The sequence below is a fragment of the Coregonus clupeaformis genome, chromosome 15 (genome assembly GCF_020615455.1).
Source record: "Coregonus clupeaformis isolate EN_2021a chromosome 15, ASM2061545v1, whole genome shotgun sequence".
NCBI classification, from domain to species: domain Eukaryota; kingdom Metazoa; phylum Chordata; class Actinopteri; order Salmoniformes; family Salmonidae; genus Coregonus; species Coregonus clupeaformis.
In genome coordinates this window covers 37,137,661-37,396,377 of record NC_059206.1, presented here as the reverse complement: position 1 = coordinate 37,396,377, position 258,717 = coordinate 37,137,661, and the positions used below count along the sequence as shown (strand labels likewise).

The 258,717-nt window shown below is 42.0% G+C and overlaps 15 protein-coding genes, 1 long non-coding RNA gene and 1 other non-coding gene across 24 annotated transcripts; 9 read left to right on the top strand and 8 right to left on the bottom strand.

The window, feature by feature from the left end:
- Positions 1–14,128: 14,128 nt before the first annotated feature.
- On the bottom strand, positions 14,129–14,782 carry pmchl (pro-melanin-concentrating hormone, like). The gene has a single exon (XM_041898420.1). It carries the CDS (start codon positions 14,696–14,698, stop codon positions 14,300–14,302), a length of 399 nt encoding a protein of 132 aa, XP_041754354.1. The 5' UTR covers positions 14,699–14,782; the 3' UTR covers positions 14,129–14,299.
- Positions 14,783–29,032: 14,250 nt separating this feature from the next.
- LOC121582543 (sperm-associated antigen 8-like) lies at positions 29,033–34,305 on the top strand. The gene is made up of 6 exons (XM_041898418.1): positions 29,033–29,186; positions 29,442–29,487; positions 30,518–30,632; positions 30,823–30,885; positions 33,420–33,545; positions 33,805–34,305. The coding sequence occupies exons 1-5, from the start codon at positions 29,102–29,104 to the stop codon at positions 33,531–33,533; spliced, it is 423 nt and encodes a 140-aa protein (XP_041754352.1). The 5' UTR covers positions 29,033–29,101; the 3' UTR covers positions 33,534–33,545; positions 33,805–34,305.
- Positions 34,306–35,881: 1,576 nt separating this feature from the next.
- LOC121582527 (atrial natriuretic peptide receptor 2) lies at positions 35,882–88,116 on the bottom strand. 2 transcript variants are annotated; one of them, XM_045225124.1, is made up of 22 exons: positions 87,142–88,116; positions 80,152–80,333; positions 72,646–72,759; positions 71,259–71,394; positions 71,008–71,102; positions 68,897–69,032; positions 65,476–65,560; positions 54,716–54,836; positions 53,395–53,490; positions 52,406–52,483; positions 50,096–50,200; positions 49,598–49,669; positions 48,092–48,251; positions 47,815–47,970; positions 44,463–44,631; positions 42,702–42,848; positions 41,856–41,979; positions 39,828–39,896; positions 39,554–39,728; positions 38,600–38,698; positions 36,851–36,942; positions 35,882–36,351 (listed from the first exon to the last, which is right to left on the bottom strand). In XM_045225124.1, the coding sequence occupies exons 1-22, from the start codon at positions 87,842–87,844 to the stop codon at positions 36,289–36,291; spliced, it is 3,177 nt and encodes a 1,058-aa protein (XP_045081059.1). In that variant the 5' UTR covers positions 87,845–88,116; the 3' UTR covers positions 35,882–36,288. The 2 variants fall into 2 exon arrangements, with proteins under 2 accessions (XP_045081059.1, XP_045081060.1); XM_045225125.1 differs by having other exon boundaries at positions 53,395–53,469.
- Positions 88,117–88,643: 527 nt separating this feature from the next.
- On the bottom strand, positions 88,644–101,297 carry anapc2 (anaphase promoting complex subunit 2). Its single transcript, XM_041898396.2, has 14 exons — positions 101,020–101,297; positions 100,511–100,769; positions 100,077–100,398; positions 99,689–99,821; positions 99,237–99,447; positions 98,933–99,052; positions 98,644–98,761; positions 93,633–93,811; positions 93,246–93,387; positions 92,890–92,965; positions 90,116–90,319; positions 89,869–90,001; positions 89,428–89,669; positions 88,644–89,305 (listed from the first exon to the last, which is right to left on the bottom strand). The coding sequence occupies exons 1-14, from the start codon at positions 101,098–101,100 to the stop codon at positions 89,093–89,095; spliced, it is 2,433 nt and encodes an 810-aa protein (XP_041754330.1). The 5' UTR covers positions 101,101–101,297; the 3' UTR covers positions 88,644–89,092.
- A 37-nt stretch (positions 101,298–101,334) lies between these two features.
- ssna1 (Sjogren syndrome nuclear autoantigen 1) lies at positions 101,335–104,331 on the top strand. The gene is made up of 3 exons (XM_041898422.2): positions 101,335–101,665; positions 103,389–103,588; positions 104,068–104,331. Exons 1-3 carry the CDS (start codon positions 101,614–101,616, stop codon positions 104,158–104,160), a joined length of 345 nt encoding a protein of 114 aa, XP_041754356.1. The 5' UTR covers positions 101,335–101,613; the 3' UTR covers positions 104,161–104,331.
- A 4,309-nt stretch (positions 104,332–108,640) lies between these two features.
- On the bottom strand, positions 108,641–135,966 carry tprn (taperin). Its single transcript, XM_041898397.2, has 4 exons — positions 133,644–135,966; positions 110,148–110,331; positions 109,489–109,613; positions 108,641–109,296 (listed from the first exon to the last, which is right to left on the bottom strand). Exons 1-4 carry the CDS (start codon positions 135,726–135,728, stop codon positions 109,234–109,236), a joined length of 2,457 nt encoding a protein of 818 aa, XP_041754331.2. The 5' UTR covers positions 135,729–135,966; the 3' UTR covers positions 108,641–109,233.
- On the top strand, positions 115,829–115,881 carry LOC121583708. Its single transcript, XR_006003568.1, has one exon. It is a non-coding gene; the product is annotated as a U7 small nuclear RNA (small nuclear RNA).
- A 2,271-nt stretch (positions 135,967–138,237) lies between the features above and the next one.
- Positions 138,238–140,206, bottom strand: tmem203 (transmembrane protein 203). Its single transcript, XM_041898419.2, has 2 exons — positions 140,104–140,206; positions 138,238–139,515 (listed from the first exon to the last, which is right to left on the bottom strand). The coding sequence occupies exon 2, from the start codon at positions 139,199–139,201 to the stop codon at positions 138,785–138,787; it is 417 nt and encodes a 138-aa protein (XP_041754353.1). The 5' UTR covers positions 139,202–139,515; positions 140,104–140,206; the 3' UTR covers positions 138,238–138,784.
- LOC121582539 (delta-aminolevulinic acid dehydratase) lies at positions 140,189–149,213 on the top strand. Its single transcript, XM_041898412.1, has 12 exons — positions 140,189–140,270; positions 141,158–141,280; positions 143,344–143,394; positions 144,022–144,118; positions 146,890–147,025; positions 147,131–147,214; positions 147,353–147,441; positions 147,617–147,672; positions 147,774–147,861; positions 147,978–148,064; positions 148,332–148,461; positions 148,568–149,213. The coding sequence occupies exons 2-12, from the start codon at positions 141,165–141,167 to the stop codon at positions 148,624–148,626; spliced, it is 993 nt and encodes a 330-aa protein (XP_041754346.1). The 5' UTR covers positions 140,189–140,270; positions 141,158–141,164; the 3' UTR covers positions 148,627–149,213.
- On the bottom strand, positions 148,964–152,289 carry LOC121582549. Of its 2 annotated transcripts, none has more exons than XR_006003366.2 (4): positions 152,208–152,289; positions 151,737–151,932; positions 149,745–149,834; positions 148,964–149,602 (listed from the first exon to the last, which is right to left on the bottom strand). It is a non-coding gene; the product is annotated as an uncharacterized LOC121582549 (long non-coding RNA). The 2 variants fall into 2 exon arrangements; XR_006003367.2 differs by having other exon boundaries at positions 152,182–152,248.
- A 168-nt stretch (positions 152,290–152,457) lies between these two features.
- LOC121582532 (F-box/WD repeat-containing protein 5) lies at positions 152,458–162,944 on the top strand. Of its 2 annotated transcripts, none has more exons than XM_041898399.2 (9): positions 152,458–152,544; positions 153,966–154,161; positions 154,565–154,722; positions 155,149–155,332; positions 156,014–156,162; positions 157,398–157,724; positions 157,902–158,233; positions 158,903–159,115; positions 160,944–162,944. In XM_041898399.2, the coding sequence occupies exons 2-9, from the start codon at positions 153,975–153,977 to the stop codon at positions 161,215–161,217; spliced, it is 1,824 nt and encodes a 607-aa protein (XP_041754333.2). In that variant the 5' UTR covers positions 152,458–152,544; positions 153,966–153,974; the 3' UTR covers positions 161,218–162,944. The 2 variants fall into 2 exon arrangements, with proteins under 2 accessions (XP_041754333.2, XP_041754334.2); XM_041898400.2 differs by lacking the exon at positions 152,458–152,544 and adding an exon at positions 153,033–153,307.
- Positions 162,945–167,391: 4,447 nt separating this feature from the next.
- Positions 167,392–192,397, bottom strand: traf2b (Tnf receptor-associated factor 2b). 2 transcript variants are annotated; one of them, XM_041898403.2, is made up of 11 exons: positions 192,336–192,397; positions 178,925–179,132; positions 177,298–177,376; positions 176,887–176,985; positions 172,722–172,883; positions 172,495–172,569; positions 171,003–171,077; positions 169,512–169,751; positions 168,912–169,215; positions 168,585–168,733; positions 167,392–168,437 (listed from the first exon to the last, which is right to left on the bottom strand). In XM_041898403.2, exons 2-11 carry the CDS (start codon positions 179,101–179,103, stop codon positions 168,219–168,221), a joined length of 1,581 nt encoding a protein of 526 aa, XP_041754337.1. In that variant the 5' UTR covers positions 179,104–179,132; positions 192,336–192,397; the 3' UTR covers positions 167,392–168,218. The 2 variants fall into 2 exon arrangements, with proteins under 2 accessions (XP_041754337.1, XP_041754338.1); XM_041898404.2 differs by lacking the exon at positions 192,336–192,397 and adding an exon at positions 180,714–180,737.
- A 55-nt stretch (positions 192,398–192,452) lies between these two features.
- Positions 192,453–198,647, top strand: coq4 (coenzyme Q4 homolog (S. cerevisiae)). 3 transcript variants are annotated; one of them, XM_041898415.2, is made up of 8 exons: positions 192,453–192,689; positions 194,982–195,134; positions 195,583–195,679; positions 195,823–195,925; positions 196,019–196,148; positions 196,237–196,330; positions 196,503–196,635; positions 197,042–197,131. In XM_041898415.2, the coding sequence occupies exons 1-7, from the start codon at positions 192,599–192,601 to the stop codon at positions 196,585–196,587; spliced, it is 753 nt and encodes a 250-aa protein (XP_041754349.1). In that variant the 5' UTR covers positions 192,453–192,598; the 3' UTR covers positions 196,588–196,635; positions 197,042–197,131. The 3 variants fall into 3 exon arrangements, with proteins under 3 accessions (XP_041754349.1, XP_041754348.1, XP_041754347.1); XM_041898414.2 differs by having other exon boundaries at positions 196,503–197,134; XM_041898413.1 differs by lacking the exon at positions 196,503–196,635 and having other exon boundaries at positions 192,456–192,689; positions 197,042–198,647.
- A 1,085-nt stretch (positions 198,648–199,732) lies between these two features.
- Positions 199,733–203,997, bottom strand: bspry (B-box and SPRY domain containing). The gene is made up of 6 exons (XM_041898410.2): positions 203,538–203,997; positions 202,790–202,888; positions 202,409–202,639; positions 201,493–201,518; positions 201,252–201,376; positions 199,733–201,103 (listed from the first exon to the last, which is right to left on the bottom strand). The coding sequence occupies exons 1-6, from the start codon at positions 203,829–203,831 to the stop codon at positions 200,568–200,570; spliced, it is 1,311 nt and encodes a 436-aa protein (XP_041754344.2). The 5' UTR covers positions 203,832–203,997; the 3' UTR covers positions 199,733–200,567.
- Positions 203,998–207,313: 3,316 nt separating this feature from the next.
- On the top strand, positions 207,314–214,005 carry zmynd19 (zinc finger, MYND-type containing 19). The gene is made up of 6 exons (XM_041898416.2): positions 207,314–207,589; positions 208,679–208,738; positions 208,886–208,992; positions 209,160–209,300; positions 212,582–212,762; positions 212,907–214,005. Exons 1-6 carry the CDS (start codon positions 207,539–207,541, stop codon positions 213,048–213,050), a joined length of 684 nt encoding a protein of 227 aa, XP_041754350.1. The 5' UTR covers positions 207,314–207,538; the 3' UTR covers positions 213,051–214,005.
- A 15,137-nt stretch (positions 214,006–229,142) lies between these two features.
- Positions 229,143–230,794, top strand: tmem141 (transmembrane protein 141). The gene is made up of 5 exons (XM_041898421.2): positions 229,143–229,327; positions 229,609–229,675; positions 229,794–229,877; positions 230,030–230,137; positions 230,306–230,794. Exons 1-5 carry the CDS (start codon positions 229,274–229,276, stop codon positions 230,371–230,373), a joined length of 381 nt encoding a protein of 126 aa, XP_041754355.1. The 5' UTR covers positions 229,143–229,273; the 3' UTR covers positions 230,374–230,794.
- Positions 230,795–238,610: 7,816 nt separating this feature from the next.
- LOC121582536 (suppressor APC domain-containing protein 2) lies at positions 238,611–255,110 on the top strand. 2 transcript variants are annotated; one of them, XM_041898409.2, is made up of 6 exons: positions 238,611–239,670; positions 249,438–249,568; positions 252,027–252,173; positions 252,317–252,421; positions 252,836–252,952; positions 253,224–255,110. In XM_041898409.2, the coding sequence occupies exons 1-6, from the start codon at positions 238,854–238,856 to the stop codon at positions 253,350–253,352; spliced, it is 1,446 nt and encodes a 481-aa protein (XP_041754343.1). In that variant the 5' UTR covers positions 238,611–238,853; the 3' UTR covers positions 253,353–255,110. The 2 variants fall into 2 exon arrangements, with proteins under 2 accessions (XP_041754343.1, XP_041754342.1); XM_041898408.2 differs by having other exon boundaries at positions 252,833–252,952.
- The last annotated feature ends 3,607 nt before the right edge of the window (positions 255,111–258,717 follow it).

Below are 258,717 nucleotides of genomic sequence, written 5' to 3'. Positions count from 1 at the left end.
GTTTTTTTATTTACGGATAGCCAGGGGCACACTCCAACACTCAGACATAATTTACAAACGAAGCATTTGTGTTTAGTGAGTCAGCCAGATCAGAGGCAGTAGGGATGACAGGGATGTTCTCTTGATAAGTGTGTGAATCTGCTAGCCATGCAAAATGTAACGAGTACTTTTGGGTGTCAGGGAAAAAGTACATTATTTTCTTTAAGAATGTGGTAAAGTAAAAGTTGGCAAAAATATAAATAGTAAAGTACAGATACCCCAAAAAAACACTTAAGTAGTACTTTAAAGTATTTTTACTTAAGTGCTTTACACCACTGATTTTTTACAAATGATTTGCCACTGGTCTTACACAAAGCTAGGATGGCTATGTCTGCAGATGATTCCACACTACATGTCAGCACCCAAAGCTGGTGAGCTCACCGAAATTCTAAATAAGGAGTTACAGTCAGTATCAGAATGGGTGATTGATAATAAACGGGTCTTAAATTAATCTAAAACTAAAAGCATTGTATTTGGTTCAAAACATTCTCTAAGACCTAAACTTCAACTGAGGTTGTGTATAAAGGGTGTGACCCCAGCCCAGTCCTGGCTGTTCGGCCGCCCTAGACAATAATGTTTTTTGTTGCCGCCCTTCTCCTATACCCCCACGAAACTAGAAAAGGGGGATACCTAATAAAGTAATCCTTCTACCCCCCCTTACCCCACCCCACCCCCAAAAAATAAATAAAAACATATTGTAAAGTGGTTATCCCACTGGCTATAAGGTGAATGCACCAATTTGTAAGTCGCTCTGGATAAGAGCGTCTGCTAAATGACGTACATGTAAATGTAAATGTAATACCTAGTCAGTTGTACAACTGAATGCATTCAACTGAAATGTGTCTTCCGCATTTAACCCAACCCCTCTAAATCAGAGAGGTGCGGGGGGCTGCCTTAATCGACATCCACGTCATCGGCGCCCGGGGAACAGTTGGTTAACTGCCTTGCTCAGGGGTAGAACGACATAATTTTACCTTGTCAACTCAGGGATTTGATTCAGCAACCTTTCGGTTACTGGCCCAACTCTCCTACCAGCCAGGCTACCTGCCGGCCGTCCCCAATAGTCCCAGTAAGCAAAATGAAGTTGAAGAGATGTCTAAAATACACGTTTTTCCAGACGTTGAAGTTAGGTTCATTTTTGGTTTTGAATGAAAGGTTACAATACGTATTTTCCAGATTTTTAAAATACGTCTTTTCCGGACGTTGAAATCAGGTTCATTTTCAGTTCTGAATGAAAGTTTCAAAAACGTATTGAGTAGAGTACATTAGAGTAAAGTAGGGTACAATACAGTACATTATACTGTACTATACTATACTGTTCTGTACTGTTGTGCTCTACTCTACTCTACTGTACTCCACTTGTATTTACTGTACTGTAATTTACTGTACTCTGCTGTGCTGTGCTGTCCAAACTTGTGAAAAATACATTGTTTCAGATTTGGTCCAGTCAAATGTTTGGGCCAAGTCAAGGCTGTCCGGACCGGGCCAGATCTGAACCAATTATAGACGTCTATGTTTGGACCAAATATAGGCCGGTATGGACCGGATGTTTGTGGACATTAAAATCAAGGCCGGTCTGGACCGGACCAAATCTGAACGAAGCGTAGATGTCTATGGTTGGTTCAGATTTGGTCCAAAAACATAAAAAAGACGGCCGGTCCGGATAGGACCAAAAAAAGAAGTCCAAAAGACGTCAGTGTCGGTCCGTGCTTACTGGTGTGTAGCCTACAGTGTCGGCCTGCAATGGAATTTTATGAATGACCATCCATCTGGTAGACCTACCGTTTGTAAAACAGGCAGATGCATTGGCTTTGCGAGTCCTGATTCCTGTGACTAATCATCTTAGGCTATTTAAGCGCTGAATATCAGCTACCCAACTTTATCAGGAGTTATCCTGAGCCTATTTGCAATGATGAACAATCTGTTTACACAGAGGGAAATGCAGAAGTATTGCATTTTTCGCTATGATCATCTTGTCAAAAATGTGCCGATACAAACTTGAAACCACTGATTATCATGACAATTTAGCACACAGGGCAAAACTCCTGGACAGAAGTTGTGAGCAAATTTTTTATTTGATTGGGCACCATTCAGGTTAGGCTATTTGATCAGAGAAATGTGCATGATGTAAAAAGTTTCTGTCTCATGACATTATCATAAATTTGATCTCCAGCCTGTAGGCTACAGCAAATGCCATTTACTCATTCTAGGCTACATGATTTATGTCAGATTAGTTTTTGACAGAACATTGGTGGAGCACTGCAGTGGTGTGTCTCTCCAACAGTACCCTAGAGAGGCGCGCTCGGCATGGACAAACTAAATATTTTGCGCCCCTGCTTTTGACAAAGTGGGGACTGCTTATCACAGGGCGGCATCAGCGCTCACCTAAATAGCCAATATGCCACTGGTTGAGAGACATTTCCATTATTTTTTAGCAGAATTATGTAAGGTTTTATGTGTTGTTGGAGGTGCATCTTGGTTAGTTTAGCTTGGAAAATGCCGCCCTCGTCAATCTGCCGCTGTAGGCGGCTGCCTAATCCTGCCTAATGGGCGGGCCGGCCCTGATGTGACCATTGAGCAAATTGAGGAAGCTAAACTCCTAGGTATAACATTGGATGGTCAATTATCATAGTCAAGTCATATTGACAAAGTTGTTGTGAAGATGGAGAGGGGTACAGTATGTCTGTTAAAATAATATGTTCTGCGTTTTTGACACAAACTTCAACTGTACTAATTGTTCAGGCTCTGATCCCATCTTGATTAGTATCCAGTAATATGGTCAAGTGCAGCAAAAAAGACCAAGCAAAGCTGCAGCTGGCTCAAAACAGAGCAGCACGCCTTGCCCTTAACTGCACATACAGAGCTAACATCAACAACATGCATGCCAGTCTTTCCCGGTTGAGGATTGATGAGAGATTAACTGCTTCTCTTCTAGTTTTTATGAGAATTATTACTGTAATGAATATTCCAGATTGTCTACAAAATCAAATAACATTCAGCTCAGACACCCATACATACCCCACAAGACATGCCACCAGGGGTCTCTTCACAGTCCCAGAGTCCAAAACGAATTCACGGCAACGCACATTATTATACAGAGCCATGATCAGCGGTGAGGGGACACACACTCTAACACACACATTCTTTTTTTAGTTGCATTGTTTGTATTTTTGATTTAGTGTTATTTATTTTCAGTTGTATTGTTTGTGTATTTTTTTATTTTACATTTGTGTGACTGTTCTTGTCTAGCAGTGTACCAGTGTCTTGTTACTTGTCATGTTTTGTGTTTTTTGTGGACCCCAGGAAGAATAACTGCTGCTTCGGCAAAAGATAATGGAGATCGAAAATAAACAAATAAAACAAACAACAGCAGAATCAACAACCTCTTCATAATAAAAACAGTTGCTTTGTGAGAAGGTGTTAAAGTTCACAGTTAGCCATTGTTATGTAAATGCAGCTAAAAAGTACTAGTGGCCTGGCTTTGGCCCCAGGTGAGAGCAGGTCCGCCAAGTCAACTAGTTTTGTGTAAACTTACTGTAGAAATAGAGGCTGGAAAGTACAAGGGGCCCCATTCAGACTCAGGAAAATTCTGCCTTTCCTACGCACGCCTTTCCTGTGCATTTCTCAGTAGTTGGTATTCAGACTTACCTAATGCAGGCGTGTAATGTGCTCTACAGGTGTGTCTACCTTGCGCTCACTGAATACATTTTATTCAACCGTTGAAAACCCTCCCACTTGCTGGCCAACAGATTTTCTTGTGGAGTTTTCATTCATTAGGGTTTTCAGTACATTTGTCTTAAGCCATCCCTTTAAATACAGTGTACCTTTAATTAGAATTTTGTTGACAGACTCACTAGAAAACATTTAGAGAACGTGTTCAAACCGGTTCAGATTTTGGGGTTAGGAAAGTATGCATGAATCATTAAAAAGCAGGTTTGGAGAGCCTTTTAAGCACAAAATATATTGATGAATCAAAAACACAGTGGTTTGATTCATCCTGAAAGTTGCCATATTCAAGTTCAATCCATGAAATAGTAATAGGGGTTGAACAATAGTCCTATAAATCGACCCTAATCCTCACTAATTATGGAACTGTTTGACAATGGTCCAGTCGTCGTGAACCGTGCGCCACGGTTACGTGTGGTCTGAGTTTAAACTGCTACGTGTGGTCTGAGTTTCATAATGATTCAAATAGGCTACATGTCCTAAATTATTGCACAACGTTAGTCTAATATAATCCACTAATGCTAGCGACCCTCAGGAACAACTACACGGACGTGACAGAGGAAAGAAAGGTAAATGTAAATGTAAAAATCACCCTGATTAACTCTTTAGTATTATCCCAGTTTACCTATTTGCTTATGGTCTTGCCTACGCCTAGCAAAAAGTTTTTTAAATTATATGAGAAAAAAATATTCAATTTTATTTGGAACGGCAAGCCAGACAAAATTAAAAGAGCATATTTATATAATGAATATGAATTCGGAGGACAGAAATTATTAAATATTAAAGCATTAGACCTATCACTAAAATCTTCAGTCATCCAAAAGTTATACTTAAATCCGAACTGGTTCTCAAGCAAATTAGTAAGATTGTCTCACCCACTGTTCAAGAAAGGCCTTTTTCCCTTTATTCAGATTACAACCTCTCACTTTCAGTTATTTGAAAAGGAAATAATCTCCCAAATGTCACTATTTCTAAAACAAGCCATAGAAAGTTGGTTGCAATTTCAATTTAATCCTCCAGAAACGACAGAACAAATAATGCAACAAATATTGTGGTTAAATTCAAATATACTAATTGACAAAAACCTTTATTTTCTGACAGAATGTTTAAAAAAGGTATAATCTTCGTAAATGATATCATCGGTAGGACTGGTGGAGTTATGTCGCACATGCAGCTAACAAAAACATATGGAAATGTCTGCTCTATCCAAAATTACAACCAAATAATTGCAGCCTTACCGCAAAAGTGGAAGAGGAAAGTTGAAGGGGGAGAAAGTAAGGAACTTGTCTGTCGGCCTTGCATTAAAGAACATAATTGGTTAAGGAAAACTGTGATAAATAAAAAAGTATATCAGTTTCACTTAAGGACCAAAGGATTGACAGCCGTCCCATATAGATTGCAAAATAGTTGGGAAGAGATCTTTGACGTACCGATCCCATGGCATAGTGTTTATGAACTGACACGCAAAACGACACCGGATTCAAAAATTAGAATCTTTCAATTTAAATTATTATATAAAATTCTTGCTACCAATATAATGTTATTTATATGGGGGATACAATCTTCCCAGCTCTGCAGATTTTGCTGTGAAGAGATAGAATCATTAGATCATTTGTTTTGGTTCTGTCCATTTGTAGCTTGTTTTTGGACACAGGTCCAGGAATGGCTAAAGGATTGCAATATTTACCTGGAACTAACCTTGCAGATAGCATTACTGGGTGATCTGAAAAGTCATAGTCAATCAATCAATAATATAATAATACTTTTAGCAAAAATGTTTATTTTTAATTCACAATCTGTAGAAGCAATGAGAATAGAAAGGTTCAGAACTTTTGTAAAACATCACAGTACGGTTGAAATATATATGGCAAATAGAAATCCTATATGGATGGTGTTAAGAGATAGATGGGAGGTATTGAATAGAGTTGAAGGATGGGACTAATAACAAATAACAACAAATAATAACAAAGATAGCTAATAATGTAAGCATACTGTGTCCATAATAAGTATATAGGTTGTATGTTGGGAGCTTTTGGGAAAGAGCACAGTTAGAAAGATATGGCATTTAGAAGCAAACCGGATGGACATCATGAAAATGATCGGAGAGGTTGAGAGTAGAAGAGGTTCAGGAGCAAAAAAATTAATAAATATATATATATAGAATTATTGTAAAATTAACTCTGTCCATAAGGTGTAGATAGTAAGTATAGACCGGAAGTAGAGGCCTGGGCGTTGTTGTTCACTAATTTACTCCAAGTAGGGAAAGGATGGTGGGGTTGAAAAGTAATAAAGGGGAATATATATATAAAAAATAAAAATAAACATGGGGGATTGGAAGTGATGCAGACAATTACATTGATAGAAGATACAATCTATCTGCAATATTAAGCTGATCCATCCCCCCAAAAAAAAAAAAAAAAAAAAAAAAAAAAAAAAAGAAAGGTAAATGGAATGGAATGGAATGATGCAAAATGTAGGCAACAAATTGAAGGAAACTAACAAAATGACAGTTATAAGTCGCCAGGGTTGTGGGTTCGATTCCCACGGGGGGCCAGTATGAACATGTATGCACTCACTAACTGTAAGTCGCTCTGGATAAGAGCGTCTGCTAAATGACTAAAAATGTAAATAAGTGAATGTGGGTTTAACTGACGGTGGCTCCCGAAAGTGGCTAATATTTAACATGATACAAATTGTCAAATAAAACAGAAAAGCCCGGGCATATAATTAAAATATTTTAAAGCGTATACATCAACTCGGCAGGTTCGGCCCTACAGATATCTATAGCTTGGGTCTCCAAATTTCATCCACTCAAATTATGAGGGCATACAACTAAAATTATTTTATTTATAGCCTACTTCACTGTGGAAAAGGAGCCACAATACATGTCATAACTCATGTTGATAGGATTTTCAGTTTTCTTCCATATGACTGTTTTAAAATTAATCTCCATGGATCATAAGGAAAAATTGTCGAAAGGCGTATCTGTATACAAACCTCTGCCACACCTTCATTTGGTTGATCTCCACCCCAAACGAATAGTGGGTGAATAGCATGCTATTCTCATGCTTAAGGTCAAGGTCAGAATATGCATAGAGAGAAAAGTCTATAAAAAGGGAATTACGTTCCATGTACGCTTGCTTAACTCGGGTCAGAATTCCCCCCAAGGTGAAATAAAATAATATCTGTTTAAACAAGGAATCAGAAACCATTATAGGTGGCTCTATCAATCTATACTGTAAACAAAACATGAAACAGAAAATGTATTAAACAAATCTACTTTGAAACAAAAGTATACACCTTACACACATGGTTATGGGCTTTTAAAAAATAAGACACCTGTACTATGTCTGTTATTTTACTGCTGCTCTTTAATTATTTGTTATTTGTTATTTTTACTTATCTATTTTTTGCTTACGACTTATTTTTCTTAAAACTGCATTGTTGGTTAAGGGCTTGTAAGTAAGCATTTCACTGTAAGGTCTACACCTGTTGTATTCGGCGCATGTGACAAATACAATTTGATTTGATTTTATGTCAGATATAGAATTGAAATGTATTCAATTTTGAGTTTGCATCACAATATTACACTTTAAGTACACCACAGAAGACTGAAATATAACAAAACAGTTTGACATAGAAACACTGGATTTTTTATTTTTTGTATTTTTTTTATGAATTATGAAATTATGAAAAATATTAATAATATGCCACCCATGAGGCCAAAGAGGGTGCTTCTGGTCATTGACTACAGGAAAGGGCTACACCATTGCCCCTTGCTCAGTAATGTTATTGTTTTGAATATGGGTCCTGATTCAACTGTGCTAATTATTCATATGAAAAACAACCTTTCCAGACAGATGTATTTTTGTGTTAATCTAGAGAATTGTTGGTGTGATAACATCCACAGTAATTTCAATGTTTTTTTGTTTTTTTTCCCTTTAAAAAAAAGATTACCAGCCCTGCAAGTGACTCTTACAGCCTCCAATTCAACAGTTTCCAGATGTTTCTCCAGTATGGCTTAAAGGGGAAATCTGCATTTCAAACACCCACTACTGTTGTGGCAAAAAGCTGAGGGATGAGACTGGAGAAATGTTATTACTCTCAAATTCATAGACAGAGCTATGGATGCAAGGACTGATATAAGTTATATTCTTCTAGAATCAATGGGTATATAAAGTTCATTCAAAAGTAAAAAAAATTGAGTATCAATCGCAGATTGCCCCTTTAATGTGTGCCATCTATAAAGAACCACGCTTTCCCATAAAACCCTTATCTACATTGTGTATGTGCTTATGAGATACAGTATTCAGACCCCTTTACCTTTTCCACATTTTGTTACGTTACAGCCTTGTTCTAAAATTGATTACATAATTTTTTTCCCTCATCAATCTACACACAATACCCCATAATGACAAAGCAAAAGTGATTTGTAGAAATTTTTGCAAATGTATTACAAAACCCCCCGGAAATATCACATTTACATAAGTATTCAGACCCTTTACTCAGTACTTTGTTGAAGCACCTTTGGCAGTGATTACAGCATCGAGTCTTCTTGGGTATGACGCTACAAGCTTGGCACACCTGTATTTGGGGAGTTTCCCCTATTCTTCTCTGTAGATCCTCTCAAGCTCTGTCAGGTTGGATGGGGAGCGTTGCTGCACAGCTATTTTCAGGTCTCTCCAGAGATGTTCGATCGGGTTCAAGTCCGGGCTCTGGCTGGGCCACTCAAGGACATTCAGAGACTTGTCCCGAAGTCACTCCTGTGTTGTCTTGGCTGTGTGCTTAGGGTCGTTGTCCTGTTGGAAGGTGAACCTTCGCCCCAGTCTGAGGTCCTGAATGCTCTGGAGCAAGTTGTCATCAAGGATCTCTCTTGGGAATGGCAGGCAGGGATGTAGCTCAGTTGGTAGAGCATGGCGTTTGCAACGCCAGGGTTGTGGGTTCGATTCCTACGGGGGGTCAGTATGAAAAAATAAAAAATAAAGAAAATAATAATAATGTATTCACTAACTGTAAGTTTCTCTGGATAAGAGCGTCTGCTAAAATGACAAAAAAACAAAACATCCCCACAGCATGATGCTGCCACCACCATGCTTCACCGTAGGAATGGTGCCAGGTTTCCTCCAGACGTGACCCTTGGCATTCAGGCCAAAGAGTTCAATCTTGGTTTCATCAGACCAGAGAATCTTGTTTCTCATGGTCTGAGAGTCTTTAGGTGCCTTTTGGCAAACTCCAAGCGTGCTGTCATGGCCTTTTTACTGAGGAGTGGCTTCCGTCTGGCCACTCTACCATAAAGGCCTGTTTGGTAGAGTGCTGCAGAGATGGTTGTCCTTCTGGAAGTTTCTCCCATCTCCACAGAGGAACTCTAGAGCTCTGTCAGAGTGACCATCGGGTTCTTGGTCACCTCCCTGACCAAGGCCCTTCTACCCCGATTGCTCAGTTTGGCCGGGCGGCCAGCTCTAGGAAGAGTCTTGGTGGTTTCAAACTTTTTCCATTTAAGAATGATGGAGGCCACCTTCAATGCTGCAGACCTCATGGCTTGGTTTTTGCTGTGACATGCACTGTCAACTGTGGGATCTTATATAGACAGGTGTGCCTTTACAAATCATGTCAAATCAATTGAATGTACCACAGGTGGACTCCAATCAAGTTGTAGAAACATCTCAAGGATGATCAATGGAAACAGGATGCATCTCATAGCAAAGGGTCTGAATAATTATGTAAATAAGGTATTTTTAAAATATTGTCTTTATACATTTGCAAAAAAAAGTAAAAAAAAACTGTTTTCGCTTTGTCATTATGGGGTATTGTGTGTAGATTGCTGAGAAAATGTTTTATTTAATCAATTTTTGAATAAGGCTGTAACGTAACAAAAGGTGGAAAAAGTCAAGGGGTCTGAATACCTTCCGAAGGCACTGTATGTACATGTCAAAAGGCAACCTGGTTTAGAAATTAGCCTTTGGATAGAGCTAGGCTTTGGTAATTAAACCCTGGCAGTATGTTATTGCACAGAGAAGGGGATTGGGAGAAGTGTTTGTGGTGCATGGGCAGAATGTGACACCCTTCAGGATATCAGCCAGAGAAAGTACTGTATGTGGGGAAGTGTGCACTACAGACTCCATAGACCTCCTGTTCAATGCTGAGAAACAGTGAACCAGCAGCACAGCACACATTCAGCGCTGCCGTTAGGGTGTTAACAAAGTGTCCCCCTGCTGCCTAAGGGAAGTGTATTTGTAAGTAAATGCTTTCAGTGATTACACACAGGGATTCCTACAGGGATTCAGCCCCATCCATTCTTAGGTAATATAACTCCTTGGTAATAGAAAGAGCTATTGAAATAAAATGACATAACATCCCAATGCCATTGCAATTACCGTCCTCTATCCCCGTGTTAATGTGGGTTGAACTGATATCCAGGAAGTATTTTCTTCAGAATAGCTTAGTGCTGATCCATGTTGCTGCATTAATGGTGAAAAAATATAATTCTCCACTGCTGAGTAGGGGCAGCCTCCTTCATACTTGCTGACTAATTTCCCTAACTCCGTATTTTCTAGGAATTGTTCCTGTCCCGCAAGTTCTAGCTCTGTCAGCTGATCAGCTGATCATGAATTAATAATGTCTGCTTGACATTTCAAACCAAGGTCTATTGGGTTAAAAATACAAAAACCAATACTCATCATCTCTCTTCTTTCAGACATGTACCTCTAAAAAACACTCCATGAATTACCTATAGGGCTACTTGTTATTTACACAAGTGTACTAGAATACTGTCAGGTACACTAGAAATGTGGTTACACATCAAATACAAATCATCTGGCATCATTATGACACAAATAATAATTTAATATCACCCTTTCAAGGTAATTCGAAATAACACAATCAAAACACACTCCAGGTGGGCCAGCAGAAATGTCATCAATTAATCCTAACACATCTACATTTTAGTAAGCTGTGTTCTTTTGACTAATCAATGCTACAAAGGACTTTAATTAGCCTGCTGCTCCGACAGCTCAGAGTATCTCTCTACAAATCCTTAGACCTTCATTTGCATCTGCGTTTGACAGAGAGGCTACATCAAAATATTGTAGATACAATGAGCCCATTCCAACGTCTCAGAGCATTTCATTAATGCCCACGGAACAACAGGAAGTTTAATGCGCCTCTTAATTGAGCTATAAACCCTGAAGGTCATTCTCAATGAAAGTGTACCTCAGAATGGCAGACAGACAAGAAGAAGACAAGATACTGGTGTTCAGAAGTTTTCTCAACCTTACTGCAGCACTTAGTGGAAATCATATATAGCCTAATGCTTTGGAAGTATAAGGACGTCTGCTTAGGGTCATGAGACACTCAGCCATTAGACATGTTAGTAATGTAAACATGGGGAATGGAATGTCTAGCATGAGAGCATGTCAAACTCCCAGACAAAGTCTGATACGTATATTGTTCCTGTATTGATGCACATTGACTTTTATTTTGTCTTTTTTTTTTTTTACATGCAGGTCCCTCATAACATCATACTGTAATGGACAATATAATACTAATAAGGAAAAATCTAGTTATACAATGCAGTCAGTGGAATGCAGTAGTGTATAGGCTATATGGAGAAAGATACAAAGGGGGAGAGATGAAAATGGTAGAGGATATACTGTATACAGAGGAAAAACTGGTAACAGGACAAAGTGTGCAGTCATGTAAGATTATAGTAAGTAACATAATGAGACAACATGAAACCTTTAATAATGTGTTTTGAAAACCAACAAGATTAACCATAATAACATTATTCTCTCAATCAAGAGATTGGAAAATAATAGGATTTCAAATTGTCACATAATCTGTGATTAAAGACCAATTTTGAGCAATCATCGCCAACCCAAGTGATTGCTTCTTGACGCAAACTCATTACCATGTTAATTCTCAGCTCACCCCAGGAACTTTGGAGACATGCAGAGTCATGTACACATCCACAAGAGGGAATGATTATCAACGGTTTCCACAATCAAACACAGCAATAAATACACTTTCCTTTTTTTCTCTGAAAGCTGGACAGAATCCACGTAGAACCTGGACATTTTACATTTACATTTTTAGTCATTTAGCAGACGCTCTTAACCAGAGCAACTTACAGTAGTGATTGCATAAATGTTCATACTTTTTTCAAACTTGTGCCCCGTGGGATGTATGGTGGACAAACAGAATATTACTTCAGCTGATTATTGCTGATATCATACTGGTTTATTAGCGATACCACATTATTCCCTGAATGATGCAAGTCTCTTGTGTAGTTTATAGATCTAGTTCCCACTTACTTCCCACTCCAGAATGATGTAAATGTTAAAGACCAAATAACAAAAGGCTGTTGTAAATGTAATACTTAAGGTAATTCCAGAATGCTATTATTTTAAACGCCTCATAGGACAAGTCCTATTGTGTTTCATTAGCTGTCGCAACCTTATTAAGACTGATAAAGGCAGCTACAGTTGAAGTCGTAAATTTACATACACTTAGGTTGGAGTCATTAAAACTCGTTTTTCAACCACTCCACACATTTCTTGTTAACAAACTATAGTTTTGGCAAGTCGGTTAGGACATCTACTCTGTGCATGACACAAGTAACTTTTCCAACAATTGTTTACAGACAGATTATTTCACTTATAATTCACTATATCACAATTTCAGTGGGTCAGAAGTTTACATACACTAAATTGACGGTGCCTTTAAACAGCTTGGAAAATTCCAGAAAATGATGTCATGGCTTTAGAAGTTTCTGATAGGCTAATTGACATCATTTGAGTCAATTGGAGGTGTACCTGTGGTTGTATTTCAAGGCCTACTTTCAAAAGCAGTGCCTCTTTGCTTGACATCATGGGAAAATCAAAAGAAATCAGCCAAGATCTCTGAAAAATAATTATAGACCTCCACAAGTTTGGTTCATCCTTGGGAGCAATTTCCAATGCCTGAAGGTACCACATTCATCTGTACAAACAATAGTATGCTAATATAAACACCATGGGACCACGCAGCCATCATACCGCTCAGGAAGGAGACGCGTTCTGTCTCCTAGAGATGAAAGTACTTTGGTGCGAAAAGTGCAAATCAATCCCAAAACAACAGCAAAGGACCTTGTGAAGATGCTGGAGGAAACAGGTACAATAGTATCTATATCCACAGTAAAATGAGTCCTATATCGACATAACCTGAAAGGCCGCTCAGCAAGGAAGATGACACTGCTGCAAAACCACAAAAAAAAAGCCAGACTACGGTTTGCAACTGCACATGGGGACAAAGATCGTACTTTTTGGAGAAATGTCCTCTGGTCTGATGAAACAAAAATAGAACTGTTTGGCATTAATGACCATTGTTATGTTTGGAGGAAAAAGGTGGGGCTTGCAAGACAAAGAACACAATCCCAACCGTGAAGCACGGGGTGGCAACATCATGCTGTGGTGGTGCTTTGCTGCAGGAGGGACTGGTGCACTTCACAAAATAGATGGCATCATGAGGAAGGAAAATTATGTGGATATATTGAAGCAACATCTCAAGACATCAGTCAGGACGTTAAAGTTTGGTCGCAAACGGGTCTTCCAAATGGTCAATGACCCCAAGCATACTTCTAAAGTTGTGGCAAAATGGCTTAAGGACAACAAAGTCAAGGTATTGGAGTGGCCATCACAAAGCCCTGACCTCAATCCTATAGAAAATGTGTGGGCAGAACTGAAAAAGCGTGTGCGAGCAAGGAGGCCTACAAACCTGACTCAGTTACACAAGCTCTGTCAGGAGGAATGGGCCAAAATTCACCCAACTTATTGTGGGAAGCTTGTGGAAGGCTACCCGAAACGTTTGACCCAAGTTAAACAATTTAAAGGCAATGCTACAAAATACGAATTGAGTGTATGTAAACTTCTGACCCACTGGGAATGTGATGAAAGAAATAAAAGCTGAAATAAATCATTCTCTCTACTATTATTCTGACATTTCACATTCTTAAAATAAAGTGGTGATCCTAACTGACCTAAAACAGGGAATTTTTACTGGATTAAATGTCAGGAATTGTGAAAAACTGAGTTTAAATGTATTTGGCTAAGGTGTATGTAAACTTCCGACTTCAACTGTAGCGAAGTGCACTCAACTTGTCCTGCACTCACTCAGATGACAGATGATTGGTTAAAATAAATGGATAATAAGATGATAGTTGGAGCTGTATTGTTAGATTTCAGTGCAGCCTTTGTTGTTATTGATTATAAATTATTGAAGAAGCTCACTTGCTATGGCTTTCGATCACCTGCCATCACATGGTTGGTGATGTAAGTAATAACACGCAGTCAAACATACACAGATAAAAAAAGAAACACAAGACGTCATATTCAGTGTTCTGTCTTTTTAATTGCAGATATCAATTCATGTAATTACATTAATATATATTCTCGAAAGCAAAAGATCATATTAAACAACTCAAGATGTGGCAGGACAAGATGCAGCAGGGTAATCTGGCTGGCAGATGGATGATGAGACGAGACGATCTCATTGGTCACCTCTACACCTCCCAGCAGGGCCGGTACACCCTTCCCACCATACACCTCATGGTGTCCCTCCTGACGATGGAGATGCTGGGGCTCAGGTCCTGGCCAGCCTCTCTGTGGTCCAGGGTCAGGACTCTGTCAGGCCCGGCAGCTGCAGCTCTCAGCTTGTAGAAAGGAAGTCCTCTGTTCAGGTTCTTCCACAGGCCTGAGTCTGCCAGCAAGACAATCTTGGAGCTCCTGCCTCTGACTGAATCAGGGCTGTTTTCAGCCACCTCTTCACTCAGCAGGGAGTCTAGGGTATCTTGCTCCAAGGCGACGTCCTCCGTCTTGCCCATGGGGATCGCCGTGGATGGTGTGTAGCACTCCAAGAAAAGTGCCACGGCAAAGGTGATGGAGAGAACAGAGTGTCTCATCTTGGAGAATGAGGATCTTCGTGGAGGTTGATGTTGCAAGTTGTTGTGATTAGCTTTCTCGAGCTCGTTCTCTTCTGACCGAGATGTTTATCTTCCTCTTTTATACCGTTTGGACCTCTATGATTTGCCATCACTGCTTTTCTTTTCGTTGTGTTTCAGGATATTAAACAACAGTATGATGACGTGGTCGATGAGACCCCTAACAGTGTTGGAGTGTTGTGTCTTGTGGAGAGTTAATTAAGCTTATCTGCAACGTGGCTGGTCTTTCTAAAGTCTGTGAGGATGAAACAGTGGGATTTCATTGAATGAGCGACACAAGGGAAGACGCCATTCCAAGAACCTGCCCTTTAAAACAACTAAAGTGGATTACCCACCCAATAAACCAGTATGACTACCTTGTGGTTAAGGACTCTCAATGATACATACTCCCCTCTCATGGCCATCTTATAACAATGTAAAATAAGGGATTTCAGGTGGGATTACAGATGAAAAGCAAACTAATGATAATTGAAGAGCTTGGTGTGCATGTGGCACCAGGAAAACCAGCAGGGTCCTTTGAATACGTGTTGAGAGGAAATTCACAACGTCACTGATGTAAGGCTTTGGTGAAGATAGGAAATGTCTCTTAATTAAAGAGCATATCCTCTACATCTGCTGCCTGTGCTCTCTGTAAAGCCTTATTTGTTCACTTACTGGTACCTGCATATTTACAACCTTACCTAATTAGGAATACCAGACAGGGATTTAAAGGTTTGAACACCTGCTCACATACTGTAGTCCTCTTGAAACAGATAAAATGCTGGTGTGATGCTGATGGGTTCAAAGTCAGCTTGGCTAGAAATATGCACAAAAAAGGAGATGCTGGCTGGTGGACCATCAATGGTTTTGCTTGGTGATTTATAGCGATGACCTCAGATAAGATAATGTTCCGGTCAGATAATGTTCCTGCATAATAACTTTTCAAATACGCACAACTCTCGTCCAAAGATCTGTATCTTTTTGGGGAGCTGTTATTATTGTTCAATAAATAGGCCTACTACAGTACATCTTAGACATTCTGTCTGTTTATTCACACTAGCATGTCTTGCTTCAAATCTCGGCTTTGTTTGACAACGGTTGTTTTTTGTCCAATGGTCGAACCCAGCTGTAACACACTTGAAAGTGGAAGATGTTTTTGTGTCTTAGAGTAGTTTTTCAATACATTTTAAAGAAAGATAGATAGAAATGTGATTTGTTCTTGATATTCAGACATCGTTAGCACCCATATACTGTGTGAAATGACACTCTAAGAAGTTCTCCCACAGTTCCCCAATTAAGAGGAATAAACTTGAAGTAGCGGGTTTCTGTGTGTGCGTCTAAAGAGAAATGCTTTAATGGCCTCCTTTAATGTTATTTTCTCTTCTCCTTCTCAGAGAGAAAATGGTTTTGTTGAAGGGGATCTAGAAGTTTGCATTATTGTTTTCAGCAATTGAAGACTCCAGTGTCCTCTTTCTGCAGGTGAATGTTAAATGTCAAAAAATGATTGGATGCAAACAAGCCGACTGGCTCGAACAGAGGATTTGGTCTCGAGTGAAAAAATATTAAACTATATTGCAACTCAAAAAATCAAACAGGATGCCATTTAAATCAAGCAACTAGCCAGAGACTAAATCTAAATTTCATAAGGACTTATAGCAGTTTTAGTTTTTAGATATACAAGAAAAAAGCATATCAGGATGCAGTACTACGTTTTTTAATGCAATTAATGTCCTCTTACTCCATTTATTCCAAAAATTTTCATCACCCCCCCCAAAAATAATATTTAAGCACTTGATATTTCTTCAAAATCAAAACAACCTTAAAATGTATATCGAACTTACACTGAACAAAAACATAAACGCAACATGTAAAGCTTTGGTCCCGTGTTTCATGACCTGAAATAAAAGATCTCAGAAATGTTCCATACACACAAAAAGCTTATTTCTCTCAAATGTTGTGAACAAATTTGTTTACATACCTATTAGTTAGCATTTCTCCTTTGCCAAGATAATCCATCCACCTGACAGGTGTGACATATCAAGGAGCTGATTAAACAGCATGATCATTACTCAGGTGCACCTTGTGCTGGGGACAATAAAAGGCCACTCTAAAATGTGCAGTTTTGTCACACAACACAATGCCACAGATGTCTCATGTTTTGAGGGAGCGTGCAGTTGGCATGCTGACTGTGGGAATGTACACCAGACCTGTTGCCAGAGAATTGAATGTTCATTTCTCTACCATAAGCCACCTCCAATGTCTTTTTAGAGAATTTGGCAGTACGTCCAACCGGCCTCACAACCGCAGACCAAGTGTATGGTGTTGTATGGGCGAGCGGTTTGCTGATGTCACGTTGTGAACAGAGTGCCCCATGGTGGCAGTGGGGTTATGGTATGGGAAGGCATACCATAATGAACACAATTGCATTTTATCGATGGCAATTTGAATGCACAGAGATACCGTGACGAGATCCTGAGGCACATTGTCGTGCCATTCATCCGCTGCTATCACCTCATGTTTCAGCATGATAATGCACAGCCCCATGTCGCAAGGATCGGTACACAATTCCTGGAAGCTGAACATGTCCCAGTTCTTCCATGGCCAGCATACTCACCAGACATGTCACCCATTGAGCATGTTTGGGATGCTCTGGATCGACGTGTACGACAGTGTGTTCCAGTTTCCGCCATTATCCAGCAACTTCGCACAGCCATTGAAGAGGAGTTGGACAACATTCCACAGGCCACAATCAACAGCCTGATCCACTATATGCTAAGGAGATGTCGCACTGCATGATGGTGGTCACACCAGATACTGACTGGTTTTTTAAACCTTGCCCCTAGCTTTAAATGAAATAGGTATCTGTGACCAACAGATGCATATCTGCATTCCCAGTCATGTGAAATCCATAGATTAGGGCCTAATGAATTTATTTCAATTGACTGATTTCCTTATATCAACTGTAACTCAGTAAAATCGTTGAAATTGTTGCATGTTGCGTTTATATTTTTGTTCAGTACACAGTTGAAGTCGGAGGTTTACATACACCTTAGCCAAATACATTTAAACTCAGTTTTTCACAATTCCTGACATTTAATCCTAGTAAAAAATTCCCTGTCTTAGGTCAGATAGGATCAATACTTTATTTTAAGAATGTGAAATGTCAGAATAATAGTAGAGAGAATTATTTCTTTCAGCTTTTATTTCTTTCATCACATTCCCAGTGGGTCAGAAGTTTACATACACTCAATTAGTATTTGGTAGCATTACCTTTTAATTGTTTAACTTGGGTCAAACATTTTGGGTAGCCTTCCACAAGCTTCCCACAATAAGTTGGGTGAATTTTGGCCCTCCTGACAGAGCTGGTTTCCCTGAGTCAGGTTTGTAGGCCTCCTTGCTTGCACATGCATTTTCAGTTCTGCCCACACATTTTCTATAGGATTGAGGTCAGGGCTTTGTGATGGCCACTCCAATACCTTGACTTTGTTGTCCTTAAGCCATTTTGCCACAACTTTGGAAGTATGCTTGGGGTCATTGTCCATTTGGAAGACCCGTTTGCGACCAAACTTTAACTTCCTGACTGATGTCTTGAGATGTTGCTTCAATATATCCACATAATTTTCCTTCCTCATGATGCCATCTATTTTGTGAAGTGCACCAGTCCCTCCTGCAGCAAAGCACCCCCACAGCATGATGCTGCCACCCCCATGCTTCACGGTTGGGATGGTGTTCTTCGGCTTGCAAGCCAACCCCTTTTTCCTCCAAACATAACAATGGTCATTATGGCCAAACAGTTCTTTTTTTTGTTTAATCAGACCAGAGGACACTTCTCCAAAAAGTACGATCTTTGTCCCCATGTGCAGTTGCAAACCGTAGTCTGGCTTTTTTATGGCGGTTTTGGAGCAGTGGCTTCTTCCTTGCTGACTCGTTTTACTGTGGATATAGATACTTTTGTACCTGTTTCCTCCAGCATTTTCACAAGGTCCTTTGCTGTTGTTCTGGGATTGATTTGCACTTTTTGCACCAAAGTACGTTCATCTCTAGGAGACAGAACGCATCTCCTTCCTGAGCGGTATGACGGCTGCGTGGTCCCATGGTGTTTATACTTGCATACTATTGTTTGCACAGATGAATGTGGTACCTTCGGGCGTTTGGAAATTGCTCCCAAGGATGAACCAGACTTGTGGAGGTCTACAATTATTTTTCTGAGGTCTTGGCTGATTTCTTTTGATTTTCCCATGATGTCAAGCAAAGAGGCACTGAGTTTGAAGGTAGGCCTTGAAATACATCCACAGGGACACCTCCAATTGACTCAAATGATGTCAATTAGCCTATCAGAAGCTTCTAAAGCCATGACATCATTTTCTGGAATTTTCCAAGCTGTTTAAAGGCACAGTCAATAATAATAATAATAATAATAATAATAATAATAATAATAATATGCCATTTAGCGGATGCTTTTATCCAAAGCCACTTACAGTCATAACTTAGTGTATGTAAACTTCCGACTTCAACTGTAACTGAAACCGCATTGAACTTTTATAACCTACAATTGAACTGATGATAAAACAGAACCTCCAAATCGTATTGTTGATCCATTCATTCATGACTTTCCTTATCAACCACATGTGGAGAAGACAAACAGTCCGAACCCCATCTAGTTATTCATTCGCAGTATGGAACTGTATTGACCTCTGTATGTGTCCAGTAGTGTTGTGGATACTGTAGTTATGACAGAGAGTGGGGTGTTTATCTGTTGGTGGCCAGTGTGTTTCAGGCCTCTCCCTCGTCAGGTGTTTGCTTGGTGATGTGTGTGGTTATTGGAGTACAGCTGTACGCCACATGTCCATGACAGACCTGACTCTATAACATAACTGGAATGCTTGTTTTATGTACTATGGACACCATTCTATTTAATTATTTCATAAATACCTGATAAAATAGGCAGTCAAGGCAACATGAAAGACTGCAGACTTTTTATACTCCTCAATATGTATTTCTTAAATTATTTTGATAATCCAGAAATGTTCTTCACTTTTCTCTCCTTGAAAGTCGAGTAGCAGTGTAGAGGACAGGGTACCCCTTCCTTGTTTGCCCTTGGGCGAGGAGAGGGGGTAGCAGCTAGTCCAGAGCAGCGTTCAAGGTGTTTGTGTGTTAAAGAGAATCACCCATTAACTGCAACACTGCTTCACCTCAAAAGAAAAAAAGGCCCTTTTGAAGTGTGAGGCCAAGATGTGCAGACCAGCTGACTACACTGACAGTGCCAACCCAAACACGAGGCCTCAGTCTCAGGGGTTTGAGAGGGGCAAAAAGACCCCAGCCACGCACCGAGGGGAGACAGAGACTCTCACATAACGCAGGGCCCTTCTGGACACAGCAGTGCACCTCTTTAAAACAACACCAAGAGGCAGGCCGCACCAAACAGGCTCAAGTGTTATTCCAGCTAGGTAAATACAGGGCACAGATCTAACAGTGATGAATGCTACATATTAACAGGCACAAATTGAATTATGTTGTTGAAATTCCATGCATTCTGCCGGCCAGTTTGAGATTGGGGTGATTAAAATCTATGAGTCTTCCCCTTACGGCGTGAGGATTTCTGAACCAAGACAGGCATAGAGGACTCCCCTTTCAGAGGCAGATCATGCAGTTTCTAAAGGAGGGATGACATTGTCCTCCAGTCTTCTATCCCGTAAAGAACCTAGAGAAGGTCATCTAGTGTGTCCTTCGTATAGACTTTGGATAACAGTCAGCTCAGCAGGGTAAAGCATTGACGTGGACACTTCTTAGGATGTGTGCCCAAGGGCGCTTTCAGGCAGCAGGCACTATTGCATTGGGATTTAGAGATGAATACAAACTAATTAGGGTCTGAATTGAAGATAGAAGTTCAGATCCGATGTAAGGTCAGTTTTGCTCTATACCTAATGGATAAGGTTAGGCTTGGATAAAAGTCGATGGATGAAAGCCAATCCTAGATCAGAGGCCACCCCCACCTAAATCACTCATTAGACACAGTGCAGAGATGCCATAAAAGCTATATGGACCCAAATAGGTCTGAGTCATGAGGGGGTCGCTGAATGCAATAAGAGAGGCAAAGCCATCTTCTCATCTTTGAGCACTTAAGGATGTAGAATCTCCCACACACAGATACACAGGTCACACACACAAAGAGATCTGCAGAGATACCAGTAGCCATGGTGATGGTCAGACAACATGTAATCAAGATGCAGAGTATAAATAGCAACACAAGCTCCCAGGGTGTTGTGTAAGAGAGAGAGAAAAAAAAAGTTTTGAAGAAAGTATTTAGTGACTTTTTATTTCTTAGTGAAGCGACGGAAGAATTAATTATATGGACATGCTCGGCAGAATCTGATCCCCTTCCAAATCACACTCGCCTCAGTGACCACACTGTTAATATTGGGTGGGGGAATGTTGTTCCAAGACTCTGGAGTATGAGCATTAGAAATGTTGTGTTTCAAAAGGGCCTTGCACATTTGCTATGAGTGTTGTACGTTGGCAATTTTTAAGTGGGAAATAGTAAAGGGTTTGTACTGTGTGAGACCTTTTCACTCTCTTTTCTTAGATCTTTGTTATCAAAGTGTTAATTCAACTTATTAGTTCCAATATATGTGATGCACAGTAGAAACTGTGTGCCATTCATGGCCTGATGTGTTTGTTACAAAATTGTTATTCTCCTCCCATGTGGAATGATACAAAGAGAAAATGTCTCAAGGAATTCTGATGATTTCAAGCAAAAAGTCTTCATAATTCATAACACATTAATCATCTGGTTGGGAGGATCGTTTTGCGCCATAGGAAAAATCTAATCTTGACAAGTCTAGCTTCCATAAAACATTGACTAGATTTCTGACCACGCTTTATACTCTGGAGGTAGACCATTTGAGACACATGGGCTGTCTGATGGCTCATGTAAAAAATACTTAAGCGGTTAGGCCTTTACAAGGAACTCCTCTGTTGTGTTGCTCAGTAACAGGAGCCCATGAGCTTCATGTTAGGGTTGCTGTGACAGACTACTCCATGACTTACTCAGTGATGTATCTGTTTGTCACATGTTTTTGTTATAGGCTATTGTATATTCAATGGAGCTGCTACTCATAGAAAATAGATTAATATACTGCAGAATCACCAAGGCCATAATACTTAAAGCCTACATCTATAGACATACAGTGCATTCGGAAAGTATTCAGAACAAGAAGTTTGGAACCACCAAGACTCTTCCTAGAGCTGGCCACCAGGCCAAACTGAGCAATCAGGGGAGAAGGGCCTTAGTCAGGGAGGTGACCAAGAACCCGATGGGCACTCTGACAGAGCTCCAGACGGAAGCTACTCCTCAGTAAAAGGCACATGACAGCCCGCTTGGAGTGTGCCAAAAGGCACCTAAAGGACTCTCAGACCATGAGAAACTAGATTCTCTGGTCTGATGAAACCAAGATTGAACTCTTTGGCCTGAATGCCAAGCGTCACATCTGGAGGAAACCTTGCACCATCCCTCAGAACAACGACGCTAAACACACAGCCAAGACAATGTAGGACTGGCTTCGGGACAAGTCTCTGAATGTCCTTGAGTGGTCCAGCCAGAGTCCGGACTTGAACCGATCTAACATCTCTGGAGAGACCTGAAAATAGCTATGCTGCAACCCTCCCCATCCAACCTGACAGAGCATCTGCAGAGAAGAATGGGAGAAACTAGCCAAATACAGGTGTGCAAAGCTTTAAGCGTCAAACCCAAGAACACTCGAGGCTGTAATCTCTGCAAAAGGTGCTTCAACAAAGTACTGAGTAAAGGGTCTGAATACTTACAGTTGAGGTAGGCAGATTACATACACCTTAGCCAAATACATTTAAACTCAGTTTTTCACAATTCCTGACATTTAATCCTAGTAAAAATTCCCGGCCACTTTATTTTAAGAATGTGAAATGTCCGAATAATAGAATGATTTGTTTCAGTTTTTATTTATTTCATCACATTCCCAGTGGGTCAGAAGTGTACATACACTCAATTAGTATTTTGTAGCATTGTTGGGTGAATTTTGGCCCATTCCTCCTGACAGAGCTGGTGTAACTGAGTCAGGTTTGTAGGCCTCCTTGCTCGCACACGCTTTTTCAGTTCTGCCCACAAATGTTCTATAGGATTGAGGTCAGGGCTTTGTGATGGCCACTTCAATACCTTGACTTTGTTGTCCATTTTGCCACAACTTTGGAAGTATGCTTGGGGTCATTGTTCATTTGGAAGACCCATTTGCGACCAAACTTTAACGTCCTGACTGATGTCTTGAGATGTTGCTTTAATATATCCACATAATTTTCCTTCCTCATGATGCCATCTGTTTTGTGAAGTGCACCAGTCCCTCCTGCAGCAAAGCACCACCATAGCATGATGTTGCCACCCCCGTGCTTCACAGTTGGGATTGTGTTCTTCGTCTTGCAAGCCCCACCTTTTTCCTCCAAACATAACGATGGTCATTAATGCCAAACAGTTCTATTTTTGTTTCATCAGACCAGAGGACATTTCTCCAAAAAGTACGATCTTTGTCCCCATGTGCAGTTGCAAACCGTAGTCTGGCTTTTTTATGGCCGTTTTGGAGCAGTGTCTTCTTCCTTGCTGAGCGGCCTTTCAGGTTATGTCGATATAGGACTTGTTTTACTGTGGATAGAGATACTATTGTACCCGTTTCCTCCAGCATCTTCACAAGGTCCTTTGCTGTTGTTCTGGGATTGATTTGCACTTTTCACACCAAAGTACGTTCATCTCTAGGAGACAGAACGCGTCTCCTTCCTGAGTGGTATGACGGCTGCGTGGTCCCATGGTGTTTATACTTGCGTACTATTGTTTGTACAGATGAACGTGGTACTTTCAGGCGTTTGGAAATTGCTCCCAAGGATGAACCAAACTTGAGGAGGTCTACAATTTTTTTCTGAAGTCTTGGCTGATTTCTTTTGATTTTCCCATGATGTTAAGCAAAGAGGCACTGAGTTTGAAGGTAGGCCTTGAAATACAACCAATTAAAATTGATGTCAATTAGTCTATCAGAAGCTTCTAAAGCCATGACATCATTTTCTGGAATTTTCCAAGCTGTTTAAAGGCACCGTCAACTTAGTGTATGTAAACGTCTGACCCACTGGAATTGTGATACAGTTAATTATAAGTGAAATAATCTGTCTGTAAACAATTGTTTGAAAAATTACTTGTGTCATGCACAAAGTAGATGTCCTAACCGACTTGCCAAAACTATAGTTTGTTAACAAGAAATGTGTGGAGTGGTTGAAAAACGAGTTGTAATGACTCCAACCTAAGTGTATGTAAACTTCCGACTTTAGATTAGCCAGCTGGCTCTATGGCTGGTTCTGGAGCTGGATTTGTCATAAGCATTGATTTAGGTAAATCTTTGCCACAGATGGAAACCACTGGACTATCTTTGACTTCGCCATCTATTGTTATCTTCACATTTTTGTAATATTCCATTAATTGCAGCCGCAAATCTGCCATAAAAATAGTTTGAAATAATAAAATGAAGCTCCGGTAATATGGATAACTATTTAAATGCGTTTTTCTACATTGTAATGGACAGGTAGGCTGCTGGCAGGCTTTGGCTGCAGTACAGCAAAGCCAATCAGCAAGTGTTCATGGTTCTCATAGGGGAAGTGAAATGATAGGCTACAAGGCTTTTCTCAAGATCATGCACGCCGCAAATGACATGTATAAGTGGAGCGTGTAGTGAGGCAAAACTCTAGTGGTCAAAACCATTCATCTTGGGTGCGACGGGGGGAGCGGATTTGCAAAATGTTATCATATCACGCAATTATACCATTTATAAAATGGTCAGATATATGTATTTTTAATACAGACTAGCTCAAAAATAAGTGAGAATTGACAAATTACAGTGGGGAAAAAAAGTATTTAGTCAGCCACCAATTGTGCAAGTTCTCCCACTTAAAAAGATGAGAGAGGCCTGTAATTTTCATCATAGGTACACGTCAACTATGACATACAAATTGAGATTTTTGTTCTCCAGAAAATCACATTGTAGGGATTTTTTATGAATTTATTTGCAAATTATGGTGGAAAATAAGTATTTGGTCACCTACAAACAGGCAAGATTTCTGGCTCTCACAGACCTGTAACTTCTTCTTTAAGAGGCTCCTCTGTCCTCCACTCGTTACCTGTATTAATGGCACCTGTTTGAACTTGTTATCAGTATAAAAGACACCTGTCCACAACCTCAAACAGTCACACTCCAAACTCCACTATGGCCAAGACCAAAGAGCTGTCAAAGGACACCAGAAACAACATTGTAGACCTACACCAGGCTGGGAAGACTGAATCTGCAATAGGTAAGCAGCTGGTAGAGCACGGCGCTTGTAACGCCAAGGTAGTGGGTTCGATCCCCGGGACCACCCATACACAAAAAAATGTATGCACGCATGACTGTAAGTCGCTTTGGATAAAGGCGTCTGCTAAATGGCATATTATTATTATTATTATTATTATTATTATTATTATTATTATAAATGGAAGACATACAAGACCACTGATAATCTCCCTCGATCTGGGGCTCCACGCAAGATCTCACCCCGTGGGGTCAAAATGATCACAAGAACGGTGAGCAAAAATCCCAGAACCACACGGGGGGACCTAGTGAATGACCTGCAGAGAGCTGGGACCAAAGTAACAAAGCCTACCATCAGTAACACACTACGCCGCCAGGGACTCAAATCCTGCAGCGCGAGACGTGTCCCCCTGCTTAAGCCAGTACATGTCCAGGCCCGTCTGAAGTTTGCTAGAGTGCATTTGGATGATCCAGAAGAGGATTGGGAGAATGTCATATGGTCAGATGAAACCAAAATAGAACTTTTTGGTAAAAACTCAACTCGTCGTGTTTGGAGGACAAAGAATGCTGAGTTGCATCCAAAGAACACCATACCTACTGTGAAGCATGGGGGTGGAAACATCATGCTTTAGGGCTGTTTTTCTGCAAAGGGACCAGGACGACTGATCCGTGTAAAGGAAAGAATGAATGGGGCCATGTATCGTGAGATTTTGAGTGAAAACCTCCTTCCATCAGCAAGGGCATTGAAGATGAAACGTGGCTGGGTCTTTCAGCATGACAATGATCCCAAACACACCGCACGGGCAACGAAGGAGTGGCTTCGTAAGAAGTCCTGGAGTGGCCTAGCCAGTCTCCAGATCTCAACCCCATAGAAAATCTTTGGAGGGAGTTGAAAGTCCGTGTTGCCCAGCGACAGCCTCAAAACATCACTTCTCTAGAGGAGATCTGCATGGAGGAATGGGCCTAAATTCCAGCAACAGTATGTGAAAACCTTGTGAAGACTTACAGAAAACGTTTGACCTGTGTCATTGCCAACAAAGGGTATATAACAAAGTATTGAGAAACTTTTGTTATTGACCAAATACTTATTTTCCACCATAATTTGCAAATAAATTCATAAAAAATCCTACAATGTGATTTTCTGGAGAAAAAAAATCTCATTTTGTCTGTCATAGTTGACGTGTACCTATGATGAAAATTACAGGCCTCTCTCATCTTTTTAAGTGGGAGAACTTGCACAATTGGTGGCTGACTAAATACTTTTTTTCCCCACTGTATGATAATCCAATGGATTATGATAATTTTTTGTTTAAAATAGTGGAGGTTCAAAAACATACGTTTTTAGCCCCTATTTTAATTTGCTTCATGGTTCAGGTGGCCAAGTGGGCACATGGCTGTTTGGCTCATCTCAGTTGCAAAGAGGAATAACTTTGCAGCTGTTTTTGATTAATGAACAATGCCATGCTGGTGGGTGGTAACGTTCAATTAAAACCCTGAAATGAAATTTAGGCTGCAAATAATTTGTCTGTCATATCATACGAAAATATACCGCATTCACATAGATTTGCACGAAGTGGGCAGTTCGGATTTGTTACTTCAAGCCCGAATATATCATACTTTGACTAACATAATGACTTATTGACTTAAATCGTGCAACATCATGGGTAAGCTCTGGCCATCGTCTTTCAGCTCGAAAAAGTGGATTTCTACTGGTGTGGTCGTTTAAATACAAATGTCATCAGTGAATACAAAATTCACTGTTAAGTGTTTTGTTCACAGAATATTAACACATTGTTTTCATCAGAATATAAATAGGTGCAATTGTGTTCACTGTTTCCGGCAAGCAGTAAAAACTACTGCACCACATTCTAGTGTCATAACATGTACAATATACGGAAAGTTCTAGGCAATGGCGACCGTCTAATTGCTATGATTTTTTACAATATTGCGGACATGCAGAGATGTAGAGAATGAAGTTGAGTTCTAAGTAACTTTGGGTTACTCCTATGTCATCATCTTCAACATTGTGGCATTCCATTATAGAACTTTGCTTTGACGTGAATTGAGGCGCATCAGTTGTGTTCCTCCATTGTATTCACCTTTCCTTATTTCTATTGTGGATAGTGTTTCTGTGCACCAATGGAAAGTCTACAAAACAATGAGCAAACCAGCCTTTGGAATTGGATTGTGATGATACGGATGAAGGAATCCTGCACACAATATACTTATTAAATGTTTTTATCAGGAATAATATTTGATTTGATATGTATGAAATTAATTCCTAGGGGAGATGCTTTGGAGAGAAAAATATTGCTAAATTGTCAAGATTTAGACACATGCAGGGCAGTGTTTCTCCAATCATAATGCCTCCTAACACAATAGCATCTTCTTTATTCACTGTAATTGTACCTCGGGGCCGTTTCTTCTCTAGGAACCAAAACAATGCATTTCACATACATTTCATGCCATACCTTCCATCCTCTACATATCCTTTTCATTTGTCTTTCCTCTCACAAGAGACACCTCAGTCTGTATTGTCACTAACACACACATGTACACACACACGTACACACACGTGCATGCACACACATACAGACTTTTTAAGCCAGAGAGATGTGGTTTCTTCAAGAGCAGAAAGCATTGGCATTTTTTGATAAAATGGCTGTCCAGTGAATAGCCAAGGAAGCTACATTTCAATTTTGCTCCATTCTCTGGACAGCTGTTAGGAATCAGTGTTTACCCTCCCATCCCTCTCCACATCCCAAGGGTCTTGGGAGAAAACTTGTCATGACTGGCTGCTTTGTGCACAACTAATGGGCACATCTGAGGACAAATCCATCCACCCTTTTAGATTACATACTGACTACATGCCATGTAGCTGCACAGTGCAAATACTGAAAACAGGGTTTTGAAATAAGGGCGTGGACACAAATACACATTGAGTGATGTAAATGTTAGCTACATAAAATATAGCGCCTTATGTGCCAAATGATATTAAAACTTTACATCAAGGATTTAATCAAAGGAATTTGCAATACCCCATGCAATATTAAATACGTTTTATTTACAATTTTCCATACAGTTAGACTGCTAAAACCAATTAGCCTAACTAACTTCCTATTGTGTTCATGAATCATGTTTATAACTTTAAACTGTTGTTAGATATTTGTACTGCTCAAACGTGGTCATAGAAATTAAATCTAATTCTAGCTAGTTCTGTGAATGTGGTCTTCTTCATTCTCTACTGTAACAAAAAAATGCCAAACAGCTGCAACAATGTCACTTCTTTGCATATAATTTTATAGGATCTCTATGCTTATTTGCTTAGAATGAAGTCACGATGTCGTTTGTTTACAGTTGCTATGGTTACACTTCCACAACAGAATAATAAATAGTGATAGCTACATTTAGCTAGAAAGCAAGCTAGCTAGGTAGCTACCTCAATTATCTTGGTTTCACAAGATAAATTAGCGATTTCAAACTACTAACTAGTCTGCATTGTAATGAAAATATAGTGACTGCATTGGACGCTTCTGTTGAACAAAAATCTATTGGAAAATGTTTACTGTATAACTGGGTAGAGGAGGTGACTTTTTTCTTGGCAAAAGTTGTCTCAATATGAAAGCTGGTAGTGGTGTGCGTGTGTATGTGTGAGAGAGAGCAAGAGAGAGTGATGTAAGTTAGAGGTAGGCCTACATGTGTAGCTAAGTTCAGGTGTAATGTATGCACTCACTAACTGTAAGTCGCTCTGGATAAGAGCGTCTGCTAAATGACTAAAATGTAAATGTATATGAGGCCTCGCATGTTCTCCCTCCGGTTTTCTCAGTTAGATATGAGTGCCATCATTAATAGGTCATTTGTACAAGTCGCTCCTTTAACTATTTACAAATCATTGAAAGCAACAACATGTTGTCACACAAGGCACAGCTTTTTATTAATCTTTGGAATTACATTCATTCAGCAGGCCACTGCAGTCCTTGACAATGCGAGGCCCAGAGTGCACATCCACAAAAATGGACATAAGGGGATTCTCACTATGGATCTGTCATCCAAAGTTCAAGGTGTCACCACAGTGAATGCTGCTTTCACCCCTCCCAAGGGTCATGGGGTGAGACAGAGGGGTAGGTACAGCATAAGAACATTGAACACCAAGAAACATCCTACATCCAGCCTCACCTTGAATAGATTTTTCCTGGAATGAGTTTGAGATTCAGTGGATGCCACACAACGTTCAAACACACTGTGACCTTACTACTGTGCAAACTGTTCAGAAGCATACTGTTGTGCTGTCTCACTGGCTGACTTGATAAAAATTCACTCAAACCTTTTAGAGTTCGGTGTGTTTTGCTCATCTTTTATTTGTTTTATTTGTTCAGGCCTCAGGGGAGAACTTTTGGGAAATGATCTGCTCAAGAAAATAAGGTAGGCCTAATTTACCTACTTTTCATTTCATAACAGTTATCATAATGTTAACACGTTCAAGCTTTAAATAATTTTTTTAGGATGTGACTTGCTCGAGACGTGACACAACACTGTTCAATCCATGTCTTGAGCGGAATTGGTAGGAGGAAAGTGATGTAATTTACAAGTCTTGGTTAGTTTTACAGTTCTATGAAAACGTTCTGCTTTTTGATTAGACTTTATTATCTAATTTAACATTTATTTGCATTGTAATGTGGTTAATAGAATGTATCCCCAACAATGTGGTTAACATCCCGAACAAGTGCTTTGAACAAAGGGAGGTAAGACGGTTAAAACTGGTTGTTGGAGGGGAGAGTCTCAACTCATAGTCACTGACCTGTGCCATACAAAACCACACAGTCACAAAACTGAACTAGACTTTTAATGAACGCTCAAAGTTGAATTCAAAGAACATTAACAAGTCTCTAACTAGTTTATTATGACAAAAAATAACATCAATTTGAATAAGTAGCATTAGTCATAGAACCTTTAATAGATTCCAGACAGAATAATGAATTACTGTTGTTTTCCGTGGCAATAGGCCGCTGTAGGGAAACAGTAAGAGTAAATGTCAACATATCAACACTTCTTGGAAGCTGCTCAAGGTGTGAATTAAATCTGGATCTGTGGACACCAGTTATGAAGAGAGAGGACAGGGAGTTTACACCACAAATAAGTATGTTATGACAACCTGTATGAATAATGTAGAATAACAGTGTAACAATGTTGTTATTTTGATGCACATGGTAATGAATGTATTATTATGCATATTCATGCCCTAATCATGTAAGCCTAAGCATAACTAACCTTTATCACTACATAGACCTTACACACAGCAATGCAGCTACTGATTGATTTAAAAATAGTAATCTAAAGTTGTTCAGCAATGTGAAAATGTGGAAAAACAATGTCAGAGCAGCAGAGACAGATAAGGATATTGCTTTAGGTTCTCATGCTGATATGGCCCTCCTCCTCCTCCTCTATCTCACAGTGAGCAGACGCATGCAGAATTTAACCCTGAGCCTCACAAAACAGAGTTCTGCTCCTCTACCAAAGAGGACTACAAAGTTGAAGGCTTTCAGCCTTCCCTGCCTTCATCACTAAAGGTCTTCTAAATAATTTATATTCTATGAACATGATTACAACATACCATTCTTTGTGAGACACCTTGTTTTGTGACTAGCCACTTTTATAATTTCCCTTTCTCTTGCACATATAAAACTGACATCAGCATTATTCAACTCATACTTCAACAGAATGTTCATTTCTAATGCATTCTTGGTTTGCTGTGATTAGGAGCATGACTACAAAAGCGATCAGGCAATTACCTTTTGGAGTGAGAATCATCATCAGATACAGGTTGGTCCGATTATTGCATTACACCTCCATTTACATAACCCTCTCTACATTATCATAAATGGAGAGAGCACCATGTTTTCACTATTACTGGATGGCTGCTTAACATTATAGTCAACACTAGACAAAATGCCTTTGTTACATTAAATCATCTTTATTATTTTCAATTATTAAGTCAGCTTTTGTGAGATGTGCCATTTACTCTGCTATAGTAAAGTGACTTTGGCGTTAGTGGTCTGTCTGTATTTGTGAAGCATTTGTTGCTTGGCTATTCTTCTTACAAAATAGAATACAATACATTGCTAGAAGAGACCCCCCACATACCCAGACCTCAGTAAAACATTACATGAGCGTGTGAAGAAAGCAATCATTTTCAAAAGCATTTTATTTACCCTATCAAGGACCATAGCCTTATATTCTTAAGTATTCTTAGGTTTGTACTCTTTGGGACCCACTCCTACCACTGTATTTAATCTCTGCTGCACAATCTGTCTTTTATTCTCGCAATAAAACCATCTTATTATTATTGGACACCTGGCCCTTGAGTTTTAGTATTTGATGGCTGTTGATATGTAAGATATGAACCAATGAAAAGGATTTAGCATATGTTTGTCATTTTTGTGTCATATTTGATGACTATTTACAGTGAGGGAAAAAAGTATTTGATCCCCTGCTGATTTTATACGTTTGCCCACTGACAAAGAAATGATCAGTCTATAATTTTAATGGTAGGTTTATTTGAACAGTGAGAGACAGAATAACAACAAAAATATCCAGAAAAACCCATGTCAAAAATGATATAAATTGATTTGCATTTTAATGAGGGAAATAAGTATTTGACCCCCTCTCAATCAGAAAGATTTCTGGCTCCCAGGTGTCTTTTATACAGGTAACGAGCTGAGATTAGGAGCACACTTAAAGGGAGTGCTCCTAATCTCAGCTTGTTACCTGTACAAAAGACACCTGTCCACAGAAGCAATCAATCAATCAGATTCCAAACTCTCCACCATGGCCAAGACCAAAGATCTCTCCAAGGATGTCAGGGACAAGATTGTAGACCTACACAAGGCTGGAATGGGCTACAAGACCATTGCCAAGCAGCTTGGTGAGAAGGTGACAACAGTTGGTGCGATTATTCGCAAATGGAAGAAACACAAAAGACCTGTCAATCTGGGGCTCCATGCAAGAACTCACCTCGTGGAGTTACAATGATCATGAGAACGGTGAGGAATCAGCCCAGAACTACACGGGAGGATCTTGTCAATGATCTCAAGGCAGCTGGGACCATAGTCACCAAGAAAACAATTAGTAACACACTACGCCGTGATGGACTGAAATCCTGCAGCGCCCGCAAGGTCCCCATGCTCAAGAAAGCACATGCAGGGCCGTCTGAAGTTTGCCAATGATCATCTGAATGATTCAGAGGAGAGCTGGGTGAAAGTGTTGTGGTCAAATGAGACCAAAATCGAGCTCTTTGGCATCAACTCAACTCGCCGTGTTTGGAGGAGGAGGAATGCTGCCTATGACCCCAAGAACACCATCCCCACCGTCAAACATGGAGGTGGAAACATTATGCTTTGGGGGTGTTTTTCTGCTAAGGGGACAGGACAACTTCACCGCATCAAAGGGATGATGGACGGGGCCATGTACCATCAAATCTTGGGTGAGAACCTCCTTCCCTCAGCCAGGTCATTGAAAATGGGTCGTGGATGGGTATTCCAGCATGACAATGACCCAAAACACACGGCCAAGGCAACAAAGGAGTGGCTCAAGAAGAAGCACATTAAGGACCTGGAGTGGCCTAGCCAGTCTCTAGACCTTAATCCCATAGAAAATCTGTGGAGGGAGCTGAAGGTTCGAGTTGCCAAACGTCAGCCTCGAAACCTTAATGACTTGGAGAAGATCTGCAAAGAGGAGTGGGACAAAATCCCTCCTGAGATGTGTGCAAACCTGGTGGCCAACTACAAGAAACGTCTGACCTCTGTGATTGCCAACAAGGGTTTTGCCACCAAGTACTAAGTCATGTTTTGCAGAGGGGTCAAATACTTATTTCCCTCATTAAAATGCAAATCAATTTATAACATTTTTTACATGCGTTTTTCTGGATTTTGTTGTTGTTATTCTGTCTCTCACTAAACCTACCATTAAAATTATATACTGATCATGTCTTTGTCAGTGGGCAAATGTACAAAATCAGCAGGGGATCAAATACTTTTTTCCCTCACTGTACAAGCCTCCATTTTGAATGTGGTCTCAAGAAGGCCTTCAATAAGACATCTTATTAGATTCTGCCATTAGACTTTAAAGAGCACAGCTCGTACAGGGTACTGTCGAATTCTAAATGAGATGCTGCATCTCATCCACTTTTTAACTCAGTTCAGTTAATTTAAGCCTTAAACCAGCAGCAGATACTGTAATAATAGCATACCTGGCATACATTTCACTGTAGTCTGATAATACTCTAGTCTACACGAAAACATTTTTAAACAACAGCAAGAAAACATGATGTCCTGTACCATGTTTCTGCCGTGTCTCAGGGTGTGACAGCGGTGAGAACCACGGATACCCCATTCAAGAAGAACGCCACCTTCAGCACACCTATCAGTGAACACATGGATGACAAGCCTATTCTGTACACACCTGAGAATTAAGCTGTTACTCATGTGAGCATTGGACACATCGTGCATTTTATGAACAGTGGTATTAAATGATTTTCCATAACATGAATATTGCTCTGTTTATTATTTAAATTAGGTCTAGTCTCTGCACTGTATATTAATTGTGTAAATACTGCACAAATTATTTAACACAAGCAGGGTCTTGCCTCCTTGCAGAATTAAAGTTGTTATCTTTTTATTCATACCAGGGCTTTGTATTGAGAATATTATCTCTGTTTGTTCATGCTTTTATTTTTGTTTGTAGGTTATTTTCTCCCATGGTTTTCTTCTCATCCTTTGCAACTCGTAATTACCACAATTGAGCAGTGCTGAACAACAGAAAGCCACATTTTCCACTTTCTCCTGCGCTGTGCAAAAATGGTTCTGGCTATTGTCCTTGGACAAGTGACAAGAAAACCCATTTGTTTTCTGAGATGAGGAAAGTGTTTTTCCACCGTTAGGAAGAAGAGAGGCACACAGAAGCCTCCGCCTTACAGATGTCAGAAATATTGATGTTCATGCAGCCTCCTTACTTTAGAGAGCATGGCTCCGATTCAGATTTGTGTTCTGTCAATCAACAGACCATTCTACATGGTGTTCCTCTCTCCTCTTGCTTTTAGCAGAGATTAGGAGGTAGCTATGGCAACAAGTCATTTTAGACTACATTTATGCAGCTTTTCCCCCCAAACATTTCATTACCTCATGGGATTAGAGGGGGAAACAATTGGTGTCTGAAACAGATGCTTCCAGCCAAGTGAAATATATTGCCTCCTAATTCAAATTAACTGTGATAAAGTAAATATTGCCTTGAATAAACTTGACTACTAATTTTCCCCTTGATTCGATTCAATTAATAATGTCTGTCTTGATCTATCCATAACTGTGTATTTGTTTAAGTTTATAAAAAATGTATTACAGTACTTAATTCTCTGTATTTCCCTGTGAAGGGAACACTGCTCTGCTTTATTAAAATGGACGTGGTGCTTTTGTCAGAGGAGACAAATGTTAAACCATCTTGTGAACTATGTGCTTGTGATACAGTAGGCCTACATACCTGCATTAGAAATTCCTTCAGTGCATTCCCCCGTCAAAAGCTCACTTCTTGGTTGTTGTTGTTGTCTCTCCTCCCAAATTCCATCAAAAATGCTAATGACATTGTGACAAAATGACAAAATGCTAATGCCCTCTCTTCAAAAGATAAAACCAGGGGCCTTTGATGACTCAACAATTACTCAAATTCATCCTTCAACTGAATTCTACAGTATAATTTAATTTAAACAGCTGTATGCACACACATGTACAGATTTGCACACTTTACACTCCCTGAAGGGGAGACATAAGTGATGACAGACTTTACTTGGTTGATAAGGGCCCGATTCAGACTTAGAAAATGTACACTACAGACAGAAGTTGGCATATCAGCGTTACTGACTTCAGATGAGTCCTGTGGCGCTTGTGGGGGTCGTAGAGCAAAACGGAAAATACCTCTGTGTTCGTGAGAGTCTCATCTAGAGTGGTCACATTAGTTCAGACACTACAGACGTTCTTGTGAGAAGACTGATTCTCGGGTTGTCTCATGGTCTGACAAACACCGCTGTAGCTCAGCCACCTTCCACCAGACGCGGAAGGCCGACATAGACGGATGGGGCGGATTGAGACGCAGCCCATGCAAATATCTGTCTTAAACTGAGAGATTTTTTATTTGTATTATTTTACTTAGATTGATGCACGGGTGCGTCAATAGACTCTTAAGGATTCATCTGTCTCCTCCCCTTTATCTACACTAATTGAAGTGGATTTCACCTGGATTAACCTGGTCAGTCTATGTCATGTACATGTTCCTAATGTTTTGTACACTCAGTGTATATTGGTGAATCAAAAATACAGTGGTTTGATTCATCCTGAAAGTTACCATATTCAATTGTTCAATCCATGAAATATTGGAAGGTGAGAAAAGTGTACAATAGTGGTTGAACAGCAGTCCTATAAATCTACCCTAATAATCCTCACTAATCATGGAACTGTGATGACAACAGTCTAGTCTTCGTGAACCGTGCGCCAGGATCCTTTGAGTGCAAAGCTGTCATTAAGGCAAATGGTGGCTATTTGAAGAATCTGAAATATAAAATATATTTTGATTTGTTTAACACTTTTTTGGTTACCACAAGATTCCATATGTGTTATTTCATAGTTTTGATGTCTTCACTATTATTCTACAATGTAGAAAATAGTAAAAATAAAGAAAAACCCTGGAATGAGTAGGTGTTCTAAAACGTTTGACCGGTAGTGTACATATATACATATATCATATTGTACTGTATAACAACACTGTGGAACTCGGACCTCTACATTGACATTTATTACACTGTGCCCCCATCCGTTATGAACGCTGTATGATAATCTTAATACAGAATTGACTTCCAAACACATTATACAAATCTTAATATAGAAAGCACAAAACAATTAGAATTGATCATAATCGAAAAGTACTCAATCTCAGGACAGAAAGATTCTCCATACAAAACATCTTTACAGTTTCTTTGCAGTAACAGTACACAGGTATTATAAACATACCATTAAAACATCCCTTCTTTTCCAAAAAGGTCTAATTCAGTACATATTGTTTATTTTGGGGAGGGAATCACCTTTAGGACTTATTCTAGAACAAATAAAGCAGTGGCTGGCTGTGCCACTGTGTAGCCTCTTCTGTGGTTGGCTCCACTGTGGGTACACGCTATCAGCAGGCCTCTCAGATAACGTACACATCAGTCTTCTCCCCCTCAAGCCAATAGGTTCTCATTTTGCCTTTGCCCTGGAAAAACACAGAAATCAATAGGCTCATCAATGGAGACGAGTGGGAGTGATACAGTAGATACACAAAAGGTCTTCTCTTCCTTAAAGGGTGACCCTGGCATTTGCTGGACCTGTTAAAACTCATCTGGCATCCCTAGAGAGAGTATGCTACTCTTCATAACCAGACTTTATGGTTTTCTTCCATTTCGACAGGAGAGTACAGCCATCTGTTTTACGACAGTCGTAATCTGAGAGACCCAGAGCTGCAAATCTACTGACATGCACTGCATTCTTCCACCAAGAGATAGAATAAACAGAATGGGAATCACAAGACCACATTTTACTATAGCTGACCCTGTAAAACAACACATTTCACTGCACCTTTCCAGTATGTGACAAACCACTTTTGTATTCTATTTTATTTTATTCCATTATATTCATTTATCAGACAATTGAATACATGAAGCCATTACAGATAATGCTGATTACAACACATGCATTATTCATTGTGGCCCTACCTTCATTTCTACCTCCCCTCTTTCTTGGAGTTCAAAATAGCCAAACTCATCCAACACTTCTTTGGTTGCTGAGGAGAGGTGGATCCTCAAGGCTGTGAAACACATCAATGGGACAATAGACAATCACAGTGAGTGCTTTGCAGGGAGTGACACCGAGTTGCATTAATGAAACATTTATCCTCTGCCATATGCACTGTGGTAGATCATAACAATTACAGTGCACATACATACTGTATGTCAACCAAGTGGATGATCTGTGCATGTTAGGTGAAGGTCAAAAGTCTAAATGAACAGTGAAATCTTCCTGGTGCTGTAGAAATAGTCCCTAGAAACAGTTGTTGACAGTGCAGTCCCAGAGGTGATTCCTACCACTATAGGATATTTTATGGTATACAGTTCATCACTATGGGTATAAGTGTTATTAATTATTTATCAGTGGACGTGAAAGCACACAGCAGGAAGTGAGCAGGAAGTGAGTGGGTTAATCAATAATGTGATGAGTCACTCACAAAGAATCCTGGCCGGCACAGCACCAGTGGTCCCACTACCACTACACCAGTTAAGAACTGCTGCCAGTAATACCAGTCCAGATAACCACTCTTAAACTATGATGACAACCTCCATCCCCTCTGTTGCTTTGTGATGATAAATATCCCATATCCCTTGATGCTTCGTTTCTTACAGGGAAGTATGTGCAAAGAGCTAGTCCAGAATTTTTGGTAATGGATTCTCAGACACAAGACATTAGTCAGATTTAGTCAAGACAAATAATGACGGGAAATCAGTCTTTCACAACACAGTTGCATAAGCCCAATACAACAGGGAATGCTCGACAGACGAACAAAGACAAAATCCAAATCCAAGCAAATACCACATAATTAACAGCAAATAATGAATACTTAATTGTCTTAGTTTGTGTCAGCTGAAACATACAGTTCCTTCAGAAAGTATTCATACCCCTTGACTTATTCCACATTTTGTTGTGTTACAGCCTGAATTCAAAATGGATTAAATATTTATTTTTTTCTCACCCATCTACACACAATACCCCATAATGACAAAGTGAAAACATGTTGTTAGACATTTTTGCAAATGTATTGAAAATGAAATACAGAAATATCTAATTTATTCATAACCCTGAGTCAATACATGTTAGAATCAACTTTGGCAGCAATTACAGATGTGAGTCTTTCTGGGTAAGTCTCTAAGAGCTTTGCCCACCTGGATTGTACAATATTTCATCCTCAGTTTTCTCCTATCACAGCCATTAAACTCTGTAACTGTTTTAAAGTCAACATTGGCCTCATGGTGAAATCCCTGAGTGGTTTCCTTCCTCTCTGGCAACTGAGTTAGGAAGGACGCCTGTATCATTGTAATGCCTGGGTGTTTTAATACACCATCCAAAGTGTAATTAATAACTTCACCATGCTCAAAGGGATATTCAATGTCTACTTTATTTTTACCCATCTACCAATAGGTGCCCTTCTTTGTGAGGCATTGGAAAATCTCCCTGGTCTTTGTAGTTAAATCTGTGTTTGAAATTCACTGCTCGACTGAGGGACCTTACAGATAATTGTATGTGTGGGGTACAGAGATGAGGTAGTAATTCATATTATTGTCCCAACTGGATTCCAGAATGTGACACTGTATCATGCGGCAACATTTCCATATTAATAGTTTAAAGTGTTAAAGCGCTGACGGCAACCAAAATAGAAAATAGGAAAACAGAGATCCAAATCTGAAACTCACCCTCTCCATTCGACTCCATCCGAGATGCTGTGTTGACAGTATCTCCAAATAAACAATATCTGGGCATTTTCAGACCCACCACCCCAGCACAGACAGGTCCTGTACAGAACAAAAGGCAGTGAAATTTACTGGAAATATACGCCATGGAAAAGCATACTGTAGATGGATTACAATTTCTTTCATCACCAGAACCTCATGATACGTTTAGTGTACTTAAAAGCATGATAAAAATATGATTGAACTCAGAAACAATGTATTCACACAAGGACAGGATCAGGCACCTCCCACACACAATCTTTAAAGACCTATCAGTTATGATGTTCACATCAAGTATTTGAATAAGAATATAAATATTGCCTGCATGAGATAATGGTGTCCAAGCACTATGAAAAAACCCTCAAAGCTTGGCCTTTGCGTGCAATACAGCTTGTATTTGTTCATCCTGTCCAAATATTGTAGCTACTGGAGATATCTCCAGAGATTTCTTAACTGAAATATTGTATGTCTTAAAACCTAGACATTGTCATCAACTGTCATAACCATTCACAGCAGTTTATAACAATTACTGAGCAAAAGCCCCATGCAATCATGAGGCAGGATACATTAGTGGGCAATATAATCACAAATGACTACTTAGCTAGCCAACTATTGACCATACAATAAATCATTTTGTGTCATTACATAATTAAGTTATTTGTCATAGAATTAAATAAACTGTCATTGGCTAGGGCAGATCATGTAACATTTAGGAGGTATTGAAAGATTGATATTTGTATGATTTATTAGAGGTGTTTTGGGTGGAAACTATATGGATGCCAAGGATCGGGAGTAGGATTGGGCAGTGCCCAAAAACACAGATTAATTCAATTGGTTAAAAAACAAACATCTAGCTTCCAACAGTAGTTAAACATAAGACATTTTAACGATCATTTCAAACTCCATGTGAAATTATACCCGTGTGGATTCCTATCCTTAGCCGTAGTTGGTCTTCGGGTCTGTGACGAATCTTGAATGTTTTCACTTGTTCTAGTAAGGCTAAGGACATCCCAGCTATCTCCCTTGCGTGTAGTTTACCATTCCTGACTGGAAGCCCTGACACCACCATGTACGCATCACCAATGGTCTCCACCTCAGATATACATGACAACAAAACGTTAGTAGGTTGAAACAGGAGATTATATATAAAATAAACATATTTACATTACAAAACATGATTACCCTGACTTACCTTGTACACATCAAAATTATCGATGATAGCATCAAAGCAAGTGTAGAGATCATTCAGTACTGTCACAACCTATGGAGAGTAAAAACATACTTTAGCTACAGTGCTCAGGTAAACTAGAAACAATGGTTTAAGGGTAAAACAATCGCAAACACCACCATTAAACCATATAACTGTTATCCTCCTGCTCCCTCAGTCTCCATTTTAGAAATACTTCTTCAGCTAGTGGCAAACATTTGTGAAACAAAGCAATTTCAAAGATAGTGTGCAAAGATAATAAGTTCCACTGTGTGTGTTCATGAGGCATGTTCCATTTGGTTTGCCCCCGTGATTGGCTGAGATGTGTTTCTGCATGAACTTCCAATGGTTCCCCAGTCAGATTAAAATAGTTCTGCTCCCCCCGCCTTGGACAAGTGCCCAGAACCTCAGCTTACTGAGAAATGTGCTTGCATGAGTAAAACAACGCAACAGATAAAATACTGGGAACAAATGTTGACAATATTTCTTTGGAATTTGAAGAGTAATACACATCAGCTGTTTATTCAAAATATGAAGTGTTTCTTATCCAGAGCGACTTACAGTTAGTGAGTGCATACATTTTTCATACTGGCCCCCCGTGGGAATCGAACCCACAACCCTGGCGTTGCAAGCGCCATGCTCTACCAACTGAGCTACAGGAGGGCTAATCAAATAACTGTTTGTATATTGTAATTCCTTTGAGGGGCTATTGGTCACGTTAGGAGATTCAGTGGCTTATGGAGAGAGAAATGGGGCTCAGAAAACAGTCTTAGTTCTAGTTTAAGTTTCAGAGGGGCTTAGCATAATTTCTTAAACCATTACGACTTAATCTAGGGAAAAATTGATAAATATAATTATATATTTTAATTAAATAGAGCACTAACTGGTAGGTGAGATACCTAGACCTCAAAGCTACACTAATGTGAAAGAATACCGTCTGATTTGTAGTCTTAATTGAATAGACCTGTGACCTGAAAATCAAGTGCGTAGAATATAAGTGACATTGAATATATTACACACAATACATCGCCACTGAAAGCTAGTGGTTGGATTCTTAGCTCTGAGCTACATTAAAATACATTTGATGAAAGGTAAGATGTATGACTGTACTTGTAAGTAGCTTCTGCTGGATAAATAGAATAGATCAGTTTGGGTGTACCACTCGCTAAGTACAAACTATCGCTCATGCAGAGTTATTGGATGTGATATGAAGACTGACGTGTCTTCACAATTTTAGAATAAACACTCCAGTAAGACTTTGTCTGAATTCAGTTGCATCAAGAAGAAAACCTGGTTCCTCTGGATGAATTTCAGAATTCGGAACAACCAAAATGTCTGTAGAAAATAACATGTTGAGGCACTGCACTTAAAACTATTACAACCATTGAGACCATTACAACCATCCCGTCAGCCATTCATCATACAGTACTTTAGACCCTTGTGAAGGGAGTCTCAATTATATGAGTGGTCTTGAAATCTTCATCTTCTTCTTCATGAGAGAGAAGACATTTCATAGCAGCTACAGGACCCAGTGACTCAGCAATGCGTCAATGCGCTCAGCTACTCATAATAATACTATTTTGAGTTGTGGCCTCTGTGTGGGAATGATTTGTAACTATGAGACATACGGTAGGTGCTCTAATAGACTCTGCATGAGTGAGGTCGGTATAAGTAACAAAGAAGCTCCCTCTACTTTTCCTCTTCATATTCTCTTCTCTTCCAATAATGAGCTGTTGGACCAGCATATTTTCGAGTTTCCTTGTCAACTACCTTCAAGTGTCTTGAGGAAGAGTTTACAGGAAGTCTCTAATTTCCCGTGGTGAATTGATACTTTGACTCAATACATATTGAGTGCATTTTACTTAGCAAAACTGACTGGTCATACAGTAAGATTCAAAGTGCAAAATCATGTTGTTGATTTGCTCCTGCTGTTGGTTGGTATAGGATAGCTACTGTGTAAGGTCTGCACCTGTTGTTGGTTAGGAGTGAATATCTCTACTGACAATTGTTTACCTGCAGTGGTGTACTCTCAGCTGACATTGACGTGAAGCCCACGATGTCACTGAAGTAGATTGTCACACTGTCAAACGCCTCTGCTTGGACCGTCTCCCCTCGCTTTAGCTGCTCTGCAACTGAGCTGTGGACAAGAGAACACAAAGTAAGTAAAACCACAATTAACAAAATGCTTATACAGTGCTTAAGAGATAAGGTTATCGTTTGCTATAAATCAACAGTGACAGTAAGCTTGGCAGCTACGATCCACAATAAGTAAGGGAAGTTATAAGTAGATTCGACCAGTATCAGTATCATTTCCTGTTCACAAATATTTTAAAGTACAGTAAAAAGCCAGAGGCACAGTGTAGCACTAGCAGCTAGGTTAATCCAGGACTCTGGTCAAATTATCTGAATTCTGCAGTGAGAGAAGGTATCTCTCGGTTCTCTCAGGCCATTTTCTGTCTGTCAAAATGGCTTAAAGTTGGGGGGAGACATTTGGGCAGACAATGGGAGGATAAATGAGTATGACTACGGCGCTGAGACAGACAGCTTAAATAGATGGAGGACATGGCTTGTCGTTAGCTGCTTTCGTGTTATCAGAGGTGCTTAGCATCCTATCGCATTTCTCCTCCTAGTTCTGGTTAATGAGAAGTTCGCTTGTCAGCTCCCATCTTGCCTTGCCCTTTCATCTCCTCTGCTTAACTGTGAATGTGTATCTTTCATGCCTTGGAATTTGAACAATGATTAGGTGGCACAGCACGATACAGAAAATAGTCTCCTCATTTTCTCAGTTTGATAAGCAGAAGTTCAGACTGATAATGAGGATAATAGTGCAAGATGAAACGGAATAATAATTATTCTTACTGTGGCAAGATCTGGTAAAGTAGATTTTCTGCTTTTCTTTTTTCCTCCAGGTAGGCTTGCGTTCGTTCCTCTACCAAGTTCTCCAGGTTGTTGGCGTACTGCTCCATTCTGGACAGCAGATTGTTCAGAATACTGGTACTGCCCTCCCTGTGTTGAAAACAGACAGAAAGATGACATACCCATTCATTTGTAGCCATACTGAATGAAAAATATCAGAACTTTCTATTCAGTTAACATCACCTAATAACACTACCGGTCAAAAGTTTTAGAACACCTACTCATTCAAGGGTTTATTTGTACTATTTTCTACATTGTAGAATAACAGTGAAGACATCAAAACGATGAAATAACATACGGAATCATGTATTAACCAAAAAAAGTTTTACACAAATCCAAATCTATTTTATATTTGAGATTCTTCAAATAGCCACCCTTTGCCTTAATGACAGCTTTGCACACTCCTGAACTTATTTAGGCTTGCCATAACAAAGGGGTTGAATACTTATTGACTCAAGACATTTGAGATTTTCATTTTTAATTAATTTGTCAAAATGTCTTAAAACATAATTCCACTTTGACATTATGGAGTATTGTGTGTAGGCAAGTGACACAAAATCTAAATGTAATCAATTTAAAATACAGGATGTAACACAACAAAATGTGGAAAAAGTAAAGGTGTGTGAATACTTTCTGAAGGCACTGTATAAACCATCAACCTATATAGTTAATACCATTGGTGTTTAATATGAGGGTTTTAGCATGAAATATCCTTGTAAATGTTTTGGCGCCAAACTGGTTGCAGTTGTGAAAAAAGTAGTTGAAAGAATTGTAGAGTTAATTGAAAATTGATTAGATGCTTTTAAAAAATTAATTAGGCTATTTTCTCATGAACCATATAGTCTATCCACTATAAACTCATGGACAGTATGGACACAGATATAAAAAAAATGAACACTATATATGAAAAACAAATAAAAAGTTATTCAAGTATAAATTACCATAGATTGACAAAGATTACCTGTTAATTACCAATATTTCTGAAGATTCCGGTAACTTTGGTAAATTACCAGTACCTTTGTAACCATAGTTGTGATCTCCCTGTCACAACTGTCAGAATTCAAAAGGAGTAAGTCTACAAAAAAAAGCCTTTGTACTTGTAAGAAATACAGAAGCGTTGAATAACATCAAAACAGTTCTGCACCAATGGGGCACATCTGAAAATTGTAGGAAAGCTTAATCCAGCGACAAAGCAAATACCAGGGTCTGATTTCCTCCCACAGCTCATAAAGTACTTTGTTTTCTTAGTCACCGAGGTCACTCATCTGTACATCTTGAAGGTTTTCCAGCTTTTGATCAGCAGGTAGACCACATATTTCTCAGTGGCAGGTCTGCCCAGCTCAAGGACAACATGCTTTTTTACATGCATACACGCACACACCACTGAACCAAAATATGCATCTAAATAATGCATAGCGTAAGCCATGAAAAACAACAAGATAAATATAAACCCCAGACTTTTGGAGGGAGAAGACTTCCTATCACTCTAACCTGAAATGATTTGTGTGTGATAAACATCACAATTGTATTTAGTCTTAATAGTAGATCCTTTTCCAGCATCTCTTGATAATATCAACTTAATGCAATTATTCTCTTTTTCAAACATCTTGATAAAATAAATCAAAATAAAATATTATCTACATGGTATCTGATACAAGATGAGCTTGGCAGCCATTTTGGGGCACAACGGTGCTCAGTGCTCACTTGTTTAGTTTGGTGATGTAGATCTTGATGTGGCTGAAGTCGGGCCGCTCGACGGGGTCCTCGGCCCAGCAGCTGTCCATCAGGATGGTCAGCTTCTCACAGTGGCAGCTGTTGTCTGTGGTGGGCCGAAAGTAAGGCCTCTGGTCATTACGCACTTTCTGCACAATCTCTGTAATAGACAAGATAGGGGGTGTGTTAGTGTGTGTGTTCCGCATTCTCTAGGAAATCAGTGAAATTGATCGATCAATTAAAGGTGTTTTCACACAGTTTTTAGAGCTATAGTTCGAATATTTGTTACATAATATAATTTCTTCATTTGGTCAGGTTGGTTTCATATTGCCAAAATGTCTAACTAAAATTCTTAAACAAAACCTCTCCATGCAAGTCATTTGTTTATTGGACAAAAATGCATTTATGATTAACATGACGCAGCACAACATGTGTGAGAAAACAGTGCAATAGCTGCTCTAAATGCGACGTGAATAGGCTATATTCAGCATAGCCCCGTCTCCCCAAATCTGCATCGGATGCTCTCATAAATGCACTGCTACTCACAGAATGTTTCAGAGATCTCAATTTATGATGCTGTGTGCATTTCAGCAAATGCTCGCAGTCAAACAACCAATAATAATGCGCGACTCTGGTTATTTTCCTGTATTTGGTCTGGACTGCGTTCTCACCTGCAGCAAACCGCACCACGGTAAGAATTGAATCAGACCGGGACCACCCTTTTTGAGGGAACCACGGTGCGTTGTTTAGTGCGCTCCCGAGTGCGGATAGAGTGTTCACACCAGTCCAAACGAACCGAACTAAGGGGGTAAATGCACCAGAGTTTGGAAAAAACGCAATTTGGTGTGAAAGCCCCTTAAGTCCCTGGGAGAACTGAAACCAGCAGTACTGCAGCCCTTAAGCCAAGGACTGGAGTTGTCCAACTCTGATGACGTAGACTAGGAGGAAATAATGGCACTTGAGTCATGATGAAAAGGATGCAAGCTGCCTAAAGTATCTGAAGTGACAGAGTAATTGACTCAACAATGGCGACAGACACAACAGAGCATTTCCATTTAAAAGGACCCATGAGCCCCACCGGAGGAAATGAAGGCATAGATACACTGTTCAACCATTGTCAATCTTTTAAAAAGTACATCCAACCGGCCTCACAACCGCAGACCGTGTGTATGGCGTTGTGTGGGCGAGTGGTTTGCTGATGTCAACGTTGTGAACAGAGTGCCCCATGGTTGGTGGTGGGGTAATGGTATGGGCAGGCATAAGCTACGGACAACAAACACAATTGCATTTTATCGATGGCAATTTGAATGCACAGACATACCGTGACGAGATTCTGGGGCCCATTGTCATGCCATTCATCTGCCGCCATCACCTCATGTTTCAGCATGATAATGCACGGCCCCATGTCACAATGATCTGTACACAATTCCTGGAACCTGAATATGTCCCAGTTCTTCCATGGCCTGCATACTCACCAGACATGTCACCCATTGAGCATGTTTGGGATGCTCTGGATCGACGTGTACGACAGCGTGTTCCAGTTCCCGCCAATATCCAGCAACTTCGCACAGCCATTGAAGAGGAGTGGGACAACATTCCACAGGCCACAATCAACAGTCTGATCAACTCTATGCAAAGGAGATGTGTCGCGCTGCATTAGGCAAATGGTGGTCACACCAGATACTGACTGGTTTTCTGATCCACGCACCCTACAACAGATGCATCTGTATTCCCAGTCATGTGAAATACATAGATTAGGGCCTAATGAATTTATTTAAATTGACTGATGTCCTTATATGAACTGTATCAGTAAAATCTTTGAAGTTGTTGCGTTTATATTTTTGTTCAGTATATTTCATTTTGGAGAAATTGTTTACCTTCAGTAAGTGTAAGAAATATTGCGTTGTAATTCCGTTACCAAAAACCCACATATATTTAAGATATTTTCTCATTTCTCCCCCTCATGAGGAGGGAGGATAATGAAAATTCACAGAAGTAACAAGTAATTTTAGACCTACCAGTTAGTTATAGTGATTTTGTTGATATACATTTTGTTTATGAATTATTGAAAAAATACGAATTTGGTAATGGAATTACAAAAAAAAATCCATAACGGAATTACTGCAACTGAATTGGCTACAATTGGAAATCTCTCTCTCTCTCTCTCTCTCTCTCTCTCTCTCTCTCTCTCTCTCTCTCTCTCTCTCTCTCTCTCTCTCTCTCTCTCTCTCTCTCTCTCTCTCTCTCTCTCTCTCTCTCTCTCTCTCTCTCTCTCTCTCTCTCTCTCTCTCTCTCTCTCTCTCTCTCTCTCTCTCTCTCTCTCTCTCTCTCTCTCTCTCTCTCTCTCTCTCTCTCTCTCTCTCTCTCTCTCTCTCTCTCTCTCTCTCTCTCTCTCTCTCTCTCTCTCTCTCTTCTCTCTCTCTCTCTCTCTCTCTCTCTCTCTCTCTCTCTCTCTCTCTCTCTCTCTCTCTCTCTCTCTCTCTCTCTCTCTCTCTCTCTCTCTCTCTCTCTCTCTCTCTCTGCATTTGTGTGTAGTACAGATCAGGGACCCATGATGTAATTCCGTTACCGTCATTCTGTTACCGGGTGTAAATCCACTTCACTTACTGTAGTTCAATAATCAAAATAGATTTTTTTCAAACTCAAGGTGCCATGTCATAGCGGACACCCCATTCTGCAAATATTTAAGAGTTTTTGGAAAACGTGGTTGCATAAAGATCTGAGGGAGATTTTACCGTAATTCCGCTACAAACGTTTTTTTTCAGTGGAAACTTAAAAGTAGTCCTTGTGCATAGAGTTGATATCAATGTTTTTGTTTGGCATACATTTTAAAGTGAAAAGAACTGAATCAAAGCATAATTCCGTTACCATGGAATTGCCCAACACGTAATTACTTGTTGTTCAATTGATTTTTCAATATGTCAGCCATGTGGAAGCTTGCATCCACTACAAGACCATGGTACTTGCCCACGGAGCAGCAAGAGGAACTGCCCCTCCCTACCTTCAGGCTATGCTCAAACCCGACACCCCAACCCTGCCCATCTTCCGAAAACTTCTGAACTACTCCATCTACAAAGAGTATCTTAAATAACCCCACAGCACCCTTGCCTTTCTTAAACTAACACTCGCACATGCCTTTCTTTTCCCTACTAGCACTGACTTTGCTGATAGCTACTTTATTAAGGAAAGATGTACTTACAATGACTGAGATATGTTGCTGCCCCACCAAGCTATCTTAAGAAGAATACACTAACTGTAAGTCTCTCTGGATAAGAGCATCTGCTAAATGACTCAAATGTCAACATTTCATTATAATGGGGTTTATTAGCATAATTCGTTTTACCTTTAGGGCTCAGATCCATGCCCTCCACATAGAAGGGTCCATTCCTCAGGGCTATCTCCTGGAGTATGATGCCAAAGCTGTACACGTCTCCTTTCTGGGTGCCCTGTGGAGGGTGTCTGTCGTAGATCAACAACTCTGGGGCCGTCCACAGCTTCTCTGGAAACACAGAAACTCACATTATCCACTGAACATCTTCTCCTCCATCCAATCCTCCATTTAGTTTTCTTCCATTGGTGAAGAGGCAAAGTGATCACCTCCGCTGACAATGTTGACCTACTTGCATAGAGTGCGTGCGAGTCGTCGTTTTCACATGATGAATGGAAACTGGCCAGTCCGTAATCCGTAATTTTCAACACAAATCGACTGTCCACCACACAATTAGATGACTTCAGATTTCCATGGGAGCCGATGTAGCTGTTGTGCAGATAGTTCATTCCCTGGCAGAGCAAGCATGAAATGTACCGTTCAATACATTATTCCTACAGTACAGCATACATGAACACATACTGATCATGTGGAAAATATGTATTTTGAGTTTGATCGAAATGGAAATGTAATAACAATTCTGCATAGATCCAAGTGTTTCAAGTACAGTCGTTTTACATTTCACATTGGAACTCCTGTGGTATTATTTTTATTTTTATTTAACCTTTATTTAACTAGGCAAGTCAGTTAAGAACAAATTCTTATTTACAATGACGGCCTACCAAAAGGCAAAAGGGCCTACCAAAAGGCAAAAGGCCTCCTGTGGGGACGGGGGCTGGGATTAAAAATAAAAATATAGGACAAAACACACATCACGACAAGAGACACCACAACACTACATAAAGAGAGACCTAAGACAACAACATAGCATGGCAGCAACACATGACAACACAGCATGGTAGCAACACAACATGACAACAACATGGTAGCAACACAACATGGCAGCAGCACAACATGGTAGCAGCACAAAACATGGTACAAACATTACTGGGCACAGACAACAGCACAAAGGGCAAGAAGGTAGAGACAACAATACATCACGAGAAGCAGCCACAACTGTCAGTAAGAGTGTCCATGAATGAAGAGATGGAACTGTACAGTTTGAGTGTTATTTGCAGCTCGTTCCAGTCGCTAGCTGCAGCAAACTGAAAAGAGGAGCGACCCAGGGATGTGTGTGCTTTGGGGACCTTTAACAGAATGTGACTGGCAGAACGGGTGTTGTATGTGGAGGATGAGGGCTGCAGTAGGTATCTCAGATAGTATTAATAGATAGTGAGAATTAATGTGCATAACATTTCTACGGGGATACTGCACTCTCATGTATACATCTAATATTTTCAGGCGCTTGTGTATCAGAATGTGGCTTATAGGTTATTTTGCTTGTCAGAAGGTCCCTGTTGTTGCCAGCTTGAAGGACTGTTATTTTAACAGCAATTTGGTTGGTGTACTCCATTATCCATGTACTTCACCAATATAGTATCTCTCTAAGATATTGATTTCCAACAACAACAAAAAACTTTGTTAGAGCAGGCTATAAATAACTATTGAAAATATATGGATGATGACTTTTTATTAAGTGGAAGGAATTTTGTGGTGAGATTGTGATTATGTTGCTGTCCAAGTTTTAGGTCATATGAAGTTCGATTCCAATACCCATGTGACCACAAAACAACCAAACTGCAGTTACAAACATAGTATTGTTGGCTGCTATCTTACAGCGACATGTAACCTGGCTACACACATGGATTCCCTTTATATTTACCACAATATAGAGCGTAAGTAGGTGAATGACACATACCTTGACTATGTCATTGATGAGTGAATAGCGGAACATCCAGTCCAGATTGATGCTCTCATTCTCCAAAATGTCCTAAAAGTAAAAGAACAATTTCTGCAATCCTATTCATATGCGTCATCTTGCTACATCACATGTATCTGTCTTTTAAACAGTAACACAGTTTTACAATAAGAGTCAGTATAAAGTGTTTTCACATAATAAGCGCCATTGCTAAAAGTTTAACATCATTTCACATTCTTACTTTTCTGACAGTTAAATAGTATTAGTGCATCAGGCCGGCATTTCAAACTGAACATGAAAGTCAAGAGTATGTTTCTAAATGTCTCTCAGTCAGGGCATTTTAAACCATACATTTACTGAAAGAGTATGAATTAATAAACCATTAGTAAGACAACACTGAATAGTCATTTTAATATTATATTGGACCAAGTAGTCATACTAGACAAAACATGCAATACAACTAAAATTCCATTAAATGTAATGATTGTGAGGTCTTACCTGAAGACTCCCTCTGGGACAATATTCAGTCACGATGCAGATGTTGGGAGGGTCAATGCAGGCACCAATGAATCTGGTTAAATGGTTGAATTGCACATCTCTCATCTGTAACCAAACAAATAGAATTTCAATCATTATATCATTCTAGCTATATCTCTCAAGATTATATAGCAATAGATGCTAAAATATGGATTTCCTTTTCTAGAAAAGCTAACAAATACGACAGAACCTCATCAGAATAGTCTATTTACAGCTAGCAGGTTTGGCACAGTGTCTTTTCTACGTGTTGAGTATAGCATTCACTCATAGGCCATCCAGTTAATAAATTGAGCAGAGAGGTTATGAATGAGGCAGTGTTGTGAAAGTCCACAGAATGTGAAAAAATGTGGAGGTGTTGAAAGTATGTACTGGATATAAAATGAGTGCAGAGCAGGCAAACGTGTAAATGCACTACATGGGATCTAGTCCATAAATGAATCATGTCAAATAAAATGTACAAAACAAAATTCTATGAATAACGTTTGGGCGTGTCATGGAAATCACCGTGAGCGCTGTATTTCAAAGTTCCATATGCTGTGTATGTATAAACAACAGAGTGAAGGAATCTTTTAAAGAGACACGCAAATTGAATCCAGTCCACATATCATTACATTTACATTTTAGTCATTTAGCAGACGCTCTTAACCAGAGCGGCTTACATGAGCAATTAGGGTTAAGTGCCTTGCTCAAGGGCACATCGACAGATTCTTCACCTAGTCGGCTCTGGGGATTAGAACCAGTGACCTTTCGGTTACTGGCACAACGCTCTTAACCACTAAGCTACCTGCCGCCCCAGGTACCATATCCTCTCGGTTTCAATACATCCATGCCCTGGCAGGGAGGAAGTACATAATATCTCTGAGCAGCATGAAACTTCTACAAACAGCGAGCATAACCTGTACAGTGTGTTTTGGTCTGGGGCCGTTTCAAACAGAGGTGAGTGACAGCTACTGTAACATCAAAACCTGGGAGTCAGTCGCTCCAGTTTCACGACTCAGGAGAAGTTAGCATACCCTTTGACCTATATAATTTCCCATGCTGGACGCTAGCTAAGGGAGGAGGGGAGGAGAGGCTCTGGAAGACAAGCGGTGAAGTTTCCATTGGCAGGCCCATCTCTCCCCCATCTGGTTGGCTCTTTCATGAGCGGTGGCCTGACAGCCGATCAGGCCCCCGGGGCGTCTGAGGAGCTGCTAGCTCAGACTGTTGTCTCTCCTGTGTTCGCTGCCTGCCCACCGCCGCTGAGTAGAGGCATCCAGGGCCCGCACGTCTCACATCCACAGCTCAGACACAGACAGAGAGAGAGAGCCCGCCCAGAGCCTTATCCACCAACACGGATAATAACTCAATTAATACAGAACCAGAGATCAGATAATAGCACTGACTGACGTCTGGCTTTTCAGTAGTTTCAACAATGTTTGCCTTTTCCACATTGTGTTTCAAGTATTAGTTGTTTTTTCCCCATTTCCTTATCACTGTCTCATAAAATGTAATTCGCAAAATGGAGACAATTTTCTTCATCCACAGCTGATGTTGGAGGATGTTGGAGGACGTTTGAGGATCTGAGTCTTTGTAACAGCAGCAGGAGAACAGGTTCAGTAATGAGAAATCTCCTGCAGCAGAGTGAAAGAGGCCCTCCTGTGAACAACCTGGTAATGATTCAGTACACATCCCCTTCACATCCCCCAAAGTCTACAGTGGCTTAACCACCTCAGTGGGAGAGACTCATTCTACTACTGCTGTTGCAGAGGGGTCATAAACAGAGACATGATCGCCTACAACAACAGGATGCAGGGAACTAGACAGGGGCATTCAACTCTAGTCCCGGAGGGTCAAAGGGTTTACTGCTTTAGTCTTTTCATCAGCGACTGGTTAATCAGGTGAGTGGACTCTCTATAGTAGCCAATAACACTAAATCATCAATGAAGTATAAGAGGGAAAATGCCACTACATTTTTACATATTAGTCATTTAACAGACACTCTTATCCAGAGCGACTTACAGTAGTGAGTGCATACATTTTCATACTCTTTTTCGTACTGGTCCCCCGTGAGAATCGAACCCACAACCCTGGCGTTGCAAGCGCCATGCTCTACCAACTGAGCCACACGGGACCATCTAGCTGGATAAATCCTTTAAAAAACACTCACTTATGGAATGAATACCCCTGCAGTGAGACAGTAAAGAGTTCAACCCCACCAGACTTTATGATAATAACGTTAAGTAATTACAGCACACATATTCAGTAAAACATTTGGCACTGGTCTGGACTTACATGTTTGAGCTCAAACAGCACTTGTCTGGTCAGCTCTATCCTATTCTTGTTCATATGTTTGATGGCCACCAGGTTGCCCTGTGTCAAAGAGACAGAGACAGCAAGATAAAGAGATCGAGATGAATAACCTTCTACGCAGGCTGAGTGACAGACTACTGTGTGGTGTACTGAAAGAGATGCGTTCTATTATATTTCTATGACTGTGAGAAAGCAATAGCAGAGAACTAAATGTGACCATCTTTGGGATTTGTGTGATAGACAGGCATCCATTCATTGTAGGAAAATAATGAAAGAAAGGACATGGGAACATTGACATATTCCATTCTTATTCACTGAATTCTTGGAAGGAAGGGAAAGGGGGCAACATGAGGAAAAATAGGTGTACTATAGTGTTCCTTTAATAGAGTAAGGTATCTGTGTGCCAGGTATATTTAACATGTATTCTATGCTACCGAGATGGAGTGTTATATCTGTTACTTTGATATGGGACGATAAGTCAATCTACAGAGAAGGTAGAGAAGCGAGAGAAACCCAGGGAGACACAGTACATGACAGACTGCTAGGCACAATAGGATGAATATAGCAATTGAGCAGCTCACCATCAAAATCAAAGTGTGAATTCTAAATAGACAAAGGGAGAAAATATAATGCTTTGGATACTTTATAGCAGGGGATATATTCCTATAGGTTTAATAGAGAAAACCCAAACGTGTTACATGTAGCCAACAACCACGTCTCAACATTCAAAGCCTGACGTTTCTCACATAATCCTCCACCTTCTCAGTAGACTCATTAAAAAGAGACATTAACAACAACAACAACACGTTGCTGGCTGTGTCCAGACGAGGTGTGAACCACACTGTGTATCACATTAAAACCAGCCAGCTGAGCTGTGCGAAGCTCGCCCACTCTCCTCTCCACCTCCCCTGTGAGCATGTACATATGTGGGTGAGCAGGAGTTGAAAATGTCAGAACTCAGAAAGCCTTACCTTAAAATAGCCAGTTTTAGCAAATAGCTGATATTTTCCATGGGCAGTTATCAAGGAGCCGTAGCTGGAACCTCTCTGGAAGGAGTAACAAGTATCCTTTGTCAGATAAGATACAGTCAGAGAAATGTTCAGGTATGTTCAGGTACACTACAGTTAGGTTCAGTTATCATTACATATACAACTATACAATGTTCACTTATACAATTCAGTTCAGTTCTTAGCAATAGCTTCAACATTCTATTCATGTAAGCGCAATGGGTATATTTGCCAGGTAAATGAAGAATTGCTGTTTTCATACGCAAAACAGAATCTTGGGGAGACGTACGTGTAGTAACGGTGTACACAGAGTGAATGAAAAGGGAGTGAGGGTAATGTATTAAGTGTCAGCATGCACTACACATTTTCAGATAATGTAAATACTGGCAACACATGGCATACTGGAAAATAAATTGGTCTGGAAAATCAACGTGTTTTCCACACTATTATCCCAGGAATTGGACTGAAAGCTTGTAATGAAGAAGGTGTGTGCATGTGCATGCATGAATGCCTGCACGTGTGTACTGTAAGATTATTTTAACAATCATTTAATATGTGTCTGCCACCGCAAACCCAGCCACCTTCAATAAACCACCGGGAAGACTTTCAAGAATGTTGAAACTAACGAAGGATTTGGCTCGTCTTTCTCTTTTTCTCTCTCAATGCAAAACATATACTGTATGTACAGACACCAACACATTAGATACATTTCAATGCCACTGTTGTTATTGCATATTTTGTGTGCTATTAAACAACACTGTCATTAATTGTACCACAGAGACAGATATCTATTCCTCTGTTGCATATAATAATAATAACAATAATAATAATAGATGTATGAAAATGTATGCACTCACTAACTGTAAGTCGCTCTGGATAAGAGCGTCTGCTAAATGTAAAAATGTAAATGTATTTTATAAAACACATTTCATTACAAAGAGAATCTCAAAGATGCTTTAAAAACAAAGCAATGAGAGAGGGAGCAGTGATACTGTAGAGAGGTTTTAGCAAGATAAACTGCATCTGTTGAGCTTTTCCTTTCCCACGGGCTTAAATGGCATTCTAATTTGCTAGAGAAACAACAATGTTTTAATCTCCAACGCATGGCAGCGCATGGCAGTGACAAAATCAAAACAATATTAAGATCAAATTGTGAGGAAATGTTTAAGGCTGCCAGCATGTCATAATATGATATCTCTCTGAACGACTAATAAACAACATAGTACAGATAATTAATTGGTTTGAACTCTTGAGTCTTGACAGGATATTTCAGAGACAAATGTACCTGTGAGAGGGTGAGACGGCTGCCTGCCCTTTTGGGATATTTGTTGGGGCTCTCAAACTGCAGGTCCTCCCACTTTATCCTCCACAGCATTCCAGCCAACTCCTTCTCCAGCTTCAGTTTCCTTCAACAGGAACAGCAGGAGGACACATTAGTAAAGGGGTTTACAACAAAGGCACAGAACTGAAAACTCTTGCATGTAGATATAGTATGCATACATTTTTGTTATCAGATTGGTCTAACATGACAGAATCATTACTGTTATGATCTTTCAACATAATTGAAACTTGCCATTTCAAATTAGATATTAATCGTTTGTCAGTGGTATTTCCTCAGATACTATCCGTTAAATGCAGTAAGTGAATGATTTGGTTTCAGCAGTCTAACACTGACAGAGGGTATAGTTTGAACTGTCCACAGCTCTATGAAAAATCATCAAAATGAAGTTGTGGTATCATGAATAATAACTCCTGTAATGAAGTAATGTTACAATGCTACCTCCCCGATTCTGATCAAACTGTAAGTTACCAGAACAAAACTAAATACTGTGTGACCAAAAATAGACCGTTAAAAAATGTATTGACTTTTTCATTTCCAGGTCACTGATGTCTGGATGTTTTATTTTTTTCCTGGTGTTTTTTTTAAACATCAGTATAACTGGCAGTCACTCAGAGACGTGAAAAAAAATATCCAAGTGAATAAACACATCTGGTGCAGATCTCTCAGGACCTGGTGTTTCTCAACATTCACCGATTTGCTGCAAAAAGTCCATGTTTTTAAAATCAAACAGTTTTCCTCAAGCATGGCTTCAATGGTAAGAATGTGAGCGTTTTGAGGAAGAAATCGTTATTAGTTTGATACATTGAAAATGAAGGGGAAAAAGATCAGAGGCCACACATTCCAGGTCAGTCTAAAAGGTGCAAGACACTTCCAGATGGTGCAAGTGGATTATTGCAGCGTTTGCTTATCGTTGGATTTTACCCCTCTGCTGAGCCACCTATTGAATAATTATTTAACTACATGTACCGTACAGTGAAAATAGCTGTAAATAGCAGTATAAGTATTGTTGTCCAATCAGGGTAGGGATTGTAGGATTGACTTGAACATTATTTGTTACTCTAGAACACATTTTCAAGTCAATCCTACAATCCCTACCCTGATTGGAGTAAACTAATGGACAACAATACTTCTACTGCTATTTACAGCTATTTCCGCTCACATGTACAGTACATGTAGTTAAATAATTATTAATATATTCCTAATTTCCTCTTTCTGCAAGTGCTGGATTTTCACCCACAGTGGACAATCCACCATTCATTCTAATCTTAACTCCCATCCTCCTTTTGCTGGGTCTTAACATTGAAGACTTGGAGCTGTTCCTGATGTGTACGCACAGGAACCAACTTCCTGCCCTGCATTCCAGAGTAGCCCGTTCAGAGTAGAAAACAAAAGGTACTGGGCTTTCAAGTGACTCCTTGACTAAGGACTAAGGAGTGTTTAAATTCAGAAATGTCTAAAAAAGACATAGGTTGTACGAAACATAAGAACTACAAGATAAGCCTTTTATTACTAAGTAAGTCTGATCAGCTACTTTTAGTCAATTCAAAAGCCAGATAAAAACTCGATTGTTTGTTGATTTGTGTAACATTATTTGTTGCGTGCCCATGAGTATATACAGTTGAAGTCGGAAGTTTACATACACTTAGGTTGGAGTCATTAAAACCTGTTTTTCAACCACTCCACACATTTCTTGTTAACAAGCTATAGTTTTGGCAAGTCGGTTAGGACATCTACTTTGTGCATGACACAAGTAATTTTTCCAACAATTGTTTACAGACAGATTATTTCACTTATAATTCACTGTATCACAATTCCAGTGGGTCAGAAGTTTACATACACTAAGTTGACTGTGCCTTTAAACAGCTTGGAAAATTCCAGAAAATGATGTAATGGCTTTAGAAGCTTCTGATAGGCTAATTGACATCATTTGAGTCAATTGGAGGTGTACCGGTGGATGTATTTCGAGGCCTACCTTCAAACTCAGTGCCTCTTTGCTTGACATCATGGGAAAATGAAAAGAAATCAGCCAAGACCTCAGAAAATAAATTGTAGACCTCCACAAGTCTGGTTCATCCTTGGGAGCAATTTTCAAACACCTGAAGGTTCCACGTTCATCTGTACAAACAATAGTATGCAAGTATAAACACCATGGGACCACGCAGCCGTCATACCGCTCAGGAAGGAGACGCATTCTGTCTCCTAGAGATGAACGTACTTTGGTGCGAAAAGTGCAAATCAATCCCAGAACAACAGGAAAGGACCTTGTGAGATGCTGGAGGAAACAGGTACAAAATGATTTCTATCCACAGTAAAACGAGTCCTATATCGACATAACCTGAAAGGCCGCTCAGCAAGGAAGAAGCCAGTGCTCCAAAACCGCCATAAAAAAGCCAGACTACGGTTTGCAACTGCACATGGGGACAAATATTGTACTTTTTGGAGAAATGTCCTCTGGTCTGATGAAACAAAAATAGAACTGTTTGGCCATAATGACCATCGTTATGTTTGGAGGAAAAAGGGGGTACTTGTAAGCCGAAGAACACCATCCCAACCGTGAAGCACGGGGGTGACAGCATCATGCAAAGGGTTTTGCTGCAGGAAGGACTGGTGCACTTCACAAAATAGATGGCATCATGAGGAAGGAAAATTATGTGGATATATTGAAGCAACATCTCAAGACATCAGTCAGGAAGTTAAAGCTTGGTCGCAAATGGGTCTTCCAAATGGACAATGACACCAAGAATACTTCCAAAGTTGTGGCAAAATGGCTTAAGGACAACAAAGTCAAGGTATTGGAGTGGCCATCACAAAGCCCTGACCTCAATCCTATAGAAGATTTGTGGGCAGAATTGAAAAAGCGTGTGCGAGCAAGGAGGCCTACAAACCTGACTCAGTTACACCAGCTCTGTTAAGGAGGAATGGGACAAAATTCACTCAACTTGTTGTGGGAAGCTTGTGGAAGGCTACCCGAAACGTTTGACCCAAGTTAAACAAGTTAAAGGCAATGCTACCAAATACTAATTGAGTGTATGTACACTTCTGACCCACTGGAAATGTGATGAAAGAAATAAAAGCTGAAAGAAATAATTCTCTCCACTATTATTCTGACATTTCACAATCTTAAAATAAAGTGTTGATCCTAACTGACTTTAGACAGGGAATTTTTACTAGGATTAAATATCAGGAATTGTGAAAAACTGAGTTTAAATGTATTTGGCTAAGGTGTATGTTAACTTCCGACTTCAACTGTATAACCTCTCTGGACTGTGCCCGTGTGGAAGAATGGATATGTCACATCATCGCTGGGGAGCGGCGCAACCTTTCAGGGCAGGAAACACCATTAAACCAATTCTCTCTCCCCTAAAAAGTATTTTTCTATTTAAAGGCCTTCGTTTGCAGTCTGGCAGCCGCAGCACCAAAGTGTGGGGCTCCACACTAGCTCTATTGTTTCATAAATCCCATATGTGAATACCTTTGCTGGACCAACCCTCCATTAAACTACAGAGCCTAGTAGTAGTAGGTTCTGCTCAACATCCCTTAACACTTTACACACATTTCTTCATTAGAAAGCCAAGATGACCCTTCTTTGAATGTTGTAAGATACACATGGAAGGAAATCACGCAAATTGTGACATCTGTGAGAAAATGTGTTTGTTCACAACCCCTATAAGAGAACCCTATATAGCCAAACCATGGAGTTTCATATAAAGCCAATGGCCCAAACATATGTTTCACTTTCCAAAAATGCAATTGTCTCTATTTCCTGAGGAATACCTTTTTAAGTAACTAACTGTGAGAAGTAATTATATAGATTTGGTCATTAAAATCCTGGCAAATAGAGGGAGGCCAATTAATGTTTTGATATTAAACATGATTAATATGAAATATCAGTGTTCCACCTGTGACTGACAGCATTAACATCAATATTAGGGGTGACAGTAGATGCATTCACTTACTGCCAAAACTCCATCTGCATAAAGAGCATGTGCGAACATTTACATGTCGCTCTAGATAGAGGGTGTCAAATATCCGGCCCACGGGTAGTCTGAGTAAAATAAATATTGGGAAAACGAACTCAATATACTTTAAAATGACTAAAACCAAATCGAAACAGAGTAGAAATGAATATATATTTCCTTGAACATATATTTCCTTGACTGTGTCCAGCTCACTAATAATCCCAGAAATTAAAGCTAGACATTCAGGCAGCTTAGAAAATTCCAGAAACGATGGATATTGGATTGTTTTTTGTTAATGTTGACGGTGAGGAAATATAACCGGCAGGTAGCTTAGTGGGTAAGAGCGTTGTGCCAGTAACCGAAAGGTCGCTGGTTCTAATCCCTGAGCCGACTAGGTGAAAAATCTGTCGATGTTGTAACGATCCCGGCAGTCTGAGTCGGGTCCTGTCTGTGTACTAGTTTTTCTGCTCGTGATCTCCAGTTTCCCGAGGGTTCTGGAACGCTCCCTGCCTGGTTGCCGGGCAACGTTGCTAGGCGGAGCTCTCTTGATTTCCGCACCTGCATCCCATCAGCAATCTGCACACCTGGTCCTGATCATCACCCTTCTTGGCTCTGGCCTAACATCCATTCCCTGCCGGATCGTTAGCCATGAACAGTATGTTTATCAGCGGATCAGTCTTAGAGCTTAGAGCATTAGTTTTGTTGTTTTGCACCTTGTTTGCTTGTTGTATGCTTACCTCCGTTTTGTTCTCCCTGCAGTCACTCGGTCCGGAACCTTCACCCAACCTCTGCCTGATGGTCGGCGGCTGCCGAGCCATCATTGGACCAACTACTGCACCCTCAACAACTCATCCACGCCGCCCGCTCTGTTCCCTGGATTATTCAGCAGCACTCGTGGATCAGTTAAATAAACACTCACCTTTGACACCACTTACCTTGTCCTGGTCTGCTTCTGGGTTCTGGCTTAGTAAACCGTGACAGAACGATCCGGCCAGTAATGAACCCAGCGGACCTGGACTCTGTTCGCCATGCCATTACCCATCAGGAGAAGATGTTGGGCCATCATAGCACGGTACTACAGGAGATCGCGTTGTCAGTTCGAACCTTTCTACCGGTCTGACGGAGGTCCAGAACCAGCGCAAGTTTCCGGGTGGAGGATCCACTACCGGTTTCACCCATCTCGCCTGCCGCTTCTGGAGCTGTGTCCTTCCGTGAGCCCAAGGTTCCGACGCCGGATAAATATGAGGGGGAGCTGGGAAGATGCCGTTCCTTCCTTATGCAGTGTGGATTAGTGTTCGATCTACAGCCCTACTCTTATGCCACAGACAAAGCTAGGATAGCCTTTGTGATTGAGTTGCTGCGTGGTCGAGCGCTGGAGTGGGCTTCAGCCGTTTGGGAACGACAGGATCCCTGCATGGCTTCATACCAGGGGTTCACGGCCGAGATGAGGAAGCTCTTCGACCATTCCGTCCGAGGAGGGACGCAGCTAGGCGCCTGTTTTCGCTTCGCCAAGGAACTCGCAGCGTGGCCGACTTCGTGATCGAGTTCAAGACGTTGGCTGTGGAGAGTGGGTGGAATGAGGAGTCTCTGCAAGCGGCCTTTTACCAGGGTCTGTCGGAGCAGCTCAAGGATGAGTTGATCTCCTATCCGGAGCCTAGTGACCTGGACAGCTTGGTAGCCTTGTCTATTCGGGTGGATAATCGAGTCCGAGAGCGAAGGAGGGAGAAGCAATGGGTCCCGTCCAACCGATCAGCTTCTCAGGTTCCAGTCGGGTCGGGATTGGACCAGAATACGTCGATCATCGTCCACCACACAGGATTAGTGGAGAGGTCCTGTCTCCCGATTCTGAACCCATGCAAGTGGGGCGGCACGGGTTAACCAAGGAGGAGCGCCAACACAGACGTGGACTAACTGTTGCCTCTACTGTGGTGGTTCGGGACATTACCTCGCCACTGGTTCCCGGGCGGTCGTCAAACTCGCGGCTCGCTAAAGTTGGGAGGACTTTTAGCGAGCCAGTTTCGACCTCTCAATACCTCTGTCAGACCCCGTTTCCCGGCTACCCTTATGAACAGGAATCAGAGCTTAGCGATTAACGCTTTTATCGATTCAGGTGCCGATGGAAGCTTTCTTGATGCCGAGTTGGTGGAACAGCTGGGGCTTTCCAAGGAGCAATTGCCGGAAGCCATTGAAGCTACCACTCTGGACGGCAGTAGTCTGGCACGTATCACGATGAGGACTGAACCGGTTAAGATGCTGTTGTCGGGAATCATTCTGAGATGATTTCATTCTTCATTCTGCCGTCTTCCCATGTTCCTCTGGTCCTTGGATACCCCTGGCTGAAGGAACACAATCCCACGTTCGATTGGGTGACGGGCAAGGTAACGAGTTGGAGCCTTGATTGTCATGCTAACTGTCTCAAGACTGCCTGTCCCCATTCGGTTCCCAGTCAGGTGATTGAGGCTAAACCCCCAGATTTGTCCCTGGTTCCCGAGACATATCACGATTTGGGGGAAGTGTTCAGTAAGCAGAAGGCTCTGTCACTCCCTCCCCACCGACCATATGATTGTGCCATCAACCTGTTCCCTGGAGCTGTCTACCCCAAGGGAAGGTTATACAGTATCTCCCGACCTGAACGTGAGGCTTTGGAGACCTACATCAAGGAGTCCCTGGCTGCTGGTCTCGTTCGTCCCCTCGTCATCACCCCCTGGGGCAGGATTCTTCTTTGTGGGTAAGAAGGATGGCTCTCTTCAACCGTGTATTGATTATCGGGGGTTGAATGACATCACGGTCAAGAACAAGTATCCCCTGCCCTTGATGAGTTCTGCCTTCGACTCCTTACAGGGTGCTACGGTGTTCACCAAGCTAGACCTACGCAATGCGTCACATGGTCCGGATCAGAGAGGGGGACGAGTGGTTGACGGGTTTCAATACACCGATGGGTCGCTTCGAGTATCAGGTGATGCCGTTTGGACTGACCAATGCTCCAGCGGTATTCCAGAGTATGGTGAACGACGTCCTGAGAGATATGATCGGTCTCTTTGTGTTTGTTTACCTGGATGACATTCTGATCTTCTCGAAGGAACCTTCCGACCACGTCCAGCATGTCCGGCAGGTTCTGCAGCGATTGTTGGAGAATCGCCTGTTCGTGAAGGCCGAGAAGTGCGAGTTTCACGCCCACACGACATCCTTTCTCGGGTACATCATCTCCAGGGGAGAGATTAGGATGGACCAGGAGAAGGTTAGAGCGGTTCTGGAATGGGCCCAGCCCGGTACGAGATTGCAGCTCCAGAGATTTTTGGGGTTTGCGAATTTCTACCGCAGATTCATCCGGGATTACAGCCGTGTGGCCGCTCCGTTAACTGCCTTGACTTCCAGTATCAGGACCTTCAAGTGGAATCCGGAGGCGGATCGAGCGTTTCTGGATTTGAAGAGGCGATTCACCAACGCACTGATTCTCTCTCAACCGGACACGGCCCGTCAGTTCGTCGTTGAAGTGGACGCGCTCTGATGTGGGAGTTGGCGCCATCCTGTCGCAGCGATGCTCCACGGACAGTAAACTCCATCCCTGCGCCTACTACTCGCCGCCTTTCGCCTGCGGAGAGGAATTACGATGTGGGTAACCGGGAGCTTCTCGCGGTGAAACTTGCCTTGGAGGAGTGGCGCCACTGGTTGGAGGGGGCGGAGCAACCGTTTGTTGTCTGGACTGACCACAAGAATCTTGCTTACGTGCAATCGGCTAGACGTCTCAACTCCCGCCAGGCCAGGTGGGCGTTGTTTTTCGGACGATTCAATTTTTTCCCTGACGTTCCGACCTGGATCTAAGAACGGCAAGGCGGACGCCTTGTCCCGGATGTTCTCCAAGACGGAAGAGAGTGGGTCCAAGACCGAGACAATTCTCCCCCGGAACTGCGTCGTGGGAGCAGTTATGTGGAAGATTGAGGAGGAGGTGATGGCGGCCCTTCGACGCAGCCCGGTCCCGTAACGGTCCACCCGGGTCGGTTGTTTGTGCCTGAGTCGGTTCGTCCTGCTGTCCTCAAATGGTCCCACGCCAGCAAGATGGCTTGTCACCCTGGCGTGGCTCGGACGATGGCGTTTCTTCGCAGACGTTTTGGTGGCCTGCCACGGCCGAGGATACTCGGGGTTTTGTTGCTGCCTGTCCAGTGTGTGCGCAGAATAAGAGTACCAATCGGCCCAGCTCTGGACTACTTCACCCCCTTCCTATTCCCCGCGACCATGGTCGCATCTGGCCCTGGACTTTGTCACTGGGTTGCCCGCTTCTGAGGGGAACACGGTCGTTCTGACTATCGTGGACAGATTCAGCAAGTTCGCCCACTTTGTGCCAATTGCCAAGCTTCCCTCTGCCTCGGAGACGTCCGAGATCCTGGTTAGGGAGGTTTTCAGGGTCCACGGTTTGCCCAGTGATATCGTTTCCGACCGTGGCCCTCAGTTTACCTCTGCTGTCTGGAAGTCCTTCTGTTTGGCCATTGGAGCTACAGTCAGTCTCACATCTGGTTTTCACCCCCAATCTAATGGTCAGGCGGAGAGAGCCAACCAGAAGATGGAATCCACGCTACGCTGCCTGGTCTCTTCCAACCCCACCTCCTGGGTCTCTCAGTTGCCTTGGGTTGAGTATGCCCACAATACTCTCCCTACATCTGCCACTGGGATGTCTCCCTTCCAGTGCCTGTATGGCTACCAACCTCCCTTGTTCCCTTCTCAGGAGAAGGAGCTCTCAGTGCCTTCTGTTCAGGCCCATATTCGTCGTTGCCACCGGACCTGGCATCGGGCCAGAAAGGCACTCCCTTAGAGTTTCGGACCGGTATCAGCTCCAGGCGAATTGTCGCGGATCCCCGCCTCCCACCTATACCATCGGAGATAGGGTCTGGTTGGCTACACGGGATCTTCCTTACGGACTGAGTCTAGGAAGTTGTTACCGAAGTTCATTGGTCCGTTTGTGGTGGAGAAGGTGATCAATCCGGTGGCAGTTCGACTCAAACTACCGAGGACGCTCAGAGTCCATCCCACCTTTCATGTCTCCTGCCTCAAGCCTGTTTTCCTCAGTCCCCTGTTGCCTCCTCCGCCTCCTCCTCCTTCTCCTCGGATGATCGGAGGTGGTCCTGCCTACACGGTGCGACGCATCATGGATTCCAGACGGCGGGGCCGGGGTTTCCAGTATCTCGTGGACTGGGAGGGTATGGTCCTGAAGAGAGGAGTTGGATTCCGCGGCGACAGATCCTAGATGCTGACCTCATTCGTGACTTCTACCGCCTCCATCCTGGCGCTCCGGGAGTCCGCCCGGTGGCGTCTCCGCCGGAGGGGGGGTACTGTAACGATCCCGGCAGTCTGAGTCGGGTCCTGTCTGTGTACTAGTTTTTCTGCTCGTGATCTCCAGTTTCCCGAGGGTTCTGGAACGCTCCCTGCCTGGTTGCCGGGCAACGTTGCTAGGCGGGAGCTCTCTTGATTTCCGCACCTGCATCCCATCAGCAATCTGCACACCTGGTCCTGATCATCACCCTTCTTAGGCTCTGGCCTAACATCCATTCCCTGCCGGATCGTTAGCCATGAACAGTATGTTTATCAGCGGATCAGTCTTAGAGCTTAGAGCATTAGTTTTGTTGTTTTGCACCTTGTTTGCTTGTTGTATGCTTACCTCCGTTTTTGTTCTCCCTGCAGTCACTCGTCCGGAACCTTCACCCAACCTCTGCCTGATGGTCGGCGGCTGCCGAGCCATCATTGGACCAACTACTGCACCCTCAACAACTCATCCACGCCGCCCGCTCTGTTCCCTGGATTATTCAGCAGCACTCGTGGATCAGTTAAATAAACACTCACCTTTGACACCACTTACCTTGTCCTGGTCTGCTTCTGGGTTCTGGCTTAGTAAACCGTGACAGATGTGCCCTTAAGCAAGGCACTTAACCCTAATTGCTCCTGTAAGTCGCTCTGGATAAGAGCGTCTGCTAAATGACTAAAATGTAAATGTAAATAACCCATTTTCAGAGCGGCCCTCCGGACCTTGTTGAAGACCGAATGCAGCCCCCAGCTCTACAAAGACAGGGTTGAGAGGACCAATAATTTTTCCAGCAGATGCACAAGCACATGAGGGTGTTTCTAGCCTCCGCAATTTAAAAAGCCAATTATGAAAAACGATAACTTATTTCAGAAAGCTCACTGCAACTCTATTTCATTTCACAAACAGGTTCATAGCAAAGTTCATAGAATGCGATTGGAGATCAAGCAAAGGTCTCCGTCTACATTCAGTGTAAAGAATAATAACAAAGGAACGTGTTAATGACTATTATGTGAGCGTAACTATGTAGGCGTTCAAATATTTAGGCCAGGTAGTGTAACTGAGTTTACCTTGGCAACTGACATACTTTTCTGCTTTACTTTTCCACCATCACTTGCTGAGTGGTTGCTCCTGGCAACAATCATGTCAATTTCATGCTGGCACCTATAGTTGTGCTCCTAATATATACTCTTTGAAACACATCAATTCTCTCCCTCCCTCCCTCCAAGATGAAAGATGTTCATTTCACTCGCTTGGTCTTCAGAGCACAAGCCTGAATGAACAAAACAACCCACCTGTAAATGAGGAAGCTGGAGATTCCAAAAATGATCCTCTTTGAAACACATAAATTCTCTCCCACCCTCCCTCCCTCCCTCCCTCTCTCCAAGATGAAATATGTTCATTTCACTCGCTTGGTCTTCAGAGCACAAGCCTGAATGAACTAAACAACTCACCTGTAAATGAGGAAGCTGGAGATTCCAAAAATGATGAGGGCTAAGCCAGACCCGACAGCTACAATCCCCAGCACTGGAAGATGAGCTGAAAATACAGGGAAACATAGCAATGTAACATTTCTCATTTTATTAACATTTCAAGATTTATAATATTTGTTTTCAAAACCAAATTATGTTTTAAAAAATCAATAGTATCAAAACTCCACAATGCTTTCTTGAAATGAATATATTCTGTATTTGGGTACCGTAAAACTTCAATTAATAGCCCGGGCGTTTATTTGCTTAAATCACTGAACACAACAGGCACTTATTAGAGACAGGCTTCTATTTGAGCCAGGCGTCTATTTCCTTAATGCACACAGCTTTTGCTTATTTGCATAGTTAATTGTTTAATTCCAGCATTCACTTAAAGCATTTTAATCAACTTCTTCATTTCCTGCACTAATGTGTTATCATTTACACACTGTGTCACGGCTCTTTTTTCTTAGTATGCCAGAATAATTATTCTCCTCTTTGACTGTGCATTTTTAGCAGTTCTTACTTTTGCCACTAGAGGGCGATTCTAAATTAAGCTCACACTGGCCTATATTAAGCTCACACTGGCCTAAATTAAGCTCACACTAGCCTAAATTAAGGTCACACTAGCCTAAATTAAACTCACACTAGCCTAAATTAAGCTCACACTAGCCTAAATTAAGCTCACACTAGCCTAAATTAAGCTCACACTGGCCTAAATTAAGCTCACACTAGCCTAAATTAAGCTCACACTAGCCTAAATTAAGCTCACACTGGCCTAAATTAAACTCACACTGGCCTAAATTAAGCTCACACTGGCCTAAATTAAGCTCACACTAGCCTAAATTAAGCTCACTCTGGCCTAAATTAAGCTCACACTAGCCTAAATTAAACTCACACTAGCCTAAATTAAGCTCACTCTGGCCTAAATTAAGCTCACACTAGCCTAAATTAAGCTCACTCTGGCTTAAATTAAGCTCACACTAGCCTAAATTAAACTCACACTAGCCTAAATTAAGCTCACTCTGGCCTAACTTAAGCTCACACTAGCCTAAATTAAGCTCACTCTGGCTTAAATTAAGCTCACACTAGCCTAAATTAAGCTCACTCTGGCCTACATTAAGCTCACATTAGCCTAGATTAAGCTCACACTGGCCTAAATTAAGCTCACATGCCTAAATTGGCATCTTGAAGATATATGTAACACACAACTTGCTGCATCAAATGTGCCTTTTTCAACCACCCTCCTTTAACTGACCCTCTGCCTGGCTCCATTACAGTTCTCCTTCAGTCAAACTCATGCTAATTGAGTCAGAAGGTCATTCCTAGTCAAGGCAGGATCCTGTTTGCCTCTTAACCTTGTTCAGCAGGCATACTGTAGTATATCATCGTGCCTGAGTGTCTCCCTCCAGTCTTCCTCCTACACCACTGAGACAGCCAGACTCACAACTTAGATCATTATTTGTGGATGGACTCCACTTGTTGGAGAGATTGTTACTTCTCATCACTCTCCCACTCATTCATTATCTATAGATACCATATCACCTCATTGCAGTGGCCTACCTAATTATTATTTATTAGCTAATACATGTACAGTGGGGGGAAAAAAGTATTTAGTCAGCCACCAATTGTGCAAGTTCTCCCACTTAAAAAGATGAGAGAGGCCTGTAATTTTCATCATAGGTACACGTCAACTATGACAGACAAATTGAGAAAAAAAAATCCAGAAAATCACATTGTAGGATTTTTTATGAATTTATTTGCAAATTATGGTGGAAAATAAGTATTTGGTCACCTACAAACAAGCAAGATTTCTGGCTCTCACAGACCTGTAACTTCTTCTTTAAGAGGCTCCTCTGTCCTCCACTCGTTACCTGTATTAATGGCACCTGTTTGAACTTGTTATCAGTATAAAAGACACCTGTCCACAACCTCAAACAGTCACACTCCAAACTCCACTATGGCCAAGACCAAAGAGCTGTCAAAGTACACCAGAAACAAAATTGTAGACCTGCACCAGGCTGGGAAGACTGAATCTGCAATAGGTAAGCAGCTTGGTTTGAAGAAATCAACTGTGGGAGCAATTATTAGGAAATGGAAGACATACAAGACCACTGATAATCTCCCTCGATCTGGGGCTCCACGCAAGATCTCACCCCGTGGGGTCAAAATGATCACAAGAACGGTGAGCAAAAATCCCAGAACCACACGGGGGGACCTAGTAAATGACCTGCAGAGAGCTGGGACCAAAGTAACAAAGCCTACCATCAGTAACACACTACGCTGCCAGGGACTCAAATCCTGCAGTGCCAGACGTGTCCCCCTGCTTAAGCCAGTACATGTCCAGGCCCGTCTGAAGTTTGCTAGAGTGCATTTGGATGATCCAGAAGAGGATTGGGAGAATGTCATATGGTCAGATGAAACCAAAATATAACTTTTTGGTAAAAACTCAACTCGTCGTGTTTGGAGGACAAAGAATGATGAGTTGCATCCAAAGAACACCATACCTACTGTGAAGCATGGGGGTGGAAACATCATGCTTTGGGGCTGTTTTTCTGCAAAGGGACCAGGACGACTGATCCGTGTAAAGGAAAGAATGAATGGGGCCATGTATCGTGATATTTTGAGTGAAAACCTCCTTCCATCAGCAAGGGCGTTGAAGATGAAACATGGCTGGGTCTTTCAGCATGACAATGATCCCAAACACACCGCCCGGGCAACGAAGGAGTGGCTTCGTAAGAAGCATTTCAAGGTCCTGGAGTGGCCTAGCCAGTCTCCAGATCTCAACCCCATAGAAAATATTTGGAGGGAGTTGAAAGTCCGTGTTGCCCAGCGACAGCCCCAAAACATCACTGCTCTAGAGGAGATCTGCATGGAGGAATGGGCCAAAAAACCAGCAACAGTGTGTGAAAACCTTGTGAAGACTTACAGAAAACGTTTGACCTGTGTCATTGCCAACAAAGGGTATATAACAAAGTATTGAGAAACTTTTGTTATTGACCAAATACTTATTTTCCACCATAATTTGCAAATAAATTCATTAAAAATACTACAATGTGATTTTCTAGATTTTTTTTTCTAATTTTGTCTGTCATAGTTGACGTGTACCTATGATGAAAATTACAGGCCTCTCTCATCTTTTTAAGTGGGAGAACTTGCACAATTGGTGGCTGACTAAATACTTTTTTTCCCCACTGTATATTACTTCATAAAAAGTGTTGCTCCTTCTACAGTAGTCCCATTTTTCATCCATATGTTCGTTCCATGAAAAACCATGTTGCACATGAAATAGAATCAACACAGATGGTATGAGATGTAGCAGATGTAGTCAAACTGCTGTACTACTACTAGAAGCCCCTGACTTAACCATCAATCACTTGTACAGGAGCCAGCCTACTTGACCTACCAACAGCGCAGGTGGGGTCATCAGAAGAGAAAACGCACGGTGGGTTATCCAGAGGTGGGCGTCCTTTGGGCCAATGAATCCTCTCCGTTGAGGACCAGATGATCTCTTTGTTAGTTCCATTGTAATGGGCCACAAGCTGCAAAACATCAAGAAAACATTTATGCAATGTTTACAAACTCGATGGCAGAAATTCCCACGGCCAGATTATACATTCAGAGGACTGAAAATGGAGCATGTTACGTAATCAAAATGAGCCGTTTTTCTCCCACTTCAAATAAAGAGCACACAGCACAGTATTATTATATTGAGTGCCTGTTTAAATTCACAGTAGCATTAAAGCTGCATATTAAAATAGCTGCTACTCTCGTTCAATGCCTTTTAAACATATAAGCCTATCAGTGAAGAAAGCAAATGTTTGGCATGCTTTTTTGGGGCATGCCCATAATAAATAACTATGTGACTAAAATGTTCAACATTAACATATACTAATATGTATAGCAAGACAGGGTATTGTTGACTTAACAGAACTGGCACTTTTCAGACAAATTAGCCGTTTGGAAAAGGTTGTCTGAGAAACAGTGGCCTTTCAGCTCTAGCAATGGGAGGTTTATTGTTTGATGCGATGGCATGTCTCAGCCCAGTCAATAGCTTCCCTTGTCACAGAAGGGCATTGTGAAATATGACTTCCATGTCTCTAACCAGCCGCTGGAGAATGTCAATTTAGCCTGCCTCCCTAGTGGAGGGCCAGACAGGCATGTTGGGTTGGGTCCTCCCTGCTAGCCAGTCCGTGAAGGGGAAGGGCAGCCCCACTCAGAGGGACGTAAAAACACTGCAGGTTGTAACAGTTTGTTGAGGAGCAGGAGGACCACTCAACTCAACCAGTTATCAATGGATTTACTAGTTGCTGGTTTCTATAGAACCGTGTCTTTCTAATCAGCTATTTATTCACATCGGGAAGTTTTGGTTAGGTTAGTGGACTCTGATCGATCAGTAACATTTTTGTCCTCCAGAGAGCAACTCTGGAACAGTTCAGAGAGTCATGGAAGTGTCTGTAGAGCACAAGACAAGATAAACCAATATCTCCATCTGAATTTGAGGGACTTTTAGGTTTTTACACATCGTATCATTAAAATAGTACTGTACTCCAGAATCTCCCAAACAGTAATAGCCCTTAGCCTTTGCATGATGTTGAACATTTGCTTTTAATTACATTGATGGCATATTGGCAATTCACAAGCAAAGCATTGGGTTTTCAGCTCCACATAATTCACTATGCGGAGAGGAATTTCTAGGGAAATTCTTGTTACGGTAATTACAGCAACTGTAACATCTGGAACGGATTAGACTGGTCCCCAGAAAGAACTGCTCTCACTCATTACTATTATTTATTGTCACTGAGTTTACTACTGAAATATAAAATATAAAAATCATAAAGTGCAAATATTGATCTTTTGACAACATATCCTTTTGTTTAGAAATTTAAATGTATATGGAAATGTTGGCTAGAGCCATAAACAATAACTATAAACAAGATGCTTTAAAATAATCTGCATCCCTCATCACCTCTGTGGGATATTGTAAAAGCAGGAATTTGAAAATGAACACTGTTATTTAAAGTTCACATAGGAAAACACATATTGATAATGCCAAATGTTTACTTGGAGAACTCATAATGATTATCTTGTTATTCACACTCAAAATGAACCTAAAAGGACCTTTGTCATAGTGAACATATGGCCACTCATCAAAGCATATTTGCATGACATCATTACATGCAGCTCAAATCTCATGGTGCCAAAGTGATCAGTCTATCTGAGCCAATCACTGTTCAGAGCCATGAGATGCAGTGCAGACCACAATTGAAACAGTATAAAATAATTATGCACTGTCTACCACTATGTTAAATTAGCAACAAATGTATCGTGTAATGTTTATAAACTATTGGTCCTTTTTGGAATAGTTATAAGAAAAAATGTAATGCCTGTAAAGTTAACTTGCCAGCAAAACAAAGCCTGAAAACAAAATAGCAAGTTGTGTCTTTCTGTGAGTGGCTTCTAAAATAGCTTTAGATGTCTTGCTTAAATTGATCTACCTGCAGAAGTATCACTTACCCCATACTCTCCAGATTCCTGGTTTGTCATTGCCCAGAGGTTGAAATCAGTGTTTCTGGCATTGTTTTTGTCTGTGGTCACAAGTCCTGTAACCCCTTAAAACACAGAAAACCTTCACATTTAGACATTTCATATCAGTCATAATGCAACAATGGGTTTAACAAATGCAACTCTTTCTTTCCCAATTGACACCAAATAGATGAATGCAAAGTCAACTAAAAACAGCACCATGATCAACTCATAATATTCACCCCAGAATCGCAGGTTTTGCATCCTCTGTGTGATGTTGATTCCATCGTTCTGGGAGCCCCCCTCAGCGAGCGTCTCCTCCAAAGCCTTAGCATACATCACAAAGCCATCATAGAAGCAGCCAGCGATGAAATCCATCTGAAAGGAATGGAATGGAGGTCTATACATAAGCCAGCAAGAGAGTAGTCTTCATGATCTTCAGTAACACATGCAGCTTTTGTGTGTCCGACAGCACCCTGAACAGCTTCTACCCCCAAGCCATAAGACTACTAAATAGTTAACCAAATAGCTACCTGGCCTATCTGCATTGACCCTTTTTGCATTTGACTCATCACATATGTTGATGCTACTGCTTATTATCTATCCTGTTGCCTAGTCACTTTACCCCTACCTATATGTACATATCTACCTCAATTACCTCGTACCCCTGCACATCGACTCAGTACTGGTACCCCATGTATATAATAAAGTTATTGTTACTCATTGTGTATTTATTTCTCGTGTTATTATTTTTCTATTATTTCTCATTTTCTCTCTATGCATTGTTGGGAAGGGCCCGTAAGTAAGCATTTAATCTGTTGTTTACGAAGCATGTGACAAATAACATTTGATTGATTTACTGATTTCGTTGACTATTTGCCTGGAATTCTACCTTGACATACTATAGGCATGGGTCTATGGCTGTCTCTATTTACTTGAAGTCGGAAGTTTACATACACCTTAGCCAAATACATTTAAACTCAGTTCTTCACAATTCCTGACATTTAATCGTAGTAAACATTCCCTGTTTTAGGTCAGTTAGGATCACCACTTTATTTTAAGAATGTGAAATGTCAGAATAATGGTAGAGAGAATGATTTATTTCAGCATTCAATTATTTCATCACATTCCCAGTGGTTCAGAAGTTTACATACACTCAATTAGTATTTGGTAGCATTGCCTTTAAATTGTTTAACTTGGGTCAAACGTTTCGGGTAGCCTTCCACAAGCTTCCCACAATAAATTGGGTGAATTTTGACCCATTCCTCCTGACAGAGCTGGTGTAACTGAGTCAGGTTTGTAGGCCTCCTCCTTGTTTTTTCGCTTTGTCATTATGGGGTATTGTGTGTAGATTGGTGAGGAAATGTTTTAAAAAAAATCTATTTTAGAATAAGGCTGTAATGTAACAAAATGTGGAAAAAGTAAAGGGGTCTGAATACTTTCCGAAGGCACTGTAAATTATCTATTTTATGACAGTGCCTAAAATGCTTTAATGTAATACCGATGCTACTCTGATCTCTCTCGGCTCCTTTGAAATATATATATTTTTTAAACACAGTGTAAAAGCCTTTCAACAAATAACCTTTGTGGCTCTGATGCTGAGATGTGGCATGATTTCAAAGAACTTACCAAAGAGGGTTCAATGTTCACATCAAAGTCCTTCTGAGCTCTAATGTGGAGCTCATCTTGAAACTGTTTGTACTCTGGATTATCAGGTTCCCTGTATGTTATTATAAACACAGACTGGGAGAAAGAGAGACAACAATGAAAAAGTTGAGCATTACTGCGGAATTACACAGGGGCGTCATTTCAACCTCAGTCAATTTGCATCGTTCTGGTGGCTGGCGACGGAAAATAACTACCACAATATAGCCGGATTTACTCAAATATAGTTTCCTGTCAACAAAGGCATATGTATCATCTCTAGGAACTATATTTACCAGACGTAAAGTGAAATGTGTCCCTCGCTATCAAATAAACATCTGAATCCAACTTTTGTCCGAACAGCGCAATACTCCTGTTGAGTTAGACAGCAGGCTAACATTAGACCACACACTTCACGCGAGACCTCCTACCACTGTCTACATCGCAGGAATATGGTACTTTCTTGACAAAAGTTGGATTCATACGTTTATTTGATAGCGAGGGACACATTTCACTTTACGTCTGGTAAGTAGAGTTCCTAGAAATTATACATATATCTTTGTTGACAGGAAAGTGTTTTTTGGTGTAGTCGGCTACATTGTGGTCGGGTTATTTTCCATCGCAACCCACCAAAACGATTCACAACTCTGGTAGTCCAACTAATACACAGACTCTCGATGTTGTGTCCCAATTTAAGCTATACATTCTACAAACACGTCACACAATAATTAGCTGCTACGCACTAGCTCAGCACCTGGATTAAAACTCTAGTTTCATGTCAAGTCAAACAGCAGTTACCTCGCCAAAGCCATCTACTACAGCCATCGTTACCTCCGCACTGTTTTAAAAACAGTTGCGCTGTTCCCTGCAGCTGCGCTCTCCATAAAGCCAGCCATACAAACAGCCTTCCCTCCCGCTCCATGCATCTGCATGGTCCTAAAATCATAAACTAATACCTCTAAACTGCATTTGCCTTTTAATTGGGATTGGAATGATTTTAGTAGCCTATTTTAAATTGTTGGTGTTGAACTGCCATACCCAATTGACGCGCCTGGAATTACACCCAGAGCATCATAAACATGTACCAACTACCGTATGACAGATTCATAATGGTATGCAGAGTGTTTTCCTACTGGGTGGAAATGTCAGTGATAAACATAACATTTGAAGTGTATTGTAAACAGCAGAAGTAGGATTAATGATGAACAGATGTCTCCTCTTTTATAATCTAAACGGTCTAATTAAAAGTCCATTATGAGTAAACAGCAACAACATTATTTATAGTGAAGAATACACAATCTGCTGTATCCAAATGCACTTAACCTTATGGACATTTCTTGAAGAGAAGGCAAAAACTTAGAAGAGCAGCTGTGGTAACTCTGTATATTGTTTATGTTATCCCTAATTGCTATTACACCACAGTTGTGACTTGGATGCACATTGTTTGTTTGATTGTTTGATTATGTCTGCCAAAGACTCAATATACACTGCCATTCAAAAGTTTAGGGTCACTTAGAAATGTCCTTGTTTTCCATGAAAACATACATGAAATTAGTTTGAATAGGACATATAGCAAAATACATAGGAAATGTAGTCATTGACAAGGTTAGAAATAATGAAATAATAATTGTGTCCTTCAAACTTTGCTTTCTTCAAATAATCCTCAATTTGCAGCAATAACAGCCTTGTAGACCTTTGGCATTCTAGTTGTCAATTTGTTGAGGTAATCTGAAGAGATTTCACCCCATGCTTCCTGAAGCACCTTCCACAAGTTGGATTGGCTTGATGGGCACTTCTTACGGTCAAGCTGCTCCCACAACAGTTCAATAGGGTTGAGATCCGGTGACTGTGCTGGCCACTCCATTATAGACAGAATACCAGCTGACTGCTTCTTCCCTAAATAGTTATTTCATAGTTTGGAGCTGTGCTTTGGGTCATTGTCCTATTGTAGGAGGAAATTGGCTCCAATCAAGCGCCGTCCACAAGGTATGGCATGGCGTTGCAAAATGGAGTGAAAGCCTTCCTTCTTCAAGATCCCTTTTACCGTGTACAAATCTCCCACTTTACCACCACCATGCATCTCACAAATGTTCTTCTTTTTGATCTGAACACCTCAAACTTCGATTTGTCTGTCCATAACACTTTTTTCCTCTGTCCAGTGTCTGTGTTATTTTGCCCATCTTAATCTTTTATTTTTATTGGCCAGTCTGAGATATGGCTTTTTCTTTGCAACTCTGCCTAGAAGGTCAGCATCCCGGAGTCGCCTCTTCACTGTTGACGTTGAGACTGGTGTTTTGCGGGTACTATTTAATGAAGCTGCCAGTTGAGGACCTGTGAGGCGTCTGTTTCTCAAACTATACACTCTAATGTATTTGTCCTCTTGCTCAGTTGTGCACCGGGGCCTCCCACTCCTCTTTCTATTCTGGTTAGAGCCAGTTTGCGCTGTTCTGTGAAGGGAGTAGTACACAGCGTTGTACGAGATCTTCAGTTTCTTGGCAATTTCTCGCATGGACTAGCCTTAATTTCTCAGATTAAGAATAGACTGACGAGTTTCAGAAGAAAGTTATTTGATTCTGGCCATTTTGAGCCTGTAATCAAACCCACAATTGCTGATGCTCCAGATACTCAACTAGTCTCAAGAAGGCCAGTTTTATTGCTTCTTTAATCAGCACAACAGTTTTCAGCTGTGCTAACATAATTGCAAAAGTGTTTTCTAATGTTCAATTAGCCTTTTAAAATGATAAACTTGGATTAGCAAACACAACGTACCATTGGAACACAGGACTGATGGTTGCTGATAATGGGCCTCTGTACACCTATGTAGATATTCCATTCAAAATCAGCTGTTTCCAGCTACAATAGCCATTTACAACATTAACAATATCAACACTGTATTTCTGATCAATTTGATGTTATTTTAATGGACAAAAAAAATGATTTTCTTTCGAAAACAAGGACATTCCTAAGTGACCCCAAACTTTTAAACGGTAGTGTATGTAAAGCAGTTATTTAACTGCTGCTCTTTAATTATTTGTAACTTTTATTTCTTTCTTTTTTTAGGTTATTCTTTCTTAAAACTGCATTGTTCGTTAAGGGCTTGTAAGTAAGCATTTCACTGTAAGGTCTACACCTGTTGTATTCGGCGCATGTGACAAATAAAAATTGATTTGATTTAATATGGTCATTACTTGAGTTTTGACTTGCAGTGTGCCTTGATATACTGATATAAGCTTCATCCTGCTGAATGGCTCGACACAGTAATGTTCTATGTGCAGCATATTGCCATAATACATGTTACTGCTTGATGTCAAATTAAAATGTATAATCAGCAAAAGACGGCCAAAATCTTGTTTCTCAACAAAGGTTAGAAAAATAGTGAACAAAAATATAAACACAACATGCAACAATTACAAACATTTTACTGAGTTACAGTTCATATGAGGAAATCAGTCAATTGAAATAAATTCATTAGGGCCTAATCGATGGATTTCACATGACTGGGAATACAGATATGCGTCTGTTGGTCAAAGATACCTTATAAAAAATAGGCCTCAGGATCTCGTCACGGTATTTCTGTGCATTTAAATTGCCATCAATAAAATGCAATTGTGTTCGTTGTCCGTAGCTTATGCCTGCCCATAGCATAACCCCACCACCACCATGGGGCACTCTGTTCACAACGTTGACATCAGCAAACCACTCGCCCACACAATGCCATACACGTGGTCTGCGGTTGTGAGGCCGGTTGGACGTACTGCCAAATTCTCTAAAACAACGGTGGAGGCGGCTTATGGTATAGAAATGAACATTCAATTCCCTGGCAACAGCTCTGGTGGACATTCCTGCATTCAGCATGATAACTGCACGCTCCCTCAATACTTGAGACATCTGTGGCATTGTGTTGTGTGACAAAACTGCACATTTTAGAGTGGCCTTTTATTGTCCCCAGCACAAGGTGCACCTGTGTAATGATCATGCTGTTTAATCAGCTTCTTGATATGCCACACCTGTCAGGTGGATGGATTATCTTGGCAAAGGATACATGCTCACTAACTGGGATCTAAACAAATTTGTGCACAACATTTGTGAGAAATAAGCTTTTTGTGCGTATGGAACATTTCTGGAATCTTTTATTTCAGCTCATAAAACATGGGACCAACATTTTACATGTTGCATTTTTGTTCAGTGTATTTCACGAGCAGAGGAATCAATTTGAACTATGTATTAGTAAGTCTCTACAAAGTTCTTTATGAATAGCTTATCTAAAATCCAATCAAAGTGTATTGGTCACGTGCACAGGATACAGGGTGTAAACGGTACAGTGAAATGCTTACTTGCAAGCTCTCAACAGTGCAATACACATTTATAAAAAAATAAGTACATAATAAGTAATAAAAAGTAGTAAGAAGAAAAATAGTAATGTTTGGTAATATAATATGAATATACAGTATAGGCTATGAAATGTGCCAGTGAGTAGTGACATGGTTGAGCAGCTTTGATAAATAATAATAAATAGTAGCAACAATGTTGCCCGTGTGTGTGTGTGCCTTCAGAAAGTACACTGATGAAGACAGCTTGTCTGTGGAAACGTTGGTTATTAGGTTATTAAATGATTGCGTCTGAGCTCCTCGAGTGTGTGGCTCTTCTTTTCTTTTTCATGCTTTCAGAAAGTATTCACACCCCTTGAATTTTGCCACATGTTGTTGTGTTATAAAGTGGGATTAAAATGGATTTAGTTGTCATTTTTGGTCAACAATCTACACAAAATACTCAAAGTGGAAGAAAAATTCTAACATTTATAAAACATTTATGAAAAATAAAACACTAATATCTTGATTAGTTTAGTATTCACCCCTCTGAGTCAATACATGTTAGAAACACATTTGGCAGCAATTACAGCTGTGAGTCTTTATGGGTAAGTCTCTAAGAGATTTGCACACCTGGATTGTACAATATTTACCCATTATTATTTTTAACATTTTTCAAGCTCTGTCAAGTTGGTTGTTGATCATTACTAGAAAGCCATTTTCAAGTCTTGCCATAGATTTTCAAGCCGATTTAAGTCAAAACTGTAACTAGGCAACTCAGGAACATTCAATGTCGTCTTGGTAAGTAACTCCAATGTATATTTGGCCTTGCATTTTAGGTTATTGTCCTGCTGAAAGGTAAATGTCTCCCATTGGCTGTTGGAAAGAAGACTGGACCAGGTTTTCTTCTAGGATTATGCCTATGCTTAGCTGTATTCCGTTTATTTCTATCCCAAAAAAATTCCTAGTCTTTGCCGATGACAAGCATACCCATAACATGATGCAGCCAGCACCATGCTTGAAAATATGATTAGTGATGTGTTTTGTTGGATTTGCCCCAAACATAATGCTTTGTATTCAGGACAAAAAGTTAATTTCCTTGCCACATTTTTTGCAGTATTACTTAAGTGCCTTGTTGCAAACAGGATGCATGTATTGGAATATTTTTCTTCTGTACAGGCTTCCGTCTTTTCACTCTGTCATTTAGGTTAGTATTGTGGAGTAACTACAATGTTGTTCCATCCTCATTTTTCTCATAATAAAACCATTAAACTCTTTCACTGTTAAAATCACCATTGGCCTCATGGTGAAACCCCTGAGCGGTTTCCTTCCTCTCCGGCAACTTAGTTAGGAAGAACGGCTGTATCTTTATAGTGACTGGGTGTATTGATACACCATCCAAAGCCTAATTAATAACTTCATCATACTCAAAGGAATATTCAGTGTCTGAAGAGGTGCCCTTCTTTGCGCGGCATTGAAAAACCTCCCTGGTCTTTGTAGTTGAATTTGTGCTTGAAATTCACTACTCGATTGAGGGACCTTCCAAATAATTGTATATGTGGGGTACAGAGATGGGGTAGTCATTAAAAAAATAATGTTAACCACTATTATTGAACACAGAATATGTCCATGCAACTTTTTATGTTATTTGTTTTTGCACATTTTTACTCCTGAACTTATTTAGGCTCAAAACATTTCAGCTTTTCATTTTTTATTAATTAAAAACATGTTCTACAAACAAAATTCCACTTTGACATAATGGGGTATTTGTGTGTAGATCAGTGACACAATTTTAAATTCAGGCTGTAACACAACAAAATGTGGAAAAAGTAAAGGGGTGTGAATACTTTCTGAAGGCACTGTAAGTGCCTTCATATTCAGTCTGATATCTCTATCCTAAACTTTTATATTGTAACACTTCAGAAAAAGACCTGAAATTGCCAGACAATAGCAGACACTTTTTACACCACTTACTAATTAAGATGACTCAGTAAAGTCAATAAGCCTAACTTGTCTTATCAATCCAAAGCCATTTGTAGCGCCTTTCATTTGGAGTTCAATGCCGGAATCCACATTTCCAATTCTAAGTAGGTGACTACAGTAACTGCAGCGCAGTCTGTGACATTTAACGACCAAATTGGAAGAGGAGCATCTGTACCCCCACTCACTTATTTCTCGACACATTAATATGCATAACTAAGTGGCTTTCAGCTGAAAATAAACGCTCTCCTTTATTAACTCCATCCAAGAATTAAAGTCTGAGCAGAGACGGGGAGGAGGCAGGGAGTAAATTATGACCTTTCTACAGATTATTGCCTGCCTGAGTCAGAACCATGATGAAGTTTGCTTAGGTATCACGTTGATCAGAGAAGCACGCTCCTCTTTAGACTTAACATAAACACTTTAACCATCTGCATGTTGCAATTTCCGTTTGCAATTTGTGGGACCGCTCATTGTTATTATAAGCAAAGGTCAGTTCTGACTTGAATGCAGTGAGTTAGCCTGGTTTAGGGGAGGTTTTGGGGTTGGAGGAAAAGGATGTGATGTAGCGTTGTAGGCCTACTGTAGAGGGCAGGGCTGGGTTAGCTCGTTAACTGTTAAGTTATGGATCAGTGAACCAAAATTGTTCCAAGCTGGTTGTCAATGGCTGGTGACAAACAAGTCTGGTAAACATCTCTACCTCTGAAGAACAAAAATATACATTGTACCTCATGCAATTTGTATTTGTTTACTGTTAATAAACATTTAAAATGTTTTAAGATAAAACTTTACAGTAATTCACGTAGGCTACATGTTGGTCAACCTCAGTCAACTTGGTGAACTTTGTGTTCCCTTTGATACAGGTTCAGTTGGAAAAGAGGGATGCGAAAGTATTCTGTTGATGGACAGGCCGGAGATAAACCCATGAAGGAGAGGTTTTGAATAGAATTTCCTCAGTGAGAGACATCCATTTCACATGCCAAATGGCAGTTTCAGACTCGTAATCCTGTCTGGTTCCAATTACCGAAGGGGGGAAAAAACGGACAGTTCACCAGTTGACAGAGTATTTGGACACAATTACTCAAAAAGGATTCTGCAATAAATTAAATTAATCAAACGTAATGAATGAAATAGAGGGAATATTTCTCTGTCATCATCCCTGTCTGTCTGCCTGCCTGCATGTCGGTCTGTCAGTGCAATGTACCTTGAACACCTTTATGGGATCAATCCAGAGGGTGTCATTGTTCAGCCAGGGTTTGCGCTCCGTTAGGCTTTCAGCAAACACGTCCAGATAGAAGATGGCGTAGTTCTCAGGGTCTGGGATCTCACTCTGGAAAAGCTTCATGATATTCAGAAACGTGTCCAGAGGCCCGCAGATATACACAACTATAGGGAAGACAAAAAAGCACAACACAAAGGTTACTTATAACTGTTTATGTGAATTATGGTTGTATTTCCTATAACTGCTTTAGCTATCAAACCTCGCCATTTTGTGAATTGCTCCTCCTATCATTGGTCGACTAGATGTATATATGAACCAAATGAGGTATGAAGGAAATCAATCCAAATCAGTAACTTGTGGGGAATGCTGTTATGAGGAATCCGGTGTAGGTACGCCTACTGAAGTTGCACAGTCATGTGTGTGCTATTTAGGGGGTGTGCATGTGTGTTTACAGTGTGTAAAGCTGTCCGTGCTGTAAGCCTGCCTACATAATACCCTCCCATTCTGTTTTCATGCAGTCTGCTCCATAGACAGCATGCCTGTAGGCATTATTTCCATTCGCTGCATATGTCAGAGTGACTGCTGCCAGCTCTAAGGCAGTCCTCCCAGTTAGCAGACATTTCCTCAAAGTCGGCACAGACCGCCTCTCAGACCCCAACTCTCATCTCTTCCAACATAGCTCACAAGGAGCCATGCCAAGTAGTCCTGCTGTCTCCTGGACATCGTCCAAAGCAAATGTACAAAAAGGCAGGGGAAAAGTCAACCTGTGTTGTAGAAATCATAAGGATCTGCCTGGGCTTAATTTATTACAAAGCACATCAAATTGTTTGGTACATTTTGTTTCACTTAGCGGCAGACTCAAAGATAGCAAACAACCCACCTCACCTGAATTTTCCATTTCTAGGACAAGGCTGCATTAGCTCCCATGACTCACACAACATCTACATGCAGAGAGAAACTTAATGCTGCACTGACTATAAAATGCATCCCATAATATGTTCATAATCAAGCGCCTGAGTATCCTAGCCTATATAATGAATACATTCAATTTGTATTTTTTCCAGGTGTGACGCTTGAAAGAAGACCAATAAAACAGTCTCTGCAAAATTGCATGTTTAGAAACTACCGTCAACTTTACAGTGTTTTGTGTAATGTGTATCTTACTTTATTACAGTATAATACAAATATGACAGAGATCATTTTAGAGATAATTATCTTCTAGACCATTGTGTTACCATGGTCTAATCTGTTAGAAGGGCTTTAACAACTCTCATTTGTCGCATGTCTTCGTTCTCTTCCAGGAAGTTGTACACAACTTCCATAAACAAGTCGATCTATGATAGACAGAAACGAGCCAGTCACACAATACGGATGTGATGCATGCTGAGAGTTTTTTTATATACAGTACCAGTCAAAAGTTTGGACACACCTACTCATTCAAGGGTTTTTCTTTATTTTTACTATTTTCTACATTGTAGAATAATAGTGGACATCAAAACTATGAAATAACACATATGGAATCACTTAGTAACCAAAAAAGTATTAAACAAATGAAAATATATTTTTATTTCAGATTCTTCAAATAGCCACCCTTTGCCTTGATGACAGCTTTGCACACTCTTGGCATTCTCTCAACCAGCTTCACCTGAAATGCATTTCCAACAGTCTTGAAGGAGTTCCCACATATGCTGAGCACTTGTTGGCTGCTTTTCCTTCACTCTGCCATCCGACTCATCCCAAACATTTACATTTTACATTTAAGTCATTTAGCAGAAGCTCTTATCCAGAGCGACTTACAGTTAGTGCATACATTACTTTTTTTTTATTTCTTTTTTTTCATACCCCCCAAACCATCTCAATTGGGTGGAGGCCAGGTCATCTGATGCAGCACTCCATCACTCTCCTTCTTGGTAAAATAGCCCTTACACAGCCTGGAGGTGTGTTGGGTCATTGTCCTGTTGAAAAACAAATGATAGTCCCACTAAGCCCAAACCAGATGGGATGGCGTATCGCTGCAGAATGCTCTGGTAGACATGCTGGTTAAGTGTGCCTTGAATTCTAAATAAATCACAGACAATGTCACCAGCAAAGCATCTCCACACCATAACACCTCCTCCTCCATGCTTTACGGTGGGAACTACACATGCGGAGATCATCCGTTCACCCACACCATATCTCACAAAGACACGGTGGTTGGAACCAAAAATCTCCAATTTGGACTCCAGACCAAAGGACACATTTCCACCAGTCTAATGTCCATTGCTCGTGTTTCTTGGCCCAAGCAGGTCTCTTATTATTATTGGTGTCCTTTAGTAGTGGTTTCTTTGCAGCAATTTGACCATGAAGGCCTGATTCACACAGTACAATCTGAACAGTTGATGTTGAGATGTGTCTGTGACTTGAACTCTGTGAAGCATTTATTTGGGCTGCAATTTCTGAGGCTGGTAAATCTAATGAACTTATCCACTGCAGCAGAGGTAACTCTGGGTCTTCCATTCCTGTGGCGGTTCTCATGAGAGCCAGTTTCATCATAGCACTTTATGGTTTTGCGACTGCACTTGAAGAAACATTCAAAGTTCTTGACATTTTCCGTATTGACTGACCTTCATGTCTTAAAGTAATGATGGACTGTCGTTTCTCTTTGCTTATTTGAGCTGTTCTTGCCATAATATGGACTTGGTCTTTTACCAAATAGGGCTATCTTCTGTATACCCCAACCCCACACCTTGTCACAACACAACTGATTGGCTCAAACGCATTAAGAAGGAAAGAAATTCCACAAATTAACTTTTAAGAAGGCACACCTGTTAATCAAAATGCATTCCAGGTGACTACCTCATGAAGCTGGTTGAAAGAATGCCAAGAGTGTGCAAAGCTGTCATCGAGGCAAAGGGTGGCTATTTGAAGAATCTCAAATATAAAATATATTTTGATTTGTTTAACACTTTTCTGGATACTACATGATTCCATACGTGTTATTTCATAGTTTTGATGTCTTCACTATTATTCTACAATGTAAAAATAAAGAAAAACCCTTGAATGAGTAGGTGTGTCCAAACTTTTGACTGGTAGAGCACAGGTATTATTTGACAGGAAACTCACTTTGTGTGATTTCAGTGAGGGGCCTATATAGTACCTGTGCTCCATTATATGTTGGCAACCCTGTTAGCACTCATGTAGTCTGCAACAAACATTCACATATGTACCTCCACAAAAGAAAAAAACACAGCTTGATGTATTCTTCCTTTCAGCCATTTGGCATTTCCTTCCTGTGTATGTGTGCTTTTAGTGGTCTGAAAATTAACAAGGTGTGAGCTTTTCCAGAGGTAACCTGGTGGGATTTTATAAAACATTATTGGCCTCATATTCAGTCTGGTTGTTTAGGTTTGTCAATTTCAGGCAGTTAAATGGTTTTTGGGGAGATATTACATGTTTCTACCATTGCTCTTTTTTCATGAACAAATCTGATAGGAAGCTAATAATTAGACTTCAAAAGGTTTTCCTATCAGATTCAGAACACAAAATCAGAGGGACTGTGTTGGAGTGCATCAATTTACAATACAAATCTGTACCTGACAACAACTGGCTTAAAAACAATCAACACTCAACACTAAACAGTATTGTCAAGACGTCGACCAAAATGAGAGACCACTCAGTTGAGGTAAAGGTTGACAATCCAGGGGTTATATGTTGGTGATCTCATAGGGATAAATGTGAATGGAATGTCAAGCCAGAACTCCAAGCTTGGACAAGCCCTGACAAAACCATTAGCTTCCGTGACCCCAACCTCACCATGGCGGGCCCATAATTCAGCTAAGAGGTTTGGCAGCTTTCAAAATGCCATTTCCTGATATAACACTAGTTAAGTACCATATGCAGTGTTTATTGCACTATTTGTTAATCTTACTGCTGGAAAAGTTTTTTTAAAGTGCTTTAAAAGCAAATAAACCCAGTAATTTACATGCATCACTCATTGACAACACAGTCGTATCTGTATTCTGTGCTATGCTGGTTAATGCAGAGTCACTCTAGTCTATAATGTTCTGATCCACTGATTTCTAATCAGTACCCTGACAAGAACTATGGATGAAAACAGTGAGCCAAGAGTATCATTTTGTAGTTATAGTAACGTTTTAGAGTTATTGAGAAAACCAAAGGCCAGTATCTTCCCAGATGATGTGAAAGAGTTCAGTGCCTTTACTTTTTCCAGATGCACCTTAACCAACACACAGCATCAGATGTTTCCTACAAACAGAACAGTTCTGGGCCAAAGCACACATCAATATCACTTGCCAGCTTCAGAACATTGATCATAGTTTTTAGCAGTATTTGCATTTCGCTGTTGGACTTTCAACACTCCAATTCCCCTCTACTGGTATAGATATTTTGATATTGCAGTATAACACTATGGTCCAAGGTGATTGTTTTATGCAACTATGTCAGTAGAATTTATCGTTAACATCATTCCATTATGTTATTGATATGCAGCATCCAATTTTGATGGATTCTGAGTTACCAAATAATATGAAGAGTTTGAAAGCAACAAATTCCTAAAATACTTAGTCTGAATTTATAACAACAAAAAGCATTGATGCCACTTAATTGTGTTGATAAGGGTAAACAACAAAGAAGTCTAGCTGCATAAGGCAACTGTGAGCTGCCTGTTCCTGACGTGAGAAATGATTAACAGAGAGCAAACGCTCACAAATAACTGGTAGCAAACAAATTACCCAATTTCAACCTTAGACCTGTCAACAAAACGGGTCATTTGCCACATCAAACAATAAATCAGAGTACATGTTGTAGTAAGACAGAGGTATAATGGGTCTCTACAGACAACATCTCTCTACATCACTATCAATAATATATTAAAATGTATCTCTGAAGTCAGAAAAAATTATAATGTAGAGTGATGTGTGTGTGATGACTTGGTAGAGTCTCTGTTTATATGCTTTCTCAGCCCATTACAAGTAGTGAGGATTAATTAACAATTTCTAAAATTGTTTTGGGGTTAATAAAATGAAAATTATACAGTTGTAATAACATCATACAGTGGGGATTACCATGAAACTGTTAAAACAGCTGTGTGTCAATACAATTTGACACTAGGTAAACAATCAACACTAATTGTGTAATTATAAGCATTTATTTTTAATTGTTTTGAAATAAGCAATAGGCTACATCATGTACATAACGGTGAAGTGTCAGGTAGCTTAGTGGTTAAGAGCGTTGTGCCAGTAACCGAAAGGTCGCTGGTTCTAATCCCCGAGCCGACTAGGTGAAAAATCTGTCGATGTGCCCTTAAGCAAGGCACTTAACCCTAATTGCTCCTGTAAGTCGCTCTGGATAAGAGCGTCTGCTAAATGACTAAAATGTAAAATGTAAATGTAAGTGTAAGTAGAATGAGCTGGAATACAAGCTGCTGTGAGTCAACACGCCCTGATATTGGAAATTAACATTGGGCCATTATAGGCTAATTAATTAACAATAATAATGCCTTAGCCTTATTACAGGTAAAACTGAATATTTACAAGAATTATTCAAGTTTCATAATCTCTCTCTCTCACACACACAAACACACTTTCAGTGATTGCGCAGGTGGTTCACAGCAATAAACGGTGGTCTGGTAAGACACACACTGGGCATAGAAGTGCATTCTTTACTGTCTTCATTTCTCCCTTTTTGTTTACAAAGCTCTTCTGCACAAGCTTTCAACACATCTCACTTCTCTGTTAAAGTACAAAAATACGGGCCACCAAACCCGCTGACAGGGTTGGTTAACTCTTGAGGTCCTTCGTGTCTCTACCAACCTAGGTAAATCAGCCTTTAGTTTTAATGCCCCCCATCGTTGGAATAATTTACAAACCTCATTATATCTTGAATCCCTGGTGCCAATATGGAAGTTTAAAACACTGATGAGGGATGAATGCAGTGAGGTTTCCAAGTGTTTTGGATGATTGTGGTGGTTTATTTGTGTTGTTGAGATGTGGTGTGTCTATATGCTGTATCTTGTAGTTTATTTTTTACTGTTTACTGATTTATTGAATTATGTTGTGAGTTGTTTGTTCTCAGAGCACCATTGTGAATGAGACCCTGGTCTCAATTGGGGCTCACCTGAATAAATAAAAGTTAAATAAAAACATGTAATAGGTAGGCTAGGCCTACTACATTTGTTTTTATATTAAATAAGTATATCAAGAACAGGTTTAAATCCACTGTAGGCCTATGTAATACCAACTCATAATTTAGTTGAATATTATTGTAAGAATATGCTTTGACTAAACATTAGGAACACCTGCTCTTTCCATGACATAGACTGACCAAGTGAATCCAGGGGAAAACTATGATCTCTTTCTGATGTCACTTGTTAAATCCACTTCAACCAGTGTAGATGAAGGGGACGTGACAAGTTAAAAAATGATTTTTAAGCCTTGAGACAATTGAGAAATGGATTGTGTATGTGTGCCATTCAGAGGGTGAATGGGCAAGACAAAACATTGAAATGCCTTTGAACAGGGTATGGTAGTTGGTGCCAGGCGCACCGGTTTGAGTGTGTCTACAACTGCAACGCTGCTGGGTCTTTCACGCTCAGCAGATTCCCGTGTGTATCAACAATGGTCCACCACTCAAAGGGCATCCAGACAACTTGACACAACTGTGGGAAGCATTGGAGTCAACATGGGCCAGCATCCCTGTGGAACGCTTTCGACACCTTGTAGAGTCCATGCCCCGACGAATTGAGGCTGTTCTGATGGCAAAAGGGGGTGAACTCAATCTAAGGAAGGTGTTCCTAATGTTTTGTACACTCAGTGTATATGGTGTATATGACCAACATTGGCTACGGGTAAATTAAAAACGTAAGCCCAAATATCATATTAGCCTACTATCAAGACAATGTTCCAAATATTTAGGCTATCTTATTATGGAAATATCCACATTTCATATGTGGAAATAGCCAATTTATAGACTTACTTCTTCCGTGGTCTTTCATGAAAGTAATGATTTCTTTATAATAGCTTGGTGAGTCTCGATACGGCAAGGCATCAACTGTGACATTTTCTGCCTTCAAAATTATGTAAATGCCTTCAGAGAGGAAGTAGTGAGGTCGGTCATCTTTTTTCATATCGTGAAAAATCAGAATGGCACGAGAGGTCCAATTAAAGTGCGAGTGAATACTGCTTGCAAAGTCTCCCAATTTTATGCTCGAGGGTCCGGTGCGCACAATCGTTTTGTACTCATCCCTGTTATCAAACCCATATGCCGTTCCTCCCGCAGTTATCAATGGGAGTTTCCAATGGGATGCAAACCTTCCAACTGAGGCCACTGAATACACGCAACCAGGTCCAAAGAAAGCATCTGGTTTATTATAAAGTTTGGTGTCCACGGCGATAATTTGTGCCTTATTTTCTGCGCAGACACCGGTTGAATCCTCCGTGCTGAAATTCAAGAGTTGAATTGAGTGGCCTTGGAGAACTCCGTGCTTCTTCTGAAGATTCTCGTTCGCCATAATAATTGCTGGGAAAACCCGAGGCAAAGCCCAGGGATACTTGTGGTAATCGTCGGGAAGCATCACCGCAACTGTGATATTATTTCCCATTTTTGTTCGACACCTGGATATGAGAGAGTATGTGAATACCACAATGAAACAGTATCCAAGATCCGTTTTATATCCCATTGCTTTAACTTGAAGTACAAAACAAATCCAAGAAAACGGACCTCGTGTGTTCACCTGGAGAGAAGTAAGACGCCTTACTGTCCTGAAACTTAACCATATGGCTCTCTATTGAAATGCAACTTTAGTTAATAGAAGAAATGTTTAGGTAATCCATGTGTCATGTATCATCTTTAACGTTGCTCTTATGGTTATCTAGCAGAGTGATTCTGTGCGTTGTTCATTTCTGCGCATTGCTCGAACTGATGTTCATTAACTCCCCCCTCCGAGCTTGATAACAGCCATCCAAATGACTGGAATTTAAATCACAGAAACCTTCAGTGCACCCCCCACACGTCATTTCACAGGTCTGAGAAAGACTAGGAAGAGGCGCCCCCTGCCTGCTGTCACTGTTCTTCAAACCTGGTCCTTGAGACCGACAGGGTGTGCAAGCTTTTGTTTCGCCATAGCACTAACAGAACTGATTAAACTACCCTTGAATCAGGTGTTCGTACTGGGCTGGAACAAAAACCTGCACTCCATGTGGGTCTCTAGGACCAGGACAAGAGATGATCAGTTCAATATGAATTGGTTTTGACAATAATCTGGAAGACACAATTTCAGCAGTTGTGTTGCAAGCCTTGTGTTAAACTCCGTGAGAGTTGAATAAAGAAAAATCCAAGCATGTAGTACACATTCCAAACTCAGACGCTGAATTTCATTTACACAAATCTGAGATTCCACAATGATCCACTAGAGGTCAGGGGTTCCTCACATGACTTCATTTCGGCAAGCTCTACAATAATCTTTAAGACAAATACAATCATATTACATATTCATGTATTTTTATTAACTCAGACAATTGTCATATTATCAAACAGGGAACTCCAAACTACACAAAGTCCAACCATGTGTCAATTCAATGTGCAACTTTGTTTTAAAAGCATCAGAACACAATGGTCGCTGAAACACATTGATAGTATGATTTTGAGTCCTCCAAAACTCATAACAAAGTCAAGCAACCTGGATGGTCAACCATAAAGACAGAATGAGAGGTTCATGCTCCTTATAGCCATTAGTATAGTAAGACATAGTAATACAGCACAATGCTTGGCATTTTCAGTTGCCTTCCAAGCCTATTCCTGAAAAGGTTATTCTTTGAAACTGTAGTCTCCGACTGCAATGCTGCATCATGTACATTTCGGAAACTAATCAGATACCTCCGCTTTTCAGTTGAACCTCCTATTTTCTCCTCCTCTCTTCTCCCCATCCTCAGTTGGTGGACTTGGGCAGTCTGTAGACGCCTGAGGACACGATGAGCTGATGGTCTCGCACTTTCCTCTGCAGGAAGGCCTGCAGCTCGTTCACGTCCATCTCCGTGACAATGGGTCCCGTGGCAACGAACATCCTGAGCATGGAGTGGATGCGCTCTAGGGTCATGGTCTCCAGGTTGGTCAGCATGGCCTGGATGTAGGCCCAGAACAACTGCACCAACAACCACGCACACAGGGGAGAGAGAACACTGCTGTTAGGGCTAGCTTGATTTTTATTTGACAGGAGATTTGTATTTGAATTCCATGCCTCCAATGTGTGTGTGTGCACTGAACCTGTAGTTTCTCCTCCCTCTGCTCTGACTGGGTGGTGGTGTTGGAGTCTCCCTCCTCGTCACTGTCAATCAACATCACCCCTCTCTCAGGTCTCTCCCGGGATGAGCCCTTCTCCAGGACAGAGTAGCGCCCCCCCGCCTCCTCCTTTAGGACCCCCTGCTGCTGCCACAGAGCCAACTTCCTCCTCACCATCTCCTGGGGCACGCCCAGGACCCCACTCAGCTCCTCCAGAGTCCACGAGCCTTCAGGACACATAGACAGAGAGAGAGACCGAGAGAGAGAGACATAGAGAGACAGAGACAGAGACAGACAGACAGAAAGAGAGACAGACAGACAGAGAGAGAGAGAAAGATGGTAAAGGTAAATCTTAGTTACTCATACAATGTTTGTATGCATTGATAAGTTGTACATAAGGCAGCCTGTGATGGCCAGAGTACTAACTTTTGTCCTGGAAGTGCAGGATGATGGCAGCATGGATGGGGGACACAGTCAGGTTAGTCAGAGTCCTGTCCTCCAGCTCCACATCCAGGGTCACTGAGCCCAGATGAGGCTTCCAGCTAAGGGTCCTCATTGCCTGGGGAGATTCATACTATTCATACTCTGTTGGCCTGGCTGGCAGTCTGTTTATAAAGACTTGACTAAAGCAGAAACAGACTGGCAGCCAGGCTACAGCTCCATCATCAGGTACCTTGAGTTTCTCGTAGCGGTGTGTGTAGGCCTCCATGGCTTGGGAGGCCAGGGGCGGGAGCTCCATCTTCTCCTCCTTCAGCGTGGGCCAGAATTCAGAGGACAGGATCATGGCTGACAGGGCCAGGGGGGGCTGCTCCTCCTCAGCCACCCTGGACTCCTCCTCACGGATGTTGGTGTTGATCCTTCGTGAGTCAGCCACGTCCTGGAGAGAGAGAGGGAAGAGAGGAGAAGAGAGTGAGGCTCTGTCCTAAAGTGCTTAAAATGGCCACCTTTCCTCGTACTGTCCTGTGTCCTCAGCTTTTATCCTATGATAGATGGGACTGCATGTATTTTTAAAGATACTGCTTTGATCAGTGGTGATCAGAGTATGTGAGCGGAGCTGGAGCGGAGTGAGGAGCAGAGTGTGCCCAATTTGACTGGAGCGAGTTTCCCCAAGGCTGGAGCTTTGGCCTTCTCGCCCGCTCCAATTTCGCTTCAGTAGCGCTCACTTCAGGAGCTCAGGGCATGCCCGGCCCAGCATGCATTTGTAGTCTACTTGTGTGCTGCTATAGCCCCTTGCTTTAGCTACTGTCATGGAGTTTGCTAAATATTTCCATAAAGAAACAGATAAAACAAACAGGTGAAAATTCAAGGTGACTTACAAAGATGAGGAGGACGAAGAGCAAGAGAGGGAGTGTGGTGATGTAGTGTCCACAACTAAATAATAATTGTGGAATCTGAAAAGACACATACAGTGGCTTGCGAAAGTATTTATCCCCCTTGGCATTTTTCAAATTTTGTTGCCTTACAACCTGGAATTATAATTGACTTTTGGGGGGTTTATATCATTTGATTTACACAACATGCCTACCACTTTGAAGATGCAAAATATTTTTTATTGTGAAACAAACAAGAAATAAGACAAAAAAACAGAAAATTTGAGTGTGCATAACTATTCACCCCCCCAAAGTCAATACCTTGTAGAGCCTCCTTTTGCAGCAATTACAGCTGCAAGTCTCTTGGGGTATGTCTCTATAAGCTTGGCACATCTAGCCACTGGGATTTTTGCCCATTCTTCAAGGCAAAACTGCTCCAGCTCCTTTAAGTTGGATGGGTTCCTCTGGTGTACAGCAATCTTATTTTTTAATAATGGATTTAATGGTGCTCCGTGGGATGTTGAAAGTTTCGGATATTTTTTATAACTCAACCCTGATCTGTACTTCTCCACAACTTTGTCCCTGACCTGTTTGGAGAGCTCCTTGGTCTTCATGGTGCTGCATGCTTGGTGGTGCCTCTTGCTTAGTCGTGTTGCAGACTCTGGGGCCTTTCAGAACAGGTGTATATATATACACTGAGATCATGTGACAGATCATGTGACACTTAAATAAAAGTCCACCTGTGTGCAATCTAACTAATTATGTGACTTCTGAAGGTAATTGGTTGCACCAGATCTTATTTTGGGGCTTCATAGCAAAGGGGGTGAATACATATGCACGCACCACTTTCCCGTTATTATTTTTTTTAACAAGTTATTTTTTTCACCAATTTTGACTATTTTGTGTATGTCCATTACATGACATCCAAATAAAAATCCATTTAAATTACAGGTTGTAATGAAACAAAATAGGAAAAACACCAAGGGGGATGAATACTTTTGCAAGGCACTGTATCCCGAAAGCATGATGGTGTACTTACTACATGCACATGCTAACAGAAAGGAATGAGGTCAGTAGCTAGCTAAGTGTGTCATTGTAGCAAAGTATTTAGAAACGAAAAAATTATATCTCTTAAAAGTTTTGTTCCGTTTCGTTCATTTATCTATTCAATTGGCCATCATTGATTTAGGCCCAATAGGCCTGGCATATTACCTCTTTCCAGGAGTTTACCTTGAAAGAGGTATCCTGCCCTGCCTGGCAAGAGTGGCCGAAGGGTGTTTAGCATCCCCAGTGGCTCTGCAAGCGCGGAGAGGATATTCTCCACTGCTGGCCTGCTCTCCAGGCACCATCGCATGAGCCTGAAGCCACAGACTCTGGCCAAACTCGTGTTTCTAAAAATGAATTCAAAGGCACTAATGAGCCTAATAAGGCATTTGTCGTTTAATTTGTATTTCATTTTAAGTCACCGCCTATATGTGCAATTTATAGACTATAATGATTTAATGTAACTAAATGTTGTTTAAATGCTGAGAGCTTAATGTCCCTGCTAGCCTAGTGTGTCGCACTCGTAAATGCTTCAAAATGTATTTCTTTGTAGGCTATCGCCTTGAAATAATTTAAATAATATAGCCATAATTAATTTTCATTCCTTCTTAGACTACCTGTCTGGCTCCAGTCCTGACCTATTTAGTGTTTATATGCTGTTTAATACGACATGTAGCCTATTTGAGATGATGAGCGCTTCTTACAGTCACCTTTTCCTGTTGTTTATTAAAATACTTTTCATTCAAATCATATGGTTTGGTTTCAATACTTCAAAACCAAATCGTAGGTCAAGGTAATCACAAAAATAGATGGGTGTTGGTTAAATTGTGATTTTAATGAATGGAGCGGCAGTTTTTTCCCCTGTGAGCGAGGAGCGATTTTTAGCGGAGTGGTTGGAAAGGACATGGAGTGCTGGAGTGGTGCGCAAGCACCTCTCCATGAGCAATGAGCAGGATTTCCGACCGCTCAACTCCGCTCACATATTCTGATGGTGATCAGTTGTGACACAGCTAGGGAGTCATGATGTCAAAGCTCACACTGGTATGAATGGGAACTTAAGGAGACACAGAGTACTGTATGTACAGTACTTTACCTTTAGCATCACCTCACAGTAGTGCATATGGGACTCTCCGAATCTCAGTTTGAGCAACTCCACATTACGGATCTCCCTGGAGGCACATGAGAAAAGTGATTTACAGAAAAAATATGCCACGATTTCACTCACCCAAATGTCCACACAGAGAATCCATTATAATCAACAAGACTACCAACACCAGTATATCTGTGTACTAATAGTGATTCCAACGGGTCTCAAGTGTGTTGATGGATGCTGAGTAGTAGGATCTCATGGTGTACAGTAAAGGAGTGAAGTGAGTAATGTACTGTATAGCATTGGGATACATGCCTTTGGAGTGAAGGTACTAGTTACTGTACACGAGTGTTGCGTACCTGGCTGTATTGTAGTTGAACTGGTGGAGCAGTCTGTCTGCCAGGACAGTTCTGTACTCGTCTATGAAAATCTCTTTACTGCCATATATGCTGACCAGAAGAGTGATGATGTCAGACGAACGTCGCTTAGACCCTGTCTTGTCTGAGAGGTGAATAAGGAAGATGATTTTACATTTAGTGAAAGAGATGTGTTGGAGAGGTGTTCTTTTCGAGCAATTCTAGTTCAATACAGCAGAAACAGGAAACTGACACAGTTTGTCTAGTGTGATGACAACCAGATAGACATGCCCTTTGTAGTGATAATCACACTACATCTCCATTGGAGAATTGGAGTTCACAGAGTAAGAGATTGCAGTGTGTGTAAGGTGGGTACACGGAGGGTCTGACCTGTGACAGCATCCTTAGGGTCTGGGGTCCATTCCTCTGGGTCGCTGCCCTCGTCCTCACTGTCCTGGGTCTCCAGGGTCACGGGGTCGGCACGGGACAACTCATTGGCCAGGTCACTGCAGCCCTCCGCATCTCCAGTAAGGCTGGCCACTATCTGACGCACTGTGTCCTCCCGCGTCCTAGCAACAGCACACAAACATTACATCAACGTCATGTCAACATCACAGCAACTCAACAGCAATATGCTATGGGAATCAAATCAGTCAAGTATCAAATCAAATGTTATTTGTCACATACTTCGTAAACAACAGGTGTAGACTAACAGTGAAATGCTTACTTACGGCCCTTCCCAACAATACAAAATAGAAAAATAGAGAAATAAAAGTAATAACACAAGGAATAAATACACAATGAGTAATGAAAACTTGGCTATATACAGTGGGGGAAAAAGTATTTAGTCAGCCACCAATTGTGCAAGTTCTCCCACTTAAAAAGATGAGAGAGGCCTGTAATTTTCATCATAGGTACACGTCAACTATGACAGACAAAATGAGAAAAATAAATCCAGAAAATCACATTGTAGGACTTTTAATGAATTTATTTGCAAATTATGGTGGAAAATAAGTATTTGGTCAATAACAAAAGTTTCTCAATACTTTGTTATATACCCTGTGTTGGCAATGACACAGGTCAAACGTTTTCTGTAAGTCTTCACAAGGTTTTCACACACTGTTGCTGGTATTTTGGCCCATTCCTCCATGCAGATCTCCTCTAGAGCAGTGATGTTTTGGGGCTGTCGCTGGGCAACACGGACTTTCAACTCCCTCCAAAGATTTTCTATGGGGTTGAGATCTGGAGACTGGCTAGGCCACTCCAGGACATTGAAATGCTTCTTACGAAGCCACTCCTTCATCTTCAATGCCCTTGCTGATGGAAGGAGGTTTTCACTCAAAATCTCACGATACATGGCCCCATTCATTCTTTCCTTTACACGGATCAGTCGTCCTGGTCCCTTTGCAGAAAAACAGCCCCAACGCATGATGTTTCCACCCCCATGCTTCACAGTAGGTATGGTGTTCTTTGGATGCAACTCAGCATTCTTTGTCCTCCAAACACGACGAGTTGAGTTTTTACCAAAAAGTTCTATTTTGGTTTCATCTGACCATATGACATTCTCCCAATCCTCTTCTGGATCATCCAAATGCACTCTAGCAAACTTCAGACGGGCCTGGACATGTACTGGCTTAAGCAGGGGGACATGTCTGGCACTGCAGGATTTGAGTCCCTGGCGGCGTAGTGTGTTACTGATGGTAGGCTTTGTTACTTTGGTCCCAGCTCTCTGCAGGTCATTCACTAGGTCCCCCGTGGGGTTCTGGGATTTTTGCTCACCGTTCTTGTGATCATTTTGACCCACGGGGTGAGATCTTGCGTGGAGCCCCAGATCGAGGGAGATTATCAGTGGTCTTGTATGTCTTCCATTTCCTAATAATTGCTCCCACAGTTGATTTCTTCAAACCAAGCTGCTTACCTATTGCAGATTCAGTCTTCCCAGCCTGGTGCAGGTCTACAATTTTGTTTCTGGTGTCCTTTTGACAGCTCTTTGGTCTTGGCCATAGTGGAGTTTGGAGTGTGACTGTTTGAGGTTGTGGACAGGTGTCTTTTATACTGATAACAAGTTCAAACAGGTGCCATTAATACAGGTAACGAGTGGAGGACAGAGGAGCCTCTTAAAGAAGAAGTTACAGGTCTGTGAGAGCCAGAAATCTTGCTTGTTTGTAGGTGACCAAATACTTATTTTCCACCATAATTTGCAAATAAATTCATTAAAAATCCTACAATGTCATTTTCTGGAAAAATAATTCTCAATTTGTCTGTCATAGTTGACGTGTACCTATGATGAAAATTACAGGCCTCTCTCATCTTTTTAAGTGGGAGAACTTGCACAATTGGTGGCTGACTAAATACTTTTTTCCCCCACTGTACACGGGGTACCAGTACCGAGTCGATGTGCAGTGGGTACGAGGTAATTGAGGTAGATACACTATATATACACAAAAGTATGTGGACACCCCTTCAAATTAGTGGATTTGACTATTTCAGCGACACCTGTTGCTGACAGGTGTATAAAATCGAGCACACCAGCCATGCAATCTCCATAGACAAACATTGGCAGTAGAATGGCCTTACTGAAGAGCTCAGTGACTTCCAACATGGAAACGTCATAGGATGCCACCTTTCCAACACGTTATTTCGTCAAATTTCTGCCCTGCTAGAGCTGCCCTGGTCAACTGTACTGTTATTGTGAAGTGGAAACGTCTAGGAGCAACAACGGCTCAGCCCTAAGTGGTAAGCTACACAAGCTCACAGATGGGACCGCCTAGTGCTGAAGCGCGTAGCGTGTAAAAATTGTCTGTACTCGGTTGCAACACTCACTACCGAGTTCCAAACTGCCTCTGGAAGCAACGTCAGCACAATAACTGTTCGCACACAAGCCTAAGATCACCATGTGCAATGCCAAGCGTCGGCTGGAGTGGTGTAAACTCACTGCCATTGGACTCTGGAGCAGTGGAAACGCGTTCTCTGGAGTGATAAATCACACTTCACCATCTGGCAGTCTGACGGACTAATCTGGGTTTGGCGGATGCCAGGAGAACGCTACCTGCCCAAATGCGTAGTGCCAACTGTAAAGTTTGGTGGAGGAGGAATAATGGTCTGGGGCTATTTTTCATGGATCGGGCTAGGCTCCTTAGTTCAAGTGAAGGGAAATCTTAACGCTACAGCATACAATGACATTCTCGACGATTCTGTGCTTCCAACTTTGTGGCAAGAGTTTATGGAAGGCCCTTTCCTGTTTCAGCATGACAATGCCCCCATGCACAAAACGAGGTCCATACAGAAATGGTTTGTCGAGATCGGTGTGGAAGAACCTGACTGGCCTGCACAGAGCCCTGACCTCAACCCCATCGAACACCTTTGGGATAAATTGGAATGCCGACTGCGAGCCAGGCCTAATTTCCCAACATCAGTGCCAAACCTCACTAATGCTCGTGGCTGAATGGAAGCAAGTCCCCACAGCAATGTTACAATATCTAGTGGAAAGCCTTTCCAGAAGAGTGGAGGCTGTTATAGCAGCAAAGGGGGGACCAACTCCATACTAATGGCCATGATTTTGGAATGAGATGTTCGACAAGCAGGTGTCCACATACTTTTCGTCATGTAGTGTATGTATATATAGGTAGGGATAAAGTGACTAGGCAACAGAATAGATAATAAACAATAGCAACAGTGTATGTGATGAGTCAAAAGAGTTAGTGCAAAAAGGGTCAATGCCAATAGTTAAATAGTTAACCAATAGCTACCTGGACTAACTATTTAGCAGTCTTATGGCTTGGGGTAGAAGCTGTTCAGGGTCCTGTTGGTTCCAGTAGAGAACAATATTCTCTAACATTTTGCCTCCCAATGCAACATGTAAAGTGTTGGTCCCATGTTTCATGAACTGAAATAAAATATCCCCAAAATTTTCCAAAGGCACAAATATTTCTCTCTAATTGTGTGTACAAATTTGTTTACTTCCCTGTTATTGAGCATTACTCCTTTGCTAAGATAATCAAAAACATTTTTTTGCCACGCGAACAACAAGTGCCATAGAAAACCTTACATTATGCCACCTGACAGGTGTGGCATATCAAGAAGCTGATTAAACAGCATGATCATTACACAGGTGCACCTTGTGCTGGGGACAATAAAAGGCCACTCTAAAATGTGCAGTTTTGTCACTCAACAAAGCAACACAGATGTCTCAAGTTGAGGGAGGGTGCAATTGGCATGCTGACTGCAGGAATGTCCACCAGAACTGTTGACAGAGAATTGAATGTTCATTGCTCTACCATAAGCTGCCTCCAACGTCGTTTTAGAGAATTTGTCAGTAGGTCCAACCGACCTCACAACCGCAGACCACGTGTAAACACGCCAGCCCAGGACCTCCACATCCGGCTTCTTCACCTGCAGGATCGTCTGAGACCAGCCACCCGGACAGCTGATGAAACTGTGGGTTTGCATAACCAAATAATTTCTGCATAAACTGTCAGAAACAGTCTCAGGAAAGCTCATCGGCGTGGTCATGACCTGACTGCAGTTCTGAGTCGTAACTGACTTCAGTGGGAAAATGCTCACCTTCGATGGCCACTGGCACGCTGGAGAAGTGTGCTCTTCACGGATTAATCCCAGTCTCAACTGTACCAGGCAGATGGCAGACCGTGTGTATGGCGACAGTGTGGGCGAGCGGATTGATGATGTCAACGTTATGAACAGAGTGCCCCATGGTTGGCGGTGGGGTTATGGTATGGGCAGGCATAAGCTACGGACAACGAACACAATTGCATTTTATCGATGGCAATTTTAATGCACAGAGATACCGTGATGAGATCGAGGCCCATTGTTGTGCCATTCATCCGCCACCATCACCTCATGTTTCAGCATGATAATGCACAGCCCCATGTCACAATGACCTGTACACAATTCCTTGAAGCTGAAAATGTCCCAGTTCTTCCATGGCCTGCATACTCACCAGGCATGTCACCCATTGAGCATGTTTGGAATGCTCTGGATCAACTTGTATGACAGCATGTTCCAGTTCCTGCCAATATCCAGCAACTTTGCACAGCCATTGAAGAGGAGTGGGACAACATTCCACAGGCCACAATGAACAGCCTGATCAACTCTATGCGAAGGAGACATGTTGCGCTGCATGAGACAAATGGTGGTCACACAAGATACTGACTGGTTTTCTGATCCACGCCCCTGCCTTTTTTTAAAGGTATCTGTGACCAACCGATGCATATCTGTATTCCCAGTCATGTAAAATCCATAGATTAGGGCCTAATGATTTAATTTCAATTGACTCATTTCCTTATATGAACTGTAACTCAGTAAAATCTTTGAAATTATTGCATGCTGCGTTTATATTTTTGTTCAGTGTAAATACAGATTACAATAATACACGTGCACCCACCTGAGGTACTTGCGGATTGGTTGGCACGCAACCTGCAGGATGACCATGGATGGGTCCAGTTCCCGTAGGGCCTTTATGGCCGAGATGTACACAGTGATGATGTCAGAGGTATGGACTCCTAGAGGGGAAGAGGAATGTTGTTGGGATGGGATTCATATACACAAGTCTAGTTTCTTCTCTAACATTATGTTTGCAAACAACACTTAGTCTTCACTGCTTTAAATGTGTAACAGACAAAATAAACAGCAAACACCAGTCATTGTTTGTAATCCGCCATCGGTTCACTGACCTGGGTGAAGCAGACGAGTCTCAAACGCTGTCTTAAGGGACGTGAGGAGCTGCTGCCTCTGATTGGTTCTCTCCAGGCAGAACTTGAGGTCATCGATGGCAGGCTTTGACTCAGGGAAATCTGACAGGGACAGAACAAACCACAGCATGTGAGGGAGGAAGAAATAACCACAACTCTCCATCCTCTCTGTATCTCATCCGTCCCACCAAATCTCTTCCCTATGCCATCAAGCGCCAAACATTGACTGCTTTCTCTTATTATTCACCATCTCCCTATCTCCTCTCTCTGTTCCCTAACCCCTCACCTCTGATGATGCTGAAGAGCTCCTCAATCCTCATGTTGACGTAGATCCTGCAGAAGAACTGGTGCATGTGACACCTCCAGCGCTGCAGCACGGCGTTGGCTGGTTGGCCCACCTCCCCAGCCCCGCTGCCTGTGCCATTGGGCACAGTGCCCAGTCCACCCACATCACTGGCAAACACCCTGCTCAACCAGCCCAACACCAGCTCTAGCCACTGGAGAAAGAGAGAAATTGGGAGAATGTTTTTAAGTAAGAGAATAAGTAAAAACAGATAAATGATCACATTTCTGAGATTTGGACTTGGCGTAGTAAATTGTTTTATAGACACATCATATTTGGTCAGCAACCTATTCTGTTGAATAAGGCAAGCTGGAAAAGTCCAACTTGTTGATAGGTCATGCCACTTCATTCTGTGAGGTGGTCCTCCCATAGACAGGCTCTTTGGTCTACTGTACCTCCTGAAAGTCGAAGAGGAAAGAGCTCTCGTACTCCCCCCTGCAGTGCTGCTCCATCCGCTGCTCTATCAGTTTGTGTAAGATGGACGTCACCGCCTCTGAGCTGACCCGCTCCAATAGCTGCAACCTGGATCTGGGGGGCGGGACAATCACACTTTAGCAGATTTGTAGGTAGAGGCAACTACACAAGATACATTTCAAACACAGCAGGCAGACAAAGGTAGAGAAGTAGACAATGGTTAAGGAAGTGAACCCTGATCTGTGACAATAAGACATTTGTGATGTTGTTTGTTGTTGTCATATTTGAATGTAAGATGTTAAGCAGTACAACAATTAGAGTCTAGAAAACAGAGCAGACAGTGACACAGCCACCCCTCCATTCACTCACAGTACGTGGCTGAGCTCTTGCAGCTGCTCCAGGGCCTGCTGACACCAACACTGCTGAGTGGGGACAGTGCAGCCCTGACAGACCCCCCCCTCAGGCCCCCCACTCCCCTCCTCAGCCTCCCCTGCCTCCCCCTCCTGGCTCATGTGGACAGAGAAAGTCCTACTGTAGAACTCCAGTATTCTCTCCTGGAGCACAGCTGAGGGGGAGAACAGCAGGATGGCCCTGATGACGGAGAAGGCCCTCTCACGGAGACCCCTGGCCCCAGGGCCACACAGACCACCCCGGCCCTCGTCCTGCCAGGTACCCAGCCTCTCCAACCCTCCTGGGGAAAGGGACAGAGAGCACATTTTTACGCATTTGACAACATTCTGTTCAGTCAAAATTCTAGCATTATTAAGGGTGCAATTAACTGTAATTTGAATGTTTGAACCCACCTAGGAAAGGTTGCAGTCTGTCCAAAAGGGTACGGAAGGCCATGAGTAGGATCCTGGCCCTGTCCTTCTCCTCCAGCTCATTCTCTGGTTGCTTCATTCCAGCCCAGAACTCAGGGGCAATGGCAGTAGTCAGACGCACCTGCAGGGTCTCCATTAGCCATCCCTCCAGAAACTGTCCCAGGCTGTTAGAGCACAGCAGGTTTAGCCCCTCAGAGAGAGACTCATCAGACATGGTGATGTCATTGGACACTGGAGACACCTACAGACAGAGGAAATTGTTTATGTTCTTATAAACAAATACGGACTATGGGATGTATGATAGATCAACATTGGTCTTAGCTAGTTAGCTAATGCCTGGCATGTGAATATGTTAACGTTAGCTAGCTGCTATGTCCAGCAGTCAACCACAGTGGTACAATTGATCTGATTTAATTATATACATAAAAGGCAAGCAGGTTATGTCAACAACACAAGATACTACCGTAGGCAAGTTAGGTCCATCTACTCACCAGAGCTGCAGTTACGGTGTCCCAAGCAGAAGGTAGCCCCTGTGGTACTGAGAATAACATCTCTGTGGAGTCCATCATCATCCCGGTTGGACCAAATTACGAGAACCACTCGATTGTGTATTGACAAAGTTATCGTCTGTGTTATATCACTCACCCATATGAAGATGTACGTAGCATGGCTTATAAGAAATACTAATATGTATGTAAAATGTAATTACAGATGCCATATGATTGAAGTTATCGCGCTCTTGCTAAGCCTGTGGCGCATAATAGTGACGTATTTGTGGGTGCGGAAGTCATAAAAGTGTGGCGGAAGTGTACGTGACAGTTTGTTAGCAAGTTGTCGTGGAAACTAGCTAAATGGAGGGATTTTGAAGCTAGCTAAGGACGGCTTCGGTGTCGAGAAGGAGTTCATTTCGACTGCCTAAGTCTTTGCACAAATTAGCCAGTTTGCCAACTAGTTAGACCTAGCAATATATTGGCTTCAAACTGCAAAGTTATCATTGAGTCGCTAACTAACGTAGCTAGCACACTGACTGTGTGCGCGGGCAAGGGCGGTAAAGAGCTGGAAAAGTAAGTATAATCGACAACATCATGACCCAACAAGGAGCAGCACTACAAACCTACAACAATGAGCTAGTCAAATGTAAGTGATTGTGGCATTTCGTATATTTGTCAGTTAACTTGTGTTTTGACAGACACAAAGTCTGGTTTATAACATACTACTTTAGTTAGCTAGCTAACGTTAGTTTCCACCTAACTATGTCAATTTGTACGTTAACTAGCTAGCTAGCTTCTTGATTTCACTTGTTTGGTTCCGTTGTGGAAATACCTGTCTTTCTATGCTGCACTTAGGCCCTTCAGGGACAATAAAGATTTACTGAATTTATCATATTCCAGATCCTCCTTTTGGACAGCTACAGCTAATTAGGCACGTGTGACTGTGAATCTGGTTAGCTAACCTAGACAGATTATGCTGCTTCTATCCCCTGCTTTGATGCAGCCTGATTCTAGGCTATCTTTCTCTTTGATGCTGTTTCCTTTTCTCCCCCATAGAAATCAGTATTGCCCTAGGTGCATGTGCAGACAGTTGTTATTTTTTCCTATATCACTACACAAGAGTAAGTGTGATTTAATCAACTGATTTGTTGAAAAGGTAGGGAGGGGGATTGCAGAATCATGTCCTTCCTTAGTCTGTATTTTATAAGCAAGATACCCTATACTTGAACCCAGTCTCTGCAGAAGTTTGCCTGTTTGACTTGTCAAGAAAATATATCTAGTTTGAAATACATTTGTTTCAACTCGTTAAGCCTTCATTGATAATTTACACACTTATTGTGACACCCAGTGTGTGCTTAGTGGGAGGGGATATAACTGTTACAAGAATGTTGGTATCCAAGTAGTAGGCGTGTGTTTGGACTGCAGATACTGTCTGCAGTTCTTCCAGACTACAGCAGACCCATGGGAAATATCCAGACTATAGTTCAGCTTGCTGCAGCACAGCCATCAAACCCCTGACACTTACAGTTTAAATTAAGACGAGGCATTCTGCTTGAGCAGAATTTAAATGCATCCAACTCTGAGTAACTGTGTTTCAATCAGAGTCCATGTATAGATGCCCATCATCTGACATGACAAGGATAAATGATCTAGACATGCAGACATGTCTCGAGTCAAGTTTAGCCCAGGTGATCTGCTTCGTAAGACTGTTTTCATTGGCATTGTCTGTAAGATCAATTAAACCCTTGATTCTCAACCCACTCATTAATTATAGTTTTGATAGATTTTATGTCAGCAGTTGTTATGAATCATAATCATATAGGCTAGTGTTATGGTGCTGATTAGATGGGAGTGTTGGTGCAACTAATGCCTATCTTAAACTGTGAAAGAGATCTTAGTCAGTAGCTATGGAATTAGACGTGACCTCCGGCAGTGGGATTTCATGAATGTATTATTGACTCCCTGTCACACGCACACTTTCATCCATCACAGGCTGGAATGGGCTGATTCAACAGGAAAGGGGTACTGAGTGAGGGGGACCTCAGTTAGACCTCACCCTCCCAGTTATCCCTCTTAAATTGTGCACAGGAAGTCTGACATACGTATTTAGGAGGATAGGTTATAGGCCGCTAGGTTGTTTTCTCTTTAAAATACCCATATTTGTAACCATTCACATGATGTTTGGACTAGGAATGTAGGCCCAGGCTATATTTGATGGTAAGCATTCATAATTCTAAGTAATTGATGTAGGCTACACTGTAAAAACAGACACGTGCACATGAATTGAACATGATCTGAATACCATGGTCGTATCCACATTAATGTTACATTCCACCTCCTAACAGCCAGTGTTGTTTCATTCTCCCCAGGTATCGAGGAGCTGTGCTCTAAGAGGGATGAGTTGAACCGTCAGATACAGCTGGAGGAGGAGGAGAAGGGTCGTCTACAACACGACATCCGTGTCCTCACTGAGAAGCTAAGCCGGGTCAATGAGAGCCTGGCCCGACGACTCACCGCCCGCGCTGACTTTGACCGCACCATAGCTGAGACAGAGGCTGCCTATATGAAGGTCAGGACGGGCCAGGGTTTATGGGGTTTATTTTTCTTAAAGTTTTTTTGTTTTTCTTCCTTATATTTAGGTTTTTCAACAATATTTTAGTCTCACGAAACCCTGAATGCATATTATGTCAGCTTTACAGTATCGCTCATGTTAATTTGACTGCAAAAATACCCTACAAACGTACAGGGCGAGACAACATTTGACTCACAAAAGAACCCTGGGATGACTTGCAGTAATTCAAGACAACATACATCCCACGTGTTGTCTTAATATCAACTCCCTTGGTGTTACTAAGAGCTTAATGGCAGAGCAAACAAATGCCCGTAAGTGTCGTTAATTAAAAACAACAGAGTGCTCAGTCAGACTTCCAATCAAATTGTTACACGGCACATTGTCACGCTGCATCTCGTTCCCACTTGCCTCAAACTATATGGTATTTCATAGACTGAGGCGAGTGTCTTCTGTTAATTCATGCCTTGCTCTCTCAGATTCTGGAGAGCTCTCAGACACTGCTGAGTGTACTAAAGAAGGAAGCGGGAAATCTCGGCAAAGCCACTGAACCCAGAGGGAAAGACCACTGATGTCCATACCACCTTCCCTCTCACCCAGACACCAGCAATTCCCCTCACCATCTTATCTAGAACTGTGGACTGTTTGTAATATATTTATGTAAAAATGTCTAATTCTGCTCTTTACTGTTGTACTTACTTTATATCAATTGAATTATTTTAATAAAGACTCTTTGAAGATTCCCTTCGCATTTACCTATTACACTTGCAGTGTATGGAACCAACTCAAGTCATTTCATTTGTTGTGTTTCTTGAGTGCTGTGTCTTTCAACAAACACGCGCACACACACACACTCCTGGAGAGGTGCTCTCTGACACTGTCCTCTTTGATATGGACTGTAAATACAGAATAGATGCAGGTTTAGGTGGAAGCACTGCTCTGTTCTTTCTACTGGAAAATCCCTTCCACATCAAACAAAAGCTTTTCTCTAGGAGATTTCTGAAGCTTTTTGTCTGCTTTGTTGATCTGTGTATTAGGTTTAACAATGCATGAGTTTTGGCATGGCATAATGCTTTCCATTTGGGAGATTCTGCCTTCACATGAGGGCTGGAGACTAGTCAGACACTGTGCAACAGAGACTATTCACACTGTCAAGGCTTCATCTATTTATTGAGCTTTTATTTGTACAGTTCTGACATCTTTTTTTGCCCAAATCATTGACAACTACAAATGTTACAGTAAGTACATCTCTTTGATGCTGGAGATTTATAGACCGAGGAAGAGAAAAACAAGACAGGGCTTCTAGCTACTGTATGACAAGTAGTTTCTCAACAGGAATATACAGATAGGAAAATACAATGGTCCCAGGTTTCATCAATGTTCTTTCTAGTGAATCAGTCTCATCCCGATAATGGCCAGCTCAGTCTTGCTGGTGTCACATACAGTATCATCACATGATAAAGCCCTGGCTCTTGGTCCCCCGATTCAATTAAAGGCACACAATTCCCAGGAAAAGCTGTTGGCCTCCTTAGGGATTTGGTCCTCAAATGCAGCAGTTAGCACAGATGAATGGCAGGTTTGCTCTGTATGCTGTGTGGTATGAATCCAAGGACTAACAGTGGACACTAACCAGCTTACATTCCCTGGTTTCCCCAATAGGGTTGTGGCAAAAACTTGAAGATCATGGCATTATTGCATTCCTTATTTCCACCCCTTGTTTCTCATCGACCCAATCGATATACAGTACATGGATTGATGAGCACCCCTTTCCTCCTTCACCTTGCCTGTATTTCTTGTGAGGTGCAAAACAAAGCTAATACAATGACAGTGCAAATTAAAATAAAATCTTGACAAAACATAATCCAAGTCTGTCTAATCATGATACATAGTTACAGTATAGAGACATGTTGACCCTCCCAATAGCAGGCCTATCCTGTTTAATCTAAACCCCTTCCTTTGATTGAAGATATTAAAAAAACAATAAAAGATGCTAGTAATATATTCTTATGAAAACATCATTGTGGAGTATAGAAACTGTACATCAATACTGTCCAAAGGAGTATGTTAGAGAATTATGAGAGTGGTGGCCACCACAGCAATAGATGAACACTTGAGTAAAAATATGTTGAATACTTAAAAGAAAAAGTGATTTCTTCATCTTTCACCACTGGTCTCAGATCCACACAATCGTTTAAGTGTCATAATCGATGTCGTTTTCATTACTAAAATAAACCAGCTCACTCAATGGCATGGTTTCCCAAACTCTGACCTCGGGACCCCAATGATTGTACGTTTTGGTTTTTGCCCTAGCACTACACAGCTGATTCAAATAATAAACTATTCATCAAGTGTGTAGTGTTACGGCAAAAAACTAAACGTCCACCCCTTGGGGTCCCGAGGACCAAGTTTGGGAAACCCTGCTCTATGGAATCTGAAAGTGTAGGAGATCTGGCTGTAGGGGTCAGAAGCTATTCACTGGTCAACGTGAAGGAAAAACATGGCCATGAGGACTCACCCTTCCTTGTTCCTTCTATAGCAGCTATTTGATCCATACACTACACAAGAACAAGTATCTGACATGCAAACTTCAACTTTGAGGAAAATGCAACCTTTCAAACACACATGCTGGTGAATGGTTTCACTCAATAGTTGCTATTCTTGGTTTACCTTTGATCTTTGTATCGTTCACACTTGGCAGTGTTCAAACATGAACACTGAAAAGGGGAAATAGTTCCCAATAGTATTCTAAACAGTGGGTCTAATTCCAGGCTACACCAAGGCACTTACACTCTACTATCCCTTAGACATTAAGCTTCTTGCAGAAGGTATTCATATTATCAAATGGTCATGAGCTGCCAAGGCAATATTTGAAGCAGTACTTCACAGATCTTTGATGATCAAACACATTAAGTTGAGCAGGTCTTCAGAACATTTCTTAATTATAAGAGGGAGTGTTGAAGTTTGCTTGCTCCTGGACTCTTCTGGCAAAGTCTCAAACACAGCATTGGAAACATACAAAAAACTAAAAGGCATACAGAAGAAGCATACACTTAGGGGAACCAAGTCAATTGAAATCAGTCAGAAAAACAATGAACTAGGATTGTGGCACCCTTTCAGTACTGAAGTCTTCATTATTATTTTTTGCCTGCCCAATCCCTATGAATTGTGGCGTCCTCTGCCTACATTTTGGGACTTCAGGATACGATAACACTGAGTCTATTCTTTACCATGATAAGGACGGGCACTGATGGCTTCCTTGTTTAAGGAATTTGGTCACTTACCTTCACAAGGTGATCTCCACCACTACATACATCCCCTTTACAAGGACACACAGACACCATACAGTGCATTTGTAAAGTACTCAGACCCCTTGACTTTTTCCACATTTTGTTACGTTACAGCCTAATACTAAAATGGATTAAATTAAAAAATGTCCTCATCAATCTGCACACAATACCCCATAATGACCAAGCGAAAACAGGTTTTTAAAATTGTTTGCACATTTATAAAAAATAAGCAACAGAAATACCTTATTTACAATTGAAGTTGGAAGTTTACATTCACTTAGGTTGGAGTCATTAAAACTCGTTTTTCAACCACTCCACACATTTCTTGTTAACAAACTATAGTTTTGGCAAGTCGGTTAGGACATCTACTTTGTGCATGACACAAGTCATTTTTCCAACAATTGTTTACAGACAGATTATTTCACTTATAATTCACTGTATCACAATTCCAGTGGGTCAGAAGTTTACATACACTAAGTTGACTGTGCCTTTAAACAGCTTGGAAAATTCCAGAAAATGATGTAATGGCTTTAGAAGCTTCTGATTGGCTAATTGACATAATTTGAGTCAATTGGAGGTGTACCTGTGGATGTATTTCAAGGCCTACCTTCAAACTCAGTGCCTCTTTGCTTGACATCATGGAAAAATCAAAAGAAATCAGCCAAGACCTCAGAAAAATAATTGTAGACCTCCACAAGTCTGGTTCATCCTTGGGAGCAATTTCCAAATGCCTGAAGGTACCACGTTCATCTGTACAAACAATAGTACGCAAGTATAAACACCATGGGACCACGCAGCCGTCATACCGCTCAGGAAGGAGACACGTTCTGTCTCCTAGAGATGAACGTCCTTTGGTGCGAAAAGTGCAAATCAATCCCAGAACAACAGCAAAGGACCTTGTGAAGATGCTGGAGGAAACAGGTACAAAAGTATCTATATCCACAGTAAAACGTGTCCTATATCGACATAACCTGAAAGGCCGCTCAGCAAGGAAGAAGCCACTGCTCCAAAACCGCCATAAAAAAGCCAGACTACGGTTTGCAACTGCACATGGGGACAAAGAGCGTACTTTTTGGAGAAATCTCCTCTGGTCTGATGAAACAAAAATAGAACCGTTTGGCCATAATGACCATCGTTATGTTTGGAGGAAAAAGGGGGCCGCTTGCAAGCCGAAGAACACCATCCCAACCGTGAAGCACGGGGGTGGCAGCATCATGCTGTGGGGGTGCTTTGCTGCAGGAGGGACTGGGAGACTAGTCAGGATCGAGGGAAAGATGGTACAGAGAGATCCTTGATGAAAACCTGCTCCAGAGTGCTCAGAAGGCTCACCATCCAACAAGACAACGACCCTAAGCACACAGACAAGACAACACAGGAGTGGCTTCGGGGCAAGTCTCTGAATGCCCTTGAGTGGCCCAGCCAGAGCCCGATCTTGAACCCGATCGAACATCTCTGGAGAGACCTGAAAATAGTTCTGCAGCGATGCTCCCCATCCAACCTGACAGAGCTTGAGGATCTGCAGAGAAGAATGGGAGAAACTCCCCAAATACAGGTGTGCCAAGCTTTAAGCGTCATACCCAAGAACACTCAAGGCTGTAATCGCTGCCAAAGGTGCTTCAACAAAGTACTGAGTAAAGGGTCTGAATACTTATGTAAATCAGTTTGGTCTTCTTTATAAATTTGCAAACATTTCTAAAAACCTATATTTGCTTTGTCATTCTGGGGTATTGTGTGTAGATGAATGCGGAAAACAACTATTTAATCCATTTTAGAATTAGGCTGTAACATAACAAAATGTGGAAAAAGTCAAGGGGTCTGAATACTTTCTGAATTAACAGTATGTATAATATGACATCATTGATGGAGACACAGAGCGATAGACATAAAGGCAGACAGAATGGAGCCAGATTGGCTTCTTCTAGAGATCGTAAACCTGGAAAACCGCATTATAATGCATGATTATCTTCCAAGCTCAGATTTCTTTTGACAATAAAATACAGTCTGTCAGAGATCTGGTTCAGACTTGACTGCTCAATGGCAGTCAGTGAGAGGAATTGGTAGTGGTGATGGTTGAGAGGAAAGACAGATCAACTGTACATGTAAGGTGAGGACAGTCCAGCTGCTTGGGTTATGTGGTGGTTGGTTGGTTGATGTCTGGGTATCAAACTAAACAGGGTGTGGAAAAAGGGGAGTGCTTTGATTGTGTTGGGAGTGCAACTTGAGGTCCAATTCTGTTAAGTCTCACTTGGCCCTGGTAGGAGTCTGGTCCCGGCTGGGGTTTTGTAACTGTGGTTCTGAGTCCAAGCTGCTGGTTCTGGTACTGGAGGGCAGTGGTCATTCCTGTTTGGTCCAGGCAGATCAGAAGTACAGAGCAGGTTCACTGCTGAAATCTGACAGAGAGGAGCTGTCTGCTGGGGTGAGCTGAGATATATATATATATATATATATGGGAATGTAGAGCAGGGTAAGTGTGGAGAGAGAGAGAGAGAGAAATGGTTACATTAGTAAATGATGTGCTGCTATGCCATTCTGATACTGTGTAAAAGTAGCCTCACAAAAGTTGAGGTTGATGAATGAATGTGTCACATCATATACTTTAAAAAGTTGTCTCACCATAACTTCCCCTGACATCTGTGTGCGCTGGAAATTAGTGTCCCCCTGGTAAACAGGGTCATCAAGCTTATGTTCCTGCCAGCTGTTAAAATCCACAGTGTGCTTGGGAATGTAACTGGACAGATCTGAAGACATAGGAATGGAGGAAAGCACAATGCAAGTCTGTAGTACATTGGTTATTTCTTATGCATTATTTTTTGCTTGAGCTCATGTACATGTTGGTTAAAGATTGGCAATAAGCTGTGTAATGAATAACTAATGTAATTATACTGCATGTCTACTGTTTAGTGGTGAGACATTTTATGGGAGAGCAGATAAACGACAGATATGTTTAGGTACAACCCACTGTGTTAGGATGTAATGCTACCTCTGACCAGTAGGTGTCTCCTATGCTACATAAAACAGTAGTTTAGCGCCAAAATACCATGTAGCCATTTCATGATTAGTAATAGGTTGGACGGAATTAATAACTCTCCCCATCCTTATTTTACCCTCCTTACCATTAGAATAGGTTTCATTTAGTCAGTTCGATTACTTTCCCTTTAACCCTTTGTCCTCTTCTCACTCAAATTCCATCCCCTCCCTCTTCCTCTCATTCCATCCGTTTCCTGCTTTCCTTTCCTTTCCCCCTCCCCCCATTCCCTCTCGTTTTGTCTCACCAGTGCCGTTGCTGGTGTAGCTCGGACGAGGGATGTGGATGCGTCCCACCATGCTGGGCTGATCTTCCTCCTGTCCTCCTTCCTTCCCTTCCCCCTCATCCTCCTCTCCGCTGTCCCACACGCTGCTCTCTGAGGGGTACTCGTAGGTGCTCTGCAGGCTAAACTCTTTGAACGATATCTTCAGCTAATATAGGGGGAACGGAGAAGTCAGTCAGTGATTTAAACACTCAAACATAAGACTCAGTGGTGAAATGGTAGGCCTGTTGTTTCCTATGGTTTTCTTAAGGGTTGAGTGCTATGAATTGATCTCATATCAGCACTTTCAATTAGTAAGTGTACCAGAGCGAAAATGTAAGCTTCAGTTTAATTCATGTACAAAGCATGACATCATTAGGCTAACTCAATTATTTGGATTTCCCCTAGCTCTGCTTATCACAATAACCATTTTGTTCCTCAGCACTATAGTACCAGTTCAGTATGATAGTACTGCCACAAAAGATTCAAACCTGCAGAATTAAAATACCACCAGTTTATTGTGCATACTGTACTTTACTCCCCTATGATGACAGAATAGTTATATAACCACATTGAACAATAACAAAGCATTTTGTTTCCTTATTACTGTATCATTAAATGTAATTTGGCTTATCACATGGTCAGGCTGGCCTACTTTGATTGGATGCATTTCAAAACCAGCATTATATGGTACGTGTACGTGAACAAAACTGAACTTAGTAGCCTACACAAGCACATTATCTTGATTTATTGGGGTTACCTTAAAGGCACTTGTAATTTATGAGAATCTGTGCTTGACCTGTGCGTTTAATTTCCCAGTGTCTGTCTCTAGTATCATAGCACAGGGCAGGTGGCAACCTTGCAGGTGCTGCTGGCATTGTGATTGATGGCTGGAGAGCTCGTTGTACGACATCTCCGTTTGGCAACACCCCAGCACTGTACAAACATGCCACCGTGGGGTGAGACTGTCGCAACATGTTGCAGAACATGACTATCAACTGCATAACAGCTAACCTCAATAGTCTGAAGGCTTAATGAAGCTCAAAACAACGTTGAACTTGAATGTCCAATAAGCTGTGCCAATTAAGCGTACAATGCAGACAGGTACACACACACAGAGTACTGCTGCGTCTCCCAAGAGTCAGCTGATGTTGGTGCTAAGGCTCTGATGTACCTCTCTCCCCTTGGCTCCATCCCCCTCAGTAGGCTCTAAATTGGCCCTAATCTCCATCACAAGGCCCAGCCTCAGCCCCTACCCTAGCTCCTTCCCCAGCTCCAACACCAGTCTGGCCTGCTAGAAGTATGGATATAGGGACAAGACAGGGACAAAGTCCCTGGGCTATCAGAGAAACCTAAATGCACACAGGCTAAGTAAGCATTGTGTCAATGCAATCACAAGAAATACAAAATGTTCTCCTCTAGAGACAGAATTCCAAGCTGGAATGAGCTTAGTTCTAAACAGGCCTTCCTTATATAATATGTTATAATTGAGTCTCATCAAAATGAGAATAGGCTATATCTCATCCATTCAATACCTCAATACTTTCTCAACTTCTCAGCCCTGATGATACTGTACGCTTTGATCAAACAAAAACCCATTGAGGCGTACTGCCTTATCAACACTGATTTAGAAAGTGCTTTCATTTTAACTTGTGGTGCATTTTTCAGTTCATCATCACAATAAGCATGTGCTTTCAGGGAAGGGAAATGGAATGCATTCAACTCTTAATCTAAGCACTATAATTATGGAAATACTTTACAATCAGTTACTACTTTTATCCGCATTCTTTACAATTAAAATTACTCTGAAACCCAAGAAAGATGCAGATATCATATTAGGGACAAAACCAACTTATTTTTTAATCCTGTGATCTATCAAGACAGTGAATTAGTTGTGTGTTTGGCCTGGTCATGGCTGATCCAAAGTGACAGCCATGGCCTTTAAGTGACAAAGACCAAATCAGGAGCACAAATACTAAAGCCATATCACTGGAGCTCCAGCCCCAAAAAGACCATCAGCTTTAGACATCAGCTTTTTTATATGTCTAAAACCCTCGCTCTCTCCCAAGTTCCCTGATCAACTTAATCTCACTAAAGCATTTCACCACGTGGCCCATGTCCGGCTTTAGGAGTCTATCTCCATGCCAGAAGAGTGTATCAATAAATCAGACTAGTCGCAGGGTTAGCTTCCTCTCTGTGTAGATCTGGGCTGAGACGTCAGGGCTGCCCCTCTCTCACTCTCTGCCCACCCGTGGCTATGAAGGCCTGTATTATTGAAGAAGAAGTGATTGCTGTCCTCCTCTCGCTGGGCAATGAGACAGGCCAACAGAGGGCCGATTCAGGCCCCAGGCTCTTCCCATTCACCACTGCACACTTCAGCAGGACAGAGACCACAGAACCGGATTGTCTGAACGCTCTCTCTCTCTCTCACTCCAATAACGGGACGATGACACGGAAATGACTCAGCTGAAGAGGATTTGAACATTTGCTGTTGGTTGTTTATGATTTTTTTCCTCAAGAGAGTAGTGGGAGTGTATTAATATGGTGTGTTGAAAAAATGGTGTCTTTGTTTGCAAATCTGTCTGTGCGGGAGAAAAAAGTGAGGAACAAAGAGTAACAAAGCGAGAGAGGGAGCGAGACAAAGCGAGAGGGAATTTACATTTTCCAGGCCACCCAGCATGCTGTCCTAGTTTAGTAGAGGGTACAGTGACATGGTGCACATTGAGAGACACACACACAAGCAAGGGTAGAATCTGGTAGAGTTCATCCCAACATTCTGGCAGTGGATTGGAGGTGAGCTCTGCTGTGGAAATTGGGTAGGAGCTACAGCAGCAGTAAGTACAAGATTGCAGGGTTTGGGCATTTCCATTTAAAGGGACCCATGAGCACCAACATGTGAAGTTTGGTGTCAAATGAAAGCAAAAAGTCTATATTTGTTTTAAATTAAGCTATATATACACACACTACCAGTCAAAAGTTTTAGAATACCTACTCATTCAAAAGTTGTTCTTTATTTTTTTACTATGTTCTACATTGTAGGTCAGTCAATACGGAACATTTCAAGAACTTTGAACGTTTCTTCAAGTGCAGTCGCAAAAACCATCAAGCGCTATGATGAAATTGGCTCTCATGAGGACCGCCACAGGAATGGAAGACCCAGAGTTACCTCTGCTGCAGAGGATAAGTTCATTAGAGTTACCAGCCTCAGAAATTGCAGCCCAAATAAATGCTTCACAGAGTTCAAGTAACAGACACATCTCAACATCAACTGTTCGGAGGAGACTGTGTGAATCAGGCCTCCATGGTCGAATTGCTGCAAAGAAACCACTACTAAAGGACACCAATAAGAAGAAGAGACTTGCTTGGGCCAAGAAATGTGTCCTTTGGTCTGGAGTCCATATTTGAGATTTTTGGTTCCAACCGCCGTGTCTTTGTGAGATGCAGTGTGGGTGAACGCATGATCTCCGCATGTGTATTTCCCACCGTAAAGCATGGAGGAGGAGATGTTATGGTGTGTGGGTGCTTTTCTGGTGACACAGTCAGTGATTTATTTAGAATTCAAGGCACACTTAACCAGCATGGCTACCACAGCATTCTGCAGCAATACGCCATCCCATCTGGTAAGGGCTCAGTGGGACTGTCATTTGTTTTTCAACAGGACAATGACCCAACACACCTCCAGGCTGTGTAAGGGCTATTTTCCCAAGAAGGAGAGTGCTGGAGTACTGCATCAGATGACCTGGCATCCACAATCCCCCGACCTCAACCAAATTGAGATGGTTTGGGATGAGTCAGACCGCAGAGTGAAGGAAAAGCAGCCAACAAGTGCTCAGCATATGTGGGAACTCCTTCAAGACTGTTGGAAAAGCATTCCAGGTGAAGCTGGTTGAGAGAATGCCAAGAGTGTATAAAGCTGTCATCAAGGCAAAGGATGGCTATTTGAAGAATCTCAGTTTAACACTTTCTTGGTTACTACATGATTCCATGTGTTATTTCATAGTTTTGATGTCTTCACTATTATTCTACAATGTAGAAAATAGTAAAAAATTAAGAAAAACCCTGGAATGAGTAGGTGTCCAAACTTTTGACTGGTACTGTATGTGATTGCAAAATTGAATGCTTCTAACATACTTAAAACCTAAATCGATACTGTCATTAACGTGGTTCTTCAATAATTATGCATAATACTTGTTGGATGCGCATTTGGTGTCCAGGCGATTAGTTACTGTGATATTTTCACACATCATCTGATCCAGGAATTTTCAGAATGACAGTCAAGTGATGAACAGCTGTTGTGATGGCGCATTTGATGCAACAACAGCCCAAGTGCTGGAAAAAAGGTGTCTCATTTGTACGCCGGTGAAGACAGTTGTGCCTGGATCCACATTGGATATAATTATTTACTGTAGCCTAGTGGGCTTATTCACAATATGATCTGGTAATGAAATAACATGACAAAGACAGTTTGTTTTCCACGTTAAACCTGCAATTCTAAACAATACAAAGGGCTTGAAAAAGCCTACTTGAACTTGAATTTGGAGCTCAGAAATTCCAGTACTGGAAAAGCCTACCTTAAAAATCTGACATTTTCTCAATTTGGTGCTTGAAAAGTAATTATTGTAGCCAATTTATAAGTTCTCCCACTCCCTTATAATTATCCATGATTAAATGTTTTATTCGTTTTGTGAGAGATGTGGCCACTTTCGTTTGTTTCCCACCGCTTCAATTGAAGGGTGTTGTTTTATTTGTCACGTGCTGAATACAACAGGTGTAGACCTTACCGTGAAATGCTTACTTACAAGCCCTTAACAAACAATGCAGTTCATTAAAGAGTTAAGAAAATGTTGTCCGAGGTTGCAACAGTAACCTAGGGGGGCGGGGCTTAGAGAAAGGTCTATTGCATTGGCTACAATGGGAAATATTAGTATTCACAAACCACAGTTGGGTCACCTGCTACTGTCCTCCCTTCCATTGGCATACTGTTATGTTCAGCTCATACCTGTTTTTCTTTCTCTTTTGGTCATCTGGTGGTCAAAGCAGGACTGTGAAAACAGTCTGGACAACCCCTCCCTCTCACTTCCCCTCTCTCCCTCGCTCTCTGCCACTCTCTCCCTCTCTAGTTAATGTCACCTCTTCCGGCTCTTACCGACACCTACCCTCTTTCCAATTACTGTAACAAGTATCCTCACCCACTGAGCAAAGACCGACACTGGACGTCTATGCTCGTTGAAAAGTAGTTGAAATTTGGTCAGTCCGCCCTGGCTGGACCAAACCTGAATCAATTATATACATCTAAGTTTCACAAGTCAGCACAGCCCACATGAAAAAAAGACTACAGTTTACTATATAATACTACAGTACTTACTATACACACTGTAGTATCCCTCGATCATGTGTAGTACTTACTATAGAATGTTGTAGTATACTGTAGTAAATACTACAGTAATGGCCGCAAAAACACTACGCTTTAATTATAGTAAATACTATAGTATTTATTTTGCATATACCCTGGCCATTCCCATCCCCCATATCACAATTTGTGCCTCCCATTAGTGAGAAACCTACATGCCAAGTATAGACCAAATATTGTTGTGTTCCCTACAGATTATAGAAAAGAGCAGAAGCTCTGAACTATCTGTTCAGACCCCAGTCCTACAGGTTATGTAAAATGTGCTCTTTTAGTATTTCTCCAGTAGGTTTCTTCAAGGAGAAAGCCTCCACTTCTATGTCAAAGATAATAAAACAAAAACACTATAGTAAACACTAAAGTATACTACTGTCTGCAAAAACATGAATTACTATAGTATATACACTACCGTTATTTTACTACAGTATTTGTACTATAGTTAATAATACATGATTTATTACATTTCTATGAGCTTTTCATAGAATCTCAAAGCTCTTCAAGAGCAAAAAATAAACAAGCAATATTTCATGACAGGTCAACAAATAGATGCCAAGTCTTTGAAAGCGGCATCCTCCGAAGATGGAGAGGGTCAGTTCATGGCTTGAGCGTAGGGAACTGGTCAGAGGATGGTAGATGGTGATGATCTTGTAGGAGGGCAAGTCAGGGAACCACGTGACTCTTATAGCCACTGGACTTCTCTTCCACTCTGTGTAGCACCCACTTGGGTAATGCCTCAGCAGCTCTGGGCGCCAGAAAGCTCACCACACAAAGTTCAGAATAGTAGCCAGTCGTCCTCACTAGGAGCCCTCTGCCTCAGCCCTGTTGTATTTCTCTATCTCCGCTCACACTTCAGGGGACTCCAGATGCATTTCTTTAAACAAAAACATTAACCAGCTAGCTAGCCAAGCCAAAAAGTGTAAACCTGTCAGTCAATCTGCAAATCCGTGGCTCAAAAACACCAGACTTAACTGTAAATACTACAGTATACTACAGTAAATACTACAGTATTCACAAGTGTTTTTCACTACAGTGAATACTACAGTAAAGTCCCCAAAAACACTACAGTGAATACTATAGTATTTATACTATAGTATACTAGTATTCTTTCAAAACAGTAAAGTCAAATAAAAAGTAGAGTACAGTAGAGTTCAGTACAGTAGAACACACTAGAGTACAGTACAATGTACTGTACATACCTACTGTACTCTGCTGTACTGTACATAGATTGTATCTAATTTGGTCTGGTCTGAACCAACCAAATGTGGTGTTTGGGGGCAGAGCTTATTACAATAATAGCCAGTGTATACTATCATTTCCAAATATGCAAAAGCAGGATATTGCATATTTCTACCTTTGTGTTCAGGATACATCACCATGAAGAGAATGATATTCATATCCATAATTATGCATTTCTGTATAGTACAGATCAGGGACCCATTATGTAATTCCATTACCAAAATAAAATATTTCAAACTCAAGGTGTCATGTCATAACTGACACCCCCTTCTTTCTGCAGACCACTCTGAATCTTTATTCGGAGCAGATATTTAAGAGCATTTGGAAAACATGATCGCATAAAAAACTGAGGAGGATTTTACTGTAATTTGGTTACCAAACTTTGCATTTGCAGTCTGCACAGTTCTTCCAGCAAATATGTTTTTGTGAAGTTTTCTGTGTAAATTGTTCAACATAGTCTTTGTGCATAGAGTTGTATGGTTTGTTAAACTCTGAAATCAATGTTTTTTGTTTGGCATACATTTAAAAGTAAAAAATCTGAGTCAATGCATAATTTCATTACTGTGGAATTTCCCCATTCTTTATATGTGTATGTGTGGGTTTACATGGGTGTGTTTTGTGATAGGAGGGGAGAAGGGATTGCCTTATTAAAGCCCCTCATTGAGGTGTGGGACAGACTGACCAGATGCCTGATTAAAGCTAATCTCCTGCCAGCCAGTTAATATTAGAATCCTACTACAGTGGAGGAGCCAAGCAGCCACTCGCATACATTATCATATAGAGAGAGGAGATTGAGTGTAACCGGTGTGAAATGGCTAGCTAGTTAGCGGTGCGCGCTATTAGCGTGTCAATCGGTGACGTCACTCGCTCTGAGACCTTGAAGTTGTTGTTGGGGCAAGGAAAGGAACGGAAGCAACACTGTTACATGAGCATGGATTGGACCCATGGATTGGAGTTATTCCACTAACATGCTGACCAAACCATTGCAAAATAAATTGACACGTTATTCAATCATTTAATCCAAACTGCTCGCGGGCGTCTGCGTAACCAGGCGCTAAAATAGAACTTGCAAGTCCCGCTTCTCCCATCTACTCTTTAGTTTTTAACGAGCATACTAACCCACGTGGGTGACTGAAATATGAACGATGTTCAAACTCCAGTCCAGTTGGTGGCGGTAATGCACCTTAAAGTTGGTTGCCAACCGCCATATAAAATCCACAGAAGAACAAGAAGACAACGAACGAGGAGAGATACAAATATTTTCAAAAAACTAACTAGGTTCCCCCTTTTAACTGTGGATTAATTGTCGGAGTAGAGAACACACGATTTTGTATGACTCAAAATTGGTAAAAATTCTACAGAAATCCAGATACAAAAAATTCCCATATGCATTTCAGGTAAAATAACAACCCAATTTTTATCTCCCAGGACAAATAAACTAGCTAAAATGTCCATGAATGTTTCATGTGTCCTCAAATTAATATACACTACATGACCAAAAGTATGTGGACACCTGCTCGTCGAACATCTCATTCCAAAATCATGGGCATTACTATGGCGTTGGTCCCCCCTTTGCTGCTATAACAGCTTCCACTCTTCTGGGATGGGTTTCCACTAGATGTTGGAACATTGCTGCGGGGACTTGCTTCCATTCAGCCACAAGAGCATTAGTGATGTTGGGCGACTAGGCCTGGTTCGCAGTCAGCGTTCCAATTCATCCCAAAGGTGTTTGATGGGGTTGAGGACAGGGCTCTGTGCAGGCAAGTCAAGTTCTTCCACACCGATCTCGACAAACCATTTCTGTATGGACCTCGATTTGTGCACGGGATCTGTATGGACCTCGATTTGTGCACGGGAGCATTGTCATGCTGAAACAGGAAAGGGCCTTCCCCAAACTGTTGCCACAAAGTTGGAAGCACAGAATCATCTAGAATGTCATGTTGTAGCGTTAAGATTTCCCTTCACTGGAACTAAGGGGCCTAGCCCGAACCATGAAAAACAGCCCCAGACCATTATTCCTCCTCCACCAAATTTTACAGTTGGCACTATGCATTGGGGCAGGTAGGGTTCTCCTGGCATCCGCCAAACCCAGATTTGTCCGTCAGACTGCCAGGATGGTGAAGCGTGATTCATCACTCAAGAAGAGAACGTGTTTCCACTGCTCCAGAGTCCAATTGTGGCAAGCTTTACACCACTCCAGCCCATGCTTGGCATTCCGCATGTTGATCTTAGGCTTGTGTGCGACTGCTCGGCCATGGAAACCCATTCTTCATGAAGCTCCTGACGAACAGTTATTGTGCTGACGTTGCTTCCAGAGGCAGTTTGGAACTCGGTAGTGATTGTTGCAACCGAGGATAGACCATTTTTACGCGCTACACACACTTCAGCGGTCCCGTTCTGTGAGCTTGTGTAGCCTACCACTTCGTGGCTGAGCTGTTGCTCCTAGACGTTTCCACTTCACAATAACAGCACTTATAGGGGCAGCTCTAGCAGGGCAGAAATGTGTAGAACTGACTTGTTGGAAAGGAGGCATCCTATGATGGTGCCACGTTGAAAGTCACTCTTCACGCTCTTCAGTAAGGCCATTCTACTGCCAATGTTTGTCTATGGAGATTGCATGGGTGTGTGCTCGACTTGATACCTGTCAGCAACGAGTGTGGCTGAAATAGCCGAATCCACTAATTTGAAGGGGTGTCCATATACCTTTTGTGGTCCTCTGTAGCTCAGCTGGTAGAGCACGGCGCTTGTAACGCCAAGGTAGTGGGTTCAATCCCCGGGACCACCCATGCACAAAAAAAAATGTATGCACGCATGACTGTAAGTCGCTTTGGATAAAAGCGTCTGCTAAATGGCATAAAAAATAAAAAAAAATAGTGTAGTGTAGTTTGTTCACAGTTTGTTTCGGTATTTGTTCTCACAGTTTGTTTGCTGCAGTGTGAGTCTCTTAGATACAGTCAAAGAAAGAGAGAATAAGGAACATGTACAGGTGAGAAAGTCAAATGAATGAAAAAGTGATATTAATGATCCATTACTTAATTACAATGTCAAAGCTAAGGTGAACATACACTGAATGCACAAAACATTAGGAACACCTTCCCAATATTGAGTTGCACCCCCTTTTGGCCTCAGAATAGCCTCAATTCGTTGGGGCATGGATTCTACAAAGGTGTCGAAAGCGTTCCACAAGGATGCTGGCCCAGTTCTTAACACACTCAAACCAGTGCGCCTGTCACCTACAGTCGTGGTCAACAGTTTTGAGAATTACACAAGTATTGGTCTTCACAAAGTTTGCTGCTTCAGTGTTTTCAGATATTTTTGTCAGATGTTACTATGGTATACTGAAGTATAATTACAAGCATTCCATAAGTGTCAAAGGCTTTTATTGACAATTATATTACGTTTATGCAAAGAGTCAATATTTGCAGTGTTGACCCTTCTTTTTCAAGACCTCTGCAATCCGCCCTGGCATGCTGTCAATTAACTTCTGGGCCACATTCTGGCTGATGGCAGCCCATTCTTGCATAATCAATGCTTGGAGTTTGTCAGAATTTGTGGGTTTATGTTTGTCCACCTGCCTCTTCAGGATTGACCACACGTTCTCAATGGGATTAAGGTCTGGGGAGTTTCCTGGCCATGGACCCAAAATGTCGATGTTTTGTTCCCCGAGCCACTTAGTTATCACTTTTGCCTTATGGCAAGGTGCTCCATCATGCTGAGAAAGGCATTGTTCGTCACCAAACTGTTCTTGGATGGGTGGGAGAAGTTGCTCTCGGAGGATGTGTTGGTACCATTCTTTATTCATGGCTGTGTTCTTAGGCAAAATTGTGAGTGAGCCCACTCCCTTGGCTGAGAAGCAACCCCACACATGAATGGTCTCAAGATGCTTTACTGTTGGCATGACACAGGACTGATGGTAGCGCTCACCTTGTCTTCTCCGGACAAGCTTTTTTCCGGATGCCCCAAACAATCGGAAAGGGGATTCATCAGAGAAAATGACTCAGCAGTCCAATCCCTGTACCTTTTGCAGAATATCAGTCTGTCCCTGATGTTTTTCCTGGAGAGAAGTGGCTTCCTCGCTGCCCTTCTTGACACCAGGCCATCCTCCAAAAGTATTCGCCTCACTGTGCGTGCAGATGGACTCACACCTGCCTGCTGCCATTCCTGTGCAAGCTCTGCACTGGTGGTGCCCCGATCCCGCAGCTGAATCAACTTTAGGAGACGGTCCTGGTGCTTGCTGGACTTTCTTGGGCACCCTGAAGCCTTCTTCACAACAATTGAACCTCTCTCCTTGAAGTTCTTGATGATCCGATAAATGGTTGATTTAGGTGCAATCTTACTAGCAGCAATATCCTTGCCTGTGAAGCCCTTTTTGTGCAAAGCAATGATGACGGCACGTGTTTCCTTGCAGGTAACCATGGTTAACAGAGGAAGAACAATGATTTCAAGCACCACCCTCCTTTTAAAGCTTCCAGTCTGTTATTCTAACTCAATCAGCATGACAGAGTGATCTCCAGCCTTGTCCTCGTCAACACTCTCACCTGTGTTAACGAGAGAATCACTGACATGTCGTCAGCTGGTCCTTTTGTGGCAGGGCTGAAATGCAGTGGACATTTTTTGGGGGGATTAAGTTCATTTTCATGGCAAAGAGGGACTTTGCAATTAATTGCAATTAATCTGATCACTCTTCATAACATTCTGGAGTATATGCAAATTGCCATCATAAAAACTGAGGCAGCAGACTTTGTGAAAATTAATATTTGCGTCATTCTCAAAACCTTTGACCACGACTGTACTATCATACTCTGTTCAAAGGCACTTACATATGTTGTCTTGCCCATTCACCCTCTGAATGGCACACATACACAATCCATGTCTCAATTGTTTCAAGGCTTAAAAATCATTCTTTAACCCGTCTCCTCCCCTTAATCTACACGGATTAAAGAGGATTTAACAGGTGACATCAATAAGAGATCATAGCTTTCACCTGGGTTCACCTGGTCAGTCTGTCATGGAAAGAGCAGGTGTTCCTAATGTTTTGTACACTTAGTTTAAGACAGAAGTAAGAGAGAAAGCAAGTGTTGTGTATGGACCCCTTCCTTATCCTGGAATCCTAATGGCAATATAGAATGGCCGCGGCTTGCGTTGCCATGGCGACAAGCGCCATGGATAAATGGGAGAGAAATGGGAGAGTGGAGGTGGAGCACGAACAGGCAGTACAGGGCTGAGAGGGAGAACGAGAGAGAGAGAGAGGCATGCTAGTAGACAGACAGACCGACCGTATTGTATATGCTAATTGAAAGAGGGAGAAATAGGGCACAGTGTGTGAGAGAATTAACTGTGATTAGAACCTTACCACAGAATGCAAGAATAGAATAACCCACAGCAAAGCATGACACTACAGGCACAAATATGATCAGTGAGAAAGACTATCTACAGTACATGCGGTTGGTGCTGTAACTGTCACGGTGGAGTTAAAGGAGAAAGTTAATATTATTTGTTTGTATATAAATAGACAGCACTGAACACACACAGTGTTACATATACAGTCGGGCAACATTATCTACAAGAACACACTGAGAAATAGTGATATTAATAGGTGCTGTTCCATCTGCCCACATGACCTCTCAACACACAGTTCTCTTTTTATACATCTCTGAAACCACCTCCGCATCATTCTATCCATCTGGTTCTCAAACACTTCTCTTTTCCCCTCTCTTTCGATCGCTCTGACACACACACACACACACACACACACACACACACCACCAGGCCTGAATTAAACATGACACTGACTCTTTGCTGGCTGAATTCTAATTAGTGACTGGCGGAGCTATACAAATGCCACAGGCTGTATGAGAGCTGTGTGTGTGTGTGTTTGTGTATGTGTGTGTTTTGTGTGTGTGCAATATTTGACTGTGTGTGTGTGCCATCATCATGTTGTTGGTATAGTCCAAATAGATACATTTCTCACCCTGCCCGCCCGGGCTCACAGAAGAACCCTACAGCCGGATCACACTCACTGGAAATGTCATGCTTGTCACAGGTGCCGACGAACCGCAAACAGGCCAGAATGAAGCCCCAGTATGAATGGCATATTTACACCTCGGTATGGGTCCGGAGGGAAACACTTGTCTATGCTGCTGCAGTAGATGCACATTAAATACACAGACCTACTGGAGAGGCACAGGCAGGCAAGCTTTTGACAATGGGACACAGTCATGATGAATGTTCCAAGATGCTGAAGAGATAGTGGCTTAAACGATTCATCTAAACCACACTGAGCCTCTTGGGTATGACAAACACAAACAGGCGAACACACAGCGCGTACAGAATCAAGCACACACAGGTACGTACATACAGATACACACTAGACAGAGACAGACAGCTGACATAAATGCAGACAGAGGCCGACACACACAAAGAGTCAAGGAGGGAGCAAGGAGAGAGGCAAAGAGGGAAGCGCGCAGAAGAAAACGAGGAAGTGATGTAAGAGGAGAGAAGGAGGAAATGTAATGAGGGATGGGGAATGGTAAATAATTAAACCCAATGGACCTTCACACCTGGAGCACACAATAATTGGCCTTCCTGTGTGACAGACACAGTGCATTGGCGTTATTTAAGTATGGACATTTTTCACTTCCCTTACATGACTTTCCCACAACCAATAAAAACCAGAGTTTCTCTTAACATTAGACAGAGGAATATACTATTGTAAACCATGACTGCTGCTAGGATTAACATTTTTCAATTTGAGATATTGCAACTAGGTCTGACCCCAATTAGTCAACTGGTCAATTGTTGGTCGACCAAGATTTTTAGTTGTCGAGCAGTAGGTAGCAAATATATATACTTTTAATTATGGCACACGAGACACCTGTCTGATTTCTGCCCATCTCAGTGAACTAATCCATTGCAGAGGCAGCGTGGACGGCACAGTCCAAGAAAAAGGGAATTGTGGCTAAAATGCACGTCTCGCAGCAGAATGTGCTCTCTCCCACCAATTTGTCCACATTCATTGTTTCATAACTTAATTGTGTGAATTGTTTGCCTTGATTGTTAGTGTCTATCAATTCCCCATTACATATATCACCAGTAGTAGCCTACATTTACTTTTAATTCCTAATCTACAATGTTTGTTTGGTTATGGTAATTTCTATTAATACATTCAATATATTATTTTACCATTCTCATTGTCAAAGTGGACACGTTGTTTGCAGAGCGTACAACCTATGGTACACATGTGAGAAACAAGTTTTGGTTTACTTCATTCCATTTACGAGTTGTCAATTTAGTACTTGTCTTTTGTTTGGAGCACTACTGTCAATGTTGAGTAAGGACGCTCACCTGATTACACATAGAAGTAGGCCTATAGGCTACCTGGCCTGTGTGCAAATGTAGGTATATAAATGTGCCCAATTGGGAATCTGATAGCATTTCTGATTGACTTAACACACCACCACTAACGTGCTGTGGAGCTTCTCAAAGTAATGTTTTCTTCACCTCAAACAGCAAGCAAACAAAGTCTGTTTTTACATTCATTGATAATTACAATAGTTCCTCAATGTATTTGAAAAATCTTTCCAGCTCTCTCCCTTTCAATAACCACTCAGCGTGAAAGGGAAAAATGTAATGCCCTGATCCAGCGGAAACGTCACAAAATAGGTCTACCTGATGAGCTCTTATCCCTTGGGCAAAATAGCCTACAGCTGTGTCTGTCCCGAGCTCACTGGTGTGGGAAACTGAGGGCCCTGAATATTTTATACAATGTTGCAAGTTTGCTAGCACGAGCTTCTGGCTGGACAAAAGTTGATACAATGTTTAATGTTTGTTGCAGACAGGCCAGGCCTATGTGATTTATAGGATATTTATTTTTAAAATCAGGATATCTTTTACCTGCAGGCTGCAATGTTTTTATTTGTTGGCTTTATGTAGGCTATTTTTACATAGTTGGCAATGGCAATAGAAGTTACTTTTTAGGTTTGTATCATTTTAATTTAGATAGAATTTTGATTAACCACATGACAATGATTTTGAGATCCGAAGACGTTATTATAAATGAAATGAAGCTGTTCCACGAAAATGTGCATATGAAGACCATAACTGCCACACAGATTGGTAGAAATTGAAAGATAAATAAAAGGCCTCCTGTAGCTCAGTTGATAGAGCATAGCACTTGCAACGCCAGGGTTGTGGGTTCGATTCCCACGGGGGGCCAGTATGAAAAATGTATGCACTCACTAACTGTAAGTCGCTCTGGATAAGAGCGTCTGCTAAATGACTAAAATGTAAAAATGTAATAAATGGGCATTCCACATGAGAAAGGTTGCCGACTCCTTGTGTAGCCTATTACCGGCAACTTCAGGAGAGTAATGGCAGAATCTGCAAAGGCCAGCAGAGCAGGAGGATGGTCGTGTCAGGTTGAGGTTTGTCTCTTCTGGTTATCTTGATCTCTGGCTCCCTCTTGAGTCATTTGTGTCTTATTTAATCAAACAGCATCAGACAAGCATATAGTTGATTTTATTAAAACACATAGGGTGTGTCGATATATGGAAAAATACACATTTTTAAATGTTGACCGATTGGTCGAGAGAACAGACAACTTTCGGTCAACCAATATTTTTTTTTGCTGTGGACAGCCCTAATTGAAACTTCATAAAACATAATTTAATATGCTACAAGGACCTTTTTCGAAATACACTAGTAAAAATCAGATCTAGGCCTAGTTCTAGGTAGTTAGTCTAGATGGTCTATGCTAGACAGTTTCGATACCTTGCTGATTCATCATATCATCCTACTTCATTCTGGCCTAACTGGCAATGTAACATCATGGGCCCAAACTACAGCAGCCTTTACTCCTCATCAGGAGTCCCATATCTAGATAACAGGCCCTAAAATCCTGCAGTACTGAGCAGTAAACAGAGAACTGACAGACAGCTGCTGCCTGACCAGCCTGGAAGACAAACAGCAGTTATGAGTGCACTATCAGGCAGCCAACACAGCTGACAGTCACAGGCCCATCCACTCACTTCCTGATGATGATGACATGTGACATGGCCTTCTGCTGAGAGCCAATAATATGACCATTCATCGACAAAGAGGAAGACCCATGAAGGTGCTAAGAGCTAGAGGTGTGAATGGGATTTCTATTTTATGTTTACTGCTCGATAAACAAGGAAATCTGTACAAAAGAGACAAGGATCAAAGCATTTTAAATAAAGGTTATAGGTTATCAGTGATATGTTTGTGGAAAAGGTTCAGGACATGAGAAGGAAGTACATTTGAAAATAGATGAATCCTTGAGGCTGGACTATGACAAGAAAATCTCTACCCCTATGGGTATTTAGGTTCCATTGGGTATTATCAGCTTGTCACAAGCACTTTTTCGTTTGAATCAAGGTTATTTATAAGTTGAATATGGTTGCCTACTTGTAGTCTGGAATGACTGGCATTACTACCACACAACAACAGTACATATGAGAGAACAGCCCAGTCACCAAACCTTTAAATCATCAGCTTGAATGAATAGATCAGTTGTATCAATTACACATTACTCAGCCGAGTAGGGCCAGGCCCAGGCCTTCCACTGAGCAAACACATGGAAATGGCAACATAGAAACGCAGGAAGAACACAAACAGCAGGAATGGTCTCTTCCCGTTCTGTCACGAACACATGGGCCATCTCCTGTTTCCCATAATAACTGGTCACCAACCTCAAAAACAACCAGCCACTCCTCCCCTTTCCATTCCCATCTCTTCCTGCCAGCTCCCATCTCTATTCAATGACAGAATTACCATAGACCACAACAAAGAAATATACCAAAAGCTGTTCCAAAAGGTATTGAATGCATTCGGAAAGTATTCAGACCCCTTTACTTTTTCCACATTTTGTTACGTTACAGCCTTTTCCACCCCCTAATCAATCTACACACAATACCCCATAATAACAAACTAAAAATATCATATTTACATAAGTATTCAGACCCTTTACTCAGTACTTTGTTGAAGCACCTTTGGCACCGATTACGGCCTTGAGTCTTCTTGGGTATGACTATACAAGCTTGGCACACCTGTATTTGGGGAGTTTCTCCCATTCTTCTCTGCAGATCCTCTTTGCTCCATTCATCTTGCCCTCGTTCCTGACTAGTCTCCCAGTCCCTGCCGCTGAAAAACAGCATGAAGCTGCCACCACCATGTTTTCACTTTGTCATTATGGGGTATTGTGTGTCGATTCATGAGGAAAATGTCTTATTTAATTGATTTTAGAATAAGGCTGTAACGTTACAAAATGTGGAAAAAGTCTAGGAGTCTGAATACTTTCAGAATGCACTGTATGTTATTACACATTCTGTAACATCTATTATCATTTGGAGAGAATCTAGGCCAATCAAATTATAAATTAATTCTAGGCATGTACCATACTTAAAGGGCTTCCTAGATTAAGTCTTATGCAAATCTACCCTGGTGCTGTGTAAAGGCTCCACTTGACCTATATAACCAACTATCACTCCTTAAAGATAAAATCACAAGCAAAGAGTACAGGAGTAAAGGACAAGCCTGATTATCCAACACATTATCAAAGACATTATCAAAGACAATGAATACAGGGTACAGTATGGCTAGGTGGAAAGAATGTACATGTAAGGGCCTTATTTGAATCCGTCATAATGATTTGAGCACTGCAGAGATTTAACTCCAACATTCTGCTGAATCCCCCCCCCCACCCCCACCCACAACAAAATACCAGTACAACCTTCCGAACTGAACCAGCAACCGTGGCCAATAAATGAGGGAGTGGTAGTTATTTTTTTCTGAAACATAAGAACCTAGTAGGCGGCGATACACTGGGTTCAAGTTCCGCTCTCTTGTCATATTGATGTGTTTGAAAAACTTTGCATTCGGCAAGCTCCTCTTAAAATGGATTTGAATGGGTAAAAGAGCATTCAAAAAACCCATCCCAAATGCTGAAAAGGAAACTAAACTCAGCTAGGCTAGTTTCACACAGAACCATAGCCAAAGAACTTCACACAAATTCCATAGGCCTACCCTTGATGCTTTTGTAATTGCTGCCTTGCCCTAGCTTTAATACCAGAGGAACCTTGGCCGTGGTGAAATGATGACCGGGAGGAGAAGCATGCATGTACATACAACAAAGGCGAGGGAATTTGGTGAGCCCAAACATAGCACGCCTAATGAATTCAATAGAGTTCAGAAGACAAAAACACTGATTGCTTCTGAGGGGCCTGGCCTCATTACTGCCTGTGTTCTCTGTCTTCTGGCCAGGGACAAACACAGTGACACACAACATGCTCAACCTGCTTGAGTGTGACAGGAGCTGTGGTTGAAAGGGGTGAAGACAGGAGACTGGTAATACCTAGAGACCAAAGAATTAGGATATGACAGAGACAGTGCTGCACTGCCAAGTATGTAGCCTAGAGCTCAGGAAAATGCCAATAAACACTGATCTCCATCTGGGGAGAGTTAAAATCGAATTCAAAATTTAAAGGTAAAGGAGTATCTTGATTAATGGATGGAATTGATCCCAATCCTGGCCACAAAAACACATCTCCATGCTGCAAACCGTGTTGAAGGCTGGTGCTAAAATCAGCAGCTTCTGCCTCCCCTGTTCAATCTTAATACTAAATATGCATTAAATCCTGTAGAGCAGGGGTCATCAACTAGATTCAGCCGACGGGCCGTTTTCTTTCTTGAGCGGATGGTCGGGGGGCCTGAACATAATTATAAATAATTTGTACTCTGCAAATTGATGCTAGAAGCGCAAATAATATTGTATTTCACAAAAACAATCATTTCAAACCTTGATTACATTGGTGCACGATCACATAAGTATCTCTATTTATGAGTGGAAATACTTTTTACCTAAATAAGAATAATTTTGAGGTCAATTCCTAATGTTTTTTATGTAAATATATATATATACACATTTGGCTCAGAAAATGTTTGGGGGGGGCCAAATAAAATTGAATTTGGCCTGCGGGCTGCCAGTTGACAATCCCTGCTGTAGAGTTAGTAGAATTTCATGTTGAATATCCTACATTTTAGCAACAGCATTCGGAATGTATTCAGACCCTTTCCTTTTTCCACATTTTACGTTACAGCCTTACTCTAAAATTGATTAAATTATGTATTTTCCTCATCAATCTACACACAATACTCGAAAACAGGTTTTTAGAAATGTTTGCTAATTTATAATTTTTTAAAACCAGAAATACCTTACTTACATAAGTATTCAGACCCTTTGCTATGAGACTCGAAATTGAGCTCAGGTGCATCCTGTTTCCATTGATCATCCTTGAGATGTTTCTACAACTTGATTGGAGTCCACCTGTGGTAAATTCAATTGATTGGACATGATTTGGAAAGGCACACACCTGTCTATATGAGGTCCCACAGTTGACAGTGCATGTCAGAGCAAAAAACAAGAAATTAGGTCAAAGGAATTGTTTGTAGAGCTCCGAGACAGGATTGTGTCGAGGCACAGATCTGGGGAAGAGTACCAAAACATTTCTGCAGCATTAAAAGGTCCCCAAGAACACAGTGGCCTCCATCATTCTTAAATGGAAGAAGTTTGGAATCACCAAGACTCTTCCTAGAATTGGCCGCCTGGCCAAACTGAGCAATCGGGGGAGAAGGGCCTTGGTCATGGAGGTGACCAAGAACCCGATGGTCACTCTGACAGAGCCCCAGAGTTCCTCTGTGGAGATGGGAGAACCTTCCAGAAGGACAACCATCTCTGCAGCACTCCACCAATCAGGCCTTTAAGGTAGAGTGGCCAGACGGAAGCCACTCCTCAGTAAAAGGGACATGACAGCCCACTTGGAGTTTGCCAAAAGGCACCTAAAGGACTTTCAGACCATGAGAAACAAAATGTTTTGATCTGATGAAACCAAGATTGAACTCTTTGGCCTGAATGTCAAGCGTCATGTCTGGAGGAATCCTGGCACCATCCCTATGGTGATGCATGGTGGTGGCAGCATCATGCCGTGGGGATGCTTTTCAGCGGCAGGGACTGGGAGACTAGTCAGGATCGAGGGAAAGATGAACGGAGCAAAGTACAGAGAGATCCTTGATGAAAACCTGCTCCAGAGCACTCAGGACCTCAGACTGGGGCGAAGGTTCACCTTCCAACAGGACAATGACCCTAAGCACACAGCCAAGACAATGCAAGAGTGGCTTCGGGACAAGTCTCTGAATGTCCGACTTGAACCCGATCTGAAAATAGCTGTGCAGCGACACTCACCATCCAACCTGACAGAGCTTGAGAGGATCTGCAGAGAAGAATGGGAGAAACTCCCCAAATACAGGTGTGCCAAGCTTGTAGCGTCATACCCAAAATGACTCGAGGCTGTAATCGCTTCCAAAGGTGCTTCAACAAAGTACTGAGTAAAGGGTCTGAATACTTATGTAAATGTTATTATTATTTATTTTTTTATATACATTTGCAAACATTTCTAAAAACCAGTTTTTGCTTTGTCATTATGGGGTATTGTGTGTAGATTGATGAGGGGGAAAAAACAATGTAATCCATTTTAGAATAAGGCTGTAACGTAACAAAATGTGGAACAAGTCAAGTGGTCTGAATACTTCCCGAAGGCACTGTACATTGTTTTTTCCCTTCCTTCTTTGGGACAGATAGACAGGGTTGTTTGGAATGAGGCCTTACATGAACCTGTGTGTAATAAAAGGCCTAGACACCACCCGAGGACAGATAAAACAGGCCTACTTAGACCAGGGTCCTGTGGTGAACATGACTAATAGAAGACCTGTTCAGTCCCATAACTTCAACTGGTGGGAGTCTGGGACTAACCAACTCAAGTCAGGTTTTCCAAGCCAAATCCTGGGGATCAAGTAACAGCTTGATCAGATCAGTATGCTTTAAGCAAAGACTAACCCAATAAAGCACTGACTAGGAAATAAATAACATACTTTTGCAGGACAGTGGTCCAAAACACTGCAAAATAAAAGTGCCACCCAAACACGCAAACAAACAATATAATCTACTGAGGTGTGACGTAATGAGATGGGCTGATAAGCAGACCTAAATTAGAAGCTTAGCCTAGTCCACTCCATAGACATTAAAACCAGCTAATAGTGATAGCTCCAACATCATCCACGTATTTCTATGGAAAACTCCCTATGGCGCATGAAGTATTTGAATTTGAAGTGCGCCATATTGCTGAATGGCACTCCAAAAAAAAATCTACAAAATGCTAAGGATTAGGGCTGACCCCATTTAGTCGATTGATTGGCTGATAGGCTGTTGGTTAACCAAGATTTCTTTAGTCGAGAAGTAGCAACAACAAAAAAAAGCATGGTGTACAAGACACTTGTCTGATTGGCTCCTGTCTGAGTGGACTGATCCATTGTCGAGGCCGTGGGGATGGCACAGTCCATCAGTCTAAGACGTGCTACTGAAATTGTATTTGGTTATATTATGTGAGAACAATGGTGCAACATAAATAAAAATCGTATTATTTTATAACAAATGTGCTTTCTCCCGCGTTGGATAGTGGTCGCTGTTCGCGGTTCTGAAACATCAGTGGGCTGTTGAATTGGCACCTTTTACTAGACCATGTTGCTATGTGCATATTAGCAAAGTTAACCAGCATATTGGTGTTGAGAACAATGCGGCGAAGGCAGCAGCAGAGTTAGGAGAAGAAAGGAAGAGGAGAGAGGAAACCAACTTAATTAGGTCTATAATCAATAGCCTAACTGTTAAATGTGCCAGATCCTGCTTCTGTTGCCTGTAAGTGTTTGGTTGATAGCCTACTGATTTCGTGAGCACCAAGTCTAACGCAACAATTTCACAAAATCGTCTGTTTTTAATCTTTGCTATGCTGTAATAACGGCTTTGCACTTTTTTTCGTTAGACCAGCCTCTGGTATTATTTATTTAGTGTTGTTTACACTGTTCCAAATTGTCAGAAAAAAATATATTTATAATAATAACAACCCTCCTTTATCATTGATCTCTTTCTTATTATTACTATTATGATCATCATTATAATAATAAGTCATGTCATTATCATTAGTAGGCTTAAGTATAGCAGCCTTGTATAACCACCATCGAGCTGTAGGCTTAAGAGCACATCCTGTTTAGTCTTAATACCGTAACTTACTTAGGCCTATATTTCAATACTAATATAGGCTACTGTATCAATCAATCATTTATTTGTTCATGTCATCACACAGCATACGAGTCACTCATGATGTGAAATGCAATCAAGCATTTTAGTTTTAAAATAAAATAACAAAGCGACCATTGAATAATTAAGTGTAAACAATAAATAGGCCTAAACCGTTCACGAATGAATGCGACTATTGCAGCAAAGACGAAAAACAAAGGCTTTACAATTTTTTAAAAATATATTATTATTATTATTATTATTATTATTATTACTACTACTATTATTATTACAACAACAGACTCTCTGGTACGCTTATCATTGATTTAGTGTTGTTTACGTTGTTTCAAACAGTCAGAAAAATTATATTGTAATCTAACAGCACCTGTTTGGCACACATAATATGCACACAGCGCTTGCTCCATACCTTATTTTTCTTGATTTCCAGTATTTTACACACCTAGTAAAATGTATTCCACACATCTGACTTCCCCTTTACCTCCTGCGCAACCAGTAAACATTCCCCCGTTTCGAGTTTATTTGTCACGTCCTCTGCATCCATTTTGGTGTCACGTGTTACGTTGTTCAGAGTTTGTTATAATCTATTTATTGATGTGATTATGATATGCTATAGGTCAGGCCCTATTGGTCACGTGCATGCGAAGCATACATGTGTCACGTAAACAGAGCAAGGGTTGAGGGAATAGAGAATGTTTTTCCTAAACAAATTATGGATTTCGGTACCATAACTTTTCAGTCAGAAATGGGTGTAATTATGTTGCAGCTTCAGAAACACGGACAGCACTTTACACACTGATGTTCTGTGGTGGTCGCTGCAGCAGGGAGGAGAGAGAGACAACAGATGCTAGTCACACAGTCACTCGCTGTCTTTTTTTTAACACAGCGCCGCAAGTCTGAGCCAGGCAGCACAATCAAATCAATTGATTGTGGACTCCCTCTAGTCACTGGTGTGTCTTAATTATTTCATCAAACAGCATCAGACAAGCTCAGTGCATATAGCTGATTTGATTAAAACACATAGGGATGTGTCTATATATGGAAAAATACACGTTTTAAAATTGGTCGACCAAGATTTTATTTTGTCGGGGACAGCCCTACTAAGGATCATGGTGAAAGTGGCCGTAACTAGCAAAGGATCATGGTCGATATAGTTGTTTTCATCCTGCCTGAGAGTCAACCTTAATGTCTATGGCATGAGGGCGCGAGCAGGTGGTCCTGTGTGACGACAAATGTAGTAGTCAGAATGGATCACTATTTAATTAAATATCTTGATTTGTGGAGAACTTTAAAATAATTCATTGTGGGGATCGAACTTGATCATAATAAACAAAATTAGAGCGCAAAACGGCAGTCTAGAAACGTTCTGGTGATAGTCTTTCTAGGGCAGACCAGGTTGCTATGCAGTAGCCGACCAGCAGAGCTCGTGACTTCACGCTCCAGACCGGACACTGGGGGCCTGGTCCACTCATATGCATAGTCTCATAAACACAATTTGTTTAATTATACTAAATGACAAAGCACAAATGGATATTGAAAACAAGGAGGGCTACATTTTCACTGTAAAAAGGGCTCTGAAGATGTTTACTTAATGTGCAACAGGAATCAGGACTATGAATCTTGCTATACTGTATTCAAACAGCATGTGAAGTACCACCAGATGGGCATCGTGTCTCACCTTCTTGCCAGTGGAACCTGTCTTGATGAGGCAGGAGCGTCCCAGGGACTGGTACCCACCGATGACCTCGATCTCCTCCACGGCAGGGTAGCGCTTCTTCAGCAGGGAACCCAGCTGGGCGTAGGGGGCCTGTGGTGGCATGGGGGGGGTCTGGGCCCCTCCGGAGGACTCCTGAGGCTCTGGAGAGCCAGGCTGAGGCTCTGACTTACGTTTAGGCACCACAGTGAATGTATTCCCCTTCCGTCCATGCACCACTGGAGTGGGACTGGGGGCGACGGGCTGCAAGGTGTCCACATCTATGTCATCTATGTTGGTGACAGGTAGCTGGTCAGCAGGGGCTTCCTCTGGAGGTGGCGACTGGACAGAGGGAACTGGGGAGGGTGCTGGGGATGGACAGGAGGGGGGCATGGTGGCGGTGGGTGGAGGTGGGTCTGGTTTGGTTGGCCTGGCTGCCCTCACCTCCTCTTTCCTCTTGGAGGCTGCTGGGGTGGGTGGAGGGGTGATGGGGGTTGGCACTCCTGGAGTGGGCATCTCTGCCACTCTCTGAGAAGGAGGAGACTTGATGGGGCTGGAGGGGGCCGTGCTGCCCGGGGAGGAGGCTGCTCCGTGGCGTTTGGGGAAGACGGTGAAGGAGTTGCGGGACTGGAGGCGCAGGTTGGCAAGGGCACGGGCCTGGATGTTCCCGGCAGGCAGCAGGGAGAGGTCAGGGCGGGGCGAGGGGCGGATCTCGAACCCTGGCGAGGGGGGAGACATCGGGGGTGTGGTGGGGCTGGCAGGGGACTCGGCACGGGCACAGCGGGTATCCGGAGAGCATGGCACCTTGGATTTGGGGGGCACCTCTGTGCTCTCCCAATCTCTCTCTCGGAAAGGCTTGGTCTGGGGACCCTCTGCCTCCTCTCTAGGGTTGACCACCACACTGCGTGCCCCACTCACTTCAAAACGCTGACGGTAGGAAGACACTGACTGAGGGGGTCCGGCAGAGCGCAGGGTGCTGTCAGGCTCATCAAGAGGGGGCTGTGGATTTGGTTTGGAAGACTGGGAGCTCTGGAAGACTGAGGATGATGACTGTGTGTTGCCTAGGGTGCGGACTGGTGAGCTAGGCTGGTCGTGTAATTTGTATTTTGGCACCAGATCTGGCTGTGGCTTGGATCGTTGTCTTGGCCTGCTTGAACTGGTCTCCAAGTCCAGTAGGTTCTCTGTGCTGCGAGACTTGGGTTGCAGTTTTCCATAGTTGCTGTCAAATTTCTGCAGCATGCGGCTCACCCTGCCCTGACCCACTCCTGTCTCAAATGTGCCCTCATGACAAGGACGACCCAGCGTGCTCAAGTTCTCCTCGCTCCTGCTTAGTGTGGTGTCATAAATGACCACCTCCTTTGCCCTTATCTCAGTCACCCCACCTGCTCTCCTGTCCAAGAGGTCATTGAGGGAGCTGTAACTGCTCACCCCATTCTGCTGCAGATAAGACCCACTTTTTATTCCACTGGCCTCCGGAAAGTAATCCGGATCGGATTCTATGATAATGATATTCTCAGCTCGTATAGTCCGAATTCCGGGAACACTGCCATACAATTCCAGTATGTGCTGAACGGGACGAATGGCACACTCCCTGTCCAGTCGTTTCTTTCGCTCCTTCTCCAGTTTGATGAAGGGGTTCTCCTGCAACGGGCCTAGACTGTCCTGCAGAACCAGGCTTTCCTGTCCCTCTCCATCCCTTACCGTTTTCTCCGAGTCATAAGGTTCGGTGGCAGTCCAGGGATCTTTGTTTGTTTTCACCGGCGAGAGCTCTGGGGAGGTGGGGGAGCTGCCCCGCTTGCCTGCAAAGTGCTGGCTCGCTGGAGTGATTGTGTAGTTCCGAGCTGAATTAGTGCTGGTTTCATTGTCTTTTTTGGAGGCGCTGCTGTTTCCCGTTACTTCGCCATTAACCCGCGATGAGCTCGCGCTAGGGCAAGGCTCAGCTGCTCCTGCTCCAGACCCGCCACCCTTTGCTTTCCTCCGCTCCAGAATCTCTCGTTTCCAGGCCGGCATCGTCGGGCTCTCCTGCCCAGCCTCCTGGCGGAGAATACGGACTTCTCCTCCACCAGACATTGTGGGGAGAAATGTAATGTATTTGGGAGATGGTGTTCCCCGACTGGGCTAGAAAGCTTTATGTCGCTGTACCTGCAGCGCGGATTATCGCATTTACACATACATCCCCACGGTCTCTTTCCGTCTTTCTACGTTCTTCCTCCTCAGTCTGCGACTCCTGCCCCGCCCTCCGCACCTGTAAATCTATAACGTCATCCTTCAGTCTTCAGAACTACGCCCCAAAAAGCAACCTCATTTGGTGATATCGATTTGGAATACACCCCCTTTTCACACAGAGCACCACCCACCAAGGGAAATCCCTCCTCTTTCTATTGTTGAGTAACTAAAGAGGGACTGTCAGTCAAGGAAACTCGGCTCAGCCCCCCTTTTGCGGTTTAACCCCTTCAGTGAATAAATTGAAATATTTTATCGACCCCTCAATTGTTTGTTTTTTAAATAATAACATTATGCATTTCATTTTCAATTTAATTCATGACCTAAACATGGAAGGTATACCATTAAATGGTTTTAACAGATTAAAGCCAATTCAAAGATTGTGTGTGGAGCAGAGGAAATTGTCGACCATCCGTGCCCGTGTATAATGTCACTCGTTTGTTACGCTAGGTGTCGACTTTGCTGTAAGCAAAGCATCCTATGGAATATCGACCCCATGAAGAAGTTAGAGCTATTCGTAGGAGATCTATTCAGCAGGAGGGTCGATGATACGGCCAGACAAATAATCCTGCTGAGATAAATATATTAGAAAATAAATTAGACGGTATTACAGAGGTCTATTCTGGGTAGGCTATAACTATTGTTCTTCATCAAACATTTATCAATGCACTGTCACCACGAGCTGTGAATCCCAATGAGCCACTTGACATACAGACACTGAAGAAAACAGTGTGTTCTATGGAGCAGTCTAAGTTAGTCATAAATTATGTAATAGAATGATTTGTAAAATTCATCCTATATGCAATGTTGGAAATATATATATATATTAAAATCTGGGTTGTGCCGAGAACGAAACAAACAGACAGAGGGTGCAGTTACATATTTAAAACTGTTCCGTTGAAGTTTTTAAAACGTCAAACTGTATTCTGTATTGGATATGCTCTTTGGTCCTTGCTGTTGCCTTGCCAGCACTCTAAATAAAATTGTGTTAGATATATGATAATTCATTTGGTCAAGCTATGCCTACTACTATTCTACTAGTTGTTTCTGGAAAACTTTAGATGGAATCCTGTGGGACTATTGGTGAGTGGATCATATTGGATTCTCTCACCTTTATCCATGTAATAACAGGAAAGCAAGAGATTTGTGCTTGATGGGCCTAAAATGGTCAAACAGGTCAAAATTCTTTTTATTTTCCAAAATGAAGCTTATGCAGCCTTAGACATGATATTAGCGATTATGACTTTTCCTTCCATGAACTCACTCCCATGTGAACTTTGCTTTTATTACTTGAATGGCCTTGCCAATGTTGGCTTGGACATCGGAAATTGAGTAGGTCACCACGACCATCTTCGATGTCAATAGCGACACCTTGTGGCCATATTTCATCATCACAAGAGTTAACAGTGGACGTACCAAAGACCCAAGTCTAAGTCTACATGGAACATAACGTCATTGAGTCAGTTCAGAATTGACCAAAAGATGGCTGATTAATGTTTCATAGATTTCTGATGAGATTAAATAATATTACATGATCAAATTTACCAGCTTAAATGTTTATTTACACATATATACAAACAACAAGGGTCCCAAAAACGAGCAAATAAGAAAAGGAGAAAAACAAAAAAAGCTGGTGACAGTCTAACCAAATTCAAAATACATTACTTAAATTGTAAAATGTCCCTCCCAGCACCACATTTCACGTTAAACATTAAATTACACTTTGAAGTATAAAATGAGGCCATGAATGCATGCTTGAACAAGAGGATCATAACACAGATCAAATATGATACATTTTATCCACAGGTAGCAATGTTCATGGGAGAGCCATGCAGACAAAGCGCATGGAAACACATTGTCACACTGTCCTCAGACGAGGTCAGAAACAGACCCTAATCTCCAGCCATTATTCAGAGTATTTAACAATAGTCTGTTAATTAAAACAACACCCCTGCATCGATGTGGTCCAGAATGCATGTGTTGTTATGAGAGCTAGCATCAATGGTGGAGTTTGTTTCGAATGGCCCGGTGCCCAAGGTGGTTTGGAGATTTAACTTAAGGACCAATGCAATGGGGCACCGGGCCATACAAAACGAACTCTACCATTGACAAGAAGCTGCCTTGTGGGGAATCGTAGGTGGCTCGTTTCAGCTTCTTGTATCTTTTTATTGATACCATGTCTTGTTTTGAGGTGTTTTCGCTAGCTAGCTAACCAACAACTGTAACAATGTATTTGTGAGACAACAAGTTCTCATTGTGCAAATGTATTTATGTTTTCAATAAACATTGAGACGAAATATAGTTTACATGTTGTCAACAATCTAAGCCAGGGATGGGGAACTTTGGGGGCCACAAAAAATCTGAACTCATCATGAGGGGCCACAGTGGATCTGGGTCTGGGTCCAAAGCGTCTGCTAAATGGCATTTATTATTATGTGTGTACCTACATGCAATCAGAGCCAGCCCTAGCCTTTTGGGGGCCCTAAGGGAAATGTTGATGCCCCCCAACTTCCCAGCAAAACGTGACAGCGGAAAGAATAATATGCAGTTTTACAGCTAATTTCCTGCAATTCTACACATTTTGCCATAGGGTGGAGAGAAATGTTTGCAGTTTTTAATATGATATCTGAGTGATAGTGACTAACAAAATCAATGGGGTGCCCCTGGTTGGTAATTTGACCATGATTGCCACAAGTTTAGATTGCTGGCAAGGCTAATTTACAAATCTAAAACATTTTAACTGACATGGGCTAATTGAGTGACTGTCAGTGACTGACGTAACATGAGAAAAACTGCTGATACACAACCAAATTTACCCATCACTGATCTAAGCCAACCCTGTCTCTATTGCCCCATAGTTGTGCACATGTCGATTTTGTTGCTAAACAAAACCGCCCCTGGCCTCAGTTGACGCGGCAGGCGCGAATCATCAGCAGCTGCAGGAGGATGAAGAGTGGCGAGACAATGAGACCGAACCACAGGTCGCGTGCCTGCTCCTGCTCTGCCAGCTTCTGGCACAGCAGCACCTCACACACCAGCTTGAGGCTGAGTACCGTCAGCACCCACAGCAGCCTCAGCACTGCCAGCCTTTTCTCATTCTCCTGGTACAGCCGGATGGACACGATGGCTGTGAAGTAGGTGCTGAGGCCATCAGCGGCAAACAGAGGGATGAAGACCAGCCACCAGCTCATGCTGGGGTCGAAGAGGTCGGCACGCAGCGCTACCAGCACGCTGAAGACCAGTAGAGCCCCCAGGTGGAGGAAGAGCTCAAAAGTGGCAAAGCCCAGCCATTGGACCAGCTCCCGCAAAGAGAACAGCATGGCCTTAGGGTGGAGGAAGTAGAGGCAGGTGGACTGTTCAACCAGGGATGAACTGGGGTATAGTCACTGGTTCGACTCAGGAGAGGTGATGTTCCAGACTCAGGGTGGTAAAGTGTGAAGGAAAGGAGACATGGAGGTCTGGGCAGGAATCCACAGAAGGCAATAGGGAATGGCCCTCTACGACGAACTGCTGCACAGACGATAAAACTCAGCTACATCATTGAAGACAGTGGGGGGCAGAGAGGACAGAATACTGTGAGCCAGTGAAGAGCTTCACATGTGGAGGATGTCTTCAAGGAATTAAGGTGTTCTGCCTTTATTTAGAAACAGAGATATTTTATTCAGAGCATGACAACAACATTTCACTTACATGTATTTAAAATGGACATACACTGTAAACCTAAACAAAGTGACAGTAATAACGATATTTACTTAAGTTCCCTTTTACCAGGTTACATTGCAACAAGCGTGAAGTCGGTTGAAACAAATGTATCAAAAGTTGCAAACATTGTTACAATCTCAATCTGTAACGTTTGTCTAGACGAAACGGAAATTGATGTGTCGTTCAGAAATACAATGTATCGAGGGTAGTGATGAGAGTTGAAATCGCTTGCCAGGTAACGTTAGCTGGCTACATTCATGGATGTAACTGACAACAACAGCTCACAAACGAATAACGTAATAGCTGTCTAGTAGTTAACCGATCAAATGCTGTATTGTCAGATTTTTCGGCTAACTAACGTTAGCTGAGATACAGTCAGAAAGTGCTAGCACAATTAGCTAGCTATCTACAGTATCTCGTAGCCCTTCTTCATCTCATACTAGCTAGCTACCATCACCACATGCAACTATTTCTCATTCTTTGCATGTGTCAAATGATAGGGGTTATTGTATGGTTTTACCTTAATTCATTAAGTTCCGATTCAAGTCAGCCTTTTCGTAATGTTTTCCTTCCTTCCTTCACTGAGATAGTGTACGATCGCGAGAACTTGTACGTTCACGGAATTTACGGTGGCCGGTTAGTGCATGAGACTAGCGCAAGCCAAGGAGCAAGGACGTACTGTACAAGGTAAGAACACTAACATTCATTCATTTATTTATTTTAGTAAAGTTAACCTTGCTGTATGTTAGTTTATGCTGATAAGTTACGTTTTGGATTTTGCAAGGTGAACAAGTTATACATCTGCGGAATATGGGCAGGAGGAGTTGCAAGTGTGCTTGCTATAGTCGTGTTGTGTAAGGAACTGGCCAGTTTGAGAGCACATGATTCTTGATAGAAGAAGTTGAAGTTAGCTTTCTGTCATTACATTTAATTGTTTTAAAACTATTGTTTTATAACAGATTTAGCTTAATTTATTAATCAGCACTAATAGTAGGTGTTAGTTGTATGTCAAAGCACAATATTGTAAGCTTGCTTGCTAAATCAGGCATTTACCTAACGTTGTATTTTTATTTGATCAAACGCGCATTTTTTTTGTCAGGTAACGCTCTACAAGTCTCCAGCTGTGAACTTTTTATGTCAGATGTCAAAGCATGCATTTTTCTTCTCTGGTCCGCGTGCTTATGGATAGGTCCTAAGGAAATAGGAATTATCCACGGACCTTCTCTGGTCACCCATTTGATTCGAATATAGCCTAATTACCAGGTTATTTGAATAAAATCAGCCATTTTAATATAGATGTAGACCTTTAATGTTAATAATCTTGAAATTATAGAATTAAACGGATCTGGGATGTGCTTTCATAAATGTGAGCAATTACTCTTGCTCCAGCTGTGTGTGAACCAGCATTATCACTGCTGTCACTCAGGGTCATCCAATTGTTTAGTTTAAGTCGGGTTTCACGCATGCTTGGTCAGTGAATGTGTAAACCATTCTCTCATTCCAATGCGTCTCAGAAATGTGGGGGTGAATAAAGGTGCCATTGTCAAACACCTCTCTTCCTCTCTCTTTCTCAGGGCAAAGATGCAGCCGGTCGAGTCTCTCCTCCACAGTGGCTATTTCCACCCAACTCTCAGATACTGGCAGACCTGTGCCTCAGACTTGAGACCTGAGAACCTCATCTACCCCATCTTCGTCACGTAATGTCTCTCCTCTACCACATAGAGACTAGGATACCTTGATGTTGTGATACAAATGACAAATGTGACTGACTTACCTGGTTAAATAAAATAAATAAATAAATACAATCAGGGGTAAAGTGGCTGAGCAGCAGGATAAAAAAATAAATAGTAGCAGCAATGTATGGCGTGTGTGTTAGGAGAGAGTCATGTGAATAGAGGCACAACAGATAGTGCTGATGACTGGGAACTCGCCCCCAGTGATGAACTGGTCCGTCCAAACCACGTATGAACAAGGGAATCTATATTCGGAGAGCCTGTTTCTGTCCTGCCCTTGACTTTGGTGCAGGGCATGTGATGTCCATAGCCCTTTCGTCGCAAAACTCCCTGATCTTTTCAAAAATATAAGTTTGTCTAGCTGTGTCCAGTCCAGGTGGTGCTTGTACAGGCAGACCATCTATGGGAGGAAGGATGTCAGCATTGCGCAGCAGCTGAAACCTGGTCCCGACTGAGTCCGAACGCTCCTTGGCGACAACAACACCAGGCTCCAGAGCATCAAAGCTGTAAAACAGTAAATACAGTTTAGAAGACATTCAAACTTGCATAACATCAATTAATCTCCCAAGTTTAGATAAGAAGAATAACCTCATACAAAGCAATGAAAATGATATTCACCTGAAGTGCTGGTACTGCTTAATCTGTGGCAGCGGCCTGAAGTACGGAGTCAGGTGTTGTTGCCAGCCATAGCTTTCCACCAGCACCGTACCGTCCTCCAGTCCAAACAGCTGTGGGATGTTGACCCCTGTCACAGTGCTGTCCTTCACAACGCCAGCAATCTCGGACAAAGTGTTCACTCTGGTCTTTCTGAAGCGCTGCTTGACGAGGCCGAAGCACCAGTCGGGGCAAACTTGGTGTGACCTGTGATCAGGAAGTGAAGGTCCAGACTGTGGTGGAGCTTGTGCATGGTCCGCCAGGCACAAACTTGTTCTTGTTTGGGCCACTGCAGTTATCACAATTCACAACACGTGTTTTCCCAACTCCGTAGTTGGTGAAGAAATGGTGCATGTAGTTGATGACTGTGCTGCTGCCTTTGCTGGATGACATGCCTTCTTCAATCAAGTAGTTGACTTGTGGTATTCCTTCACAGCAGACACCAAACAAGCCATACTTGCGAGGAGTTAAAAAGTAGATGGGTCCTGGCTGCATAGGGTCCTGGCTGCATAGGGTCAGAAGGATTATACATTTCCTTTAACTTGCAATGAAAACAACTTTCTGACAAAATTTGAAGCGTGTAATATCTGAATCTGTAGCTAGACTCTTACCCGTATACATGGATGAACGCTTCACAGCAGACTGCAAACCCTTTCATTAAATAAGACGTCCTATGTCGTTTCCGTTTTGTTTGTACAGCTTGCTTGGCCCATTGTGTCAAGTCACTCTGGTTCACATCGTCTGATTCATTTTCACAGTCAAAGAGAGTCAGCATGGTACGATCGTCCTCCTGAAAGTAGTCCATCACAACTTTTTCCCACTGACCTTTGTCGATAGCGCTTGATAAATTTAGGGCATCAATGTTATTGAGAGCAGTAGCAACACATTTGCAGTTCTCCATGGCTAACGTTATCTTTCGAAAAAAAACTGCAGTAGAAAGGATTATCTACACATAACGAGCAGCTCATTTTATAGACAGAAGATGCTACACGGCAGACCAATCCGAAACTCATCTTTCGGCATGTCCAGCCCGTTCATTATCTCAGCCAATCATTGCTAGAGGGAAAGTTCCTGTATTTCTGTGGCTAAACCAGCTAGGCTTGTAATTTAACAACTTTATTCGTATTTACAGATGGCATACAAGTTTGTTATTAAGGCACATGAAAGTTCAAATGTTGAAGAAGGCATTTCTGCCCAAAAACATATTTTGATAAAAATAAATGTTAAAATGCCTCACCTGTTAAATCGTGACTTGCGACATACGACTAGATTCCTGAAACTAGTCACAAATGTCAAAGTCAGGTAAACTGTATATATTTGGGTGGCTATGTGTTTTTGTAACACGCCAGCTTTCTGGTTCTTTTCTCCAACAGTGACAGTCCTGATGCTGTGGAGCCCATCGCTAGTCTACCTGGCCAGGCCAGGTAATGACTCCAGATTACCTGTTCATTTGGTTGATAATCTCATCTATGGTAATTTCTCATCTACGCTGGGTACGGTAGTTGAATACCCACAATGTGCTGTTAATGTATCATGTTTTGTAATCATATTTTAAAAACATATGACTTTGAAACAAAAATACTTTAAATGAGAATTCTCATGGCTGAGTGAGAATGAGCGAGGGATGGGACCATTGAGAGCAAGGCTGTGACCTCCAGATAAATACTGTGAGGCAGGGTGGATCCAGAGCCAACAACTGGGCCAAGATAAGAAGAGAATCCGTTAGCTTTTTGTCCCTCACAACCCTCCCTTCTCATGCACCATTTGGTTACAATAAAATAGGCTGTAAACCAATACTGAGCCCTAAGGTACTATTATGTGTCAGAGTTGAAACTATAGACACAGTATTTATCTCACTTACTAAGACTGATTTGGTTTGTTGACCAAAACAAACATGATTTTAGGCTATGGAGATCAAATACATCACAATGCATTGCTAATGAAGTGCCACTATGTAATTCCTTGCCTCAAAGTTGTATTGAAATAGCACTTTGTAGTTTGTCCACTCCCTGTGTCTCCCTCAATGTCTTTTTTCTTTTTTTCCCTCTCAGATATGGAGTGAATAAACTGGAGGGCATGCTTCGCCCCCTTGTGGAGAAGGGCTTGAAGTGTGTGCTGATTTTCGGAGTGCCTGCGAAAATCGCTAAGGTACCAGTAAACTATACTGAACAAAAATATAAACGCAACATGTAAAGTGTTGGTCCCATGTTTCATGAGCTGAAATAAAAGATCCCAGAAATGTTCCATATGCACAAAAACCTTATTTATCCGATTTTGTGCACAAATGTGTTTACATCCCTGTTAGTGAGCATTTCTCATTTGCCAAGATAATCCATCCACCTGACAGGTATGGCATATCAAGAAGCTGTTTAAACAGCATGATCATTACACAGGTGCACCTTGTGCTGGGGACAATAAAAGGACACTCTAAAATGTGCAGTTTTGTCACAACACAATGCCACAGATGTCTAAAGTTTTCAGGGAGCATGCAATTGGCATGCTGACTGCAGGAATGTCTACCAGAGCTGTTGCCAGATAATTGAATGTTAATTTCTCTATCATAAGCCGCCTCCAACGTAATTTGAGAGTATTTGGGAGAACGTCCAACCGGCCTCACAACCGCAGACCTCGTGTAACCACACCAGCCCAGGACCTCCACATCCGGCTTTTTCACCTGCGGTATCGTCTGAGACCGGCCACGAATGCTTCTAATCAAAATAGTCACCTTACTTTGATCCTTAAAACATAAATCGATACTGTCATTAACTTAGTTCTTCAATAATTATGCATAATACTTGTTGGATCCGCATTTGGTGTCCAGTTGATTGTTACACCAGTGTAATTTTCACACATCATCTGATCCAGGAAGGACTTTTCCTAATGACAGTCAAGTGATGAACAGCTGTTGTGATAGTGTATGCGATGCAACAACAGCCCAAGTGTGGGGAAAAAAGGTGTTCACGAGGAATGTCCAGAATATTGGTGTCTCATTCGTTACGCTGGTGAAGACAGTTGTGCCTGGATCCAAGTTGGATCTAATTTCCCTAGCGAATTGATGTTGATCATCTGTTGTTGTCTGCTTGATTAACAGCAGGGTCTCGTTTGATTTAAAAGAGAAAGCATTAAGGTAATGAGTTTATGTTTTTGTGCCTCGGATTGGACAGAGTCTACTGTGCGCAATTATGTAGGATATTCTCGATATAATGACAAATGACATAGCCTAGTGGTCTTATTCACAATATGATCAGGTAATGAAATAACATGAAAAATACATTTTGTTTTCCATGTTACACCTGCAATTTTATACAATACAAGGGGCTTGAAGTTGGTGCTCAGAAATTCAAGTACTGGAATACGCCTACCTTGAACATAAGACATTTCCTCAATTTGGTGCGTGAAAAGTCCTAATTATTGTAGCCAATTTATAGGTTCTCCTGCTTCCTTATAATTATCTGTGATTTAATTTTTGATCGGTTTTTGTGAGAGATGGGGCCACTTTCGTTTGTTTCCAGCCGCTTCAATGGAAGGGTGTTGGGCTTCTCTGTTGCGGTAAGTCCATGTGCGGTTATAATGAGGATGAGGATAATTGGCTTCAACTTGGCTTTCCATACAAATCCTTCAATTAAAAAAGGAACCTGGTTTTTGGTCACTTTGTCATTATAAAAACAGCGATGGTGAGATTCAAATGGTGAGATTAATGCTACAGCTACTCATGGCTTTATTATGTGTCCCTGCGTCTGCCACATAGGCTACAGAAAAATCACCATGCATGCATCCAAACTATTTAGTCAGGCAATGGCCACATTATTCTCACATTTGCATAGGCAAGGCCTACATTTTATTATTCTTAAAGTGTTAATGGACTACTGTTTTGACACTTTTTGCATGCTGTTTGGGGGGGGGGTTCTATATTAGGCCCTGCATGTACAATTATATAAAATATACAGTTGTGTAACATTGAAAAAGTCCCTGAAAGTCATTGAATTTGACTTGCCAATGTATGTATGAACCCTGTTTAAAGGATGTATAGTCCTAGGCCAATGTTGTTGTTGTATAGGGGGAGTTATGGGTCAATTTGTATATATTCACTTTTATTCCTCTAAGTACACATGTGGAACTGCATGAAAATCATATATATATATATATATATATATATATATATATGTTTTTAAACCATTTTGAAATGTTGATCCCGATGTCACACATTGGTCCTATTTATTTATAGAAAGACCCATACAGATGTATGATCTTAATTTGATCACTTTTGTTGTTGAGAATGTTCCTGCACAGCAGGAAATGCAAACTTGTAGTGTATTTGTCACACCCTGGCTCTGGGGACTCTAATATGTTGAGCCAGGGTGTGTAGAGTCTATGTGTTTTGGTTCTACGTTCTAGTCTAGTATTGTGTTTCTATGTTGGCCAGTGTGGTTCTCAATCAGAGGCAACGAGTATCAGCTGTTGCTTGTTGTCTCTGATTGGGAGCCATACTTAAGCAGCCAGTTTTCCCACAGTGTTTGTGGGATCTTGTTCCGTGTTGGTTTATGTGTGTTAACCAAGGACTTCATGTTATCGTTTGTTGGTGTTATCTTTCTAATTAATAAAATATGTTCGCATTCAACGCTGCGCGTTGGTCCTCCTCCTTCGACGATCGTGACAGTATTCAAGGTTTTAAAAGTCTTCTTAAGTTAGTCATTTCCACTTTTCACAATTTCAGACTTGATTTGCCCTAATGTAAAATGTATCATTAATTATAATCCACATTTCCTGTTGCTGCAGGATTATTTTCCTGCTGCAGGATTATTTTCCTGCTGTAGCAAACTGGCTCAATTTAAGATTTTACAATCTGTGTGCACTTGTAAACTTGGTATGTCTTTAAAAGGCTGACGCCAGTTTTCTTGCACACCTTGTCATCCTCTCAGGATGAGAGAGGTTCGGGTGCAGACACAGACGATACTCCGGCAGTGTTGGCTGTGAAGCAGATAAAGTCTATTTTCCCTGACCTGCTGTTGGCCTGCGACGTCTGCCTCTGTCCCTACACCTCACATGGACACTGTGGTCAGTCACTCTCTACCACATTCCATTCGTCTAAAACGAATGCAAATATAATTTCTTTTGATCGACAGTACAGTGTTATAAGACTGCCCTCTGATTCTCCCTCAGGAATCTTGCGAGTGGATGGCACTCTGGACAATGGTGCCAGTTGCCAGCGTCTGGCAGAAGTGGCATTGGCCTATGCCCGCGCTGGTGAGTCTGGTCACTCCTCACCCCTCTGTTTTCTACTCTCACTTCTAAAAATAGTGTTTATCAATACCAATGTTGATATTCTTTATGGGGCCTTACACCCATGTCAATAGTTCAAGATCTCTTGTTCGTCTCGTACAGGCTGTCACATCATTGCACCCTCTGATATGATGGATGGGCGAGTGGGAGCCATCAAACAATCGCTGATGTCCAATGACATGGGCAACAAGGTAACAGCTGGGAGCACTAGTTTGTACATAAAAATATAACACATTCATATGGACTCAATAAGGAAAGGAAAACTTGCTGTAAGGAAATCCTCAGTAAGGAAACCATTTGCTATAAGGCAGAATTTCCTGAAAGAAAATGTCCAAGAAAATACATGTATTTCCTCCTTCTCCTCAGGTGTCAGTGCTGAGCTACAGTGCCAAGTTTGCTTCCTGTTACTATGGTCCCTTCAGGTAACAATTGATTGTAAAACTTAAGATGGACAGAAAATGCATTACTTACGCATCACGATTTGACAGGATGTTCGAAGATCTATTATTCTTTTTGTGTGTAGAGATGCAGCACAATCCAAGCCAGCATTTGGAGACAGGCGCTGTTATCAGCTGCCCTCCGGTGCAAGGGGCCTGGCACTACGAGCTGTGGTAAGAAAGTGTCTGAAGTGCATCCATGTGTATTAGGGGGAGAGAGAGTGTGTGTTTGTGTCAGAGATATTCTGTTTACCCAGCTGGTTGAGGTTTTGTTTATGGTTTTATCTCAGGACAGAGATGTCAAGGAGGGAGCAGATATGCTGATGGTGAAGCCAGGACTGCCCTATCTGGACATAGTAAGGGAGGTCAAAGACAAGGTCAGTATGTTCTTCCTCGTTAACCCCTTTCGCTGTCTGGTCACAGAGTTTCAGCCTCCGGGAGTGGTATTGACAGTTTGAGCTAAATAACCACACCACACTAAATTCCAAGGGTACATAAACAAGCTTTTCATCAGTTATCTATGAAGACTACAAAACATGCCTATTCAGCTTCTCTTCTGACAACATACATGTTTTCACAATATCTTTCACAATAGTTTCACCTGCTCCATCGCTTTCTTACCATCCTTCTATGGTCTCTTCCAGCACCCCACTCACCCGCTGGCAGTGTATAACGTGTCGGGGGAGTTTGCCATGCTGTGGCATGGGGCCCAGGCTGGCGCTTTTGACCTGCGCACCGCTGTACTGGAGTCTATGACTGCCTTCCGCAGGGCAGGTGAGAGAGGATGGGAGACTTGGGGTCTGGAGGAACAGTGCTCTGTTCTCTATAGAGAAAGAGTGAGTTCTACTGCTCTAGTTACATATTATTCCCTCTGCTCAAGGTGCTGACATCATCATCACCTACTACACACCTCAACTGCTCACCTGGCTGAAAGAGTAACAGACAGAAGGATGGACATAGAGATGGATCATGCAGCAAACTCCTTTTTACTTAACTGTGCAAGGCTGAACTACACTGACAAATGGGGTCTATTCAAACCAAACTGACGTGAGAACAGGCAATCTATCTTCATACATTAATTTACAGTTTTTTTCTATATAACATTGTTACTTCATTTTTATTTATTTGTTTGTGTGCAGCAACCACAAATTCTCACCAAAGATGGGAGTCTTGTAGCTAGTAGCCACTTTTGTAAAGCGTATCAAATTAGCTTTGAATGGTTTGTCTAATGTTAGATTAATTTTTTTAAATATAAAATCTGTTGATTGTCTTGTTGGTTTATGGCCATTTTTTTTTACTATTCTATAGTTTTCTAAATAGAGTATCATGGATATAGGCCTTTATTTGACTTTTTATAGTTTGTTCTTTGACATCTGTAATAGCTCTGGCTTTAGCACTGATATTTAGCAGTGGTTGTAAGGTTGGGTTAAGAAACCTGTAAAGCTCTTATTTACCAGGGTAAATGGTCCTGTCCAAGAAAAGAGATTTGTTGGATAACAGCAATAAAGCTACAATAGAGTCTGAAATATGCTTAATCAAGTAACATTTTCTTAATGACATAACTTTGTTCAATACTTTTGTCATAGATTTGATTAAATATAGTGAAAGCAATATAGGTTGCAGTTCAGCCAAACACTACTCTGCTGGTCACCTTCTGTACTTGGGTGTTGTCAGATATATCCACCTCCCAAACAAGGAGTTTACAGACAAGTCGTCATTATCAAAAGCACAGAGGAATAGTACCCGCTAGCCATATGCAGAACGATCAGTGAAATCTTGAAGGAAGGATGCATTTTCAAAGTACTAAAACCCTAGCCCTAGTCCCTCTCTAAAATGGCCATCTAAGAGATAATCTTTCTGGCTGGAGGGTTTTGACTGGATGGTGCCCCTTTGGAGACTGTCCACACATCCTCCCCTGCAAAATAGAAAAACAGGAAGACGTTTAACATGCTTTACTCAGCTACTGTACCTACACATGCCCATAGCTTCGACAGGAGAACTCAACACAAACTAGATGTAGACTAGACATACACATTTTGGCAGGTCAAAACACTTACCCTTGTGCTGGTATTGTCATCCTGTAGCTGATTTGATCTTTCTTGAGGGGCAGCAGCAGGCAGCTATGCTGTCAGCCACATAGGACAGCACTGAGTAGGGACACAATTTGTTAATATGCAGTATTATCGTATGTGTCCGTGTCTCAGTGCTTTCATGTCTTTTCCTCATCCTATATCTTTATTACATTGTTACTACATATACACTACCATTCAAAAGTTTGGGGTCACTTAGAAATGTCCCTGTTTTTCGAAAGAAAAGCCATTTTTTTGTCCATTAAAATAACATCAAATTGATCAGAAATACAGTGTAGACATTGTTAATGTTGTAAATGACATGTAGCTGGAAACGGCTGATTTTTAATGGAATATCTACATAGGCGTACAGAGGCCCATTATCATCAACCATCAGTCCTGCGTTCCAATGGCATGTTGTGTTTGCTAATCCAAGTTTATCATTTTAAAAGGCTAATTGATCATTAGAAAACCCTTTTGCAATTATGTTAGCACAGCTGAAAACTGTTGTTCTGATTAAAGAAGCAATAAAACTGGCCTTCTTGAGACTAGTTGAGTATCTGGAGCATCAGCAATTGTGGGTTTGATTACAGGCTCAAAATGGCCAGAAACAAAACTTTATTCTGAAACTCGTCAGTCTATTCTTGTTCTGAGAAATGAAGGCTATTCTATGCGAGAAATTGCCAAGAAACTGAAGATCTCGTACAACACTGTGTACTACTCCCTTCACAGAACAGCGCCAACTGGCCATATCTCAGACTGCCCATCTTAATCTTTTTTTTTTATTGGCCAGTCTGAGATATGGCTTTTTCTTTGCAACTCTGCCTAGAAGGTCAGCATCCCGGAGTTGCCTCTTCACTGTTGACGTTGAGACTGGTGTTTTGCGGGTACTATTTAATGAAGCTTTAATGAAGCAGTTGAGGACCTGTGAGCCATCTGTTTCTCAAACTAGACACTAATGTATTTGTCCTCTTGCTCAGTTGTGTACCGGGGCCTCCCACTCCTCTTTCTATTCTGGTTAGAGCCAGTTTGCGCATTCATTTCTCAGGACAAGAATAGACTGACAAGTTTCAGAAGAAAGTTATTTGTTTCTGGCCATTTTGAGCCTGTAATCGAACCCACAATTGCTGATGCTCCAGATACTCAACTAGTCTCAAGAAGGCCAGTTTTATTGCTTCTTTAATCAGCACAACAGTTTTCATCTGTGCTAACAAAATTGCAAAAGGATTTTCTAATGATCAATTAGCCTTTTAAAATGATAAACTTGTATTAGCAAACACAACGTGCCATTGGAACACAGGACTGATGGTTGCTGATAATGGGCCTCTGTACGCCTATGTAGATATTCCATTCAAAATCAGCCGTTTCCAGCTACAATAGCCATTTACAACATTAGCAATGTCTACACTGTATTTCTGATTGATGTTATTTTAATGGACAAAAAAATTGCTTTTCTTTCGAAAACAAGGAAATGTCTGTGACCCCAAACTTTTGAATGGTAGTGTTTACTAGGGCTCTTTGTTAGGAGAGCAGATTTTTTTTAACTCCAGTGAATTTCAAAGCTTTTTATTTGTCTGACAATGTTTTGTCATCTGTAATCGCCCCTACATTTGTCTTTTGTCAAAATTGTGTAGTAGACCTTTACAGTAGATCACAGTTCAGATTATCCACAATACAATCCTGCACTTTTGTCTATCTACAAGGACAACCAGAAAAGCTATGCCACAGGCTGGTAAAATGATACCACCCCTATCAGGTTTCAGGTTGTAACTCCTTGGCCAATTGAAAAAAATGCAAACCATTCTCTTATAGGTGTCTTATTTTGATAAGCATGAAAAGGAATTACTCATTAGACAATGGTAAATTATTGCATTCATTGAATAGTGCATACAATTCTGATTTTAGTAAAATATTGAGTAAACCAAATTATGGTATATTAGACTTGTATTTATTTGCTATATAATGTTGTAATTTTCTTACCGCTGAAGATGAGTCACAACATGGCTTGGCTTCAGAAGATGGTGTTGGTCATATACTATATGGGTTGTGGGTGGTAGCTTGTACAGTCCCAGGAGCTGAACAAAAGTGCTCAGTTCTATGCAAGTGTTCTAGCTTTTGGAGGTGTGTGCAGACTGCACAGACAAGCCAATGAGAGAACGTTCATCTTCACAGATGCCTGCATCAGCAATTATGGATGAATAATGCAGAGGAAACAAATGTCTTCGTCAAATATTTTCAACAACTACATGGTTTTGCTCATTCTATTTTCCTGTACCCAAGAATACATTTAGTAGGCCCATCTTTTATACACCCAACATATGTGTATTTGTTTACTATTGTTATTCGTTTTGTGTTAATAACCCTCTCTGATGGTGCACAATAATTCCCTAACGATCAATTGCTGCTGTGTAATTGATTGGTTTACCCCTGGTTTTAATGTCTATGGTTTACCCTTCTGTTGAGATGGCGATTGTTCTGAAATCCACTTTCGGGTGTGTAACATGTGGGACAGGACAGACTTCTCGCGGTCGTCACTAGTTACCACAAACTCAGTGATAACGATGGTTAACTCCGCCTATTTCTACAATTTATCTTCTTAAAATCTGATTTTAAACCTAACCTTAATTATATTGCTAACCTTATGCCTAACCTTAAATTAATACCAAAAAAATGAATTTATGTTTTCATGCAGGTGCAGAAGATTGTCATTTTTTCCCTGGTTAGCTACAGTAGGTACCTTCGGATAGCCAGCATTTGATTCGTCTCCATAAAGATTGTCGACGGGCAGGTGGGTCACGGTTTTATATTGTTATACGAATTTATGTTGGGGAAATAAAAATAGTTTATTGATATAGCTAAGTTCATATTTAAGGAAGGATACAGAATGGCAAAGTTACATTTAGGAACGTATGACAGCTAGCTTGTAGCTTAGCTTGTTTTAACTATCGCGTAACGTTTGCTAGCTAACTAGCTAGCTAGTGGGCTAAACGTTTTTGCATCCCTAAATGTGTAGCTTTCAAGATATTCAGCACACATTTCTAAACAAACAGTAACGAAAATTTTCAGTGTTATTTTGACTTTTCCTTTTAGCTGGAGGTACGTAGAACATAGCTAATTGTTGCTACCGGTAATGTAACTAGCTAGCCCTTGATCATGACTCAGTTCCAGCATTACACATAAGTCATTGGACGAAGCGGGGGAGTTTTTTTAAGAGCCCCGACGCTCGGTCGGCACATAAACATGCATCAATTGCGGCACGGTTTTGGAAGCATAAGAGGACCTTATCTTTCATATCAGCGATAAATAATTTTCAATAAACAAAAGGTTAATTTGACACCTTTTTATAAGATTAGGGTTCCAACACAGCCATATGGCCATGTTACAGCGCTTGTTTACGAAAAACAGACGGAAGACAGTTGACTACCTGTGCTAATTAACTACCTGCACCTCCGAACACCTGTGTATAAACTGAAGGAGGATAACACAAACAGGTTGTCACTGAAAAATACTGTCAGCTGCAACGGTGTTAAAATCGATTAAAACAGTGTACAGTAAGTGTGTATTTTGCGTTTGGGAAATTAGTTTGTGATATGAAAGTAGAGAGATGTATGTTTCTAGAACAGTACCGCAATTGAGAATCGATTCACGTTTAGATGGCGTATTTGGCTGTTTTGGCTTCCAGAGCAATTCGCCTTTAAACAGAACATGTAAAGTCCTTGGACTAGCTAGCAAGCTAATGTTTACAAAAAGGGGGTTATCTTGCTTGCGAATGCAAGATTAATGTTAGCTAGTAACTTCAGAAGATTCGCTAGTTAACGTTGTAGCTAAATGTGCATTTGTCTAATTTATGGATATAGCCACCATTCCTTGTTGTTGTATCCATTATTCCATATAATCAAGATTGATTATAAACATGACTGGTTAATTCCACTTCATTCTATCAACTCATGACATCCAGCAACCAGTGAAGTGGTTGTTGGACCTCCGTGGGCAACCCATGCCAAGTGTTGTGGAGTTTTCCAGTCAAACTCAGCTGTCATGCTTAATATAGAACGAGAGTTGGTGGGAAGTGGGGTTATTTTGTGGGGCAGGGTCTTACATATATTTAGGGTGCTGCTGTCATGCATGTGTTACTGTATAGCCTAATGCTAATACTTTGACCTAAAGTATGTATCAGAATAATTATTTCCCTGTGCTGTTCCCTTGCAGAATGTCAGGATGGACAATGGCCCAGCCCTGCCAGACAGCCTGGTGCTGGAGATCTTCCTGCGTCTCCCCCATGATTCTGTGCTGAGCGCTGGCTTGGCCTGCAGACAGTGGCTGGCAGTGTCCAGAGATGAGTTCCTGTGGAGGGAGCTGTTCTACAGCTACTACCGCATCCCCCACTCTGTGCCCAGACACCCTGGTAGGCCACAAAGAACACCAGGCAGCAGGGTTGGGCTAATTCCATTTAAACCCATCCAATACTGTAAATGATGGACACTTTTCAATTTATAAAGAAAGGAGGAAAGTCAGATATTAATTTGAAGCTTATCTGCTAAGTATTGAGGCCATGGGTTGGGCTAGCCCTCAACTAGGCTATTTTTGGAATGATTTGTTGGAATACACATTGATTATGGATAATGGTATGGTCTTCTGCATAGGAACATTTATATTTACTTCCACCAATACACATGTGAATAAATCAAGCATCTGAATATCTTATATCTCATGTTGACTATTGCTTATTGTTGCAGTACTGTCATTGCCGATTTGCATAGATATTTTCAATAGTTTTGTGATCCATTTTCACCTGTCTCTCTCCCTAGCTTCTGTGTCGTGGTACAGAGAGTTCAAGCGTCTGTTTAACTGCATCCCCTGTGTGGAAGTTCAGACTCTGAGAGAGCACCAAGACCAGGTCCTCCACTTGGCCTTCTCCCACCGAGGACACCGCTTCTCCTCCTGTTCCAAAGACTGCACCGTCAAGGTCTGTCACATCATATGACCGGAGAAGATGGCAGCTTTAGCCTAGGGCTAGGGATAAGCCAAATAAAGATGGCCAGTGTGCACCAATATTTGTTTTGTTGTATTCCACAACAACAGTCACAAGGATACATTTGGGCCTCAAGGCCTATGTTAGCAAAATGGCCAAAATGGATCCTTGAGATTGCTGTTATGCAAAAATAACAATATAAATATTTGTCAATAATATTATAGCACAGGAACCATCACGGATCTGAGTTTCAAGCGTGTAGTGCCCAAAAATGTGATGTAGGGGGAAACGAATGTAATTGTTGAGATTTGCACATCATAGCTGTAGAGTTGACATCTACTCTCCCATTTCTCTGTTCTCATCTTTAAACCGCTCGTCTCTCTCCTCACCCAACATCCTCCTCTCTCCTGCGCTGATCAGCTTTGGGACACAGTGCGGCCCGATGGCACCATCACCATGGTGCACAGCTCCAGCATGCGCCACTTCAACTGGGACTACACCCAGTTCTCCCAGTTCAACGCTGACGACACCCTGCTACTGGTGTCTGGAGTCTACCTGGGCCCTCATCACTCCTCCTCTGGGGAGATTGCTGTCATCAGCCTTGGTAGGACACACGCACTCTCCTGCTGTTTCTCCCTCACTTTTGTCTCCTTCCTTGTCTTTTCTCTTCCTCTACTCTGTCTCTTTCTCATAATGTGCTTTCATTGGTGATTTTTCTGGAATGTGTATCACAAGGCCTTTAACAAATGAAATTAGGCTAATGACTTAATTCAAAACGCAAGTTATCCTCATTAGAAATGTTTTTGGACACAAAATGACGTTACTTACGACACAGACATTGTGACTCAAGTGTGGGACATAGATGGAGCACAGGATGAGGACATGTGGAGGAAAACTAAATGACATACACAGCACACCTCTTAATTATAACCCTAACAGTGAGGCAACAAACATTTCCTTTGTTTGCATGCAAAACAGGTCTTAAAAGTTGCATGTTTGCTCTGAAACACCCAAGCCAGATTATAACTACTACAACCCATTTCAGTTGTGCAAGTGCATCAGTGAAAACACAAAGAATCTCACCACACCTGCGACAAGTTTTTGCAACGTTGTATGAAATAGGCCTACCTGTATTCATGAAGATTGGTCTGATCTTTCTATGATAACATAACTGATATCTAAAATATAACAATAATACTTGCTATTATCATACTCTAATTGGTCATTATCCGATGTGGGTAACATAGATAACCATGGGTGTTTCTTGTCCTGCCCTCCTCCACAGAGAACTACACCCTCCTGTCCCGTGTGAGGAACAAGCCCTACGATGTGTTTGGCTGCTGGCTGAACGAGACCCACCTCCTCTCTGGCAACCTGCACTGGATCGGCAACATGACCTCCTGCTCTGTGCTCTGGCTCAACAAAGCCTTTCAGGTCGGTCTCATACATGGGCATAAATGTTATGGTTGGTAGAGGACAAAACAGCTGTGGGACTATCTTCCTGTACATAGTGACCATTTTGACTGTGTCATCGTATGACTGGTCAAACTGAATTAAATTGTGGATGTCCCACACACAGAATTATAGGATCTCTATGGTTTCACAAATCTAGGTTTCTTTGACTGAGGTTTTGGTCGATGTCAGCTCTCTCTGTAAGTCAGAGCTATCAACTCCCTAAAGGCGTCCGCATGCTTGTGATGTTTTGGTCTTCGGTAAGTTTTTTTTTGTCTGTTCGTGCACACAAAAAATTCTCGAGGCAGGCCGAAGTTTGGAGCCGACGCCTACGCCCCTTTATTGGTCAACAGTAGGGATTCTTCAATTAAATGTTTGTCATTCAATGATAGACGACTCATTTTCACGCACAATTTTTCACTTGAGAAATACTGCACCAAACATCTTAGATATAAAATTGCGCGACGAAGATCTCTTTAGCAAAAACGTCAGAATGAATGACAGATTTGTTGAGTTATCTTACATCAATTCTGACTTTTGAGGAAGGCTACGGCATCTCAAGATGGACAAACGGTACTATTGCCGCTTTTCAAGCGACGGTCTTGGTTCGCCTAGTAGTTAGTTTGTGCCAGCTGAACCGAAGCATGCGGAAGCCCGTAAGTATATTTGCTTAGGTTCCTTCCAGTCTAATGACTTGTATGTATACTGAATAAAAATATGAACGAAACAATTTCACAGATTTTACCGCGTTACTGTTCATATAAGGAAATCAGTCAATTGAAATAAATTCATTAGGCCCTAATCTATGGATTTCACATGACTGGGCAGTGGCGCAGCCAAGCCCACCCACTGGGGAGCCAGGCCCAGCCAATCCGAATGAGTTTTTCCCCACAAAAGGGCTTTATTAAAGACAGAAATACTCCTCAGTTTCATCAGCTGTCCGGGTGGCTGGTCCCAGACCATCCCGTAGGTGAAGAAGCCGGATGTAGAGGTCCTAGTTGGACCTACTGCCAAATTCTCTAGAACGAGCCTCCCGAGTGGCACAGCGGTCTAAGGCACTGCACCGCAGTGCTTGAGGCGTCACTACAGACCCGGGTTCCATCCCAGACTGTGTCACAACCGGCCTTGACCGGGAGTCCCATAGGGCTTTGTTCAGTATATTTACTGTGCTATGTATGTTCATGCATGACCCATATCCTCTCTCTCCCTCTCCCCAGGACGTGGAGTCTGAGAATGTCAACGTGGTCAAGCGGCTCTTTAAAATCCAGAACATCAACGCCAGCACCATCCGCACAGTCATGGTGGCCCACTGTCGGCTCCACGACAACCCAGACCTGCTGCTGGACTATGAAGCCCAGTCCAAGGCTAGGGCCCTGGCTCAGAGCCAGCCACAGAGCCACCAGCCCCTGCTCTTTGACCTGGGCTCCACTGACAGCGAGGAGGAGGATGACGATGAAGAGCACAGGAGGGAGATGAGACTGCAGGGTCTGTCGACAGCCCACCTACCTCAACTCGGCGCCACTGGGCAGGAGCATGTAATACAGGTAAGCACTCAAAGGTTATGTGTTACGGTGGAGTAGGCCAGCATGAAAATAACATGTTGTGCTGTGTAACCAATGGGAAGTGTACCAAGTAGTCTCATTTGGCCACATGACTTAATCTCCTTTTTATCTTGATTTTGTACTCTGACCTTTTCTCCTCTCTTCCTCTGGTGCCCTCAGGGTCGTCAAAGTAAAGCCTCAGAGGTGAGGGAGCTGGAGACTAAGTGGGCCCAGCTCATGGGTAAAACCCACACCAAGGCCCCAGACCCCAATGTGCTCTCCTCCTCGGCCCCAGGGGAGGGAGAGGACAAGACCTACCTGCTCTTCACCACCGGTAGCCTTACCTACTCCCCCCACCAGATAGGTATCAAGCAGATCATGCCTGACCAGATGACCACGTCTGGGCCTGTCCTGGGGGAGGAGCGCAGCACAGACGAGTTCTTTGACTCTCTAGACCATGTGATCGACATCCACGGCCACATCATCGGCATGGGCCTGTCTCCAGACCACAGGTGAGGGAGTGGGTGTGCGTCATGGGCAGCAGTGTGAAGAGGCTGGATAACTTGGTTGCAAGGCTACAGATGCAAAGATGTGGCAGAAGGAGTGCACCTGAAACCCATTGAATGACTGTCATAGAAACCTCATAGTAACTAATCTCTCGTGGACAGATTAAACGTCGAATCTGTCAAAGCTCACGTATAATTATGTGATTACGAGCAGCAGTAGTTCCTGGTTTTGGGTTTTTATCATTGATTATCTGGACGAATCAGCATTTGGCGAATGCGGTGCTTAAACTGGTGCTGTGATTTTCAAGCCCATTGCAGATGATAAACGGTTTCCACTAAATTCCACAGCCACAAAGTCAAAATTGTCTATCTTAAAATTAAAGAAAACAAACATTTGCTTTTGGCCATGGTGAATTTAGCGGAAGGGAGGGTTTTGGCAGATAGTTTCCTTTTGCGAGGGAGACTTCGCTTCCTTCCTTTGCACAACGGGAATCACAATTGTTAACAGCATTACCCTCAGAAGTAAAACAGGAAATTAGAATTTTGCTTCTGGGTAACCAAGATTACATAGTAACTATTTGTCTTGCAACATCACCTTGCTTTCCTCATTTTCTTTTTAATGCTGAACAAGTACATCTTAACGAAGTCCGTCCATGCTGTTGTCTGTCTGTCCAGGTATCTGTATGTGAACAGTCGGGCGTGGCCGGCGGGCTGTGTGATCTCTGACCCCATGTCTCCGCCCCCCATCGCCGAGGAGATTGACCTGCATGTTATTGACCTGAAGAGCCTGCGGGAGGAGAGGCAGAGCCTGAGGGCCCACCGAGCCTTCACGCCTAACGACGAGTGCTTCTTCATCTTCCTGGACGTCAGCAGAGACTTTGTGGCCAGGTACGTATGTCATGGCTGCTCTAACAGTTACAGGCAGTATGGGGGTATGGGTTTATAAATAACTTCAGATTCCTTTTTCAATGTTATTGGGCCTTTGTATCTGATACTAACAGGGAGAAATCGTGTGTGTTATATGAAGGACATGTTCTTCCATATGCAGATTTGATAATACCCTAATCCTGTTCAGCATGTCTTATGGAGTTGAACAAAATGTAATGCAAACCCCAGCTGTGCACAGAAATTGCCTACAGTGCCTTCAGAAAGTATTCACGGCCCTTCACTTTTTCCACATTTTGTTGTGTTACAGCCTGAATTTAAAATAGATTAAATTGAGATTTTGTGTTACTGGCCTACACACAATATCCCATAATGTCAAAGTGAAATTATGTTTTTAGAAATGTTTACAAATTAATACAAAATGAATAGCTGAAATGTCTTGAGTCAATAAGTATTCAAGCCCTTTGTTATGGCAAGCCTAAATAAGTTATTGCGCTTAACAAGTCACATAATAAGTTGTATTGACTCACTCTGTGTGCAATAAGTGTTTAACATGATTTTTGAATGACTACCTCATCTCTGTACCCCACACATACAATTATCTGTAAGGTCCCTCAGTTGAGCAGTGAATTTCAAACACAGATTCAACCACAAAGACCAGGGAGGTATTCCAATGCCTCGCAAAGAAGAGCACCTCTTGGTAGATGGGTAAAAAAAAAACAGACATTGAATACCCCTTTTGAGCATGGTGAAATTATTAGTTACACTTTGGATGGTGTATCAATCCACCCAGTCACTACAAGGATACAGGCATCCTTCCTAACTCAGTTGCCAGAGAGGAAGGAAACTGCTCAGGGATTTCACCATGAGGCCAATGGTGACTTTAAAACAGTTAGAGTGTAATGGCTGTGATAGGAGAAAACTGAGGATGGATCAACAAAATTGTAGTTACTCCACAATACTAACCTAAATGACAGAGTGAAAAGGAAGCTTGTACAGAACAAAAAATATTCAAAAACATACATCCTGTTTGCAATAAGGCACAAAAGTAAAACTAAAAAAAATTAGGCAAAGAAATTAACTTTATATCCTGAATACAAAGCATTATGTTTGGGGCAAATCCAACACATCACTGAGTACCACTCTTCATATTTTCAAGTATGGTGGTGGCTGCATCATGTTATGGGTGTGTTTGTTATCGGCAAGGACTAGGGAGTTTTTTAGGATAAAAAGAAACGCAAAATCCTAGAGGAAAGCCTGGTTCGGTCTGCTTTGCAACAGACACTGGGAGACATTCACCTTTCAGCAGGACATTAACTTAAAACACAAGGACAAATATACACGAGTTGCTTACCAAGACGACATTGAATGTTCCAGGGTGGCCTAGTTACAGTTTTGACTTAAATCAGCTTGAAAATCTATGGCAAGACTTGAAAATGGCAGTCTAGCAATGATCAACAACCAACTTGACAGAGCTTGAAGAATTTTATAAAGAATAATGTGCAAATATTGTACAATCCTGGTGTGCAAAGCTCTTAGAGACTCACAGCTAATCGCTGCCAAAGGTGATTCTTACATGTATTGACTCAAGGGTGTGAATACTTATATAAATGAGATTTCTGTAATTAATTTTCAATAATTTGCTGACATTTCTTAAAACATGTTTTCACTTTGTCATTATGGGGTATTGTGTGTAGATGGGTGAAAAAATAATAATCTTTAATTCCGGCTGTAACAAAACAAAATGGGAAATAAGTTAAGGGGTATGAATACTTTCTGAAGGCACTGTACTTTACTAGTCATTCACCAGTGACTATCTCTCGCCCCCTAGTGGTGCAGAGGACAAACATGGTTACATCTGGGACCGCCACTACAACATCTGCCTGGCGCGGCTGCAGCATGATGACGTGGTCAACTCTGTGGCCTTCAGCCCAGCCAATCAGGAGTTGCTGCTCTCTGCCAGCGACGACTCCACCATCAAGGTGTGGCGCTCGCCGCGTATGGTCCGCCTGGCACAGATGCCCACCCGTCCCCCGCGCCCACGCAACCTCCTCTCCTGGCTGGTCCGCAACAAGAACACCACCTCCGCCAACGGGAAACCCTGACCACCTGAGACGGGTGGGAGGGGACTGGAGAGGGGGAAATACTATTTCATAGGTGACGCACACTCCAGGAGTAGCGATCTTCAGTGTGGGAAAATCAAACTTTTTTTAAACCTTGAACTCATTGTGTTATGGCTGCCTGCACAGTGTGGTAGGTATGACATCACCAACCACCAAGGACATGTGACAGCTGGGGTAAGCCACAAGGAGGCACAATTGCAACAGCAATTTCACAGGCCTCTCCATAAATTTACTTTTTGAAGGTGACACCTAGCAAGGTGAATTGCTGTCAAAGTGAAGGTCATACAGTACAGGTAAATTCCTCCTGGACCTTTGCAAAGTCTGGGGGGGAAATGACATTCATTGGTTATAACGATCATGCTTCTAATTAATGAATGAACTACTGGAGAAGAAACATGGGAGACTACTTCAAGAAAGAAAATTATTTAGAGTTCGTTCACTGAATGAAGAGAAGATGTGGACACTAAAATATGGTCCAAGATCACTTTCTTGTGTGTTTTGTCTTCTGTTTTTAAGTCTTTCGATCTATGTGTGCATGTTTGCACGAGTGTTTGTATATATTCTTTTACGTTTTTTAATGTTGGGTTGTACGATCACATCTGTGATGTCATATGATTGCAGAGTTGAGGACATGTCTGAAATTACCAGGAGCAATTCAAGTGGTCTGGTATCTCCTGAAAGTGTGTTTGTGAATGTTTGTCAGAGGGAGGAGAGAGAGGTGCACAAATAATCCAGGACTGTAATGGCCGGCATGGTTTCTTCATTGTTACACTAAATCTCTAACAAGTTTCACCAAATTGTCATGATAGAAATATCACCGAACTTTGTTGCTACATTCCACAATCTACAAATTACTCTGACTATCCTTTGAAACACATGCTAGATGAATAATGTGACACAACTGACACATTGCTCCTGAACACTGCCAGTATGATGTGAGTTTCAAATAATATTTTACTAAATGGTTGTAACAGTCCTGTGGAGGTCATTTTATCCCTGAGGGAAAAACATCCAACTGACATCCAGCTGGTCGTCGGATGGGATCATAGGAAGACGTCTTTATTACTATTGTCAGCAAATATGCTCAATGAATGTTTCCAAAGAGGCTTCATTTCAACATATACTACCAAGGAAGTTATTGCCTTACAATGGGAGTGCCACCTTTCATAATAGCCCAACCTTCCTCCACAGGATACAGCTTCATGTTCAAAGGTCATATGGTTAATGTGAAAACTGGTAATATCAAGGCAGTATTCCTTTGAAATCGTTATGCAACCATCCGTATCTGAACTAGCACACAATTTATGTAAGTGTTGCATTTTATAAAGCCTACTGACAAAGCACATATTCAAAGCACTACAGTAGGGCTTGGTGGTACCACAGAGAATATCCTTTTCAAATCATAATCTGCATTTCTTGCAGCAAAGGCCTTCCGTCCTCTAATGCTTTTAAAACAGACCCTCTCCTTAAACCTGAGCGAGAAGTCTGAGTGTGCCTAGTGCTTCTCTAATGGGCTGTAACCACAACCTACCCCAGCTCTGGTCATGCATTATCATTGTATTGTGCATAGAAACAAATGTTGTAAAATGTAAGTTAGGTTTTTAAAAGTATTGCTCTTATTTTGTTTTTTCAGTTCTCACTGGCTAATCTGCAACTTTACACCAGCTTTGATTGAATTTGAAATAAATAAGAAATTCCTATCACTTTAATTCAGTTACCTTTCATTTCCAATGTGAGTGGGAAAGATCCTTGTGACTGCAGGCCAAAATGCACAAACAATCAATGCTCATATAATCACATGCTCGGTTCATACATTCTCTGACCAAACAAAGAGACCATCACAAGGTTTATAGTATTTATAAAGTAGATCTCCCCAGAGCCCTATACTACGAATGTAGTTCGTGGAGTTAGCGAGGTAACTTGATTCAACTCGGGATAACCGGTACCACGAAAGTGGGTCACATTTTAGCCAGGTACATTTCTATGGCAACGAATCCTTCAGCTCTAACCTGGCTAACTCCATTAACCCGAATGAAGTGTCTGAGCCTCGAGTTGAGGACCAATGGAATTGGATTCCCTCCCTCTCGCATAGATTGCATCATCATCCCCTTTTGAGGAAGACTGATTAATTAATCAAATGTTTGTGTTACAATACCTATCACATTACACATTTAGTAATGACAGAATGCATTTGAAACTTTACGCACTAACCTTTTATTGATAGGAGTGGGGGAAAAGCTTGTGCACTAACGTAATACAATAAACGGCACTAATAAAAACCTATTTTACACCATAGCCTGCTGAATTTGCAATAACCTTTCTTTCATTTTGATTTCGGCACAAATGAAAAATGTGGTGCTGGCTCGACCATGGATTGATGTTTCAGGAATGTCTCAATTATGAGTTTGGTGTGAGAGTAGCCATGTGCGACATGCACGTGCAGTTACAAGCCTGCTAGAGTTAGCAGATGACCAATATCCACCGTCGTAGTATGGATGAAGCCTGAGCAGTAATGTGAAGCTAACTGAAGCTGGCTGGCTTTAGAAAACCCTGAGTAGATCTAGCTTGTTTGGGAGTATACCCCTCTGGAGGTAAAATCACACTGACTCATCACAGTTACATCAATGTATTTATTTTCATAACACCATTCTCATTGGTAGATAATGCATTGAGTATACATTTTCACCTCCAATTCATTGTTATAGATACAATATTTCCATATCTTCTATAAAAAACTAAAAATCTCAGGACTACTCCAGGCTAGATTGAATTAACATGCAATCACATCAAACACAAATGTTCCAATAAAAAGTAACTACGGCACACAAAAGTCTTGACTGTCACAATCATGACAACATAAAACAAATAAAATGTCTAATGCAAGATCTACAGTGTGACTTCCTTGGTTAAATAAATAATAAAGAAATCAATCAATTACAAACTTGAAGACCGGTAACTTTATTAATTATAAGTGCTTTCCTATAATGCATGCATATAATTATAATTAATAACGTTACACACTGTGCTGTTATATTTGTGTAGCCTCCTCTTCAACAAAAACACAACACACAACTACATACAACTCTTTACCATTACAGTGACAAAAATATTCATGATCAACACGTCACCAAATGTTTTAGTATATTAGTTATTGATGAATTATGACCCACAATGTTAAGTGAAGGAGATGTACTTGTATCATTTTGTCTCATCCACTCTACACAAGATAGATAAGGATAACCTATGTCACAAGTATGACATTCAGAAACACTCCATTGTTATCTTCAATACAATTATGCTGGCATAATAGCCTGCTAACTGTTACTATGTATATATGCGCTAGCTCAGTATAAATAAATTACCTTGTTATTTGAGATAAATTATGCATTTCGTATTTGAAAAGAGCAGTAGCTTTCTATGCTTAGCCTTAGGCTATAACATTATAATATATAGTTCATATATTTGTTATAGTTAATAGTAAGATGTATACTGTATTTTATTACAGTATATATATCTTCATTGGGTATATGTCTATACTGTGGCGTACTCTTGTACACTACAGCTATATAGGCACTGTTTATCTACCTAGCTAACAGAACTGTATACTGAGGAAAGATACGATGATTGGTTCATCTGAGCCTCAAGCTGATGCCGTATAATGCTCAAATTAAGTATTCGCTATGTCTGCCTGAACTCAGGATAATGCAGAGGATGTGGTGCCTTTGAAAGGAGGTCAGTTAAGAGGTGTCAAATTTGGTCCGCATAGCAGCTATTTGATAATTTTTTGCCATGCTTAGTAGAAGACATTTATGGTAACACAAACTTGATACTGCTTAAATTTGACGGAAAACTACTTTAATTCAAGGTAAAGCCTGTTGTGCACCCACCTTGTTCAATGATTTATTAGGCTTTAAGTACAGTGCATACAGCATGGATGTGAGCAGTGGCGTGTATTCATGGATACCAAGGGAAGTCAGGCTCCCCCAAAAAAATGACCAAGAAAAAAAACATACAAAATCATTTCTTTCATCTTTCTGTGTTTCATACATTTCCTTCAATTCGCAAGAGGCTGAATGTATCTCACCGGAGAAAGCATCCAAGCGAACGAAACAGCACCCCTCTGTAGCCCATCTATGCTGTCTGGTCAAAAAGATTATGACATTGTTGCCGCCAGTAGCATTGAATGCAAGGGAATCAGGCGAGAAATTTGGCCTCCCTTGATACATTTTTCAATAAAATAATAGCCAATCAGCGATGAGCTAAACTAAGTGAACTCAGCTGTGAATGGTCCTGGCCAAACATCATTGACAGGAAACTTGAATTGTTGCATCCCGTTGTGTTGTTGTCCTCCAGTGGCTAGCTCGCTAGCTAAATTGGCCCATTCCTAAATTAGCCGTGGATGGAGATAGGGAATTGGACTTGTGGTTTTACTTACAGTGGCTTGCGAAAGTATTCACCCCCCTTGGCATTTTTCCTATTTTGTTGCCTTACAACCTGGAATTAAAATTGATTTTTGGGAGGTTTGTATCATTTGATTTACACAACATGCCTACCACTTTGAAGATGCAAAATATTTTTTTTTTGTGAAACAAACAAGAAATAAGACAAAAAAAACAGAAAGCTTGAGCGTGCATAACTATTCACATCTAGCCACTGGGATTTCTGCCCATTCTTCAAGGCAAAACTGCTCCAGCTCCTTCAAGTTGGATGGGTTCCGCTGGTGTACAGCAATCTTTAAGTCCTACCACAGATTCTCAATGGATTGAGGTCTGGGCTTTGACTAGGTCATTCCAAGACATTTAAATGTTTCCCCTTAAACCACTCGAGTGTTGCTTTAGCAGTATGCTTAGGGTCATTGTCCTGCTGGAAGGTGAACCTCCGTCCCAGTCTCAAATCTCTGGAAGACTGAAACAGGTTTCCCTCAATAATTTCCCTGTATCTAGCACCATCCATCATTCCTTAAATTCTGACCAGTTTCCCAGTCCCTGCTGATGAAAAACATCCCCACAGCATGCTGCCACCACCATGCTTCACTGTGGGGATGGTGTTCGAGGTGATGAGAGGTGTTGGGTTTCCAACAGACATAGCGTTTTCCTTGATGGCCAAAAAGCTCAATTTTAGTGTCATCTGACCAGAGTACCTTCTTCCATATGTTTGGGGAGTCTCCCACATGCCTTTTGGCGAACACCAAACGTGTTTGCTTATTTTTTTCTTTAAGCAATGGCTTTTTTCTGCCCACTCTTTTGTAAAGCCCAGCTCTGTGGAGTGTACGGCTTAAAGTGGTCCTATGGACAGATACTCCAATCTCTGCTGTGGAGCTTTGCAGCTCCTTCAGGGTTATCTTTGGTCTCTTTGTTGCCTCTCTGATTAATGCCCTCCTTGACTGGTCCGTGAGTTTTGGTGGGCGGCCCTCTCTTGGCAGGTTTGTTGTGGTGCCATAATCTTTCCATTTTTTAATAATGGATTTAAAAATGGTGCTCTGTGGGATGTTCAAAGTTTCTGATATTTTTTTATAACCCAACCCTGATCTGTACTTCTCCACGACTTTGTCCCTGACCTGTTTGGAGAGCTCCTTGGTCTTCATGGTGCCGCTTGCTTGGTGGTGCCCCTTGCTTAGTGGTGTTGCAGACTCTGGGGCCTTTCAGAACAGGTGTATATATACTGAGACAGATCATGTGACACTTAAATTGCACACAGGTGGACTTTATTTAACTAATTATGTGACTTCTGAAGGTAATTGGTTGCACCAGATCTTATTTAGGGGATTCATAGCAAAGGGGGTGAATACATATGCACGCACCACTTTTCCGTTATTAATTTTTTTGAATTATTTGAAACAAGTTATTTCTTTCATTTCACTTCACCAATTTGGACTATTTTGTGTATGTCCATTACATGAAATCCAAATAAAAATCAATTTAAATTACAGGTTGTAATGCAACAAAATAGGAAAAACGCCAAGGGGGATGAATACTTTTGCAAGGCACTGTAATTATCCGTACTGGTCAATGACTATAACGGCAATTCTGATCCAACCATAAATTTGTACATTGTGCCCCTGGCCCGAGAGGATGGAAGTTCAACATGTAGCTAGATGTAGTAACGTTAGGCTAATGTTAACTAGCTGGCCTGGCGATCGTTGCCCATGAAATGTATTCTGCCACTGTGTCTTCTTATTGTCTCGGCCTTAGGCCTATATATCACGGTGTCAAGGCATATGAACTAACAGGTCATAGAGCAGACAATGCAACGATCACAACACATAGGTTGTAATATGGCTTTTTTTCCTGGCTTGGCTTCCCCAGTGATTTTACCCATGCGCCACTACTACTAGTCTTACGCATAACCTAACCCGTCCTCCTTTATCCGGGCTTGGACCGGCTTGTAGCTTTTTTGAGAAAGCACTAGGTGGAGTTTGTGGAACATTTCTTTAATATAAATGGCCAACCGGTTGGTTTTGCCATTTAAAAAGTTGTCCCTGCTCACACGATGAATGGGCAGGATCTCTAACACATGCTTTTGCATGTGTACAACAGGTGCTACCTCAAGTAAAAGTCGTTTTTCACAACTTGACAGTGTCATTTTGGCATGATCACATCAGTGTCTCTAAATTAAGCGATATTGGAAAATAATATAATAGAAATACATAATGTGATTTATGTGCAATAAGCCCAATAAGACCAAATTTGACAAGCTCCTATTGCCTCGGCATCCTCTGCATAATACTGCACTTCTAGTAGACAAAGCCAACACTTGGCCATATCACTCACCCTATTTTTCTCTGTTTAAACCAATTGAAAAGATCTGCTAGCAGAATTAATTTTTCATTCCAATGCCTTCAGCCAGCAAAATAAACAGTGTCTATGATATACTTATAATAATAAATATATGCATATTATAATAATATTACTTATATCATGTAATTTCAGAAGTTATATATTCGTCTGCGTTTTGTGCCTTTGTGTAAGGGGCTTCCACAGCCTCTACAAGCCTGTGAGGTCTACAATGGCCTTGATGAAAATGGTATCATCCCTAAGGTAGGAGCTTTTGCCTGTCAGTTTAGCTAATGGGCAGAAGAGTGGGCAGCCACTGGCTATGTTCATCTCACTGATTGGCCGCTGGAAGGAGGTGGAGCTGACATCAGGTCGGAAGGCGTCAATAATATGCTCCCGGTTATTCTGATCCAGCAGCATCAGAGTCACCTATAGGGAAGAGAAATAGGAGGGAGGCTTAATATTTTGTTTGTTTTACAATGCATTCTGTTGTAGTTAATTATGTTAGACATAAGTAAGATGAAGTTAATATGACAGACTGATTGAATCAGGAATCAGAAAGGTAAAGAAACTCACTTTCTGACTGAAGGGCCATTTGAGCAGAGCGTCACACTTGCCCCTCATCACCACGAAGAAAAGAGAAAGGTGTGTCCCTCGACCTGTTCCGTCCCCATTCAGATACAGTCTTAGACACATCTTATAGCCATACTTACTGGAGTAGAATGCTGTGGGAGAAGATAAACTACTTTAGACAGTCCCTCAGTATCTGCCTCTGACTAACACACACACATACTTGTGGAATTACATTGCGATAAATGTGTATCGGTATGGTATATTTACGATACATTAACGAGTAAGGATATGCAGGACTAGAGAATAACATATCATCAGCGTAGATCTAACCTGGTGAGAACATGGCGGGTGTTCGCCCGGCCACAGAATCCTGGCGGCGGCGTGAGAAGTCAGCGATCTTCCAAACAAACACACCGTCAAAGGTGCAGAACTGGAGCTCCCTCAGAGTCTGGTCTGTCTCGGCTAGCTGTAGATCCCGCATGGTGAGAGTACGCTCTAGTTGACGCACCTTGTTGCTGAGGTTCTCAATCTTGTCCTGGTCTAGTCTATGTTGTCGTGAGAAGGCCTCTAATGTGAGAGAGCTCCTCTCTACTTCTCTGTTCAGTACACACACTATATTCTCCAGCACTGTTACCTGCAGGACCACAAGTGGAGAACAGAGAACACAATGAATACCAGTCCTACACTATGTGTTGTTGTATCTTCAACAACTTCACATGGACAAATTTTCAGGTAATCTATTATAGTTAAATAACAACACAGTACATGTACGATGCCAGTCTGTTTCATAATTTACCAGCTTGATTATCATTGCCCCCGTCACACACGAGGAGGGACAACAACAACCACATTTGGGCTGCTAAATTTAGACACAGACTAGCTTCTGTACTTTTCCTACATAGCAAACACATCCGATCAAATGAGACCCACCTTCTGGTCAAGGCCACTGGTCTGTCCAGAGGCAGCGGCTCCGCCCCCGGCTGTGGCTGCAGAAGCTGTGGCTCCCTCCTCAGGAGCGCGGTAAAGGCCCAGCCCAGAGTCCTCCTGCCACTCCCCCGGCCCCGCGGCCTCCGGACACTGCAGCCGCACCATAGACATCATCGCCAGGATCAGACGCATGTGCTCCATGACGCTCGTCTGCTCGTGGTCACTGTGCTTCCCATTATCAATCTGCAGTGACACAACACAAGGCGTTTAGCACACCGAGTTAACTAGTCTGTATGATACTGTTGTGTCAATTTCAGATGCCCTTCAATATTGCAATTCAAGCTGGAATTCAATTGTAGGGGGCTGCACATAAAAGATCATAGAGCATTTACTCTCTACAAACACTAGATGTCTCTTTTGAAACATGTCTCTCTTTTAAGGGTGTGTCCAATACCCAAGGGCAGATCTAAATCAGAGATACACTGAACAAAAATATAAACATAACATGTAAAGTGTTGGTCCCATGTTTCATGAGCTGAAATAAAATATCCAGATTTTCCATATGCACAAAAACCTTATCCACCTAACAGGTGTGGCATATCAAGCAGTTGATTAAACAGCATGATCATTACACAGGTGCACCTTGTGCTGGGGCCACTCTAAAATGTGCAGTTTTGTCACATAATAAAATGCCACAGATGTCTTAAGTTTTGAGGTAGCGTGCAATTGGCATGCTGACTGCAGGAATGTCCACCAGAGCTGAAGCCAGAGAATTGAATGTTAATTTCTCTACCATAAGCTGCCTCCAACGTAGTTTTAGAGAATTTGGCAGTACGTCCAACCGGCCTCACAACCGCAGACCACATGTATGGCGTCGTGTGGGCGAGCGGTTTGCTGATGTCAACGTTGTGAACCGAGTGCCCCATGGTGGCGATGGGGTTATGGTATGGGCAGACATAAGCTACGGACAACGAACACAATTGCATTTTATCGATGGCAGTTTGAATGCACAGAGATACCGTGACGAGATTCTGAGGCCCGTTGTGAGCCCCATTTTTAAAGGTATCTGTGACCAACAGATGCATATCTGTATTCCCAGTCATGTGAAAGCCATAGATTAGGGCCTAATGAATTTATTTCAATTGATTGATTTCCTTATATGAACTGTAACTCAGTAAAATCTTTACAATTGTTGTATGTTGCATTTATATTTTTGTTCAGTATAATAGTCATCTTTGCACCCCAACAATGGGCAAGTTTCTCTCGATCTACAAGGCTACACATTTGGCATATTTATTTGACTGACAAATTAGGTCAGGTCATAGCAAAATACTGAGTAAAACAAACCTGTTTCCGCTATGACAAACAAGAAACCAGTACTCAAGAGCTGGCTGGGACGTTATGTTCAAAGATAGGCATTTTTCAAATATCTAAAGGCATCATCATTTAGATAAAACCTTATCTGATTAGTTATAATTTATCTTCTACACATACCACAGTCTTGCAGCCAACCTCACTGAATGGACATGCAGTCTTAGACTTGGCACAGGATCTGCTGTGATCTAGAAACTGAAGGGACAGAACAGAAAGAGAAAGGTCAGGGTTATGAAGACAAATGTGGGCAAACCCTGAAAATACCCACCATCATTTCAAATGTGAAAGTTGACAGTTGAGAGACAGAACAAAATAACCTAAGTTCAAAGGTCCAACTCAAATGGAAAGTTGTGTTATGAGAATACTTTATAGTAAGACCTAATGATTAACATAGGCCATTCTGTTCATGCTCTGGCCTCCCACATGAACAAATACTATAGTATACTGTAGTATTACTATATTTATATACTATAGTATTCACTGTAGTTTTTATGCAGACTTTACTGTAGTGTTTTGAAGATATTAATTCAAATGTTATTCGTCACATGCTTCGTAAACAACAAGTGTAGACTAACAGTGAAATGCTTACTTACAGGCCCTTCCCAACAATGCAAAGAGAAGGAAATGACTGTAGTATACCATAGTATTTACTATAGTGTTTTTGCGGACATTACTGTAGTATGCTGTATACTATTGTCTTTTGTTTTATTATATTTTATTATTTGTAATCTTTTTGGGGCTTTCTCCTTGAGGAAACTTACTGGACAAACTAAAAGAGCAAATTGTCCATAACCTGTATGTAGGTAAGACTGTGATCTGAACGGTAAGGTTCCGCACTTCTGCTCTTTTCTATAAGCTGTAGGCAACACAATATATGGTCTATACTTGGCATGTAGGTTTTTCAGTCATGGGTGGCACACATTGGGAAATGGGGAAGGGGACCCGCACGCAAATATAGGTTCCATTGATGACTGACTGGCACTCTTCTGGAAGACCAGCCATTGACTTTGTTGTTTACATATCCTTTCTTACTTCCTTGTTTTTTTGTTTGCCTGGTTACTACATGATCGAGGCATACTACAGTGTGTAGTATAGTATTCTACAACATTCTATAGTTAGCGCTACACGATCAAGAGATACTACAGTGTGGAGTATAGTATTCTACAGTATACTAAAAAGTTATATAGTAAGCACTACACAATCGAGGGATACTAGTGTGGACTATAGGATTCTACAGTATACTACAGTTTACTAAAGAATTATATTGTAAGTACCATAGTATTCTATAGTAAACTGTAGTATTTTTTAAATGTGGGCTACTCCTCTTGGCTAGGCAATAATGTATCCTTATTGAAAGCAGAAACAGTATGGCACCAACAACGCTAATAAGATAAGATTGACTGACCTAGAAATGAAGCTAAATTACATTTACATTTTAGTAATTTAGCAGACGCTCTTATCCAGAGCGACTTACAGGAGCAATTAGGGTTATGTGCCTTGCTCAAGGGCACAGACAGATTTTTCACCTAGTCGTCTCGGGGATTCGAACCAGCCCAGCGCTCTTAACTGCTAGGCTACCTGAAAGGTCACAAAGCTACAGCAGAGCACAGACCTTTTCCCGTGGGATCTTTTTCTTTCCACAGTCCTTGCACTGAATGGGAAACTTCTGGCAGATTTCATCATGAGCCTGTAATACATGAGGAGTGGTAAGAGAATATCAGTTCATCCCAGAGAGTAAGGAGGACATTCCATAAGCATCTCATCACCATCTTACTCTAAAGTACTGTTGCTAATTCTATATTTGTTGACTATTGGTGTTCTCCAGATAAGCTCCCTCACCTTGATCTGCTTGAAGTTGAAGGAGACTTTGCAGTACTTGCAGTTCAATGTTCTTGCTTCACATTCTCTCTCGTTGTGCCTCTCTTTTTCACTGCGCAGGATGAGGACCTGGCAGGCTTCACATGGTACCCGCTCATACTCACACTTGCCCTCGTGTTGTGCCTAGAAACAAAAACAAAGACACCATCACTGACTATTCAAACAAATTCATCGCATGCAGCCCGGATTGTAGACACATCTGGACACAAGCTTTGAGAGGGGGAATGGTACATGTTAGACAGCATTTGAAAACCCCCGGAACCAAATTGAGTAGTTTGACAGCGCTTGTTAGATTTAGTGCACAATGAGATTTAGTTCTGGGTTTTGAGATCATACCATAAACGACATTAATTCCTTAACAGACTTTACAGTGGGGAAAAAAAGTATTTAGTCAGCCACCAATTGTGCAAGTTCTCCCACTTAAAAAGATGAGAGAGGCCTGTAATTTTCATCATAGGTACACGTCAACTATGACAGACAAAATGAGAAGAAAAAAAATCCAGAAAATCACATTGTAGGATTTTTTATGAATTTATTTGCAAATTATGGTGGAAAATAAGTATTTGGTCAATAACAAAAGTTTCTCAATACTTTGTTATATACCCCTTTGTTGGCAATGACACAGGTCAAACGTTTTCTGTAAGTCTTCACAAGGTTTTCACACACTGTTGCTGGTATTTTGGCCCATTCCTCCATGCAGATCTCCTCTAGAGCAGTGATGTTTTGGGGCTGTCGCTGGGCAACACAGACTTTCAACTCCCTCCAAAGATTTTCTATGGGGTTGAGATCTGGAGACTGGCTAGGCCACTCCAGGACCTTGAAATGCTTCTTACGAAGCCACTCCTTCGTTGCCCGGGCGGTGTGTTTGGGATCATTGTCATGCTGAAAGACCCAGCCACGTTTCATCTTCAATGCCCTTGCTGATGGAAGGAGGTTTTCACTCAAAATCTCACGATACATGGCCCCATTCATTCTTTCCTTTACACGGATCAGTCGTCCTGGTCCCTTTGCAGAAAATCAGCCCCAAAGCATGATGTTTCCACCCCCATGCTTCATAGTAGTATGGTGTTCTTTGGATGCAACTCAGCATTCTTTGTCCGCCAAACACGACGAGTTGAGTTTTTACCAAAAAGTTCTATTTTGGTTTCATCTGACCATATGACATTCTCCCAATCCTCTTCTGGATCATCCAAATGCACTCTAGCAAACTTCAGACGGGCCTGGACATGTACTGGCTTAAGCAGGGGGACACGTCTGGCACTGCAGGATTTGAGTCCCTGGCGGCGTAGTGTGTTACTGATGGTAGGCTTTGTTTCTTTGGTCCCAGCTCTCTGCAGGTCATTCACTAGGTCCCCCCGTGTGGTTCTGGGATTTTTGCTCACCGTTCTTGTGATCATTTTGACCCCACGGGGTGAGATCTTGCGTGGAGCCCCAGATCAAGGGAGATTATCAGTGGTCTTGTATGTCTTCCATTTCCTAATAATTGCTCCCACAGTTGATTTCTTCAAACCAAGCTTCTTACCTATTGCAGATTCAGTCTTCCCAGCCTGGTGCAGGTCTACAATTTTGTTTCTGGTGTCCATTGACAGCTCTTTGGTCTTGGCCATAGTAGAGTTTGGTGTGACTGTTTGAGGTTGTGGACAGGTGTCTTTTATACTGATAACAAGTTCAAACAGGTGCCATTAATACAGGTAACGAGTGGAGGACAGAGGAGCCTCTTAAAGAAGAAGTTACAGGTCTGTGAGAGCCAGAAATCTTGCTTGTTTGTAGGTGACCAAATACTTATTTTCCACCATCATTTGCAAATAAATTCATAAAAAATCCTACAATGTGATTTTCTGGAGAAAAAAAATCTCAATTTGTCTGTCATAGTTGACGTATACCTATGATGAAAATTACAGGCCTCTCTCATCTTTTTAAGTGGGAGAACTTGCACAATTGGTGGCTGACTAAATACTTTTTTTCCCCACTGTATGTGAATTCCTCAAACAAAAGGAGTAGGGTTATGACTGGTCTTAGTATTTGTATTGAAGTTAAATGGTATTTGAATTGTAGGTAGGTTTAACACCTGGCATTTACTCATGAGTGTACTTTGGGAGGAGATGTAGTTTACAATGACTGTAAACCTGTGCATAGATCCCTTTCCTGGAGTCAAATGACCTGATCGCCCGAGTGGCCTCATGGGTGGAATGTTATTAATAATGTTCATAATTTCATAATTAATCAACATTATTTTTAAAACAAACGCTGAAAATCCGGTGTTTCTATGTCAAACGGTTTTGTTATATTTCAGTCTTCTGTGGTATATAAAGTGTAATACTTGGATGCACCCCAGTTAACAATTGATTGTGGTTGTTGCAACAGTTGAACCAGTGTATTGCACCCTGCAGGTAAGCAGGCAGTTATGGCCTTTTTCATATTCAAATACAAACATCCCCCTCTGAGCGGGAAGCATGATAGGTGCGTGTGGCCTGGGAGTGTTTGTGAGGGTGTGTAAAGTAATCTTTGTGTCATGGAACGCAAACACAATACTGCTACACAGTTCATGCGGTAACTAGCAAATTGCAACTGAACATTTACTGTGCTTCCTTTTTGTCTCATCTCAAAAACACGTGGTAGGGTAAAGGAGGGTGGGGTATTTCTGCTCTGTGGGATCTCTGCTCCCTGAGCATCAGTGGAAGCAGCAGAGCTGGTGAGTACACATCTATTTTCTTCATTTTGAGTTGGAACTTACCATACAGGCATGGCCCACTGTAGGCTTCCATGACTAACTCTTACCACAACCAAACCCGAATATATCTCCACCCACCCCTAACTTTAACTGTAACCAACGTCAACAACGTGTTTAATTAACATAATTCCCTGAATGGAAACTAAAATAGTGGAAAAAGGTCAGCCCATCCCGGTTGGTTAGCAACAGTGTATATCTTCCCATTCCCCAGTGTGACATTGAATGAGGTTTGTGTCTTTCATTTCTCCATCTTGACATATCACACTACCTCCTACAACCCTAAAAAGGTCAGAGAAACACTTGATAACACTTCTTTTGAATAGTCTGTAGAGCATCTACAGACTATCAGTAACATTTCAACTAACTATCCACTAACCCTAACCTTTATCCTAACCCTAAACATAACCCTTACCCTTACCCTAACCCTAACTTTAACCCTTACCTAACCCTTATTCTAAGCCCTAACCCTAACAGTAACCTTAGCCAGCAGTTGCTTGTCAACAGATAGTTTGTTGATAGTATGATCATCTGGAGAGCATCTACAGATGGACTATCCGGACTATCCAAATTAAGTGTGACCAAAAGAACAGAGGTTTAGCTAATCAGCAAGTTGTCAGCGTGACATTCATCTACACAATGTGCACGTATGCAAAAAAGAATCTCCTGAATCAGCCCTATAGCAGTGTAGATACCAGTAGTACTAGTATCACTACTTTTTCCCCATGTGAAACTACTGTTGATTTGCAGTACACTGTAGGCTAAACTTCTACCCACAGCTCTGGGAGACGTACATGTACCGGTATCAATCATTACCCAAAAACCCCTTTTCACTGCATTAGCATAGACAAGCATGTCACATATAATTGACAGTCTTGACACCCCTTTTATAACCCAAACAGCATATTTATATGATTTATAAGACGCAAATACAACACTGACCAAATAAAAAAAGGAGAATGGCCTTTTAAAACGTCCCCCTCGCTGACATGCCTTGTATTATACAACAGTACATGTTTGTTTAACTTTCAGAGCTGTAGGGCAAAGTTCCTTCCTCCAGAAAAATACTTTCCTCCTGTTTTTAAAGCACTAAAGTCAAAGGACAAAAATCTTAGCATTTTGAGATGTGTAGTATAGCAGCCAGTATCATTATTATGAGTATTATTGCTAAGTCTTCCAGTGAATACTGTAAACAACATGGTTAATCTAGCCCAGCAAGACTTTGGTACTTTCCACTTTCCGCCTCATACATAGTAGAGTGCCAGAGCGAGCAGGCAGGGACTTTCCATGCTGAGCCTTAATGAGACAAAGGCATTCTGTTTCAAACAGAAAGTTCACAATCTGTGTCCAATGAGGCACCTAGTAACTGTAGGTTCACTGTTGAAGTCCTTACTATACCTCATATTCTTTGATGCAACCTGTCCAAGAGCATCCCTCATTGATACATTTGGCAGGCAGGCTGGCGATTTCTCTACCAGCTGCATTGTCTGGAAAAGCCTTTGGGGGGGGGGACAAGAACAAAGAGGGGGGGGGACAAGAACAAAGAGTACTGTAATTACATAGCTGTCTGGTTCACTGTGAGCTGTCCAGACAATGTGGGGTGTGGTTGAAGGATGTGGTTGGCGCCTCGTGAAGAGGGCATCTGGCAAACTACATAAGTAGGGAAATGTACTACATGGTTCACTTCTCCCCCCTCAAGTTTCATTTTCTCCCTCAAGCTTTGAACTGTAATGAATAGGAATCTTGTGAATGAAAACATGATTCACCAGAGATATTCTTAGAAGTCAAATGAATGGCACCAAGGCTTACCTCATTGCTATTGAGAATGGACTGGGGCTCCTCGTATATCTCCTCTTGTCGACAGGCTTCACAGGGCTTGGGTCCAGAGCTGATGATGGAGACATACGTCATGTGATTTTACAGTTAAAACATGATTTCAGTGGCTGGATAGAGGGCTCTTAATGCATTAGCCTCACCTGATCCACTACCAGCGTCTCTGATGATTACCAGTGGGCTATAAAGCACAGGGCTAAACTGGAAAGATGAATCATGTAACTATGTAGCATACGTAGCGCTTTGCAGAATACATGACACTTTTGTTGGGCAAGTCATGTCAAGTGTGGGATAAAATAGGTGATAGTCAGATCTACAGCAAGACACTGTAATTATAGGTATTAACAACACTATAATTAGAGAGCACGGGCAAGACATACAAGGACAGGAGCATCAGCATGCAAGGCAACAAATATGCTAACACAAATTAAAAGGTTGAAGTTTATATCCACTGATTGGTTGAGTGAATTTAAACAGATGATAAGTGTGAAGGAGGAGTCAGACCACCAGTATACTGAAGAGGGTCATATATGGATATCATTTACACTCTAAATAGTTGCACTATGAGAGCTCCCTGTGTGGGGTGAGTGGGTTCAAACTAAACCGGCTAGGTTTTTAAATAGTACAATTCTTGAGTAGTCATAGATGACTACATGACTTCCTTGCATTTCAATATCAGCACAAAGAGGGCACTCGGAGTTCCAAGTATTTTATCTGAATTGTAGAGGCATGCATCAGACTGTGACAGTAAAGGTTCATAGTCAAACTTATGTTTCTCCTGACAAACAACTTAATAGCTGTACAGTATTTACAATTACCTTCCATGTACACCTTCACTTATTGCTTTCCCCAGTACAGATTCTATGTAGTCTGATCTCTGATAATGATGTCTTTACATTTCACAAGTCAGAAATGTCCGGTCTTGAACATACTCTGATAACTCACTGATAATCAGATAATCCTGTAACTACATAATGCTGATGCTCAACTCCACATTTTTGACTGGAGTTAGCAAATTAAATGGGCAAAAACATTGCTCTATCATTTGTGAATTATTTAAAGGACTAAAGGTGTGACAAAAAACTTTAAGATCACAGTTAAAAAGAAGGAGGCATCACAGAAGAAAAAGGTGCCCAAAGTTAAAAGAACACCAGTGTGTTAATGATCAGATTAACAAAACACAAATAATTAGGCAGTGTGAGATGGAGAGGAAAAAACATTCCCGGGGAGTAGAAATCTTTAGTAGGAATCAGCAAGAGCAGCCTGGTCCAGTTTTACCACCTCCAGAGCTAAAATCCATTCCAGATAATCCCAGTGGAGGCTGGACCTGCATTAGTGTTGATCATCTGACAGTGCTACCAGACTCCCACCGCAGACAGACACACTCAGTCTATGATGGCTCATCAAGTGGAAGGGTGAGATGCTGATGGGAGCCAAGGTAACAACAACAACACCACAGAGAGACACTGCACTGCTGCAACTACAGCAGGACAGGGTGGGGTGGAGCAGCATGCTCAGTGAGAATGGGTTTTTAAAGGTGTGGGAAAGAGCGAGGTTTGCAGAGCTGGGAGAGTGGCTGTGGTGAGATGATCCTGTAGTCTACCTGGTGAGCAGTTTCAAACAGTGGACACAGAAGCGATGTCCACACTGAGCCTGGACCGGCTTCCTCAGGACCTGGTGACACTGCTGGCATTGGTACTTAGTTTCCATGGAAACAGCCAGCACACTCTTGGGTATCCCTTGGAGGGAGGAGTCTAAAGAGGGCAGGGAGATGCGAGCCATGCTCCTCCATCAACTTCTGATACAGCTTCCTGTGTAAACAAACATCAAACACTATTATGAGCAGATGGATCAACTGCATGCATCCCCTACACCCTCCCTTCCCAGGCCACCACAAGTATAGGCTAGCTGCAGAACTCAAACAGTTCTGTTTATTCATTTGCAGCTGTTGCACGTGGGATGCATGCACAGTTGAGTTGTGCACCCCCCCTAACACATCCACAACCAACTTCTGCACATAGAAATTGGCTTACTTCAGCTAACTATCAATGCAATGCAAATAGCAAACTATGTAAAGCACTAACTCTTAAAACAGACACTTCTTTAACATATATTTCAAGAGTTCAGGTTGACAACTGATCTATTGCCTGTATTTCTGCCTTGAGTGCTGTTGCACCTCATTTGGCATGTTCCCTGGATACAAGCCGACACTTTTCTTGGTATATAACAAACTAGTACTTTGTGTGCCAACAAAACAGCAGTCAATCAATCTTTCCATTGACAAGACAAAGGCCTATACACTAAAAGCCAACTATGTTGTATGTGTTGTCTGAGCACATTCCAGTCATTCAACATTCTACCTCATACCAAAACAACAATACATACATGCAATGCCATGCAGCAGTAGCTACTTAGTAATCAACAGATAATTCTACAGGAGAGGCTTGGCAGGCCAACGTGCAGTATGGACAGATTGAAGCGTAATCCTTTTAGTCTCAGAGAGAAAGGATTCTCGTAATACTATCAAAGGGTAAAGTGAAGTCCCTTCAAGACAGCTTGTGAAAGAGAAATAAGATGTGAAAGAGGATGTATTGTGAAATGAAAAGGAGTTCTAGCTTGTCTGGTTGGAGTCTGGCATGAAACACAGCAGTGTTATCATTGGACAAAAATGCAAAGTAATGCAAACACTGATAACCTTTCTGATGCTGGCATAAGAATGGGTATCCATAATAAATACTTTTCCAACTGAATCAGCCATGTAAATCACGTGGCCTATACAGTATGCAAGACAGTGCAAAGGCTTAATTAAATACATTAGTTAGCCTATGTAGCTATCTCTTTCCCTTATTCTAAGATGGCTGGATCCACAAAATAAATGATTATATTTAGAGCACCCTGTTTGGACTGCAAGCAAGGATCAGAGACTATGTGGGAATCACACCAGACCAGACACAATATAGCAAGCCAATAGATAAGCCTACCAGCTGCCAGTTGCGTAAAGTAGAATAAAGGCTATTGTAGAATGAATACACAGGGTCTGACTTGTGGGTTACTTTGTACAGAGGTAAGAATGAGAAAGCATTTATCAAAACTTGTGATCCTGCATGTGATAATTCATCATAATTCACATGTTTTGTCATATGACACAGCTGGGAAGAACTAGGCTAAATGTGATTTGTGATAAACAAAGAACTGTGATGACAAGTCCATGACTTGGCAATAAGGCACAACAGATTACAACCCTATTTCATACAATATACCAGTGGCGACCCGCCATTAAGGGCAGGTGGGGCTCTTGTTATTAGCTAAAGAAAAATATTCATGTCACAAATCAGTTTGCAAACAATGTTAAAAAATAAAATAATAATCATTAAGTTAATAAAGCCGCATACAAACATGGTCTCATTCTGAAGTATGGCAGCTCCAAAATGCAGGTGTGCTTTCTGTGGTGGAGGGGCAGCCAGCGAAATACAGAGCGTAGGAGTTGGTAATCTTCTCTAGTTGCGCCATGATTGGCTCAGTGTTCTGTCACTCATGGGGACACTATGTCACCGCAGAATCTACAGGGAGAGCTAGGCTGTTCAAACTCCCTTGGATGCTGCCATAGATTTACAATTGAAGTGCCCATCCAAGAAGGCCCAAGGTCATTGGCCACAGATAGAATGACGTCAAATCACATAATAGCTACCATAGCTTTGATTGGACTGATCATGTCAACATCATACTTTCAAAATCTTAGCTAGCAAGCTAGCTAGCTAGACAAGCAGTCATCATCATGAATCACATCAACATTCTACTGGCAAATCCTTTTCAATCCTTGTCATATGTAGAGAAAACATGTCGGTGCTCATCGGCCATTGGACATAAACATTACACAACATGTCGGAAATAGCAAATTCAACAATGAGTGGTTTGGAAGGAATAAGTGGTTAACTGCGAGTGTCGCAAAGCAATCCCCATTTTGCTTCCCCTGTCTGCTATTCGATGGAGAGGGTGTGTGGTCCAAGTCTGGGTTCAAGGATTTGAAACATCTGTCTGAAAGGGTCTCTTTTCCAAGCTTAAAAGGATAAACATTCACACACAACACCATCAGCCAGAAAAGGTTGAATAGATTGGCCATGCTGTCAATCCAGCATGACTTCTGCCGCATTCAAAACAACTGGAAACTCGGAAATCTCAGACTTCAGTGCGTTCAAGACAACTGGGAACTCTGAAAAAAAAACGAGCTCCAACTGGGATAATACATTTTGAACGGTCCTGACATTTAATCCTAGTAAGAAATCCCAGTTTTAGGATCAAAAGTCAAGCCATTGTTTATCAGGAAAATATGTAAACCGGGGGGGGGGTATCCAGGAGGGGATACTATATAATGTTGTTGGGTCTGTAACCATGTTTGCCAGTGACAGCCTCTTCCCTTTCAAATATATTTTTTCAACAAAACGTTCAGCAATAGACCCAATTCCAGTTGCCATTGCGAGGGTTGTTTTGTTTGCGCAATGCGCTGTCTGTGCTTGTTTTATTGTCTATAAAAGTGGATCCTCATGGAATGTATTTTCCTTCCTTTTTAGACTACATATTCCTAATAAAGTACTTCAAACCGTGTCTCTCTCTCCCCCTCTCGCTCGCTCTCTGTGTGTGGTAACTTCAAGAACTGTAAAGTTAAGGCCTCAAAATCTTGCTGAATTTATCTGAACTAACATCTCTGAATTTCTGTTGGTGTCCATTTTGAAAGTGCTGAACGAATAGGCCTACCTCGTCGCAGCTCGGTTGCTTGCACTTGCTTATACTTAGAGCTAAGTGTTAATGATATAAGAACAAACATTATGAATTTACTGAACATACAGTGGGGAAAAAAAGTATTTAGTCAGCCACCAATTGTGCAAGTTCTCCCACTTAAAAAGATGAGAGAGGCCTGTAATTGTCATCATAAGTACACGTCAACTATGACAGACAAATTGAGAAAAAGAAATCCAGAAAATCACATTGTAGGATTTTTAATGAATTAATTTGCAAATGATGGTGGAAAATAAGTATTTGGTCACCTACAAAAAAGCAAGATTTCTGGCTCTCACAGACCTGTAACTTCTTCTTTAAGAGGCTCCTCTGTCCTCCACTCGTTACCTGTATTAATGGCACCTGTTTGAACTTGTTATCAGTATAAAAGACACCTGTCCACAACCTCAAACAGTCACACTCCAAACTCCACTATGGCCAAGACCAAAGAGCTGTCAAAGGACACCAGAAACAAAATTGTAGACCTGCACCAGGCTGGGAAGACTGAATCTGCAATAGGTAAGCAGCTTGGTTTGAAGAAATCAACTGTGGGAGCAATTATTAGGAAATGGAAGACATACAAGACCACTGATAATCTCCCTCGATCTGGGGCTCCACGCAAGATCTCACCCCGTGGGGTTCAAAATGATCACAAGGGGGGACCTAGTGAATGACCTGCAGAGAGCTGGGACCAAAGTAACAAAGCCTACCATCAGTAACACACTACGCCGCCAGGGACTCAAATCCTGCAGTGCAAGACGTGTCCCCCTGCTTAAGCCAGTACATGTCCAGGCCCGTCTGAAGTTTGCTAGAGTGCATTTGGATGATCCAGAAGAGGATTGGGAGAATGTCATATGGTAAGATGAAACTAAAATAGAACTTTTTGGTAAAAACTCAACTCGTCGTGTTTGGAGGACAAAGAATGCTGAGTTGCATCCAAAGAACACCATACCTACTGTGAAGCATGGAGGTGGAAATATCATGCTTTGGGGCTGTTTTTCTGCAAATGGACCAGGACGACTGATCCGTGTAAAGGAAAGAATGAATGGGGCCATGTATCGTGAGATTCTGAGTGAAAACCTCCTTCCATCAGCAAGGGCATTGAAGATGAAACGTGGCTGGGTCTTTCAGCATGACAATGATCCCAAACACACCGCCCGGGCAACGAAGGAGTGGCTTCGTATGAAGCATTTCAAGGTCCTGGAGTGGCCTAGCCAGTCTCCAGATCTCAACCCCATAGAAAATCTTTGGAGGGAGTTGAAAGTCCGTGTTGCCCAGCGACAGCCCCAAAACATCACTGCTCTAGAGGAGATCTGCATGGAGGAATGGGCCAAAATACCAGCAACAGTGTGTGAAAACCTTGTGAAGACTTACAGAAAACGTTTGACCTGTGTCATTGCCAACAAAGGGTATATAACAAAGTATTGAGAAACTTTTGTCATTGACCAAATACTTATTTTCCACCATAATTTGCAAATAAATTCATTAAAAATCCTACAATGTGATTTTCTGGATTTTTATTTCTCATTTTGTCTGTCATAGTTGACGTGTACCTATGATGAAAATTACAGGCCTCTCTCATCTTTTTAAGTGGGAGAACTTGCACAATTGGTGGCTGACTAAATACTTTTTTTCCCCACTGTAAATGTAATAATGTGTGTATGGTTCAAAACTCATGTCGGCATTCGTTATTATTGAAGGAGAATGCGGTTTTTAACGAGATACACAAATCCACAAGGAGTCAGTAGAAACCATATTTATTTAAGCAAGTCAGCCACATCAGCTATGGTTTTTTAAAAGGCAGTAAATGAGGCTGAATAAACTGTTTAGCTGCCAGACGAGGCTCCGCTGATAGCCAGGTGTAGCGGTGGTAAGGATTCACTCCATAGTGCTGAAAGGAAAGCTACGCTGTTGAGACAGCTTTATGTATGCCCTAACAGTTTGTGGGTACCGTTTGTCACCGTTATAGTGCAATGAATGTATTGTTTAGTGTTGTGTTGTGTAGTGGCTTTGCTGGCATGCATCTATAAAAATTGGGTGAGTTTGCACCACCAAGATTTACATGCTAAAATCGCCACTGCAATATACAGCAGGATATTATATTGTAACTGCAGCCTCATTACAAGTTTTAGGCTTGATTGATTCTCTATAGAAACCATATCAGCAGGACAAGCCAAGCGGAGAAAGATAGCCTGTGTAAAACAGAATCATAACGCCAAAACACATTACTGGTATCCTGGAGACCCCAGCGTCCCTAGTGATTTGTTCTCCCTAATCAGTAAACCATTGATAACAGAACATGAGCAGGGCTCTGGTTAAAGGTAGAGTCAGGTAAAGAGAGTCAGGTAAATAGAGTACATTGGCCCCTGTATGTAGCCTTTTTTTATTGTGTTATTTATTTGATTTGTAAAAAATAGTATTTAGTAAATATTTTCTTAAAACTGCATTGTTGGTTAAGGGCTTGTAAGTAAGCGTTTCATGGTAAGGTCTACACCGGTTGTATTCGGTGCATGTGACAAATAAAATTAGATTTGATTTTAAGTGCATTTTATCAGCCTCTTGGTGGAGCTATTCTACTGCTAATGTTACTTCACAGCCACAAGATGGCACTCTTACTGCAACTTTGCAGCCCCCCCACCAAAAGTAATAAAGCTATCACGTTCCTCTTTAAGTTCTTCACTCATCTTTCCAAACCCTCATTTCATGTACTTGTTGGATAGCCTATAATTGAAGAAGTTGAGCTTATCATGTATCAGTTGACAATGACAATCACTGGCTCTGGTTCTTGCACATCAACAATTTGGGGAACACGGGTCACCTATGGGTATAAATTCGACAGTAGATAACTAGTGTCTTGGCCAGTTTGATATCTAAAAAGGATTTCTCTGATTAAACCAATGGGAGGTGAAATATACAATCAATTTTTTCAAATCATTAGCACATCTATTTAATCAATTCTTGTTGCTCAAAATGTATGGCAACTTGACCATCCGGTGATGGTGGGTTGTTGTATTTGGTGCATGTGACGAATACAATTTTATTTTATTTTATTTAACCTCTACGGGATCGGTGTCCCGTATACGGGACGGTTGAGCTAACGTGCGCTAATGTAATTAGCATGACTGTTGTAAGTAGCAGCAAACTTTCCAGGACATGGACATGTCTTATATGGGCAGAAAGATTAAATTATTGTTAAGCTAACTGCACTGTCCAATTTACAGTAGCTATTAGTGACAAAATACCATGCTATTGTTTGAGGAGAGTGCACAACAACAAAAAACGTATCACGGCAACTGGTTTGATACATTCACCTCTGAAGGTAAATAAGGTACTTACATTCAGTAATCTTGCTCTGATTTGTCATCCTAAGGGTTCCAGAGATAAATGTGGCATAGTTTTGTTTGATAAAATCAATTTTTATATTCAAATGTAGGAACTGGGTTCTACAGTTTGAACCCCTGCTGTCTCTGGCTCCACACCCACCCCGCCCGGCCATCTAGATGTGTGAAAGTTAGTGTACAGTCGTGGTCAAAAGTTTGGAGAATGACACAAATACACATTTTCACAAAGTCTGCTGCCTCAGTTTTGATTATGGCAATTTACATATACTCCAGAATGTCATGAAGAGTAATCAGATGAATTGCAATTAATTGCAAAGTCCCGCTTTGCCATGAAAATGAACTTCATCCCAAAAAAACATTTCCACTGCATTTCAGCCCTGCCACAAAAGGACCAGCTGCCATCATGTCAGTGATTCTCTAGTTAACACAGGTGAGAGTGTTGACGAGGACAAGGCTGGAGATCACTCTGTCATGCTGATTGAGTTAGAATAACAGACTGGAAGCTTTAAAAGGAGGGTGGTGCTTGAAATCATTGTTCTTCCTCTGTTAACCATGGTTACCTGCAAGGAAACACGTGCCATCATCATTGCTTTGCACAAAAAGGGCTTCACAGGCAAGGATATTGCTGCTAGTAAGATTGCACCTAAATCAACCATTTATCGGATCATCAAGAACTTGCCTGTGAGAACCTGGCAAGCGCCAGGTACGTCTCCTAAAGTTGATTCAGCTGCGGGATTGGGGCACCACCAGGTACAGGGATTGGACTGCTGAGGACTGGGGTAAAGTCATTTTCTCTGATGAATCCCCTTTCCGATTGTTTGGGGCATCCGGAAAACACCTTGTCCGGAGAAGACAAAGTGAGCGCTACCATCAGTCCTGTGTCATGCCAACAGTAAAGCATCCTGAGACCATTCATGAGTGGGGTTGCTTCTCAGCCAAGGGAGTGGGCTCACTCACAATTTTGCCTAAGAACACAGCCATGAATAAAGAATGGTACCAACACATCCTCCGAGAGCAACTTCTCCCACCCATCCAAGAACAGTTTGGTGACGACCAATGCCTTTTCCAGCATGATGGAGCACCTTGCCATAAGGCGAAAGTGATAACTAAGTGGCTCGGGGAACAAAACATCAAAATGTTGGGTCCATGGCCAGGAAACTCCCCAGACCTTAATCCAATTGAGAACTTGTGGTCGATCCTCAAGATGCGGGTGGACAAACAAAACCCCACAAATTCTGACAAACTCCAAGCATTGATTATGCAAGAATGGGCTGCCATCAGTCAGGATGTGGCCCAGAAGTTAATTGACAGCATGCCAGGGCAGATTGCAGAGGTCTTGAAAAAGAAGGGTCAACACTGCAAATATTGACTCTTTGCATGAACTTCATGTACAGTGAGGGAAAAAAGTATTTGATCCCCTGCTGATTTTGTACGTTTTCCCACTGACAAAGACATGATCAGTCTATAATTTTAATGGTAGGTTTATTTGAACAGTGAGAGACAGAATAACAACAAATAAATCCAGAAAAACGCATGTCAAAAATGTTATAAATTGATTTGCATTTTAATGAGGGAAATAAGTATTTGACCCCTCTGCAAAACATGACTTAGTACTTGGTGGCAAAACCCTTGTTGGCAATCACAGAGGTCAGACATTTCTTGTAGTTGGCCACCAGGTTTGCACACATCTCAGGAGGGATTTTGTTCCACTCCACTTTGCAGATCTTCTCCAAGTCATTAAGGTTTCGAGGCTGACGTTTGGCAACTCGAACCTTCAGCTCCCCCACATATTTTCTATGGGATTAAGGTCTGGAGACTGGCTAGACCACTCCAGGACCTTAATGTGCTTCTTCTTGACCCACTCCTTTGTTGCCTTGGCCGTGTGTTTTGGGTCATTGTCATGCTGGAATACCCATCCACGACCCATTTTCAATGCCCTGGCTGAGGGAAGGAGGTTCTCACCCAAGATTTGACGGTACATGGCCCCGTCCATCGTCCCTTTGATGCGGTGAAGTTGTCCTGTCCCCTTAGCAGAAAAACACCCCCAAAGCATAATGTTTCCACCTCCATGTTTGACGGTGGGGATGGTGTTCTTGGGTTCATAGGCAGCATTCCTCCTCCTCCAAACATAGCGAGTTGAGTTGATGCCAAAGAGCTCGATTTTGGTCTCATCGGACCACAACACTTTCACCCAGTTCTCCTCTGAATCATTCAGATGTTCATTGGCAAACTTCAGACGGGCCTGTATATGTGCTTTCTTGAGCAGGGGGACTTTGCGAGCACTGCAGGATTTCAGTCCTTCACGGCGTAGTGTGTTACCAATTGTTTTCTTGGTGACTATGGTCCCAGCTGCCTTGAGATCATTGACAAGATCCTCCCGTGTAGTTCTGGGCTGATTCCTCACCGTTCTCATGATCATTGCAACTCCACGAGGTGAGATCTTGCATGGAGCCCCAGGCCGAGGGAGATTGACAGTTCTTTTGTGTTTCTTCCATTTGCGAATAATCACACCAACTGTTGTCACCTTCTCACCAAGCTGCTTGGCGATGGTCTTGTAGCCCATTCCAGGCTTGTGTAGGTCTACAATCTTGTCCCTGACATCCTTGGAGAGCTCTTTGGTATTGGCCATGGTGGAGAGTTTGGAATCTGATTAATTGATTGCTTCTGTGGACAGGTGTCTTTTATACAGGTAACAAACTGAGATTAGGAGCACTCCCTTTAAGAGTGTGCTCCTAATCTCAGCTCGTTACCTGTATAAAAGACACCTGGGAGCCAGAAATATTTCTGATTGAGAGGGGGTCAAATATTTATTTCCCTCATTAAAATGCAAATCAATTTATAACATTTTTGACATGAGTTCTTCTGGATTTATTTGTTGTTATTCTGTCTCTCACTGTTCAAATAAACCTACCATTACAATTATAGACTGATCATTTCTTTGTCAGTGGGCAAACGTACAAAATCAGCAGGGGATCAAATACTTTTTTCCTTCACTGTAATTGTCAATAAAAGCCTTTGACACTTATGGAATGCTTGTAATTATACTTCAGTATACCATAGTAACATCTGACAAAAATATCTCATAACACTGAAGCAGCAAACTTTGTGAAGACCAATACTTGTGTCATTCTCAAAACTTTTGACCACAACTGTATAAGCTAATGATCCATCATGTATGACATTCCTGGGAGTGTGTAAACGTATCATTTTTGTATGTTCTCTATAGTTATGTACTTGAAAATGTATCAATTTACCAATTCGGCACATTTGGGCAGACTTGATACAAAAATTGTCCAGTATTGCAACGGTTCACTGGATCAATCTGAAACTTTGCACACACACTGCTGCCATCTAGTGGCCAAAATCTAAATTGCGCCTAAACTGCAATATTATATTGTGGCCTTTCTTTTGCAAAGACGATGGAACAAATAAAATTGAAAACGCATGTTTTTTTGTTTGCATTATCTTTTACCAGATCTAATGTGTTATATTATCCTACATTAATTTCAAATTTCCACTAACTCCAAATTTGTTTCCTTTCAAATGGCATCAATAATATACATATCCTTGCTTCAGGTCCTGAGCTACAGGCAGTTAGATTTGGGTATGGGTCCGATCTTTAAGAGGTTAAAAGGTGAGTGGTGAAACGTCACAACTCTGCAACTCAGGCAACAACATTTTCTCCGAGTTTCCCCACTTGAAATTCCGGCCTGTAGGGTCATTCTAGTGAAACTTCCCAGTCGGAACTAGGAACTTCCGATAACTCCGATAGCACGTAAACACAGTTACCCACTTGCAGCTCTCTGACATCATATCATATGTCAACAAAAAAGTTGTTAATGGAAAGAACAAAATACAAATTGTAATGTTTTTCTAAGCTTTTGAACACATGCTTAAATTGATTTTTGTGCATGCATTTACGTTAACAGCTGTGATCATTTTCTTAATTGATAGGTATAACTGTTCTGTATCCAGCTAGACAATGTAACCAGCACAGAACACATTAGGCATGTGCTGTCTTGACAGGTCATTCAGCTAACTAATTATTGATTTATTGAAACTTCTATTCTAGTGTACTGATATGTTTCCTTTCATCTTCCTTTTGATTCAGAAATCGAAAGCAGCTCTGGACATACTTCTTATGGGCAAAAATAGAGCAAAACAATCATAGCTAGCTTTCTAATGACCTTTATCCTTGATGGTATTTCCCACTTAAAAGCACATGAATACACCAAACTCATTACGACATAAATGGTAACTACAACCTTCCCATTTGGTCATGAACGCAGCATTAGGGTGATTCCTCACAAAACTATAACAAAAATACATGATTTGGGGGATTTTCACAAAATGTAATCCAGGAAGATTGACATATTTTACATTTGTATCTTAAAGCATAATTGAGTATTGCTGCCTTGCTTCCGAGGCAGTTTGGAACTCTGTAGTGAGTGTTGCAACCGAGGACAGACCGCTTCAGCACTCGCCGGTCCCGTTCTGTGAGCTTGTGGCCTACCACTTTGTGGTTGAGCCATTGTTGCTCCTAGACATGTCCACTTCACAATAAAAGCACTTACAGTTTGAAGCGGGAGTGAGTGGGTGTGACAGTTGAGGGTGACAGATTCGAAAAAGATGGCGGAGGCGGACGATGAAGTGGATTATGAATCTAATGGCGGTAGAATCAAGGAGGATTGGAATGTTGTTCAAAATAATGGAAAAAAATAGCAAATAGGGTATAGTGAGGAGAATGTCCCTTTATATCTTTTTGGAGTAAGGTTTGTTAATGAGGAGTAGCTTATATAAATACCAATCTTGAGGTATCCATTTGAGCTATCCAAACTGGTGGAGAGGGTGATGGGTAAAGTGAAGGATGTGAGGATCACGAGAGGCGGGTTTGTTTTGAGTTTTTGTACTTCTGCGGATCAGAAGGAACGTGTGTTGAGGCTCTCCCGATTTGAAAAGTGTGACGTGTCGTGTGTGGCTCTTCGGAACAGGGCACCCCTCAAGGGGGTAATAGCTGGCGTCTCGTGGGAAGTTGATGTTAAAGAGATTAAAAATATTCCTGGAGTGAATGATGCACATCGGACGAATCGAGTGGCGAATTATGAAAAAGTGAAGAGTATCTGTTCTTTTGTTTTTTGATATGGAGTCTCTCCCTACTCAAGTGCAGTTGTGTTATATAAACTACAAAGTCAGAGCATTTATCCCAAGACCAATGCAGTGTGATCACTGTAAAGCTTTAGGTCATGTGTGAAGGGTTTGCAGAAGGGAGAAACCGAGATGTCCAGGTTGTGGAAAATATCCTTTAATGTGTCATAAAAGTGATGAAAAAGTGAAATGTTGCAATTGTGGTGGGAACCATGAAGCCACATCTTTTGAATGCCGGACAAGCGAGAAAGAAAATGAGGTGGCCAAAGTTAGGGTTATACAGAGCATTTCCTATGCAGCAGCGGTTAAAAGGGTTGAGGGTTTGAATGGTGCTCCTGAAGAGTCCATGGTGGTGGATAGGCCTTAAATGCAAGCTGCAGGGGTTGCCTTTCAACAAGATGACCCTGACATTTTAAAGGTTAAAAAGGTGGACTTTGTGGCCTTTATCGCAATGGTGATTAATGGAACTGCCAAGGTGGAGAAAAGATCTAGGAAGATAGAAATCATTGTGGTTGCGGCGGAACGGTTCCTGTGGATGAAAGATTTCTCAGCAAAATAGTTACATAGAATATTGTCAAAAGCCGTACCACCATCTCAGGCCCTAGAGACTGAGAAGGGAGATATGGAGATTTAAAAGAAGGAACAAATGACAGTTTTGTTGTCAATGTACTATTTTATTTGGGTGGATTTAGTTAGTTTCCCTATTATATATGGATTTTATTTTGTTACATGGAATATTGGCAAAAGCTGTATCACTCTATCAGGCCCTAGAGCCTGAGAAGGGAGATATGGAGAACTAAAAGAAGGAGGAAGTGGGAGTTGTTTGTTTTGGCAATGTACTATTTTTATTAGGGTGGAGTAAGTTAGTATCACTATTAAGTATGGATTAATTTTTATATTTTGTGGTTTCGGCAATACAATTTTTGGATGTAGTCCGCCATAAAACCCACAGAAGAAGAAGAAAGAAGAAGCACTTATAGTTGCCCAGGGCAGCTCTAGCAGTGCAGAAATTTTACAAACTGACTTGTTGGAAAGGTGGCATCCTATGACGGTGCCACATTGAATGTCACTGAGCTCTTCAGTAAGGCCATTCTACTGCCAATGTTTGTCTATAGAGATTGCATGGCTGTGTGCTCGATTTTATACGCTGGTCAGCAACGGGTGTGGCTGAAATAGCTGAATCCACTAATTTGAAGGCGTGTCCACATACTTTTCTATATATAGTGTATCATGGTCTTTTTTTGTTCTAGTTCCGTGAGGAATCAGCATTTACAAATATGTCTCATAAGTACAAACGAGAGCGAGGTCAATGATGTATGTATACTGCCAATGTAACCAATACAATAAGATACAACTGGTAAGACTGACTTCATGAAGAGAATTGGAATGGCCTAAACTAATGCCATTCAAATTCTGCGACGTTGACCCCGAAAAAAGTAAACAAGATTGCCATGAAATAATTCTCAAATAGAAATCCATCCATCCAACAATTCCTGGTAAAGTTTAGGTACGTGTATTTGTCCGTATGTATATATGTTTCTGCCTGACCAAAAAATACGCATAAACAGTAAAGCAGATCTTCCTACTCTGTGCTGCACCCTAAATACGCAGCCATCTTCAGGCAGGCATAGGCTACGATCAAGTCTGAATTTAAGCATTCTGCTCAAAACTGCAGTTGCTCGGTGCATGAGTCCAGTCTGAGTCCTCATAACAATCATATAACTGCTAGCTAAGTAACACAAGTGTTGTACTCACCAATATGTGCTCCAGTGTGATGTTACTGAAACATTTGTAATGTTGTAACTTTTGAATGGAACATGCTCCACCCCTATTGTGTAATGAAACGAAGAGGGTTTCCGCCATTTTAAAGTCTGGGTGGTTATTCCTATGGGTTGTAGTCACATATGCTATCTATAATGGCACAGATATAAAGATGAGTCCTCCATCTACCTCTATGGGATTTTGTAATAGTATTTGGTAAAAAGCAAAGGCACTCGAGAAAAGTGTGCGCAGTGCTCATGAGCCAGCCAACTCACACCTCACAAATGTTGCGTTCACTCCTCGTTTCAAGTCGAAGATGCACTGGTCGGGGCTTATTTATGGACGAAGGTATGCAAGTGAGACTGTATTGTAGCTAAATAAGCATGGACAATATATATTCCGATAATTAGAGAATGATAGATAATGTATTTATTTATTTAGCTGTAAATTCGTATAGTAGCGGTTAGCGGAGTGTACCACAACTCCACAGTATGGGTTCTCCATTATATCACTTCACGGAACTAACACAGATAAATAGGGCAAACCAGTTTGGTTTATACCATACATATCCTGTACATACAGTACGACTAATTAAACTTGAAACGATTGCTTTCAGGCGGTCCCTGAAAAATCAGCAATAAAACGACCTAATAAAAAATAACTGCAGCAAGGCCAAACTACCTCTAAAGGAAGAACTGTATATGTTTGTGTAATTTTATACTTTGAGTGTCGACAATGCATTTTGGCCTCACATTTTTAAGAATAAAATGTGTAAGGCTTCCCCTAGAAAGGGTACAGTGGGCCGAGGAACAGAAATGTTTGAGTACCCATTGGACTAGACTAGGTTCTCTATAGGGCTACAAAACACAGTATTGATTACCTATTCATTGTCATATGATCTCATGAAGCGCAAAGGAAAAACTCATATCACCACTGGGCACACACTGGTTGAATCAATCAAATCAAATTTGTATTTGTCACATGCACCGAATACAACAGGTGTATGTATACCTTAGCGTGAAATGCTTACTTACAAGCCCATAACCAACAATGCAGAATTTTTTCCAAAGTAAGTAAGAAAATATTTGCACAAAAAAAATATTTAGAAATCAAATAAAGTACGAAAAATAAGTAACACAATAAAATAACAATAACGAGGCTATATACAGGGGGTACTGAGTCAATATGCGGGGGTACAGGCTAGTCGAGGTAATTGGGGTAATATGTACTGTACATGTAGGTAGGGGTAAAGTTTTGGGCTCCCGAGTGGCGCTGTGGTCTGGCACTGCATCTCAGTGCTAGAGGCGTCACTACAGACCCTGGTTCGATTCCAGGCTGTATCACAATCCGGCCGTAATTGGGAGTTCCATAGGGCAGCGCACAATTGGCCCAGCGTCGTCCGGGTTTGGCCTGGGTAGGCCATCATTGTAAATAAGAATTTGTTCTTAACTGACTTGCCTAGTTAAATAAAGGTTAAATAAAATAAAATAAAAGTGACTATGCATAGGTAATAAACAGCGAGTAGCAGCAGTGTAAAAAATGGGGTCAATTCAAATAGTCTGGGTAGCCATTTGATTAACTGTTTAGCAGTCTTATGGCTTGGGGGTAGACGCTGTTAAGGAGCCTTTTGGACCTAGACTTGGCGCTCCAATACCGCTTGCCGTAGCAGCAGAGAGAACAGTCTATGACTAGGGTGGCTGGTGTATTTGACCATTTTTAGGTCCTTCCTCTGACACTGCCTGGTATAGAGGTCTTGGATGGCAGGAAGCTTGGCCACAGTCATGTATTGGGCCGTACGCACTACCATACCAAGCGGTGATGCAACCAATCAGGATGCTCTCAATGGTGCAGCTGTATAACTTTTTGAGGTTCTGAGGACCCATGCCAAGTCTTTTTAGTTTCCTGAAGGGATGTTGTCATGCCCTATTCATGACTGTCTTGGTGTGTTGGACCATGATAGTTTGTTAGTGATGTGGATGCCAAGGAACTTAAAGCTCTTGACCCGCTCCACTACAGCCCTGTCGATGTGAATGGGATCATGCTCGGCCCCCCTTTTCCTGTAGTCTACGATCAGCTCTTTTGTCTTGCTCATTTCGTTGTTGAGGTAGAGGTTGTTGTCCTGGCACCACACTGCCAGGTCTCTGACCTCCTCCCTGTAGTCTGTCTCATCGTTGTTGGTGATCAGGCCTACCACCATTGTGTCGTCGGCAAACTTAATGATGGTGTTGGAGTCGTTTCATTTCCATGAAATTACGTTGAACCAATGTGGAATAGACGTTGAATTAACGTCTGTGTCCAGTGGGAAGGTGTTGACTGTAAACAGAGCACCGGAAACTACCTGTGGTCCCATGATCTATAAGTACTAAGGTCACTACATTATTAATACCATATCCTAATGGGATGTCCATGTGTACTCTACTGTATGTCGGGGCGGCAGATAGCTTAGTGGGTAAGAGCGTTGTGCCAGTAACCGAAAGGTCGCTGGTTCTAATCCCCGAGCCGACTAGGTGAAAAATCTGTCGATGTGCCCTTAAGCAAGGCACTTAACCCTAATTGCTCCTGTAAGTCGCTCTGGATAAGAGCGTCTGCTAAATGACTAAAAATTTAAATGTAAATGATGCTGTTTGGTGTCACCCACAGCTGCTTGTGTCCGGCAGCAGCACCGTGGCCTGAACTCTGCAGACAGCCACTATGATGGACTGTACCCAGGCCACATCCCCACCAACCCCATCCAGAAAGCCCTGTTGGCTGTCGGCTCCGGGGTGGCAGCCCTGCAAGACCCCTACAGACATGGTGAGAGGGATGCCCACTTCCAGTTGTGATACTTTCAAATGGTCATTTTGCATCTGTAGGGAGTTTGGCATGCTTATCTGTGCTTACAGAACATGTGAGTAGGCTGTGTTCCCTGTTTCACTTTCCTTTCTTTTGCATTTGTATCTCAAACGATTTGAATAAGTTTCATTACGCACAGTAACCGATACCAAGCAGGGTTATTTAATGGTTATCATGTGTCATTTAGATCCCTAGTTATCAAGGTGTGGAAAACACTGTGAAGTTTTCGAGAAAAAAAAAAAGGAAACTTAAAGAGTCCTAGTGAAACTATGTCGTAGATGTAATTTTGATTTCAACAAGGGTGAGAAATAACTTGAAAGTTACTCTTTTGGTATAACATACTGTACTGCATTTTCTCAATAAAAAAGTACCACATTTCTCTTCACTGTAATTCGTGTTCCCCATGTAGACATGGTGGCAGTGCTGGGAGAGACGACAGGACACCTGGCCCTGATGACGCTCCGGGACCGAATGAGAGGAGACCCTGAGGGCTATACCATTCTAACGTATGTCACAACCTCTGCTGTCTATCTCACTCTGTTTACGTACACCCTGAAATATACATCTCTATGATTTAAATAAGTTATGTGTGTACAATTGCTTGTCTGTGAATGCTCATGTGCGTATGTTTCACCTATTTCTGTGTTAGAGAGCGCCCACGGATCCGACTTTCCACATTGGATCTGTCCAAGATGGCCTCCCTTCCGGATGGATCCTTTGGGAGAGAGTACCTGCGCTTCCTTGAGGACAATGTGAGTTTATGAAGGACATGATGGATCTCTTTACAGAGGAGGCGTCGTGGTTATTTGCCAATCCTCATATCCCTCTATGTCTCTCTTTCTCAGAGGGTGACCCCTGACTCGAGGGTGAACGTGAAGTTTGTGGATAATGAGGAGTTGGCGTACGTCATGCAGAGGTACCGAGAGGTCCACGATTTACTGCACACCTTACTAGGCATGCCCACTAACATGCTGGGTGAGTCTGGGGTAAAGGGATTCACTGAGAGTATTGGTATTAGTGTGTTTCACTACATATAATTTCTTTCTCACTTTCTCAAACTCAGGTGAAGTGGCAGTAAAGTGGTTTGAGGCTGCTCAAACTGGCCTGCCCATGTGCATCCTGGGAGCAGCGTTGGGACCCCTCCGTCTGTCCACAAGGTGCTGCCCATCAGGCTCTCTTCTTATTCATACTTTATGTAGTAATATAAACCAGGGGCCTTTCAGGAGACTGACTGTCTGCCATGATGAATAGGAAGTAGTCTTGGTCTTCTCGTTACATTTCTGCAATGTTCACTGAATACGTCCCAAGATTTATCTGTGATGTCATCAGTCTCCAGGAAGTTATACTGTATATTCTAAGGGAGACTGGTGGTGAATGGAACATACACTTCCTGGACACCTCTGATGTTTGGTAATCAACCACACACCTGAGCAGCCCCCTGAGGTGTAAAGAGAACTGAAATGTAGGTGGATGACTTCCTTCAGGGAACTGAGACGATATGCTGTGTCATTTCAAGGATCAAATAACTATTGCTTAGTTGGTTTATTTGCAAGTGTCACAGAGCTAGTTGAGCTAGTTATGATCAACATACTGTAGTTATTGACTGAAGGGAATGGGATTCTGCCTTGTGAAAGAATTACAGTTCACATGTATTTATTTTCTAGTCTAATTTCCTTCCTGGCTGAAAAACATCCCTTGTGTGTGGAAACTAATACTTACTGAATGTGTCATCATGATTTTTCTGAGTATTGGCTTTGACTGTAAATTATTTCTGCTCTGTAATACAATAACCGTTGACATCACAGTCTGGTATCTGTACAGTAATGTAATTATTACGGCCTGACTGTTTCATTGTGGCTCTCCCGCAGTCGTCTGGAGCCCTTGGTGACGTCCCTGGGACCATGGGCTGTGAGGAATGGCCGGCAGGCCCGCTGTGTCCTCAGCATCTTCTATGAGCGCCGCTGGGAGCAGAGTCTGGAGAACCTGAGAGAGGAGCTGAACATCGAGCCGCCCCCGCTCACCATCAGGGCCACCAGCCAGAAAGCCACATTAGACTCTTAGCACTGACCTCGAATGTCAGAGGTCACACTGTACAACCAGATGGGAAGAATGCAGGGACTCTTTGGAGGGATGTCATACAGTAATTTAGGCATTGTATGTGGGCTGACTGTGTCATAGCAATTGTGTCAAGCTTCCCCCATGTGTTCAAGTGAAGGAATTAAAGGCTAATAGTCACAGTGGGTGCAGAGGATTACCAGAGGGCTGGATGCAAGTTTCACCATCCAATTATTTCAGATCTACAGGAGTGCAAGTTTCACCATGGCACAGACCGTGGCTATACTTAGAATATGGCACATATTAGTAAATTATTGCATTTTATCCATGCTACCTGAGACATGAAACAGCTAAGTGGGAGGGCATACAGGCAGGCAGGAGGGCATACACGCAATTTGCCTAAATGGCAATGGAAACACTTCAACCTCTTCATTTTTATTTGACACTGTAGCTATGTTTTTGCGAAAGAGTGTATTTGTTAGGTGTGACGTCATTACGTTCAGCTGTTTTTAAAAGTCACCTTGTCCTAGAAAGATTTACACAGTTACCAAATGTCACGCCAGGGTAAGCCTACACGAAACACAGCCCTTATTTGAAGTGGTTTCTAAAAATCCCCTATGGGAAAAAATGAATGGTGGAAAAAACGATTTGAACCATTTCACTGTTTGACTGTTAGCTTTTATGGGTATTATGGCTCATACTGTGGTCCTCTATGGTCTTCTATATCTGCCATTTTCATTACATATGTCGCAATGATTCCATGGAAACCTGCCGATTGAGTGCAAGGCACTTTTTGTAACACAACCTTGTTGAGGGTCTTGTAGGTCATGGCTAGAAGTGATAGGCTACAGCTTTTGTAAAATTAATGTCAAAAGGTGATTGTTTTATTTTATTTTAGCTAACCTAAACCCTAACCCTTTTCCTAAGGCCTTAACCTAATTCATCTAACCTGCTACGTTAATTCTCCTAACCTGCTACTAAAAGTCAAATCTAAAAAAAGCTGTAGGCTACATATTCCATCTACTCAAAACCGGGTCTTGTATTAGGCCTACCAGCTGGCATTCTTCAACCACCTAATCAACACAAGGCTGGGCAGACCGAGAACAAAGGAGAGTATGTTGCTGCCAATGGAAGCTGCCAGTTAGACTGCGAGCTGGAAATGAGTGGTTATTTAGTCATCAATTGATGACTGTTGATAGAAAAAGTAATGTCTAGTCTGGTATCATTCAAACACTAAGACTCAAAAAATGTTCTATCTGACATGGTCCTATTGGTATCACACATGGCACATTTACTGTAAAGAATGGCAGTCATGTAATATGTGTTTTATTTGCCAATATGTATTCATGATGAGCACAGTGCTGTTTATGTATCTCAGGGGTGAGATGTGTCGTTCATCGATAAACAATTTGCACTTTGTTGATGCCTGTTTCAATTACTCTGGGATTAGTACAGTTGGCCTACAGCATTATGAAAAGACTAAGGGCTCTATTCAATCAGCCGAGGTCGAGGTCATTAAAAAAATACACCCGCTCTTAATATAAAAAATATTTTCACATGACCCTACCCTTTACTGTAAAACAATTTTGCGCACCCTCTCCCCTCATAAAATGTACTCGGAAATAATTATTACCACCATAAATAATAACTGTAGAAACCCTGTGTTTATAAACGTGGGTATGGCCTTTACCACTTCAGCATGAATGAATGCCAGGAACAGCGGGACATGATTTTTGTTGTTGTTGCCTGATTTAGATAGGCCTATGTTTCCACTTATAATTTCCGATATTTTGGTAGGCTATTTGTTACAACTTGTCTATTATTAGATACATGCAGCTTCTCATTTGTCATTATACGTTGCCCTAGAAGACTAAATAAACCCATGTTCACCAGAATAACGTCATAAATGATAGAATGAATGCTTCAATCTAGTTGACATCGGTAAAGGTCTCTGTCATCTCTGCTTCTTTTAACGAGCAAAGACGTTCAGTCTTGGCTCTACTCATTACATGTTCACCGAATACATCCCAAGATGTATCTGTGATGTCATCAGTCTTCAGGAAGTTATACTGTATATTCTAAGGGAGAAAATGCAATAACTAAACAAGATGCTGAAATAAATAAATCATATTTCTCCACTCCTGTTCCCCAGCAAAGAAAATTGTAGAGCCTCACAATCATCACACATAACATAGCCGCCACTGTTATCATCCTCTTTTACCATTTCACCAAATGTTTACCAAGCATTACTTTTCTGGCCCTCCCTTCTCTTTATTGTAAACGCTCCATTTCGCAGCTATTTCTTATTGAATTAAACTCTGACATTGTCTGTTTTGCTTCCTAACTTTTTCTGCACGTTCCCAATAGCATTTGGCGATTGGCGTGTAGGTTATTTGGTGCGTGTACAGTTCAGTTAGGCCCTAAAGCTTAGGCCAGATAGCCTAAAATAATAAAAGAAAAACCTATATGTAGCCTATAGATATAAATTGCACAAGAACTATACATTTATGGATGTTCTCTTTATTCACCCCGCCCGGATATAACCGCGGGAACTGTGGGGTATGAGTCAACCCGCGCATCACTATGACAAACGCTACATTGCCCCCTCCTGTTCATTTTTAGATTGTGTCGCCTGTATTGCGTCTGGTATTTCATTAATTTTATTTTCACAGAGGGATGGATGGAAAGTGGGATGTGAGTTTCAATAGAGACATTCATTGCATATAATCAGACAATCCAACAATATTTGTATGCATATGACAGGAACTTCTGGATCAACCAGTCCTGCAGACAGGAGTCTCTTTAAAAGATAGAAAAGGTCTCAAACATTCACTTCACTTACAGTAAGTTGATTATCAGATCATAACAGTATAAGAAATATAAATAGCATACTCCTAAATCCAAAATGAATAGTGTTTGGGACATACTTCATCACTGACAAATTAGGACTACTGTATAATTTGATCGACAGACTCATACAGAAATCTCTACAGAATCATTTCTTCAGATTAAAATAAACAAATAATAAATTAGAAACATATCTCTCGTAAAATAACTGTCTGCATACCTCTTCAATAACAGACATAAGGGCCTAATTTTGGCCAATTTGATTACATTGAAATACATTGTGAAGCTTTGATAGTATTCTATTAGTATTATGTACAAATATTATAAGTAATTCAGTAAAATTTTATCAGCAGGTATAATGCAGTACTACTTGTTATAAGCATTAATGAGCCCTTTCACTGTTATATTATCAACTCATATGATATGCCTTATGAAAGTGTTACCCGTAATTCTATATAATTGACACTACAGACAGTTACAGTACTTCAGAGGTCAGTGCAGTATTGTGACACTGCGGTCAGCCACAGCAAATGCTGGCATCAGCGGGCCACTAAAAGCGTGTCTGACCGAGTGCAACACGGCCCTGGAGTCTGGGTCATAAAATACCAGGGTCTGACTGGGCCAGTCCAGGAGTAGCCCCAGACTCTTGGGCTTGTGGACCACGTGCAGGGGCGTGTTCTTCCCCGCATGGCAGAAGGAGAAGTCCCCATCGTATTTGGAGAGCACCCAGGACTGGACGTTGTAGCCGAGGCGGGAGTCGTTGCCCGAGCCCTTGCGCCCCATGCTGGAGTAGCATACCCCCACCTTGAAGGCCCCGCTCTCACCCACGTCAATCACCCAGCTGTGGGTGCCGGAGGAGATGGCCAGGGTGCCCAGCGCATTGGGCCAGCTGTCGAAGCGTGCCGGGTCGTAGGGCGGGGACTGGCGTGACCGCTTAGGCAGGAAGGTCAGAGTGCAAAGGTCTTCTGAGAGGGACAGTACGGAGCTGACGGTGCGCTCGTCAAATGTCAGATTTGCTGAACCGTAAGCTTAAGGGAGAGAGGGAAGAGAAGAGTGTATTTTTATTCATAATTAATTAAGCACTTATTGCCAGTTGTTCAGACACTATTAACTGCAACTATTTGAAACTACTGTTTCCTGAACAACCAGAGGTTGCCCTGGCCTATATTATGTTACCAGTTGGCCCCAACAGTATGGCGCTGGCCCACAGGCCCCTCATGAGTTTGCTGTCACTGCAGCTGGTGTTCAGGTTGAGATGGTCAGTGTCACAAGGCTCACCCACCCCCTCTGCCTCCTCAATCCTGATACACACACAAACACACACAAGAGGCAAGTCATGTGAATCTGACTAATGAACAACGCAGGATTGCTTCACCAAGTGGTTGGGCAAAAATACATGTCAAAATATAATATTTACCTCTCAGCTATTTCCTGGCCAGAGGTCTGAAACACAAGAGAGCGTCAACGATCATTTACAGCAATCAAGTGTATCATTATTACCATCATCATCATCATCGTTTGCACCACCATCAGCACTCTTGTTCGCCCCTTCTATTTTTCCATCCTTCTTTCTTCCACATCTATACACTCCCGCATCCCACCCTCTATTGTCACTCTCAATCTTTTATATACACCCTGGATTGCTGATGCTATGTATTAGGATGCTTTGAAGCCACCGGTCAGCCATATTGGCACTCCCCAGTAAGAGCAGTCCTCCATAGGAATGTATGGAATATAATGTAAAAGTATGCATTAAAGGGGCAATCTGCAGTAACTACATTCGTTTTTGGACTTCTAAATTAATGATATGTACCCATTGATTCTTGAAGAATATAACTTATAAATGCCTCATGACCTTAGTTCAACTGTCGTACCCCATCAGTACCCAAAATATAAGCTTGTTTTACTCCAATGTTTGTAAACAACGTGAATGTAAACAAACACTGTATAGCCTCAAAACATAGTTAAAACTATTTTTATATAATGGACGGTCAGTCCTTGCATTCATAGCTCTGTATATGAATTTGAGAGTCGTTACATTTCTCCAGCCCCGTCCCTCAGCTTCTTAGCGAAACAGTAGCGGAGAGATCGCTTTGTTATTGTTTCAACTGCTGATTGCCGCATTAAGGTGACTGTAATAGAATCAATGTGGCAAAAACAAATGTAGACATCAATAAATGCAATTCTATAGCTTCCAAAATATTTGTTACAATGGTGGGGGAGTGCTAAGATGGAGGCATGGTGGCTTCAACACAGTGCCCCCATTAGTCATCTAGTGTATATATAAATCATTGGTCTCTCCCTCCCTACCTGTACCTATCTCCCTTACTCACTGCCAGCTGTATGTCCGGTGTGTTTGTGAGGGTGTGCACCAGGCGTGTGCGTGTCTGTGTGAGCATAGCCAGGGCCTGGCCCCAGTGGGCTCTCTGGGTGAGGAGGCACTGCTCCACCCTCTCCTCCTCCCTCTGCACCGCTTCCAGCAGCCGCTGTTCCTCCTCCTCCACAGCCTCCCTCACCACACTGACCTGGGCCACCACTTGCTCCCGAGCCCCGCTCGCCTCCACCTGCATAGACACACAGCAGAGGGCATAGGACACACATCAAAAAGACATGATGGAATCTATTAGATATCTGTGTGTAGAGCTTGCCATTCCGAAGCTGTGTGTAGTGTAAGCAAATAAGGGACTGAGTGTGAGTGTAACAGGGCTGCTCACCTGCAGTGCCCGCTCTTTGGCAGTCAGGGTCTGGTTGATAAATAGCTCGATGCGCTTGGCCTGCAGCTGCATTTTCTCACATATGTCAACCAGTTGGTTCTGTTCAGGACAACACACACATTCAGTGACTGGCATGAAAAAGACTAGTGTTGGACTTGAAAACCACAGAGCTGATCAGGTACATTTTCAAAAGCAGGGACTCCTATCCTGATTAGCCTATTCCTGTAGTGCTGAACTGCCATCACCAACATGTAATTGTGTATCCTGAAATAGAAAATAATATAGAAGAGCAGTGATGATAATTGATACTGCTTGTATGGAAAATGTTTTGAAAGGCTTCTTGCATCTTCCCAACAGCTTGAAATTCTTGTCTCCTCACATTCCACAAGACATCAACAGGGGAAACTCCTCAGTCTGGTGTGGGAAAAGTGTGGCACACCCTACACACCCACCAGGCATGTGAACACACACTTTCGAAACACAAACCAGCTGGTCCTTTGTACTGTAGTACCCCAGGTAACCAACGGTATACTCAGTTTGCCTGTTGCATTCTCACTCCTAACTCTAGGTAAACAAAGTCTCCTGGCCCCATTCACTGTGACAAAGGTCCATATGACGCACAAGCTGCAGCTTAAATGTAACTGCCCAAAAAGGACATGGTATTATTTATAGGTGGTATATTCTAATGGTATTACAACAAGAGACTACATCTGGATAATTTCCTTTCAGGAAAAGTCTGGGCACTCACCCTGACCGCTGTCACTCTGCTGGCCAGGGGTGTCACCGTGTGGCCCTGGCAGGATCCCACTATGGCGCAGTGCGAGCATATGAGTTTCTGCTCGGAGATGCAGAACCAGTCCAGGTCTGATTCATGTTCCATGCAAAGTTCCGATTCACCTGAGAATATACCCGATTCTGAGTCGGAGGTGGTCACCGCTGATGTAGCGGCAGCCTTTCCAGACAACCCGGAGACGACTTTAGCTGATTGAGTTTCATGCTGGAGTACATCCAACGAGAAGAAAATCGGCTGTTGTAAATCCATATTAATGTCTCCCGAACTTTCTCTAACTTCCACTCCAGCGTCTGGGTCGTCTCGTAAGGACACAGGTGTTCAATCACGTGATTCTGGCTCCGCGCTCATGGCACGTCAAATAGCCTACTGAAAAAGCCTACTAGGCTAATTGAACGCGACAGGTGGCTTCAGTAGCCTATCTACTGCAGTTATAACACAGGTGTATCAAGGTATGAACACGGAAGTAACACAGACACTAGAGCTGAAAAGCAAGTTTAGCAACATCTGCAGCAACAGCGGTCAGTTTCAATGACAACGATTTTTGTTCAGATGCCCATCATTGTTTTTAGGCTACCTCCTTTACCTGTAAGATGACACAGTGTTTCCATATTGTCATTTGACCTCATAACATCCTCAATCGCAATGACATTTTACATTTTAGTCATTTAGCAGACGCTCGTATCCAGAGCGACTTACAGTTAGTGAGTGCATACATTATTCTTTTATTTTTTATTATATATTTTATTTTTCATACCCCCCGTGGGAATCGAACCAACAACACTGGCGTTGCAAACGCCATGCTCTACCAACTGAGCTACATCCCTGCCGGCCATTCCCTCCCCTACCCTGGACGACGCTTGGCCAATTGTACGCCGCCCCATGGGTCTCCCGGTCGCGGCCGGCTATGACAGAGCCTGGATGACCCTCTCTAGTCGAATTGTAGGCTTACATTTATTTTATTTTATTTAATAGGATCCCCATTAGCCGACGCCAATGGCGACAGCTAGTCCGACACATAACGAAAAATACATTATAAAAATACTTTACAATTAACATTTTTTTTAAATGTAAAGACGAGGAGGAGGGGGAGGGGGAGGAGGACGACTGTATGGACATTATATCTGAATTACCGACTGACGTGAATCTCCTCTTGAAACAGACTGTAATCTGGGACCAATGACGTCTCACACTCTCAGAAAACCTACATGATCTTTTAGCTTTCCGTTAGAAAACCTACATGATCTTTTAGCTTTACATTTATTATAGTTTAGTATAGGCTAAATAGTCCAACAATAGTTGGGGCTATGTATTTTAATATTGTATAATTATTTTTAAAAATAGGCCTAGATTTAGCCTCGGCTATCCTGAAATGGTATAGGCTACGCCTATATGCCAATGATGACAGTTTAGTTTGAGACTCTTGTGCCGCGTTCAAAACAACTGGGAACTCGGAAAAATACGAGCTCAGACTGGGAAAAATCGATTTGAACGGTCATCCAACTCAGAATTCCAACACGGGAACTCGGGCCTCTTTCTATAGCTCCGACCTGAAAATCACTGACGCCACGATTTGAGTTCCCAGTTGTTTTGAAAGCGGCAACATGTCCAAGTTTCTGACTTGCAATTCTGAATTGGAGGACCATTCAAAGTCTGTGCATGTTTTTTTTCCGAGTCCCAGTTGTCTTGAACGCACTAAAGTCAGAGATCTCCGAGTTCCCAGTTGTTTCTAAATGCAGCAATATGCACATGACTGATGATATTGGAGGTCGTTCACTTCATGTCCGAAACTCTGATAGGACTACCCGGAGTTTCTGATTTGGGAAGTATCCAAATCAACCAATAGGAAGCTCTATGCAAATAATTTACGTTCATTTTAACTCGGAGGTCCCGAGTTTCCACCTGGACGTCAACGCGGTATTTAGAACAGTTTATAAAGTAAATTGCGTAGTGTAAACCCCACAGTAAATGTGTAGGCTAATCTAGGTTTATAGCCTATGCCTAGCCCTTTTGGCCATTTTAATTAGGCCTAAATAAACATAAAATCAAATGTATTTAAAGTGCAATTTCAGAGATGCATTTCCCTTGGCAGAAATGAAATGCACAAAAAGGGAAAGGGGGATAAAAACAGTTTAATTTTGAAGGAGGAAACATGACTCCTCGGGGACTCCCAGCCGATCCATGTATTTTAACTATTCCACAGCTAGCACACCTGTTTGAAATTGTCAACAAATCATCAAGCTCTTGACTAGGCGAATCAGGAGTTAGTTCAGGGCTACAACAAAATTGCGAAACGTCTAGGTTTGAGAACCACTGCACTAAATAATGCAGAACACCTGAATCAGTGTATGAATCGAATATCTAGGCCTACTCTACAATCACAAAACAGGGCAGGGGCCATCCAACGGTTGTTCCATCCATGGGGTACTAGTGCCTGGTACCCGGAAATCCTACAGCTTCTGTTTCGCCCTTAAATTACAGATGACTGTCGAAGTACACATGAAGACGCAATGGAAACATGATGGCGTCAGGAGAGAAATTGGTGGCGCTCCAAAGAAATCCCCGTCTTTGATTGGAGAATCGAATCGGACACCTTTAAGTCAAGAGAATTAAGAACGCAAAATATGTAACGTTTTTGGGGATTGGACAGAAGGTTTTCAAAACTGTATTTTCATTGGTTGAAAAATGTTTAGCCTCTTCGTCCCTCCCCCAACTCTTGCCTCGTTTTCTTCTACGCCAGCGGTATCGCGGAGGTTTGTTAGCGCGTGGGGAGGACCAAGAATCGGGCAACGGTTAATCCTATTTAACCAAACTGGCAGTAAATCGGGGCTAAGGGTTGTAGCCCTGATCTAAAATGGATCGTTGAGATAGGCGATGGCTGGCATCGAATAGGTTTTAATATGAAATACCTGTCAGAACGTAAACAGATAGACTTATGTAATGGATTTTAGGCCTAAATAAAGGAATATCAAATGTATTTAAAGTGCAATTTCAGAGATACATTTCCCTTGCCAGAAATAAGACACACAAAGGGAAAGGGGGATAAAAAGTCGCATTAAAAAATACAAATACAATTATTTTGAAGGAGGAAACAATATTTCATCCAGACAGGTGGTTGAGGGCCAACAACAACTAAACAAAACAGCTAAATCTGGGTTTCTCAAACCTCTCCTTGGGTAACCCCCTCCCCCTCCCCTTCCATGTATTTGAGCTATTCCACAGCTAGCACACCTGGTTCAAATGGTCAACTAATCATCAAGCCCTTGACTAGGTGAATCAGAATAAAGTCAATTAGTCCAGGACTACAACAAAATTGTGAAGCGTCTGGGGGTCCCCGAGGAGAGGTTTGACAACCGCTGAACTAAATAACGGAAAACACATGAAACAGAGTGTAGAAATCTACTCTGACTCGAATATCTACTCTAAATCTAACAGGGATTAAAATCACATAGGACATGGCAGCGGCCATCCAAGGTTTGTTCCATCCATGGGCTACCCCTGTCTGGCACCCGGCAATCCTACCCTGCTGTTTTCGCGCTAAAATAACAGATCACTGTCGGAGTACACAGGAAGAAACAATAGAAACGTGATTGCGTCAGTAGAGAAATGGGTGGTGCTCCAAAGAAATCACCGTCTTTGATTGGAAAATCGGATCGGACGCCTTTACGTCAAGAGATTAAGAACGCAAAATTTGTAACGCTTTTTTGGATTGGACTGAAGGTTTACGAAACTGTATTCTTAGTGGTTGAAAAATGTTTAGCTTCTTCGTACCCTCCCCAAAATCTTGCCTGGCTTTCTTCTACGCCAGCGGTGTGGGGAGGACCAGATTCGGGCATCGATTGACCCTATTTAACCGAACTGGCAGTAAGTCGGTTCTGGGGGGTCGCCCTGACGACTTTTAAACGAGTAGATCGCCTCACCTGTTTTTACATTTCGCCCCTTGATCGACCGCACTTCCAATGTCGGATTTCAAGCTCGGGATTGTTCGACTTGGCCGTGTGGCCGGGAAGGTGAGCTGGATCCGAGGGCTGCCATGTGCGACAAGAAGGGGAGGGGATCACAAAAGCTCTTACAAAATGGCTCGTTGAAATCGAATATATTTTAATATGGAAAACGGACGGACATAAGTCGTGGATCTTTTTAGAAATCTAGGTGGCCTAATGTAAATGTTAAGCTGAATTCGTTTTCTCACGAAGCCGCCCAGAACAAGCCTACATTAATTAGCTAGCCATGCTGAAGCTAGTTACATTTAACCGACGTTCGTACCTAACTAACTAATTTATGGACGCAACGATGGCATGGGTCAATGTTAAAAAAGAAAAAAATATCCTGGCCTCCAAATGCACACTTCACTAACGGTCAAGCAATTGTGATGTAGTTAACTGGCGACCCTGGCTAGTGAAGTAGTAGGAAGCCATTGCCACGCTCTATCCAGAAACCCCTTGCAACGTGACTGAGCACCGGCATGACAACTCTCAAGTAACGTTTGTTAGCTGGTGTTTTGGCTAACTACGGTATATTTTGAACTAGCTTATTTTTATCTTTACATTTTGAAGGCTGACAAACTTCGTCTCCTATGTGCCATTATTATTGACATGTAGCTAGTATTTTGTTTAGGCTAGCTACGTCAAACAACATTTTTACCTGACGAATTTGAACAGTGACATGATTATTTGCGGGTCCTCATGTTTTTACCTAGAATAGTTGTAACACTAGACTAGAGAACAGTTGGTAAACAATGAAATGTCACATGTAGAAATGAGAACCACTTGGACATATCACGTGTTATGGAGGGACGGAACATTAGTCCATCTAGAGACCGTATATAATAGTCCAACACCACAGTGCTGTGCTTTTGCATGCCAGCCAGTGTGATAGCTATGTTTTCTCAAAAGGCTTCTGTGTTTCATGATTGCTAACGTACTCAAAGCAAATTTAACTTGACTCAAGGTCTTGATTATACCATCACATCAGGTCATCTGATATGGTGTCATCTCACACACCTCATTGTTGTAATCTTGCCCCCTTGCTTTTAATCCCACACAATAATAGTGTAAACCCACATTACAGGTGGCAATAACTGTCCATTCTTTTTTCAGACAAAGTACACACTTATCGATGAACAGGACATACCATTGGTGGAGAACTATGCTTTCGAGGTAAGAGGGTGGGGATTTATGAGGCGGTTTTGTAAGGGTCATTCTAGTCAGACCATTCCCACGCTATCCTGGCCCTGGTAAAAACAACTGGACTTTTCTTGACTATGAGGCCAGGGATGGATGAATAAATGTCACCATATTTTACAGGCACGCATGGAGGTAGATGCAGACGGAAATGGGGCAAAGATCTTTGCTTATGCCTTCGACATTGGCAAAGGGCGCTGGGCTGGCAGGCCACTGCACGAGCTGCTCTGGTGAGTTGGTGTCCCATCCCCACAATCTGCTCCTAAATACAATACATCCTCATAGTCTGTCGGTTAGGGCAGCTTTTTGCCTTTATCAAACAAATGGCATGCTTCATATTTTGTGTGTGATGCTGGTAGACTGGTTGAGTCATAAGGCGATTTGAATGTTTATCCAGGGAGAAACACAGAGGAGGCATTGCTCCCAGCTTCCAAGTAGTCCACATAAACTCTGTAACAGTCGATAACCGTCTGGACAACCTGCGACTGGTCCCTGTGGGTTGGAGCCCCAAACCAGAGGAAATCTCCAGCAAGCAAAGGTATTACAGCTATGCACTTCTCCACTACAATTACTATAGCTACAGTTGAAGTCGGAAGTTTACATACACTTAGGTTGGAGTCATTAAAACTCGATTTTCAACCACTACACACATTTCTTGTTAACAAACTATAGTTTTGGCAAGTCAGTTAGGACATCTACTTTGTGCATGACACAAGTAATTTTTCCAACAATTGTTTACAGACAGATTTCACTTATAATTCACTGTATCACAATTCCAGTGGGTCAGAAATGTAAATACACTAAATTGACTGTGCCTTTAAACAGCTTGGAAAATTCCAGAAAATGATATCATGGCTTTAGAAGCTTCTGATAGGCTAATTGACATCATTTGAGTCAATTGGAGGTGTACCTGTGGATGTATTTCAAGGCCTAGCTTCAAACTCAGTGCCTCTTTGCTTGACATCATAGGAAAATCAAAAGAAATCAGCCAAGACCTCTGAAAAAAATGGTAAACCTCGGCAAGTCTGGTACATCCTTGGGAGCAATTTCCAAACGCCTGAAGGTACCACGTTCATCTGTACAAACAATAGTACGCAAGTATAAACACCATGGGACCACGCAGCTGTCATACCGCTCAGGAAGGAGATGCGTTCTGTCTCCTAAAGATGAACGTACTTTGGTGCGAAAAGTGCTAATCAATCCCAGAACAACAGCAAAGGTCCTTGTGAAGATGCTGGAGGAAACGGGTACAAAAGTATGTATATCCACAGTAAAACGAGTCCTATATCGACATAACCTGAAAGGCCGCTCAGCAAGGAAGAAGTCACTGCTCCAAAACCGCCATAAAAAAGCCAGACTACGGTTTGCAACTGCACATGGGGACAAAGATCGTACTTTTTGGAGAAATGTCGTCTGGTCTGATTAAACAAAAACAGAACTGTTTGGCCATAATGACCATCGTTATGTTTAGAGGAAAAGGGGGGAACTTGCAAGCCGAAGAACACCATCCCATCCGTGAAGCACGGGGTGGCAGCATCATGCTGTGGGGGTGCTTTGCTGCTGGAGGGACTGGTGCACTTCACAAAATAGATGGCATCATGAGGAAGGAAAATTATGTGGATATACAGTGAGGGGCAAAAAGTATTTGATCCCCTGCTGATTTTGTATGTTTGCCCACAGACAAAGAAATGATCAAACATTTTAATGGTAGGTTTATTTGAACAGTGAGAGACAGAATAACAACAAACGCATGTCAAAAATGTTACAAATTGATTTGCATTTTAATGAGGGAAATAAGTATTTGACCCCCCTGCAAAACATGACTTAGTACTTGGTGGCAAAACCCTTGTTGGCAATCGCAGAGGTCAGACGTTTCTTGTAGTTGGCCACCAGGTTTGCACACATCTCAGGAGGGATTTTGTCCCAGTCCTCTTTGCAGATCTTCTCCAGGTTACGAGGCTGACGTTTGGCAACTCAAACCTTCAGCTCCCTCCACAGATTTTCTATGGGATTAAGGTCTGGAGACTGGCTAGGCCACTCCAGGACCTTAATGTGCTTCATCTTGAGCCACTCCTTTGTTGCCTTGGCCATGTGTTTTGGGTCATTGTCATGCTAGAATACCCATCCACGACCCATTTTCAATGCCCTGGCTGAGTGAAGGAGGTTCTCACCCAAGATTTGACGGTACATGGCCCCGTCCATCGTCCCTTTGATGCAGTGAAGTTGTCCTTTCCCCTTGGCAGAAAACCCCCCCCAAAGCATAATGTTTCCACTTCCATGTTTGACGGTGGGGATGGTGTTCTTGGGGTCATAGGCAGCATGTCTCCTCCAAACACGGCGAGTTGAGTTGATGCCAAAGAGCTCCATTTTGGTCTCATCTGACCACAACACTTTCACCCAGTTCTCCTCTGAATCATTCAGATGTTCATTGGCAAACTTCAGACGGGCCTGTATATGTGCTTTCTTGAGCAGGGGGACCTTGCGGGCGCTGCAGGATTTCAGTCCTTCACGGCGTAGTGTGTTACCAATTGTTTTCTTGGTGACTATGGTTCCAGCTGCCTTGAGATCATTGACAAGATCCTCCTGTGTAGTTCTGGGCTGATTCCTCACTGTTCTCATGATCATTGCAACTCCACGAGGTGAGATCTTGCATGGAACCCCAGGCCGAGGGAGATTGACAGTTCTTTTGTGTTTCTTCCATTTGCGAATAATCGCACCAACTGTTGTGACCTTCTCACCAAGCTGCTTGGCGATGGTCTTGTAGCCCATTCCAGCCTTGTGTAGGTCTACAATCTTGTCCCTGACATCCTTGGAGAGCTCTTTGGTCTTGGCCATGGTGGAGAGTTTGGAATCTGATTGATTGATTGCTTCTGTGGACAGGTGTCTTTTATACAGGTAACAAACTGAGATTAGGAGCACTCCCTTTAAGAGTGTGCTCCTAATCTCAGCTCGTTACCTGTATAAAAGACACCTGGGAGACAGAAATCTTTCTGATTGAGAGGGGGTCCCTCATTAAAATGCAAATCAATTTATAACATTTTTGACATGCGCTTTTCTGGATTTTTGTTGTTGTTATTCTGTCTCTCACTGTTCAAATAAACCTACCATTAAAATTATAGACTGATAATTTCTTTGTCAGTGGGAAAACGTACAAAATCAGCAGGGGATCAAATACTTTTTTTCCCTCACTGTATTGAAGCAACATCTGAAGACAACAGTCAGGAAGTTAAAGCTTGGTTGCAAATGGGTCTTCCAAATGGACCCCAAGCATACTTCCAAAGTTGTGGCAAAATGGCTGAAGGACAACAAAGTCAAGGTATTGGAGTGGCCATCACAAAGCCCTGACCTCAATCCTATAGAACATTTTTGGGCAGAACTGAAAAGGCGTGTGCGAGGAAGGAGGCCTACAAACCTGACTCAGTTACACCAGCTCTGTCAGGAGGAATGGGCCAAAATTCACCCAAATTATTGTGGGAAGCTGAAATAAATCATTCTCTACTATTATTCTGACATTTCACATTCTTAAAATAAAGTGGTGATCCTAACTGACATAAGACAGGGAATTTTTACTAGGATTAAATGTCAGGAATTGTGAAACTGAGTTGAAATGTATTTGGCTAAGGTGTATGTAAACTTCCGACTTCAACTGTATATTCCACTCTTCTAGTACTCATCACTTCTTTTTACTGAGGAAAATACAACATAATATTAAGAAAAGACTAGGTTATTCAGACTTGGCCTGGTATTACTTGTCCATTTTAAATGTTTCACTTGTCATAACATACCTTTTTTAACTGGTCTTTTTTTCTCCCCCTGTAGAGAGCAGTCTCTGTACTGGCTGGCCATCCAGCAGGTACCAGCTGACCCCGTAGAGGAGCAGTACCTGGAGCTCAGTCGTACCCGCTACTACAACGCTAACGGAGAGCTGGTGGAGGAGGAGGAGTGCTCCTGTACTTACTACGAGTGTCACTACCCACCCTGCTCGCTCATCGAGAGGAGAGTACGTACCCATATATTCTGTTTTCTTCGGTTATTTTCACACTCCATATACTCACTCTAGGGAAGGGAGTGCTGAAGTACAGTGTCACAAAACCCATACATGTGTCTTTCCACCAATTTGATTTAGTATTCCATCTGCCCACAGCTTAGAGAGTTCAACATCTGTGGCCGCTGTCAGGTGGCTCGCTACTGTGGCTCCCAATGCCAGCAGAGGGATTGGCCAGCCCACAAGAAGCAGTGCCGTGAGCGCAAGAGGGTCCTAGCCCTGGAGTCTGAACCTGAGCGATGATCTCTGGATCAACCACCAGGATTGGGGAATTGGGGGAAGATTGGGAATGAAGTGCAAAGGAAAAAAATCTTCTGACAGAGACTAATGACAGAGGATAATGTTGGTTGGTTGATAGGGTGGGAAGAGAAAAATAAAATAAAATAAAAATCCCTACAACCATTTCATAGAACTGACAAATCTCCATAACTTGCTTTTTTTTGGAGAGGGAGATCCTCCTGAAGCTCTACCTGCTGCTATGGATTTGTATGTTTGAGTAAGAAGAGGTCACACAGATGAAACTGTCCGTTCTTCTTTTGGACTGCAATTGATTAGTTGTCATCAGCTTTCTCCTTACTCACAGGAATATAAGGACGACAGTGCCTGCTGTTCACCTGGTACAATGGGACATGGACCTTTTCACTGTACTACTACTCCCTCTTGGAACTTTGGTGCACATACTCAGCCACCTCCCTGTCATGCTCCAAGACCAACATACATCAGATAGATTTACTGTGCTGTTTCACACTAGCAGTATTGTGTGTGCTGCCATTATGGACTGAAGGATATAGATGAAGTGGTGAACATTGGGGGGAGGGTGCTTTTGTTCTGTGTATTATTATTATTTTATCCCGTTGTTTTTGGGAAGGGGTGAGAAGGGGTTATTGATTTTTGAACTTGATCACTTGTAGAGGCATTGTTACTTTCCTGTGTTGAACATCCCAGAATTAATCTGTCTCTTGATGCGATCGGTTCTGTTGCTGTTCCAGATGCTCACAAACACAGTTCCTGTCGCTAACATTTGAGGGATGTCCTGGGAACAACTTGAAAACCCAGGTTGGCCATTGGACAGGCTGTCAGTTTGTTCTTGGGATTGTATGAAATGGCCCGAATTCGTTTTGTTTTCTACACGTCAGTCATTAAAGAGATATCGGTTCTATGTCCAAGTGATCGTAGATTAAATAATACATTTTCCAGATCATCTCCTCAGTGTACTATTCATGCACACCTGCTCAAAGTTTGTCTTCCTGTAACCTCTTCCACAGGCTATTGTGAACAGTGCATATAAGCCTGGTACATCAACGATTCGAGGTTGGCCTTAGTGGTTGTGACCATAGCATTCTATGGGAGTGACCTTACTGAGTAAAGTATTTGTAGTTTCATTTTAGTGAGTCGCACGACTGCGAGGCGTGGCTCTGTGCTTGTGGTGTGCTAGCGTACAGGGAAGGATTAGGGGGAAGGCGTTGTAGATGATTGGTTGGTAGATTAAGCCAATGCCTATGCGCCGGGAGTTTCTTCCGGTCTTTCTGTGTTGGCTAACGAAGGCGAGGTTTGAAGCGTTGGTCCACCAGGCTCTTCGCACATTTGGGCAGAAGTGTCTGGGAACGAGATTATGGTGCTTTCAAGACAACTGGGAATTTCGGAAATAGCCGAGGTCAAATCATGACGTCGGTGATCTTCAGGTCGGAAAGTTGGAGCTCTAGAAAGATGCCAGAGTTTCTGACTTGGAATTCTGAGTTGAATGACCGTTCAAAATGATTTCCCCCAGTCTGCGCTAGTTTTTTCTGAGTTCCCAGTTGTCTTGAACGTGGCATTAGTCTTCCTGTTGTGTCTTAGGTGATGATGATGATGATGATGATGAATCCTGACAAACACTCGCAGATAAAGCATGTCACAAGCAGATGTAATACATGCTACACACGTTGATTGTTTTTTATGTATGTAGACTGGTTCATAACACTGCACTGAATTGTTTTACCACCCCACTATTCTCTTTGTCATAGAGAGGGGGGGAGTTTAGAGGGAGGGAGAGTTTGGACCATTGGGTGTCTTTTTTCTTTCTTCTTTTTTTGTGAAGAAAAAGCATTAATCAGAATAAAGACTAAAGTTTGGGATAACTGTAAAATTAAATAAAATGTTTCACATGGATGTATGGCTGTTGTGGGAGTTTAGGGGACCCTCATGGTATGACACCTCAAAAATGTCAGTTTTTCACACATTTGATGTTGGTTGTTCATTTAGATACAGTGCATTCGGAAAGTATTCAGACCCCTTGACCTTTTCCACATTTTGTTACGTTACAGCCTTATTCAAAAATGTATGAAATACATTGTTTTCCTCATCAATCTACACACAATACCCCATAATGACAAAGTGAAAATGGGTTTTTAGAAATGTTTGTAATTTATACAAAATAAAAAAAGAGACCTTATTTGCTTAAGTATTCAGACCCTTTGCTATGAGACTCGAAATTGAGCTAAGGTGCATCCTGTTTCCATTGATCATCCTTGAGACGTTTCTACAACTTGTTTGGAGTCCACTTGTGGTAAATTCAATTGATTGGACATGATTTGGAAAGGCACACACCTGTCTATATGAGGTCCCACAGTTGACAGTGCATGTCAGAGCAGAAACCAAGCAATGAGGTCGACGGAATTGTCCATAGAGCTCAGAGACAGGATTGTGTCGAGGCACAGATCTGGGGAAGGGTATCAAAAAATGTCTACAGCATTGAAGGTCCCCAAGAACACAGTGGCCTCCATCATTCTTAAATGGAAGAAGTTTGGAACCACCAAGACTCTTCCTAGAGCTGGCTGCCCGGCCAAACTGAACAATTGGGGGAGAAGGGCCTTGGTCAGTGAGGTGACCAAGAACCCGATGGTCACTGACAGAGCTCCAGAGTTCCTCTGTGGAGATGGGAGAACCTTCCAGAAGGACATCCATCTCTGCAGCACTCCACCAATCAGGCCTTTATGGTAGAGTGGCCAGACGGATGCCACTCCTCGGCACCCCCCCTACGGTGAAGAATGGTGGTGGCATGTTTTTCAGCGGCAGGGAATGGGAGATTAGTCAGGATCGAGGCAAAGATGAACGGTGCAAAGTACAGAGAGATCCTTGATGAAAACCTACTTATTCCTGAGCACTCAGGACCTCAGACTGGGGTGAAGGTCCCTAAGCACACAGCCAAGACAACACAGGAGTGGCTTCGGGACAAGTCTGAATGGCCTTGAGTGGCCCAGCCAGAGCCTGGACTTGAACCCGCTCGAACATCTCTGTAGAGACCTGAAAATAGCTGTGCAGCGACGCTCCCCATCCATCCTGACAGAGCTTGAGCGATCTGCAGAGAAGAATGGGAGAAACTCCCCAAATACAGGTGTGCCAAGCTTGTAGCATCATACCCAAGAAGATTCAAGGCTGTAATCGCTGCCAAAGGTGCTTCAACAAAGTACTGAGTAAAGGGTCTGAATACTTATTTACATGTAATATTTCAGTTTTTTATTTTTAATACATTAGCAAACATTTCTAAACCTGTTTTTGCTTTGTCCTTATGGGATATTGTGTGTAGATTGATGAGGGGGAAAAAACAATTTTAATTCATTTTAGAATAAGGCTGTTATGTAACAAAATGTGGAAGAAGTCAAGGGGTCTGAATACTTTCTGAATGCACTTTATATTTATGAAATGGAATTTACTGTGGAGCTTGTAAAATTAGATTGTTACTTCTTGAAAATGTAGGCTATTGCCTACATTTATTTGTAGGCGTGTCTAAGTAAAAGGGAATGAATAACCTGTAGCCAAAGTCACCATGGTGATCAGTGTCTGGGACTGTGCACCTCTCTGGGACAAGAGATAGGAGCGTAAGGAGCCAGCCTGTGACGTTTATCCCCCCCCTCTCTTTCACATTCCCCAAGCGAACCCAACCCAGGCAGAGGAGTGAGAAACCCTCACTATATTGAATTAGAGCCTATCTGAAATGGCGGTATAAAAAAAAAAAATTGTGGGGGGGGAGAAACACTGCGACTGCTACTAGAAAATGTCACAGAAGTCTATCTTAGTTGAGTTACAATTTGCCCAGAGGCTCGAATGGTGTTACCGGAGTGCTAACGGACGGATTGCAATGCTTTCTTTGCAATAATTTTGCGTACCTGAGCACAGTGGATATTTAACTGGACTATGATTTACTTAATGGACAGCCTTTATGGATTTCAAATGTCTGTGTTTGAGCCACAACTCTCACTCAGCACCAATGTTTATTATTGTAGGACACTGCATCTGTATGGAAAGTTACACAGGCAATCATAACTTAGACTCCCTTTTAACCCCAAAAGGCATTAAAATCCTGAAATAATACAGCTCATGACAATTGATGTCCTGACCCATGTCACACAAATAAGTGATATGGAGGCTGGCTGCCCTTGACTATGCCTGAGTTTAATATGACTACTAAAAATAATAATGTATACTGCTACTGTTTGTAATCTGTATAACCATGGTTCTGAGACGCACATACGTAAATCTCTAAAGCATATTAATGTCAGGCTTTACAATGTGACAACTCCTGACCGGTGGTTAATGTTATTGTCCCCCTGCTCATTCTGGCTTTGCAGTACTGCAGCCTATCTTCTTGGAGTCCTGGTGGAAAGAGAGGAGGTTGTGCAGCAGCTGCAGGCCATGGCTCCAAAGGGCAGCAACAGCCTTGGTTGGAACTCTAGGGCAACTCCTAACCAGAGATGATCCATACATTGTGATGAATGCTGCTGGTGCCTTAGCCTCTTTGGCGTGTGTGAGAGAGAGCGGTGTGTGTGAAAGTGTATGTGTGGGACAGCCTTACCAGTAACCATCTCTGTCTTGAATCATCCCTCTCGCTCAGGCTAAGTGCTCGGCTGGGCGTGGGTGGCTACTGAGAGACCAGGCTGTGTTTGGGCAGGTCTTGACCAGCCTGTTGACACTGCTGGACCAGGGACGGGAGAACACGGTCAACTCTGCTGCCCTGATCCTGGCCAGGCTGTCCCTGTGTGAGGTGGCCTGCTAAGGCTTGTTACGCCACCCCTCAGTCCCCAGTACCTTAAGCCGCCTGGCACAAAGCCACATAGGTCAGAGACAAGGACACGGTGGGATAAGGTCTTGTTTGGCAAAACACAGCGCTGCCATGGCACTGCGCTATTGAAAAAGTGTTTGCCCCCTTCCTGATTTGTTATTTGTTTGCATGTTTGTCACACTTAAATGTTTCAGATCATCAAACAAATTTAAATATTAGTCAAAGATAACACAAGTAAACACAAAATGCAGTTTTGAAATGAAGGTTGTTATTGTTAAGGGAAAACAAAATCCAAACCTACATGGCCCTGTGTGAGAAAAGTGTTTGCCCCCCCCCCCATAACACAACTCAACTGTGGTTTATCACACCTGAGTTCAATTCCTCTAGCCACACCCAGGGCTGATTACTGCCACACCTGTTCTCAATCAAGGAATCACTTAAATAGGACCTGCCTGACAAAGTGAAGTAGACCAAAAGATCCTCAAAAGCTAGACATCTTGCCGAGATCCAAAGAAATTCAGGAACAAATGAGAACGAAAGTAATTGAGATCCATCAGTCTGGAAAAGGTTATAAAGCCATTTCTAAAGCTTTGGGACTCCAGCGAACCACAGTGAGAGCCATTATCCACAAATGACGAAAACATGGAACAGTGGTGAACCTTCCCAGGAGTGGCCGGCCGACCAAAATTACCCCAAGAGCGCAGCGACGACTCATCCAAGAGGTCACAAAAGACCCCACAACAACATCCAAAGAGCTGCAGGCCTCACTTGCCACAGTTAAGGTCAGTGTTCATGACTTCACCATAAGAAAGAGACTGGGAAAAAATGGCCTGCATGGCAGAGTTCCAAGACGAAAACCACTGCTGAGCAAAAATAACATTAAGGCTCGTCTCGTTTTTGCCAGAAAACATCTTGATGATCCCCAAGACCTTTGGGAAAATACTCTGGACTGACGAGACAAAAGTTGAACTTTTTGGAAGGTGTGTCCCCCATTACATCTGGCGTAAAAGTAACACCGCATTTCAGAAAAATAACATCATACCAACAGTAAAATATGGTGGTGGTAGTGTGATGGTCTGGGCCTGTTTTGCTGCTTCAGGACCTGGAAGACTGTGATAAATGGAACCATGAATTCTGCTGTCTACCAAAAAATCCTGAAGGAGAATGTTCGGCCATCTGTTCGTGACCTCAAACTGAAGCGAACTTGGGTTCTGCAGCAGGACAATGATCCAAAACACACCAGCAAGTCCACCTCTGAATGGCTGAAGAAAAACTTTGGAGTGGCCTAGTAAAGTCCTGACCTGAATCCTATTGAGATGCTGTGGCATGACCTTAAAAAGGCAGTTCATGCTCTCAAACCCTCCAATGTGGCTGAATTACAACAATTCTGCAAAGATGAGTGGGCCAAAATTCCTCCACAGCGCTGTAAAAGACTCATTGCAAGTTATCGCAAATGCTTGATTGCAGTTGTTGCTGCTAAGGGTGGCCCAACCAGTTATTAGGTTGTAGGGGGCAATCACTTTTTCACACAGGGCCATGTGGGTTTGGATTTTGTTTTCCCTTAATAATAACAACCTTCATTTCAAAACTGCATTTTACGTTTACATTTTAGTCATTTAGCAGACGCTCTTATCCAGAGCGACTTACAGTTAGTGAGTGCATACATTTTCATACTGTTATCTTTGACTAATATTTAAATCTGTTTGATGATCTGAAACATTTAAGTGTGACAAACAGGCAAACAAATAAGAAATCAGGAAGGGGGCAAACACCTTTTCACACCACTGTATGTACGTCACTCACTCCTCCATTTGACACCCTAGGGCCTAACTCATTCTGTCATCAAGTAGAGTTATTAGTCCCAGTGTCACTGTACCATCAGAGAACATGGAAAATGTTTCACAATCTATCGTAGTGTAGCCAGATAGGTACCTGGCTGAAGCACACCCCCTCACCCTTTCCTCCCTCTCTCGGTCTCATAGGGCAGTGAAAGTATTGTTACGACCAGCTGGAGTGTTACACGTGAGAGAGCACGGGTCTCTCCAGTAGCGACTGAAAGTTGTCTCATTACGGTACTCTCTGGAACATTTCTGTTGAACCAGGTTACTCCAACGTACCTGGAATGCCATGTATGCTTGGTTGATCAGTTATTACATAGCCTATAGATAGTTTTTCAAGCTAATATCAATAGGATGTCTTTTACTATATCAATCATATTACTATATAGAAGTTTGATTATATATCCATTACCAGTTATCAATTATTGGTGGTATAACTACATTAAAATGACAATAGCATACTCTTTTCAATAGGGATAAACAACACCTCAACCAATGAAATGTACATGTATTTATTGCATTTATTACATGTCTCAATCAGTGGAGGCTGCTGAGGGGAGGACGGCTCATAATAATGTCTGGAACGCCGCAAATGGAATGGCATCAAGCACATGGAAACCATGTGTTTGATGTATTTGATACCATTCCGCTCCATCCATTACCACGAGCCCGTCCTCCCCAATTAAGGTGCCACCAACCCCCTGTGGTCTCAATCCCTTTCTGACTCTCTCCTCCAGTCTCTCTCCAGCTCTCCCTCCATTGGCCAGGAGCTCAGGGAGGAAGTGAACTCATGTCTTAGGAAGCTGCAGCTGCTTTCCAAGCCGTTGCCCCTGAAAAGTGTTTCCCTGAGAGTGGCCTAGAGGTCACCTACAGGTCAGCTGACTGCAGGAACGTTAAGGAGTTTTATTATAGGGACCTTTTCACCAAATATACTCATGCCAAGGCTCATAATATTCTTAGAGAAAACGTAAAAGAAAAGAGAAAAGTTGTTTCATGGACAAGCAACATTGTGTCGTTCAATGTAGAAGGGTATCATTGTATAAGCAGTTGACTGATACTCTTTCGGTCCCCAGCCTTTTGGACAGAGAGACAGTTCTGTATCGTGGAACCCTAAGTCATGTGACCTTGCCTGTATTTATCCTCAAACCTGGACATGAACTCTCACTCAGACTGCTCCACTCTACCTCTGATGGGGGCACCAGCACCTGCAGCGACCCCGTGCTATTGGCCATAGAATCAGAGGGGGAGGGACAAGGCCCGGTCATCCACAGGAGCTGCGTTTGATTGGATGCACAGCGTCTCATGTGCGACTGAGTTGGGTTTTCACCAGCGGGCGAGCTGAAGCCCAAGATGTATCAACTGTATCGTGTTGAAACACTAATAGAGCTGTGGTAAGTTATGCTACAGCAATCAATACAGCAGCCTTAAACGTTTACCATAACACCAAATGTATTTTGTACAATTATCTTTGTTAAGGCTGTAGTGGGTGGTCTGTCCCCAGGAACCCTGTACCAGCTGGGTGTGTGTGCAGTGGGGCCTGGGGAAGAGGTTGGCCCGTGTGCAGAGGTGGAGGTCCGTACAGCCGAGGACAAAGGACCACGCACCCAGCGGCCTGACCATGGTGGTGCTGGGTAGGCATGAGCTCCAGATCATGTGGGGGGCTCCCCTGGTGCCCCTGGGTTGCCTGTTCCACTATGTGCTGAGGCTGAATGGCCGTGTTGCCTACCTGGGCACAGAGCGTGCTCACATTGTCCGCCGCCTTGCCACCAACACAGCCTACACCTGTACTGTAACAGCCATCACCTCCAAAGGGCGCTGTCAGAGCCGGCCCATCACCAAGAGGACCGCCTGTGACGAGTACCCACACACAGAGGTGACAGGAGGAATCAGATTGTGTGTAACGTAGCTTATGTGGCTGAATCTATGCATTAGGAGGGGGAACTTCAATCTAGTGTTCAATATACAGTGCTGCTCTTGCCACTGTGTAAGCGGTAACCCTAGCCACAGTGTTCTTACATTCTGTCTGTCTGTCTCCCTATCAGGTGTCTGTACTCCTCCAGCCGCCAGCCACCTCCTCAGACTCCTTCATCACCCCCATCAGTCACGGAGGCAACAGAGGTCAGACATAAGGTCATAGAAGTCAGGGAAAAGGTAAAGAAGACCCATTCTGCACACAGCCATCTGACCAAGGTCCATCTGTCCAGCAGGCAATACAGAGGGACTGACCACGACAGAGAGCGGCACAGGTTACTCTCATCACAAACTAAGCTATGTCCTAAGAGAGATTGATCATGTTGACATGTGTAGATTTGTTGTGATTTTATGCTTGCCCTTTTCTTTGTCTTCCTCCAGGCAGCCTTTGGTCTCCACGCCATCTCCTGGCTGTGAAAACAGCTACATGGAATCATCTGAGGTAGGCCTACCTACACTATGATATCTTAGACAGTGCAGTACCGAACATACTTTTTAGGAAGTCCAAATGCAAGTGATTTTTCCTGTTTTACTAGATGACCATGGGGCTGGTGAACGAAAATTATGCAAAGGCCTTATGGAGGAGAACCAGAGAGAGGGCAGGAGTGTCCGTTTGCCCTGCCGTACTTCCTGTCCAGCCCCTGCTCCATCTCAGGGCTAAGACTGATGAAAACCTGCTTGAGAGCCAATCCCACTGTGGCATGGACCAGACTTTAGACCCCTCATGCCTTAGGGCCAAAATAAGCCCAGGTACGGTTCTATGTGTGTGTCAGAGAGAGGCTTCACCAGTCAGTTATACTAGCTTGACACTCTGACCTATTGTATGTATGGTATATCTATTGTATAACCTCAGGGAGGCTTTTCCAGTGGAGTGCTCTCAGAAGAGGACCCAGAGACAGACGAAAACTCCCCTTTTTCCCCCATCATATACAGTGCATTCGGAAAGTATTCAGACCCCTTGACCTTTTCCACATTTTGTAACGTTAGTCTTATTCTAAAATTGCTAATATTAGTTTTTTCCCTCATCAATCTACACACAATAACACATAATGACAAAGCGAAAACATGTAATGATACATGACATAATGTTAATTGAACTGAAGCAGTTGAAAAGGAATAGTATTAAATGGATTAGCCCAATGTGTTGATTTCCTGTTAGTGATAAGCATAAGTGTTAACGATGTATACTATTTAACTCTGAAACATCCATTAAGTGCATTCGGAAAGTATTCAGACCCCTTCACTTTTTACACATGTTACGTTACAGCCTTATTCTAAAATGCATCATCAATCTACACACAATACCCCATAATGTATTAAAAACCGAAATACCTTATTTACATAAGTAAATAAGACCCGAAATTGAGCTCAGGTGTATCCTGTTTCCATTGATCATCCTTGAGATGTTTCTACAACTTGCTTGGAGTCCACTTGTGGTAAATTAAATTGATTGGACATGATTTGGAAAGGCACACACCTATCTACAGTTGAAGTTGGAAGTTTACATACACCTTAGCCAAATACATTTAAACTCAGTTTTTCACAATTCCTGACATTTAATTATAGTAAAGATTCCCTGTCTTAGGTCAGTTAGGATCACCACTTTATTTTAAGATTGTGAAATGTCAGAATAATAGTAGAGAGAATGATTTATTTAAGCTTTTATTTATTTCATCACATTCCCAGTGGGTCAGAAGTTTATATACACTCAATTAGTATTTGGTAGCATTGTCTTTAAATTGTTTAACTTTGGTCAAACGTTTCGGGTAGCCTTCCACAAGCTTCCCACAATAAGTTGGCTGAATTTTGGCCCATTCCTCCTGACAGAGCTGGTGTAACTGAGTCAGGTTTGTAGGCCTCCTTGCTCGCACACGCTTTTTCAGTTCTGCCCACATATTTTCTATAGGATTGAGGTCAGGGCTTTGTGATGGCCACTCCAATACATTGACTTTGTTGTCCTTAAACCATTTTGCCACAACTTTGGAAGTATGCTTGGGGTCATTGTCCATTTGGAAAACCCATTTGCGACCAAGCTTCAACTTCCTGACTGATGTCTTGAGATGTTGCGTCAATATATCCACATAATTTTCCTTCCTCATGATGCCATCTATGTTGTGAAGTGCACCAGTCCCTCCTGCAGCAAAGCACCCCCACAGCATGATGCTGCCACCCCTGTGCTTCACGGTTGGGATGGTGTTCTTCGGCTTGCAAGCTCTCCCCTTTTACTCCAAACATAACAATGGTCATTATGGCCAAACAGTTCTATTTTTGTTTCATCAGACCAGAGGACATTTCTCCAAAAAGTACGATCTTTGTCCCCATGTGCAGTTGCAAACCGTAGTCTGGCTTTTTTATGGCGGTTTTGGAGCAGTGGCTTCTTCCTTGCTGAGCAGCCTTTCAGGTTTTGTCGATATAGGACTTGTTTTACTGTGGATATAGATACTTTTGTACCTGTTTTCTCCAGTATCTTCACAAGATCCTTTGCTGTTGTTCTGGGATTGATTTGCACTTTTTGCACCAAAGTACGTTAATCTATAGGAGACAGAATGCGTCTCATTCCTGAGCGGTATGACAGCTGCGTGGTCCCATGGTGTTTATACTTGCATACTGTTGTTTGTACAGATGAACGTGGTACCTTCAGGCGTTTGAAAATTGCTCCCAAGGATGAACCAGACTTGTGGAGGTCAAAAAAAGTTTTGAGGCCTTGGCTGTTTTTCTTGATTTTTCCCATGATGTCAAGCAAAGAGGCACTGAGTTTGAAGGTAGGCCTTGAAATACAGGTACACCTCCAATTGACTCAAATGATGTCAATTAGCCTATCAGAAGCTTCTAAAGCCATGACATCATTTTCTGGAATTTTCCAAGCTGTTTAAAGGCACAGTCAACTTAGTGTATGTACACTTCTGACCCACTGGAATTGTGATACAGTGAATTATAAGTGAAATAATCTGTCTGTAAACATTTGTTGGAAAAATTACTTGTGTCATGCACAAAGTAGATGTCCTATCCGACTTGCCAAAACTATAGTTTGTTTACAAGAAATTTGTGGAGTGGTTGAAAAAGTAGTTTTAATGACTCCAACCTAAGTGTATGTAAACTTCCGACTTCCAACTGTATATAAGGTCCCACAGTTGACTGTGCATGTCAGAGCAAAAACCAAACCATGAGGTCGAAGAATTGTCTGTAGAGCTCCGAGACTGGATTGTGTCTAGGCACAGATCTGGGGAAGGGTACCAAAAAATTTCTGCAGCATTGAAGGTCCCCAAGAACACAGTTGCCTCCATCATCATTCTTAAATGGAAGAAGTTTGGAACCACCAAGACTCTTCCTAGAGCTGGCCACCCGGCCAAGCTGAGCAATCGGGGGAGAAGGGCCTTGGTCAGGGAGGTGACCAAGAACCCGATGGTCACTCTGACAGAGCTCCAGAGTTCCTCTGTGGAGATGGGAGAATCTTCCAGAAGGACATCTATCTCTGCAGCACTCCTCCAATCAGGCCTTTATGGTAGAGTGGCCAGATGGAAGCCACTCCTCAGTAAAAGGCACATGACAGCCCGCTTGGAGTTTGCCAAAAGGCACCTAAAGGACTCTCAGACCATGAGAAACAAAATTCTCTGGTCTGATGAAACCAAGATTGAACTCTTTGGCCTGAATGCCAAGCGTCACGTCTGGAGGAAACCTGGCACCATCTCTACGGTGAAGCATGGTGGTGGCAGTATCATGCTGTGGGGATTTTTTTCAGCAGCAGGGACTGGGAGACTAGTCAGGATCGAGGGAAAGATGAACGGTGCAAAGTACAGAGCGATCCTTGATGAAAACCTGCTCAGAACCTCAGACTGGGGCGAAGGTTCACCATCCAACAGGACAACGACCCTAAGCACACAGCCAAGACAACACAGGAGTGGCTTCGGGACAAGTCTCTGAATGTCCTTGAGTGGCCGAGTCAGAGCCCGGACTTGAACCCAATCGAACATCTCTGGAGAGACCTGAAAATAGCTGTGCCGCGACGCTCCACATCCAACCTGACAGAGCATGAGAGGATCTGCAGGGAAGAATGGGAGAAACTCCCCAAATACAGGTGTGCCAAGCTTGTAGCGTCATACCAAAGAAGACTCGAGGCTGTAATCACCAAAGGTGCTTCAACAAAGTACTGAGTAAAGGGTCTGAATACTTATGTAAATGTTATATTTCAGTTTTCTTTTTTTTCTTTTTTTTGCACAAATTTCTAAACACCTGTTTTTGCTTTGTCATTATGGGGTATTGTGTGTAGATTGATGAGGGGGGGGGAACAATCAATTTTAGACTAAGGCTGTAACGTAACAAAATGTGGAAAAAGCCAAGGGGTCTGTATACTTTCCGAATGCACTGTAGGTGAGAATCGGAGTATGTTACATATATCAAATCAAATGTTATTTGTCACATGCTTCCTAAACAACAGATCTAGACTAACAGTGAAATACTTACGGGTCCTTCCCAACAATGCAGAGAGAAAAAAATAGAAATAATAGAAAAAGAATAACACGAGGAATAAATTCACAATGAGTAACAATAACTTGATTATATACGCAGGGTACCAGTACTGAGTCGATGTGTAGGGGTACGAGGTAATTGAGGTAGATTTGTACATATACTGAGTGTAAAAAATATGAATAACACCTGCTCTTTCCATGAATGACTAGGTGAATCCAGGTGAAAGCTATGATCCCTTATTGATGTCACTTGTTAAATCCACTTCAATCAGTGTATTTTATGTATTTTATTAGGGATCCCGATTAGCTGCTGCCAAGGCAGCGGCTACTCTTCCTGTGGTCCAAACACATTAAGGCACATCACAAATATAACTGTAGATCATATAACATTACTACACCACTACTTATCCACAACACAAAATGTACAATACCACCATACAACAACACCACAGTGTAAGTGTATGTGTGTGTAGAGTGCGTGTGCTAGCGTGTGTGTGCCTGTGTGTGTCTCCTCACAGTCCGCGTTGTTCCATAAGGTGTAGTTTTATGTTTTTTTTCAATCTGATTTTACTGCTTGCATGAGTTACTTGATGTGGAATAGAGTTCCATGTAGTAATGTGTAGGACTGTGCGTTTCCCAAGTCTGTTCTGGACTTAGGGAGTGTGAAGATGAAGAGGAGGAGACCGGTTAAAGAAGGATTTTTAAGCCTTGAGACAATTGAGAGATGGATTGTGTATATGTGCCATTGAGTGTGAATGGGCAAGACAAAGATTTAAGTGGCTTTGAACTGGGTATGGTAGTAGGTGCCAGGCACACTGGTTTGTGTCAATTCCTGCAATGCTCAACGCTCAACAGTTTCCTGTGTGGTCCACCACCCAAAGGACATCCAGCCAACTTGGCACAACTGTGGGAAGCATTGGAGTCAACATTGGCCAGCATCCCTGTGGAACGCTTTCAGCACCTTGTAGAGTCCATGCCCCGACGAATTGAGGCTGTTCTGAGGGCAAAAAGGGGGGTGCAACTTTTTTTGTACACTCAGTGTTTAGGCAGGGATAAAGTGAGTTGGCAACAGGATAGATCATGCACATGTGATGAGTCAAAAGAGTAAAAAATTGTCAATGCAGATAGTCCGGGTAGCAAATGATTAACTATTTAACTAACTATTTAACAGTCTTATGGCTTGGGGGTAGAAGCTGTTCAGGGTCCTGTGGTTCCAGACTTGGTGCATCGGTACCGCTTGCCATGCGGTAGCAGAGAGAACAGTCTTTGACTTGGGTGGCTGAAGTCTTTGACCATTTTTAGGGCCCTCCTCTGACAAGCCTGGTATAGAGGTCCTGGATGGTAGGGAGCTCGGCCCCAGTTATGTACTGGGCCGTACGCACTTCCCTCTGTAGCGCCTTGCGGTCGGATGTCAAGCAGTTGCCATACCAAGCGGTGATGCAGCCAGTGAAGATGATCTCAATGGTGCAACTGAAGAACTTTCTGAGGATCTGAGGGCCCATGCCGAATCTTTTCAGCCTCCTGAGGGGGAAGCGGTGTGGTCGTTCCCTCGTCACAGCTGTGTTGGTGTGTGTGGACCATGATAATTCCTTAGTGATGTGGACACTAAGTAACCTGAAGCTCTAGACCTGCTCCACTACAGCCCCGTTGATATGGATGGGGGCGTGCTCAGCCATCCGTTTCCTGTAGTCCACGATCAGCTCCTTTGTCTTGCTGACGTTGAGGAAGAGGTTGTTATCCTGGCACCACACTGCCAGGTCTCTGACCTCCTCCCTGTAGGCTGTCTCATCGTCGTTGGTGTTCAGGCCTACCACCGTTGTGTCGTCTGCAAACGTAATGATGATGTTGGAGTCGTGCATGGCCGCGCAGTCGTGGGAGAACAGGAGAGGACAATGTAATCGCCCCTGAGGCGCCCACGTGTTGAGGGTCAGAGTGGCGGATACGTTGTTGCCTACCCCCACCACATGGGGGCAGCCCGTCAGGAAGTCCAGGATCCAGTTGCAGAGGGAGGTGTTTAAAAAGCCACATCTTTGAGTCATGTGCTTGTTCTTTGGTCAATGTCTGTGCTTGTGCTTATGTCTGTATGTGGTGGTACATTTTAGCAGACATGGTGAAGTTAGTCCATCCCACCTCTTACGCTGGACACTGTAAAATCAAGCTGCTGAGACAGGTAGTGACTGTTAAACTGGAACTTGTGATTAATTTTCCAAGGCACTGTGAGTGGAAATGTTGAAGGATATTGTTTATTTCTCATGTATCTGTGTATCATAAATAGCTTGGAATGCTCTGCTGTCTTTCATTTACATTTTAGTCATTTAGCAGACGCAGTTAGTGAGTGCATAATTTTTTTTTTTCATACTGGTCCCCCGTGGGAATCAAACCCACAACCCTGGCGTTGCAAGCGCCATGCTCTACCAACTGAGCTACACGGGACTTTCAATATTGTATTCTGCTTTGAAATCCCTTCCTATAACTCTGTCTGTGTCGATCTCTGTCCTAGGACCAGGCTTATAACAGGACCAAGAGTACAGAGCGAAATCAGAGGAAGACATCCTCTGACAACAAACTGGACCAAACTAGGCTGACTATAACTAGTAGAGTAAAGCATGGGATCACACTGAAAAATCGTACTTGTTCAGAGAAGAAAATTATAAATAATCAAGACTGTGACAAGCTTGTTCTATAGTATTTTGATTTAGCATATGCGTTTGAATCATAATAAAATACATTTTGTTTTGATTATTCTTTTTTTGTATTTGTATGCTAAATCTTAAACTTTTGCATAATATATAAATGAAAAATGTTTACACAGCAGAAAATAAACTATATCTATACCACTAAGCAAAACGATTTGTCTACCCCTAAAAGAGAAAATAAATAAATAAAATAAAATAATACAGTTATGCACACTTTTAGCTTCTCAACAGTGCTCATCAGTTTAGAGCTGCACTGACGCCTCCACACCACGATGCGTCGTGAGTCATTTAGTATCACAGAAACATTCATGAAAATATACTCTTCGGGATTTATTTGACTCTTTATGCGGAAGTTGCACGTTTCATAACAACAGTTATGTACACATTGGCTTGTAGTTGTTGAATATTGTGGCGGTATAATAAATACGTCAGCTTAATTAAAGTTGTTATTGACGAAATGGTCAACCTTGGACTCACAAAAGTGGACGATGCGCTTGCAGCAAAACATCCGGTAGGTCCTTTCTCTTTCTACTGCTTCAACCTTTTATGTAAGACACTGCTGCATGGCTGCTGTAGCTCAGCTGTAGAGGACACATGCTTTGTGTTTTGACATTTTATACAAGATTATATACATTTACTAGGTTTTACAGCCTTCCTTGTTCTTCTTTGCTAGTTGTGTTCTCAGATTTCTCACCAGAGCTACCTAACCTAGGACACATATTGAACATTAAAATAATCTCTCATGATAATTACATTTTGTATTCAACACATTTGCTATCTTTCCTCTCTCAGGGTTTACAACAGTATGCTGCCTGTCAGTCTCATGCCTTCATGAAAGGGACAGGGACCTTTATATTGGGTGAGTGACAATCCCCCAATGCTTTGTTTTCTCTTCATATAACTATTTATTTATTTATGCATGAATGCATAGTGGACCCTTTTTCATGTACCCTAACATTTCCTGTACTCTATCTTAGGGACAAGTGGATTATTTATCATACAAAAAGTTATTCAGAAGAGGTTTCCATATCCTTTGCAGTGGAATCTGCTGATTTCAACAGGTGAGAGTGTGCCTGTGTACTCAAATTACAGCATGTGATGTGTAGGTATAACCTGCAGTGATATAGAGTTTAGAATTATTGTCTAAATGTCAATCATGTCTACCTTTTTGTCTCACCTTGTTCCTTTCATTGGCACCTCAACTCCCCTTCAGTGGCTTCGTCAGTGGGCAGCTATGCAGTAACACGCTGGGAGACAATGAAGTGCACTGACCTATGGATGTTAATAGAGACAGGGAAAGAACCAGACCGAACGCCACACAGTGAGTATAGCAGTGGTTCTACTCTATTCTATGTCATTCTATACAACGTGGACTCCATCTCAATGCTTGTTGTGCAGACGGACACCAAATAAGAGTGGTTGACATTAGGCCAGTGGTTTACTCAGCTCTCAGGTCTCTGACATCTCTCTGTGTCTGTCTGTGTTGCAGGAGCAGAGCCCGCCCCTGAGGAACCAGCTGGGCCTAAGAAGACCCCATATGGAGATGTGATGGAATGACCACAGGACATACTCATGTACAGGAAACCCCAGTCATCTGCTTCACATCGCACCCACTCAACCCTATCAATAAACACATTTATTTATGTATTATGGTTAGACTGTGTCACCATTGGTCGATGTTCTGCCACGTTGGACTTCTTTTCACGCGGGTTCAGTGATTGAACCCTTGATATAGATCAGAAAAACTTTTAAGGGTTTTAGTTGATCATGGCATTTTGTCAGATTTGGAAACCCTGACTTGTGTCCAGATGTGTACTGTATAGTGCATACTGTATTTAATATATGTGAAATGTAAGGGGGAAACATTGTTATTCTGTATTTAATATATGTAAAATGTAAGGGGGAAACATTGTTATTCTCTGTTACAGAGTGGTCCTTGGGTCTTGAGGGTTGAATAAACAATGTCCATTTGATCACATCCTGTAAATACTGGGTTTATTGCGATAGAAATCATAGCCATCATAAAGTTTTTATTTCCTCAAAGGTAAACCACTGTTGACAGATGGGTAAGGGTCAGATTTCCAGAGCGATATGCTGTGAGATTTGGATTTGGAGCGCAGGGTTTTTTCTGGATCAAAAAGGGGCTTAGGAGGTGGGTGTGCCAAGGGGTGTGGTAGGGGGCGTGGCAATGAGCGTGGCCTCATTTTAGAACACATTTTAGAGGCTCCCATCTTGGCGCTGTATTTTTTAAATATTTTTCTGTTTTAAAGCTAATTTCCTGCAATTCTGCACATTTTGTCATGCAACTGAGAGAAAATGTTGCAGTTTTCAAGCTAGTTTATTTTGCTCAAACTAACAAAATGAATACTGCTAAATTCATTGTTTTTGGAATTTTCAATTCTGACTGTAGCTTTTATTTTGGTGATTATTCGTTCTCAAAGATTGTTATTGAAAAATGTTTAGGTTAATTATCTTTTCTACATACTTTATATCTGGTTTTAGTCGTTTAAGTTTACGCATATATATATATATATATATATATATATATATATATATATATATATATATTTTACACTGTTTGCACTTAGGTGACCCGAAAAAATGCTTCCGCCCAAGGATTACTATAGCAGAAAAATCCCTGGAGCGGGATATGAGGGCATATGTTGTTGCATTTTGACAGAGTTCCACAAATCTGTTTTCACTTTTTTGGGGATTCAAATTTTAAGCTCATGATCCTGTATAATTTTTTATGCCTTGGTTGGCATGTTGTATGGCTGAAATGAACCGGTAGTTTCCTAAATTGCCACTAGTGGTTAGTATGGATCATTGAGGTTTTGTAGAATTCCTGCGCATGTAACACAGTTTGGAACAGGTTATACTCGCAGCATAACATACAGTACATACTGTGTATCACTAGGTATAATACTGTTTTTCTCTTTTATTCAGAATTGACTTTCATTAAGTTTTTCTCTTTCATTCAGAATTTCCTTTATCCAGCAACTCCTCTCAAAGTTTTACTTTGAGTCAACAGAGGGCATGAGCATGATGCCTTACAGGATGCGATACTGTTTTACAAAGGTCTTATAGAATTGCATTGTAAGGACTGTTCTGTCTGTATTCATTCACTTGGTGAATGTGTCTCACACTTTATGTAGGCTAATACTACATCAATTTACTTAGTATATTTTACGATTATAGCTTTTAATCCTTAGTGGATTTTTTTCAATAACACATTTGTGAGTACGTTGCATGATTTGCTGAATAATGTTAAATTAAAAGTCAATGGAATTTGCATTGATGAGCGATGGCAAAGAAGTGATGACCAGAGGGAAGGAAAGTCAACAGACAAGGGTGCGCTAATGTGAAGATGATGTCTGTAATGTTACATGACATAATGTTAATTGAACTGAAGCAGTTGAAAATGAATAGTATTAAATGGATTAGTGAAATGTGTTGATTTCCTGTTAGTGATAAGCATTAGTGTTAATGACGTATAGGATTTAACTCTGAAACATCCATTAAGTGCATTTGGAAAGTATTCAGACCCCTCCACTTTTTACACATTTTGTTACGTTACAGCCTTATTCCAAAATGCATCATCATTCTACACACAATACCCCATAACGACAAAGCTGGTTTTTCTGTGGCTACTTTGAAGAAAATGAAATATAAAATATATTTTGAATTGTTTAACACTTTTTGGGTTACTATATGATTCCATATATTTTATTTCATAGTTTTGATGTCTTCACTATTATTCTACTATGTAGAAAATAGTACAAATAAAGAAAAACCCTGGAATGAGTAGGTGTGTCCAAACGTTTGACTGGTACTGTAAGTATTCAGACCCTTTGCTATGACACTCGAAAGTGAGCTCAGGTGCATCCTGTTTCCATTGATCATCCTTGAGATATTTCTACAACTTGATTGGAGTCCACCTGTGGTAAATTCAATTGATTGGATATTATTTGGAAAGGCACACACCTACAGTTGAAGTTGGAAGTTTACATACACCTTAGCCAAATACATTTAAACTCAGTTTTTCACAATTCCTGACATTTAATCCTAGTAAAAATTCCTTGTCTTAGGTCAGTTAGGATCAGTACTTTCTTTTAAGAATGTGAAATGTCAGAATAATAGTAGAGAGAATGATTTATTTCAGCTTTTATTTATTTCATCACATTCCCAGTGGATCAGAAGTTTACATACACTCAATTAGTATTTGGTAGCATTGCCTTTAAATTGTTTAACTTGGGTCAAATGTTTCGGGTAGCCTTCCACAAGCTTCCCACAATAAGTTGGGTGAATTTTGGCCCATTCCTCCTGACAGAGCTGGTGTAATTGAGTCAGGTTTGTAGGCCTCCTTGCTCGCACATGCTTTTTCAGTTCTGCCCACAAATTGTCTATAGGATTGAGGTCAGGGCTTTGTGATGGCCACTCCAATACCTTAACTTTGTTGTCCTTAAGCCATTTTGGCACAACTTTGGAAGTATGCTTGGGGTCATTGTCCATTTGGAAGACCCATTTGCGACCAAGCTTTAACTTCCTGACTGATGTCTTGAGATGTTGCTTCAATATATCCACATAATTTTCCTTCCTCATGATGCCATCTATTTTGTGAAGTGCACCAGTCCCTCCTGCAGCAAAGCACCCCCACAGCATGATGCTGCCACCCCCGTTCTTCACGGTTGGGATGGTGTTCTTCGGCTTGCAAGCCTTCCCCTTTTTCCTCCAAACATAACGATGGTCATTATGGCCAAATTTCTATTTTGTTTCATCAGACCAGTGGACATTTCTCCAAAAAGTACGATCTTTGTCCCCATGTGCAGTTGCAAACTGTAGTCTGGCTTTTTTATGGTGGATATGGAGCAGTGGCTTCTTCCTTGCTGAGCGGTCTTTCAGGTTATGTCGATATAGGACTAGTTTTACTATGGATATAGATACTTCAGGCGTTTGGAAATTGCTCCCAAGGATGAACCAGACTTGTGGAGGTCTACACATTTTTTTCTGAGGTCTTGGCTGATTTATTTTGATTTTCCCATGATGTCAAGCAAAGAGGCACTGAGTTTGAAGGTAGGCCTTGAAATACATCCACAGGTACACCTCCAATTGACTCAAATTATGTCAATTAGCCTATCAGAAGCTTCTAAAGCCATGACATTCTTTTCTGGACTTTTCCAAGCTGTTTAAAGGCACAGTCAACTTAGTGTATGTAAACTTCTGACCCATTGGAATTGTGATACAGTGAATTATAAGTGAAATAATCTGTCTGTAAACAATTGTTGGAAAAATTACTTGTGTCATGCACAAAGTAGATGTCCTAACCGACTTGCCAAAACTATAGTTTGTTAACAAGACATTTGTGGAGTGGTTGAAAAAGCCATATCTCAGACTGCCCATCTTAATCTTTTATTTTTATTGTCCAGTCTGAGATATGGCTTTTTCTTTGCAACTCTGCCTAGAAGGTCAGCATCCCGGAGTCGCCTCTTCACTGTTCACGTTGAGACTGGTGTAATGAAGCTGCCAGTTGAGGACCTGTGAGGCCTCTGTTTCTAAAACTAGACACTCTAATGTATTTGTCCTCTTGCTCAGTTGTGCACCGGGGCCTCACACTCCTCTTTCTATTCTGGTTAGAGCCAGTTTCGCTGTTCTGTGAAGGGAGTAGTACACAGCGTTGTATGAGATCTTCAGTTTCTTGGCAATTTCTCGCATGGATTAGCCTTCATTTCTCAGAACAAAAATAGACTGATGGGTTTTAGAAGAAAGTTATTTGTTTCTGGCCATTTTGAGCCTGTAATCGAACCCACAATTGCTGATGCTCCAGATACTCAACTTGTCTCAAGAAGGCCAGTTTTATTGCTTCTTTAATCAGAACAACAGTTTTCAGCTGTGCTAACATAATTGCAAAAGGGTTTTCTAATGATCAATTAGCCTTTTAAAATGATAAACTTGGATTAGCAAACACAACATGCCAGTGGAACACAGGACTGATGGTTGCTGATAATGGGCCTCTGTACGCCTATGTAGATATTCCATAAAAAATCTGTCGTTTCCAGCTACAATAGCCATTTACAACATTAACAATGTCTACACTGTTTTTCTGATCAATTTGATGTTATTTTAATGGACAAAAAAAATGCTTTTCTTTAGAAAACAATGACATATCTAAGTGACCCCAAACGTTTGAACGGTAGTATAGATTATGACCACTCAGTGCTCCTGACAGAATAGGTTATGACTTGTACATAACTCAGAATCCATCTCTCACCAGCATCTGCCCAGACATCAGTGAGGAGAGTTGAATACATCCCATCTGCCTTGGTGTTAGTTAACAGCTGCTTGTCCCAGAAATGCTTTTCATTGCCATTGAGGGCTGAAAAGGTCTTGTTTTTGTACAGTAAAAAATATCTGCAAAGTGAATCTTGGGGACCCTGCAGATGGAAAATCTGTAATGTGGTGATTAGGGATTATGCAGAAGACAGTGGCAGGGGTTCTCGTCATAACCTTGGCAGCATGGGCAGCCAGGTGAGGTTGCGCTCTCAATGCATTCCTTGCCAATCTCTGAGGCTGAGGCTGCCTCTACACTGGAGCTGTCTACGAGTAGTCTTATGTGTGTCTTAATCTTCACATGTCCCAAATGACCACCTTAACTCATTCTCATTCTATTGACTCTGAATGACTTTTCAGGACATTCAAGACAATGTGTACACCCACGCAATGCATTAGCTGACAATCCAAAAACGATAACACCAAGATTGTAGTAGTGGCCAAGAAGATCGTCAAGGATCTCAGCCACCCGAGCCACGGCCGCTACCATTTAGAAGGCGTAGACAGTACGGGTGCATCAATGCTGGGACTGAGAGACTGATAAACAGCTTCTATCTCCAGGCCATCAGACTGTTAAATAGTCAACACTATCCGGCCTTCGCCCAGTACCCTGCCCTGAACTTTAGTCACTGTTACTAGCCGGCTACCACCCGGTACTCAAACCTGCACCTTGGAGACTGCTGCCCTATGTACATAGTCATTGAACACTGGTCACTTTAATCATGTTTACATACTGCTTTACCAACTTCATATGTATATGCTGTATTCTAGTCAAGGCTCATCCTATATAACTACTGCTGTACACACCTTTTCTATTCCTATACTGTCCATACTGTCTATACACACCATTAAATACATATATATTTATATTCTGGACTCTGACATTGCTCGTTCTGATATTTCTTAATTTCTTCATTTTTATTTTGGGGATTTGTATCTATTGTTTTGTTTTGTTAGGTATTACTGCACTTTTGGAGCTAGGAACATAAGCATTTCACTACACCCGCGATAATATCTGCAAAATATGTGTACGCAACCAATAAAATTGTATTAGATTTTTTAGTGAAGTTCAGTCTTCTCTAGAGTAGAGTCTGAAAGGATTAAAAATATACTGCCGCTGGGTAAAACATGACGATGTAGTATGGTTCAAGATCCTTTTCTGAAGGCCATCAAAAAATCATACTTGAACTAGTGCTAACAGGCATATTTGAATTGGTCTGATATTCGGTCTTCATACATACTAGAGGCACAGTGTGTCATTACCATGTAGTTTGGTATTTACACTGATAAACAATGCTTCCAAGAACAAGGACACATTTGTCTCTTCATAAGCCGCCTGTCACATGATGGATTCGATAGATGGCTTAGACTAGAAGGATTTGGCTAAGATATCAGTCCTTTGCATCAGTATTGTTATAAAAAAAACACAGGATCAGCTTTCATGGGTGGTAAAAATCAGTATGTATGTCAATAGAACACAATGCGATTGTATTGTATCTAAAACCCTACCGTGGCAACATTTGCATAGCTGAACTAGTTTCCTTTTCAATTTCGTGCAAATATGTGTTTTTGTTTCTCACTTATTTTTACACATAACTACCCGGAGAAACAAGGTGACCAAAGTCCAGTCCCTTAGGCACCCAGATAAGTGCTTAAAGAAACCCTCTTAACAATGCTAGGCTCCAGAAACACCAGAGGAGCAGGAACAGAATGAAGGCTTGGATTGTCATAGACGAGGACTGGATTGGTTTCATTATTTGGGGATAAACATTCACAGTCTAATCTGAAGGCTAAATGAGAGAAAGACTTGCCACTATCTGTTCTCTCCTTTAGCCTCCATGGCCTAAATGTACTTCCACTTCTCTCTGTCTTCCACTGTAAAATATATAAATGATATATTGTGTGTGTGTGTGCTGGCTTGGGGTCTGAGTTGGCCAGTGGGGTGTGGGTATACCTATGGTTCTAATAAGTAAGATAAACAATACCAGGGTCAGGGATAATTCCCTCAGGGCACTGTTGATTTAGCTTCCACTCATGAACTGTGGGCACTGTAGTGTGTGTGCACGCATGTGTTTGTGTGACTGTGGCAGTGTATGTGCGTGACAGGGGGAGAGAGACAGGGTAAAAGGAAAAGAGGGAGGGGAGGGAGGCTGGTAGAGAATTGAGGATGAAATTGTCTGACCCTGTGAACCTGCCGATCAGTAAAAGAACACCACTCACATTGGACAGTGCAGTCTATCTCTCCATCACGTGCACACACACATGCGCATGCACACACACACACACCATCTCTTTCTCTATCTATGCTACTACATAGGAGAGTGAACTTGCTGACCCTGGTGGAGTAGCCAAACGGGGTTTACTGTTAGGATAATTCCCTCCATGAATGACCAAAGCCACTGTATGTGTAGGACTTTCTACTGTATGCAATGGTCAGATCCTTTACTATGACAATCAATTTGATCTCACCCTCAGGCATTCAGTGAGTCTGTTTCCACAATCAATATGTTATCAATAATGACTAGTGCTGTGTTGGTTGGTTTACAGTGAGAGGCGAGGAGGGAGTAGAAACAGGGATACATCATAAATGTAGCCTATATAAGTTGCAGCATTCCCAGTGACAGTGTGAAACTAAATTACATCAAATTAAAAGTTGGCCTCAAGGGATGAGAGAAGAATTCAAGTCTGAGCAAGCGAGGCTTAAGGATAAAATGGGACTGGAAGTGACTACCCTTCTCTAATGATGTATCTACATGGAGGAAAGAAGAGATTGTTGTGACTTGTGTTAGTTATAATAACCTTTTTTCTAAAGATATTTTATGATATGTTTGGTCATATAAAACTTACAAAGCCCTATATGTCAAAAATTCTGAAATATAAGTGGCATAGTCTGTTAAAACACTTTCATTTATGGAATGTAGCTGTGATACAATGTTCAAATTTACAATGTATCACTCATAGGCTACAATGTATCATAAGCCTGATACTATGTATAAGCGTTATTATAAACATATTGGGAAAAGACTGCCTCTTTTTTTGTTTTTACAATAAGATCCTCTGTAGCTCAGCTGGTAGAGCACGGCGTTTGTAACGCCAAGGTAGTGGGACCACCCATACACATAAAAAAAAATTATGCACGCATGACTGTAAATCGCTTTGGATAAAAGCGTCTGCTTAATGGCATGTTATTATTATTATTATTATTATTATTATTATTATTATTATCCACAGGTAGGGTAAACAAACATATTTCCTCACTCATAAAGTGGGTTGGGTATGAATCCTGGGGTGAATAACGTCCGGCTCTATGAATAACAAAAGCACAACTCAAACTTCTGCCTTCCACAAGCTCCTACCAATAAGCGCACGGCAATTCTGACGATGACCAATGGCTGAGTCCCTAGACAAATCTGCGCAGACGTTTGAAGGACTGTCCTGTTGGAAAAAAGTATCCTGGAGCCGCAAATCCGGGGAGGGAAAGCAGAGTTTCTTTAAGGGAAGGCATAAAGAGAAGCTGGTGGAATTTCTAATCAATTTTTTATAAATATAGCCTATAAGCTAAATACAAAGGTGGTGTAGGCTAGGCTACCTATTACAAACGAATAATGTTTGTATCACGCGCAAAGTAATACGACGTTATAACCACTTTATAAGATATATCTTGGTGAGGTTTGAGTTTGCCATCATTCAGTTCAACGATTGATAAATTAATGGCTCTGATAGCAACTGATCGGAGCTGCGAATTGAACGGGTCGTCGACAATTTACGGTAGGATTGGCACAAGAAGAGAAGGCAAGACAGGCAGAACCGGTAAAATGCAGCCGAAAGACCCGGAATATTCAACAGATGGGTTACCCAAAGCATTTTTACACAGTTTAAGGACACTCTTTGACATCCTTGATGACGGGAAGAGAGGGTATGTGCACATATCGGAGATTGAGAGTCGATGGCAAGGGGCAGATACTCATGATTTGCCCGGCGGGGTGCTGGAGTGCCTGAGGCGGGTGGCCCCACGGCATGGTTGCCTGACATTTGAGCGCTTCGTGGCGGGGCTGCGATACTCCATGCTGAACCCGGACAACAACAACCAAATTAAGGGCCAGGCTGCGGTGCATCCGCAACAAGCACACCCGCACTCCAAACAGCACCATCTGCCAGCGCAAAAACCTGCCCCGCTCTCTGCCTGCTCTGTCGGAACTCGGATTGAAAACAAAGTTATTCCACTGGATCCGAGCAACGGGACCAACAATACGAATCACAACCGCGCGTCCTCACTTCAGATTCGGTCCAGACATGAGGAGGGGAAAACTGGATACCCAGTCACTTCTACCGCAGGTGGTCCCATGCGGTACACCAATGCGGGTTATGAGAGAACAGGCAGAAGTTTGGAACGGAATCCCATTGTGCTCGAAAGCGATTCGTATCGAGCGGATTCGGTTCGGGTGGGGAAGCAAGCGCATCCACAGCAGAGTCGGGTGAGGTCCATAGAGTCCCTTGCGCTCGAGTCACCAAGCCTCCAAAAACCAAGTAAGTTTGAATGTCACTCTTGATTGATTTCACATTGTGATAAATTAAATACATATTTGAATGAGTATTGAGTGGGTCTGCAGGATAGATTAATTATCTAAGATCAAGACCAGTCATCCATCTCTCTCTCTCTCTCTTCTCTCTCTCTCTCTCTCTCTCTCTATTTCAATTTCAATTTCAATTTAAGGGCTTTATTGGCATGGGAAACGTGTGTTAACATTGCCAAAGCAAGTGAAGTAGATAGTAAACAAAAGTGAAATAAACAATAAATATTAACAGTAAACATTACACTCAGAAGTTTCAAAAGAATAAAGACATTTCAAATGTAATATTATGTATATATACAGTGTTGTAACAATGTGCAAATAGTTAAAGTACAAATGGGAAAATAAATAAACATAAATATGGGTTGTATTTACAATGGTGTTTGCCCTTTTCTTGTGGCAACAGGTCACAAATATTGCAGCTGTGATGGCACACTGTAAGGGAATTTATCAAAATTGGGTTTGTTTTCAAATACTTTGTGGATCGCTGTAATCTGAGGGAAATATGTGTCTCTAATATGGTCATACATGTGGCAGGAGGTTAGGAAGTGCAGCTCAGTTTCCACCTCATTTTGTGGGCAGTGTGCACATAGCCTGTCTTCCTACGGCAGCCTTTCTCAATAGCAAGGCTATGCTCACTGAGTCTGTACATAGTCAAAGCTTTCCTTACGTTTGGGTCAGTCACAGTGGTCAGGTATTCTGCCACTGTGTACTCTTTGTTTAGGGCCAAATAGCATTCTAGTTTGCTCAGTTTTTTTGTTTGTTCTTTCCAATGTGTCAAGTAATTCTCTTTTTGTTTTCTCATGATTTGGTTGGGTCTAGTTGTGTTGTTGTTGTTGTTGTTGTCCTGGGGCTGTGTGTGTTTGTGAACAGAGCCCCAGGACAAGCTTACTTAGGGGACTCTCCTCCAAGTTCATCTCTCTGTAGGTGATGGCTTTGTTATGGAAGGTTTGGGAATCGCTTCCTTTTACATTTTAGTCATTTAGCAGACACTCTTATCCAGAGCAACTTACAGTTAGTGAATACATTTGTTTTTTTTATACTGGCCCCCCGTGGGAATCGAACCCACAACCCTGGCGTTGCAAACGCCATGCTCTATCAACTGAGCTACATCCCTGCCGGCCATTCCCTCCCTACCCTGGGCCAATTGTGCGCCACCCATGAGTCTCCCAGTCGCGGCCGGCTGCGACAGAGCCTGGATTTGAACCAGGATCTCTAGTGGCACAGTTAGCACTGCGATGCAGTGCCTTAGACCAATGCGCCACTCAGGAGTAAGTAAATTCTATAACCTTTTAAGTGGTTATAGAATTTAACGGCTCTTTTCTGGATTTTGATAATTAGCGGGTATTGGCCTAATTCTGCTCTGCATGCATTATTTGGTGTTTTACGTTGTACACAGAGGATGTTTTTGCAGAATTCTGCATGCAGAGTCTCAATTTGGTGTTTGTCCCATTTTGTGAATTCTTGCTGGTGAGCGGACCCCAGACCTCAGAACCATAAAGGGCAATGGGTTCTATAACTGATTCAAGTATTTTTAGCCAGATCCTAATTGGTATGTTCAAATTTTATCCTTTTGATGGCATAGGAAGGCCCTTCTTGCCTTGTCTCTCAGATCGTTCACAGCTTTGTGGAAGTTACCTGTGGCGCTGATGTTTAGGCCGAGGTATGTATAGTTTTTTGTGTGCTCTAGGGCAACGGTGTCTAGATGGAATTTGTATTTGTGGTCCTGGCAACTGGACCTTTTTTGGAACACCATTATTTTTGTCTTACTGAGATTTACTGTCAGGGCCCAGGTCTGACAGAATCTGTGCAGAAGATCTAGGTGCTGCTGTAGGCCCTCCTTGGTTGGTGACAGAAGCACCAGATCATCAGCAAACAGAAGACATTTGACTTCAGATTCTTGTAGGGTGAGGCCGGTGTGTGTATTTTGTTTCTCACTAGGCTAAGCGATCAGGAAAGACTCAATTATGTAAAGCTCAATGATCGTCACTCAGTAATAAGATCAAGTGGGTTGTAAACAGGTCAGGACTATTCTGCCGCCTCAGTCTCATTGACCCAGGTGTGGACATAGAGCAGTATGAAACACACACACGAGTTACAGGTTACAACATGTTTAGCATCAGACTAAATCAGTGGTGTAAAGTACTTAAGTAAACATACTTTAAAGTACTACCTAAGTAGTTTTTTCTGTACTTTACTATTTATATTTTTGACTACTTTTACTTCACTACATTTCTAAAGAAGGTCATGTACTTTTTACTCCATACATTTTCCCTGACACCAAAAGTACTCGTTACAATTTGAATGCTTAGCAAGACAGGAAAATGGTCAAAATCACACAATTATCAAGAGAACATACCTGGTCATCTCTATTGCCTCTGATCCTCTGGACACACTAAACACAAATGCTTCGTTTGTAAATTATGTCTGAGTGTTGGAGTGTGCCCCTGGCTATCTGTAAAATAAATAAAAAACACGAAAATGGTGCCGTCTGGTTTGCTTAATATAAGGAATTTGAAACTATTTATACTTTTACTTTTAATACTTAAGTATATTTTAGCAATTACATTTACTTTTGATACTTAAGTATAATTAAAACCAGATATTTTTAAGACTTTTACTCAAGTAGTATTTTACTGGGTGACTTTAGCTTTTACTTGAGTCATTTTCTATTAAGGTATCTTGACTTTTACTCAAGTATACATTTGGGTACTTTTTTTACTCAAGTAGTATTTTACTGGGTGACTTTAGCTTTTACTTGAGTCATTTTCTATTAAGGTATCTTTACTTTTACTCAAGTATGACAATTGGGTACATTTTCCACAACTGGACTAAATGTCAGCTGCCTTCTGAGCTCTTGATGCATGCAGTCTCGCAGGTTGACGTTTATTGTCATGAATCTTGCCCTGGAGGCAGAACTGAGCGATTTCTGCTAGATGGAACAGCTGCAAAGTCAAAATTGGCTATATGTGACCACCGCCTCCATTCGGTCTTATGTAGACTAGCAACATTTGAAATTGTGTTTTTTACATTGGATACATGTAGGGACTCAGAGCTACAAAATGGTATATCATACACTGCAGTTGAGGAACAATGGTAAAGTAATTATGCTTTGAAAGTTGATAAACTTGTAACCCCACGTTTGAGAAAATGTCCCTTGAATGTTTTGGTACACCTACTGAAGAGCTCTTCATTGTCTACACCTATTCAGCATCGTTCACACCCTCTTAAGCCTTAGCCCCACCCATCTCTTTACAAAACACACTTCATCTAGTACTTGGCCTATATCCTAATCTGACTTTGAAAGTGTCCAGAGAAAAAATATTTATAAATATTGTATAATTAGCCTATTAGATGATGCTTACACAGACACTTGTCTAAATTGATGGGTCATCTGAAAGAAATGCTATAACCACCCCTCAACCACATCTAGCTAAGTGGATGGGTCACTATTGTCTAGACATGTACACATGTTCATGAAATACAATAGATGGCCATAACCACCCCCAGACATACCTGGCTAACTTGATGGGTCATGTAATCATTCTCTTGCGAAGTGGAGTCTTTTGTTTAGACATGTAGCCAGCTAGCTAGCTAAACAATTAACCATAATCCCAGCCCATAGCTACAGTACAAACGGATTGTCATAGCTAGCCACTATGCATGATATGCTGGAGTATGAATCTGCAGGTAGCTCAAACTAACCAACTAGGTTCAATGTTAGCTAGCTAGCTAACATTAGGCTATAACTAGCAATGCAAATGGCTTCCTGAGATACGAATAATATTACTACACAGATCATACACGTAATGTTAGTTAGCGAGCCAGCAACCTAACATTTGCTAGCTAGCTAACAGTACTCTTTAATTTTCAATGAAAACGACTTTCTGACAAAATTAGAAATGTATAATATCTGAAAATGTAGCTAGACTCTTACCCGTATACATGGATGTACGTTTCAAGTGTGTCTTTTCCATTTGGTTTGTAGCTAGCTACAACTTGTTTGGCCCGTTGTTGTGTCAAGTCATTCTGGTTCACACTGACCTTGTGCAGAAAAGTAGTCCATCACAACTTTTCTCCACTGATCATTGTCGATAGCGCCTGCTAAATGTTTGTTCTCTCCCTCTCTGTGAAGATGATAAGACCAGCTACACTGCTGCTGTAAATGTTCTAGCCCTGGAACCACTGGAACCACTGCCAAATGGCCACATTAAAACAGAGAACCAGAGCCCACAGCTAGGGGCCACAGCTAGGGGTCAATCCTTCCACACTCTCTGGGTTTTTACTAATGGTTGAGCTCAGCTAACTAACCACCATTATTTCAAAGCCCTGGTAGCCTTTTAAATCTCTCCGCTCCAGTGAAGAGTGTGTAATTGAGTAATTGACCTCCAGCTTGTCCAGAGTGAGTCACAAAATCCTCTGGATGCTTAGCCAGAGTTTAGACTGGGGTCTGGGCTGCTCCTAACAGAATCATCAGCCCAACCTTTCCCGGTCCTTTCCTGGTGTCCCTCATTAGACTGGCCTGTGTTCACTGAGGTTGGGAAAGCCATGGGAAAAATCCTGCTTTGTCACATGTGTCACGCAAGCACGCCCACACACACACACATCCTTTCTCACTCTCACACACACACACACACTCTCTCTCTCTCTCTCTCTCTCTAATGGCACTGCTCCGAGCCTGTCTGTCTGTATAACTGTGACTGTCTGGAGCTATAACGGTGACATGTCCATGAAGCAGCAGCCTGGAGGCCCTGGCTAGCTACTTACATCAGTGCCACAGAGCCACTCTACAGGAGCATCTACATGGGATTGGAAAGTGTGTTGAATGGCGATGTAAACTCCCCCAGCAAACCCGCTGGATTAGCACAGATTACCACACGCAGGGTAATTGAGGCACGTCAGCGGTGAAATCCTGCCCACCCCTGAACAAGCGACCATTACTCTCTCTCTCTCTCTCTCTCTCTCTCTCTCTCTCTCTCTCTCTCTCTCTCTCTCTCTCTCTCTCTCTCTCTCTCTCTCTCTCTCTCTCTCTCCTCTCTCTCTCTCTCTCTCTCTCTCTCTCTCTCTCTCTCTCTCTCTCTCTCTCTCTCTCTCTCTCTCTCTCTCTCTCTCTCTCTTTCTCTCTCTCTCTCTCTCTCTCTCTGTCTCTCTCTCTCTCTCTCTCTCTCTCTCTCTCTCTCTCTCTCTCTCTCTTCTCTCTCTCTCTCTCTCTCACTCTCTCTCTCTCTCTCCGCCTCTCTCTCTCTCTCTCTCTCTCTCTCTCTCTCTCTCTCTCTCTCTTCTCTCTCTCTCTCTCTCTCTCTCTCTCTCTCTCTCTCTCTCTCTCTCACTCTCTCTCTCTCTCTCTCTCTCTCTCTCTGTCTCTCTCTCTCTCTCTCTCTCTCTCTCTCTCTCTCTCTCTCTCTCTCTCTCTCTCTCTCTCTCTCTCTCTCTCTCTCTCTCTCTCTCTCTCTCTCTCTCTCTCTCTCTCTCTCTCTCTCTCTCTCTCTCTCTCTCTCTCTCTCTCTCTCTCTCTCTCTCTCTCTCTCTCTCTCTCTCTCTCTCTCTCTCTCTCTCTCTCTCACTCTCTCTCTCTCTCTCTCTCTCTCTCTCTCTCTCTCTCTCTCTCTCTCTCTCTCTCTCTCTCTCTCTCTCTCTCTCTCTCTCTCTCTCTCTCTCTCTCTCTCTCTCTCTCTCTCTCTCTCTCTCTCTGATTGCGTCCCAAAGTAGTGCCTTATATAGGGAATAGAGTGCCATTTGGGATGCAGCCTCTTCTTGGGGGATGTCCAAAACCATGGATAGAGGTCACAGCTGCCCCTGTGGTACTCAGTGAAGAGGCTGATGTGGTATTGGAGCAGGGTAATGGGCCAGCGGCTGGAGCTGGATTATGGGCTATGGTTTACAGAGCTACTGACCCCAATGCTTTAGTGTCCTGCCAAGGTTATGCTGAATTGAAGGCATAATAACAAGTATCACTCCACTGGAGCACTGGAAAATAATACCCACGCTTTTAAAGGCAGCATCTGGACAGCATCACTGTGTGGGGGACATGACATCCATGCTATACGATGCTCTAAACATTAGGAAAGATTTAGCATTTTTCATGGCTGCAGTTCCTGCTGTTCTATCTCTGTGTATCTGAGCAGTGAGCTGTAGGCAGCCAGACAGGCGGAGGAGGCTGTGTGGAAGAGGTTGGACAGAGAGAGAGAGAGCTTGTCAAAGCTTGCCTTCCTGACCCGTCTGACTGCAGATTAGCTGTGAGGCGTGAGGAACAACTCAACTCAGGAAAAACTGGCTCTGGAGCCAGACACACACACACACACACACACACACACAGACACAGACACAGACAACAGGGGAGGGGCAGAGTGAGCTCATAAGGACAGGAGGGACATTCTTTTTCAGCCGTTACTGCTCAAGACAACATGACATCACCTGTGGATGGAGCAATAGAAACTGCTATAAAGACGTCTGTCAACTGCCTGGAATGTTATTCATTCACAGCACAACAGAGTTAGGAATGTAGCACAGGGATAGTCAGTGCCATATGTGAAAATGTCAATATTTCCATCAACACTGAGTTAATAAGAGACAATGCTACAGTAAATGTAAAAATATTGTCAGCCTTCCATCCAAGTGATAAAGAGGCTCTGTAATGAGTGCAAATTAAATTACATTTCCATAGCTGAGTCTAGATCAGTTGAGTGTGATAGAATAAGCCTACAGGTTCCCCCGTGGGCCACCATCTTATCTTTAGCTGAGCAGCATTCATGCTCTGTAGGGCAGATTCTGACCCTGATATGATGATCTCATTACTAACTAACTCTTCTTACTGTCTCTCTCACTGTCTCGCTCTCTATCATCCTTATACTCTCTCTCACTGACTGGCTCTTTCTCACATGCTCTCTCAACCTAACCCCTCCTCTGTGCTGTACAATCAAAATCGTTTTTCATCACAATTTCTTGCTGCTGGAATGGGAAAACAATGCATGTACTGACACCTGTTGTGTTTATGTGTTCAGACCAAATGGGAAATGACACATCGACAGGGGAAAACATTTCAATTAGCAATACTGTTATAAGTTGTGCAAATAAGGCTTACCTACACTGGTAAACAATATCCTCTTTGGGTGCCACAGTCCAACTTGAAGATTATCTAGAAACACTAAACTCGGTGCTTTACATATTTCCCTTGGCCTCTCTGAACCCCACATAATTCTGTCCTCAGGGAACTACAGTGGTGTGAAAAAGTGTTTGCCCCCTTCCTGATTTATTATTTGTTTGCATGTTTGTCACACTTAAATGTTTCAGATCATCAAACAAATATTAGTCAAAGATAACACAAGTAAAGAGACTGGGAAAAAATGGCCTGCATGGCAGAGTTCCAAGACGAAAACCACCGCTGAGCAAAAAGAACATTAAGGCTCGTCTCATTTTTGCCAGAAAACATCTTGATGATCCCCAAGACCTTTGGGAAAATACTCTGTGGACTGACGAGACAAAAGTTGAACTTTTTGGAAGGTGTGTGTCCCATTACATCTGGCGTAAAAGTAACACCGCATTTCAGAAAAAGAACATCATACCAACAGTAAAATATGGTGGTGGTAGTGTGATGGTCTGGGCCTGTTTTGCTGCTTCAGGACCTGGAAGACATGCTGTGATAAATGGAACTGTCTACCAAAAAATCCTGAAGGAGAATGTTCGGCCATCTGTTCGTGACCTCAAGCTGAAGCGAACTTGGGTTCTGCAGCAGGACAATGATCCAAAACACACCAGCAAGTCCACCTCTGAATGGCTGAAGAAAAACAAAATGAAGACTTTGGAGTGGCCTAGTAAAGTCCTGACCTGAATCCTATTGAGATGCTGTGGCATGACCTTAAAAAGGCAGTTCATGCTCTCAAACCCTCCAATGTGGCTGAATTACAACAATTCTGCAAAGATGAGTGGGTCAAAATTCCTCCCCAGCGCTGTAAAAGACTCATTGCAAGTTATCGCACACGTTTGATTGCAGTTGTTGCTGCTAAGGGTGGCCCAACCAGTTATTAGGTTGTAGGGGGCAATCACTTTTTCACACAGGGCCATGTGGGTTTGGATTTAGTTTTCCCTTAATAATAACAACCTTCATTTCAAAACTGCAATTTGTGTTTACTTGTGTTATCTTTGACTAATATTTAAATGTGTTTGATCTGAAACATTTAAGTGTGACAAACATGCAAACAAATAAGAAATCAGGAAGGGGGCAAACACTTTCTCACACCACTGTATATCCAGTTACCGATTAACAGGATTTCTGGGAGTCATGATACAACATGGAAGAGTATCATGTTTGTTCTGCTCTGTTATCTACTATCACATGAACTGTTTTTCTATGCATAAGGTCTTGCATTTTCTTCTCATCACCCTCAGAATTGTAATTTGTCCCCATTAAATACAACCAGAGGGAAACCTCTTGCCTCTCAGTTGATATTGGTTAGCAGGGAGGTTAGCTCCCTCATGTGGCCACCATAGCAGAGCAGGATGTCTCTGTCTCTCACAAACTCGCAGGATTTGGGGTGGGTTTGTGGTGACAATGTGTTAGTCTGATGTTATCTCTGGTGATTCTAGTTTGGGAGACACAGTTCAGTTCTATCATAGATAAAAACCTTGATCCACTGAACACAACAGAGTGAGTCAGAACTTCTCTCTGAGTTCATCTCTGGCTTTCATGTCCACCTAGCTCTATGTATTTGATACTAACATTATATAAGAGCAAAATACCCAAACACTAACATGTACCTAAAGTTTATGTTCTTCCTTACAGCAAATGGTTATGTTTTCATTTGATGTGTTAGGTGATGGGTACCCAGAAGCATATACAGAACTCAGAACTCGTAACAGTATTGGGACAGTGACACATTTGTTGTTGTTTTGGCTCTGTACTCCAGCACTTTGGGTTTGAAATGATACAATGACTATGAGGTTAAAGTGCAGACTGTCAGCTTTAATTTAAAGGAATTGTGAATAATGGTGTGGGAAAGTTACAGATGCACAAATATCATACCCCCAAGACATGCTAACCTCTCACCATTACAATAACAGGGGAGGGTAGCATTTTTTTGGGGGGTATGATATTTGTGCGTCTGTAATTTTCTCACTCATTCAGGGTTATCCGTAATCATGGTAGCATCCACATTAATGTAGAAGTGTTTAGAAACATATTCTATTCTTATTTACAATAAAAGTGACTCCAAAATGACGCAATACATTATTTACCATTAATTTCTATTGGGCACAAAATAATCTGAAACACAAACAAAACAAACAATAAAATGCATCCAATAAGTTTGTAGAGTCACAAGCTTGATGTAGTCATTGTGCTATGAATATGAAACTAAATGCTTAACTTTCTACTACTTTAATACACATATAAGTGAATTTGTCTCAATACTTTTGGTCCCCTAAAATGGGGGGACTATGTAGAAAAAGTGCTGTAATTTCTAAACAGTTCACCCAATATGGATGAAAATACCCTCAAATTATAGCTGACAGTCTGCACTTTAACCTCGTAGTCATTGTATCCAAAGTGCTGGAGTACAGAGCCAAAACAACAACATAATCTTCACTGTCCCAATAGTTTTGGAACTCACTGTACGTTGTACTAACCAGACAGTTGATACCTGTGTTCCAGACAAGATCTGGAAGTCAGTTGGTGAAATCAGCTAAGAATCTTTCTGACCACCCCTTCCTGCCCTTTCTCTGGTCCAGGTATTGTGGAGGCTGGTTTGCCGAGGTCCCAGAGTGAGTCAGCCACGGGATTCACTGCCTCCAGACACCATGGGCGGAGCCGAGATGAGCAGAGACGCCACACCATCACCAACGGAGTGGGTTATGGAATGGTACTTACGCGAGTGCACACACACGCACACACACACACACTCACACACATACACGCACACACACTGTTGCATATGCACAGATTTAAGAGAGGCAGTCAAACAACCATCTTCTCACTGCTAGTGATGTTCAGTGATGGGGTTCATGTTAGGGGTCAGTTCACTTTTTATCTAGAGTAGGGGTGAAGCAGAGAACAGTTTCAAGGATAAACAGGCCTCTCTGCTCTGTGCAGACTTCTACTGCTCTCTGTCACTTTGTTTCTGTTGGCTAACACCCACCATTCACTCCCCCATTCCACCCCTCTCCCTACACCCCTCCCTCTTTTTTCTCAGTCCAACCCCTCTTCCTCTGTGGCCCTCCCAATCTCCTGCCCCCATTCCATGCCTCCTCTCTCTCCCTCGCTCTCTTTCTCTATCCCCCTGCCTCTCATTTCTCTGAGCCCTACTCTCTCTGTCCCTCTTTCTCTGTCTTTTCCTCTCTCCTTCCACTCTTTCTCTGTGTGGAGTTATAGAGGGAGCTGCTCCCCCTCCCCCTCCCTCCTCCCCCCTCTGATTGCCTGTCCACATGGTAATGAGCCGGGTCGGACCCAGGGGCCTGGAAGCAGGGGACTTGCTTGGTCCACCCGGCCCAGCCTGGACAGCCGTCTGGGCAGCCTACACCACTGTCTTCATCCCTCTCAGCAGCAGTCTGTACAGCAGCAAGGCACTGCACTTTTTCCTTTGGGTGAGTGAGAACAACTACAGGAGAAAGGACGGTAAAGAGTAGGAGAGAGGAAGAGAAGGAAGGATAATTAGACTGGAGGAGAGTCTTGTTTGAGGAGTTGCCATGTATATATATGCTATGAGCAGAGTCAGAGAGTGATAACTGCTTGTCAACTAGCTGAATGTTTGACAGTTCTGTTCTGTGTCTGTGGTTAATGAGTTGTTGAAGCTAGTGGACAGTGCCAGTAGACAGTGCTAGTGTGGGTTTGTATCAGGTTGTGTCTTGTTGATAACCTGTAAACCCCTAGTTGTCATATTGTTGCTCTAGCCCTAGCAGTTGTATGGTAGCAGTTGTCATTGTAACACTAGTGATGTTAGCCTTGTCAGCCAGCTGGGACATGATACCCTCCCCCTCCTGTACCCCCCTCTCCCCTCTCTAACTTTTCTATCATTCCCTATGCCTGTGGCCCACCACACAAACACACAGCCTGACACTGGGTCACGCTTAATTCTAGGCACAAAACCCCCCACCCCTCTCCGTCTTTCTCTGCTCTCTCTCTCTTTCATCCCTCTCTCTCCTCTCCTCTGTCCTCTGTTTGCGGCTCCCATTCAACCCAGCAGGGCCAGAGCTGAAAGGGGAAATGTGTTTAGTATGCAATGATGGTACAAGAGGGCACAGGTTTACCCTGGCTGGTTACAGTCCAGATCAGATAACAACAACAGTATCAGCAGACTTTGACAATGCTGGTTGGTTTGACCATTGCATTATATCATTGGGAAATAGGCCTTTGTACAGACATGGTTTTCCCGACAGTGATAGAGAGGGTGGATGACACATCAGGTGGCTGAATGCCAGGAATGGGGCCTGTGCTGTGCTGTGACACTGGAGGACAGGATGGTCAGCAGAACTCATTGCTGTCTGCCTGCCACTGGGACAGGATGGTCAGCAGAACTAATTGCTGTCTGCCTGCCACTGGGACAGGATGGTCAGCAGAACTCATTGCTGTCTGCCTGCCACTGGGACAGGATGGTCAGCAGAACTCAATGCTGTCTGCCTGCCACTGGGACAGGATGGTCAGCAGAACTCATTGCTGTCTGCCTGCCACTGGGACAGGATGGTCAGCAGAACTCATTGCTGTCTGCCTGCCACTGGGACAGGATGGTCAGCAGAACTCATTGCTGTCTGCCTGCCACTGGGACAGGATAGTCAGCAGAACTACACTGGGACAGGATGGTCAGCAGAACTCCATTGGGACAGGATGGTCAGCAGAACTCCACTGGGACAGGATGGTCAGCAGAACTCATTGCTGTCTGCCTGCCACTGGGACAGGATGGTCAGCAGAACTCCACTGGGACAGGATGGTCAGCAGAACTCCACTGGGACAGGACGGCCTGTTGGAGTGGCTACTGTTTACCCATTCTTAGGTGTCTGCACCGTTGCTATGGCGCAGGGCTGATTGCTCCTCTAAACATTGCTCCTCCTTTTGAGGTTGGGGTACCATTCTGGCACAATTGGCCCTGGGCCATTGTCTCAAGACAACATGTAGAGATGTAGCATTTTTACCATCATAAATGTGACATGCAAGCTTAGCTAGTTTACAACATTTACCCTGAGATGATTGTAAATTAGGGACCCCTTTTTTGGAGCTCAGGGTGAGTATAAGCTTGAGGAGCAAGCAGCAAGCATACAGATGACTTCAGGTAAGTGACCCATATTGACAATGATAGTGAGATAGATGTTGACTCCCTCTTGCTCCAGCTGAAGCAGATGAAGGAGTTGGAGCAAGAGAAGGACTCTCTGCTGGCTGGTCTGGATGTGTTGGAGCGGGCTAGAGAGTGGTACCAGACCCAGATCCACAACGTCACCGAGAGACAGAGACACGTGGGCCAGAGCAACCACTGCACGGTAAGGACTGTTCATTAGGCAACAAATAGAAGAAAACAAACTGAAACCCAGGTCATGTATAATGCAGTACAGTAGGTATGGATAATATATACATTATCTGAAACTGTCTAGTTCTTACTGTCTCGCGTTCTCTCTCCCACCAGGATTTCTTCACAGAATCCCAGAATCAAAGTCGCATGGATGTTCTGCTTCCCAAACTGCAGGAAGTCAACCGCTGCCTTAATGACCTCATTTCCTGCTCTGGAATGGTATTGATGATTTACCTTGAAATAAGACATATTACCTGACTTTGTCTAACTCCGCCTCCTCACCGCCCTATGAGGGATGGTTGTCTCATATTACTGTGTCTAACTCCGCCTCCTCACCGCCCTATGAGGGATGGTTGTCTCATATGACTGTGTCTAACTCCGCCTCCTCACCGCCCTATGAGGGATGGTTGTCTCATATGACTGTGCAATTTCTAAGGTCAATTTGAATTCCACAGTAATTGTCAAGTTACTTATTTTCCTCTTACTGGAGTCCTCTCAGTGGCAATTAGATGTTGAATGTTCGTTCTATGTTTTAGACAGAGAGTATAGTCAACCTTAAACACTGGAGTCTTTACTGAAACATGGTAAATAATTGTGAATAATCTATTTATTTCTCTCTCTCTGTCTTAGCAGTCTTTCCCATTCTCTGGCAACCAGCCCACAGCGATCTCCTCCAGCTCCCACCCCCCTGCCCCTGCACCCCCACAAGCCATTCAGAGACTGAAGGACCAGAACCGCCTTCTTACCCAGGTAAACTGAAGATGCTGTTAGATGTCAATTAAATGTACTGTATATATACTGTATATATATCCATCACCACTGCCCGTCTATGATCGTCTAACCTCTACCTATCTCTTCTCTTTTCCCTGCTGCATTGAAGCTCTGTATGTACACTCCTTAAATGCGCAATAAAAGCTTGTTTAAACTCTCTTCTCCCCTGTCCATGTCTCCCCTCCTCATTTCCTCTCTCCACCACTCCTCCTCTCTCCACCACTCCAACCCTCTCTACGTCCCGGTGCAGGAGGTGACTGATAAGAGTGAGCGCATCACTCAGCTGGAGCAGGAGAAGTCTGCTCTGATCAAACAGCTGTTTGAGGCTCGCGCCCAGAGCACGAACGACAGCAGCACCATGGACTCCACCTTCATCTGAATACAGACACCATAATACAACTATACTGGTCTCCAGCTCTATCTGACCCCCACTCACAACAAGACAACTGCATCAGACTCAACTCACCACTCCTGGCATGATGAAAGCACCTTGAACTTTGACCCCCCCCACTTGACCACTCCCTCTGGATCTCCCCAACTGACCACTCCACTTAAAATGGCCTGCCACTAATCTGGGCCGACCCCTCCTGGGGGGGGGGACTCCCGAGTCCACCCTCACTCTGATACCGTCAGCCTCACCCACTGGGCAGAAAGCCTGGAACACCATAGTCTAACCATTCCTAACTGGGACCTGCCCAGGATTCCACTCCCCCTCGATCACTCCAAGGATCTACTGTGATCCACTAGGATCCTACCTTATTGAACCTGACTTAATGTTTACCCTCCCTCCCATCACAGTATAAGCTATGTGATTGGACATCATGAACTAAATCTAAAACCGTTACATGGAGCTACAGGATCCCTGCCAATCACCATGACAACAGCTCCTGTACAAATACATTAGTTGGAGGGATTCCATTGGACACACACCACACAAAATGTATTTATTTTATGAAACATTTACTCCAGATACTTTGATCTCAGTCACACTTTGATAGATATTTCTCCCATTGTATTCCAATATATCCACTTGTGTATCTCAAACCTAATTGAAATAGTTGGTAAGATGAGAAGCTGGGCTCTCCTGACCTGGAGGAGCTTACTAGTTTGTAGAGAGCTTAACCCTAAGGAGGACACCATGACTGTATAGTATCTCATTTACTGTTTGTCACTCTATGTACCCTTTAAGTGGGCCAAATGCACATGACGTGAAGCACTAGTACATATAGCCACCATTTTAATAGTAGAACATGAGCAGCATGTAAATGTTGTTTTGTTTCCCTTAAAATTAATTAATTGAGAGCACTAGAAAAGTGACACATGTCCTACAAGCCAAGGAGATCTAGTAGTGGAGAGGGTAGGAGAGAAGTTTGCATGTAGAAGAGACTTGAAGATGAGAAGGATTGGTATTTCATGAATGTGTTTGAGCCCTGGTCCCTGGTGGCAGAGGGACCACTGGAACGGGACAGGTCTCAGAGAAGAGTAATGTTGGATTGGCTAGTGGGAAAAAACAACTCCTCCTTGGTTGATAGACTTCAAATGTAATGTAATGTGCTGTAATGATTCATGCAAGACTGGCTTTATAGTGCCACTTCCTCTCTGTCTTCCTACAGAGGTGTCTCAGAGCCTTTGTGTCAAAAATGAGTAATGCAATGTTAGTACAGGATGAACAGAATGTGGTTTGTGAGACCTGGTTTGCTGAGAGGTTAAGACCAAGCAAAGATACTGCTGCTCTTTCAATGCTGTACTTATAATGGTCCCACCAAACCAGAATCTAAACCAGTGGTCTCATAAACCACATAGTCATCTGGGCCCATTCAGTCTTGAATCCCTTTACATTTCTAATTGAGAATATGTTTTTTAGTGGCAGTAATTGCTATGTAACGCAACTATGTAATGATTTTGCAATGCAACTCTTATTAGGTACTGTTGTGATGTCTGCGTATAAATACTATCTGCTGTGACTGACTGCCTAGCTGTCTCTCCTGTTAGATTGTATGTATTTGGTCTTGTGATTATCTTGCTTCGCATTGTATGTTAGTGAATGCCACCCTATCCTTTCCTCTTTCTATTGTAGTATTCCCACTTGACTAAAATAAACATGACCAAAAGATGCCAGTAAGGTCATATAATCAGCCCCCTTTTCATGTATTTTGTAGTGTTTTACCTTGGGAACACTTTAGCTTCTCTCTTCCATTCCTTTGTATTACAGGGTTGATCCAGATGAGGGTCATCAGCAGTGTTTTGAAGATTTGATATTAGCCTCTTGTTGCACAAAGTTTGCTTAATTTAGGAAGCAGTCACCTCTATTCAGGGGGATGTTATAGGATGTTGACTGAACAGCTTTTGGGTGCAGGTGTCTCCAAGTCGTATTTTACATGGCACAGTTGGGAGCTTAGACCTTTCATATTACTCCTCAATTAATATTCCAACCTCTTTTCCAGCATGGCAGTAAAATAGAAAGAATACTTACTTTGGTTTAAAAAATGTTTATACGGACAGCACACTGGGAAAATATTTCACATTTGTATGAATATTTGATTGAGTTGACAGAAAACAGGAATTCAATTTGAAATCAACCAAACCCTGTTGTTGATTTGTGGTTGTAACCTGGGTTAAATTTAGAAATCTGCAACATCTATCAAAGAGCCATGTTGATGCAATGTTTACATTGTGGGAACAACGTAGTCTCAACCAATGTTTGCCAGTGCGGGGAAACTATGGAAAATATAGGATCTTATTAAAACTGTTGGTACACAAATGTCTCAATGAGAAAATGTGTCAGTGAGGAAGATAACAGTTATTCTATGACATGTAATAGGACTCATGTGTTTCTCCTCCATGGTGGAGAGAATGAAGACTGGTTGTGTATGGTTTGTCTAGATAGAGACTGACTGATAAGTCTACATCTGAAACACTTTTCCCCCTTCTTTTGTATAACTCATCGGGATGACTGTTTTTGTTTCCAATTTGTTCATTCTGTTAAAATATAAAAGTCACCAGTGCCAAGTTGATGGACAGGTTGAAATGAATAACCTTTGATTGAGTATGTGTTATTGTAACAGGAGGGATGGACAGACACACAGTGTAACTAACCAGAAAATCTACCATGCTAAATGATCTGTCTATCAATAAGAAAATAACCACCTCTTCCAGACTACTAGAAGCTACATAATCAACTCTCAGATAGAGATCTTTGTATCTTCTCTGTTGAGAGATAATATAGTTGGCTTCTCTGACAGATCAATGCCACCCATTGTAGTTGAGTAGGGGGATCTTGCCTCACACGTAACCGTCAGATTAGGAAAGGCCCTGCTACATTCTCACTGTATGACATAATTCATCCAATATTCATTTTGTACCCTTGGATATTATTAGGTCAGATCCAATGGAGGAGATTTCAATAAGGAATATAATTATGTTTGGCCTGGGCATACAACTCTCAGGAAAAACTTGATTGGAATTGGTGTAATGTCTTTCCAAAGTTTTGGAAATGGTGAGACAGTGGGGTTTATTCATTAGAAACATGAGTTTAAAATGTATTATATATGTAATAACTATAAACAAATTAACAATGAACTTATGACATTCACATTTTTTATTACACTACATTTCACCAGCTTGAGACACAACAACAACAACAATGAACATTCCTAATTAATTACGATTATCTTAGACTCCACTGATTCCACTTGAAGCATAAATTCCCACTAATTAAAAGAGCACCCAAAGCAGCAACAACTAAGCATGTTGATTCAGAGACTCCAAGGGCAGTTTTCCTCTGCTGTTCATCTCTCTCTCAGAGACTAACTAAACAGAATGGCAATGGCATCCCAGGGGCATCATGTCGTCTGCATGACTGACTGCTGCATGGTGGGGTTGTGACTTTTACACAACAAACTGTCTGTGGGATAGGAGAAGCATGAAAACATGTCTGGCATTATGTGTTCTTCAATTATGTGACTTCAGCTAGTCACTTTTCTCTGAGATACTTGCAAGAGAAGGGGATTTAACTCAACTAAATGGCATCTCCTTTTAACCTAGCAGTTTCATTGCTGGCATTTTCTTCTAAATTGACAATCTAATGAGACATTTCCTGAAACTGATAACTGAAATTACAAGGAAATGACATGAAACTAAATCAGAATGGAATAATTAAAATGTATATGACATTTGAATGTGGGGACATAAAAAATTAACTTTGGTTAGATATTTTGTCTGCTGTTGCATGATAAAAAACAGAACCCTTGTCTTGTGGCTGCAGGTGATGCTCAGAGCCCGGGCTGAAAGTGGCACATGTCTGGGAGTCTTCCTTTATATGAGCAAAATATGTCCTGTGTGAACATTGAACTAATGTAAACACCACCTTGGATTCAGTAACATGATGAACAAACCTGGGTTGTATTTCAATAGATGCTGTGGCGAGTTGTAACCATTAACCAAGATAAACACACAAAGTTATACAGAAGTTAGAACCATATTCACCCAAACAGAAACAAATCAGACAGACAAATTAGTAAACTAAAAAGGTGAATCCTTCTGGACTGGATCCAGTTGTGTTGATTGACTTTCACTGTATGAGAAGTTTATTCAAATATTTTAAAGATAACCACCAATATGTGGCATCATAGCGAAGTGTCATTTAATTCCAATTTGTAATTGAAAAAAGCGTCCTTCAGTTGTGTAGATGTCTTTAGTCCTCTAAGTTTCGGTTCTTCCATAATTGTATGAAAATGAAGAAAGAACTATCTGTGCTCTGTAATTTGAGAGGTCATCTGAAAGGTCAAACAAACTATGAGATCAGTTTCTGACATTAAGAGTAGGCTATTAGGAGCCATTTTATACATCTGTACAGATAACAGGCCAAGCACCCCATGTAGGCTATGCATCAAGGAGTCTTTTTCGCCAATGAAGCCACACACAAAATCCTCCCTGCCAATGTAATGTGTACACCACTGACAGTCATCACGGCTCACGGATCACAAAATAATGCATGTCATGCCCATGTAACAGATTACACTTTGTTACACTGAATTTCAGAAGTGATCTTCTGGATTGTTACATCAGTTGTTTACCACCAAAGTTCCGTCAGGCTCCAATGGCGTGTTGCATCATTGCCAATCAGTGTGAATGGCAATGGCTTCCCATGACACATTCCCCAAACAAACCAATGGAACCAAAATACCCCAACCTCTCTTTCTTTAAATGTATTATTATTTCCATATTTATTAAACTATAATATTGATTAAACTATAATTGTTTAATAAATGACAAAACAGTACTGTTACATAGTGTTTTAGTCATGCAAATGGATTAGTGATGTGTGTACAGTGAATTAACGGCCAAGCGAGCTATGGCTGCCAGGGGGAACATTTTCCAGGTTTCCACACCCTTCTCTTCATGTGGTGATTGGATCGTTAGGATCCCTGTAGTGTTGGGTCATCGGTGAGGGGGTGTTCTCTACACCTTATTTTGAGGTGAGGGCTCAGTCCATACTCACACACTCACAGTTGAACACAGATGAAGGACTAAGGAGGATGAGCTACAGTGGAGACACCATTCACTGCAACACAGAGCTGAACCAGCTGAAGACATACTGTACCTTCAAACGCCCTTTCATCTACCGGTAAGTCTGTCTCTTTATTTTGAGTAGACTGGGAGGTTCTCTCCATTCAAATGTTTTATAACTAAAAGCCCTGTAACCTACTGGTAAGTCTGTATCTTTATTTTGCATATACTGGGAG

Bases quoted from the DNA above. Each gene is read 5' to 3' on its own strand.
- pmchl (XM_041898420.1), bottom strand. From the start codon at position 14,698: ATGAGACACTCTGTTCTCTCCATCACCTTTGCCGTGGCACTTTTCTTG.
- LOC121582543 (XM_041898418.1), top strand. From the start codon at position 29,102: ATGGATCTGTCATCCAAAGTTCAAGGTGTCACCACAGTGAATGCTGCT. The intron at 29,488-30,517 runs GTAGGCCTAATT...TCTATCTCACAG, and splicing joins GATCTGCTCAAGAAAATAAG to TGAGCAGACGCATGCAGAAT. The intron at 30,633-30,822 runs GTCTTCTAAATA...TGCTGTGATTAG, and splicing joins CCCTGCCTTCATCACTAAAG to GAGCATGACTACAAAAGCGA.
- LOC121582527 (XM_045225124.1), bottom strand. From the start codon at position 87,844: ATGGGATATAAAACGGATCTTGGATACTGTTTCATTGTGGTATTCACA. The intron at 44,632-47,814 runs GTAAAACGAATT...TGTCTATTACAG, and splicing joins CATGGATCTGAGCCCTAAAG to AGATTGTGCAGAAAGTGCGT. The intron at 42,849-44,462 runs GTGAGCACTGAG...TTTTCAACACAG, and splicing joins TACATCACCAAACTAAACAA to GGAGGGCAGTACCAGTATTC.
- anapc2 (XM_041898396.2), bottom strand. From the start codon at position 101,100: ATGATGATGGACTCCACAGAGATGTTATTCTCAGTACCACAGGGGCTA. The intron at 99,053-99,236 runs GTGAGGGGTTAG...TGTCCCTGTCAG, and splicing joins GCTCTTCAGCATCATCAGAG to ATTTCCCTGAGTCAAAGCCT. The intron at 92,966-93,245 runs GTACGCAACACT...ATGTGCCTCCAG, and splicing joins TTCAACTACAATACAGCCAG to GGAGATCCGTAATGTGGAGT.
- ssna1 (XM_041898422.2), top strand. From the start codon at position 101,614: ATGACCCAACAAGGAGCAGCACTACAAACCTACAACAATGAGCTAGTC. The intron at 101,666-103,388 runs GTAAGTGATTGT...CATTCTCCCCAG, and splicing joins CAACAATGAGCTAGTCAAAT to GTATCGAGGAGCTGTGCTCT. The intron at 103,589-104,067 runs GTCAGGACGGGC...TTGCTCTCTCAG, and splicing joins CAGAGGCTGCCTATATGAAG to ATTCTGGAGAGCTCTCAGAC.
- tprn (XM_041898397.2), bottom strand. From the start codon at position 135,728: ATGTCTGGTGGAGGAGAAGTCCGTATTCTCCGCCAGGAGGCTGGGCAG. The intron at 110,332-133,643 runs GTGAGACACGAT...CCCCTATATTAG, and splicing joins CAGGTTCCACTGGCAAGAAG to CTGAAGATATCGTTCAAAGA. The intron at 109,297-109,488 runs GTGAGACAACTT...TATATATCTCAG, and splicing joins AGATGTCAGGGGAAGTTATG to CTCACCCCAGCAGACAGCTC.
- tmem203 (XM_041898419.2), bottom strand. From the start codon at position 139,201: ATGCTGTTCTCTTTGCGGGAGCTGGTCCAATGGCTGGGCTTTGCCACT.
- LOC121582539 (XM_041898412.1), top strand. From the start codon at position 141,165: ATGCAGCCGGTCGAGTCTCTCCTCCACAGTGGCTATTTCCACCCAACT. The intron at 148,065-148,331 runs GTCAGTATGTTC...GGTCTCTTCCAG, and splicing joins TAAGGGAGGTCAAAGACAAG to CACCCCACTCACCCGCTGGC. The intron at 148,462-148,567 runs GTGAGAGAGGAT...CCTCTGCTCAAG, and splicing joins GACTGCCTTCCGCAGGGCAG to GTGCTGACATCATCATCACC.
- LOC121582532 (XM_041898399.2), top strand. From the start codon at position 153,975: ATGGACAATGGCCCAGCCCTGCCAGACAGCCTGGTGCTGGAGATCTTC. The intron at 154,723-155,148 runs GTCTGTCACATC...TGCGCTGATCAG, and splicing joins CCAAAGACTGCACCGTCAAG to CTTTGGGACACAGTGCGGCC. The intron at 155,333-156,013 runs GTAGGACACACG...CCTCCTCCACAG, and splicing joins GATTGCTGTCATCAGCCTTG to AGAACTACACCCTCCTGTCC.
- traf2b (XM_041898403.2), bottom strand. From the start codon at position 179,103: ATGGCTCGCATCTCCCTGCCCTCTTTAGACTCCTCCCTCCAAGGGATA. The intron at 172,884-176,886 runs GTATAGTAAGGA...TTTTGTTTCTAG, and splicing joins GTTGCATCAAAGAATATGAG to GCACAACACGAGGGCAAGTG. The intron at 171,078-172,494 runs GTCTGTGCTCTG...CTGTCCCTTCAG, and splicing joins AAAAGATCCCACGGGAAAAG to TTTCTAGATCACAGCAGATC.
- coq4 (XM_041898413.1), top strand. From the start codon at position 192,599: ATGAGCCAGCCAACTCACACCTCACAAATGTTGCGTTCACTCCTCGTT. The intron at 195,926-196,018 runs GTGAGTTTATGA...TCTCTTTCTCAG, and splicing joins TGCGCTTCCTTGAGGACAAT to AGGGTGACCCCTGACTCGAG. The intron at 196,331-197,041 runs GTGCTGCCCATC...GCTCTCCCGCAG, and splicing joins CCCCTCCGTCTGTCCACAAG to TCGTCTGGAGCCCTTGGTGA.
- bspry (XM_041898410.2), bottom strand. From the start codon at position 203,831: ATGGATTTACAACAGCCGATTTTCTTCTCGTTGGATGTACTCCAGCAT. The intron at 202,889-203,537 runs GTGAGTGCCCAG...TGTCCTGAACAG, and splicing joins GCAGAGTGACAGCGGTCAGG to AACCAACTGGTTGACATATG. The intron at 201,519-202,408 runs GTGAGTAAGGGA...CTTGTGTTTCAG, and splicing joins CACCGGACATACAGCTGGCA to ACCTCTGGCCAGGAAATAGC.
- zmynd19 (XM_041898416.2), top strand. From the start codon at position 207,539: ATGTCGGATTTCAAGCTCGGGATTGTTCGACTTGGCCGTGTGGCCGGG. The intron at 208,739-208,885 runs GTAAGAGGGTGG...CATATTTTACAG, and splicing joins TGGAGAACTATGCTTTCGAG to GCACGCATGGAGGTAGATGC. The intron at 209,301-212,581 runs GTATTACAGCTA...CTCCCCCTGTAG, and splicing joins GAAATCTCCAGCAAGCAAAG to AGAGCAGTCTCTGTACTGGC.
- tmem141 (XM_041898421.2), top strand. From the start codon at position 229,274: ATGGTCAACCTTGGACTCACAAAAGTGGACGATGCGCTTGCAGCAAAA. The intron at 229,328-229,608 runs GTAGGTCCTTTC...TTCCTCTCTCAG, and splicing joins CGCTTGCAGCAAAACATCCG to GGTTTACAACAGTATGCTGC. The intron at 229,878-230,029 runs GTGAGAGTGTGC...ACTCCCCTTCAG, and splicing joins GAATCTGCTGATTTCAACAG to TGGCTTCGTCAGTGGGCAGC.
- LOC121582536 (XM_041898408.2), top strand. From the start codon at position 238,854: ATGGCTCTGATAGCAACTGATCGGAGCTGCGAATTGAACGGGTCGTCG. The intron at 249,569-252,026 runs GTACTTACGCGA...CTCTTGCTCCAG, and splicing joins ACGGAGTGGGTTATGGAATG to CTGAAGCAGATGAAGGAGTT. The intron at 252,953-253,223 runs GTAAACTGAAGA...GTCCCGGTGCAG, and splicing joins AGAACCGCCTTCTTACCCAG to GAGGTGACTGATAAGAGTGA.